Source organism: Leptosomus discolor, chromosome 1 (genome assembly GCF_034619465.1).
Source record: "Leptosomus discolor isolate bLepDis1 chromosome 1, bLepDis1.hap2, whole genome shotgun sequence".
Classification (NCBI taxonomy): domain Eukaryota; kingdom Metazoa; phylum Chordata; class Aves; order Leptosomiformes; family Leptosomidae; genus Leptosomus; species Leptosomus discolor.
In genome coordinates this window covers 33,264,021-33,519,606 of record NC_141391.1, presented here as the reverse complement: position 1 = coordinate 33,519,606, position 255,586 = coordinate 33,264,021, and the positions used below count along the sequence as shown (strand labels likewise).

General features: G+C 40.3%; 2 protein-coding genes across 3 annotated transcripts; one reads left to right on the top strand and one right to left on the bottom strand.

Annotated features, from left to right (window-relative positions):
* Positions 1-7,986: 7,986 nt before the first annotated feature.
* On the top strand, positions 7,987-32,230 carry DNAJC15 (DnaJ heat shock protein family (Hsp40) member C15). Its single transcript, XM_086476572.1, has 6 exons — positions 7,987-8,136; positions 15,160-15,211; positions 17,090-17,163; positions 23,950-24,026; positions 28,581-28,651; positions 31,841-32,230. Exons 1-6 carry the CDS (start codon positions 8,035-8,037, stop codon positions 31,909-31,911), a joined length of 447 nt encoding a protein of 148 aa, XP_086332698.1. The 5' UTR covers positions 7,987-8,034; the 3' UTR covers positions 31,912-32,230.
* A 39,541-nt stretch (positions 32,231-71,771) lies between these two features.
* ENOX1 (ecto-NOX disulfide-thiol exchanger 1) lies at positions 71,772-210,603 on the bottom strand. Of its 2 annotated transcripts, none has more exons than XM_086481971.1 (13): positions 210,489-210,603; positions 175,521-175,676; positions 173,570-173,776; positions 166,624-166,857; positions 154,574-154,786; positions 140,120-140,226; positions 136,689-136,806; positions 116,734-116,918; positions 101,293-101,400; positions 96,511-96,567; positions 78,162-78,264; positions 75,097-75,182; positions 71,772-71,903 (listed from the first exon to the last, which is right to left on the bottom strand). In XM_086481971.1, the coding sequence occupies exons 1-13, from the start codon at positions 210,577-210,579 to the stop codon at positions 71,772-71,774; spliced, it is 1,797 nt and encodes a 598-aa protein (XP_086338097.1). In that variant the 5' UTR covers positions 210,580-210,603. The 2 variants fall into 2 exon arrangements, with proteins under 2 accessions (XP_086338097.1, XP_086338096.1); XM_086481970.1 differs by having other exon boundaries at positions 175,521-175,694; positions 210,489-210,579.
* Between the last annotated feature and the right edge of the window lie 44,983 nt (positions 210,604-255,586).

Genomic DNA, 255,586 nt, shown 5'->3' with positions numbered 1-255,586 from the left:
GTAAGAGACTGCTGGGTCATAGCTCCAAGGCAACTCTTGGTATTGCCAAGAGCCAACATAGGGAGGTTTCTAGCCTAAGGGTGTTCCAGGTCGGTCTGGGCAAAAATGTCTCCTCTGCCAGATGTCTTCAGGAATTGTTAAGACAGCAAAGGGTATTGCAGCCTTGGACTAGATGTGTGGATTTATTCTTTACTTCGGGTCTCTGTGGGGCACACAGATATTTCATCCTGGATAGTGATTGGGCTTTTATCAGAAATCAAATGCATGTCACTTGACAATCTAAGTCATCCCCTAAGTTGTCCATGAAGGTGTTCAGGTAGGCCAGAAGGCTCAAGGTGTCCTGTGCTCCTTCATGTGAGCTACCAGGCACAGCTAAAGGCAGGAACTGGGGAAGATCTCTTAACCTAGATTCCCCTTCCTCTTCACAAATACATACATATATATATATATATATATATATGTATACACACATTATCTATAACGAGCTGGCAAATGAAAGTAGCCATCAAGCTTAGTCCCTTATGTACGACTGGAGGGTAAATACATGAAATGCAGAGAGACTAGAAGCAGCGCAAAATGAGAGCACAGTCATGTCTGAGGACTGCAAAGATTTGTGGGAAAACAGCTGTGCCTACAGGCACCCCATGTGGTAAAAATCCAGCTTTGACATCTGCAGATTGACGTCTTAATAAGCAAAATTTAATTATGAAGATTGATTATAATTAATGTGGCCACTGCTGTTACATATTCAATCCCACATTGTTACGTAAAATTCAGATCTAATATCTGTTTCCTGTTGAAATTTAGAAGGCTTTGGCTGCAAACAGTAACTGTAGAATCTAAATAGTTTACAATTATATTGCTCAAAAGAGGGATGTACAATGAACCCAAGCACTAGAAGCTCAATCCCTTATATCACTTCAATGCTCATTTCTTAGCTCTGTCGTGGACAATCCAAACTAACTCTCTCCAGGACAACGTCGAGGCTGGTTCTGAGGATGGTTCATGCCAGACACGACCCCCAGAAAGTCAGTGTGAATATGGCTACACCAGATTTAGCTTCTTCCACCCCAAATATCCCGCCAACACTCCCAGCAATCTCTGCATCTCAAACACATCCAATGTACCTCTGTGTCGTATTCCGCAGTATGTTATTCATCAGCCCTTCAGTTTCATGCTACTAAACCACAACTTTTGATGGGCTGCAACCCAACCCGCATATTTCTTCAGACACATCGAGCTGAAATATCCCCCCAAATAATAATTAAGTTTTAGGGTCACAGCAGTACCACCTAGGGCTCTCAAGACACTTAGAGCTTAAGCACGACGTAGTAAGGACATGCATACTGCCTCCACTAGGCTCCTCCTAGCCACTTAAGCTCCTCCTAGTGGAGGCTAGTCTTAGGCAGCATATATATGAGCAAGTCTGTGCTAGCTGGATTTAGAACAAAGGATCAATCTCCAGCCCTATTTTATTTAGCACTAAAGAAGCTGAATAGAGACTAAAGCATCTGTGCTTCATAAGTATCAAAATGACAACGTGTTCAGCCTCCTGAAACAGGTAAACCCCACCAAATCTCAACCCTTCCCCAATCCTCCATAAGAATTTTAATTCAGTACTTATATGTTTCTAGACCCACGAAATCTTAGCTGTCTATTCTATCCAATGGTTTATGTTTATGTTGTCTTACATCCCTAACCGGGTGCGATGCTGTGGTGCATTGGCCCTTGCTAGCATGCAAGCACCCACACAGCTGGTGGCTCCCTCCCTCCCTGCCAGTGGGACAGGGGAGAAAACAGTAAAAGGAGTGAGAAAATTCATCTATCAAAAGAAAGCTTCTTTGTCTGTAAAGCACTGTTGCTTCCAGCTGTTAATAACAGTTTTTAATTATTATTTTGTGTGAGATAGAAAGATAGAAAATGATCTTTGAGAAAATCCTTCAATGGACATGTGAAATATTAAGAATCACCATATTCCCTCCCTCACATGTGTTGTTCATGAAATTACAATAACAAAACAAAATGACTTCTGTAGAGGAACATTCTCTACTGAACCTTTATTCCCAGCTCAGCAGCACTATGAACTATACCAAAAATGAGAGATATCAGAGATCCTTTCTCACTATAGAGGATACACAGAATCCGGGTCAGGCACCTCATCCTTTCTTTGGGAATGTCAGATGGGATAAAACTCTCTTCTACAAAAGAAATAGTATTAAAAAACCCCAAAACCAACCAAACAAATATTTAACACAATGTAATGTCCCCTGCCTTTCCTTCCCTGAAAACACCTGTTCATTCTTCATTATTTCACTGTTGGTTTATAGATTTTAAGGTTTTGCATTTTTAAGTTTTTTTCCATAACCACAGACACTCTTCATTAAAAGCTAAGATTTTAATTTAATCCAAGGAGACTAGAAACCTAAATCCTGAAGAAAAGCATCAAACTGAAGGAGACTTTTCAGAAAGACAGCCAGGACAGGCTAGCTTTCCTACAGCCCACTCTATTTTTCCCAGGAGCCAGCAAACGGTATCAGAAGGCCTTGACTTCTGGAGAACTGCTTTTTCCTATGCCGTCAGCTAAAATACTTAGTCCTACAGCTGAGTATGATGCTCAAGGGTTCATATACATAGTTTTTTTTTCCATGGATATTTTGGCTAAGTAGGCAAGACACGCAGCTGAATACACTACAGAGCATATATGTGTAACTGATCACTGGGAACATCGCCCTGTATTTTAGGGCAATGACAAGGGATGGCAAATATACCTAGAAGCACTGCATATAGTGTTGTTATACCACGATGGAAAATTAAAAATTGACTTTTTAAAGATGCATTTTACTTTCCGAAGGTTCTTCTGACTGAGTACTCTAGCTTGCTGTACAGTTAGTTGTGAAGAGAAAACCTTAAACTAGACAAGTAATGTTCAGCTCGACTTTTAAAATACTTGATCTGAAACATGCTTATGGCAAGAAAACATCAGAGCTCACTGCAGACCAAAACCACAAAACATGAATATGGATGAAAGCTGTATTATCACTTTTAGTTTTGTATACTTCACAGAAAGTATTTCGTTAGGAGCAAGCCTGCTCTGTTGTGAGGCTCTGCAGGGTTGATAGCACTAACTGTTACAGCTCAGGATGCTGGAGAAGAGAAATTTCTCTGCTCCCTGGAGAGGTGGCCCCAGAAGGAGTGTGAAATGTCAACATTTGGCCAAGATTTATTCTTGTTTAGATTTAGGACTGGAATTTGTCAGGCTCAGCAGAAAGAATGCCATTAGCTTTGACAAGTGCGTGTGTGTGTCTGTGTTGGGTAATCTATTTAGGAGATGTAAATTGCTGCACACACTTCCCATTTTATTGCAAAACCACTGAAATTGACGGTACCTGTCCGAAAGCATCATCTTCCACTCTAACAGAAAATTGACCTTTGCTTTCTGTGCAGTATCCTTCAGCATTAGAGCAGGTCCACCTCTCCTTTAGCTAATACTACTTCAATAAAAGGAAGTGGATATTGAAAATATAATTGACCTGATGTCCAGAACTTGATATATTGAGGTCCTGAAGTAGTGCCTGAAAATTATTGCTACATTTTAGGAGTATTCTTATGCCTGGAGCATGCTATGCATACCTATATTGTTATATAAATAATACTAAATAATAAAGAAAGGCTATTCTAAAAGTCTGATGTCATAAAAACAATCAGGACTACAAATGAATGTTGTATACCATTAAGAATGCCTGCAACAAATGTACCGAAAAAGGCAAAATTAATGGTAAGCTAAACAAATGCTATCAGAAACAAAGAACTCTTACAGCTATTGCTCCAGCATTGTGACCAGAAGGAAAAAGTCCTTGAGAAGTCAGTATTAAAATAGTATTTGTAAAATTCCTGAATATCTTTTTAACAGTTTTTAAAGCAGAGGAGATTTACTTGCACATAAATCATCTTAACACTTTTATCCACAAAAGATACCTGAGCCTTTTGCCATATATGCAATCTTCTTCAAGGAATAATTGTACTCTTGTAATTCCTGAAGGCCATGATTAGTTACAGTTTAGGATTTTGTATAATATATTACCCTGTGGTATCTAGTCAACCAAACGTGTCACACAGACAATTATTATAGTATCTAGAAAGAACATTACATTCTTTACTGTTTAATGTGTCAGAACACGTTACTTACAGAAATTAGTAGAAGTCCACAGCTCATGTCTCTTTTTGCTTTTATAGTATATTGTGGTAATTAAAGAAACATACAAATTCTTTTAGGAGCAATGAACTCTTCCAACCTCTAATCCTGGTGCAGTGGCTGGGAAGATTTATCCTGTATTCATTTGTATGCACATAACAATTCAGCAAAGGCTCAAGTACTGACTCTACCAGTTTTATATGATACGCCTTATGATTTCCTTGATAACCCTCAATTATACTCTCTTCTCTGCCTGACCTCAGAAACTTTAATCTTCAGCATGAAACTTTAGTCCCTGCCATTCTAATGTCCCTGGTCAGGTGCTACAGTTACAGGTACTTTGGAAATTCTCAGTGGTAGAGTATAAATCCAGAAGACCCTCGCTCCTTGTTAGTCATGTCACAAGCTTTAATTTGGTATCTGTTTCTAGATTCTCCTTCATTCCTGGGAGAGATTCTTGCCAGTATTGATCCTAACTGCAACATGGAATACTGTAGCACAGACTGTTTAGGAAAGTAATTTACAGGAAAAGTATGCAGACAATCAATTTAAATGGCATAACAAATATGGACAACATTGCTACACATTAATAGTGACAATATGCTGGAACATACCAGTGTTTAGGATTAAATTAAAATAGTAATGGACAGATTGCCTCTACCAGCGCCATCCTGTGCACAGCATAGCACACAGCTGTGCCATGCTGAGAGGAGCTTTGGGAGAGAACCATAACCAAAGACCCAGCTGCTTTCATTCCTCCCCTCCTTGCTTCCAAGAGAAACAACCTGTGGTCTTTCACTCCTAACGAAAGATCTATTTTCCTTGTGTTGACCATCTGATTTGCTCTGCTTAATCTATATGCTTCCTGAGTCTCACTGTCCAGAAAGTAGTAGTAGTAGCATAGCTGGTGATATGAGGAAGACATTCAGAGCACTGTTTTCCATCTCAAAGCTTGCCTAGATTACTTGGATGGACCATAGTATGAGCCAGTGTCTTCAAAGGCCCAATTTTCCTACCCTTACAAGCAGTTAGGATGTTTCCCGAGTGCATTGACGACCGCTTCCTTGCAAAGGTGATCAAGGAGCTGACAAAGGGAGATGCTTTTCTGGATCTGATACTTACAAATGGGAAAGAAGTTGGCTGCAGTGACCATGAGACAGTAGAATTAGGGTGAAATAGCAGAATCACACCCCTGGACTTAATGAGAGCAGACTTTGACCTGTTCAGGGGTCTCATGGATCAGCTTGGAGGAATCCCATGGGATACAGTACTGAAGAGGAGCCCACGAGAGCTGTTTGTTTTTCAAGGACCCCTACGTAAAAGCTTAAGAACAGTCATCCTGACAGCGGGGAGTCAAACAAGAGTGGTGGGAAGCCTGTGTGGATGAACAAGATGCTCTTGACTAAACTCAACTATAGAAACAAGGTGTACAAGAGGTGGGAGGAGGGGCACGTGATCCAGGAAGAATATGGACACACTGCCTCAATGTGCAAGAAGCAGGATCTGGGGAAGCACAGGTTGTTCGGCCTCACCTTGATTCCAGGGAAGGTGGTGAAGCAAACAATTCCTGGTGGACAAGTTGACCGTAAGCCAGCAAAACATTTGGGATTCTTCACCCTCCTGTATTGCACATGGATTTTATGTGGTACCACTTAGGTAGATCTTGTAAATTATGGTTGTATACCTGGATATTAGAGAAATTCTTCTAATGTTACTTTGGGCTTTGTTGGTCCAGGCACTGTTAAAATTCATCACTTTTGATGTTCTGATAATTTTTGTCCACTGAGTCTTTCAAGCTTTTCAAAGCAATGCAGCTATTCTTGTTTGGAGCCACCCATGTGCATTTCCTACAGTTACCTCTCCAAACACACTCAGTGACTAAAATGAGTAACTCTCATTCACTTTACTGTCCCATTGGACTCAAAGATGCTACTTTTATGAGTAGGCACTTTTCAATATCAGTAAATGTGGCAGAAGCTGGAAAAAATTATTATTTTCTGCAGTCTTTCACTTCACAAATTTGCCTCTTACTTTCTCCTAGTCTTATTTGTTTTGCTTCTTTTTTTATTTCCTGCCATTTCAGTTTGCTTCCCAAAACAAATATGTTTGTTCTCTTCTGGCTGATTATCTTTTAACAAAGAGCATTATGCCATCAAGAGAGACTAGATTATTTTAAACAAGTTGCAATAAAAACGCAGAAGAGGAAAATTAAAGAAAAAAACCCTAAATTCCAGTACTTTCAATTTATTACTTTTTAAACTGAGTTTGCTAATCAAAATAGTAGTAAGTGACATGCTATTCTGCATTACTTCTATGTAAATCAATGAATAAAATATTATTAGTTGGGGACATTTTTATTGATTTTAAAATAGGTTTTAAGATTACAAGAAACTCAATTCCACTCCAGGTTTAAAAAATCAGTCCTATATGATTGCATGTTATATGTTCAATGAAGAAGTAAAAAGGACTGTCTTCCCAAAGGGGTCATCATACAACTTCCAGTGACTACTGTGCTGTAGAAAGTTGAACTTATACATCTGTGTGAGATTAATGAAATGCTCTATATGGTCAACTCACCTTTGTAGTTAACAGCAGCTGTACTTTAAAAAGATACTTGGAAGATGAATTGAAGCAGTTGCCTTTTGGTGTCATAGGACTGATAAGTACCAATCAGATATACAAAACCCTGATACGTGCTCAGAAAGATGCCTCAGAAGAGCAACTGTTGTTTGAAATATGAGGTAAGAAGAGTAATTCTCTTTGTTGAGTCACACCGCTTAGCAATCTGCAGATAATTCAATTCCATTGGCAGTACTACCAGGTGGGAGAGAAGGAAAACCAGCGTAAGGGCAAAAGAAGAGCTGTTATGCTGCTGTACTGAGAAGAGATTGAGCATTTTACATTTTGTGACACAGGACCAATGGTGATTGGCAACTTCTGCATATAAGGTATCACTTGAAGAAGAACTTCAGAAGGGTGAACTATGATCCTGTCAGCATATTCAGGAAATCAAAATATAAATGTACTGAAACATACACTGACATCAACTAAGGTGCAAAACCATAAATATTAAAACCCATTTTTAGTGGCTTTGCTTTTTTTTTCCCCCTCCAGATCAATTTTTCTTTATCCTTTCTTTTCCATGTTTTCCCCCTTCTAAAAATCCCCTATTCTTTCTGAAGATGGACATGAAATATTTCTGTGTGGCCTTTCCTTCCCCCATGTGTTTTCTCCTTCTTCTTACCCTATTTTTTATGTATAATTTATCTCTCATCCCTTCATCTCTGCCCCCCCAAGCCTTTTCTTTCCTGGCTGTTTTGCGGTTTAGAACAAGCAGACACCTCCAGTGTTCCTGCTCCTCAAACCAGTAAGGACCATCGATGAAGGAAAGGCCGGTCCCCCGTCTCCGACCCAGCCTTGAGCCGGGGGCGCTGGGAGGGCACTCCTCAGGAACGGGCTCCTTCCCCGCCCTCAGGCGCCACGAACCTCCCAACCGAGGCGGTGACCCACCCCAACCAAGGGGTGAGCACCCGAGGGGGGGGGAGGGGGGCGCGGCGCTACAGTCGGGCTCGGAGCAACGGCGGCCACGGGGCGGCGGGAGGAGGGGAGGGGAGGGGAGAGCCGAGCCCCTCCGCTGTCAGCACCCGCCACCGCACCGCCAGGGCCACCGCCGTGCCCGCCCGTCGCACCGACGCCCTGACGCACGAAGGAAGTGGCTGGGCGGGGCGTGTGACGCGCCGGCGTTGGCCCCGCCTCTTTCGCAGAGGAGCGTCGTAGCCCGTTCCGCTGCCCGGTTTGTCCCTCTGGCCGGCCCGTAGCGCTTTCCCCTCCTCCTCTCTGTCATGGAAGGAGCCGCCGCCTCCTCCGAGGGCCTGCGCTATGCTGAGTACGCCAGGGTCCCTACGGGCGCCGGCAAGGGCCAAGCCGAGCTGGACCGCGGGCTGGTGAGCGCGCTGAGGGGGGGCGGGCAGGCAGCGCACCCCGCGAGTGGCGGCCCAGGAGAGGAGAGGGGAGGGCAACAGCTGGTGCTGCCCCTCCTCCTCTTCCTCCTCCTCTTCCTCTTCTTCAACCTGCAGAGCCGCGGCGGGAGTCGCTGCTCCCCCTCGGCCCGGTGCCGCCGAGGGGTGCTCTCCGCGGGCCCACCCGGCGGTTGGGCTCCCCCCAGATCCCCCCTCCCCGAGCCGTGAGGCCGGCACCTGCCCTGCTTCTCGGCCCAGGGGTTTCACACGCCCGCGGGGTAACGTGTGTGAGCACCGGGGCGGCGGGTCGGGGGCGGGGGGCTGCGGGGGGCAGGGAGTTCGGTGGTGCCCAGGGTGAGAAGGCTTGTGCCCCCCGCCTCAGGCCGAGCGTGGCCGCCATGGGGTGCCCGGGAGCGCTGCAGCCCCTGCCTGAAGCGCTGCGATGCTCTAACGTTCACGGGCGTGAGCAAGCAAGGCCCCAAGTTTTGTTCCCTTGACGCAAAGAGGTGATACCGGTGGTATTTTCACATATTGTGTAAGTTGTATGACTGAGCGTTACTGGTTTTGTAGAGCTCTGTTTGACAAAAGTAATTTTCACCTGGTATTTTGTAACTTGTATTTGGGAGAGGCTGAGTGGGTCTGGAGCAGAAGCAAAATGCCTCCACCGTTTCCTTTGCTGCACCATGACCTAGAGGGAAGGGTGCTGGAACCTCATCCTTCTCTTCCGTTCTCATCGCTTCAACTATTTCATGGGACAGTGAGTTCCTTTTGGAAAAGGATGGAGAATTGGAAAAAATACATAGATCACTGCTTATAGCACTGGATAGTGAAAGTTTTCACATTTTTTTAAAATTACTTTAAAGATGTATTTGCCTTTATTGTGTGCATGTTGTTGTCTCTACAATCTTTTTTTTTTTTAAATACAATTTTAAAAATCATAGTTCTGTATTTATTCATTGTTACTACAGTCTAGGGCTTTTTTTCCTCAGGAGAGAGAGTCTTTCTGTGTATTTACCAGCAAGCTATGTAATCTTAAGAAGCTGACTCTGAAACTCATTATTGTCACGTCCATGTACTCTCCTTGTGGAATGCTAGCAGGGAAATTCCTAGTGAATTTTGTGCAGTCTTTGGGTCATCTTATCTTACTAAGGTCCAGAGGCTGAGGCTAAGTCTTTAGAAGACTAGAATCTGGACTGCTGCAATTTTCTATTGAGATTTATTCTTTAGCTAGGCCTTTCAGTGGAGAATGCAGTGGTTTTCAGGCATGTATACGTTGTAAACTTAGCATACAGTTGGCAGTAGAAGCTATTTCAGAGTTTCTCTGGATGATGTTATGTAGATAGTGGAAGAAAGGCTGTTATCCGTACTTACTGCATTCCCGGCTAAAGAATTCAGGACGTCAAGTTGTATATAAACAAATTCTAAAATTTTGCTACGGAGGAATACCAAGATCAACTGTAGTGCTGTGCATCCTTTCCTCTGATGCCCTGTAGGGTTAATGAGTCATCCTTGCCACAGTGGAAAGAAGGAGTAGTAGGAGAAGCAAAGTCTAACAGCAGCATCCATCTCACAGGGCTGAAAGAGCTCTGTTGAATATCCTACGCTGAGTCTTGGTTGTGAGTTGTCTAGGTTGTTAGCTGAAGTCACTTGATCACGGTCACTTTTACTCTTGTAGTTGTTCTACAAAAGCATTTGGAGTTTGGAGCAATAGAAGAGCACCAGTAGAAGCATAAGGAGTCTGTTCTCAAAGATACCAGCAAAACGCTGTTTAATACATAAGAAGATTGATTTGTATACCTTACGGTAATGCTTCTGTTAGTGAATCTGTTGCTCTGGTACCATTTCCTATGAAAAACTGTCAGAAACTTTAGGCACAGCTTTATGTATAAACCAAAAAAGTTACTATAAAATAAAAGACACAAATTGATATGAGAATTGGATGAGTATGGAGAACAGCATCTAGCTGAAATTACTTTTAATTCTCTGTTGGAAAACAAATTAAGTTTCATAGGAAGGTAAGACTGGAAGGAAAACATTAGATTATGAAATCAAATCTGTTGCAGATAGTTTATAATATAATCCCACTTCAAAATGTCTCTGGCTCCATATAGAGTTAATTAGGTGGTTAGATTGAAACAGTCTTCCAATAAGCTGTGGCCACTGTTCTGAGGAATTGAAGCCTTATTGTAGTTTCCATACAAAACAATCATTTATTTCAAGTCAAGAATTTTTGTTTAAGGGAAAATGTAGTTTCAGAAATATTTCTGTACACTTGGCTAATATACTTGTGTATCCTACTGCTTGGTGGCATATAGCACTTCAAACCCCGCCCTCCCTCCCAAAAACCCAAACCTTCTTATAATGAAGTTTTTAGTTAAGCAATTTACACTTGTGTACTTATTTGAATGTAAGTACATACTTCCTATTTTGCTGATCCATGATTAATTACAAAATGCCATCTGACCCATCAGAACAAATTATTATTTTCTCTGTGCTTTTTATTCTGTTACACAGTAGGTTTCTGACGCAAAAGACTGGAGAGCTCTTGTGGTGTGTCTAAAAGCTAGTTGTGAGAAGAGCAAAATATTTCTCATTTGACCAAGAAGGGTGTTTTCACTGATTGTTGTAGAAGAACCAGTGTATAAAATCCCAATCCTATGCAAGTAGGTATATTTTAACATTCATAAAGGTTGTTATTGTAGCCTGTAGTCAGATGTAATAGTGTTGTGTGGAAGTTTTAAAATTATGCATTTGAAATTCTCCTTTTGGTTATAAGTTTAATTTTTTTCTACTTCATAGAAGGAGAAGCTGTAATGCTAAGAATTACAGAAGTTGTTATATTTTTTGAGTGTGGTCAAGTTACCAGAGCGCTGCAGATTATGATTCTGCAAGAAAAATATCTCATTCTTTCCTCTTTCTTCTGCTAAAAAATTAAGGCTGTTGGAAAATAAGATATTACAGGATTAGGCCACAGATCTCTGTATGCTAACAGGTACATGATGTATACCTCTGAACATACTGTATGTTAATTAATATGGTTTATCCTCTTTGGTTGCCAAACACTTTGGTAAGTCAGGTCTTGCAGTTGCCTTTCCAATGTTTGTTTTTCTTATACAACATTCTGAAAAGAATTAAAAAAAAAAAATCAGGTTTTGCAGATGTAGCAAAATTTTGTTTCATTTGTTTCCTTTATCTAAGAGGGTTTGTTACTGAAAACTGAACTACATAGTAAAATTAGAATACTGAGATCAGCAGAATAGCACAGGGTTGATGACTAACCTTTGGGAGCTGACTCACTGAATAAAAAAGGGACAGATGTTACTTTTTAATTTTGTATTTCTTTATTTTTCCCTCTTGGATCTTAACAGAATGTTTTCATTTAAAACCTACATTTTAGAAATTCCTTAATGGCTTTTTTCAGAGGCGGGGGGGAGGTCAATTCTGTCATAATTGAAATTCAGTAAGTATTTATTTATTTTTTTAGCCTTTATGAGTCTGAAACAAAATGCATTTTCAAGCAATGGGAGCCAAAAATGGTTGTGGTGGTAGTTGTATTAGTGTGCTGTAAATGGACCTGTCCCTTCCACAGTGATAGTAAGTTGCCTTAATTTAATATTGACACAAAAGTAGTGCATTTAATTAAAGCTTTGCACTTTATACTCTACATTTCACAGCACCAGGCTAACCTTGACTTATTCTTCTAAATAACTGAGTTAAGTGAGCGTAGAAAAGGAAACTGAGTCAAGCTGGACTTAAAGGACTTACTGGTTGGTACTTGAAGTTGCCACTAATTTTGTGAGAGAGGCTGTGTCGGTAAAAGAAAAACCATGCAATCTTTCTTACGTCGATTCAAATTCAGTTTTTATCACATGTATATTTAAGATATGTTCACACTGTAACAAACATTCAAGGTGCTTTGGTGTGACAAGATATCACTTCTTTGCTGCTGTGTGGCAAGTAACTCTTCTCTAACCTGCTCATAATGCAAGTAAAGTGAGTTACTGTAACCCAAAATTTCTGAGCTTTTCTGGTGGTTGTATCTCACTTCAAAACATGGACAGTCTTTCGTGCTTCTCTGGCTTGAGCTTCCCATCGGTTTTACCTAGTTTTCTGACTTGTCTTCATGTTTCTGTGAGTACTGCATACTGCTCCTATTCTAGAGCTGCTGCCATGCTTCTCTTTTACCTGCTGTTTTCCAGGCAACACTAGCTTTCCACCAAGATTGAAGTAATGCATCCCAGTGGACATGGCTGACTATCAAAAGCCCTTGGGGGTCTCTACGTTGTGTTCCCAGACTGCTGTGCAAAAACACTTAGGCTGTTGTCGAGGTTTGAGGCTGGACGGGCCACTAACAAAAATGCGGTTCCCTAGAAGAGACTTAACTGAAAAGTAAAAGCACTAAAACAGAATTAGTTCTGGTTTAGCCCAAACCAGAACAGCTATTTCTGCACTGAACTGACAGAGTCCAGGTATTATTTATTAGCCTCATCTCTCTGCATGGCCTTTCCTGTGATGAGTTATTTGCTGCTAACGCCTTACCAGTGGCAGCATACCTTGTTGTAAACTGCTGACTTAAACCACCTTTTTGGTGGCAAAGCAAGTAATAGCTTAATTTGGACAAGCACAAGCTAATAACTTTTCTTTTTTTTGCTAGTGTGATCTGTTTCACACATTGTTGAGCTCTTAATTGATTGCAACCACTTAGTAAAAGATTCTTGCTGTCACTATGAACAAGTCAAGGAGGGTCTCTCTATTGAATATAAATCCGTGGTTACCAACCACAGACCAGAATAATACAGAATTTCTATAGGGTTATGATGTTTTCAGAAATGTTGTTGCTGTTTCTGGTTAGCGTCTAAATAGAGGAATTAGAAGAATTTTTAGAAGATTTGAATATTGAGAGCCTGGGAAAACCAATTTGTGAGAAGAAATGAAAAGAGTTTTAGTGCAGTTAGGAGATGAACTGTATGCTTCACTGTTTTATATTTCCTACCATTTTAGGTAGCGTACTTATACTTTTTCATGGTCTAAAGATGAGGGGAAATTTTGTGGAACTGAAAGGAACAACAGACATAAAACTACATTATTTTTACATTCAGAAATGAATGCTAATATCGAGACTGAAGACTAGACTGAAATGGAAGAGTTAGGTTACTAAAATGGAATAGACAGGCAGATTTTTAAGGACGAAATTCGCCCAGTCTTAACTTTGGAGCTGCATTTCAGTATGTTTTAGTGAGTTTCTTTTTTTCCGCTAGAAACCTCTAGGCAATTGCAGTATTATGTTACACAAATAGCTAGAATAGCCCCATCCAGGTAGGTGGGAGGTGGTAGGTACTTAGTTAAAATGCATAGGATCCAGAAGCTAGATATAGAGGAATAAAGCTGCTTCTAGATGAGCTCAGAGCAAGCTACCAGTTTTTTCCGTACTGAGCTCAGTACTGCAGGCAGCAATCACAGATACTTGCTGTCAGAACCGAAGGCATGGGAGCTGCTGGGTGTGATGGCAGTGCCCACATCTTGTACAGCTGCCTGTTGGCTGGGGAAGTTGTCGACCTGTGTTCTAGCCCCTACTAAGCCAGCTCTACAAAGCTTTAGAACCTGTTGTTTTGCAATTCTTCACCTGCTCCATCTCTGTCTACAAATGAGATTGGGTGCAATCAAAGACAGAGAATTTTAGCCCTGGGAAACTTGGTAGCAAAGGCAGCTTGGCTGCGAGTGCCCCAATAACTGGATCTGCATTGAAATTTGGGCTTTAAGCCCTTCTGTCAGGCTTACTGGTAGAAAATATATAAACCAGTTACTGGATAAATGTGTAAATAACTTGTATTTCGGAGAGTCAGTCTGGTGATAAAAGATTTTCACTGCCGTAATGTTTTGAATTGAAGCTAAACAAGCCTAACCTGATTTCTCACGTTTCCTGGGGGAAAGTTCAAGGCATTATTGAACTATTGTATGATAAGACAGTTAGTGCCACAGATGACTTTTATTTCATTTGCCTCAAAGGTTACAGTAGGCTTTTCAGAAGTTGAGAGATGCCCCCAACACTTGAAATGCTCATTACCCTTCTTGAATGCTGTAAACGTGCGAGACGTCAGTCCCTTTTTCAAGGTTTACTACATATCTTTCAGCAGCTTCTTCTTCAACATGGAGATACTTTTTATTGTCCTTCTTGAGATGCACGACTTTCTTCAAGTACTGTGTGGGAAAATACATACACCTAATCTGGGGACTTTGAGTTAGTAAAAGGTAGGAGTGACTATTGCCTGAATCAGGTGTTTGAGTCTCTTTTTGTGTGTTTGGTTCCACACAAAGTTAAGTTTAAGTTCCTAGTGGGACTTAAAGTGAATTTTAGCTGTTGATGAACACTGAAATCTGTCAGAAGTTTGCCTGTTTACTGATATCTCTACAATAAGATAGAAGCCAGCCAGCAACGGACACTAAGTAATGAAAAGAAGTTACGGGGCTTCATGTCTTTATTGGGGCTTCCATGAGTCAAAGCGTGAAAGATAGAAGGCACTAACGTACATTTGTGGCTGTAGTGTTTAAGTTCATTTCCAATACCATTTTCAAGCAATGTCATGATGAAATTCCCAGTGAAGGACTTTGCAAAACAATATTTGGGTTTTTTTAGCTCTTTGTGTTTTTGTAATAAATAGATACTTTCTGTTATGTACTTTGTTGAACTAGTCTGCACAAATAATTTCAAGTAATCCTGAATAGTTGTCTCCCTTGTGTCTTTACCATTACATACTGTGAGCTGCTTTGTCAGTGTTTGTTTGCCGATTTGCTAATGGGTAGTTCCAAGTTAAATCTGGTGCATTGGCGTGGGTTAATGGAACTGAACTGTACACAGCTGTTGAGTACAAAACTTACTTTTATCTTCCTTGTAAGTGATATATGAAATGTCCATATCAGACATCAGAAATACTCTCTGTTAAAGTAAAAGGTGCATTTATTTCAAATTAGAGTCTACATGTTTTTCTGATTCCTCTTTTTCTGCTTTAGGCCAGAACTATGATAGCAGTTGGACTTGGTGTTGCAACTGTTGCATTTGCAGGTAAGCTAAATTAACCAGCTGAGTGCGGAACTATCAGTTGTGAGCTGCTGTTTCCAAAAGGGTTAATGAAATTTTCATGAATATAAATAGCAGAAAGTGGAAAGGTTGCTTGAGAGTGCTATGGAGAGTTGTGTCCAGTAATAGTTCCTGTCCCTTCGAGTTCTTTGACATATTTTCCAAAATTCTTTTCGAAAAGTCACAGCTGGAGAAACGAATTTTATGGGCAGCAGTTCAAAGTTTCCATCTGCGTTTTGTCTGCAAAATGTAATGTGAAAAGTTTACTGTGTTTATTTAATAGCAGATTGCAAGGTGGAGGCTCTTAGCACAGAAGAGTGCAACAGGATCTTGCAACGTGAAGGTGATGCTCGAGAAATTCAAATAGAGAAAAATAGACGGTTTTGGTGGCCACAGTGATTTATCATACTAAACTGTTCCCGTGGTACATTGCATCTGGACTGTATCTTGTGAAAAATAGGTTCTAGTCTGAACAGGGCATGAGTTTAACATGGTTTATACTCTGAGTTACTCAGACTAGACAATTGTGGTCTGTTCTGGTTTTGAAATACACAAATTGATTTCCATTATTTTCAGGATATAAAAGCAACCATGGTCAGCTATGTGCGAGTGCGTACGCCAAGAATAGGTGCAATAGATGAAGAAGTTGAACCAAACTTCAGCAGGTGTTTGGAGGGTACAGTTGTATTTTTTTGATTAGGGGAAGGAAAGATAAGATCTTTGGTGATGTGTACCCGTTAAGCAGCTGGTTTATCTGTGTGTTTGTGTGGAAGCAGAAGAGAAATGCTTTTAGAATTTCTTCTGACGATTGAGCTGAAGTGTTAATGGCAGTTAGCAAAAGTGGTAACAGAAAGCATTAAGAAAAAGGTGAGGTAATACATTAATACATCACAGCATTTCAGCAGTGATACTCTTAACAGTGGTTTTAACTTGTGTTTTAACATAGGCACAGGCTTAGGTGACTGAAATAACCTATGGACACAATGCATATTTTAAGAATGAAAGCAAGATGCTATTTGAATGAAGCAGAGCCACACCTTATAAAAAGTTTTTCCATTGTGTATAGTAGTAAGTTACGTTGCTAATGAATAGTTAATCAAAACAATAATTGGGGAGAGGGGACTTGCAGGGAAAATTCTCCAGTAACGCGGCACAAATGTTGATTCTGAAGTTGATAGACCTGCTTTGTACTTCTCAGAACGCAGTCTAACAGAGTTCCCTCTAGCCTTTCCTAGGTGTAAGATGTTCACTGCTGGTGGGGAGTTGAATGGCTCTGAATCCCAGAAGATCCTCCCTTTGTAATGAAATAAAAAATGCAAGACTTACAAAACGTGTGATTAAGCATACAACATCACAGCAAGACACATGTAGTACATAGATTTGTTTTTTTGAAGACATAAGCTTTGAACAGTATTTAATAAATTATGTAGATCCAAAGCTAATGTTTCATACTGCACTTTTCCTTAAAGTTCACAATGCAGATATCTTCATTTATTACACTGAAGTGTGTTCATTTTCTGAGCAAACACAATGGATCTTTGCAGTCCATGACTGGGTTTTTAGGTGAAGTATACCAAATTTCTCCCCCTCCCTCCCCTAATAGTATAAAGATTGAAAAATGTAAAAAATGTGGGATTTTGGCTAGGCAGGATCCAAAAACGGCTGTTGAGCGGACATCTTGAAAAGCAGTAAAGTGCAGTGGTGCTGTACAGCAGATAAATGAGAGAAAAAGATTAACATGGAAGTATTTTGATTTATTTATTTTTTTAAAACCAAATTTTTTTCTGCTATAAACTGGAGCTTTTTTTTTTTTTTTTTAAGTGAATGTTGATTATAATTTCATTTAACTTCAAACTTTTTCAGGTCGTTATGCTTTCCACCTTTGGAAACCATTGGAGCAGGCAATTACAGAGACAGCAAAGAGGATTTCAACTTCTGTAAGTTTAGAGGTTACTTTGGGCTAAATTATTATTTTATATATCAAATATTTAGCAAGGGGACATTTTATGTTAAAATCGTAAGTGCCACTTAGATAATTTTCTTTCCAGGATAGGGGTGCACCTTACTTTGTGTGTTCTGGTGTATTATCTGATATATTTTAAATCCTCATGGATGAAGCTATGTCAAAATATGTTTGTGAGTTTGATAAACAGTTCTGATTTTCCTGGTGATGTTCCATGTTTCAGAACTCTGCTTGTAAGCGTATGATAAATTATTGAAGTGCTTTGTGAGAAAACGGCTAATTCCTAGAGATTAGAAAGTGATGACATGCAGTTTCATTTCAAGAAGTTAAAAATGAAAAAAACCTAGTTATTTTTCTTTCAGATACAGTTGAAAATCAAGATGACAAATCGATAAACTTTTAGGAAAGGTTGCCATAGAGATGGGGGAGCTTGTTTTCTTGTTCACATGAGTTGTCTTTTTTTTTCTTCCCCAGCTAATTTGAACTTTTAACCAAGCTTTTCTTTTTTTTTTTTTTTTTTTTTTTTTTTTTTCCCCCTACATATTTAAAAATGTAATAATGAGGTAAAAAGTCAAGAGGTAGAGTGTTGTGAGAGCAGCAAGGGAATATTCGGGAGCATTTACTTTTTGTTTCAGTGGCTATACTGTCCCTTGGTAAATAAATAAATATGTTCCATTCCAGTTTGATTAAAGTAATTCCAAATGAGGTAGGTGTCTGCTTGTGGCACTGTATTCTTTCAGAGTTCATAGTCTGTGAACACTTATCTAGAGTGGAAGGAATAAGATTCCCCTTTTGATGCTGATGGGTAAGGGTGTTGAGGGAGTAGCTGTTGTAGATCATTATTTCCTGAAAAATATATTAAAGGTAGATTTTATTTTTTTTTTTAAGAAGTGATCATTAGCATTGTACCTATTAACGTGAGGCTGGTTCCAGCACAGAGCCTGTGTACAGTATATAGACAGAGGTTAGGGTCCAAATTCATTTACCATCTGTACTTTGTGTTCATGTGCTGAAGGTGCAAGCTTGATCAACGCAAGCTTCTTGGGGAGGGAAAGACTCGAAACATGGGCTGTCTTCTTGGGGCTGGTCCACACTTACTCTTAATTGCAATGAGTATCAGCCAGAAATGTTGCTCCTGGATCAGTTTTTGCTCTCTGTCCCTCTTTTGCATTGCTGTTGTAAGACCAACAGCTTTTTTTTAATTTTTGCTTTTCAAAGTAATTTTTTGAGAGATTCCCAAGTAGCCTGCCAAAACAGCAGAGGGGACTTTAGGTACTGTGAATTAAATTGCTTTCACATGATATGGATACAGTCTGACTTGCAGGCTTGCTAGAAGTAGCTAGCAATAAGGACATGTGGCTTCAGCGTAAGGAGTGCTTCAGTCTTCACCCTCCCTCCCCAGCAGTTTCACTCCAGCATTTCTTCTTGTATCCATTTATAGATACGGGGTAGGGAATCTAAATTCAGACATGTTCACGTAAGAAAGCAGGCAGTGACTCTTTTTAACACATTGAAATATGACATGCTACTGCAGAGAGGTGTCTGTTCCTAGGAACCTGTACCCCTCAATACTGGTATACTGGCAGAGCCAAGCTCATTACAGGCCTATCTCATTTTTACCACAGTGACTTTCAGAGTCCTGCGGAATTCATGAACACCCTTAAAGAGCAACCCAGGAGCTTCTGCATTCTCAGTGATCCTAGTCCCTGGAGCTGTATCTTCTGTCTGCCGTCACATCCCGCCTTACAACCCAGAATTGTATGTTGATTTCCAGAAGAGTATCTCTCTTCTGCTGTTCTATTTCTGAACTTGAAAATACAAGTTTTCAGTGTAAGATGCAATCTGCTGAATACAGTAAAAACTCTTCCTCTTTGCCATTAACTGTATGTATTTGTCAGCTTTACATTTGTGAGGGTAGTCATTTTTCTTATACGATCATAGTCCAATTTTTCAGACCCTTGTATAATTCTTAGCCAAGATTATTTGTTCTTTACTACTCTACAGCTACTACTTTCTTGGATTGTATTTTTCCCAAGTTTTTTTCTTTTCCCGTTAACAATCAATTACTTCCTATTTATAATTTTTCTTGAAAACATTAGGTACCAAGATCCTATGTAAATGTTTATCATCCACACTTCTTATTTTAGTGGCTTTACATGTTTTTGTTTGGGGAATTTGAAGCTGCTGAATATAATCTGTGGATTATCACTTATGTTTCTTTACAGCATATAGCCCACTAAACTATACTGACAAAAGAAATCAAGCAGTTAGTACTTCTACCTACGCTTACTAGAAAAAGCCTCTCATGTGACACTTAGTGTCTAGGCTTAGTGTGACTTTGCTGGTTTCCTGTGGTGTTTGGAGGCACCTAACTTGGTCACTGTGATTTTCAGTGATTGCTCTGCCTTTCTAGAATCAAACTCTGTCCCTCATCACCTCCTTTTTTGATAGACTGTGAAGCAGCTGCCTATTTAAAAGCCAGCTTGTTCTCTCTGTAAGCCCCCACTCTTCTTCCTTCCATTTGCAATTGTCCCCTCCCCCCCTCTCGTTTGCAATAGAAATCACAGTTCATGTTGGTTGCAGTCGCACAAGGTAATCCAGATGCTGTTTATCCTTTCTTCCTGCTCACTAGTAAATTTGACTTCAGTAAGGCCAAGTTGAGCAATTACGAAGCGATCATTTAAAGTGCCTGCTTGCTGTATCGGGAGTATTTGACACTTTCTATTTACTTACCTAAATAACATGTACAGTCAACAGCTGCACTCATCTTTTAGTCAAAAATAGGAAGTAAAGGCAAGTAAAAGTGTTATGTTTTATTCTGAATTTCTACCTCTCATTTAACATACAGCAGTTAATATGTATTTAAATATGAAGTGTAAATGCTGCTGTAATTTAGTCCTGAAGTTTTCTACCATCTTTTTTTTTTTTTTCCAGTGGAGAAAGACATAGGAGGAAATATTGTCATTTCCCCTTTACGACAAGTCATAATACTCATTTCCAGATAAATGCTTTTTCAGTTTGAGCCTAGTTTTGTTACTGGTTTCCAAATGCCAGTGACACTTTTATTTCTGTGTGTAGTGACAAGAGTCTGTTGCCAGTGGAAGGTGCATAGTGCTAAGTAGTCATTTGGCTTTTCTTCCTCAGACCGACCTTAATGCTGTTAACTATAATGTTAATATTTCCTTAAAATGTGAAATAACAAAAAGTATTTCAATAGCACTCATTACCTTTCTTTGTTGAATCAATGATATTGAAGGTTGAAAGATAGATAAAAGATGTTGAAGATAGAGCAATTCTGGGCAAAATGAACTGTCAAAATACTCAATTCCCACAATCCTGAAAATTCTGTGTTCCGGAAGAAAAATGTGTCTTATATAGTACTTCATTAGAGATTTTTGCACTGTGTTTCCCTTAATTGGATCTGATTCTGCTCAGATTCATAGAGTTCTGAATTAATAGGTAAGGGTAGCAAACATCTCGCTTGTCCTTCATGGAAAATAAAATTTCCAGAGAATAATACAATTTGCAGTCTATATTATAAATTTTTTTCTAACTGAAGTTAAAGTTGATCTTAGCAAGTTGTAGGTTATATTATAACACAGCTTCTAAAGAGTTTTCCTCTTTAGCATTGGAGGACTATATTGATGGTGGAACAATGCACAGTTTTTAGAAGAATTCACTACTCCAGGTAATATAATGGGTGGTCTCAGTTATGGAGTTCTGAATCTCTTACCTGTCATGAAAACAGTGATTATGCTTTCCCTGTGCTGTGCGAGGAAAAGTACCTTGAAGATGTCATCTTCATGGATATCAACTCCATGTCATCAGACTGGATTTTCTTAGCTCACTGCTTTCGTGAAAATTTTCAAGAGTGAATAGACGTTTGAAGAGCAAGTCCATCCATTTTCTGTCTCTTCCCTCCTGCCGCTCCCCCCTGCCCCCCCCCATTAATAGCGTTTGAGGAAGCAGAATTTGTTTTCAAAGTTGCTAAACACTAACAACATGCAAGGAAATGAAGTAAATGAAAAGATAGCCACTCCTCTCACCCCAAATAGTACAAAGAAATGGAGAGCTCGTTTCGATGATTTTTCCAGTACAGAATTTGTTTGCAATAGCCAGGGTTAATAAATAATGAAGTGTCTAGAACTGACTGCTCATCAAGGAGTTCTCAAAACAGAAGAATACCTTGAGTATTGTTTCATTTCATTGTAGCCATTACGTAGACTTTAGAACTAGGAAAAAAAATGCTTAATAGGAATAGCATGCAAAAGTTGTTTTGTTAGGGGGCTAGAAATTTGCCAAGGTATTTCCTAAAATGAAGACTCGATGTTTCTTCCCCTTATTCTAACCAGTGGGAAAAATGGCTTTTATGTATGATTTCCTTTTGCTTTAAATTCTGTTTAGGGTAAAGTTCTTGAATTAAGAATTGATTATTCTTTCTGTGTGCTTCATTTCTGAGAAGAAAATGTTTTTTCATGATGACCAATTCAACAAACTGTTTTTGCTTATGTGCCAAAGGACACAGACAACAGAATTTCTTTTTTCACTCCTCTTGGAAGTGAACAGAATCAAGGCCTCCAGAGGTTAGAACAATGTCAAGGAAGTAGGCTTTAAAAAGTACTTCTGAATTTAAGCCTATAGCCATCCCTCCCTATTCTCTTATTTCAAATAGTATTTTAGATTAAATCTACCAAGAACAGAGACAAACTATGTTAGAGATAATTCAGATATTGCTCTTCTCTACATGAATAGTGAACCAGTGTCTTCCTGTATTAGGGTTGTATGCCAGAGTTGAAGGGCAGAGAAGAATGAATCTTTTCAGAAATCCATCTGCACCTAAGCTGCTTTGGGAGAAGCTCTGGAAAAATCTTTCAGAGGGTGTCAGAGTGTGCTTTTCTTTCCTGGCTGTAATAATTGTTTGGCATCATTGAAAATTTCTGTGCAGTTCTGACTCCTCAAGGGTGTTATCTGGTGGCCATTAAATCATTAGCATCGTTTCCTCTCGGAGGACTGGAGAAGCCCTGTGTGTTCCCTTAGTGTTACATACTCCAACCTCTAATGGCAGCATGTGCTATTAGAGACCTGTTTTGTGTTACCCTGTAGCTGTAGCAGCGGTTCCTCAACAGATTTTTGTTGTAGGCGTGACACATCCACAGTTGCTTCAGCTTTGATACCTGTAGTGTTAAAGTGGTGGTTATTTCATATATGGTTTGCAGTGGGAAGAAGAAAGATAAAATTAGTTTCAGGTCATAGCAGCATAACAAAAAAATCTTTTCTGTGGCTGTGTGAGACTTTGTGGTAGCAATAGGCAAAGCGTTTCTGAACCACGCTTTTGGGTGAATGTATCTCCTAAGCGTAATTAAAGGGGTTGTTTAGATATCATAGACAGAACCCTTGAAAGCTTTAATGCTTTTGAAATTACATAAGAGAGAGGTTGTGTAAACATAGGGCTAAATTCTCACTGACTGAATAGGAATGGATATATATCTTGTGAGAAGTGTTTTATTAAGGGCCAGGCACATTTTTACTTGGGGGGGTAAAAGGAACACTTAAAAGCAATCTCTGCTCTCAGGCCAGACTTCCCCTTTGATAGCAGCAAAATAAGCTTATTTTTCCCCAGTTGATAGGTTTTGCATTGAGGAAAAACCTTCAGTCTTGTTGAGCAATTTCTGTGTGCCAGTTCCCAAAGGCAGGCTGTCTTGGAGCTACATCTCCTGCCTCTGGGACTTGTTTAGCTTAGACTATTATTTGTGTAGCAATGGGCTAGTCCCTAAATCTTAGAGAGATCACTGCTAACCCTCAGTGGTGGTTCATTTTTTTTTTTTAATTTAAAATATATTTATCATTGACAAATATACTTTCAGCCCATTCCCTATGAGTTAATTGTTGTAATGATTTACTCTCATCTCTGTCTCCTTCTTTTTAGTGTTCTTTTCCCACTTGTGTGTTTTCCCCACTTCTTAAAACAGTGGCTAAAGTCTCACATGCCAATGAGTTTAAAAAAACTGACCCCAGATGCTGTATCTAGTTGTCGTCAGTCATTGGTGTCTAGGGAAGGATGAAAATCCAAAAGTTGCTTAGGATTTCCTCATATACTCTGCTACTTTCCAGTGTTTCCAGCTCAATGATTTCCTGAAATAGAGATTGTGGCTTATGCTAAGCCTTTTTGTTTGTTTGTTTTTGTTTATTTTTCAGGGTTCATTCAAAGAACTCTTGATATATTTTTTTAAAAGTAATGTTCCTTCATGTGAGAAAGCATATTGACTCTTCATCAGTATATTATATTTATCTGTTCTTACACTCCTACTTTCTTTGTAGACTTGAGTGATCGTCCATAATTCCTTGGATGCCACAGTGTTGTGACTTTTGCCATTTTCCATTGTGGTGGTACCAAAGATGTTCTAAACAGGTTTCCCCTTTTCCCTCCCCAACACACACACTGTACCACTCTATGCTCGTATGTACTTTCATTTTGGAGTCTTTTGCCAGAAGGCAGGATTTTAATGGTTGTAGCTATTAATATCTCTCATTAGCAGTAGAAGATTGTTAAAACACAGCTAGTTACTTTTAAGTCATTTTTTGTATGTGTTAACACTCAGGAGAAGTCCTTTCATATTGTCTGTTTTATAGTTATTCCATGCCCTCAAAATAAATTATAGATGAATGTAATGCTCTGAATGAGGTCATATACATACAATTTAGGTCCTGGCACCTTGTACATGAAACTAATTATTGCTTCTTTTCCCCTTCTTCTTTTTAGAGTCTTTCATCATACTATAAAGGAGGATTTGAACAGAAAATGAGTAGGCGAGAAGCTAGTCTTATTTTAGGTATAAGGTAGGTGTGTTGCATTAATATGTTTTTGTTTGGTAAGAAATTTTGAATGAAGAAGATGCATGTTGTGAGAATGTGGAATACTCATGCCAAAATCGTAACTTTTTTTTAAAAGACTCCTAATGGCTTATAGACCATTCTAATATTCTGCTTAAGATAAAAAGCAAACAATAAAATGCTAATAAAACATGCGACTTGTGTTTGGCTTGAAGGCACAGTAACATATTGCAGTGGAGAATTGGTGCTGTAGAAATAATCAGAATAGCACATACTGTGCTAATTAGTGTGATCACATGGTCTGGACTCCGGAAACCCCTTGAGATAAGTAATATTGTAGATTATATTAATAAATGAGGAAAACAAATCAATTTTGCTCATTTTTTTCACAAGTCAGTAGTAGTATTGTTTTCTTTCTCCACTCTGACTTGTTTGGATTTAAAAAGTTGCAGCATACTCTGAACAAAAATACTTGGAGAGACTTATTTAGATTAGGTTTGGGAAATAATTTCCAGGCTGAGTATTCAATGGATTTTTCAGTGGATTTTTTCCAAAACATTTGGATGGCCAATGGTAGACACACCTTAGTGTTCTCTGTAAAGCAGGCAGTGAGTTTGAGGGCTTTCCAGATAAGAGGAACAGATCTGACCTTAGGTAGTAGACTTATTTATGGTTTAGATCAGTTCTGAATTTTAAGATTAAAAAAAAAAAAAAGGAGGATGGTTTTAATTATCCCCAGAAGAAATTATTTCAGATGGTGAAAACTGGGATTTAAAATCTTGTTCAGTGTGCTATTTGTGTTTACTGCTAACATAATGGAAATTATGCAGAATTAGCATTCATTTTAAGAAATTGTAAAATAAAACATTTGAAATATTTCATGCTTGCACACTGAAGAAGAGATTTATAGGAATGCTTTTCAGAAAGATTTCCTTTGGCCTTTAAGTTTGATAATACATTAACATTTTCCCTTTATAAGGGCAAACTCAGTGATTCCAGAGTAGCACAAGGCAGCTCATTAAAGTGTGTTTCCAGTGGCAGTGCCGAGCCTGAACGCTGCTGATGTACATGTCTGGAGTTTTGTCACATCTGAAATCAGTCCCCTTTAATTTTTAATTTTAATAGCTTGAGTCTGTACTGGGAACAGTGACATGACTTGTTATGTTTGGACCGCGTCTTGCAAATATCAAGACTTAATCAAGATTTGAGAAAGGTTCTTAATGTTTAAAGGATTGAGACTAATTGTGTAGAAGCATGACCAACATATTGCTTACTGTATTATATGTACATAAAAATGCCACCAAAAAAAAAGGCAAGTGAGTTTTAAAGTGTTAGGAAAATGTCCGAGTATGCAGAAACTAGATCTGTCTAGGCCCTGTTCTTATTATTGTGACACTTGTCCTCTGTGTCATCACTTCCAAGTCATATTAAATTTTGAGACAGAGACTTTCTTCATTATTTCAAGTGCTGAGTATGTGTGGGCAGAATAAATAAATAATTACAAGCCATGACAAAGGTAAGCATTTAATGGTAGCTTTTAAATTTCAAATCTGTTAGCCCGTTACACATTCCAAATGTTATTCTCTAATAACCATCTTGTAAGATTGCAGGGGTTTTGGTAGAAATACACATGTGCATTATTTGTATTTGAACTATGTAAAAGGTAGCCAGAGCTACAAAGGACTGTATGGGAAATATTGACTCATTTTAAGTCCTAGTGTTCTTGCGTTAGTTGTTACGAAGCAGCACTGGTTATTGAAATTCAGTATAAACTTAGCAATAATATTGTCAACTATGTACTCTGCAGAAGGAACTGCTGATGGGAGAGATGGGGGGAATGTCTGAGATGACATGGGAGGTAGAAAAGTTAGGAATGTTTTCCAAATATCAGACAAAATAGATGCTAGCAAAATATAGCTGTCTTAAGTATAATGGTTTACAACTATCAAATCCCTAATGCTGAAATCTGAAGTTAGAAAGTGTGTCTGAAAAATCGTAAGTTAAATTTCTAGATAAAAATGATTAAAATTTTCTGTATTGCACCATTTCCTCTCTGAAACAAGATGCATACTTTTTCTTCCCATAGGAAATGTTTGTTTGTTAGTGTACAAAACATATATGCATCAGTTAAAAATGTTGTAATCATTCTTAAAAATAAATGATATAACAAAAAATATTATGCTGTTACTTTAAAAAAATATAGTACATTGTTTAAATGTACAGACACAAATGTATTTAAGGTTTAATCGTTGTGGCTTTGGTTTTTTTCCTAAATTTAGTTTATTTTTAAACACAGCTTACTGCACAGATATATCATATGATCATAAGACAACTCAAGTTGGAAGGGACCTCAAGAGGTCTCTAGTTGTACCTGCTGCGCAAAACAGAGCCACCAGTGGAGTCAGAGCAGGTTGCTCAGGACTGTATCCAGTGGGTCTTGAAGGAGTCCCAAAGGTGGAGAATGCACATCCTCTCTGGGCAACCTGTGTCACTGCTGGACTGTCTTTGGGCTGAAAAAGTATTACGGCCAGCCCGCACCTCCCTTTTCGATGGTGCCCATTCTCTCTCAGCCTCCCACCATGCATGACTGTGGAGAGCCTGGACCCATGTTCTTTGTGACTTCCCTGCTGTAGATGCTGGGGGGCTGCTGTGAGGCCCCCCAGCAGCCCTCTCTTCGCCAGGCTGAACGAGCCCCACTCCCTTGGCCTCTCCTCAGAGGGCAAGTGCTCCAGCCCCAACCACTGTGGTGGCCTTTGCTGGACCTGCTATGGTTGGCCAATGTCTTTCCGGTGCAGAGGTCCCAGAACGGGATGCAGCAGCTAGATGTGGTTGGCCGAGAAGAAGAGCTGCTTCTGTCAACCTGGCGACCGTGCTCCGTTCGTACAGCCCGGGAGGCTGCTGCCGGGACACGCTGCGGGCTGCTGTTCTGGCTGTGCCCCGGGTCCCTTTCAGCAGAGCTGCTCCCCAGCCTGTAGCACTGGGAGGGGCTCTTCCTTCCCAGGTGCCGGGCTTTGCGTCTGTCCTTGTGGAATTTTCTGAAGGGTTCCTGTCACCCCATTCCTGCAGCCTCTCCAGGTCCCCCTGAATGTCAGCCCTGCCCTCTACCGTACCGACTGTTCCCACTAGGGTGACAGACTTCTCAGCCAGCTGGTGATGGTAGAAGGCAGCATGACGTTGGTGTGACTCAGGTTGTGAGTCTGTACCAGTTCAATGAAAAAGTGATTTTGACATTAAAGGGCTTTTTTGATAGTGATTAAGACTGTTTAGAGACCAGTCTGACTGTGGGATAAGCAACGTCTCATAAACTAAGCGAATTTGATGTAAAACACCGTTTTCACAGTTACTTCTTGGAGCAGAACTTCACTATTGTCCATAATATCAGCTGCAGTTTTTCCACAGTTATGCTTTGGCCATCTGAATTTCTAAATGTGGTATTATCAACTTACCTTTTTATTATTATACAACAGCTTTACAGATAAAAATATAGGTCATTGTTATTTTTAACTGTCTGATTAGAAATTTGTTCATTTTTGTATTTATATAGTTCAAGGCCTTTCACCCTTTAATTTTTATTTTCTGGGTTACTTGCTGTTCCATTGAAGTATTCTTTTTTTTTTTTTTTTTTTTAATGCAGTTCTATGAACTATTTTTTCAACATACCCTAATTTCCCTGTGACAGAAAAAGAATTACAGGTTGTTTACCTCAGGAATGTAGTTAGGCTGATACCTTGCATTCAAACTGTATCTACAAAAAGATTAATTAATTGAATCATCACTGATTAAGAAGTCACCTGAAGTGGAAAATACTGCTTCATTTGTGCATGCTAACAAATTATGAAAAACTAAACCATTCAAACTGTCCTTTTGCATACGATAGCGTTACTGTGTTGGCATACTGCATCCATAAGTGGTTATTTGTCTGTTAAGGTACATATTTAATTTGGGCCAAGTACATATTTTAAGTATCTGTCACTGAAGGAAACAGCATTATGTAGCACTTGTAAATCAGCGTGTCCCTGAATGTAACACATTGAACAGCTTTGTAAAAATAACAAATACAGAGGGGTTTTTTTAGGTCCCAGCAGAAAGAATTATTTATAGCAGCTATAAAAATATTTACAGGAGAACAAAATGTGATAATATTAAATATTTGTTGTTTTGTCAGTGGTCATGTAACTACTTATTTTCTAGGAGGAAAAAATGTGTTTTCTGCATTTAGTGATAAGAATAACCAACTAGATACACCCTACAGCTACCAGTTTTTTTCCTTTTTTTTTTTTCCGAAATTGTTTTTTTTTAAAACACAATACATCCACTTATTTAAAAAAAAACCTGAAGGATATTTGTATGTGTCAAATACACAAGCTTTTTAAAAATGTCCTTCTCGGTGTGTTTTACATGCCTTTGTTATTGTTACTTCCTCAGAGATGCAATTTTATGTTTTGTCCACAAGATGGTGAAAATCTCAAGTTTTAATTATTTTTGAAGCCAGTATAAACTGTTAATTTATAGCTTGAGTGCAGTGGCATTTATGGTGAACACTTCAATTTATTTTTGCAGTCCTTCTGCTGGCAAGGCCAAAATCAGAACAGCCCATAGAAGAATCATGATTTTGAATCATCCTGATAAAGGTAAATAACTACCACTTTTCTTAACCGGAGCTGGAAAGAAAGAGGCTTAAATGTGATCTTTTAAGTTTACTGATTGCGTAAATAACTACACCGAGTGCAAACATTTGTTTTTTATTTATAGACTTTAGCTTCTGTGTGTCTTCTCTCAGATAAACTAGGCTTTATGAACCACGGTTTTACCCATTGTTCTTTAATGTTGTTTTCCATAGTTGTGCTACTTCAGTTAAAACTAGGAGCTCAGGGACCAGCCTTCCACACTTTAAAAAAAAAAATCAAAAATAAAAAACCAGCTGTAACATTTTTACATTAAACTGACATTCCTGTTTTGAACTGAGATGGACCAGTCACATGTATGAAAGTAAATTTCTGTGGGGAAGTGTTCTACAGTCACCAAGAACATCATTGATGAATTTCAGACTTCCTGGAATTCACTTGGAAAAAATGTAAAACTGAGCACTGTTGCTTTACTGGCCAGGTTTTTAATGTAAATTTATCTTACAGAAAGGCTATTATTATAACTTTAACTACACTACAGCTGGTTGAGAAAGAAAGCCCATATGTTCATTGCTGTTTCTACTTTAAAATAACAGATGGTGAAGAGTTGTGCTGTATTTCAGAAGTCAAAAGGGGAAATCGGAGGGTTTTTATATCTTTTTGACAGAATTACAGGGCTCCCTGCCAGCACCCCGTTTTAAGAAAATGAAAAAAATTTTGTGACTACTGGCCATGGGAAGTGTTTAGTCAATGCTTTTCTTTGCTGCCTTCACATCTCAGTTTAATTCTAAAGTTGTCCTGCTTATCCGATGGCACACTTTCATTCTTTTTTTACACTTTTTATGACGTATAAGCTGCAGAGACATAGAAAAGAAATTATTTTCTCCATTTCTAATATATTGTGGTGGTCAGAGGCCTCTTAACCACTAGAGTGTATATATATAATTAGGTCAAAAATTTTTGATAATGAACTTCTCAGTTTATTGTAGCATTACTTAAAGATATGAGCCAGAACTGTGAATCTCCATGTGGATGCCGAGTAGGCCTAAAGAGGCAGTTCCCTTTACAAAGATAGTAGGTTTTAACGACCCACTCTTACAGCTGTAGTGCACCTGCAGCTGGGCAGAGTGTAGGTTTGGATGGATGTAGTGAGCCCTCCCTTGTGCTATTAAGATGGAGCATTTTCTCAGTAGGAACACCAGTTGAAGGGATTTGTGCCTCTGTGCTGCCCCTGCAGCTCTTCTGGCATGGCCGTAGAAAAAAAAAAAAATCTTGTGTAATGTCTTCAGCTGCAGAGTGAGGGCCTGGAGTAATCTTGAACATGTGGCATCACAGAGAGGCTCGTTTGATTGTATATATATATCTCTTGATTTCTTCTGGCTGTGGGTAGCACAGATGTGCTTTTAAAATGAATATTCAACATTAGAACGTAATTTTAAAATAATATTTTACCAGCTGGAGGTGATACAGGAAGGGGCAATAGTAACAGATTTTTAAAGTTCCATATGTTATCTGAGATCCAAAATGTTGAAGAGAGAATTACTAGAAATAAATAAATAAGAAAGCTATGGAAGTTTGTGTAGTACCATCCACGGTGAGCACTACTGAAATGGTTGCTTATTAACCTTTACAGTTCAGTTTTAAATTGTTTTTGTATTGATACATTGTATGTTAATTTATCAGTTACTAGTTTTATGAAAGGATATTTGCTCACAGAAAAAGAGGAAGAGAGAAGCCTTTTGGACTTCTATGATACTATGACTTGCCCTAATTATAAACAAACACTTAGGCAATCTGAGATTGAATTTTCTGTCATTGGAGGGCTACAAAATTAATATGGCACTTAGGGATGTAAATGTAGTGAAAACACTTCCAGCAGATTTGAATTTACTTTAAGATCCTGCACTCTAGACGTGTAGAAAATCAATGCACATTTAAAAATTACTTGGAACACATTGTTTATTGCAGTTTTTTGTCTTTACTGTTTGTTTGATCCTCTTGTCTACTCTTTGAAAGAAGCAATACTCAATGTAGTAAGTCCTATTCCTGGATAAAAAGCCAATTGTTTAAAAAAAAAAAAAAAAAAAAAAAAATTCCAGTAGCCAATTCTCTACTCTTCCCCTGCCTCACTTCCCTCCAGTGTGTCTTAACTATTAGGGCTGCATTCAAACAAAACGAAAACATGAACAAGAGAACTCCTTTTATTTTTCCTTGTTGTTTTATTTCACCCTGAAATGACTTTTATAATGATTTGGATTCCTGCAGGAATGTCTGAAAGAAGACTTTAAGCAAACCTTGCCTTTTTATTTACATGTCTGCAACTGGTTCTGCATGTTTCTTCTGTCATTATCTTTTCTGATGAATAGAATGAATGAAATGATGAATGAAAAAATAGGATTAAACAGATGCCTTGGAAAAGGCTGTTGGAAAAGTACTGCTGGAATCACATTTTCGTGTAAAAAAAAAAAAAAATTAAAAAAATCTAGGTGTGTTATAGTAAGTGGAAAGTTACTGATATAGACCTTGTAATGTTCTTTTTGGTGACTGTAGGCAGATGGTTGGCACTCAAGGGGAGAGTAAAAAAAAAAAAACAAACACAAAAAGACCACTGAACTGTAATCAGATTGCTAGATGGAGCGTAAAGCAATGACAGTGTTCAGGACTAGAAGTTAGAAGGCGTACCATGTTTAAATAGCTTTAATGTGATCGTTTCTGGCTGGTAATTCTGGGCATCTAGCACAGGAGAGGCTTGGGGTGGGGGTGTGTGCATGTGCACGCACTTAGTGATTCTTTGTCAAAATTATTTTACCTCTTAGTTTTTGGAGTGAGTGGAAATAATAGCTATTAGCTTTGGATGAATGTTCAAGACAGCTGACCTTGCATACATTTGCAGCAGCATTGCACTGCAAGTCTAAATCACACCCATGTAAAGTGATTTCAGATTTCAGTCGTCTTTCTGAGACAAATTGTTCAGTGACACTCTTCAGTGACTTCAGTTTTGATTACATTTCTCATGTTTACTTATGAATTAGTTTCCTTCTATCAATGTCATTTTTAAGCAGTTGTATGAAAAGGATCTGTTTAGGAAGGAGGAGCTAATAATAAAAGTGACTAATAAGGGGATGCTGCAAGTGAAGTAGCTTGGTAGTTAATGCTGACATGTAAATGGTATTCCTTTCCCCTCTTTCTTCTCAGGTGGATCACCTTACTTAGCAACAAAAATAAATGAAGCAAAGGACTTGTTGGAATCCGGTGCCAAAAACTGAAATCCGAAGCGTTGGGTCATAGGAGATTCAGCAGATATGTTGTGCAGCAGCTTTCATATCGACTTGCTCCGCACAGTTTCTTAACCCTGCATTGATTGTTCCTATTTATTGTCGTAATTAAAATTTTAAGATTATGTAAAACAAAACTGAAATCTTTTACAGTTATGTAAAGTTATGTACAGTTACGCTCCTGCGAGGAGCCAGGAGTTGGACTTGATGATCCTTATGGGTCCCTTCCCACTTGAGGTATTCTACAATTCTGTGTCTCAATTTTAGTGTATTTTTACTGAATTACGATCCATTACAATCTTTGAAAATATTCTCTTACTGTGTTTTTCTTCAATAGTTGCTTCTTTCATTAAACTTCTGGAGCTTTCTAGAATTTAAAAAATGGTCCTAGATAGAAGGGTTTTTTCTTCATTGTTGAAGACTTGACCGTTGCCAGAAAATCTATGACAATTGTATTGAGTCACAGGAAGTATGGCAGACCCCATATGACAAGTTTTCAGCGTCACCTTACACTTGAATCTCTTCATTTGTGCAATAGTAGGGTTTGTTCGTGAGTGCAGTTTGAGAGGTGCGACTTGGAACAAAATGACTAACAAGACTTACAGACTGCAGTTTCCATTAGCTGTTTCTCTGGGGCTTGGAAGTACGAAGGAAGAGCCTTGGGTTTGCTTGGTTCTTTTGCATGTTAAAAGATCTCTGAAATTGTCAAATAATTATTTGGACGTGCTTTTACTTCAGTTCAGAGTGCTTTTACTCTGTAGCACCTGGGGTGGTGCGGGGATTTTCGTGGTAGTGGAACTGAACAAGGGATGTCCGTGTGCCGTGGAGTGCAGATGGATTTTGTAGGCCGTGGTTGTCTAGGTCAGTCCAGTCAGGTCACCCTGGTGTAGGACTGATATAGCTGGGAACAAACAGAACTGTACCCCTGATGGCAGTCGCTTTACTTATGGCTCTGGGAGGACTTACTGGGTTAGTTCTTCAGTAATTCTCACATCTCTGCATTATGCTCCATTTCCCAAAGTAGCATGCATACCTCCTTGTGTAGCACCCTAGTGCTGGCTTCAGGGAATGCTGAAGCCATGGATCTCTGACTTCAAAGACAACATGTTTTAATAGGCAGCTGAGAGTAGATGCTATTTGGGGCACTTGGTTGCTGCAAATTCTTACCAGTAAGCTGGCTGCAGATAAATTAACTCCTCTAAGAGGATCATGATGAGGTGAGACAGTCTAGTAGATTCATTACAAGACTGAAAAACATTCTAGTATCTATTCAAACTTGTATTATTTGAGGTACAGCAAAAAAACTCCCTGAAGTGCTACAAATACAAAATTTAGATATCCCATTTCCTAGGTTATTTAGCCAGAGGAAAGTAGCTAAGAGCAGTTAAATAATTGAAGCATCCGACCTTGTATTATCCACCAGAATGTGCATTTATCTGTTCATTCAGTGGTGGATGTCCAGATTATATGGATTTTTCCTTGAAAAGAAGAAAGAATATGATTTTTTTTTATCAGTTTCCTCCCACTTCGTCACAATTTCCTTACTTTCATTAAAGAGAGATGAAAAAAGTTTAAGTTGTCCCTGAAAGAAAATACTAACTTTAGGTAATTTAGAGACTTCTTTATAATTAAGAGTGGCAAGACACATGACACAACTGGACTGGATAAAGCAGAAAAGGCTGCAGGGAAAAACCTGCCTGGGAATAGGCATATGCTGTATGAGTACTACATTGGCGGTTTTTAACTCATGCTCTAGTACAAGAAACATTAAATTGAAGCTAATGGACTTTATTCCTATGTGGTAGCCTTAATTGTTTTGTGGTAAAGGAGTAGCCACCAATTAATGCATATTTAAGGTTAGTTAATCCTTTCACTGGTATATTAGCAAATATATAGCAATATACAGCAAATACCTATATTAGGAAAAAAATCATGAAAGTTTTCAGTTTGCGAGAAGTGAGATGGTGGGGTTGCTCATGTTCTTAAGTGGAGTCTATAAGTGATCTGAGTCATTGTTCAAAAGCAAAATAGGTGTGTATAGTAGGTAGCAAAAACATTCTAATGATTTTGAACTGACTAGCTGTTTTCATATGACTGCCATTTTTGTTTCCTGTGTAAAATGAGGTATAAAGAGCTATGCTAAAGTATCAGTTGAAAGAAATGCGTTAAAGATGAGTACTTGTTCTGTTCTTAAATACTAACTTTCCATGTCTTTGTAGGAAGTGTGGGGGTTTGTTGATAATTTTCGTCCTGATCTAATTACTTAATATTAATTATTTTAGACAAAACACTCTCTTCTGGCTTTTGGTTATGAGAGAGGTTGTCCTTCTTAATAAAAAGAAATAAACCCAAGTTCTAGTTCTTTCTCCCTCTTTTCAGAGCAGACTACTAACCAATTAACGAATTTGACAAATTAGCAAATTGAAAAATTCAACAAATTAACCGGCCAGTCGAATCTCTGGAGGATGCTGTAAAATGAGTGAAGCTAATGAATAGCGGTTGTGAAAGCATCGTCATTGTATGTCCAGTGCCATAACATCACACATACAGTAGTGTAAGTAGTCATCCATGGAAGCAACTAATTTTTCTTGTGTGTTCACTGGTAAAGCTTGCTTCACCTACTAGATGATATTTAGAAGGAAGAGGATAGGACAATGAAAGGAAAGACGTAGTCACGCAAACCATGTAGATACTGCTGCATTTTTTTCTCGCTAATAGTCAGCGTTGCAGGCTAAGTAATGTCTTTGGAGACTGCCTTGCAGAACAGCACCTGGTTTGGTGCTCAACTGGACTAGGAAGAATAGGATAACCCGTTTTTTAATAGCAGAACCAGTTAACTTAGCCTTATACGACATTTAGCCTCATGAGACTGTTTTCTTGCCTGATGCAGAAGTTTTTTGTGGAAGAAAAGTGCAAAAAGGTTGATTTATTCTGGCATGATTTCTGTCCATCCATAACACCAGTGACAAGTAAACTCATTTTTGTGTGGGCATGCTTTAGTGTTTGGAAAATGTTCATCTGTAACTTCTTAGCTTGAATAGAAAACTACCTGGGAATTCCCACGTGATAACCAGGCCCTGGTATCCTCTGTAACTTCAGAAGTCAAGCAGGACTGAGTGCATTCATTTGGCGTTACTGTGGGCAATTCCCAGTTGTCCTGGTTTCAGCCTACCCAGCTGGCTCCAAAAGCACCACGCAGCCGATCACTCACCCCTACCCTGTTCCCTGAGGGATGGGGAGGAGAAAAATGCAACCAAAAGGGCTTGAGGGTCAAAACAAAGGACAGGAAGGGCTCACTCGCCGGTTATGGTCACGAGCAAAAGACAGACTCAACTTGGGGAGAGCAACAGACATTTAATACAAAAGAACCACCACCATCGAGAAAAATGAGAGATACAACCAGGTCTTAAATGCAACACATCTTCCCCCCCACCCCTCCGGTCTTTCCGGGCTCAGCTCTGCTCCCTCTTCCCTGCCTAGCAGTGCAGGGGGCAGGGAATGGGGGTTACAGTCCGTCCGGCACAAGGTGTCTCCGCTGCTCCTTTCCCCTCAGGCAGAGGGGCCCTCGCAGCCCTCCCCTGCCCCACCGCGGGGTCCCTCTCACGGCAGACAGCCCTCCACCCACTGCTCCAACGGGAGTCCTTCCCGCGGGGCTGCAGCTCCCCAGAACTGCCCCAGCGCGGGTCCCTCCCGGGGCTGCCGCCCTCCCACCGACGGGCGGCTCCAGCGCGGGCTGCCTCGGAGTCACGGCTGCTTCGGGCCCGGTCCCTGCTCCTCCGGCCTGGGGCCCTCCGCAGGCTGCAGGCCAACCTCTGGGCCACTGCTGGGCTCCATGGGCTGCAGGGGCTCAGCCGCCACCCCACCATGGGCTGCAGGGGAACCTCTGCTCCGGCACACCTCCCCCTCTCCTTCCTCACTGAGGTGTCCGCAGGGCTGTCTCTCTCCCATCCCCCTTTGCTCACCAACACAGACAGAAACAAAAAGAGGTGCAACCAACCGCTTCGTTCACTCTTAAGTCGTTATTTTCAGAGGCGCCATTGGCCTGGCCTTGCCCAGAGGTGGGTCCGAAATTGGAGCCGGGGGAGCTTCTCAAAGCCTGTTACAGGAGCCACCTCTGTAACTCCCTCTCTCACTGCCAAAACTGTGCCAGACGCCAAACCACCACACCAGTTTTCTCAATGAAGCACAGCTTGCTCATCTGCCTTGTTTTTACTCTTAGTCCAGGGGAATTTTCTCTAAAATTCCATTCTTTACCCTTCCCACAGTAGACTTACGCACAGGTCCACAAAAAGACACAGTGAAGCCTCGTTATCTGCCTGCATGAGTGCAACTTGCAAAACTTTTGCTGGCCTAGAATGGGACTTGGGTGGAATCGAGACTTATATAAAAGTACAAGGGTACAATTCACCAAACCTTTGCCTGATCTCCTATGTAATTTTAAAGGTAAAATTTTACTCTATGTGCTTAGATTTCTGCATAGGTGTAAAACTACTTCCTTCTTGCCAGCTCTTTGCTCAGTTTAACACTTCTTTTTTCATCCTTAAATCCACAGATTAGGTGTCTGGTGTCCTAAGTTCCCTGAGAAGCCTGATGCGGTAGCTGTGCCTCATCAGCCTTGGTGTGAAGATTCTCGTACCTGTCCTGGTACTCAAATGAGGCTGGTGATTAAGCTGGGCTGAGGAGGTGATGGCACTTGCTCTGTTTCTCGCTGAAGTTGTGCCTCACTGCAGAATGGAAGGTTCATCAAGCCTGCAAGATCCCAAGGCCAGAGTACTGAGCTCTGGTCAGTTTAAAACTTTTGAATGGTGTCAAAACAACTTCAAGTTCACCAGCAAAGGTATTTCTAACTTCTTTAGGAGCTGCACTTTCCAAGTGTTGGGCTTTAGGGTCTTTCCTTTAATTCACACTCTTCTATGAGCTTCTGTCTGTCTATCTCTGCCCTTGACAAACAGCACAGTAAACCGGCACTGAATTGGCAGCTACAGCTTCCAGAACTTCTTAGTTGAATAGTGATAAAATCAACGTTTTCTTGGGTTGTAAACAGCAGCTTTTGGCATGTAGGTTGCTAAGACATATTTGTGAATTGGCATCATCAGTGATGCCAGCACAGTTTTGGGACTTCTGAGCTCTGTCATTTCAGCGATTGCTCTCAAGTAAGAGAATGTGTGTGTATGTACATGCATGTATAAGCACGCGTGTTTATAAACATACACACTGCTTTTCAGGATCCTATGAGAAATTTTATGTCTGTAATGGGGTGTGCTTTTACAATAACATTTTTCTTTATTTTTTTTCACTTAATTTTCCAAATGAGATTATTACAATTTAGCAGCAAGAAAAATTTTCCTCTTCATGGGTATATGCAATTTCTGACATACCTTTCATTCTTTTAAAAATAGAAAAAATAATGCCAAAGTAAATTACAGGTCTTAATTTAATTATTGTTGCATAAGGAGGAAGCCAATTTAAAAAGAAAACAACAACACACACCACCCAAACACCTCCAATTTATGCTTTTTATGGAGTTTCTTTATACCCAGTTTTGTTTTGGTATGAATACATAACATGTAGTTATTAATCTTTTAAGGAAATAGTAGCACCATAGTTCTGCCATCATGATACCGTATTTATTTGTACAAGCTGTTGTTTTACAGATCCATGTTTCCAACTTTTTTTTTAAATGAGGAGAATGTAGAACTTTCTGGAAAACAAAAAAATGCTAGAGCTTTTGGGGATACTGTCCAAATTAAAAAGAAATAAAAATTATATTTGCAAATATTTAAAATTTCAGCTACATTTAAGGTATGCTTTTGTATCTTACTTTCTCCTGTTTTATAAGTTTATTTACTTGCTCAGGGCGAGGAGGGAGGGAATTTTATATCATTATTTGAATTTTTACTGACTGTTGGTGATCTCTGAACCATGGGGTGAGAAGCTCCTCACGAATAACTTGAAGTCTAGATAGTAGTACACCTACTTCCTTTAATATTAGGAAATGAGAATGGGACAATGGTAGCATCATCTGGTTAATATTCTTAAGATTTTTCAAGAGTTAGTCATGGTACACGGAATAACTGCTGTACAGCTTCATGTAACATTAAAACACCCCTACTGTGCTATTACCGTTTCCTTATTTATATACTAACGTATACAAGGGGAGGTTAATTACGGTGTTGGGTTTTTTTAATATAGCAGATACTACATCTAATAAACTCTAGTTTTAAATAGTGGCCAAGTTCTTGTCCCAAACAGTTCCTTTCCAAAATGGTCGTATGATTTAAACGTTGCATAAAGCCTAGTTCTAGATATAGTGATTTGTCCTGACTGTTGGAATTGGTGTGGGCAACTTGGATGTTCCTTACCTCTGGCAGGTGAGTGAACAGTTTGTGTTGCAAAGAATAGTAGGGATCCTAAACATTGCAGTGAATACAATTTAACTAATATGATATAATGAAAGAAACCTAAACAAAATTGTAGTGGACAACTCAACAGATAAATAATTGTCTGGATGGCTGGGATCAGAAGGTACCGGTTAAGGGGTTGTACTCTACAGAGAGGCTGGTTTGTCTTGGGTCTTCTCCTGATTAACAATTTTGTGAGTGACCTGGAGAAGGAGATGGAGTGCTCTCTCATCAAGTTTACAGATGATGCCAAGTGACATGACCCAGTCAATATGGTGGAAGGCAGGGCTGACATTCAGGGGGACCTGGAGAGGCTGCAGGAATGGGGTGACAGGAACCCTTCAGAAAATTCCACAAGGACAGACGCAAAGCCCGGCACCTGGGAAGGAAGAGCCCCTCGCAGCGCTACAGGCTGGGGAGCAGCTCTGCTGAAAGGGACCCGGGGCACAGCCAGAACAGCAGCCCGCAGCGTGTCCCGGCAGCAGAGGAGGGCAGCAGCCTCCCGGGCTGTACGAACGGAGCACGGTCGCCAGGTTGACAGAAGCAGCTCTTCTTCTCGGCCAGCCACATCTAGCTGCTGCATCCCGTTCTGGGACCTCTGCACCGGAAAGACATTGGTCAACCATGGCAGGTCCAGCAAAGACCACCACAGTGGTTGGGGCTGGAGCACTTGCCCTCTGAGGAGAGGCCAAGGGAGTGGGGCTCGTTCAGCCTGGCGAAGAGAGGGCTGCTGGGGGGCCTCACAGCAGCCCCCCAGCATCTACAGCAGGGAAGTCACAAAGAACATGGGTCCAGGCTCTCCACAGTCATGCATGGTGGGAGGCTGAGAGAGAATGGGCACCATCGAAAAGGGAGGTGCGGGCTGGCCGTAATACTTTTTCACCCCAAAGACAGTCCAGCAGTGACACAGGTTGCCCAGAGAGGATATGCATTCTCCACCTTTGGGACTCCTTCAAGACCCACTGGATACAGTCCTGAGCAACCTGCTCTGACTCCACTGGTGGCTCTGTTTTGCGCAGCAGGTACAACTAGAGACCTCTTGAGGTCCCTTCCAACTTGGGTTGTCCTATGCTATGAGATCCAGTGGGGAAGACAAATGGCAGAGGTATAATAGCAGAACAGTCGTATCAGGGAAGTTTCTATGGGTAGTTTTTGTTTGCTTGCTTTTTATGTAGTCTGAAGTACAGCTGGACTTAGAAGCATAGTTAAAATAGTCGTGTTTGGAGAGCTGTACAATACAAAATACTGGTATTTTAATACCACTCCATGGTGGTGTCTTGGTGGCAATGCTCCAGAGGACTCTGAGTCCAGTCTTGGTGTCACTGGTCAGGTCAGTCCTTTGTTCTTAATACCAGGTAGTGGGAAGCCTTCTAGTCTCCACTGGGCTGACAGCAAAGACATTCTGCCTAAAACTGCCAGTGGCCTAAACAGACAGAAATATCTCCTCAAATCATGAGCACCTAGTTAGTGGGTTCAGCAGCCGGCCAGCCTGTAATTGTTCAGTGCTTCCCTCGCTGGGTCAGTGGGAATTACTGCGGTAGGAATTGCTGTAGGGGACAAATTGATCAGCTAAGAGAGGCTTAAAGATCTGAGTGCTGAGGTTACTGACAGCTGTTCAGGTTTCCTGAATTAAGTACATGGCTACAAGATTCCCAGTTAGATTTTCTTTAGTTGCAGCTGGGGAAGAAGCAGTGGGATTCCCCTTTGAGAAAAAAGTCCTTTGCAAGCTCCTATTTGTTATGTTTCTCCTGATCTTAGCGTGTTATTTAACCACCAGCCTACCTTGCTCTTAACAGCATATAGATGCCATTTCAACAGGCCTTAAACACCTGGGAGAGCAAGCTGGAACCCAGGTGCTGTGCCACAGAGCAACATCTGCAACTTGCTTACATGCTTTGTTGGTATCTCCATATGCTGATACTACACAATTAAATATTTCGATTCCACCACCCCCTTCATTAAGAATACAATCCTGCAGATGTTTCCAGGGCTCCTGCCTTCCCTTCAAGCCAGCTTCTCAGTAATGGTGAAAATGTCCTCACTACCCATCTTTTTCTCGGTGCAGCCACTCTACCGCCAGTCTTCAATAATTCATGAGCTTGCAGGAGGTGCACCAAGATGATTTTAGCTACCTCCAACTTTTTTGGACAGAAGGGTAATAAAAATGATTTCACAGTAACTAAAGTAAGTCAGTTCATTGGTGAAAGCACTTAAATATAACTTATTAGCTATTCAGGAGGAAGGTTTGACTAAAGGTACAATGCATTTATGTATTAAAGTGCAGCTCAGCTCCTGAAAAATGACTACGTAAATAAGCACTTGTCACATCTTATTTTTGTTGATTTTTTTTCTTTTCCTAAATTTGTTTTCTGCTGTTACCTGTATCACTGTCATGACTTTAACCATGAAGTAGCTGGATTCTAGTCCTAGTGGAGTTAATTGCCAGTGAGTTACACTTGTGTGTTGCCACTGATGAGGCAGCGTTACAGGCATTCGTACAAGACGAGGCACAAGTCAGTGTCACCCATGGTACAACCCAGCCTCAGAAACTTTTTGAGTGTGATGTTTGAGATGAAAAGATCAGGCTGTGGTCCAGTTTTGTAAGTCTGGGGAAAAATTGTTACCTGAGAATACTGAGATAAATCCGCAAAATGTCTTAAACTTTAATTTCCACTGGACTTAATAGTGTAGGTGCCAGCATGTCCAGTCGTGGGTTCAGAATCACTTCGGCTCCAACAGCATCCGTAGGTCATCTGATTTCCTAGTTTCTTGATATCAGTTTGGCATAGGGGCAGTTATCACTAACAGACTTAATTCTACCGATGTGCAGAGGCAAAACATAGTTTTGGGGAAACAGAGGTTAAATCCAGCAAAAATACAGCTGTAATAATTTTCAAAACTGAGGTGAAGAAGCAGCTGTGGAGGAATTGCTAGAGTACAAATCTGACTGCAGACATCGGAATTCAAGTTACTCAAATGTTTGACTCCTTTGATCTATTTTGGATCTGGCTGTTAGCACCTTGGTACTTGTATACAAAGAATGCTTGATAGCGCAATCACAAAAGCAATAAACAGCCTTACAAAGGCATAGATCTAAGGTGACTCCTTCAAGTGGAATCTTACTTTAAGCAGGATTTCAATGTCACATATCATAATTGCATCTAATATTAGAGACTGACTTAATGCAACACAATGTCAGTGACAATATAAAGGCAATCATGAACAAAGAAGATAACTTAAAAATGTTTGGGGGGATGGAAGGAAGGATTACACTATAATGAAGACTTCTGTAGACTTTACAAACCTTTTTCAGCAACACTCTGAGGGATTCTTTTTTTCTTCTAAGCTTCTGGACACTTTATCTGTGTTTCCATTTTGATACTGGAATCTGCCTGGAATCTCTAAATATGATTTATTTTAGGTATTTTTTTTCTCTTCCTCACACTCGTGAATCTATCTTCTGCTAAGAACTGAAGTTGCATATGTAAAGCTGGTTAGCATGTTGATTAGATTACCAGCTGCTGAGAATTAAATAGGAAAGGGTTTTCTTCTTCCTCTCAGCAACACCCCCACCCCACCCCCCCAAATGGATATCACTTAAAAGTTGTGAAGCTAAACTCTTTTGGCTCTATCAGAGTCTGAAGGCAGAATGAAAATGTCAGACCTCTGCCTAAATGACTAGGAGTCTCTATCAGATTTTCTGTGGAGACAGATTGCAGCAGCATGACCTGCTTATACCTGCTTAATAGCATGTAGCTACTGAAGGCTCCCTTGGCTTGCACGTGGTTCCCCCTTGCATTGGCGCTTGTGATGGGGCTGTAATTTCAATGAACAGTGTAAGCACGTGATCTCTGGCTTGCAGTGATGTGAATGCATAGGGGCACACATCGGTGCTGGGGAGGAGCTGCCTTTGGCAGTGGCACATTTTAAATCTGCTTATGCCAATCACAAACTAGCATCCTTCATGTGCTTTAGGTTGAGCTAGGGTATAATCTCTCCTCTGCCTCAAGTCCCCCACCAGAGGAACGGATGCTTGCCTATTTATGCTCAGCTGAAATTTTGAAGTGACAAAACTAGAGATGGCACCTTACAAAAGCCATGTAACCAAAGCAAATGAAGAACCTCTACAGAGGTTAATGCAGCAGCAGAAGTGAGAACAGCATGAGGGGTTAGGCTCTGAAACACAGAAGCTTGCCTGGGCTTTTTCTTCTCATTTAAATAAATGGCTTTTCCACCCTGGGGGAAAAAAAAAAAAAAAAAAAAGGCAACCTAGAGGTCCAGAGAGCATCAATTGTGCTTCAGTCTCCCTGGTTTGTAATGAAAGCCAGGTTGCTGAAGCTGAGGGGAGCTTTAAAGGTGACCCTACTGGAGTCTAACAAACCCTGAATAGTCAGGATCTCCTACAATAGATATGAATTCCTTTTTTTGTTTCAGTGGGCTGCAATTCTAATAATGCTTTGAATGTCAGCAGTGATAACTATTCCTAATTAGTCCTTCCACTTCTGGGAGGAAGGAAGGAAGGAATCCATAATACGAAACGAATTCTAATGAGGGACGAAACTCTCCTCCTAAGAAAAAGTGCTCCAAGAGCTGCAGAGACTTGCCCCACTGGGACCTGGCTGACACTTTAGCTTAACACTCGAGAGTTTAAGTGACCCTACAGAATATAAATTAGCTTATGCTACTTCAGCATTAGCTGCTAAGCAGACAGTGCTTGGGAAAGTTGACCTGTTTATTCAGGTTGACTTGAAGCTTAGCTGAAAAAAGACCCAGGTTTTGTTGGATTGAGGGTGGAGGTGGAGAGGGCACATAATTTGGTTCTGTATTGTTAAAGTCTTGTTTCAAAAGCCTGTCAGAGGATGACAAGGAAACAGAAAAAGCAGAGAGCTGAAGTGTCCTTGCTGCCTGGTCAGCTCATGGTTTAGGATGTCCCTGGATGAGGATGCTGAACTCTTAAGCAAATGACTTTACAGCCCTGAAAATGAGTCTACTGATAGAAGCTGATGTTACCAATAGCCCTTAATAAATATCCAAACATAGTCTTTTAAAGCCCAGTTAAAAAGTTGAAAACACAACAGCTCGAAAGCTACTAATGGTGCCAATGGCTAGCCTGTGTGATTCCAGAACAAAGAAGAAAAAAGCCATAGTAAGTGAGCACTTACAAAAGGGTGGGGGGTGAGGAGGGCAGAAAGCAACACCATTAGTTTACAGTACTTCCCAAAATCCAGCAAAAAATATGAACATAAATGCTTTCAAATTTTTGAACGATTCAGTGTTTCATAAAAATATGGAGAGCAAAATGATTTCACAAAAGACAAAGGCACCCTTTCAATTAAATGACTCATCCGTCCCTGGAAAAGCCACCTTCTGATTCACATTTTCCTCTACTGTATCAATCCAGCAGAGGTTGGTAATGATTCTGATTGAAAGTATCTAGTTTTACTTTAGTCAGTAAAGGTAAACTGAAGTATGCACGTTTTCTCCATCAGCCCTTGTGCCTGCTTTTGTATCCTTGCTTGCATTTGTGAAAAAGCATGGAACAGGCCTAAATGCTCTTCATCTCCAGTACCTAGTAGCCTATAGCAATACCAGTGCAGCCTGGTAGGAAGAAGGCTGCCTTGCTTTTGTTGCTTTATGAAATACTCCGCTTTTATTTTTAGTTTTTCTGAAACCAGCAAATTGCTAATGCCTCTGACTGGCAGGCAGGATTGCCTGATCCTCATTGCTGCAGTTCTGCTACCAATGCCCGGGGCTGAAGAGAATTTTTAACAGCATAAAAGACAGGCTGAATGAGACTAGGCGGTAGATTTGGGGTTGGATTTTTTTTTTTTTCCTGAGGACTTTGTTTCAGTTTCTTTCATGTCATATATTATTTCTAGGCTTGCAAGGGAGGCAAAAATAAGTGTTTGTTGTTCTTTTGATTATTTTTTTAAAGCAAAGTTCTCTTCTCCCTTCAAAAGGGACTGGCATGGTGGACCACATGGCTTCCACGGGGGATGTCTCTTCAGTTTTCTTTTCTTCATCAGCCTTCTGGGCACCTTTGTGGAGGTTCAGAAATCTCCTGTTTCCAGTAAGCACTGTGGCAACAGCTGCATATATCTGGCAATCCTAATAACCCACTCCAAGTTACAGAAGATGAAATCCACAAAAATTATCTGAGAATTAAAGCCATGTCATCTCCCATATTTCATGTCATTTGAATGTGAATAATGAAATCCAGCAACCATCACTCTTAACTGTATAAAAAGTGTGTGTGAGCAGGTAAGCACTTTAAACAAGAAATGCAGTGCCAAAGTAATCTCTGCTATAATGTTCTCAAATTCACTGGAGTTATAGTAGGGATTAATTTGCTTCATAATGTTTGAAGACTAGAGGAAAAAATGAGTTAAAGCTTTCTGCCAGAAATTCCAATCGGCTTTGAAGAGGTGAATGAATACTACTAAACATAAATTAAAACAAAACAAAACAAAACTCCTCTTACCTGCAAAAAGGTTTAAATGGATGTTTTTCATCCATTTTTCCTCTCTGTGCAGTGGCTTTGCTTAGTGAAAGTTTTACTAGCACAAACAGTTTGGAAAAATGAACTTTACAGGCAGGCACAAGTGTTAAGAGGAAACAATTATTTTTATTCGTAAGTGAACATTTGTATGAACTCTGCAAATGTATACATCCACTGAGACAGTGGCAACAGAAGAGCTATTGTGATTAAACACGGCTCAAATATTCTGCAGTAACTACTTGTGCAACTATGGGGTAAAAAGATATTAGTGAAATACGTAGAAGAAAGGAAATTGCAGTCTGCTTGCAGATATATGTTTGAGAGCAAAAACAGAAACTAATTTGTACACTTGAATTATTCACTGTAAATAACTCAGATTTGGCCCACTATAGTGGATTAAGATGAAGAACTGATATACTGTTATAAAATGTGTGCTCTCATTATTCGAAACCTATTCCAATCAAAATAGACGTGCTTTGAATTTTTCTAAACATGTCAGTTAGGAAATCTGTGGTCAGTGCCTGATACTGAGAGAAACTGGAAATCTTGATGGTTAAGCTATTTGTGAGTACAGTACACTAAATTATTCAGCAAATCAGTTGCAACATCTAGAAAGGTGACAAGCCTTAGTTTCTGGCATGATGCTGTGATAAAGAAAGTGCAATCTTCTGTATTGTCCATCTCCTACAGGTTCCTTTTTCATGACATAATTGAAAAAATTATTGTGAATTGCTTCAGTATTGTCTTTCTGGGATTGGGTTTTACTGATCTGCTGAATAATTATACTGAAGTGAGTGGTCTCTCCAAATACTTTTGACCTTTAAGGTGAAATAATCCCCTACATAATCTTCAATGCAAATTTTTGTAGCTGCTAAACAGTTTTCCAATGCAGCTGGCCATTTTTATATCTTGAAAATCTAGTAATGATTCAAACGGTTGATTATGGTTTACAATGGCAATAAACCTCTCAGTATTGGTTGTTACCAAAATAAACTGCCATTCTGTTAAATGTTAAATAACAAGTCATAAAGTGCTGAAAACAACCAATTTCTTGTGGATTATTGCCTGAATAAATTTTAGTAGGAAGTGCAGATCATGAAGTTGTGAGCAGGAGATCAGGCCTAATGAAATTTTACATATTTTAAAAAGCTGAAGGACCTCCAGAACATGGTGCAGACGGTAACATACATTAAACAAAAAAAATTAAATTGCCTGATACTTCATTATTTTGCAAGGCTATTGTTATCTTCAGACACAAGCTATTAGCAGTTTTCCGTTGTTTCTTCAGGCATTAAAAACCCTAGCAATACCAGCGTGTTGAGCCCACCGAGAAGGCAGAGAGGAGCCTGTTTAGATACAAAGCATCTATATGAGAATCCACACAGAAACAGATGGGTTTGTATCTGCGTTGGAATAATTACTATTGCTAATCTCGAAAGCAAAAATACTGTCAAGCATTCATAGCACAGGCGCCATCTTCCCAACAGTGAGTGACAGAAGACGTCTTCACCATAGCAACGAGTGTTATCTCCTAAGAATAACATTAACCTCCCTTGTTACTAGTTTTAAATCCTTAAGTATAAACAGCAGTTGCAAGTCATGTGTGTCTTGATTGTGCATTTTCGTTACTTAATGCGTACCGAGCATGTATTAGCTGAAGTAAGACTAAAAAAGACATCAGTAGATGAGGAGGCAATTAAAGGGCTGGAAATACAACCATTAATAATCCAGGCCTGGAAACGTGATCAGGGAGAGGTCTCCTGCTCATGCTTATGAAAATCAGACCTCTCCACAGAGAAGGCTGGCAGAGAGCGCTCTTCAATGTCAGCATCCCCCCGCCTTGGTACTCTGGTTGATTTTGAAAGTTGGAGAGTGGTGGGAAAAGAGAGCAAAAGGAAAAGGGGGAGAGGGTTATGTGTAATTCTCTCCTTTCTCTTCTGCACCTCCCTCCCCACACACTCTTTTCTCAGGCAGGGCTGAAATCCAGAAAACTCGAACCAAATATTTTAGCTATTTTACATTGCTGCATTATGCATTTTTTCAGAATGTCACCAAAGCTTTTTCAAGTAAAGCAGATGAAATTCCCCTCATAATAGCCCTGTAGGATATGGTGATATCCTGGGAGTGCCATAAAAATGCCATTAAGAGACAGTTCATTTTGGCCTCTGGAGGCTCTATAGTTATCTATTTTGACTTAAACTCTTTCTTCCATCTCTGCAAGAGAGGAACATGACAGAGGAGTTGCACAAAATGAACTCAGATCAGGGAAGACAGATTGTAAATCGAGACTTACTAGAGCTAAATCATGTTCTCTCTCTTGATCTCTTATCTGATAACTTTTATCCAAAAGGGTATTGAGGAAGTTAATTGCAACTGCTAAGATGAATCTTTAGGAAATATCATTCTCCAGAGCCTTCTCTCCACTGCTCCCCAAACCATATGCTGCAGTTTTTTCAAAGCTTCAGGTATGAAATGGTTATCATCTTGTGAATTCTAACCTCCTTATCCTTTCCTACAGAACTGTTCAATCAAAGAAGAAAACTGTAGCTTTTCATTTGCAAGATCTAGGAATTCAGAGAAGCAGAGCATGAGGTGGGAAACAAGATGGCTTTCTGAATTCAAACACTCACTGTAGTTGGCAAGCTAAAGACAAAGGTAAAAAAAAGGACATTCTATGTTCAGAGACTAAAGTACTATAGATAGTCCTGGATTAGAAACAGGCTGAAATTCCTCTTGTAAACTTCTAATTACCTTGTGTGGTGTGGCTTCTAGATACACTATCTTGCAAAGATAGTGGAGTTGTGAGTATGTGTTAAGACAGCTTTAGGCATGTAAAGAACAGGTGTCAATAAAGACTGTGGGAGACCTAGTTATTCTCTGGAAATAGATATCATAAAGCTCTTGGTGGCAAAATGTTGCAACTTACCCTTTGCCAGTAAGTATTTTAATATTCTCAGGTCACCAAACTAACAACAGAGCCTATTGTTACTTAATTGAAAGAGCATAGGCATCAACTGACATGCGAATGTTTGAAGTAAGACAAAAATATAATCAATAGCTGTTGGGAAAGATCAGGTTACATCACACTCAAAAGGAGAGCTCTTCCTTCCCAGATAAGACAGATGGTTAGGAAGGACATTATAGTCCATGCAATGCGTTGAAAATCCCATAAGGCTACTGCTGGTTTAAATGTGAGCAAATGACTGTACCTGCAATAGAGACATGTTGAACAACATTGAGAGCATCCAAGCTCGGATCCTAGAACCCTCTGCTCTGCTACTGCTCTGCAACAGGCATAAGGAGGCCTGTCTGCAGTGTATTTCCAGCACTGAAGGTCTCCAGTGCTGAGGATGCTGGGTCCAAGTCACCCGGAACCACCTATGCCCTGTCAGCGCCTCACAGGCCGGCTCCAGCTGGTCAGGGGAAAGAGCAATAGGTAGCCTCTAACCTTCCCCTCTTTCCCCGACGAACGACCTTGCATCTGCTATCATGCTGCCCACCCTGCAAGTGATTTGAAACCTTCTCTCTGCTCTGTCCCCCGTGAGGAAAGGCAAAATCCTCTAGAAAATCCACCTACAGGGCTGGAAGTTTGTGGCCAAACTCTGAGTATACATTAGGTGTTTTGTGATACTAAGGGTCTTCACTGCTAGATGTGTTCTGAGGATGCCTAGTGGATTGGGTGCTGCACAAAACATTTTGGAAGGTGTGGGTGTCTCAAAACAAAATGGGAAGTGTCCCCTTGATCTTTTTTTTTGGTTATGTCAAGGGGATCAGCTTTTGTATGACTTTGAAATGTTCCACAGAACATGTCCCATGTCAAGGAAAGAGATGGGAAGTCTTAGGTTTTGTTTTCTGCTCCAGAGATTGTTTGCTTAAAATACAACAATGACCCTTGAAACAAGAACAGGAAGCTCAACTTCCGCCACTTGAGGAAAGACCTACCTCTCTTTTTTGAATTTGTTACCTGTGCAGCACACTGGCATCTCTCTGCTTTGCATGGATCTACTGGGAAGCCCAGTTTGACTCACCATACATGATGGGGGTTCTCCATGTAAGTTGCAGTTCTGCTACACATAGTGTACTTCTGCAAAGTGCTTGACTGTGGTGATGCACAAAGAATTTTGTGACATTAGTTCTGGTTAACCAGCAATAGCAAACCCTAGCGATATGCAGTGGAGTGGTTATTGTGCATGCAATGAGGTGGGCTAAATACAGTTCATAGGAAGCAAGAGGCCCCGTTTGCTTTGACACCAATGCAAGCACAAACAGCTTCTAACATTTTGCACTCTTAAGAATCAAGTAAATTACCATCTTGCTGACAGCTTCAGCAGCGGCATCAAAGCTGATTTGACATAGCATCTGAATTTTTGTGTTATCTGCTTCAAGATCCAAGTGATTCTGTATTTTGATGCATCAGAAAATTGGGTAGGAATCTGGATACTGAGCCAGCGGGTTCATAAGGATCTTGATTGCTCAGTAGTACGTTACAGTTGTGGAAGAGGGAAAGACATTTCTGTTATGTGGTATAGAGAGAGGGTAGAAAAAGTATTCAAAAGTACCACTGGATACAGTGATCTAGTTTTTCCCTCCCTTATCTTGACACTGTGCACAGTTAGGGGCAACAGTTGCACAGGCAGACACCAGAACTGGCGCCAGTAAGGCGCGAGAGCTCTGTGTCTGTTCAAACACTTCACGTCCATGGAGAGATGTGTTAATTGTCTGCATAGGGAAGCACATCCATTGCATCCTCTGATCCTAAGCGGAGCTCTGTGAAAGTCATAATTTTTTCTTAGGTGCCACTGTGGTTTGTATATTCACCTCCGGAATCCATTTAAATTTTGAACTCTAGTTGTATCTGGCATAGCTACTGGTGAGGTATTAAACAGAGTATTATTTTCACAGCACTGCTGGCATCCACAGTACTTTTAGGCAAGAGTATGTAATTCTTTATAAGCCAAGTAAGATGGCTAGTCCACAAAACCACCAACAGGTAGGGAGTGTGTGTGGGAAGCAGAGGAGGGGGTGTAAAAATCAGCAGTGTGAAGCAAGAGAGAAAAAAATCTTTTTCTGAAGACACTTTTTTAAAGGAGGAAGAAGATTATCTAACCTTTATTACAAAGTTTTCCTTTTGGTGTTTTTCTTTTTTTTCTGAGCATGGCAGAGATTCATCATGAAATCTAGCAAAAGAAGCGAGCTTTGATGAGACACGTAATATTTTGTTTTCTCAGTGTCTCAAGAGCAGTGTCTAAGACTAAGGTTAGAGATCATTAAACAAATGCAGGCTCCTTTGGTTTTGAAAACACTTAATGGCACATATATTTTATGTTTAGTACTGACAGTTTCTTCTATTTTGTATTTTGCGCTGACAATTTCTTCATACAAAGCAATCAGTGCTTTGCGTCTGTGTTTCTTTACATGCAAGTGCAATCAAGACAAAAAAAAAACAAAATCACAAAAAGCGTTTTTACAGAGTTATATTGTGCTGCAGCACTGACAGTAGCAGGTGGGAGCTCTTTGGGAGGAAAGCACTGGATAGGTGTTATCATGATACCATTTTCTGACCACTATTTTCTTCATACACTTTGAAGCAAATAGATATTAAAAGGTGGAGTCACTGAGGCAACTGTATTTTCCTCTGTATCTGCAAGTAGACAATAAAAAGAAGAGGCTGGTGTATGTGTGTTTCCCACTACATGTTAGTGTTTTTGCTGGCCAGTCTGCATTCCTCCTTTAGGGCTCACCACCCTATATTGATACGCAAGGGTGCTCCACGCTGTCGCAGTGCCATGGCACATAGCTTGTCCAGTTGTAAGTTCATCTTTTTAAGCCCTGTTTGAGGTAGGTGGGACCCCTTGGAAACTTGCTTGTCCACCTAGGGACTCTTGAATACATAAACACAGAGAGCTGATAGGGCAGGTATCCCACCAAACTGAGCCAGGGGTCCAGTCTACAATAATGGTACATGTGTGTCCCACAACTCCATGCCAGGCAAGGAGGCACCAGGCAGTGGGCTTTCGGTGGGGTCGCAGTAAGTAAAGCGCTTTGCTTTGGAAGCCAAACTTTGTATCCCTTTTCTTTTTTCATCCATTTTCTCTGTCTACAGCTGTTCTCATTATTGTTATGAATGCCTCATTCCAGTGCTCTGCTGAATTTCAGAGTGTGGCTATGGAAGAGGTCTGACATGTCATGTGGCACACAGGACAGGAGCAAAAATGTATCCTCAGGACCAGTCCCAAATTATCCTTATTTTGTGAAGCTGTCAGAAACTGCAGTAATGGCCTTACTGTGGAAAGGGAGGTTTGAATGGCAGTTTGGTTTATGACTCTTAATTTATTTCTCCTTCAGTTGTTGGTCTCATGACTGACTCCTCCTTCCCTCTCCTACTCACACTGTGCAGTGTCGTTCTGCAACAGCTTTCCTTACATTTCACTGTATGCAGCCTCATAATTTTTACCACTGTGAAATGCTTTGGCATATAGGCGGTGAGGAAAAATCTGTGTAACAATCTTGATGCCTTAGAAATATTTTGTGTGTTCCTCTGCAGAGGACAGAAAGTGTTTTTAAGGGGAAAGTATTCAGTGAAAAAAATGTATTGCTGTATGTCACATGAGCACTGTTTAAAAGTTACAGATTCCTGCACAAAACGTAATAAAATGTAACAAACAGCTCTTCTGCTAGCAACCTACATGAGACGCCACAGCTCAGCTGACATGAATGTTGAGGCTTGGTAGGAAAGGGACAGGGAGGAGAAGGGGAGAAAGAGAGGAGCCCTCAGACCCTTCCAAGCAGATGGCCTCTGCTTTTCTCATTCACACACTTGGCCAGTGTGTAACACAGGTATCCCTGCAAACCCTGAACCCACACTTGAATGAAGCAGCAAGCTGTGATGGAGATGCTCCTTCTTGGCCCTTTCCCAGGCTTTGTTTGGAAAAAGCAGACACAGCTGATACTGAGCCAAGGTGGGATGATACTTTTCCTGCATTCCCTCCACCCACAGCCTGGCCTCCCTGGTGGGGGTGCCACTGTGACCACCCTGGGGCAGGGAAGGAGGCCTATCTCCTACCTCCCCTGTTGCTGTGACAAGGTGCCTGCCTTTCTCTGCACCATACCTGCCCAAATAGCACTTTCCTCAGGAAAAAAAGGTGGTGTGGGCAATGAAAGTAGCCGTGGGCTGCCTTTGATGTGTCCTGGAGCTCTTAGCTTGTGTGTGTGCATGTCTCGTTCTCCCATCAAATGATGGGAAGGGAGGTCAAAAGAGCTCAGTTGGAAACAACTGCCAAGGACAGCAAATTCTTACAAATTAACGTGCCTTTTGGGAAGGAGGAGGGCAGTGCAATTTTGATGAGAAAGGCTGCTTTCATTTTGGGCTTAATCATGCAAGGTGCTGAGTGCCTTCAGTCCTCATTCACGCTGATGGGAACTGACTGTCCTCAGGCTACCTGGCAGGCATGGTTGCTAGGTCAGTTCTCATTCCCCTCTCTCCTGAAGTCTGTCTCTTCACTTCCTAAAGAATGTCTTATTTGATGTCATCTGTAGCACAGGGAATTAACGAGGTTTTCTTTCAGAGTCGTCCCATTTATCCCCAGAAAATCATAAGGACAGATATTTCCCTCTGCTAGAAAATAAACCTCTAGGAAGACAAAGGAAAAGAGATGGTTGAATGCTTGTACCATCCTTTCCCCAGAGTGGGGAGGGGTTTGGACCTGCTTTGGGTCTCTGCAAGCCATGCTGAAAAGAAGGGGCAACTATTTGATGTCTGCCCTTATGGTCTGTGGTTCTTCTTTCCTGTTTCAAGGATTGCTGACCCTCAGGGAGCACCTCTGAGCAGCAACCATGTGTTCCTCAAGAAATGGATGCAAGGCACGCTTAATGCCAATGACATCTTCATCACATGGTCTTTGAAAAGTGAAAAGGCCAAGAAAAGTACTTCTGTTAGCATGAGAATGATACTATTTGATAAATAGGGACTGCATGCATCTAGTTAAGATGCTCATATGCTGAGCTGTGCAATTCGCAAAATGTAAATGGGGTGCTTATCAGATGGATTATTTTCCAAAAGCACAGGCAAAATTACAGTAATTACTTTTCCTCCTGCTACATTATCTGTATTCCCAAGAAACTTTATAACTTCATACAGAAAATAAATAAATATTTACTTGAAAGATCAGAACAGCTGTGTAAAGGTTCCCTTCACTTCCCACAAAATCAGCATTTCTCATGAACAGAAAGCTGTCCTTGGCAGCACAAACTTTTCATGGGGGGCAGGGAGGAGCCGGTACTGTCAGTGGAAACTTTTTTCAAGGAGATCTCTAGATATTAATCTACATTTTCAAGAGGCTATAGTTTCCCTAAATTCCTACTTCTTTGACATGCCCTTAGGTGAGAAATGAGTTTTCCCCACTATTCTTCCTTCAGCAACTGAGTGCTTAGGCCCAGCTTCTTAGATATAACCACCAAGATTATTGCCTGTGAATAATCAATATGAAGGACCCACCATTTTAATGTGAAATCAAAGATTCATCTACTTTGTCAAACTACATTACTTTTTCTTCCTTAAGCCTGCTCATATACATGCATATGTTTATATTTTGTGATTCACAAAGAATAAATCTAAAAGATTGGCTTTAAAGTAAAAAAAAAAATGTTGAAAAGTATCTGCCAGGGCTTGTTCAGCTCATCAAACTATGTAGATCATGGTGTAATTCTAACACCAACTGGTTCTAGAGTATCTCAGAGCTCCACAGACAAGTAATAAGCAAGCCTTATAACACTCCCCCATCCATCCCAAATGTAAGCATTTTAACCTTAGTTGCTTTTTTATTCTCCATATGAAAAGCAAAAAATGTCTTAGGCAGTTGTGGTTTTTGTTACTCTAGCATGATAGTGCCCTCAGTCTTTAATGTGTTTATCCTCAAAATTTCCCTGTGTGGTCGAAAGTGCTATTTCGTTATAACTGAGAAACTGAAGTGCAGGGAAATTAGAAGACTTTTCTCATGGACACCTGGGAAAGTCATAAGGGGTCAAGAGCTCAAGCCATGAATTCAGACAGGACCTTCTCACTTCCTTTCAAGCTTGCATCTAAGGAAAATGATTCACAGCCACTCTCACATCTCTGACTTGGGATAATGCAGTGTCATCATGGGGTATGTCTGGATCTAAGACAACCTGGCTGACTGTACGCTGAAACAGGCTCAGAGTGTTCACCCCATTCTTCACACTGTCCACCATGAGCTGTGAGGATGGGAACAAGCAGCTGGGTTAGCAAAAAGCCCAGAAGGACATCTGTTCCCTTAGTGATAGCACCAGGATCTGAGACTGCCTCCAGTTCCTAGGACACTGCTTCAGCCTCCGAACTAACCTTCTTCCCATAAAATGCAAGCATGCATCACACATGAATTAACATGTGGGTGCTTGGAAACTGGGCAGAGACCTTATAATGGGAGCTATGTCATCCCCAAAACACCCGTTTGAGACTGAGCAAGTAATCAACATGAAAGTTCAACCTCATCCAGTTCAGTCCATGTCCTAAGTCCATGGAGGTGTCATGAGAAACATTGCTGTCCTGTAACACATGGGTGCAAATAGTTGGAAAATATCTCAAAAGATATCAGGTAGCTAATTGAACATCATGACTGCATCACTGCATAAACTCCTTGAAAGAGCAGCAAAGGGTGAAAATTGCTGATGGCAATTTCCACAGTAGAGTAATTTAGCTCAGAGGCAAAGAGAGTGGTGAAGGAGAGAGAGAATATATATGTCAGCGTGGGAGAGGGTGAATTCGTACAAGAGGGAGTGCATTAGAGTATGTGTGAGTGTGGAGGAGGGTTAGACATGAGTTTCTCAGAATTAGGGCAAATTCTGCATTCATAGTAGACCTTGCAGAGAACTTGCATGTGTGCATATGCACACATGTTTGGGCTTGGTCATATTGGGGTCCGTGGTGTTTTTTAAGACACTTCTCTGGAATATATTTCCAGTTCTTGTAAATGTAGGGAAAAAACCCCTTGAAGGTAGGATTGAAGGCCAGCTGAAGTTGCAAACCCAGAAGATGTAGCAGAGGTTTAGAAAATATATATAAAAGTAGCAAGCTTTTTTCTTTTTTCAGAGTGGAAAGATGGAGAGGGGGAGATGGCAAGGAGAGACTGTTGCTATAATTGTCTGCTGAAGAGAGGCTGACGCATAGGCAGTATTTTTCAAAAGGTTTTTTTTTTTCAAGTGGACAGGCATTCCACCTCCATGGCTGGGCAGCTGTAGACACATAGAGGGTCCTGTGTCACTGAGAATAAGGAATAGGTGTTAAAAGGGCACAGATTCCTTCTTCCTCCCTGTTTCACCATACCAGTGCATTCAGGTAGGCAAAAAGAAGATGCTGTTTGCTATAACTCAGGGTCATTGGATGTACACAGGAGCACACTACTTCCAAGAAATCGAAGGTTGAACCAGTGAGAAATGATGTTCTGCAGCAATTTAGTAGAAAATATCTCTTTATTGAGATGTGCAGTGAAGTAAATCCAAAGTCTTTATGCACACTGCATGTCTCCAAAATATACGCCAGGCAAACAGAGTCAGTTGTTTAGGCTCTGGTTCCTGCTCATTGCTGGTTTCCCTGGTAATCCACTCTAACAGTATTCCAGCTTTGAGTCTCCTAAACACAAATTTTTGGGCTCATTTCCAGTCACTTATCTTTCCAGGGGGAACAGTCTATTTCTTACTTCTCCCACTTAGGCAATTTATACTTCTGATTCATGCTGTGAAGGACTGAGGGGAAGTTTTTCTAGAGGTAATACTAATTGTCCCCTATCCCACAGTAACTTTAAAGTGCAGTGCTTAGCAAAACCTCGGGAAGTGTGGGAATGTATGACTGGAAAATGGAGTGTTCATGTAAGTATCAGAATCGCCGTTTACATTTCCCTTAGCCCCCAGAAATCATGTTTACAAAGCCAAAGTTTCTTCTAATTAAGAAAACACCTCACAAGGCAAAGATTTCACCTTTAAAGATGTTTCCTTTACCCCCGTTTCTGAAAGTGTCGAAGAGTGAAGCAAATACATTCTCAATGGTCATTGATTGTAATAAGTCATTGATGTCTTGATCAGTACCTAAAAAGACTTTACTGTGACTGCATTAACCTATGGATGAATCCAACTGTACATTAAGTTGTCTGTATTTCCTTTTCCCTTGCAGTGATTCAGTGCAGTATCGGATAAGAATGAACAACAGTTATTAGGGCAGTTTCTGTGGAATAGCTATATTCCCCAAATTTTCCACAGTTAGAAACTTCTAGCACCAATAGTCCTTATAGCCAGTGTTAGGATCATGCAAAGGATTAAGAAATCCCATCATTCCCTGATTCTATCCTTTTATGTTACTTCTGTAAGGGAAATGGAATGCAAAGCTGAGATATGGACGGGCTACATGCTGACCTTACAGGCCACAGCCAAATTATTGGAGGTGAATGTTTCTCTCAACATGCTGTTTTCTATTATGGTCTTCTTTAGGAGTGGAAACCATCTGGGATTGACACTTCAAATGGAACTCCATTTCTAGAAGATTTACAGTTTTACTATGTGCAATATTTTTACAGTTTTACTATGTGGCAATAATTACTTGCAAAATAAAGGCTGTGCGGATTGTGTTTTACCAAAAGATTTAGATATTTGTGATGGATTTCCACCTGTTCAAGTTTTGGTTGCCAATTCACTTTATGCAGAAAAAATACAGGAAAGCATCAACATTGTGTAACCAAGGTAAACACCTCTTGATCTCCCAAAAGCTGCTTAGTTGGTTTCCATTGTTGAAATGTCCTGTTGGCTGCAGACTATCACAAACTTTACATATGAATTTTTAAATTGGTTCAAAGTATTAGGCCACAAGCTGCCAGCATCTCTTTGGAATAATTTAATGGTAATGAAGTTAAAGATAGCACTCAAAATAACCCCTTTAAGATGCCAAATCATTAACACACACTTGCATAAATTCCACATCCAAATGAAAGCTTTTACAAGATTCTGAATAGTTTTGCATGTTAGAGCCCAAGTAGGTTCATGCACAACTCAGAGTGCCACTGTATAAGATACGATGAGATTGAAAAGTCATCAAGGCTCATAGGCCAAAAGCTACAAGAACCTCAAAGCACTTTTTGGCTATGGATGAAATTAGTATTTTTATAGACTGGAGAATTAAGTGGGAATTCTGGGTCTTGATTTCCACCTTGGCTCTGGCAGGCAGATATGGTCCGCGTTAGCCTAAGCTGAATCCCACAAAAATGAGCTCACAGATGTCTGCAATGAGGATGACTAAGCTGGAGTCTGGGGAGCTACTCAGTTGGCTGGATACAGGAGGGTGTACCTCTCCCTGAAGTAGCCATCTACATCTAGGTAGCTGAAGAGCCCTGCAGACTCTCTCAGCATAGGTTAGTGACTCGCTTTTCCACTGCCTGTAATGGGAACATGGGCACTCTGCTCACACACCAACCTATACCTTTGGGAGTGAAAACTGGTGCCTCATCCTTCGCAGAACCTATGTGTCTTTGAGCTAGGCAAGCAAAGGCTTCTGTTGTGTCTCTGTGATTCACTCCTTGTAGACATAGGTGAGTTTGGAGATCACCTGAAAGACATTGCAGTGCAAGAGAAACTGGATGCTGCACCATGCAGTCCCCATGCCTGCACAAGGAAGCACTGGGCATTAAGGTTCAGGTCCTGAGATCCCTTTCCAAGGATGAAGAAAGACGCAGACCTGCAACCCTCTAGTCTTTGTCTCAAGGCTGCTGAGCCACTCTGTTTATTTTCCAGTTTGGTTTAGGCAGGACAAAGTGCTCAGGGCACATCGCTGAGCTGGGCTTCTGGGCAGTCTGTAGACTAGCTCCAGCTCTGTCCTTCAGAAGAGAGCTGAGGACTTCAGAGAACACCATGTCATGAAGATAGTTCTGAGTTGCTCCGTGGCCCTGGGAAATGCTTCATGAGTTTCTTCCACAGTTCTCTCAGCTCGCTCTTTCACCTTTCCTCACTGAACTGAGATATTGTCTTCTCTATTGAGGACAGTGGAGAAGCGTATCAACTTCTCTGGAGACTAAAGTCTCACCCTCATATGTGGATATATTGAATCCTTACAGAGCTGTTTGTTTTACAATTTATTGATATTGGTATTTTCAGAAAGGAAACGTTCAGTCTATCTTGCACATTGGGACTAGTTCAAACAAGTGTATTGGTAATGGTTAGGTTGCAATCAGCCTACTTGAGGCAGTAACTTGACACTAGAGTTAGTGCAACCAGCTCTGTAACAATTTCTTACATTGATCTACCACGTCTAGTTGCATCCAGCTTTGCAATTAAAATCACATTAATTGATCAGACTATCGTTACCTGGGATGACACTGCTGATGTTGGGTGGAAGAAATCCTTATCCTCACAGAAATGAGTCATTGCTGATGCGCATGTGCTGATGTAAAAAGTGTAAAAACCTTTTTCCATGATGACTAAGTGGAGCAGAAGCTGCTGAAAGTAACCGAAGCCTCTCTGCAGCTGATATGAGTATTAAGATTCACCTCCAGACAACACCTATTAATCTATTAATCCTCAAACTGCCTCATGAAGGTGTGATCATCACCCACTCTTTACAGCAGCACATCATCAGCAAGCCTCTCTTCAATGGATGCAACAATATCACTGCTGTAAGAGATCATCACTCTACTGAGGGCAAGAAGGCTGTGCTTGGGACCTCACCTTTTGCCAAGAAGAGCTGCACTCCACCAAGCATTAAATTACCTGATTCAAAACCAGATTTAGACTTAAATTTAGACCAAATTAAGACTTAGTCTAACCCATTATGTCTGCTTCTGCAGTTCACCCTCCTTCCCATTTTGAGAACAATATTGTCCATAAACAAAGCTACATTGTGGCCTTGCAAGATTTTATAGGATATACTTTTTCCAGTTTCCAGTATAAAGAAAATGGAAACAAGGGAAGTCAAGAGCAGTGTTTGCCTGGCTCCAGCACCTCAAACCCATTGCTGCAGGGCACAGGCAAAACAGATGCCATATTCAGAATTACTGCTGTGCCTGATGCATCACCACTGCAGCCTGAGAATTAGAGGTGTGGATCTGTGTGTGTGTATCCTAGTGCTACACTCTTTTCTGGGAGGGCACAGGAGTAGAAAACTGCAACTGTTGAATTTTAAAAAAGCCTTGTTAGATCTAAATTTGGGCTCAAATTCCTGTTTAACATACTAAATGGTTCTCTCAGGGTTTCTTTGTATTTCCTGACCTCTTTCTGGCAGGAAAAAACAAAAAACAAAAAACAAAAACCAAAACCAAAACAAAACAAAAACAAAAACCCAACTGCTGGCTGGCATTGTATTTTTATGTGTAAGTCTGTTTATTTTTTTGTATGTCCAGGATCATCTTTGTGTATCTGTGACATTTTGTCGTGGGGCGTGAAAGCTACCTATGCCCTTTCCACATTGGTGCAGCTCTCAGCATGGCTGTGTCTGGTCACTTGACAGCTTTTTCTTACCTTACAACAATGCTCTTTTTCTGTCAATCCTTGGGACAGGTCAATCACTTTGAAAAAGGTTTTAGATTAAATCTAAGGAATGGAAGGGAGTTTACTTGATTTGAGCCAGCACAGCGCTGCATAGGGTCATTAGACAACTATTTTTAGAAACTATTTACTTTTAAGATGCATTTACGATGTATATCTGTATAGCTTTTTCCCCTAAATGTCTGGGATTGGAAGCAGTATGAAAAGTCATTTCGTGTTTAAAATACCATCACATTCTCCTGGCTGGTGATAAATACGAAATTTGACACTAGGGAAATGCTCCTCTATTAATCTGATCAGCTTTTTTGTTTGTTTGTTTTATAATTTGTCCCTTTAGAAATTCTTGTAACCCCTTGGACGTAATTTTTTCTTTCCCTCCTCAGAGATCCTGAGATGATATTGAGTTACTTGGGAAATTAGATTTGTCAGCTTTATTTCTGGTTGCTGTCTACATTAATTTTATAATTAAAACCCAAAGATGTGTGTCTAATATGTATGAATCTACAAAAAGCAGAAAGAGGAAGTATGCTTAAGCCCATACAAAAGAAGTAGCTTGACACGTGTCAGCGTTACGTTTCAGTGCAAGAAAGGAAATATTTTTTTGGCACAGAGCTCAGAGAACATGTAGGCAAACCAAGCAAAACTCATGAATCTGAAAATTAGTCTGTGAAGTGTTTGTAGTCACAGTTTTTGCTAAAACATTCAAGTATGAGTTACTGGATTGCAGATTTGGTATGCACTATGGGTTTTGCTCATTTATACCTCTATTATGTATGATGTATCTCGTATATAAGGCTGGGATAGGGAAGGAGAAAAATGTTTAATCAGGGAACTCCTCTCCTACCCACATCCCCTCAACTTCATTTTCCCCTGATCCTGATCATTCAATACATTTTAAGCAAGGGGAATTATATGTTTTCCCCTTCTCTTTTCTATAATGTCGGGCATTGTTATTCACCACATACATTATAGCAAGCTATTTGCTTTGTCTGCAGCACCATGACCTTTGTGTGACTTGATTCTTTTGGAGGTGTTGTGAATATATCACTGCCTGCATATGTCGGCAGCAGCAGAGTTCTCTGCTGACAGATTCTGTTCCTGAGCAGCGTTGCTTTCAGGGGGCAGCAGCAGCAAGAGTGCTGCTCTGCAGATTTAGGAGCACCCTGGAGAACAGCAGTCAGGGTCCCTACAAGTGAAAACCCTGCTTCAAGTGGGCTACATTTACCAACTGTTCCCTTGTTTTACCAAAATCAGAAGGCTCTAAGGAGGCTGACAAGCTGTGGTATGGCATTTCCAGTGAGCCACAGCTGAAGATGGGTCCATAAATTCAGCACCTCCTTAATGAGGTGTCAATGAGGGATTCTGGACTGGTCTGAGCACTAGATCGGTCTGCTTGAGAACCTACACTGGGATGAGATAAAGTCACTGCCACAGACATGCTCCAGCTCTCTGTGTTTTGAATAAAGTCATCATTGGCTGGATATTTTAACTCTTAATTTTCTAGCAGCTGCCTCTGGTGAAGACTGCTAACTGCAGTATCGCACATCTTATCGTGATGCCTGAAAAACAGAGCGTCATGAGTGAAAGGTGGAAGCTAGCTCTCCTTTTCCAGCATGTCTGGACTGCAAAGGCAAGGCCCAGCCCTATTTACATGGGACCTGTTATGCAAAGGGTGGATTCTGCCTCTACCTGCCACATGCAAGACAGAGGCTTTGTACCTGCTTCCCCAGTCATATGGCAGAAGCGTTGAGTTACACCTTTGAATTTAGGTGCTGTAGTAGTGTCAGCACCTGAAGCTAGGTACTGGAAATCGATGGTCTCACTCAGGCACTGTAGTTTGAGTTTCTTTTTTCTCATATTTGGACAAAAATTTAAGTAACTGGTAGCTTTTGATCCATCAGGACAAAATGAATCTGAATAGGTAGCCTTTCATCCTTCAAGACTAATTCATATTATGCGTTTATATACATCTTTACGGGTTCTCAGCTGCAATTGCTCATTCCTTACTTTGCAAATTGGACAGGTTGCCATTTACATGTAGTTTTCCCCTATATATGAGATTGTCATTATATGTATTTTATTATGTGGCTTGGTAGACATTTTTCTTTTGCAGTTCTTCTCGACCCATACGACTTGCAGTAAAATAAGCAGAAATTATATAATGGACAAATTAAAAGGTGTGACATGCTGAGAGGATAAAAAGCTATAGTCCACTTGAATGGTCTTGAGACCTCACACAGACAGGTACACAAACCCACACCAATCTGTAGAGAGCACTAAGGGCTGGATTAAGAAGACCTGAAGAGGCCTCCTTAGAAGCCCAGGAAGAATGTCCTTCCCATCCATGTGCTATACTTCAAGGCCTGGATTTCTTGTGTTTCCTTATGTTATGCAGAATGCAAGTGAGTGACTCTTAGACTTTGAATTCAGAGGACAATGGTTATCAATCATGGCTACACAAAGGTGTAGTTCAGAGACATCTGAGGACTATCTGAAAACCCAGCAGTGGCCTTAAGAGTGCTGAGAAGTGAAATGTGTACCTACAGCTGCAGCTAGGGGATCAGTCTGACAGGTATCCTCAGAACATGCTGGATGGATAAAACCTCGCACAAAGCGATGGAAACGAGGTCAGTGTGACATCTTGCTTATCCAGTCTCTCACATCTTTAGCTCTATGTCCACATTTCTGTGAAAAGCCTGGTATTGATGGCTTTTAAAAGCCAATTCTTGATAGGAAACATCCACTGTCTGGAGTTTTGGAGTGTTGCTGAGTAGCTTTATTATCGGGTTTGGTCACAGATTCCCCTGCTGTGTATTTGTTTGGTCACAGCTTTCAGACACTCAGTAGCTCAGAAAGCAAAGGGGCTGTGGGTTAGCCTGAGTCTGTGTATTGTCATGTAATACATCTGTGATTAATAAGAGCTTTTTAGTAGTGAGTTATACTTCTATGACATGGCAAAAAGTGGTAATTTCCCAACACCTCTGTTGGGAGAAGAGCCTTGGTCCTCATGTATAGCTTTAAACTTGTCCATCTCCTGCTTAGCTGCAAAACTGAGACTTCGTGTATCAAGAGTTTTCTGAGTTACTGAGCTTTTGATGTGTGATGCGTAGCTGGGTTCTTGTGGGATTTTGTGTTGCTTTTTTTGCCCGCCTAAACATTTTCATTCAGTTTGTTTCACAGTGCAAATAAAGAGAGTTAATGAAAACCTTACATTAGATTAGTTACACAGAAGAACAGTAGCATTGATCTTGGGATTGCCCGCAAGGGACCTTTTTGTAACCTTCCCAAAGCTTTGAATTACTCACATGACTTAAACTCTGGAACACTTTTGCTTTCCTCTGAACATTGGTGGATGCCCGGATTGGGGAACTTGGAGCAGGTACAAGCCAAATGGGTCCTGGAGCTGAAAACTTATTCCGGTTATTTCTGGAAACCTTTTTGCTACTCCATCTCCTTTGGAAATTGGCAAGTAAAGAAATTTCAAGGCTTTTAGCAAATTTAGGAAGAAAGTGTCCAGGTTCTTTTTTCAATTAGGATCCACACATTTTTGCTGCAGATAATTCATAGTTTTCTGTTGACAATACAGATTGTTAATGGCCTGAAACAAGGCTTGAACTATTTCAAAATAAACTTTTCAGAAGAAACCATGTAGAAAGAAGAAGTCCAGAGGAACACAGCCCAGACAGTACCATATTGCTCAACCTGAGAGCAGTAAGTACAGCGTATCGAGCTGAACAGAAGCTGTAGAAACACAGCTATGATGTCTCCTGTGGCCAAACTAGCCTGTTCACTAGTTTTATCTCTGCACAGTACTGTGTGACAATCACATCGCTAGCTAGCCTTTGATAAGGGCTTATTGCCCAGATCCAGCCAGATTACCCTCCGTTGTCTTGCTTAAGGCTTGGATGACAGAAATCTCATCATTCTTGAAAGACAAAAAAAATTTGAAGTCTGAATCCTGAATATGTACAGATTTCTTGCTCGTTGCATGACCAATATATATCATTGAACTTTCTGTCCATCTGCCCATGTTTTATTGCTGTAAATAAAAGGTCTGCACTGCAGAAAAGCAATGGTTTTGTGCTGCATAAATGACTGTCCACTTCCATTTCACCTAGGCACACCCCTCCACGTTTTCCTTTGGACATTTGAACTGCACAGACCACAAAAATCAAAAAAAGGCTGTAAACCCATGTTATTCCTGCTCTTGATTGTAAACCTTTGAAACAACAGGGATTTTGGCTTCCACACCGAAATCTCTTCAAAGAGGAAAAGCAGTGAAGTGCTCATAAAAGATAATACTTTTTTTTTTTTTTTTTTTTTAATTACTGCTCCATTTCCCTGTACTAACCTTTGTTTTAAGAGGACCCTGTGGGTATAAACCACAGAGGGTTTTCTTTAGACTTAAAAATCAAACTTTCTGTGTGAACTTGAGCTCTTTTTCTGTCTTTCTAATAGGATGAACCTCTTTGCCAGCTATGTACTTCCAAATCTTCTTTCTCATTGTGAAGGTCGAGGGAGAAGAATGGGCTTACCAGGGCATGCTTCTTCATTTGTACTTCAAGAAAGGCTGCCTTCCCCTCCTTAGTTGTTGGATAACTTCCTGTTAAAACAGTAGGATATCGATTTGATTGATCAGAGATTCAAATCCAGCCCCAGTCTTTGAAACTTTGAACTAGCAAAGTTCTGTGGCCTCAAACTAGGGTCAAATGTGCATTCTGCAGATGTCTTCTTCCTCTGCAGTTTGCACAGATGAGGCAAGGACTTCATTGGGGTCGAAATGAAATGGCAGGTGATTTCTGTACACCTCTGCTGGGACATTATTAGATGCCTTCCCTGTCCTGCCCTGTGGACAAATAAAAAACCTGTTTCCAGATCTGTCAATCAAGAACCTCTCAGGGTAGGAAATGTGTTTTAGAAAACTTCTGCTGTTGAGTCACCATCTGGCTTCTCTCTGTCAATATGTTTTATTGTGCAAAGCGGGCTTCCCGTATCATCGTCTAAAGCAGTTCCTGTCTTGCAATTCTTTATTAGACAAATCAACCTTGGACTGTTTGCATGATGTTTATCCATGGCTGTTCATCTTTTAAAGACAAAAGTGTACTGCCCTGATGAGACTTTAGCTTTTTTTGTCTCCATCTAATCCAGAGACAAGTTCCACCAAGGTGACAGCCAGCTGGAGTGGAGGGGTAGAAATGACATCCTGAAGGGATGTTTTGACTGCCTGGTACACGTTTGCTCTCTATGAGGAATATGTGTCCCCGCTAGACTTCAAGGGCAAGACAAATTTTTTTGCTAACATCAACATTCTTTATCAAACAGTGAACTGTAGAGCCAGAGATGCAGATTTTTCTTGCAGGGAGATCTCTGCCATTGGAAGTTAGTATTATTTGAGTAGCTTATTTCTGGATTGGAGCCAACTCAGAGTGATTTTGGAAGGTTCTTTAGACACAACACCCACCCAAGCTGACTCCATGGGCAGAAACAGCTAAGGAAACTCACAGACTCTCATGAATTCAATACCACCATACGTTACAATGGTCTTTACTATGAAATCTTATCTTTTTTTCTTCCCCGTCCCCCCTCTTAGTTTATAACAGGCTTCTGGCATGTCCTGGGATTTGTGTGTTGTTTTGATGGAATGCCAGGTTCTAACAAAATCCCTCCAGTCTCTATTTTTAATCCTATTTTATGGTCTTCTGCTGCTCCACTCCCATTCCTCTCACAAGTGTACCATGTCTCCCCCCTGTGAAATGCAAGTCAGCTTTTAACGTCGGCAACCAGATCTGCAGAGTGTACAAGTTTTCCAGCCTCCTCCCCAGACACGAACAGGATAATCAGCTGTATTCAGTAACGAGTGGTGATGAAAACAGAAATGCACCAGAGGGTAAATTTTTAAATATAACATCTTTTGTAAGGGAACTGGTTTTTGAGGAGGGTTAAAAAAAAAGGAGAAAACTTACCTGGTTAAGTGTATAATACTATTATACCGAGCTATTTCAGAGCAACTACTTAAGAATGAATCTCTCTCTGTCTTAGAGTCCTGGAGTAGTCCTTTAAATTCATAACCTATCTTCTTCCAAATTAACTGGTCTTTGCAGAGAAGCCCTTGGCTAACTTATTCTGAAACTCTAAAATAGACAAACCAGTGTAAACGCCAATGCCCAAGGGCCTAACTCAGCCAGCTTTTCACATTAAAGGCATTATGCCTTGTCTGCATCAGACTTTTAAAATGTATCAGCTAATATGTGCTAATGACACACATTTAAACCCTAGTCTAGACAAAGCCTGTGCGATTGCCCTCTGAATGCTTGATGTGATCAGCCAGCATCCTGACAGCAGATCTGATTACCCGTTTTTAATCACGAAAGGCTATAAACATCATAGAATTATCCAGACTTTCCCCATAGCAAAGAACAAAACCTGAAGGCTGTGCATAGGATCCAAGCCCCAAAATACCCTCATGGGTGAGACCTTTGCCCTTGCACAAACAAGCTTATCAGTGGGGATGAAAAAGCCAGGCTTTAGCATACAGAAACGCGTTTATGCAGAGGAATCTCTTATGCCAAGAGGATGAAGAAAATGACCTAACAGCAATTTACTTGGACTACTGCTTTGACATTTGTGATTAGCTAATAGTCTGACAGGAATAGAAGGCAAGGAGCTGAATTGGAGCAGAGATGTGACTTTGTGCCTGTATACAGCCTTGATCAGACTAATTCACATAACAGCTTTTCTCTGCACATTTTAAAACAGGTGTTGAAAAATTGGAAAGGGTATTAAAAAAAAGGATGCAATGATTTGAGGAAGAGAAGAGAAATGCTTTATAGAGAAACACTTAAAAGCTCAATCTGTTTAGTTTATGAGAAAGAATACTGAGAAGTAAATAGACTACAACGGGGACAAAATATGCAGTACTAAAGGATTATTTAATCTTGCAGAAAAAAGCAAAAGTGGCTAGAACAAGCCAGAAAAACAAAACAAAACAAAACAAAACAAAACAAGTTAGGAACTAAGGACACAATTTTGACAATGCTAATCTCTTCTAATATACTATCAAGCAAAAAAATATCTGTTCCATCACTTGATAGCTTTGATTATGGCTGGATGCTTTTATGGAAGATGTATTTTAATCCACCATATGCTATTGGGATCACTACAGAATTAACTGTGACATGGCTAAGATATGAGCAGTCCAAGTAGATGTTTTTGGTTTGTTTTTTTTTTAGGCTTCAGTGTTATGTATATAAAAGTACATGAATTGGCAAGAAGTCCTTACCAGCCAGAAGTCTGTGCAAATTGTTGTAATATGGCTGTGGTAGGACTACAGGAGTGCTCTCTGCTAGGTTTAAAGGAATATATCCTTTTTTTCCTCTTGCTGCTCCCCAAATATCCCTATTGAGAGGGAGTATGACATTGGAGTCAGCCCATTAAGTCTGAACAGGCACAATGTTTATTATGCAGTGTAAGCCAAAACACTTAATCAAAGGTACTCCTGAGCATATGCATTTGATTTTGTTTACAAATTAGGATTTCCTTGTATTCAGTGTAATGGGTTTATGTAGTCAGAGGATCTGCACCTTGTAAGCATAATTTCCTGATTCAGCTGCTGCTTCAGGTGACTTACTTGTTTGTGAAACATTCAGTTTTAACTTAGCAAGTAAATAGTCACCCTTTGCAGTCCAAACAGTCAGACTGCTCTCGGAGAGTCTGGAATAAGGAATGGCTTCCTCCAGATCGTGTCCTCCTTTATAGGCACTTAATGCAAATAAATGTAGGAAGATTTCTTTTTTTCCTGAGGATCTCAGCAGTTGCTTCCAGAGGAGATTGATTACAGAACAGAAACAGAAGGAATTTGCTGCTGTTTCTACTTTCTTTTTGAGAGAAAAGTTAGGGTAAAAGAACTGCAGATCTTATCGGGGTAACCAGAGTGACAAGCCAAGGGACAACTTGTACCCTTTCACAAGAAAAAGATTATAAAAGTCTCACTCTTCAAATGCTGAATTCTGAGATGCATTTGTTAAGTGGACAAAGTGGACATTAGTCCTATATCAGACCTGGCTGCCACTGGTACTAGAGGCACAAAAAGAATTTATCTCCCAAGCCAACCAATTCCTTTTCCTATCCCCAAACCTCCTTCCCCAAATCAACTCACATCAGCGCAGAACATTTTTGTCATACTAACACTGACTGTCAAAGCCATTCTGATTTTAAATAAAACAACGCTTGCAAGACCAGAATTTGACTTAAATAAACCACACAGAATGCTCTTATGACAAATTTTCTAGCTTTAGATTCCACATCATTTACTGTACATGATGTGTACCTAAATGTAGCATAGCTTGATACAGGATTTTCTCTAAATCTCAGTATAGCTGCTCCTTAAGTGAATGTGATGCTCTGGCAGATGTGAACATGCAAGTTTTGCCCAAAACATGCACACTTCAATAAACAATTAGACTCCACTATCTGCAATAGCACAAGGAGATACGAGAAATCTCCTTTTTAGTAATGGGGATAATGCAGTCTTCATCAAACATTGCTGTCTCTTGTAGGTGTAAAATGCAGTTTAACAGAGAAGTTAGACTCATCTCCCTTGAATGTGCAGGGTGAAATGCACATTTGTCCAAGAGGTTTTGCACAGTGTATCTCTTAAGCTTTCAAGTGGGAATCAAATACAGTGCAGTAAGAGGCTGGCCCTCTAAACAGATGAAAGCAACCCTGCCACCACTCCAAGACAATTCAAAGCTGAGGAGGAGCTAAGAAGCTCTCCTGGGAGAACAGGAGTTCAGGCCAACTGAGCTTACAACTCCCTGCAAAATACCCTTAGCATGTTTGGGCAGTTAGAAATCAAATCTTCTGCTCCACTAGTCCTTATTTGAGAAGCAGGGACACCGCAGTAACTTTCTGCCGTAACTTGCAGTTGCATGTCAGGCTATTGCACAGTCTCACCTCTTGAGCTCATGACTAGCCTGACAATGCGGTGTCTTATTTGGCCTTTCCTTCCTGTATTTTCTTTCTCACTACTGTTGTGAGGATCCTGCTAACTGTAAATGGCTTTGAGTCTTTGCCAGATGTTCATTCTCCTTCAACTTGACTCAGCTGGAGAAACCTGCTTTGGGTCTCACACTGTCTCATTTCACTCAGTACCACTTGGCCACCTCAACATTTTCCTTTCTCTGGGGGAGAACATGCTGACTTCTGCTGCAGCTGACCAAGCCTCTGTTCCAGTCATCATGACAAAACAACATAGAGAAAGGCTAGTCTTCTTTTCCACCATACTGACTTCTTTTTTATCGTCATTAAGTGGCATCACCTCATGTCATTTTCACAACTTGCTTTAATGCAATGCCCAGCAGTGCTAAGAGCACTGTCACCCACAGCCATAGCTCCAGGGATTTATAGCTGTCCTCCACTCCAGATGATACACTTCATATGGATACATCTTTCTGGGCTACAATAGCATCAGATTGGCTGCCACTACGGCTCAGACAATATCAGTAACATATCTGCAAGACATAGAATAGACTACACATTATAGACTATTTCAGCTGGAAGGGACCTACAACGATCACCTAGTCCAACTGCCTGAGCAATTCAGGGCTGACCAAGTTAAAGCATGTTATTAAGGGCATTGTCCACATGTCTCTTAAACACTGACAGGCTTGGGGCATCGGCCACCTCTCTAGGAAGACCGCTCCAGTGTTTAACTACCCTCTCAGTAAATAAATGCTTCCTGATGTCCAGTCTAGATGTCTTTCAAAGGTGGCTTCCTTGATATTCATCCCATTGTATCACTCATTGACCCGCAGCTGGATCCCCCACGGGTCATCATAAGGACATTTCAGCAGCTAAGTGATGGAGCTGAGCATTTTAATCCAGTTTACCCAAAGCCACTGAGCACACAATGTTAAAGCTAGTTCTGGGGTCCAACCTGATCCTCATGAGGATCCCCCTGAGTTTCAAGGTCTGAGCTGATATAATATTGCAGGATACCCACATGTTATATATACTTAAGTTTAGATCTTCTAGGGTAGTATCTAAAGGCCAGTGAAGGATGTTCCCTTTTAGCTGGTACTAAAGGACTAAAAAGTCACTCTCCTAAAGCACTTATGGTCTAAACAAACATGAAAAATCCAGGACAGAAAAAGGAAGAGAAAACAAACATGGAGCAAATATAGTGATTACAAGGTCCTATCAGTTTTAAGATGTTTTGTGGCTATTTGGGATTGGAGTTGTTTTGTGGGAGAGGAGACAAGCTAAAGGGGAAAAAAAAAGGGCGACACAAGAGAAAAAGGACAGAATACAATGAATAAGTATGGCATGAAGAAAGCTGAGGTGAAAGTTTTCTCACATCTCTTTCCCCCAGCCTAAGTGCCATCCATATACATTTATGTTACAGTACTTAAATAAGAGCTGTCAGACCTAACACATTTTTGCCTGAATTATTCATAAATCTGTATGACCGTAAGAGAAGAAACACTTGCTATTTGGAATAAACTAGTTAATTTTCATCACCATAACTGGCATATAATTACTAGTTTCACCTGAGTAACTTACATTAACACAGGTTCTGTAGCAACCATAATAGAGATGTATGTTCTTTAAAAGATTTTTTGTGTGTACTGGCTGAAAGCATAATTTTCTCCCATAATAGACCTGCTAAGCCTCTTTCTTTTTCCTTTTTGTACACAATTAACATTTCATTTAATATTTCTATATTCCAGGTAAATGCCAGAAGATAAATAGGTCCTAAAGCAATAATCACTAATAGCCATGTAGGAGAGTTCCTTCATGACTACTTGCATTTGACACTAATTGCTGTTTATTGAAGAACCTGAGTGAAACATCACTCTGACGTGTATCTGGATACTCCCTGCATCTGTTGCAATTTGCCATATTTCCTGCTGTTGGTGCCCCCCTTCACAGGGCCAGGTCTCTTGTGGCTGTCTCCTCTGCCTACATAGAGATGTGACTTGGAGGGGGCTGCTGTTTCTTATACAGCACCATGCTAAATGCTGTACTGATGCAGTTCTTTAAAGTAGGGCTCTGAGAGGAGCGATTTCTTCCATATTCTCCTGGCTTGGATGATACAAACACTTCTTTGGCTTTTGCTGGCTCTTACAGGAGTGCTGGCGTAGTGTCTGTTTGACAGTAAATCTTAAATAATAATTCACATCAATGTCCCTGCTTAAGGGACACCATCAAAAGTGAGTTTTGTTTCCTTGGCTGGCTAAAGGCCAGAATCATTAGCTGGGAGTTAGAAGGAGTAACTAATAGGATGCATCGCGGCTACCCAACACAACACTGAAGACAAGAAATTTGAAGGTGTTCATTTTTAACCTGGGTGCTTGTCTGAAAGAAACAAATTAAATCTCTCAGCTAAACAGAGGTCCATGCTGGTACTTCCTCTACCAATATTTTTAATTATTTTAATCTTAGCTAACATCGCAAGCTCTTTTTTGATACCTAATTAATTTAACCAAGTTATCTGCAATTAATAGTTTAGATTGGAGAAAGATAATTGCCAGGAGACTCTTGCTGGGTTGATAAAAATTCAAAAACATCAGAAGAAAAACTTATACAAACAATATGGTAGAAGCCATATTTATTGATAAAAATTAATATATCTGCTATAAAATTTGTAACAGTAATGCAACTGAATATTTATTTTGATGCAGAAACCTGAATGTTACATACCAAATACAATACAGTAACACTGTTTTCCTCCTTATTTACATGTTTATGAAAATTGATATGCAGTCCATGTTAAAAGAACTTGTAATGGAGAATAGTTACATTAGAAAAATAATATTCTTGATAAAGCATTCTTGAGGACTCCAATCACATTTTCAGGCCTCTTTCAATAAGGCAAAAATCCCTGGTACAGCATATAACTTAATTTACAAAATACAATAACTTCAGACACATCTTCAAGTTTTCTTTTGGTATGCTTTTCCTCACTGTAAAATTACTCAACTTTCTTACTAAACAGAAAGAACTTTCAATAACGAAACTTAATGAGTTCTACTACATATTACATATACATCGCTGTAGCTTAGCAACCATAACCCGGCAATCTTCCTCCTTAACTGTTTGCTCAATGAGCTTTTCTTAGATGTAGGACATGTAGTATTTTGAAATCATTATGACTGTGGTATCTTTCTTCAGTTTTCATAGGAAACAGATCTGTCACATTTTGAAACTTTTTTTTAAAATTTTATTTTATTTTAGGAATCGGTGCACAACTACATTTCCACTCACAAGAGAACGTCACAAATGTAACTAAAATTAGGCTTGGATAACTTTGAAAACGTACTACTATGCGCCCAAACCCAAATTTCTTACTTTAATACTTCATAACCCTGCCATGCTCTAGGAATTCTTCTTCTGCATAGCTTCATTACTAGTCACAGTCAGATAGTTTTAATTCCTTCAAAGGCACAAAACTTCCACCTCTTTTCCAGTGTTGCTCCTACACCAGTGAATTCTTGTTTAAACATGCGTGGCAGTCTCATCAAAAGCATTTCTATCTCATTTGCAGAGATCTGAGAAAGAAATAAAGGCAAAATTAAAGTGAGAAAGCTGCCCCATAGACTGGAAAGAGGAAATACGGAGAACAGAAAGAAAGGGGGGGTGTGGGGGGTGTGTGTGGAATCCAGGCCAGATGAAAACAACCAACCATATTTTTTTTTTAACCTTAGTCTGACAGGAATTTCCAGACTCCAAAGCAAGTGCAGATTCCTTGCAAGAATGATTCTGCTTTTGCAAGTGTCATCCCACTGTAAAAGAATGACAACTGCTATGTTGGGCCTGCTGCCACACAGTGTGGTATAAAGTCCACCTAAGAACTACAGTTGCGGGCGTACTTGTGAGGAGGAGGAAGAAAATGGGACCTTCTCATCCCATGAGTTCTTGAATCCTCATCCTAGCTTCGTCAGTATTTCTTGTGCAAAAAAAAAAAATAACACAGGGAATTTATTTCTAATCAGCTCACTTTTGTTACTTAGGGCTGTCTATCCATGGAGACATGTTCTCCCAGTTTGACCCAGTTCAGCAGCCCCACATAACGAGGCAGTAAAGTTCCTGACTCCTGACTCAGGATGTTTTTATGGTTTTCAAACCTTAATGACGGGCCACCTTCCTAATGGGAAACATGCCCTCATTGCAGTAAACACTTTCACAAAGGCAACCTGTCTGGGATAATTGGTAGGGAAGTCAAGAAAAGAACAGTCAGAGAAAATGAACCATTTTAGCCTATGGCTACATCTTCCAAAGTGATGGGCATGAAAAGAACAGTAAAGAAATCTATGGGTGCTGCCAGTTATCCACAGGTATCTCCATGATTTGATAGGCTTCCTGGCAATGATGATATTTCTGCTTATTCATATTAGTAGGAATCTTCCATGGTGAAAAGTTCTCTTTAAAACAGTATATAATCATAAAATATGCTAATTATACCTCATTCCACCCAAGGGAGGCAAGAAAATATCGCCTCTTATTTTCCTGAAGAGGTTAGTGCAGCAGAAAGATTAAATGATTCATTAAAGGTGGTTCCAAAAATCAGTGTTGGAGGCAGTCTAAAGCCCCAGAGCAATCAGGTCCATCTTTTACGTACTCTTACGGCAGTAACAGATAGCTGGCTACCTTCGGGTAATGTATCTGAGCTCTATACTGAGCCCTCAGCCCGCACGGGTATGCTGACCTTATCATTCCTGTTCAGGTGAGGAATGACTGGCTAACTATGGAAAGTAATTGAAATTCATCTCTGAGATTGCATCTCTGGATTGCACTATTAAAAAGTAATTTGTTGCTACAAGCAGTTACTTCCAAAATAAACTAGAGAGGTCAAATTTTGCAGCTTATGTTTATTATGCAGCAGGTAGGTCCAGTGGTAGCTGCAGGGGCTGACACATCGGCACCTTGGAGAGCTGGAGACAATGATCCTTCCATGCAGGCTGTGTTTGCAAATTAAGGGTTTGATCCTGGCAGCCTCACAGACGCCAACACGCTTCTTACATGAGTAGAAATTCAAGGACAGAGCCCGCAGACATGCATAAGAAGGGACCGTGGCAATGAAGCTGAAGAGCTCAGTGGGCAGAAGCAATGAGCAGCAGGGCTGGAGCCTAAGGAGCCGGTATTTTAAGTGGTTGTTGTTGCCACTCAAGAGATACAGAGCTGGAGGGGTTAGCCAGGGGGAAAAGCAGTTGATGCTGTGCGTTAAGGAAGGACTTGAAAGGTGACTGAGGAGATTGGGCAGACTGGATGCTGCAGGTACTGGGAACATGAAGGAAGGTGTACATGTGGTAGAGACAGGGAATAGAGAAGCAGAAGAGGAATGGTTGCAGATGTGAAGCTCTGGATCTGTTTGGTCTTGATAAAATCAGATAGTTTTTAAAAACTGAAATTCGCCTGTTTCTCACCTCTTTCTACCACCCTCAACCCTTACTCCCTTTTCATTGTGGGTAGCAGTGGACTGTAAAGCACTACAAATCTGAGCAGCCATGGCCTGAAAATAGTGTCCAAGAACTTCATCATCCTTCCTCACTCATCCATGCAACCTGTCTTATTTCCATTTGGCTTCTAGCTTAGGACCTCCTCTGCCTTTAGCTGTCCACTTTTTCACAGCAACAGAGGAGGGACCCTCCAGAGGCATGAAGCAGCCCATCAAAGCAGCTGGAAGGTGATCTTGGCTATGGGTGGCATGACTGGGGAGAGTGTTCAGGAATAAAATATTTCCGGGATCATAGGAGTTTTGTCTAACGACCACCACACAAGGACTGCCACTGACATTGAGTCCAGGTGCACACCACAGCTACATCCTGACTCCATGTTACCAGAAGATCCGGGCAAGCACCATCATCCCCATGTCCAGAGGAAGTATTGGCAGATGTGAATCAGAGCTGTGGCTAACTGCAGAGTGACACTGAAGCTGCTAAGTGTCTCATGCAGTCTAGCGTCCTGCAGAGACATTGTTTAGCACTTTTAGAGTAGCATTCACCTGATCAAAGGTGGCTATTTCACAGCTGAGCTTCTCACCCTTGACTTGCTTAATATTCAGTGGAAAGGAATAGGCCCTTTTTGGGGCTTGATTTCATCTCATCCTACAGTAGATATTTAACAGTAAGTCAAAGAATCTTATCCTACAGGTATGTAATGACTATGGACTGTACAAACTGATGCATTAAAAAACTTTGCACGCTGTAGTGTGTTGGCCTCACTTTTCTGTTGGCCATACCTTCTCTAAATTTAGCAATAGGGTCAGCCAATTCCTTTATGAGGCCCTCTCTGCTTCAATGTGGAGACGAAGGGTATGCTTCATGGTCCATTCACGTGTTCATGAAAGTTCATGTTCAGAGTGACCCATGTGTAACAACTTTTAGAAGAACAAGGAATCACGTCCTAAAACTCTGCACAGTTTGATGGCCATGGCTAAACCTGCCTCTTGTTCTGCTTGCTTTTTCCTCAGCTGTATTTCAGGATCACATATCATAAAATCAGCTGCTAGTCTTTGCCATTTAAAGCTCTGGTCTTCTTTGTCACAAATGATACCTAAGCAGTGCGAGGCAAAGGGCTCAACACAAGCATGTGCACTGTAATTTACAAATGAATAAAGACTGCAAACCCCCAAGCCCCATATCCCATTATCTTTCTAATGGAAACGCACGGAGAGTTTAACCTGCAGTAAAGAATAATACATTATTTCTATAGAGAAAACAGATTTTGATTAAATTTTTTTACCCTGGAGTCCAACTGCTGCATATAAGACCAAAGATATTCTATATTGGCTCCAAAAGGGTGGACGTGAAGAAATGTGGATATGATACCTGTATTAAAAACAAATGTACACAAAGTATTGAAATTACCTCAGACAATATATCATTAAAATAAGCACAATAATTCTGAATAGTCTGTTCTTGAAGGTTTTTCAGTATGAATTATGATTCTTATTTTTCTTACACAACCCAATAAACATAACAAAATGGCACATTTTTAATACAGTCATAATAACATGGTAAACACAATAGCTCATCTTCAGGAATGACAGCAGTTAGCAAGTAAGTGACCAAGATAATATACTGATGAATAAAGGAATTTCTAAACAAAGACTTGCTGGAAGCATTTCAACTACCAATTTTATGCTTGATTTACCAATATAAAATTGTGGATATTGTAATGGTAAAATTATTGCTTTTTTCCTCTTCACTGGATGCTCTGTTGTGAAAATGTTTCATATAATTGTGTCAGAAACCTCACTCCCTCAAATTTTTCTAGTCATTACGCTGATGCTGGTTATGAAAAGTGTTTAATCCGTATTACCCCTAACTGCTGCTGAAGAAAACAAATCCTTTATGACATATTTATTTTCTCTTAAAAGAGAGCCAGTTCTGTCTATCTTCATTGTTATTTACAGGATCGTTATAAAAGGTATGGGAATGAAAGTGTCTTAGGAGGAGTCAGGATCTAAGTCTAGAGATGTTTTCTGCAGTGAAAATCAAGTGACAGCATAATAATGATGACCAGAGAAAACAAGATTTGGGGCATCAGAATTGCTATTAAAAGCACTATCCAATTTCTCCTCTTCTAAATAAACAGTGAAAATACAAAATGGCATGTGTGTTACTTACTGTTTGGGGAGACTTGAACTGTAAGAATCAGAGCAAATATTTTCAACTCTGTTTGGATGGGTTTCTTAGCTGAACCACCCTAGGGGAAGTGCCTTATATTTAAAGCATAAACACCAGGATTAAAAATGCTTACAAATGACAAAAATGGGTCACTGTATCTTGTGTACTGCAGGCCATACTGCTTTCTTGATGCTGAATGAATTAGGATAATCTTGGATTTCATTTTTCCCCAAATACTGGCCATGGTTGAAAATGATAAGTAAAATTTAACTCATTTTAGACCGGCTTTGCAAAGAACACCTTTTTTCCTCCCTCATTTTTCCAACAGCGTTTACAAACTTGATCCTGTAAAGGGAGGGGCGTGTATTTAATTTTATACCATGGTGAGTCCTACCAGCAGTCATTTTCTTTGTGCTGTGTGTGACCATAAGCACACACACAAGAGCTCTTGAAGCAAAAGCCAAGACCATCACACTTTGATGGGTTGACTGGAAATCCAGTTTGTAGTCAAATCACATTTTACCAGTGGCATGGTGTTTGTTATGTGTGTTCCCAAGGCTTTTCAGTTCAAGATGTTCAAAGCTACTCCTTTCATATAATGTAAAAAAAAAAAAAAACTTGAAAATATTTTGTAGTTATTGACTGGAGTTCCATGATAACTTTTTTAGTATTTTTTTTTTCTTTTTTATGTTCTTTTCCTCTCAGGCATTATTGAATTTTGTAAAATATAGACAAACATAGTGAATGGATGGAGGCAAAGCCCGTTTTTTACCTTGCCACACCTGAACATGCCTCAGAGGAACAGATGCCATGAAATCCATCTTGAGCAATCTTTTGCCTTTGAACTGTAACAGTAAGGCAGTTGTAGGGGTATTATGACCAGTAATATCTGGACTAAGATTACACTGTTTATCTGAGTGTGCCACTGGACAGCTGGTGGATGGGACACACTTTGGGACACTGTGGCTGTCAAATAATGAATGACCTAGAAAAAAAGCTTTGTTATTCTGTTCTTAAAATCCCATCCTTGCTACTCTTCTCACAGAAATTATCTTTGAACAGATCAATAACTGTCCAATACAATGAAAAGTTCCAAATTTTATTATAACAAGCAAGATTAAATCAATTCATACATTTTTGCCCATCCCACTGTTTCACATCTCACTGGTCACGGGAACTTTGTATACTAAGCACTTTAAAAGTTTAAATACATTCTTCACTTTTAAGTGACCTTTTTGGTCTGAACTGTCTGAATGCATGCCCCAGCAATAAACCAGCAACTTTCCTGGTGCTTAGCAGATGCAAATGAGTTGCATTTAAACAAATTAGGGTAGTTTTGGAACTATCACCTACCGGGATACCGCTGATTTTGTGAAAAGACCAAACCACAGAAATGAAACCTGGTCTTTCAGCTCAGCATTCCTGTGAATGACAACCATGCCATAGGGAGCCCTTTGGACCATGGGCCTTTAGGCTCCATGAAAACCTGCCCCACTGAAAGCAACTGCAAAACATGCACAGATATAAATGGGGCACGTTCCCTCCAAGGGTAGCATGGGCACAGCCAGCATTCCTGCGTGGCTAAATCCTAGGTACCAGTTAGCTGGCTCACTGCCTATAAGCTTTAGCTTTTAGGCACTCTTTAAGAGTTTATTTTAAATATTTTATTCTAGGTAAAGGATATGACAGTCCTTGTGGTATTCTTTATAAATATTCATATTGCTAATTCCCTTACCTAATGTCAAAAGCATAAATCTGGCTTGCTTAATACATCTAGTGTACATATTTTTTTGCCTGCTAGTTTGCTAATATTATTTCCATCCCCTTCTCCTTCACTATTTTGTCTAATAATCAGATAACAAGTTATACAATTCTAGCCTGCTAACTCTTCATGTAAAAAAAGTCCTCATACATTCATGCTGCAAGTCAAAATGCAGATCCTGCAATTTTCCTCATACCTGGAATCCTTTTGTTAAACTGTGCAGAATTCTTCAGAAAGAAAAAAATTATTTGTATTTTAGGATTTCTCTTGCTAAAAGCCATTGTGAATACAGATGAAATACAAAAAATATTTTTTTTTACTTTAACTAGCACAAAGATGCATGTAAACACATATGCAAAACAAAAACTTGTTAAAATGCATTTTATTCTCCAAAATCTTCTTTGGGATTATCTTACCTATTAATAGTGCCTCTTTCTCTGATTTTAGACCTGGGCTTCGTTTCTCTGAATTTTTTTCTCTGTCTTGGTTGACCAATGCTACTGTCAATACATTGATTTCCTATAAAGTTTAAAAAAACAAACAGTTGGTCATGTAGATTTCATTTACTTCAATTAAACCTGCCTGCTTCCTTTCAACTGTATAAAAAAGATCATTACTTTAATTCACATCTAAAGACAAGACAATTATAAATAATTGATTTGCTTGCCAAATATTAAGACGCTTTTTGAAGTATCTTTATGCCAAGAGCTGCCAAGAAGAAAAATTTTGCTTGTGGAGTAAGTTAAGTAATAACTTTGTTGCTAGTGCTTCTTCATTATAACAGCTTGAAAGATGAGCCATAAAGGGGATGGTCAGAAAACTCACCTTTTTCTAGCTATTAAAGCTGTAAACAAGGACCGCCTCTAGGGAACATGGAAGGAAACATTCAGCTACAGCTATAAGAGTAAATTCAGCAGTCACTAGCAATGTTTCTAGCTACTACAGCACAACCATCTACCCTGTTATACTCTTTGACCAGTGCCTGGCATGGTGTTGGCCCCTGTCCCAAACAATTCCCAGGCATGCTTTGCGGGTCAGTACATTTCAGGGACCATTCCTAACAGGCAGTTTGCATAAAGCTACCTTGTTTTGAGGACTGAAAGAGAACCAGCCTTAAGGGCAAACAAGTCAAGGCTCCTTCTCTGAGATTCCTTTTTCTGCACCCAGGTGGCTTGTACCATCCAAATCTCAGCCAAGCTACCACGTGTTAGATGCTCCACCAGAAGCACCCAGGCAGTTGTGTGACACAGAGTGCTCTTCTCCTGGGTATATGTGAAGTAAACAAATTATCTCTGTTTCAGAGGCATGTAAGTGGCCTCAAAGTGCATTGCACAATATTCAAGCATATACATGGGCTGTTTCCATGGAGCAACTGATATGCAGTAACTTGTTTCTTGGTGAGGCAGTGACTCACGCTGCTGCATCTGCTCTGTGAAACGCTCAGCAGTTCCACGCAAAACCTCGGGGCAGAGAGCATGGGGCTGGAGATATGGCAAAGTGAGGTGGGGCTGTGAAGGAATGGTGCTTTTCTTCTGGTTGGGGTAGTCAAGGTAAGCAGCTGGAGGTTGCATGGGACTGGGCAGCCTTAAATGCAAGCAAATTTGCACTATTCAGTATAATGATGTGGCCCATCTAGAACATGCACTTGGGGTGGTGTCTTGCTCCAAATTTCTTGGTGAGCATTTTTGACAATAAAAGAGAGACACTGGGCTTGGGTTGCTCTAGTGCATTTCTGAAGGTGCGAATAATCCATGCTAAAAAAGAGCAACACCTCCAAAATATGTCAAATGTGCCTCTTTATGGCTGACCAAAGGCTTCACAGCCTGTGAGACTGGTAAAGAAAGTCAGGCATTTCCTCATTCTCAACTGAAAAAAAACCCAACAAAATCAACTAATACAAAAAAACCCACTGATGTACGCTGTGCTCTTCACAGTCTGGGTCCAAGGAGCAGCTGCCCAATATGCAGTGCCTGATGGCTCAGATGTATCCTGGCTTCAAATGTTCCCTCGTGTTGTGAAGAGGAACAAGTTGCCATGTGTCAGCTAAGAAACTGTATGTGCATTTGGGTGACATACACACATATGAGTATCCTTAGCCCCCAGAAACAAGGGGCTCTGACAGACCTTAGCCCACAGTGAAAGAGGAGTGAGATGCGTTGAGTCACCTGTGGTTTGCTGCAGTTGTAGTGGCCAGCTGAGGCACATCTCCTGGCCAGAGATCTGTGTGTAGTTGTGTACATGTAAGCGAGCCAGCCTTTGCTGCCTTTTTATTCAGTAGAAATGAAAAAAATTTTTAGTCTTGTATTTTAGTTACTGACTTTAGGTTGAAATAAATTGGACCTTAGAGGTGCCCATTTTATATTCCTTATTGGCTGCAAAGGGAAACCTATAGCACAGATTTAGCACCTATAGGAGGGAATCTTTAGTTCAAGGGATGCAGTGATCCCCGGTGTGCCTGGGTGCTCTGGCGGCTACATCATCTTGACATTAACACTCCTGTAGCGCTGCAATGCACAGGGCACATTATAGCAGCAGGACTATGCTCTAAGTTGTCCAGTACTGTTGATTCCCCTCCTGACAGAGCCAAAGGCTAATGCATATACTCATCTACTGCTGGCCATAACATCCAAGAACAGTGAAAGGAAACCCAGGCAAGAAACAGACATCTAAGGACTGTTTGCATTAATTTCTCCATAAGGGCAGTAATGACAAGGGGGTTACAGAGCTGAATGACAGATTTCATGATACTGCAGCAGACGAGCAGAGCAGCATATGCCACCAGAGCTTGTATAGGTTAAGATGTAATTTTTGACTCCATCAGAGATAGAAAAGCAGTCTAAAAATAACAATTCCTGAGAGGGGAAGGAGAGAGTAGAGAGATGTGTATTTGATATAACAGGCCCCAAACACAACACACTAGCAGTTTCAGATGGGATTAGAAGTTTTGTCAAGCAGTGATGCAGAGGAAGAAACTATATTCCCGTTGGGAGCAACGAACAGATGGATTCTCATTTAATGACTAGATTTGAGCCTGTGCAGAACATTTTGTATGATTTATAGGGCAGTGTAAATGGATGCTAAAGGAAGTCACATCAAGTCTTCCTTAACTGTGTGTTGGTACAGAGGATAAAAGCGTAAACAATTGGTTATGGGGGAGCTTGAGGAAACTAAGAGTGGCAAAGATAGCTACTTAGCAAATGACTGGCTTTAGAAGAAGGTTGCAGGTTCTTGGAGGTTTGAAAAGGAAAGGTTTCTGCCATCCAAAACTACTCGCCTCACAGAAGATGATAAATTACACAACTCTGGTGTATTCAGCTGCCAAAATAAGCTTACACCCGTCATGAGAAAATCCAGGGTGTGCATGGTCACATAAAGGATTCAGGAATTAATAATGATTTAAGAGAAATGGGCATAATTGTGTCTAAAAAATGAGTGTGAAGTTCACCCAGAAACCAGACTAATTACAGCGTAAGTGAAAATCTTAACTATCTGACTACACATTGCAGATACAAATCTGGTACCTATGAAGCCTGTACAACAAATCCTCGTGCAGTTAATTTGCACATTTTTAGAGATGCTACTTATGCCAACCCACAGAAACAAGACTTTTAAGAGTACAAAGGTGAATGAGGCAGTAACTAATTGGAAAGAGTTAGGTCACCCCTCTGACATGAGAAAAAGCTACTGATCACCAGATGCCTGAGGAAAATTATTTAATATATACTACACTACAGTCTTTCTTTCCTGGAGACCATCCTTTATTTGGCAAATTATACTTTCTGAGACCCTAAGCAGTCTCCTTCAGCAGGTTTCATTATAAAAGGGATATTTTGCTACCATCTGTCAGTTATTGCATTAAAGGACAAGAACACAGATGAGCATGTGCAAACCAGTACTTATTAGAAGCTAAATGACCTTGCAAGAACTAAATACAGTAGGTGGAAGGCTTAATCCAGGTTAAATCACACCTGGAGACCATTAGGGACCTGGCCCTATTCATTACTCACAAATTATGTCAGGTATTGGAGAACATGGAGGCCCAATTTGATGATGACAGCTCCAGAGCTGCTCAGCATGAATGCAACCATTTTGTGCGATGCTCTCACTGTTGCCAGTTTGGAGCTTTTCCCTGCAAATGACACTTTCAGCCAACAGCAGATGAAGAAAAGACAGAATTTCCCTTGACAAACCCTGTGATTCTTCACAGACCCCATGGGACCAGCATTTTGAATTGGGGCTCCCTGCTTTTGAAGCGAGGGAGGGAAAGACAGAGAGAGAGTCTTTCTGGAAGACTTTCAGGAAAGCTTGCTGGATAAAACAAAGGACAGCAAATAACAATTTTCTCACATGGACTCATTTCCACAGGCAGACCTCTGACACTACCGCTGACACAGAGCTGATGGCTGTGGAGAGTCATACATGGCAGTTTTTGCACATGGATGTATACTTTAGCCAGGTCTTGGCCGTAAGATAGGACAGAAGTTGGGTTTGTGTCATTGTCTCATGTACCCCGGCTTCTTTTGGAAGCAAATACAGAGGCATGGACAAGTGGGCTGCTCCAAAAGGTGCCTGGTCTCACTGTCCACCATGGCCCACTACAGAGCAGCTGGGTCCCACGCTGTAGACACAGCAAATAAGAGTGTGATTCCTGAGAGAGCTGCATTCGCCAGAGAGAGACAGAGAAGTCCTGAAGAGTTGTGGTGAATTTCTACAGTGATTAGTCATAGCGACTGTAAGAACAAAAGGCTAGCTCTGCACTCCAGGGGACTAGCAGATCAGAAAGTCCCAGATATTTAGGCTGGATGACTTGGGTCTTTCAGTCCTTCATTGGTTTCTTTTCTCCCCCTATGGGAAAGTATGATATTAAATAAAAAATTCTCAATCCAGACATCACTAACCCTCTACCAGACAGTCGTGCACCAGTGCAAAAAAGAAGACAGAATATAAAACATCTGCTCTTGTCCGGGGCTTCACTCTTTAGCAAAAAAGGTTCTCTTTTGCCAAAAAACGTTCTGTGATCCTGAAAACATATGCTAACCAGCATCCCTAAAAATGGGGGGGAGTGTGGAATTGCCATTCCCCATAAATGCTGGCCAAGAGCTGAGCAGGGCTTGAACAGTAGCTGCCCTACCTGAAAACTACTCCTGCCAGACTGCAGTTCTGTATCACCCAATGTTTAGGACTCTGCTTGAAAGGCAGAATATGGGATTTAATGAATCTGACATTGAAGACACCTGGCATGTGACCAGGATGCAAATGAAAAATATCCAAAGAGCTGAGATACTCCCTCTGCTATCTAGGTAATCCAAATATTTGATAATTACCTTTAAATCTAGGGGGAATGATGACTGCTTTCATATCGTCTTCAAAGACCTCATTCCCTTTGTTGTAGTATATGGGATTCTGCAAAATTGTATGGTGAAGGGGGTAAAAATAGTACTGTGCCTTCTGAAAGATCCAGTAAAAACAAAAATAATCCTATCAGACTCTGCAAAAGTTTGCAGGATATGCTGGTATTTGTACTAAATGTAAAAAGCCAATTGTCTGAGGCATTAAAACAGTAGCAGAAGAAGGAAAGCCTAGATGTTGGACACAGCAGGCATATGACAGAGCAACTGAATGTTGCTAGATATGAGGGATACACCACACTTTCTCATCAGCCAGGAGATTTATGAGAGAAAACAAGTAGTAGGAAAAAACCCTATATATCTGAAACATAAGCAAAAATCTTGCAGGTTATTAACAGCAGGCCAGAGAGATACTGTAAGCTTGAAAAGGTAATTTTATGATTTCGATAGAAGAAAGAACCATGCACATGTGATAGCAAATCTGCAGTCCTTAAGCTCTTGAAAGGCATACATGTACCTGCTCTGAGTCCACGGAACTGGGCTTAGACTTCAGATGTGCTTGCCCAAACTGCTTATTGACAGCCAGGAAGGTTTGATGATTCTACTGCAAACATGGGTAGAAACTGTGACATGAACACTGCACGTTTTTCATTCATTTTCATTTACCTGGGGATCTCTTAAATTGTGCTATAGTTGTGTTTGCTTTGCTGGTCTTTCTTTAAATGTACTTCAGATCCACACTTGAAAATTCAGTCTTGGTGTTTTAAACTGAATGGAGCCTAATTCAATTTCCAATCAAGTGAATGGAAGCCTTGCAATAGCTTCAATGTGCATCAAGTTTACAGGGACATGCAAGGTTGAGGTACAGGACAACTTCTGACAGCTTAACATGGTTGTCATTTGAGAATAGGCTACTGTCCTTGGCTATATTCTTATCCATGGTGAATACAAAATTATTCATTCCAAGTTAAGCTAAACTACAACGAAAGAGCTTATTTAAATTTAACTTAAATGAAATTTCCTTGCAGATGTGGCAATGTATGAGAGAGTGATCGTGACTCAGATGATCACAGAATCACAAAATCGTGCAGGTGACCTTGGGAGGTCTCTAGTCCAACCACCTGCTCAAAGCAGGATCAGCTGCAGGGTCAGAGCACATGGATGAGCAACAAGGTGTAGTAGTTCAATGGCTGGATAAGCCTCAGCAGCCTCTCTGCAGCATCCCAGTTCTGCACACTCATCAAACAACATGTGGGATCTGTCATCAACAGATGGGTACCTCCATCCCCTGCAGAAGGGATTTTCCAACCACTATCACTTACTGCTTAGTCCTGATATTTGTGACTAAAGTCTTATCTCCATGAGCACAAAGAAGGACAGAGGCACCATCACAGATGGGGAAAGCCAGATAACCTAATCAGAGAAAAGAGAGTCCCCTGACTCAGCTCCAATCAGAACTGTCACAGGAGAGCATGAGCCCCAGGGGTCGAGCACAACACCCATCAAGACCAATCAATAGAAATAGTCTCTGGATCATCTTACAGACTGAGGGGGCACTGCCTGTAGGGATACGGGACTTGTTACGGGATGTAGGGGAAAAGCATCTTGGGATTGTACAAAGTTTAGACAAGGTTTAGTTGAGGGTCCTTAGCGCGGAAACGAAAGGCAGGTAAAGGAAGGGATCACGGTGGTTTGGGAAGCAGATAGAAGGGTCTGGTCACATGTAAACAGGCTGCTGGTCAGTACACTTGTCTGGCCACACCATGCCCTGATCAGTGCGTTACACTTATTAAACTCAATTTCTCACTCTTTTCCTGGGTAAGGGTCTCTCTATTCTGTGTGCATGAGGGTGTGTGAGGGGGTCTGAGTGCAGCAGCTGGAGTGGGACCAGGGGTCAGAGGGCCATGTGTCTGGGGTGCTGCAGTTAGAGACACCAGAGCGTGTACATATGCTGCTCTGTGATCACTGGTGAGCATCAAGCCAGACTAGCCACTGAGTAGGATAATAAGCTTGGAAGCCATGTATTGAAGTGGCCATAGGTCTGGGATGGATCCAGGAGAGACCAGAGAGACTGTGTGTGACCTACTGGAGGGACCAAGGGGTCCAAGCCAGCAACTGGGGACACTGTGGAGTTTGGGGAATGACTAAAAAAGACCTGTTTGTGTGTGTATGTACGTGCGAGGCAGGGGCCAGTTACGGGACAGACTGAGAGTCAAAGGCCAGTTACTGGAGGGATCCACATTGTATATATGTAAGTCTGCATAAATGTTTCCCACTAACGGACCTTCACCCTGATCAGCCAGAAAGGGGAGCAAGACAAGGAAGTCAGTATGTTTGTGTTTGTGAATGCTGAGTTTGTGTTGATCTGTGTGATTGGCCGTGTGTATATGTGTGCACGTGTTGTATACCTGTGTTTGTGCATGTGCCTGTGGGGAACACGTGCTCAGCCTTGCTGCAGCTTGGTCACATGGAGCTACAACCACCTTGCCTCTGTCAGCCTGTAGGATTCAGCAACTCTCGACAGCAGCAATGCTTGGTTTGGGCCAAATGGCTCTAATTTTTCCTTTAATGGAGCTTGTTCCCCTTCAGCACTGTGCTGTGATGTGACGTGTGGAAATTTGGTTGTGTCTGAACTCTGAAAGTAACTCAAAATTCTCCAGGAACATCATGTGTGTTACGCAGTCCTCTTACAGTGACTGTTTCTGACTGGCTGCTGACTACTTCTCTAAAAATACTCTAATGACTAGAAAATTGCTCATAATCTTTCATTAATATAAATCTTTTGTAGCTGCAAATGAATTGATCTTGTGCTAGCAAATTAACTGCTTCATTGAAATGTTACATTTTACATGGTCCTGGTTGCTCATGGCCTAAGAGTTGATTTCAGCAAAGTGGCTGACACTCAGTTAGGTGGTCTTGCTGACACACTGTATATGAAGAGAGGTTTCTTGGCCTTTTCTATGTGTACTGTGATAACTCACTTTACAGTAACAAATTACACTGTTGCATCAAGTATTAAAAAAATAAGCCAAGGAATGAGGCATCCAAACCTCTGCCCCAAACCAGAGGTCTCACAAGCAGCCTGCACTACTTTTAGAGTTAGCACCAGGTCAGTAATTCAGTAAAAAAAAAAACCTTGTTTTTATGTGTTTTTTCCCAGGGTCTCAGAGGATCCTTCACCTTCTACTATCAACCTAGTGATGCAGAAGAACGTATTTGCCATATGCCACACTGCTGGTGAATGTGACTGGTCTGTCATTAGAAATGATACAGATCAGGTGTCACCTTTTCATTCAGACCAAGCCTGACCTTGATAACTTATTTTGTGCTATGCAAGAAACCAGTGTTGGTTTCATCAGCCACAGCACATTGTAATTATTTTAAAATATATAAATTTAATACAGAATTTACCACAACTGTAAATTTAAGAGTGTGCTGACATTAACAAATAAGCAGTTGACAACTGGCTTGAAAAATTATCAGGCATTAAAGTTATAGGAACAACAATGAAGAAAAATTAGAACAGCAAATGTAAGACCTTGCAAACGAAGCACTTCAAACACACCTCTATGGATCTAAGATTCGTTTGTCTGATTTATGCTACATGATAGAATTGTTTTCGGGAGTGAAGATTAATTGTATTATGGTGCTCTTGACATCCTATTTTTCCGATCCATTTGCCAGAGAGATGCTTTTAACTTTTTCATTACAAAGCGTTTACTATTATAACTTTCACCTGCTGAGTTTAGGCAACTAGCAATAATTCGAAAATGCTTTTCTCATTGAAACTATCTCTTTATACTGTTCTCATTATATTTGAGTACATTTATTTTATGGGAATGTACATATGCAAAATATGGATGACTAATATGAAAGTTATTTCATGCTTATTTTTAAAAGTATGATCAGGTTGCTTCATTTTCTAAAGCTGGATTTATGTGTAGGTTCCTGATAACTTAACACAGATGTTTTATGTGATGTGAAGGTGGTTGTTTTGCAAGGGAAAAGGTAATTGTCATTTTAGACACTTTGTGTTAGGGAATTGCAGGAAAACCAGTAGTTGGCTGAACGAAAGCATCATCTGCCCACCAGCTCTGCTTAAGTCAATGTAGGAGGGGATACTTTGTGTTTACTTTAGACGGAGAACGTGTGAAAGCCCTTTCAAATGGACTTTAACACAAATATTGCTGTAGCAATCTCCTTGAGAAAGACGTACATCTAAAAAAAGTTAAAGAGAAAAAAAGGCAATTCATTTCCCTTATGAGGTAAGCAAAATTGTTTTGAAAATGTCTTTGTTGAAATAAAAGCAAGTAATTGGGGTGAGGGGGGAAGAAAAACCTCAAATGTTTTATGAGAATGAATGGTTTTCAGCAAGTATTTGTATTTGAAAGATACTAATTTTAGGTATCTAAAATCCTAGGACAACCCCCATATTTACAGGAATCTCCATATATGAAAAGTACTTGAAACAAACATTTTGGATCTCTCATTCCTTTGGATTGGATCTTGATTAGGGTGATGAACTCTTCCTGAGGAGAAGGACTTGGGGGTGATGGTTGACAAGAAGCTCAACATGACCCAGCAATGTGTGCTTGAAGCCCAGAAAGCAAATCACATCCTGGGCTGCATCAAAAGAAATGTGTCCAGCAGGTCGAGGGAGGCAATTCTTCCCCTCTACTCTGCTCTCCTGTCACCCCACCTGGAGTACTGGGTCCAGGTCTGGAGTCCTCAGCACAAGAAAGTCATGGACCTGTTGGATCAAGTCCAGAGGAGGGCCACAAAAATAATCAGGGGGATGGAGCACCTCTCCTACAAAGACAGGATGAGAGTTGGCATTGTTCATAGAATCATAGAACAGTTTGAGTTGGAAGGGACCTTTAGAGGCCATCTAGTCCAACCCACTGCAGTAAGCAGGGACATCTTTGACTAGCTCAGTTGCTCAGAGCTCCATCCAATCTGACCTTGAATATTTCCAGGGATGGGGCTTCTACCACCTCTCTGGGCAGCCTGTGCAAGTGTTTCACTATCATCATTGTAAAAAAAATGTATTCCTTATATCTGGACTAGAATATATCTAGTCTAAATCTACTCTCCTTTAATTTAAAACTATTACTCCTTGTCCTATCGCAACAGGCCCAGCTAAAAGATTGCCCACATCTTTCTTGTGAGCTTGTTTTAAGTACTAGAAGGCTGCTATAAGGTCTCCCCAGAGCCTTCCCTTCTCCAGACTGAACAACCCCAACTCTCTAGGCCTGTTCTTACAGGAGAGGTGCTCCAGCCCTCTGATCATTTTTGTGGCCCTCCTCTGGACTTGATCCAACAGCTCCATGTCTGTCTTGTTCTGAGGACTCCAGAGCTGGACACAGTACTCCAGGTGGGGTCTCACCAGAGTGGAGTAGAGGGGGAGAATCACCTCCCTCGACCTGCTGGCCACACTTCTTTTGATGCAGCCCAGGGTATGGTTGGCTTTCTGGGCTGCAAGTGCATATTGCTGGCTCATATTCAGCTTTTCATCCACCAGTACCCCCAAGTCCTTCTCAGCAGTTCTGCTCTTAATCCCTTCATCCCCCAGCCTGTATTGATACTGGTGATTGCCCCGACCCAGGTGCAGGACCCTGCATTTGGCCCTGTTGAACCCCATGAGGTTCCCATGCGCCCACTTTTCAAGCTTGTCCGGGTCCCTCTGGATGGCATCCCACCCCTCAGGTGTGTCAACCTGGAGAAGAGAATGCTCCAGGAAGACCTTAGAGTGGCTTTTCAGTACTTAAAGGGAGCCTACAAGAAAGCTGGATAGGGACTTTTTGCAAGGGCATGTAGTCATAGACAAGGTGTAATGGCTTTAAACTTAAAGAGGGTAGACTTAGATTAGATATAAGGAAGAAATTCTTTACTATAAGGGTGGTAAGACACTGGAACAGGTTGCTCAGAGAAGATGTGGATGACTCCCTCCTGGAAACATTCAAGGCCAGGTTAGATGGGGCAGTGGGGCTTTGAGCAACCTGGTCTAGTGGAAGGTGTCCCTGCCCATGTTGGGGGGGTTGGAACCAGATGATCTTTAAGGTCCCTTCCAACCCAAACCATTTTATGATTCTGTGATTCTATGAAGAGTGTCTCCTGGGGATACGGGAGTTCCTTTCTCGCTTCTGTCATTTTTCGCTGTCTATTTCTTGACTGACTTTAGCAGGTTGGAGGGAGAGTGAATGTGGGGTACAACCTCCAGGACTGCAGTTGCAGGCTTGTGGCTGAAGCAGAGGTAGCCCATCATCCTTCAGGTAGTTGCGGGGGAGCCTGAATGCTCTGACAAGTCAATCTGCCTTGCACACTGTGTGGGTTAAGCACACAGCTGCATATGTATAAGGCTGAATGTTATTCCTCACTAGAAATGACGGGATGACTCCTGTATACGTGTGCAGTATAAACACTCGGGAAAAATGCTTTGGGATGAAAGGCTGCACATAATGATCTGATATTATTAAAATGTCAGGTAGCTCTGGGCATTGAAGAACTGTCTCCCTGTAGAGCTTATATGAAATTTAAAGTCAAAAAACTTTTGTGATTTGCTGAGTGGGTAGCTGAATGGGTTTTATCATTGTGTCTCAAGAGTTCTCTCTTCTCCTCCCTCAGATGGTGGGAATTCACTCCAATCAAAAATCAAGTTATGATTCCACTCTGACACTTTTAATTAGGGAGAACTGAAGTGGTGTGATTTCTTGCTGCACATTAACAAAGGGGTTATTGCTACAGCCCAGACCTGCTTCAGGTAGCGCACTCTGTGTCAGAATATACTGTCTACTGTAGCCATTTGCTCCATGTAGGGTTAGATCATAGCTGAAAGTGCAGAGACTGTGATTCAGCCAGCAGAGAGATCTGCACCGTGCTAGTGAAACTCTATTGCTGTCCTCTAACATGCTGAACCAGGGATGGGGCAGCGAAGGGGGGAACTCAGGGGGACTTGATCTATCAGTGTGTAAGAAGTTCTGAAGGCTGAGCAGGCTCTTTGATAACATAGTCCTAAACAGCCAGTTAAACTCCTGCTATTTTTCAGGCCTTGCGGTACTGAATTCACGAGGTGGTCATTCCTCATGCCTGCCGCGGTAAGTAGGAAAGCTGCTGATCTGTGAACGGTCATAGCTGCTTGAATTTATCATACTCCACATGTCTTAAATTGAAGGAAATGAGAAGAAATGAGTGATGGAAGGGCTACAAATAAACGCCTGGAATGGAAGAGGCAGGGAGTAGAAAGAGGCATGGCCACTCCTTACCTCCTGGTCCTGGTCCCACCAGGATAGAAGAACCTGAATACAGACAGTAAATGGATCTCTCTAATCCCTGGGGGCTTTACACTCCACTCTAATCAGGGTACAGGGCCCTTGCACCTTCTTCTAATGACATAACACACCCATGATGAGAAACTGAACCCTGCATCTCTCCTCAAGGGGCTAAACTCATCCCTGTGTTGCACTATTACTCCTGCTTGTTCTCTTTAGACACTTAACTGCATTTGTTAAATTAATTAGTTGACTGAATACAATCTTGCCAAGGGGACCGGTTACAACAGAGGGGCTGGAGAGCGCATGCAGCCCATGCTCTTTTTGGGAAATTAAGCTTTGAACCTTCTCAGGTGGAGGAAGGAAGCAAACCACAACTTCTGGCATCCCCTGTGGAGGACACTACCCCTGAGCTCTCAGGTATGGAAAGGCTGCCAGCACCCTCTCCCCACCCTCAAACACATCCATCTGTCATCACCTCATTTTCTGCAGCACCCACTTGCTCCCGTGTGCTCCAGAAACGCCTGCTGCAAAGCCAGAAGACCCCAGCGAAGCCAAGGAAGCTACTCAGAGACTCACATCAGCTTGCTGAGACTGAAGTTCACAGCTTACAAATCTGGGAAGCTCAGACAGAAAAGGAATACACTTCCTGATGTATGCAAGCCCTGCACTGGGGTTTTTTCTGGCCTGTAACTTTAGGCCCAAATTTATAGAATCACAGAATGGTTTGGGTTGGAAGGGACCTTAAAGATCATTTAGTTCCAGCCCCCCTGCCATGGGCAGGGACACCTTCCACTAGACCAGGTTGCTGAAAGCCCCATCCAACCTGGCCTTGAACACTGCCAGGGAGGGGGCAGCTACAGCTTCTCTGGGCAACCTGTGCCAGTGCCTCACCACCCTCACAGTAAAGAATTTCTTCCTGCTATCTAATCTAAATCTTCCCTCTTTCAGTTTGAAACTGTTACCCTTCATGCTATCACTACACTCCCTGATCAAGAGTCCCTCCCCGCATTTCCTGTAGGCCCCCTTTAAGTACTGGAAGGCCACTATAAGGTCTCCCTGGAGCCTCCTCTTCTCCAGGCTGAACAACCCCTGTGCTCATAGGGGAGGTGCTCCAGCCCTCTGACCATTTTTGTGGCCCTCCTCTGGACTTGATCCAACAGGTCCACGACTTTCTTGTGCTGAGGACTCCAGAGCCGGACACAGTACTCCAAGTGCGGTCTCAGGAGAGCGGAGTAGAGGGACAGAATCGCATCTCTTGACCTGCTGGCCACGCTTCTTTTGATGTAGCCCAGGATACAACTGGCTTTCTGGGCTGTGAATGCACATTGCTGTCTCATATTGTTTTCCATCTACCAGCACCCCCAAGTCCTTCTCCACAGGACTGCTCTTGATCCACTCATTGCCCAGCCTGTATCTGTGCTTGGGATTGCCCCAGCCCAGGTGCAGGACCTTGCGCTTGGCCTTGCTCTTCTGTTAGCCATGTTGAGCACATTTTTTCATCACAAGTCTGTGTTTTTCTGTGAAAAGCAATTCTGTTGAAGAGTGGGCTAGCCAGGAAATGGCTGTCGCTCTCAAAAGGAAGTGAAGCAAAAGCATCCTCAATCACTTGAGATCTTTATAAATAAAGATGACCAACTTTTGTACTGTAGTCCCAAACCACTGGAACGACTTGAGCAGGCATTGTACTTTTCTAGTCCCCTCTCCTCTCCCTGTGTTCAAGGGCCCTTTTCATCTCACCTGGCTCAATATGAGGCAGTCACACAGCACAGAGGTGCCTCACCCTAGGGCAGGTGTGTACTAACTCATACACTGACATGGGACGTTCACAGCAGATACTTTTGGGTGCTTCCATGAAAAGTTTGCATAGTGAGGTACAAGAACTGAACTCTGATGACTTTGATGGAATTACAGACTTCTCCAAAAATTGAAGGGGGTTAGCTTTTTAAATCTTTGCCCAGCTTGTTTCAAAAATGAGCTTCACTTAAGAGCTGTCTTTACCTGCCTTTGGTAAAGATCATCAGTGACTAACCACATTCCATGAAAAGACTAGGGTCAGGTTAAGAATAACATCACTTTCAGTGTAGCATAAAGTGAGCAATTTAGTAAAATGGTTGAAATATTTCACCTTGTGTCTACTCCTCCTCAGAGTCAGGGATCGTCTGGTAACTGCTTGAAAAGCAGATACAGAGGGGAAAAATTAAAGGAAGAATCAACATCAAACGTAAAATGCTTGGTTGAACTTGAGAAATGCTCTGATAGCAGCTTCAAGCATTCAAATGGAAAATGCATCCCTACTTAATATTATTGATTTCATGTCTGGAGGAAAACCCACAGAATATATGTCCAAGCTTCTGGTATTGCTAACTGGAGGCAGTCAGATGAATGAGGTCAAAGTCATTACTTTGTTCAAAAATGAAACTCAAACAGAACAAAAAGGTGGTTAAAAAAACTTGTGGTGAAATCAGTTTCACTGTCTGAAATACATTTATTTTATTATGCCTTGATGATAATGAAGTAATTCTGGAAGTTTTTGGTAAAATCTTGGCTTTTTAACCTGATGGGAATTTAATTATTGATTTCAAGAGAGTCAGGACTTCACCATGCAATTATAACCTGGGCATTCAAAATCCTTCTGCGACCATGACCCATCTCTTGCTTTGGTCTGAACTTGGAGGACTGATACTCTTGACTACCAATTTATGGCACTTTTACAAAGGGTAGGAGTTATTCATAGGAGCTATCTAAGGAAGGCAGATAGCTGTCAAGGAAGAGTGCCAAACGCCTGGGTAAAGATCACTGAGTACTAAAATGAGGCTTCTGTAAAAAAAAAAATATCTTTTTCTCCATTAACAATAGAGGGATACCATGGATGTTAACCTTCCAACGCCCAAAATAGGGATATATTCACCAAGGCTATACAACTGTATTTGCATGCAGTGCCCTACGTATACCGAAATCAGCAGTGAGCAAAAGGAGAGCTTTGATTAAAACACAGAATTAACTCGTATACAAGAGGCTCCACACAAAGCCAATGAACTTACAGACACAGTGGAAAAATAAATAGCCTTTATAGAGTTAGCCACAAAACACATGACTAGCATTTTCAGATTGCAAAATGTTCCCTACTCGGGCACACCCCCCAAGAAAGATGTTTTTTCACGCTGGGACTAATCAGGTCCCAAGAGTCTGGGAACATCCTGGAAGAGGATTATATCTGAAATTATAATTGTCCATTGGCCATTATTTTCTCTTCAGTTAAGACAGAGATGTGAAGTAAATATCATTATATGCAGCAATGAAGAGGAAATTAAAAGGGGGGCAGATCAGAAGCAAGAAGCAATCTTTTCTTAACTGCGGGGCTGAAGGAAATGAATGCTCAGTGACAGCACTTTGGCAGTCCTGGGTGTTGAAGTCTCTGTTAACACCAGGCCAGGATCTTGGGCTCTATGTACCGCTTGAGCCTGACATTTGGCCTTTCCTGACACAGAGTATAGCCGGGAAATGTCAACAGCCATAACAAATATTACTGCATATACCTGGCAAGTCACTCATGAAACACCCTTATGACTCTTTACAGAGCCTTGTAAGATGGTTTTGCTTTCTGGAAATAACAGATGTACTGGCAACACACTAAACTTTTGGGGTTTTTCCCACCCAGATTTGTGTGTGAACACGGCAGTGAGGGTAACATTGCAACTGCTTCAGCCATTTAGTTAACTGTGCTCAGTTCTCCTGCAAAAACAAGAGGAAAAACTGAAGATTGGTCCATTTAATGGGCACATTTCAGGGGGGATTTTTTTCTTTTTCCAAAGGTGTCCAGATCCTTGTTTCCTTTTGAGGATGGTCTTGCATAATGAAATGTAGAAGACACATCAGGATAGGTCGAAATATATTTTTTCATCTGTATCTGCTTTTGCTCATATTTCCAGGTTTTATTTTAAGAAACAATATTTTCTGATGTAAAATACGATGCAGACCAGTGCCATCAGCAGAAAGCCTAAGGACTGCAGAAAATAATCTTTTTAAGATTACAGTATGGGCTTTCTTGATGTGTATGCAGTGTGCCTAAAGTGTCTACTGTCCTTTCTAGGAGCCTGATTTTCTGCAGAGTAAGTAATCTAAATATGCCATAGTGTGAAGATTAGATTGTGTGTTCAGTGTATAGACATATGTTGCCATTTTTCCTCACCAACACCTCCCACTATTGCTCAGCATGTAAAGGTATTTCATTTGCTGAAATCAACCCGTCAACTGTAACAAATATGTCCTAATCCCATTATATGCATCACAGTTCACTAACAACCACACAGGAGCCACCAAGACTTTTTCTCTTTGATCATCCCAGATTTGCACACTGGCCAAGGGCAAGAACCATGAAGTCTGCTGAGAATAGATGTGGAGAGACAACCTGCAAGGCAAAACACCTGAGCACTACGTATTTCATATAAATGACAATTGTTTAAAAGATACCTCAACTTCCATTTTACAAAGTTCATTACTGTAGCAAATGCTTTAACATCAGTTCTTCCCCACTATTTCTCTGTTTCCATTTGTGCTGCTGTGCTTTCTCTGTTTTCATGGTGGCATAATTGTTGACTACACGACTGCAACTGTGACTCAATAATTGTAGCTGTCTGGTCTCCCTCTTCACCATTAATTTAGGTATTGACTTCTTTTCTTAGGATCCTAATATTGCTATGAGACCACCACTGGAAAAGCTCATGGAAAAGAGGGGCAGAAAACAAAGTTTCTATCCTCAGGAAAATTCAGGCATTTGAATTATATAAATACGAATCTTTCAGATTCTTCTTTTTTATCCAGTTACATATGAGCCAGAATGATATAAGTTGAAGCATTTGGGTAATTTTCCTTTAAAACTTTTTAATCCTGCAAAATATTGTTTCATCCACATTTTTGGAGATGAAGCAAGTTCCTTTAGAAAGTTTCTAACTCTTACATTTCTAAATTCCTTTAGGAAGCCTGCAACCAGCTGTTGTACAACGACAAGTTTTTAGGCAGCACATGTGAGCATTTCAAGATCACCGGTGGATTAATGTCTTTATTTTGCTTTGCAAACAGAATCTTTCAAAGGGGCAATGAGATGCTGCACAGACAGACTGCAATTGAAGATTTGTTGGATCTATCAGACAATATTGAATGTCTCCTGTCCAAATGCTGAGAGCTATGAAGTTCTATTGACTTCACTGTGGAAACAGACCACAATGAATGAGATTCAGGAAAGGATTAAAAAAAGAGACGACAGCATTTCATTATCACAAAGCAGTCCACAAAATTTGAGCCTTCCATTCAGGTTTAAAATAAACCTGCTTTCCTAGCTGTGCAAACAACGCATTGACTAAAACAGATGTTAAAATATATTAGTGTTCAGACTGTTGGTAGTTCTTTTGCCTAGGAGGAGGATAGCCTATATAAATAGCTTTAATTTTCATATGTTTATGACAAAGCACAAAGCTGCACAGTTTGGATGACAAATATAGCAGGAAAGTTTTCCTTTTTTTCTCTCGCCCCTTATCCAAATTGCTGTTTTGACTGCAATATTAAGGGAATAACAGAAGCATTATTTTTGGCAGCAGATTTTTAAAAAACCCATGACCTTAACAAGTCCTGTAATGATTTTGGACAAAATAATGACTCAATGAATTAATTTAGTCCTCTTGTGCAAATTAACTGTTTCCAAATGATACATGTATATGAATCACTTCACTCAGAACTGAAATATGGCCAGACTTGCTCAGCTGCAAGGTGGCAGGCACAGAAACAAACGGTATAACTTTGTAGCTTGAGTAATCCTGGACAGGACACTAAGGCAAAGCATTTCTCTTGCAGTCGTTTCCATGGTATCTTTAACACCCACATACAGCAAGTAGGACATTGGTTGTTAAAGCCTCATCCAAATAAATCCTACAAAATAAATTGCATGGAACCCAATTTATCCACCTCGAAATGAAGTTTGCTGGGTTTTGAACCTGTGGCTTCAGGACAAAACCCAAGCACTTCAAACATGATGTGCAAATCATTCAGCCATTGTATCAACTTTAAGACATAAATAGTGAATTTGAGACCATAAGCATGCATGCATATATATATATATATACCTAAATCTATACATAGATAGCTATACCTACATTTGCCTGAGATTCATCGTGCCCATTGATTTCTGCTAATTCCTTGGCGCTTTTTAACTGCAAAGAGTGAACAAAAACCAAAACAGAACAAAACAAGCACATTACTTGAGTATTTCACACAGTTATCTTTGATTTATTTGAAGGAGCATTTTATAAAGCTTCCAATGAGAAAAACAGATGGAGCATATAATTCTAATGAGTTTTTGCTGAAACCATTTTGAAACCAACATACTTAAGGCTTGATAGGCTGGCAAAAAAAAAAAAAAAAGGAAAATAATAAGACTAGGTCATTATTTTTTAAATAATAAGATTAGAAAGTAGTTTCAAGGCATAAAAAGTGTACAGAACTGGCTCTCAGGAATAATAAATGATTTCATTTCCCATTCTTATTGCTATTAATTTAAACTTTACAATATTTGCAAGTTGCCACTAGCTAAATAGCATTTTGCTAATGATTACTTTTGAATGATATACTTTGAGCTGTTTAAGATGCCAAAGTGCTACTGTATTTTTCCTTCCTGAGGAAGCATCTAAATAACTGACATGGCTCCTGGGTATGACGGAAAAGGAGGTGAAGAGAAGAACAGCTTTTTTATTTAACCAGTAGCAGGAAGAACTGAGGAGACACTGCCAATTCCAGATATATGATCTGAAACAAAACATTTCCTTTCCTCCTGAATTAGCTTTTCAGGGAAAATCCAAGATTATATTGGGGATTGTAAAAATCATTCCCAAGAGATTTAAGGAATGTCCTAGCTCGTGTCTTGAGCAACAGTGAAATATGCAGTTGTTCACCCTGTGATTGTGCAAACACAGAAAGGAGGAGACACTGTAGCTCTCCTGAGCCTGTAAGCTGTGGAGGTTTGTAAACTTAAAAGAAGAGCTCAGAATCATTTACTCTTTAGCTAAACCTCTGAAGAGTCAGAGTCATGCTTTTATTCTAACTTAATGCAGAGTAGGTATCTGGGGTGGGGGGAGATGGGGAACAGCAAACGGAACTTTCCTCTGCATTCCTTGTTTTTTTTTGCCAAAGAAGCTGGAGTTGATGTAACTGTTGATGATACAGCTGTGATCCTGAATGACAACAGTCCTAAAAACCAGGTGAAATGGAACACTATTGTGTTTCAATTAGGTGTCTGACTCAGAAGCGTTGGTGGAGTACCACCCTAGGGTGGCTACATTACCTCCATCATCTTTTTGCCCTGTGGCAGCAATAACTAAACTGCATGTGATTCAGTTCCTGGCTTCTCACAGTTTCCAATTTGACATTTAAGGTAAGTGGATCATGGTCCTTGCCTATCTTATTGTGCAGGGCTGTATGCTGCACCAGTTCAGGAACTGCTACTCAAGCCACTAAACCAGTTCTGATGGAAAGGGAAGGGGGCAGCAATCCCTGATACAGTAGAAAGGATAGCTGGGAACTGCAAACTCATCAGGTCTCCTGGTTCAATTCACTGATGCTCATCTTTCAATACCCTCAAAAAGTCTGCAATTTATACTCACAGTAGGGCGATGCATTTCCAGTGAATGCTACATGTCTTCCCTACACTGAAAAAATAGCCATTCTGTGAAACCACCTCACTCTGAGGATGGCTGTCAGGAATGAGCTGAGATGGCTACTTCCAGCCAAGCACCAGAATTAGGTATTTCTGCATCATGGTGTGACCGAAAGAGCTGTTTCCTGATTCTGCCAGTTCTTCATTATAGAAATTCACTTCACGAGAGCAGTCCTGTTGAGTTCAGCTGAATTACTCATCTGAATACGAGGTCAGGAGAGCATGCTCGAGTATGTAAAACTGCTCTGCACGCTAATGCCAGGTCCTGAGAGCTCGAGGAGTGCTGTTCATTACTTACCTTTCGTCTTTCCTTTTCCAGGTTGATAAAGTGCCATCACCCCTTGGTGACCGCTGGCTCCTTGGGCAATGCTCTGTCTGTGTTCTGCTGGTGACATACCACTTCCCTGTCAGCCACATGTGTGTTCAACAGAAGACTGGGCTCAGCCTCTAGCCTGCATTGGTCTGGCAGGTTTTCACCCCACCATGGTTTCCCACCACCATCGCCCTGGCACTGCTCTACTGGTTAATCTAATGCAGACCAGATGCTTGAGCCTTTCCATCTCTTTTATTGCACATCATGCTCTGAAAAGGATGCCAGAGCTCAGGCAAGAAGGTGCTAGTATCCATATCTACACTGTGACAACTGCAGTAGGAGGAGGAGGTGTACCAGTGGAGATAACGGTGAAAAAGTAATAGGTAGAAAATGTGCAGGCTAAAGGGATAAAGTCCCTTTTTCTCCAATATTGTTTTTCTCTAAATTAAAATGTAAATTATATTTGTTTCTCACATCTTAAATAGTGAAATGTTGGAATAGGAACCTCAGAAAAACACACAATATTGGAAGAACAGGATTGCCTTACCCCCTAGGCTGGCTTCATTGCAGGTCAGTGGCAAGTGTGATGTCACCATCAGACTGTGCTGAGGCAACGCACTGAACTAGTGCCAGTGACAACCAAGGGCCTACCTGAAGGGAAAGGGGAAGGGTAGAGGAGTTAGAAGTCTCTGATAAGACTAATGCCATGGTGGGGTAGGTCTGACTCATATCAGTGGGAGTGAATCCCTCTGACGAGAGCTGGTGGTCACAGGCCAGATCTGATCCAGAAGCCTTTTGGCTACAGTAATGCAATATGGTGCAAAAGCAAATGGGACCTCTCCCAGGAAGGTGTCCCAGCCTGGATGCGGCTGGGTTGGTGCAACTGGATCAGCGCAAGATGTGCTGAGCCAGCAGACACGCCCAGGCACAGCTGCACCTCTCCGTGCAAACATGCCCATGGGGAGGCGAGGCAGGATCGCTCTAAGAGTTTGAGATGAAAAGGCAGATTTTAGCAAACACATCACAAAAACAAGCCATACAGTCTAGGCAGGAGCCCTGTGATATTTATTTTTGAAAGAAATGTTCATATTTACTTGACTCCACTGGATGATTTTCAACACCCACTGTGGATAAAACATACAGATGAGCTGTGGTGCTTGTAAAGGAAAGCTGTGAGCCTTGGCAAGTGGGGGTCATTACTGCTAGGGCTTCTGCTGTTCTGGAAAGTTTTGGAGCTGGTTCAGGGTTGCTGGAGAAGCACACTGGCTGTGTAGCACTCCTTAGGAATTTGGGCTACTTACGGTCTTGGCCTTAGGCACATTTCAGAGCTAATTCTCAAGAGAAATGCAGATCCATCCTGCCTTTCTTCCAGCTACTGTTTCGCCTGTCTGCCTAGCATGAGTGCACATTTGATTTGCAATTAGTAGGAGTCTGCAGAGATTCAAAAGTCTGCCCTGGTGGTCCCTACTGAGGCTTGGCATTGTAAGATCTTCCTATAAATTTTTGCAGCATTTAATTACTACCAAGATGCAAAATAACTTCATGCGATTTCATTTTTTTCCAAGTATTTTATAATGCTATACCTTGAATGCCATGTAAAAATGGAAATGAGATGCAATTAACTCAAGAGATCTAGTAGATTCTGTGTTTATAAAGATTCTGTCATTACCAAATCCGTTCTTCCTTGTGGCATTTTGTGTAATACAGTCTTACATCAGCTCTCATTTAGAAGGTTATCTCTGCAACCATGAGTGCTAAGAACATGTATCTGAACATAAAAGCTTTATTTTTTCCAGAATCTGTATTATTAGTTTCTAGAATATATTTGTCACTAAATATGTTCAAAGACAAATGCTAAATGTGGAACAATGTCACAGCTTTCATAATGAGCATTAAAAAAATCTGAAATAAGCATAATTTGCTTTTCCCAATATGTACATTAAATGTATAAATCTGTCTGCAGACATATTCAGACATGCATGCTGAAAAATCTTGAACATAAGAATCATCAGCATTTTGAATCTCTGCCATCTAAGCAATTCAGATCCCACAGTCTTTAAACTGCAAGTACTTAACCAAGTCACTAAATATTTTATCTCAAAGTTTATATGGGAAGAATTAAAATAAGGTCTCAAAGCAGAGACTTTGCCTGTGCAGCACAGGTCGGGATTTGTGATTTCAGTGTGTCCAAGCCAAGTGGTCTCTACAGAAAACGTGTATTTCACGTGCTGTGCTTGCACACAATACACTGTTTCAACTCCAGAATTACAGATTTAGCACAAGATTTTCTCTTTGCTGCATAACTATCCATCTTACCGTGCTTATAAAACAATACCATCAAATACACTTCTCAGTGTCATAGAACACATTAGTATCAAAGAAAGTGTGATAATCTGATTTACTGAGGTTTGCTTCTCAGTGCTCAAATAAGTGCATTGGTAACTACTTTTTTAATTCTATTATGACAAAGTTTTTTTGTATACTCATATCTGCATATATAACACAGGAGATGCCAAGCTCCTTTTTTTTTTTTTTTTTTTTTCAATACTAGTCTTAAAAGAAAGAGCTGTTTTGTTTCAGGTATATTTAACTCTCCCAAGACTTTTTTTAATTCAGAGAGAAAACACACATCACTGATATCTACGCGGAATAATGTAAGAGGAAATCTTACTCAAGACATGAAATTCAATATTGGATAGTATAAAATAAAGATCCCTTTTCACTCAACTCCATGTTAGCTTCAGCTGTGTTCACAAGTGCTGCTCAGAGCAGACACGCAGGCCACATAAGGTTAGGTCTTGCTCACAGCATATTCTGTGGTCAGACTCCCATGGATTTTGGAAGTGAATCCATGAGTCCTCCATCCCCTTAGCATGCCTATGCCAGCATTCTTCTCCCACCAGAAACACTCACCTGTTCCTGCAGGACTTTAAGCATTGCTTGTGTATGTGTTTGTTCTTCCTTGGCTTGCTCCAGTTCGGATTTTTTGTTATTTAATTCTTCCTGTATGCTCAGCAATTGCTATACAAACAAAAGAAGTTCTGGTTAGCATCATCTGGATCCAAAGCAGTTTTAAATCCTCAGTTTGATAAATCCTCATTTCAAACAATGCTTTGCAGTCTGCTTTTACATTTATTATTATTACATAATCCGCTGTGTCTAAATGGACCAGAGGTAAATTATTTTCATCTGCATCTCTTTCTGCAGCAGTGCTCCACGAGTAATGCATCTGTTAATGTGTGTTAAGCTATTTTTTACATTAAAGTAGAAACTCCTGGTACAGTATATCACCCACAGAGCAACTGTCACATTCATCTGAACCAAAATCTTATTTGTAGAAGTATATGCGGCGGTTTTAATAATACTAGGGTAAACACTATGGTATATAAATAATTTAAAAGCACAGCCCTTTAATATAATTAGTCATTGGCCCACAGCCATTTTCATTCTATGCAAAGCAATATTCTGGAAAGCTTTCACACTGAGTTGCCAAGAAGACAAAAGCTTTCCTTTTTTCCCTTGTGCTGTGATATTTTATTAGATCAGGAAGACTGACGCCCTACAATCAATATATCAGCCAGGAAGACTGCTGATCTGAACTGTCAAAACAAAAAGCTATGACCAAAACCTATTTTTATGAAGAGAATTCTGAGATGTAGGGACATCTTTAAAACCCCATGTCCTCTGGTCTTGGCTAGCTTTAGGTACTGCATAGATTTATTGTGACTGTCAAGAGCAGGTCAGTAGATAAAATTAATCCTGAAATAATTATATATTTTTGTATTGATGTGATGAATGTTAGACAGTGCTGAAGAGCAAGAGGAGACAAACAGATTAAAAAGGAGTTTATGGTGCTTTCCCTTGGCCACCAAATAAGGAAACTATTATTTGCTGGGGCAACATACTGCTTGTAAGCACACTCCTTTTTAAGGACTACTGGAACAAGGAATTGCTTTACTAACTTGTGTTACTGATCTAACCATGTACCTAAGCATCTAAAGCTTAGTTTATGCTTGTGCTTAGGACTGGGAACTCTGACTCAAACTGATGTTGCAGGTGTTCAGCATCTTGGTAAGTTACAGACAGCAAACCTCGGAAGAGTTGCCGGCCTTGTTCCACTGCACTGGAAGTCCCAGGCATCAAAGGCCTTGGCACCAGTATTGTTTTCAGAGCTTCTTGGAAACAGATGACATTTCAGGGACTGATGGTTATTGGTAGCGTATTTATGTTGTAAGTGAACACGAGTATGATGGATTAATTCAGCCACTGAAGTAAAAATACATGTGGGTATATATCTGATTACATCTCAGACTCTCTACAGTCCAGCTGGGTTAGCTTTCTGATGGATCTTGCCACCTAGACTTCTCCCTGAGAGCCTTCAAGGGACATTCAGGTATGTGTATTCACTCTGCCACAGCACAAAAGCATTTCAAATCTCAAGATTTTACACGAAGTAACAAGGTCTGTTCCACTGAGGCTCTTGCCCAACCAACTTTTGTGTGGGAAGCTCTACTTTTGCATTTCCTGACCAGGGATGGATTGCCCCTCAGGTCTGTGTTCATCTTGCCTGTTGGGTACTACTCCCTACATTTTCATGAGATACATTGAATTTGTGTATATCGTCATATGTCACACACGGATACCCATGCAGGTCCTTGGCACAGATATATCTTTCCAGACTTTCGTAACTTTTTAGCCCAGAAGGGACCATTTGGTCACCTCATGTAACCTCATGTTCACCCAGGATAGCTCTAGCTGATGTCTGAAATTTAGAAAGAAGGAGCTCCAATCCTCGAAAGAGAAGCAGAGCATACAAGACACCAGAAAGAGAGCATAAGCCCTTCCAAAGGTCATTAGTTGAGACACCTGAGGTTTGCTAGCGGATGTGTCACCTAAAAGAGGCTGGTGAAATGCCTTCTCTTTCCTGGCTGCAACTTGTTTTACCTTACACACCCAAACATGGCAAGAGTTGTTAGGGGAACGGAGTCTTTGCCCCCCATTTCAGAGTCTTCTCTGAGCAGTTATGTCTCACCAGTGTGGCCAGCCTCTAATAATTCAAAGGAAGGAGCCAAAATGAACAAAATGATCCTCACACAAAGCCAGGAATACATCTAGCCAGTTATGTATTGGGGGAGCAAAGCCCTTCTTTTCATCTCCAGGCAATCAGATGAAACCTTAGAGCATGGGATTTGATAACCATCATTGTCACAGTGTGGTGCTATGAGTAGTAGGGAGTCTGGGGAGGACCTCACAAGAAATCTTGTTTGTTCCACAGCCTCTGAAGGGAGTGAACAGCCATGCATACCCAAGGAAAACTTGACCACCATCCGGACTGTACCTTCATCCTGGTTCAGAGATTTTACTCCAGCTTCTGGGAGAAACCCTAGAGCCCATCCTCTGAACAATATAAACTCCCATCTGGAAGATCCCAAGTGAGTTTTCAATCTATCTCTGGCCCTAGAAAGCCTTTTCACTACTTAATGACTATTACAAATGGGAAACCAAGTTTCACTTATGGGTTGAACTTGCTACCTTCCGACAGAACTGGAATCTCCTTCCCCATCCTACCCATCCCCTCCCTGTGGTTCTTCCATGGCCAAGTTTTACATACCACAGATCAGCTCACAAACTTCCAGTTTTATTTTCACATCTCCCACTGTGACCTCTCACTGTGATTTAGTCTAATTATATCCCTCTTCCTTTGATCCTGACTTTTTCTGTTTTGTGTTTGAGGCAATTTTTCCAAAACTGTCCAAGCATGGGAGAAAGTGGTGCGGAAGACAGTCTCAGAGAGCATGAGACAGAAAGATGCTCCCTGCTCCGCATCTTTGTACTTGGCTCTGGACCAGACAGGAACAGGAATCCCAGGAAAATATCCAACATGTTCAGTTTCTCCAGGATAAGAGAGTGTGCATTTTGGTTGCAGTATGAGCTGCAAAGCACTTGAAATGAAATAAAACCTTCCAGTACTCTTAATGGTTAAACTGTCAACTACTGCAGGCTTACTCTGCATATGTGTCTAGGGTCATATTTTCAAAGACAGCAATTGGCTCCTGTTTTCACAGGGGTGGAAAACAGAGCATCTGTAACCAAGGTACCATATTCCCAGACACACACAAGGTTTTTTCATTCACAGACTGGGACCTTCCCATCTAACCCACAAAGATGTCATAATTGTTTAAACTTTGTAGCCATCCTCTGGGGGTTTACCCTTCTTTCTTTTTCTCTTCCCTGTATTTATTTCTAAAAGCTGCAGAACCTACTAATTTTGCCTGGGTCAGGTTCTGAGATTTGTTTTTGCTGAGTGGTTGATGCCACCACCAAGAAGTTGTAACAAGGAGTTATACCTGCCAAATAGTGTATTTTTTCCTTCTAATCTTATTTTGGAAAATGAAAAAATAGATTTGACTGAAAAAAATACCAGCCTAAGACAGAAACAGCCTGAAAAATTTCAGCACAAACATGTGATTTTTGGCAAAATTAGCAGCAAATGGGAAGAGGATCTTATACTGGCAGGAATGAGGCAAGTTTTGTAACAGGGACTGCTGTCATGCCTTCTTATAAATAGACACCCTCTCCATAAGGATTGTAATGAATGGTGCCAAGTTGATGGTATTTAATTATTCAGAATTATTTTGTTTTTCACATAAATGTGCTTATTAAAAATTGATCCTATAGATATTTTGTCTGCCCTTCAGATTATTTGCAAGTATACACAACAATCAATTAAAATAAAAAATTATTCTCCTTGGTTTTATTTTTGTGCTGTTTGATACTGTTCCACCAACTTTGCCATCTCATCCGGCCTTTCTGCCAGAGCTTCCCCCTGTGCCCACCAACCCACCCACCCAGAATTTGCTACCCTTCTTCCCACCTGTCACATTTTGCTGATTTGTCTCACAGCTACTGCCAGCACAGCTATCCAGGTGTCACTTCCTTTAATCTTGTCTCACCTCTCTGGCCATTTCCTTTAAGCCCTGATGTCCCCAACTTTTTGGCATAGCCATGGCATTCAGACAGCAGTTCCTCAGTTTCCTCAGAGAAAGGAGTGACTTCTTGGTTACACAGCCAGGAAATACCTGGCTCATTCTTCTGTTGTCTTCCAGTGGTCCCCAGTGTACAATTCTTTGGGTTTCTGAGGGTCCCCTTCAAGTTATGCAAGGGTCTTTTCCCTACACCAAAATCCCAGTGTCAGGAAGCAGAAGAGCATCTCACAGTGCTCACAGCAGCTCTGAGGATCCCAGAGAGAGACACCTGCACAGCCTAGAGCTCCACCAGCACCAGCCTGGAAGCTCAGCTGGTCTATGTGCAACCAAAACCATTTGTCACCATGACTGGCAGGTTGACCCTAAGAGATGAAGCCATGTAGTAGGTCCAGATCAGACTGGTAGACATCACCGATACCCTCTTACTGGCATTTCCAGAGAGGAGATAGGAAAGGACAAAGAATTAGCCTACAGGTTGTATCTCCAGAGATCCATCAATGTATTTTAGACAAAAAAATGCAAGGCAGACTGCTTGTTTCCAGTGGCAGCTCCAGAGCTGCTCTGTATAGAAATGGTAAATATCACTCTCCAGTGTTAATCTCCCTTCATTCATGAGGACCAAATCCTCCCTGTACATAAGCGGGTAGCTAATTCTCTGTATGAGGGGGGAAGGGGGTGTGTGTGTTTTGTTTTGTTTTTTTCACACATTCCCACCTCCAATGCTGAATCTCTGTCAGAGACAGTTCAGTACTGCCCATATTGCATAGATCTCAAAAGCGCAGACAGAAAATTACCATCTTAAACCAATCTTTGCAGCTTCTGAAACATTAAATATAGATGGCATTATTGAAGCCAGCTGAATTACTCAGACTGTGTACAATGTGGTGCCAGTGCAGCCAAGAATGCTAACAACCGAACGACACACAGTGCCTCGAAATATATGAGAAGCCCTAAAGGGGAAGTAATAGCTTGCTATTGTGTACCACTGTGCAGCCATGAAATACTCCTTCTCTTTCCTCTGCTCCTCTCTGCCCACAGTTCTTCATTGGTCCCCAAAAGGCAGTGCTACATGTGTACATTTAAAAATAAATTACAGGCATATCTAGAAGTGTGGTCACACACAGAGCCAAGCAGGACAAAGAAGGCTCTCAGAAGGAAAGCATGGTTTCCAGCATGAAACCATCAACTTAGCATGCTAAGAAAAGGGATTCAGATCAGAAGAGACCACAGGGCCTGGGGCTGTACTTAAGATACTGTAAGGCTGACAGAATAATGAAAAAGAAAAACCAGCATTTGCCACAAGTTTAGCAGTTATACTGCTGAATGGTCCTGCCCTTGATATTTTGGTTATGGTTTTCTCTACAGCTGCTTGAAATGAAGTATGAAAAGTTTACAAGGATCTTAAAGAAAGTGAAGTAAAGAAGAGCAGACGAAAGAATGCCTCTGAGGTGGGAGCACTGACTTTGATCACAGGTTGTGCAGGAAGTTTCAGCAAACCCAGCCTGTTCAGCCACGAGAAGGAGGCACAGACTCTCCCATTTCTGGAGTCGCTGCAGAGTGTCCAGAAAAGATCTGTGGCAAACTCGTCTGAAATGAGTATATCAGTCAAAGAGGGATGGACTTACATAACCTAACTGAGCCATCTCAGTTGAATGTCCATGTTAGACACCTAGTGAACTCAGCCAAACTGAATTCTCCTATCCGTATAATGTTTGGGGGCAGCATATTACTCTCCACTTACTGCCTATAGGGAATATATCCCTACATAGGAAAAATTGAAAGATCTGATTCACTGGGTGCCTAAAGTGAAGGCAAAACCTAAGTGCATCAAATAGACAGGCTGTATCCCAACCAAGGCTACCTTTTTCAGTCCCAATGAAATCAAAGCTCGCACACTAAACAGTAACCCCAGGAAGCAGTTCTCCCTTCTGCAAGAAAGAGTAGCCCTTTCCCCTAAACTACACTAGGATCAGAGATTCAAAAAGTATGAAATCACAGGCATTGAAAGGTCTGTGGAGTTCACCTAAAATTTAAAACACTCACTTATGTTAGAAATTTCTGCCATTTTATTCTCCTTTTTTTTTTTTTTCCCCTCCAAGTAAAATCTTGCTGTGTATTTTCTAACTTTATTTTATAGAAAGAAAAAGGAGTTAGAGTTTGCCAAATGGAAAAGGACAAAAATCAACAAGGAAAACAAGTGTTTCAAAATTCTTAGATGCTGTTCACAAATACAGAGAGGAAGAACAGTAAATATTTCTTTTCACAGTCCTCCTTAGGTAGAAGGAAAAGAATTAATGAATCAAATTGAAATCTCAGTTACACAACCAATTGCAAAATAAAAATACACATCCCTCTCCCAGTACTTCCACGGACCGTCTGGAAGAGTGTTTTTCTCTTTTTGTAAGACAGACAAGATTTCATATCACAAATGGCCAGCACATGGCAGGCTTGAATAATGAGAAAGTGACTTCCCAGCTGAGCAAATATGCATTAGTAACAAGACACTGATGAGGACAGACAAATCACCAAGGAAACAGGAGAATGTGAAAGACAAGTCAAAGAAGCTTTAGAAATGAGCCCTCAAGGAAGTTCATTCTGCAGCAGTAAGGGCAACATACACGCCACCCTAATGTATGACAAGGCATTATTGAAATAAAGAGTATGACTATGGATTTTTTAAGGGACTAAAATGAAACACAATGTAACGGCGCAATGTTTCTCATCCCTTCCACCTCTCAGGGACCACCTGTGTCATAGGAACTCCATGGGTGGCGTTATTTGGATGCATCATGAGGTTTGCAGCGATGAAAGTGTCCAAGCCCTGACCCTCACTGCCCTGGACTGGTGAAAAGCTGCATGTGGATCAACAGCCCAGCTCCTGCTTGTCGGGCATCCACCTGCAAAGTGAGTTTTCCTGGGTCTCTGACCATGAGAAGACCACACTGAACATGTCAGTGCCACAGGTTAACCACCTCAGCTGGACACACACCTGATGGCTGAGTGCATATGGTGGCACTGCTAAAGAACTCTGTCCAGCCTCTTCCTTAGGGAGATGTTTAACATGCTGCCCTCCCCCTGTTATTAGATTGACTGCAGAGGTCCTACAGCTTTACAGCACTCAGAGTGGGAGCAGGCAAGACTGAATCTGAGAAATACGCCAAATAAGAAAATAGACGGATGGACACAGACACACTGAAACTACCCAAAGGAAGGTTACTTTGAACTACCTAAACAGAAGATAGAGTCCGTCTTTTCTTGGAAAAGGGCCAAGGGCAGAGACATATTCACAAAGGAACATTTCTATTACATATAAGGAAGATATTCCACAGTGAGAGTGGACAACCACTTGAACAAGGGCTCAGAGAAGCTGTGGAATTTTCATCCTTGGAGGTACTGAGAACACAGCTGGACAAGCTCCTGAGCAAAACCGAGACAACTCTAGAGCTGTCCCTGCTGTGAGCAGAGAGATGGTGTACATGACCTCCAGATGTACTTTCTGACTTCTGTTCTTTTGTGATTCTAAAGAATACATAATAGATATCAGATAATTAGCTCTCAACTTCTTTTGTTTCTACAAGGCATAGTAATTCAGCCATACTAACCACAAGAGGAGTGTTAGGGACTGGATAGCAGATGAAAGGAGAACATGGATGGTGCAATGAATGGCTTAAGTCAGTCTTCAGCTTTCCTTTGCCAAGCAGTTTTTAAGTATATCTCTTACTCCTCAAGAAAGACAAGTTCTCTTTGGTCAGCTATGGACTTTTGCAGCAAATGAGGAAAAGACCCAAGTCCTTAGGAATCTTACAGAATCAATCACTCCTCTCAGAAGTGAAATTCTTCCAATTTACTAATAGATACTCAGTGCTTGGTCAGGAATTCCTCTCTGGGATCTGACTTTCACAGAAGTTTACACAAGGTCTTTGATTTTGATGGTGGCCCATGGAGGGGAGAAGTCTGATCAAAGCCCATTATGTCTCATCAATAAAGCTCCCTCCTGCTTTTGTTAAATGAGGTGATTGGCATATTACATAGCTCCTGACTTTACTGGCTACAGGTGAGCGGCCAGGTGGGCTTACAGTTTGCTCTAACCCTGATCAAAGGAAGAGGGCTGATTCCAGATGAACATCAAGTTCCCTCTGCCCCCATATTTGTCCTAGAAGGAAACCAGTCAGCACCTGGCATGATGCATGATCAAAACAAGACATGATCATCCCTTCATAGCAACCTCATCTTCTCCAGCCTTTCACCTCTACCTGTCCATTGTGGATAACTCCTCATCAGGCAATGACACTTGAACTGTATGATCCCATCTCTCCTTTCATGGGACTGCAAATGAGCATGACACAGCATGCTCTTTCTCAACAAACAAAATTAGATTTTTAGAATTTTGATTTCCTATTCAAGAAGATTTTTTTTATTATTATTTTGAAGGAGAATAAAAAGATCTGATGCATTTTAATTTGAAGAATGACATTAGGGAAGAGAATCAATTTACCCAACGCAATTACCATTGAAGCACAACTACTGGTAGTGGAAGCAGAGTTCCCAGTAATGATAGCATCAAACACATTTGGAAACTATGTAATCAGCAAGCCAATGCTAGTATTTAGGATCTTTTAAAGAATTCATGTAAGACTGCTAGATAATAAAACTTATGAGATCTGTCCTTCACCACCACTGGACTACACAAGCATGTTAATAAAGATACCAGCTGATTTCTTTCATATTTTAAATAAAATGTGTGCACTCGATTATTTCTCTCTGAAGTGTTTATTCTTGCTGCCAATCTCAGTTTAGATCTACCAGTGGTAGCAGGCGGCCCTCCATCATCTTACCACTAGAACAGCTATTGAGAATATGGTATTTAAAGCATATGTGGTCCTTTATTTACATTTCCCCTAATATTGTTGAAGTGGTGGCATCAGAATTAAACACTACTTTCAGTAAGGAAAAGTTGTTAAACACAGAGGAGAACGCATTTGGCTTGTCGGAGATCTGGTAAATAATTAGCACTTAATTGCCAGCTGCTCTTTTCTTTTTTAATATAATCAGCAAAAGTAAGTATTTTCTGGAGGTTTGAACATGGACAGTACTGTACAAAGCCCTGAAAAGCACATGGGAACAAAGAACATACTTACAGGAACACTTATTTCTGTCCTGGAAGCAGACATATTTCTTAACCAGTTTCCAATTATCAGCCATTTGCGGTTGGTAAGAGAAGAGACAGGCCTGGAAGTGAACATCTGGACATGGAGTCCAGTCCCTGGCACTTATCTTGTATCCATTCCATATAAATGTGTTGATCAATATTATCATTACTACTCCAGTGTCACTTTTAGAGGAAAACAGAAAGATCTAACTGGAATTCATACTGCAAGAGTAGTAATAAAAAACATTTCCAATTTCCAACATTTACCTGTTTATTCAGCAGGTAAAACACAAATACAAGAGATAATGTTTTTTATCTCTTTTACTTACTCTTCTCTGAACATCGCACTTGGAGGAGAATCAGTTTATAGTTGTGCACAGGTACATTGGGTGGGTTATATGCTGAACAGATGTTTGGTGAGCAAAAGGCAGGTGGATAAAGACTACAAATCTCCTCTGCATTTAGGCTGTATTAATAAATATAGCCATAACATGCTTCATCTATTCAACAATGATGTTAATTTCAGTGCTAAACTGCTACTAGAACCTGTACATTTAAAGGTAAATGGTTCTTATAATGGTCATGGCACTCACAAGGCACTAGATTCGGCAATTTTCAACCAACAGCATATGTGCCTGTGGCTTCTGACATTTCAGAAAGTTTTCATGTGAGAGAAAGGAATGGCTGTGACAGTTAACAATATCTGTGAAGGATCTCAGAGCCGCAGACCTAAATGCCAGCTGAGGCTTATTGGAATTTAATAGGTGGTAGATTGGTTAGAAGAGTGATGTGGAAAAAAAGTCTCACAATGCCCTGTCCTACTATCTGTTGAAACCTCCTGCACAGAAACATGCTTTTCCTCCCTGCCTTCACTGACAGACAGTGGACCATGGGAATAATCAGCTCTTCCTTTACTTGTATGAGAAAAAACTACTTTTCATATAGGATAGGAAAGACTTGAGCAACACTGTCTTTTCTTGTAGAAAAAAAATTCTGCTAGCTCAGTGAGGACATCTGAAAATGGACTAGCTGTGCTCCAGTGGCTGGGAATGACAGAAATCCAATTCATTTCAAAGGCAGCACAGTGAGGCCAACACTAGCTACCTCTGTCTTTTCCACTCAAAATGGTTACTATACATTAGAGGTATGTTGCTTAAAAAGCTGAGACATGACCCCTGTGCCATCTCATTTAGACAAAAGGTTCCCAATTCGGCTCCCAGTGACTGTACTGTGGAAGCTGTGTGCACCCCACGGTCTTTGTCACCAAATACGTACCCTGGCCATCCTCCTTCAAGGGAGCAGTGAGTGTAAGGAGGGAGCTGTGATATACACTCCAGCAGCTCTTCTCACCCTCCCAACCACAACAGTGAGGCATATCACAGACCAAACCACACGTCCTTCCTTGGGTGAACACTGAAAGCCTGAAATGATTGCTAGTCATCTGGTATTATCAGAGCCCTTTAAAAGAAGGTGTATAAGTCTCAGATGCACGTGCTATTTATTTTACATGCTAAATGATTAGTAAACTGTAAAAGCTAGTCCTCAGTAGGTAGGAAATGTCAGGAGCAATGTGGCCTTTGCAGTAAGACCTCGAGTTGCATATTGAACAGCAAGGACAGGAAAGTATTGAGTAGGTGATGATAAACTGTGTACTGTCTGTCTGCAGCACTGAACGAAGAAGGGTCTCTGAGGTGTACGAAGCAAAATACACAGGTGGTAGTTACGGCAATTCCTGGCTTCTGAGTGCCCAGGCTCTCAATCTGCATTGCTATTTGAGTGAAATTTATACTGTTTGGGGAAGACAAATGAGGACTTTCATCACGGTGCATCAGAGTGACACCCATGTGGGCCAGAATATGTTCAGTCTCCTACTGAGACACCCAAATGGAGTCAGTGGCACCTGCAGCAGTGTATCAGCCTTTATGTCAGCTCTATGCATACCTCCCACGGCTGTTCCTATCGCTCTCGCTTTCCAACCGGAGCACTAATTTAAGGAGAGGCAGCCCCATGCATCCCCCGCTCATGCAATAACCCCATGGCTAGGTTTTAACGCACCACAGCAAATGATGGGAAGCTTGTGCTGACGCTGTGTGTTAGGAGTATGAACCCAAGCTCAGCTAATGAAATGGCCTCTTTCAGGGATTGGGGCAATGAGGTGCCTCTTAAATGTCCCAGATACACCCCAGCATTCACAATAGCAGAACTGTAGGCATTTGTGTACATTTCACAGAGAAAACATAGGTGGAAGCACAGTTTAAATGGGGGTTTCTGGATGACACCCTTGCCTGCAGGAGCTTAAATTCAGCCTATCATGCTCAGGGAGTTGTGAAAGGAAAGAACATTATCATACATGTACATGATGCTATGAAGCACCATGCAGAATTACCAGTCTATTGGCAAATGAACCAGTTCAGGAAACAGTACAGCTATGCAAGCATGATCCCATACCTTGGCCAACCAAACCTGATGAAAAGGTGAAACTTGTTTGGTTAGAGAGCCATGCTAAAGGAGGTGTGCTCTGTAGATTTAGGACTAACTTGAGGAGTAAAACATTGCACTGATGGCAGTGCTGTGGAGGTGGTTCATGAACAAGCCTAGATGACCAGTAGAAGTCTAAAATTTACTTGGATATGTGGTAATGAGTGCCATCTCCCATGTGGCAAACAGACATTTTTCAAGGGCTTGGAGTGGTATCAATTTCAGGCAGATAAAGGATATGGAAATCACATCATTAATTCAATAGTGGCTCACTGTCAAATTCTGAGTCCTTGTTTCAAAGCATGAAGGTGGCAAGTGCATTACCTCAAGAATTTTCTTTGGTGGACAACAAACAAGAAAAGCATAGTTTTCAAGCTTTGTTCTTGGAAGAGCTGAAACCAAGTATTTTTTCAAAAGAATTTTGCTTTCTACTCCATAGGGAATACAGTAACCCAAATGGTCAAAATTTGGAGAAATTATATAGCCACTGAAAACTGAATCTTACAATGGCAAGCATTAAGCAACACTACTAGGTGATATTTTCTGCCTTACCTATAGTCATGTATCTAGTAAAACATTTCAGACAGAGAAACAAGATTTTAAAAATTCTTACAGCTGTGTTGTGAAGTATTGTAAAAATAGTTACAACTAAAACATCCTTCCTTGTGACCACAGACTTTGTTAGAGAACACCAAACACTGCTGGAAAAACGGAGCCATGTGAAAAGTGATCTGCTTGGTATGTGCATTCTCATAAAGAAATAAATTGCAGGCAATACCACCTATGCAGCAGTGACAAGTTAATTCAATTTCCATCTCAAAATCAGGTAAAGTGTATCTCATTTGTTGCCATGGATACCAGACATTATTTCCATTTGTTTGAGATCTCACAGTGGGTATGAAATTAAACTGTGACACAGTTTTATGGAGGAAGTTGACTAAAACCCCCATAAGTTCAATGTCATTAGTCCAAAGGATTTTCTTTTTTTAGACACATTAAGTAAGCAGGTTGCTACTACTGCCCATAAGGTATACTTCATAAGCAAACATCTGTGTGATTTGGCTGATGCTACTTTGGATCAGCAGGAGTGACGGGAGAGAAAATAAACGTTCATTTCATCAGTCCTGCAGATGTGGGAAAGAATCCTGAAAAATGTCCAGATGGTAGACGTACATTAAAAATACATTGATGTTGTGTTATTTGCTATTGTTTGGCACCAAGTATGTTCACAAAAAAATTTCTTGATTCTGAAAATGTGCTTTTCAGGCTGCAGCTCAAACCACTTGCTCACTGGTTTTCAAAGTTAGAAGAAGAAAAGGTGTATGAAAAAGCGTGGGAGAATAAAGAGGAAGGAAGTAGGAGGAATACATTTTTTTAATGCTGACATATATGTAGGGTTCAGGAATTCAATGGCATTCAGTTTACCTTGCCTGAAATTAATTTTAATATATACAAAAGGATAAAAGGGAATACAGGTCTTCTTGTTAAATTATTACTACTCAAGTCCTGGCTATGTGTTTAATATTTCATAGACGGACTAATTTCCATAGATGCTGCGCACCTGCTAAACTGATGGATTTCAGCTAAGGTTGTCATCTCTCCACATCTACAAAACCAAGCTGAGATAAAACAGAGTCTACCTAAATCAAAGGTTCATTTCTAAATATTCATGCATGAACTGCATGAAAAGTACAAAGGTTATGGAATGTCATGGCTATGGCTAATCATTGAAATCCAAAGCCATCATCCATCTGCTTAATTGACTGGTAATTTCCCACCAAATATTCTGAACTCCACCTCCCGTGCTTCTGTGCTGCTGCCTTCCTCAGCATATTGTCAGACTGGATTATCTGCAATGTCTTCTCCAGCTCCTTGGGCCATCTCTAATTATATTCCATTGGGAGACAGTAGGTCTGACCCTCAGATGGCAAACGAGAAAAATTCAGTACCTCACAGGAAAATTGTCACGAACATAGAAACTCTCAGAGGAGTAGGGACTACAGTGTCCATTGCTAGCTGAACAGAGAGAGAAGTAAGTTGCTCTCTGTTATTGGCTTGCATTATTAACATTTGCTGGAAGTTACAACAGAAATCTATTTATATTCTACAGACTTGATTATCCTTCATCCAGACCCCAGGTAGGAAATTATAATAATGCAAAATGAGCATTAGGGCTCCAGAATTCTGATTTAGTAGTATTTTGTGCCCACTTTTCACTGTTTTTAATGGAGAATTAGTACCAGGCTGAAATTTAGCACAATATTTATATATGCAGTTAAATTTAATGAAGCCAGTGATATTTAAGTATCTATTTATATAAGGATAAGGTCATGAATAGACCTCAAGCATATCTGAAGTATATTGAAAACTCCAGTATTTCTGTTTAATGACTTTATTCCTAACGTCAGGAAAGCTTTTACTCCTGAACGGTCAAGGACTTCTTTTCTGTTTTTCAAGTATTTTGTTCAGAATTACTCCACTACACCAGAGTTTGGTAAAACTCTGCAGATTTTCAAAGTTTGTATAGACACACATGTAGGCTTGTCTTGTGCTCTTTTATTTGGTGTTAGGTGGGATTTGCAGACCTGTTGGATTTGATGGGTACCGTGATAGCCATGCAATTCCCAATCCAACCAGGCAGCTCATAAGTAAATTAGTGTCTCCCGTTTTTTGTCAGAAAAAAAGCTGCTTAGTACAAGCTGTAAGTGGATACAACTTGTCCCCTTCTGGAGTCTAATAACTGGGAGTGATGGAGAAGCACACGTGTTGCTTCAGGGCACAGATGATGGAGGCAAAATTAACTTCTGCAATGACATCTCGAGAAGCTCCATTCTAGATGGGAACCCGATCCAGTGTCACGGTAAGCCACTGTCCTTGTGCTCTGTCATGTAGCAGATAGATATAAGTGCTTGGGCAGAAATTAAATTATATACATATATGTTGAGTGAGAGCTGCTTATGTGTTAATGGATGTGTCAGATGAAGCAGTGGGATCAGTCTGGATGTACTTGCCAAGACTTGCCCTGTACAACATCAGGAGCACACTGACAAAAAAAAAAGGAGAATGGATAAGATAAACTGAACCCACCCTGCAGGGACACATTGCAGTTTCTGTCTGACTGATGTCAGGGAAAAAGCTTAGTTGCTGCATTAAACCACTTAAAACTTGCCTGAATGAAAAGGTTACATCCATGGGTCAGCATAAATGATAAAAGCTTAGGAGATAGCATTGACATTGCTATCCACTTGCAAGTTAGCAGACGGGTTGTCTGGACAAGCTGGAGTTGTCTCAGTCATTCTCAAAGAAGAGTCAGCAGAAAAAAGACAAAGCCGAGAAGTGGAGATGCATCTAAAGATGCAGACGAATGCAAATGAAGGCACCAGAGAGCACTGGCTGTGCTACACTGGACAAATTTTCTTGAACTTTTGTGCAGAACTAGGGCCAATTGGATTAAGTGAGGAAAGCAGTAAGGGATGTACTGAAGTGATTTGCTCCTGAACAAAACATGCAAAAGGAGTTTCCTTGAATGATTGATGGGTTTATAGTTTATGAATTCCTAAAATGATTATACCTAAATATGTCCCAAATTCTTCCCCCCTCTTTCCCCCACCTAAAATCTGTAAGATTTTTCGCTCTGAAAAGAAATCAGGACCTTCATGGCTAATAGTCTTGAGTACACCACAGCCCAATGATACCACTTTCCTAAAAAAGAAGACCCATTCTTTTCTTCCATAGCAATACCTGCTGCATGCCTTGCATTGTCTGCTGCAGGAACTGCAGCTGCTGGTCCTTTGTAAGGCTTTCTTCTGTTCGAAAGAGTTGTCCTTTCTCCTGTTTCAGGAGCTCCACTTCATTCCTATAAGCATCCAGCTGCCATCGAAGACTATCGTTCTCTTCCTTTAGAGCATATGCTTGGGCGGCTAGAGCTAAGAGAAAATGAAAATGTGAAGAAATCAGTAAAATGGATTGTTTCCTTGCAAACAATGCAGACAATATTGTCAGGGGAGATGACAATACAGCTGAAAGCCAGTGAGACATTTCAGAGCTGAGGCAAGACCCAGCAGAGCTGAAAATGATTAGGTTCTGGCAAAGACTGTGGCTGGGAAGTTATTTCCTGGGATGGAAGGAGCCATAAAGCGACCCTGGGTAATTCAAACACTACTTGCAATCTGGCTGCTAAATTTAGACTTATATTTTAGGAAGAAACTGGCATGCAGTCCAAGGGCAAAGCACCCACCAAGTTTACAACATTTTCCCAGTGACGTTAGAGGAACTGATACAGCCATTTAGTATCTATACTAGCGTTGTGGCCAGATGTTCCAATCAGATCTGTGCTAAGGGGTTTTGACTAAGTAAAGTTTCTGGATTTAGTCCCAAGAGAGAGGAAACACAGAAATTCCTCTCCAGTCTCACTACAAACTACATCGTAGCAATGGTTATGAGGAACAATTTAGACAGAAAAATGATGTAATAAGAGTAAAATTATATAAAATGCAAATGCTCAAAAAAAGTGTTGGCACTACAAGAACATTACTACATTAAAGGCATTGAAAGACACTTAAGTCATTTCCTTAGGAAGCTCCATTTGGCCCCTTTTCAATTTAGAATGGCATTTTTATTATCATAACTGATAGCAGGTGTTTGTGAAGAAATCGATTAGTATGCAGGGATGGAAATTACATTTGCCAAATGACTTGCACAGTCTGCAATATAAGCTACAATTTGTGTAGCAAAAGGCAGAAGGCTATAAAGCATGTACTAGGAACATTATTTAAATAAATTATCTGAACATAAATACATATAGGGAAGGGTGGCATTCACTACTTTAGGGATGTGGTTTATCATCCTATAGAAGAACTCACTCCTGGTAGTATTTATACTTGGCAGTAGCAGTGGTCATTTGGCATAGCAAACTGCCATACTATACTATTTTCCTTCTTGGAACCTGGTAACACAACCACATTACAGAGCAGCTGTAATTAAAAAACAACAATCTACCATAGCCAATTCTATCAACATTTGGTAACTGAAGCACATAACTGATTTACATTCCTGATTAAATGATTTCAGGCTTGGTATCACAGAAGTCTTTCTTGCCCACCTACAACAGCAATATGGTTAAACTCCAAATTATAGGAAATTGTATATTAACTCCATTTAATGTTAGGCCTCTCTTAACTAGACCTTCCGCAGATAAAGAGTCCCCTGTTCCCCATGATAACATGATTTAACACTTTGTGAAATTACATCAGCACTTAGATAGAATGTCATAATATTTCATTACCAATAAAAATATTTTACCTTTGGTCGGACAAATCTACCTTTTTCTCCTATAATTTTTACTAATTTTAAAAAAGTACAAATGCATTATCCAAAATAATGTACAGTTAACTACTATTCAAATACAGACATAGATTGGTTACTGTGCTTAATTTGGATATTCTACAGACTCTCTCTGGAAGGTTTAGCAACAGTTACATTATTGTTACATCAAATTAAATTGTTTTGAAAAGCATGTAATCATCCTTCCATGACAAAATGTACCCTCAAGAAATTGCAATGATGAGTCCAATGGGCAAATAAGAGGATGAAATCCTTTCTTTTTTTTTTTTTTTTTTTTGGTAAGAGCCAACAAGCTATAATAAAAGAAAGGAAAAAAAACAAACCCAGAAAAAAGAGGCCAAGCAAATAAAAACCTCAGTCTAAGAAAAAGGAAGGGAGCTCTAAAGATCATCTAGTCCAATCCTCTTGCCATGGGCAGGGACATCTTTCATCAGATCAGGTTGCTCAAAGCCCCATCCAACCTGACCTCGAACATTTCCAGCGATGGGGCATCCACAACTTCTCTGGGCAACCTGTGCCAGGGTCTCACCACCCTCATCTAAAAAAGTCTTTCTTATGTTCAAACTAAACTTACCCTCTTTCAGTTTAAAACTGTTGCTCCTTGCCCTGTCACTACAGGACCTGGTAAAAAGTCTCTCTGTCATTTGTATTCTCTTACTCCTGCCAATTAGACTCTCCCAAAAATTTAAACCTTTTTTTTTTTTTTTTTTTTTTTAATGTAATACTCAGTTCTAGCCAGAAACTGCCTACTCTTCTGCTCTCTGAGAGCCTGAAAGAAGACCATCATAGGCATACTCCAGTTTTTATAGTGGCTTGGGAGCAGTAATTCATGTGCTGTCCATCACCTAATCCAGCTCTTAAAAAACCTTCTAGAGTTGCTGTAGAAGTGGAGGGCGTAAGGCCCATGTACTTGTTAATTACCGTCCCTACTGAAATGTGGGTTAGGACCCAGATTCAGCTGAGGTCCAGGCTGCCCTTCCTGGACAGGCTGCTGTTGCGTATTTTCTGCGTTGCACTACAGCCCAGTTGGAGAGCTCCTTCTCCTTTTTGTCCTCCTAAGTGAGTTCAGGATACTGAGTGGTGCTAGGGACAGCAGGAGAAGTCTGATACAGGGACAGCAAATTAGGGGAAACAGAAACAGCTACCACATACTTCAAAAGTAAGTAATCTGTAGGTGATGAACCTATTAGGGTTTAAAAAATAATTCTTCCAAAAGGCATGAGTCACAGTATATATGAGCAGAGAAGGTAATTGCCCACTTTTCCTGTAGAAATAAAATACAGCTTTTTCACTGCTAAAAGAATCAGAGTTGTACTTCTGAGTATCATTGTTTTATTTCTTTATTTTAAAATCCTATTTAGTATACCATATTAAAACCTATACAACAATAATTACATTGCAATACTACCAAGAAGTCTCATCCAAGGACAGGTGCCCTCTTACTCTAGATTGAAAACACTGGGAAAAAAAGGCTGTGTTTAGAAGAGGTTACAATCTGTTTTAAGACAAAATGGAAATACCCCAAACAACCTAAAGTGAGAGAATAAGAATACAGCAGAGGTAAGTTTGTACTATTAGGCAGGATTCCTAGAGCTGTGCAATTTGTTATCAACATTATTATACACTCCGGTGATCTTCCTAGCCATTCATAGTAAGCAATTAAAGACGGAGTCCAAGGAAGAAATATGTCCTTAAATAAGGAGGATGAAACACATATAGCAGCAATATAACAGAATATTAAATTGTCACAAGCTTTTAAATGAATTATAGATAAGAGTCCACATATGATATGACATTAAATACATGTAGATCCTTTGCTATTTAATTTAAAGCTACAAATAGTCGATTCCTAACATGTGCAGACAGAGTGGTTAGCAGAAAAGGAGAAGCAGCCAAAGAAAGACACCTGGTGGACCCCAGGGGCTCCAGCTCATTCAACACTGGGTAACTATTCTAAAGAAAATCAGAAACATTCTTTGTGTTGACCTAACATAAGTATAATTTTAAGATATTTATATTTTAGTGCACCAAAATTAAAATAATTCTGGATTCAGATCAATGTCTCTTTTGAGTCCAAACAAAATATCTATTATATACAAAACTAATTATAATTTATTTTTAATTCTATTTCATGTATAATAATTATATAAAATAATACGTAATCTATTACATATTATATAAAGAAAGGCACTTCACTGAATACCAAATTAAAATTAGAGGAGAATTTGGGGGGAAAGGGAATTTGCATTTTAAAAAGTAAATATTTTTCAACTTTTTACAGAAATTTTTTGCTAAGACTTCATTGACAAAGCTAATTAATGTAATTTCAGTTGAAAAAAAAGTATACTCAGCTCATCTCAATGCTACTTCTCAAGCCATTTTAAGTTTGGTAGTTCAGATACTCTTCTACTAAATCCTTCTCTGAAATGTGCTAAACGTATCTTAGAGAAAAAAGACAATGAATGCTGAAAGCATTTACAGAAGAGCTATATACAAGGAAGCTATATCAAAAGAAAACTCTGACAAGAATACGAAATAACTGCCCGTGCTGCAAGCGGAAGAAAATATTCCTACCTAAACAAACACAGCTGGAAACCAGCTCAATACACGCTTTACAGCATTTTCACTGAAGGATGCAAAATGATACCTGCCATTCTCAGAGAAGCAGCTGGAGGAAGATTAGACATATGTAAGTGGGGGAAACCTTCACATTAATATTTTGAGGACATCTAAGAGGTTAGTGCAATTTCTTTGTGCTGAGGCAGAAGTGCTACACACAGCTTGGCAACAGCCTCAGTGGTAAGATAGACTCAATGTAGCGGACCCAGGCCAGACCCAAATGAAAAAGACACTCTTTTTAGAAAAAGAAGTGTCTGGCTGATCAGAAATCCAGTGAGGTCTAAGGACATGCCCATTGACTGGTGTCTCAGAAGTAACAACCAACTTGCTTTACTTTGCTAGGGCATCTATCTCAGACAGTTAGGAGCCTGCATTCTTTATGAGTAGTCCTGATCTGTACCTTTTACTTTTAGCTGGTATTCCATGACTACATTTTACCTGATACATAGTAATACACACTGCAGGCAATGTAGATAAGTCTTCACAGGTGACACAGGGTAACTGTAGTATTTTATGACTCACATAGTGTCACAGTGCCCAGGAAATAAAATGAACACCCCACATCTCTGAAGGTATCTATTTATTGAGGCAATTAGTGCGAATTCAAAATTTCCTACCAGTTCTACTAATGCACACCTACGCTGTGCATTTCTCATTAGATGATGCCCCAATAACATTACAGTTAACATTAATGGCAGACCACTAATTTGCATAATGGGGACACTGAGCTGAAATGAATAGGCAGTAGGTTACCTCAAGAGTCTGAAGCAATCTAGAAGTGGTATCGGAAAAACAAATGAGCAAACACTAATGACAATAACAGAAACCCTCTTGTAAATTCGAGAGCAGATTTCCCTTAGGTTCTCCTGCACAACTCTTGCTATAGATTTTCTTTTTCTATATATTCTTCTATACTTGCATAGAAATAGATCAGAAAACTGAAAACTTCTGTGCTTATTTGTCTATCTTCAGACTTTTGGTCTGACCTTTTCAGCAGAATTTCTCAGGGTTTTGGAACTTTAGCCAATGCATCAGTAAAGTGACATGGATGAAAACAGATGAAGAGTATATTCCCAAACCTTCCTGCCATCTGAGTTCTACTAACGCCATTATCCTAATTTCCTGACTTGAAAATAAGATTTTAAATTATATAATGCTCCTTTTGATAACAGCAACAAGAAAAGCATCAAAAACTGTCAAAATGATGGCTGTTATTATGGTAATTTTTTGCATCACTCCCATTGCAGAGCATTTACAATGTCAAAAAAAGCCATCTTGCAAGACACAGCTACTTCAAAGAGTTTTCAGCTTGAGGGACTCAACAAATGTGAGAGGAGAGATATAAGGACACAAAGTTCACAACTATAAATACAAACAATAAAAGTTATCCCTGGCCTCTAGCTAACTTGCTTGGTTTTTGAATAGCTGAACTGTGAAGCAGTACAACCAGGGGAAAACCAGCAAGTAAAAATATTTCTGGAGGATCTGGAAGGGCATGTGCTATGTCTTGATGCTGTAGAAAACAGGGTAAGTTATACAATAATGGCATTAGTCATTTGTAAGGAAGATCATCTTTGCAGAAGTATAGCGTGGATGGTCTTAGGAGCTATGTTGTGTGTTATCTTGAGAAAGGCGTCAAGTGAGGGCCAAAGAAAAGGAACTCCTGGAAGTCAAACACAAGGTCACAAGGTTTGGGTATGAATTTTGGCAGAATAAAGGCAGAGGTCAGATTCTTGGAAGAGCCAGGTGGAGCAAAAGAAAATATTGGACCTGAGTTCAATATATGAAGGAAGAGAAAAGGAAGTGTGGTAGAACTCCAGGTGGTGGCACAAGAAAGGCAGTGGCATTTTTAACATCTGGGTGGGAGGAGTAACTGTTCAAAAGTGAGTAATGGGCCCAGTATCATGTTGAATGCGAAAGTGTGAGAAGACACAATGGTGTGTGTGTGCTGGCATGTGTCAGGAAAGAGTGACACTAAGACTGGGGCTGCCTTATAGGAAAAAAATTTCAGTTTCATAAACTAGAAGGAGCCACTGGACCCTCATCCATTTTCACCCTATAGGGCTCTACTTAGTGCTCCAGCCCACAGGAAATTAAATTTTGTGCCGTGATCTGAGGATTCCAGAGGCAGAGGGGGTGTGAGGTGATGCCAGGGAGTGACTCTACCCCTTGAGATGGGTGGGAAGGTCAAGTTTGCAGTAGGTCTGCATGGTGGTGGGAAGGAAGGCACAGCCCTCATTGCAGAAAGCTGGATGGCCTCTGAAGTGGGGACACACACTGAGCAACCCGTGTCTCCACTGCAAACTGTCAAAGCTGACCCTCGATCTGTGTTCTCCACTAGTTGTCAGCTCCTGACAGAATGAGTCGAGGCCATTATTATCTATAGCTGCCCAGGTATAGATACACTTGTCTCACATCTGACTTTTGTAAACCCTACCATAAAAACTGAGCTTGGAGAACAAGTTTTACTTACATATGCCCTGTGCACACTCCCAAGGCATTTGGGAAAGTAACACATTCACGGTATCTCCAAGAATCTTTCTGGAAGATTAAGACTAAGCTACATCTTGGTCGCTTTGAGGCATTTTCACAGCCCACTTTAAAACAATGGCAGGCTCCTGAATCCTCCGATATCTAATGTGGTTTTGATCCATTGCCTTGAGTTCCTAGAGGACACTTTCTTTTCTTTAAGGAGTTACTAAATACCTGATCACCACCATAAATAGTGCTCAGATATCAATGACGGTTGCATAGAAATATGTCTGATATTAGCAGAGAAAAGCAACATTATTCCTATATTGCATTCTTTAATAAATGCCTCTTCCATTGTTCTCCCATGTTTCCAGAAAAATAGACTAAGTCACTTGTTTTTTAAAAAAAAAAACTTTGAATAAAGCTTGAAAGCAGCTAGCTAACTAGCCTGAATAAACTCTGAAAACAGAATTAGAATACTATAAAAATAAATAATTTGGGGCAATTATAAGCTAACCTAGCCATGTACATTTTTTTTCTTTCTCCCTTTAGACAGAATGTAACCAAACAATGAAGTTATTTTCACTTTTTTTTTTTTTCTAATATTAGGCACACTTCCTTTGAATGTCTCAGTACCTGCAAATTTAAACTCTAAGGACACTGATTATCCTGTATGAGGAGGGGTTATCATCATTAATGTTAATGAGAGTTAGGGCCTGCAGACCGGGAGGGAGATTTATTCTTTTCCAAAACCTCTTTTATTCAGGTGCAGTTGCTTCAAAGTCCTTTCCTCACCATGCAGCCTATGTTCAATGCAGAGAAGCTCATTATACCAATTACATTCATGATGATACCAGATGTTCAAATTGAATACTCATGAGAATTATTTTCAGGCTTCCTATTCACATAAAACTTGCTGGCAAACAATTAGTAAATGGAAGGATGTTGCCAAAAAAAAAGAAAGAAAAAAAAGAAAAAAGAAAGAAAGAAAGAAAGAAAAAAGTTGCACCATCATTTAACTGCAATTTTATCCAACTCATCGAGTACAGACAGATGTAACATTTGAGAAACCAAAGCATTTCTCTGAAGAGATTATTTTCTCAGTTTATAAAACTTCTTCCTGCTTAGCAGACTTCAGCAATAGAACTATTCTTTCCTACGTTTACTACAGATGTGGCTTACCAGTAATTTATGAAGGCTTATTGTTTCTTATCTAATGAAGCATATCTCTTTGCAAATAGCAAAAAAGGTGTAGGGAAAGGGAGGGCAGATTACAGTCCAGCTGGGCCAAATAACAAAAAGTAGCATGCAAATACTGGCTCTGCAGTGGACTAAGAATGCCCCAGAGAGCACTGCTGCCAACTCCTGTGGTGTTATGATGAGTTTCATGATATCCGACATTTTATTTAAAGCCCTGGAGAGTTCATTAACTGAAAACCTCTGATTTAAGTTTCTGGACTAGTGGCTTCCAAGCTTTCTAGACTGTGGATAAGTACCAGCTCTCTGTGTTTCATCATGCTCTCACAAACTCTGACTTTTAATTAAAAACACTAACAAGGGAATTTAACCTCACTGGTTTAGCCTGTCCTAGGAATAAGATGCAGATTACTTACTACAGTCTTACAAGTGATCATTGGCTCAGGTGTCCAGTTTGGGATCATTGATCTAGACCTCATGGCTGCAGAAAACCCACTTGAACAGCAAACCAACTTTCTTTAAATGGCTTAAAAGACAGAAGGCTAATCTCCTACACCAAGCCAAACTTTCTTCCACTCTCTTCATACCTTCCTCTCTTTTACCTCTGTACTAGTCCTGTTCAGTTCACTTCCTCCTTCAGCTCCAAATGCACGACCCCATCTCTTTGTTCATTTGCAATTCCCACCTGCCTGACATTTCTTCCCTCACTCATTCTCATTTTGCAGTATGTTCTCCAGTCCCCTCTTACCCAGTTCTGTCCCAGATAAATTGCAGCATGAAGTGTTTTGGACTTTTCCTACAAAGATGTCACATCGCATTACTGAAATGCATATTTAGATTTTGGAAGAGGCCACCTTGTTACGATACTATCAAAGCCTGTCACATTTTAGGTCTATTTTACTTGACAGCACGTCTTTGGAGAACAGGAATCTACATAGCTTGTAAGTGATATTTTGACAGTTGCTAGTTAACCTTCCCCGTTGAGACCAGTTTCTCCAGGTCACCTCTTTAAAGCAAAGAACCCTTTTTTCCTCTTCTTTTTTTGGGTTGCATTTTTTCTACCACCACCTATGATAAGTACCAAGCCCAACTGACTTGGCATATGCACAAGGGGAGACAGGCAAAGGAAGAGTTGGCTCTGCACAGACAACTGTGATGGGTGGACTGTTAGTTGGGTTGGTTTTTGCGTTGCCTTTTGTGCTGGGTTCTCCTCTTGAATTAGGTCCATAGGAAGCAAGCCATCATAAGAAAATGTATGGATATAACTTTGATGAAAAACAGTAGCAGTTCTCATGTATTTTCAAAATCCAGTAAAAATCACTCCTTCTCACTGCTTATTAGAATATTTTGTTTGTGATGAGATGACTTTTTCAGATACTTATGCTTTACATTTACTAATAACTGCTGCCTTAGTTAAATATAATTAATCAAGTACTGAATCTCTTTTAGAGGTTCTGCTATTTTTTCCCTAATTGAGAAATAGAACTGTTGCAACACTTTTACAGAGACTGTGGTTTAAACAAACCAACAAAGAAGTGACTTTTTCCTCTAATTAATGATATTAAAAAAAAAGACTATTCCTGTAATGCTAAAACTGAACAGAAGAGATTTTAGTCTCAAAGGGGAAGGAGTATGTTCACCCAAGTAAGAAAAGCACTGGTTACTGGGGAGATGCCCAGTGGCACTGATGACCCTCTCCCACATCAGTAATGGAAAATCACTGCTTGTATTAATGGTGCTTTGCAACTGAGGGTACAGACATTGGAACTCTGCATAGCACAAGAGATGCTGATGAATGCTGTGTTTCATATACGTTATGTTAATCTTATTTATCTTGCATAAACGGATTATATGTATGTGTGTACATGTGATATATAAATTACTTAGGATATTCAAACATTATTATATATAGGTAAATCTCTGTATAGGTGGGTTACTGATGGTAACTTCTTAGGAGTCGAAGTAATTGCTATATTTTTATTCAGACTTAAACAATAAACACTGGCAGTTACAAGACGTATGGCTACATTGCTAACGTTGGCATTCAAACTAGGAATTGCATTCAGGCCCAGCACCACTGCAACAACTTGAAAAAAAAGAATGTGTAGGACTTATAAATATGAAGAAACTGTCATTGGTACTTTGAAACAAACTTGACAGCATGCATGTAAATCCCTCAATTTGTCACATTCATTAGGGAAGAAAGGGCTGATCTGAGTGTTTGATGTGACTGTGGTGTTTTGAACTGTTCTGATTTTTAAGAGGCAAATTTTGTTTGTAAACGTAAAGTGCTTGCTATAAATGTGAAGATAAACCACCTTTGTACAAAATTCTATTGCACCTTAAGTTGCAGGAAAGCATTTATCCAGCTGTCTCTCTGACCTTGTACTTGATTGGAGGGCTAAGCTATTTTTTCTTTTAAAACTGTGCATAATACTGAAATATTTGCTCAGTTACTTTTGCCTTAGATGATAAAAATGCATCCTAAATATGGGAATATGTTTTTACCCCTTTAGAAGGCATAAGCAAATGATCACATGAAGCTTGTAATTTCTTGACTCTTATATTCAGAGACAGCGTTTCTTGATCTGTTTATCCCTTATGTGAATGGAAGGGTGTCCAGCAGAGCTGTATCTGCAAGCCAAAACCTCCTTTTCTGCTCTCCATCCTGCCTTCAGTGTACTCAGTATCTGCAAATAGAAGCCACTGCGCTTCTCCACAGTTCAACACGTTTAGTAAGTATTTTCTCAGCTGCTGAAAAATAAAATGTGTTGCAAACTTGCAGATGACAGGGTTCTACAGAGCTTAGTGTTACTTTCAGTCCTTTCAGAAACAGACAATTTATTGAAATTTGCAAATAGTGTGTAACTTTGAAGAGATAACTGTGAAATATTCTTTGTACCAGACTTTCTGGGTTAGCCACTGCTTAGGACTTTTTATCTGTGGGTGTTGAGCAGAAGGTGAGTGCAAACACTCTGAGCCGCAGGCAGTAGCTTGTGGGATCAAGGTCTAACAGCACAGGCATCTTAAAACCTATCAACAAAACATGATGAGACAGATGACTATCTGATAATAGAACAACATGAGGAGAGCTATTGCTTTTTATCATGTTCTTCCTCAATTGTTAAAAATGCTCACTTGTCTCCAGAGCTCAGACAAATTTAAGAGGGAAGACAGTCTATATCTGACACATGACAAAGAAGCAATGAAGAAACTGGTGTTGTGGAATAGCAACCACCCAAGTCTCTTCAGAGAGATCCCTGGTTGGCATGTCAGACGGGCACTCGGCAGATCTAGAAGCACCTCAGCAATCACTGGATACAAGTGCTGTAAAGACATGCTTGTCATGGTTCTTGAACCTGATGCAATTTGCAATACATCAAATATGTGGAGGGCTGAATAAACAAACAAAAAGGTTGCAAACTATTTCGCCCTTTGAAAGGCAAAAAAAAAAAAAAAAAAAAAGGCAATTAGAACTTCTAATTAAAAAACCCCACAACAAAACACACCACATTTCTTCTAACACGGAAGAAACAAATTTTACTCCTTTAAAGTTCTGTATGCTGGTGTTCAAGGAATCACATGCTGGAATTAGTGGAGAATTGGAATAAAATTATATAATTTTGGTATGGTATCTAGTTCTTCAGTCTGTTATTTCACATCCTAGAGTACTGTTCTTTGTTTTGTCTTCTCTCTGCCATGAATCTAAAATGAAGTAAGACTAAAAGATCACTCACCTCCAAGCACCTTTGAATCCACTTGGCTTTCAACTTTACGAACCAAATCCTTCAATATGTTAGTCACAAAATGCTATACTATGGATATATCTCATTAGTAATACACTTATTTTCTTGAGATGGTCCTTAAGCTAAAACCAAAGAGCAGGACATCATGAAACTCCTCTGATTTTAAGATTCATTCACCAAAGTAAACCAGCATCACTAACTAGTAGTAGTTTTGGCAGTTTCTGTGGCCATCCTGCTTCAAGCATGAGCTCTGCTGTGTGTCTTTTTAACTCCTGGCATGCAACCACATCACAGACTGCCAGTCAGCTCAACACAGAAGGAACAAGAAGCTGCCTGCTTTGAAAAGGAACCTTTTAATGCTTCAGAAACTTCAGCCAGCCTTGCACATCTCATGACATAAGGATGCTCCCCAAACCTGCAATTATGAGTTTAGAAGCTTGTACTGACGTTGCAAAAGACTCTTCTGATCATAATCTCCTCTGACGTCTTAGCAACGGCTGATATTTCTTGGATTTAACGGTGGATAAGAAGGTACCTAACTCTCCACCTCAAGCAATATCTGCAAGCTTCTCTAATGCACTGGGGTGAAAAAGGTTTCTAAAACCAACAGGGCATGAAGGGCAGCATAATTAAGAAAACCTAAACCCAAGAGCTTAGTTTAAATAATGATAGAAATATTTCACTGGAGGTCAGAAATAGGGTTTAGGCTGAAGCCAGTCTTGAAGGAATCTGTTCTTCATGCTTTGTTCAGAATCAACTGTCTTCACTGTTATAAATAGGGCTCATTCTCTTGAAGGCTAAGTATGAGAGTAAGAGCACAAAAGCTTTATATTGGAGAGGGCACTATAAGGAAGGTCACTTTATATAAAGTATGAAGTGTAATTTGGAGAAGAATGCTATTACCAGCTGTATCAGATTGTGAGGAAGCTGAAAACAGCATATGTTCTAATATTGTCTTTTATTGATTTTGCTGCCAACATCCCACTTCAACGATGTTACAGCCGCACTTCAGGATTCTTAATGGAGGGGGATGGAGGAAATCAATATACAGAGCTTGCTTCTGCTCCCATTGAAGTCAATGCAAGTTTCATTATTAACTGCAATGAGCACAGGACAGAGTTCAGACTGTTTTGTCACTTTGTTTTCATTTTTTCTTTCCTTTTTTATTTAACCTCCTATAGGGCAATATGTTCTGTTATCCTACGTTTTAGAAAAGTCCTATTTAAATAGGGCAATTCCCTATCAAACTGCAAGGCTACACATTCAGAAATGATGCCTTGCTTTATGAAACCTAATGAAAAATTATAGTCTGTATCCTGAACTGGGAAAGTTATAATAAAAGATATAGGATTTGAAATAAATTCTAATAACAAAATCATTTCTTTCTTAAAAATATTTTCATTCAGATATAAAGCAAATAAAAACAGCTTAGCTTTCACTGACTTGTAAAATATTACTTGCAATGTGCATTGTTTACTTTATTACAAAGAGAGGGAATGCATCCAAACTTCCTTTCACTACTATTTTAATGCTATTTACACAAAATGAAATATGCTAAAATTATCTCCAAAAATTATAAGCATCATCTTCATTCCAACAACATGCTGTTAATTTTGTTCTAGCATGAACGCAAAACATATTTTAACATGCTGTCAAAATGAAATACTAAGAATGTCAATAAAATGACACTAAAATAAATGTAAATTTAGATTGCTGTCACAAGTGGCTGCTTGGTTTTGTGAAGATGTTAGGTTGCTATAGCATTTTCCATAGCAACTTTGCATCTTATTACATAAATAATCCCTCAGTGTCCTTAAAGCTTACTAAAAACAGGATTAAATCTATTCTCATATGTAATGATCCTGCATAAAACCTTATCAGTATGAAATACCCAGAAAACACGATAAAATGTAATCTAGATAATAGTATTTCTGGCGGTTGAAAAGCATCAAAGCGCAACAGAGTTGTTTTGTAGTAAACGGGACATCCTCCTAAAACCCATATTAGGAAAATGCCTTTGAAGTGTCTGTTTCCTCTAAAAATTTAAAGTTAGTTAACCCCTTGACTGCTGTGTCCACAGGACCAGCACAGACCTTCATCCCAGAGCTGATGTGTTGAGCATGATCTAGAGGAGCTGGCCCAGTACCTGGGACAGGACAAGGCTGCTTTATTCCCCAGGGAAGACAGGCTTGGCAACTACCTTCAGCTGCACAAGAAGCATTATTAGAGCCAAAGGGACTTAAAACCAGGGTCATAAAATTAGGCTCCTGCCTGAATTTCAGCCTATTTTTATAAAAGCTGGGGGAAAAATGGAATGCATTTTAAAGCACACAATTGGAGTCTGCCTGATGATAACAGCTCTGAACTGGCGTGCTGTGAAAGACACTAGAGCAGACTTTTCCTAGCGCAGAGGGAGTAATCACCTTGTGGTGCTTTCTAGTGATCATCCTTGATGGTCCCAGAGAGCAAAGCTGATTGTCTGCTGTGTCCAGAGCATTTCCATTCAAAGGCAAGTTACTCCACTTGGAGAGCTCAAAAGGGTTGTTCAGCTGTCTTCTCCAGCCAGAGAGGGGACCGTGTCAGTATGGTGATAATTCAGAGTTTCAGATGTTAAATATCGTCTTTTCTTTGACATTGCTTATAAAACCTGGTTAGTAGCTTCTGTTATCAGGGTTTATTTTCCTCTTCATATGCCTTTATATGTTTATTACCGCAGGGCTGATTGTGACACCAGCTGCTGATGGCTTTGAAATGGTATTGATTTATTTGAGGAAAAAAACACAATGTCAGCCCATTAATTTCTTAAGTTAATACATTTTGTTATTTTACATTATCTTTATCAACAAGTGTTGAAAAGGAAAATGGGCAAATTATAGACTTGTTAAGTACTAGTATCACTTTCACAAAATCTGATGCCGAAAAGCTATGGGATGGAGAGGTAATGACAGAAAAGTAAATCAGACTTTTGTTTAAAACAAAATCTCCCATAAAACCCAAAAGATTACACTTACAAGAAAGGAAGGGAGAATTATCTGATCCCTGGGATCAGGAGGAAGAAGAAGATTGGACATGAGATCTGCCATGACACTGGGCCAGTTGGAAGAAAAGGAAGAGCAAAGCTCAGCTCCACACAGCTGGGGCTCAGAAATTTCTATTCAAAGTTGTAACAAGCTTTATAAATCCAGCTATGAAACACAGTTTCCATTCCATGTGTGCATCTCTACATTCACATAGGCCTTAGAGAAAGCAAAAAGAGGATTGAATTGCAGAGAAAAGATGACTAAGCATCACACAGATAACTTTGGTGTTGTTTCAGGCTTTCCTTGAAGACTTGCCAGGCTTGCAACTTTCAAGATAGACTTATGAACGATATTACAAAGCCTGTTTTATGCTGTGCACACCAGGGTGCAATTTTCAAATAGTGACTTTCACAAGGACTTACACTCTTCTGTGAGATGGACTGCCCACTATTCAGCCTGTCTCCTCCAGCAAGTGACTTAGCTGATGCTGAAAACAGGACAGATCAGTTCAGGAGAGCGTTAAAGATCCAGGACACAGTTCAAGACAGAAAGAGCTTCATTGTTTAAGCTGGGCATCTACTTTAGGTATGTTTGAAAATCCTGCCATAGAGGATGTTTTTCCTGACTTGGAAAGCAGCACCAATCTGACATGTTCAAACTGAGCTCGCACTATGTAACTTGCAATTTATTATTTGCATGCAGTCCCTGGGATTGTTACTTCACCACAGGCAATACAATGGTGGTGAAATGTTCCAGGAGCCCAATGAGTGGGCTATGGCAAGTCTGTTGAGCTGGAGAGAGCCCTATACCAGGGTGCTTATTATCCATGTGGACAGAACAGGCAGTGGCTGAATGAAAGAAAGCATCGTTGCCTCCATTCGATAGTAGGGAACTGAGATAACACAAATTCATTGATTAGTCCAGGCAGGGGGCATGTAGAAGAGCTGAGATTTGGCCCAGAGCTCTGAGATCGCAGTCAAAAGCCTTAATCATGTGACCATGCTTCCCGCATCCCTCTGCAAGCACTGTGCACATCTTTCTCTTCCGTGGTGCGAGCTGCAGTCTCTCGCTAAAGTCGGACTTGCTAGAATTAATGGCACATTGCCGAGAACCGCAAAAGGAAGAGATTAACCCACCTCCCCTTAAAGTAAAATTACAGGTGCCTTCTAGGCATAAAGCAAACTTCATCTCTTTTCTACAAGACGCAGATTCACTTCACTAATTCTTAAAATTACTTTGGAGGCTTTTACATGTGGATCCTTACTCCCAGTGCCAGCAGGTGGGAGACGAAGCATCCATAAATCCTGATCGTTCTGAAGATTTTCGTATATCCTCTAGACTCCAGTGATGAATCTCTTTTTTTTTTTTCTCTTGAGCTAATGCTTCAGTAGCTGCACCTTGACTTTCAAACGTATTAACTGAGTTGCCAATCACCACTATTATTTTTTTTCTCAGCAATCCCTGAGCTTTATTTCAGCAATCCTCTTGTCCCTTTCAAACTCCAAAATCCACATTACAGAAAAATCACTGTTTAAAGGCCGAATTTTTTGGGAAAAAAAAAAATAAATAAAAAATCTTTTTAAAGGAATAGCTGATCCCACATGTGAGATTCACTCACTCTCAGGTCAGCCTTTTTTCCAGCTTTCTTCATAATGCAAATGATCTTTAGTCTGCAAAACCAGGAGGATTTCCTATACACTAGGCATGTATGATAGTTCAGCCAACTCACTGGATTCCCTGGGGGGCTCTTCAGGGGGTTCTTGCAGTGGTTTCAGATGTTCTCCAACAGAACAAGAAGGTAGTGATGTCCTTCTTTTCCTTGAAGATTCAGCTTGCGCATTAATAGGGTAGCATACTAACTAAGCCTGGGGAGAATGATCTGTAAAACACCTGGAGGAGCAGAAGGTCTTCACGCAGGAGGCAGTGTCCCAGCCCTGCAACATGGACTACAGCATGGAAGACAGGTTCAGGAGAGTGGAGGTCCCAATTCTTATTCCAGCCCTGCCACTGAGCCACTGATATGAGTAAATCAAGTTCATGAATAACCAGAAGAAGAACAATTGGCAGACGAAATAAGAGGATCTGAGTCTAGAATAGAGTGACGCACTTTGCAACAAGTCCATCTGGAGCTGTTAGCAAGCCCAAATCTACCCAAACGAATGGCTATTAGTAGATTTTTAATATGCACCACGACTCAAATCTCTTGTGTGACTTAATATCTTGCACAACTTGAAGAAAAAATGCAAACCATTCTTAGCAACAGCTTTTTTACCATCCACCTCAAATCCCCAGAACTCATTGTGTGGAAGGGCCTCAGTGCACTGTAACTCCTCTGAAACCTGAAGTCCAGCAATTCTGGATAAGCATTCAGGCACTGAAGTCCTTTTGCACAGCCTCAGGGCTTAAAAGAGTTGCACTGTGTTTTCAAATGCTGGGGCTGGAATCCACCCTCTTTTTTCAGGGTGATGAATAGGTTTCTCTTTAGATATCATAGAGGAGAGTTTTCATTCTAACTAGTCTAGCTGTTAGGAAATGTGACACACTCAGCACCACGCTATCTCTGTGCTCACAGAAGTGGAGTTATTTCTCAATGAAAAAGGCTTGACTAACAGAAGAAATTACACTGGAAGACTCCTGAAACTACACTTTATCAATGAGGTCTTAGGGCCCATTCTAAATTGTTGAATTAATTAAGCCTTCCTGTACTAGGCATGTTTCAGCTAGCTGAACTAGTGAAAAAAGACCTGACACAGGTTTTGGAGTCTGAGGGAATCTCTGTTACCTGTTGTAGCTTTGGGGATGTTAACTTCCCAGGAGTCTTGTTCTCACTGTCAAGTAGGGCAGGCTGAAAAACAATGTCCTGAAGAAAATCGTTGTCATGGCAGGACAGACAGTCCAGAACTCAGGAACTATCCAAATCAATTAATCATGTCTCATTGCTTCAGCCACTTTCAGATTTAGATTTTTAAGCCTTTATGTGTGCATGCTGTCCTTCAACTGAAGAGGCAGGATATCTTCTTTGTGTTATTCAAGCCTTGCCCTTCCCGTGGTTAAGCATTTAGACAAACATTTTAAGAAAAGGGGTTAAAAATAAAGAAAGCGCCAATGTTTTCTTACTGTGCAGAATTGTTTCTTTGTGATAAAAGATCCTTTAAAACACATTCTGTGTAGAACAGAGGTTACTGTGAATACAAACAGCCACTCCAGTGAGATAAAGAGATGGTTTTGGAATGGCATACTCAAAAAGAAAGAGGAAAAGAAAAAGAGAAGGTGGCTAACAAATAGTAATTTAAAAAAAATGCTCAAAGAAGCAGGGAAGAATCACTTCTCTGTACATAGAAATGAAAAAATAAATGTCCTTCTCCCACTTTCTTTCCATTTACTAGTGTTTTATATCAAATAACTTTTTTGGTTTAACTCCAAGCTCCCTCTGTTGTCATTGACAGAAGAACCAAATGCACTTGCTTTAGTTGAGAGTGTAACATTGGAAGAATAAAGCTATAAAATTAATTTTAGAACTGGATGTCCCTACATATGCAGCAGGCTGGATCAACTCCACTAAGATCAAGAGGATGATGAATGGTACAAAGGACAATGGTGGGCAAGTATTCAAGTGGATCCATATTGCTAAGTTTTTATTTAGAATGCAACACAGTACTGTTATCACTGAGGGGACTCAAGTGTCCACATTATAACAATGCAAATAAAATGAAGTTGTTCAGGATGGAACACTGTATAAATCTCAGATATCATTGATAGAAATGTCCCTTTTCATGGAAGAAAACCAAACACACTTTCCTATTTGTGATGCTACAAAAAGAATGACCGGCACAGCTCTGCCTTAAGCATGTATATGTTAAACCTAGCTGCGTTGGTAAGGATGACAGTTCAAAACATCATTACTCCTCTTCTGACATGCAGGCTGTGGGTATTTCTGACTCTACCTTCCTGTTATTAATTCTAATGACTTCCCTCCATAAGAGTGGACACAGTCAAGGTAACACGATTAGGCATTCATAAAAATCTCTGATTGCTAGCAGTGCTTTGTCTACAGTGACCCACTGTCTCAGCTCCAAACATTCTGTTAATAGTGTCTAGAAAATTCATATCCACACAATTAGCCAAGGAAAAATTAAGGCTGCCCTTTACAGGTTTTATTGTTGCATTTTTCTTCAGGAAAAAATATTAAATCTCCCCTCAAGAGAGATGTTGCAGTAAAAATTTCTTTGACACTCCTTCCTTTGGTCTTTACTTTTGGAGGCATTCAACCTCACACAGTATCTAGTCACAGAAGAAGCCAAAGAGCTCTTCTCTATGTAAGATTGAATCCACACTTTTGTGCTGGCATACAAGGACTTAACCATCAAATGGATTAAATTCTTTCTTTCCTTAATATGGTGCCTGTATGCAAAGAACTAGATCAAAATTATCTTCATCATCAGACTGTCAGTTTCCTTCCATATTACTCCCTCCTTCTTTACCTTCCTTAAAGCTCACTGCTGGCTGGCAGTTCTCAGTGATGCTTTGGCTTCAGCTTCTGTAAATTTTCTTCCTGAAGGTCAATTTCTAAACAAGCAAACCCTTGTTAGCTACTCACAACTTTACTGGCCAGTGTCAAGAAATCTAGCAAAGCATCCATCCAGATCCTTTTACCAGCCAGTAATTCAGGCAGCTTCTGAGCCAGCTTTTGGTGTCCACCCTGGATAGCAGAGTATTTGGAGAAGGCTGAAAAAGTTGCTTTTCTTTACTCATGTTACATGCACCCTTGTTCTTTCTTTCATGATAGCCATCTAATGAGTGTCAAATTAATGCAGTATGCAGTACCATATTGTGAAATATTTTGAATACCCTTAAAAGTTAATTCCACAAACCAGACAGTTAAAATAGTATGGCGTATTTGTTAGAGAGCTTATACTTTATTCTATATTTGTTGAAAAGAAAGGTAAGGCTTAGAGAATACTGACCAAAACATAACTTCAGCTGGTCTCATAATAAGACATTGTTACAACCATGGTGTGAAATACTGTCATGCAAGACTGCAGAAAGCGCACTAAAGAAACATAATGCTTGCAGCTTAGGGCAGAACTGGAGAATTTTCATTCTTATAGATCATAGCAGGTGACAGACACCTCCTAGAGACAGCTTGTATCATTCAAATAACTAATTTGTGAGAGTTTAAAATAAGATACTGTCTTATATAATCAGCCATTAATATGTCACTTCTCATATATAAGGGTTTTTTTTTGCATTTAAAAAAACAACAGTATATATTTGATATTATAGAGGGATTTAGCTTTACCTGAATCATCTACTCTCAGCTTTTTACTGGGATTGTCACCACTGTCATCATCGGACATTTCCATCTCCTCTTCCCGGCGGATTCCCATGAGCTGTTCACTGTGAGCATTTCGGAGCTCCTAAAACCCAAAATGACCTTTTGTCAGTATTAACTTCCATAAAGTCATCATGTATTATTTAGTATCTGTTTTTAATACTGCTCTGATTTTAATTATACATCATTTATCATTGTAATCATATTTATTTGTATATGAATATTTATAACAACAGTAGCATAGGGAATTCTTCCTGTGAAAGAACGGAGTTTGTCAAAGGTAACACTCAGGGAAAACGAGAGAAAGTGAGTCTCCACGTTGAGCAATCTTTAGTTCTAAAGATAGAAGAATGCTTTAACAGCAGGGATAATGCTTAGAGTTGTGTATAAAGCAGACTGACAAAGAGCTTAAGCTCTGTCAGCTTGCTTAAGGTATAGATAATTCTTGCTTCTCTCTGTCATTTGGGATAAGATTCATCCAGCCAAGTGTAGATGTCTCCATTACACAAAGTCATATGAACTACACCCTAAAAGCACCTACTTCTTTCTGCTGATGGCAAAGGGAGCCAAGGGCAGCCGGTGCATATGGAGTGCTCTGTATTGTAGGTGCCTAAGGCTAGCCAAAGGAATCTCACCCTCTGTCCCTATGCCCAGATCACCTCGGATTTAAAAGAACCAGCCTTACAATGCTGTCCTGAAAATCTCTGTATCTTGATCCAAAATGAGTGCCAGCACAAACAGCCTGGTCTCTGGGCGACCGCCGGGAGGGCAGGCAGGCAGGCAGGGAGCCCCTGCACATGTCACTAGGTAAATGATCAGCAGGCACGCGGGCTTTGTGGGAGTCTAGACGGTCTTTGTTCTGGGTAGAAAAGCCGGCGCGGGTGTAGCGGCTGGCTTTTTAATGGCAGCGCTGAGAAGATTGAGAGGACTCTATTTTGTCCTAATAATCCTGTCAGGTGTAACACGAGGATGCTGCACCGTGATTAGTGTAGGCCTTTTCAGTCCGCAGACAGCTAATTTTTCTGCCGACAAAGAGCTTAATTCCCAAAGAGGTGGTTTGAAATCTCTGAGACAAGGAAGAGTCGCATGGAAGGAGGAGACAGCATTGAGGCGTCCGACCACTGCTCCTTGCAATTAACAATAAGCTGTCAGAGAGGGACTGCGCGAAAAAAAGGGAAGGCGTTTCCCTTGAGCTGTACTCTTGGTTCATCGGCAGATCTCAAATATTCTGATAAATGTATATGTGTCCATTAATCCCAGCAAAGGCAAGGGGCTAATTAGTGGGCGTTTTACATTAGAATAATTTCAAATTTAAAAAAAAAAGTGATGAAAAAGGTAAAATGTCAACCAGTGTCTCATGCAATCAGCATCACCTCTGGAAGAAATTAGCAAGCTATTTCTTAATTCCTTACTGGAAAAGGCCACCTGCACTTTTTCCTGGGGAAGTATACTGCATACATGAGCAGACATCCGCTTACATTTACTTCCTCTTTAGGGGATAAATGCCCTTAATGCGTCAATGTCTACATTATCGGCAAAGCCAATAATCTTCCACAGAGAATGTCTATGTGTATGAGTGTTTGCTTTGAGTTAGAGTTTCTAGCAAAGCTTTCCTAAATTCAGAAAAAAAGGGAAAGCCAGCAGATAATTAAACAAAGTAGCAGATAATATGGTTGGAAAATATGATTTAAATCAAAGATGCAATTTGCTGTATTTCCATCATATTTTACATTTGAAAAAATGGCATTTCTACAATACATGATTTATTGAGAGTCTTTGCATGTTTTTGAATTTTTTTAGTTGCCCTCTTCTTAGAAAAACAGAAGGCAATAATATTTGAAAAAATAAGCAGTGAATTAACATTTCTGGAAAGTCCAACTCTTACACATTTCAGTTTATTAAAGATTTAGAGGCCAGCAAATGAATGACACACCATATCCCTTTACAGAAAGTTAGTTTAAAAAGGGATGGTCTTAATGTAATTGTAATAATCTACTAGCAAATTATGTTTTCATACTTCTCTAAAAGATAAGACAAACATCGATCCCCAACTTCCCAACTTTCAATTGAACAAAGGCTTTATCCACTACTTATATGAAATATTTGTGAACAAAATGCAAAATACGTTTTGTACCAATAAATTATGCGAACATTTTATTTTAAGTGTCCCATTATTGTGAAGTCATTTGGTATTCACCATAATAGCACTGATAATAAAGAATTCATTTGGTATTCATGTAGATGTTACGTTTAGTGCCATTGGTATTCAACTGTAATTTAGCATTAGTTAATGGGCACTTAAAATGTTATCCAAATGATTTATATCACAGCACTTTAGTGTTTCTCAAACTAAGTGTACAACACTTACTTTACAAGTGTACTACAAAATAATTAAATAAGTGCACCTTACCTTCTAAAGTTTTTATTCTGAGACAGAGAAAAATCATTTAGAGGACTGCGATAGTAACAATCAACATACTGTACTACATGAAGGTAAACCAAGTGTATGTAAGTTGCTCATATTAAAAAAAAAAAAAAGGAAGAAGAAAGAAAGAAAACAAAGACAGTGGTACTTACTTTTTAAAATACAGGCTCATAGCGTATATACTGAATTAAAAACGAAAGCTGGATGACCAAAACACAGGATGAGGCCTAGTGCTTCCTTTGCTGCCACTCACAGCAAGGGGAGTTAGAATCCCAATTCCTCTGCTCATGCTTATGACAGTCACACATGCATGGTCCCACACTGCTAACTCTGTGTGGTACTATGATCACATTTATACTGGTTTCTTTGCAAGCATAATACTTAGAATCAATACAAGTGATGTATCTACTTTTGTAAAGATAAACATAAAACGAATGGGAAGGAGTATATGTCATAATTCTGGCCTTAATATGCTTAAGTCATTACTTAAAAAAGAAATTTTCTATTTTATTTTCAGGCAAAGTCATCTTACAATGACCATATGATGGCACAACGAAAAAAAAAATCTGTGCTAGAGAATACTTCTTTAGAAACAGATCACAATGACTCCTAAGAAGATATTTTTCGGAATAATTCTCAATTCTATCCTTAATTGAAAATACTGTTTTTAATTTCACTACTTCAGTTCATTATTTTAGATAGTAAACATAATCTTCCAATGATTTCTCAATTTTTGCATGAAAAATAAAAACACATTGCTCTCTGTCTTAGTGTTTTTTAATGACTATTATCATAATGAGAGCAATGGGAGCAATTCATGCTGTAGATGAGACCGTATAATGGCCAGCTGATTAACAGCTAAAACGGTAGCCGTAAATATTGCTGAATACACTATGTCCAGCTACAATCACACTCGTTCTGTGTCAATCCAGCTGTGAGATGATGGATAGAAAGTAATAATAAAATCACCAACCTCAGAATGCTTTCGCCAAATGTCTATGTTCTTTCGCTGGGCTTTCGAGAAATGGTCCCAAGCTTTTTGTCTGGTAGAAGCGTTGAAAACGGCGACAATCTGCTCAACTTTGGTGAACAAGGAAGTCAAACAAGACAAGCAATTTATGTTGTGATCACTATAGAGAAGCAAAGCAAAGACACTAGGAGTCTATGGATGATGTCATTACTGAAACAACATCATCAATATCCATCCAATGATGTGTCTTTTGTACTTACATTTTATCAATGTTGGAGATGTCTCCCTTCAAGTCTGTCTCCATAACTTTAGTCTACACAACTTATAACTATGTACCAAAAACCACGCATGCAGCTGCTCCCCTGTGATGTCTGCTACAACTCCCTGTGCAGCCACGTGCCTTTGCGTGTGTGGCTATAGGTGTGTGACTGCAGAAACAACACTCGTGGCATAAACCTGACACACGCTCCCCTGCGGCAGCTGTGTACAGATGAGCAGGCTGTACAAATGAAAGTGTGAAAGACAAGCAGGCTCTGCTTTGAAGGGTCGCTATCTGATAGTGGGAATTTGCATACAGGAAGGGCTAATCCATACATTAATGCTGCATTCTGTAGCTGCAGCTGCTTCTTCTCTTTTACTTAATATAAACGGGCTCACCTGTGGCAGATCATGCTGTCCTGTGTCCATGGCCTATGTATGTTCATGTAAACGAACAGTCAAATTTTTATGCATACAAGACAAAGAAGAGATATGAAATGGGCTTCCCTCATTCAACTCCTAATGAATTTGTTCTGAACGCAGACATCAATATTTAGGTCAATTATCTAGGACAATTAAGATCCTCAAGTTTTTAGCCACTTGTCCATCCTAATTCAGAACTTTTTTCTCCCAAAACTATTTTCTTTCTCTTTGCATCAGTTACAAGCAATGTTGTCCTTCCACAACAGTGACCTGCCTAAAAATGATTTGGCCATGATGTAAGTTGCCTTGATCCCAGCACAGCTAACTGAAGGACAACCAAGAAATCCAGATTTTTCTACAAATGACTTGGGCTGTGCTCCTGAGTGAGCAGCTGTGCCAACCGATGAAGTCAAGATGAAAAATACTTCAACTCTTTGACAAGGTTCTTGGCTATTTACGTCTTTAGATACCTGGGCTGCAGCTTGCAGCACCTTTCTCCCCTCTCTTTCATTGAGAAATAGTGGCAGGAGTACTGTAATACCCTCTGATCTGGTCTCTCATTGAGTTGATTGATAGCTACTCTCCCTCTCCCCTCAAGTCACAGATATACATGACTTTATACATAACAACCTATCTTTCCTAAAACAGTGAGCTCACCTAGTTAATCAGTTATGTATCCTTCACCTCTAGATCTGAAAGTTAACCTTACGCACTTGAGTAGGAGCACATTTCTTCTATTCTCTTTTTTTACCACTTTTGCAGGCTGCTTTCAGATTCAGGAATATTACAATTTGAACCACATATGGAAGTTTTTCTTTGCAATCACCAGGGCTGGTTAAATAACTTCTAAAGCCACAGAAAATAAATGTAGTTTTTTAAAATTAATACTTACATGTAATTTATGTTAAACAAGGTGCCTCAAGAATGGATCTGACCCATTTGTGATCCATTCAAGTTTTAATAGCAGATGTGATAGTTTTGGCCTAATAGAACCTGCTTGGAGTGAAGAGTGGACATATCAAGGAAGTTATGCTGTGTATATTTATTCAATTAATTTGAAAAAAAAAAAGGAAATGCTAAAGAACTCTATTAATATGTGTATAGAAACTGAGGTTAAATTTAATTACTACTGTTGTGTTGATGACCCAGGTGCTCAGAAAATCTTGCTTAATTAACAACCTGTTTTTAGTTTGCAAGTGGAAATTCAAGTAGAAAAGATTCACAAAGATATGAGGAAGAGCTTGTTTGCCATTTTACACTAATAGGTATTAATAAGATCATCTGAATTTTGAAAAATATTTGAACTTTAAAGTGTTTAATTTCCGTTCTGTGAACAGGTGCTAAGATTTATCAAAAGTCATTATCTGATCATTTCAGAAATTCTCCTCAATGGAAACACAAGCTAGGGAGATGTCAAAGAGTTTTTCTTGCATAATTACAAAAGACAAAGTGAGCAGAAAAAGGCTCTCCTTCACTTACCTAACTTTCAGGAATTAAAAAACTAAAGGAGGTAGGATACTATGAGTACTAGATACTAACAATCAAGGCATTTAAAGAAACTTTATGCAATAGGCAGCTAGGGATAATAAAAAAGGGAACTGTAGAGGAGAATATTAAATTAGTACATATCAAAGACCAACATCTCACTACTCTGTATTCAAAGAAAGTGTCAATGTATGTACAGCAATTTCAATATACACAGCAATCTAGGCTATGAAGTGTTACTAACACACAGAGGTAACACCCAACCTAAAAGGTCTCCAGGCATTACATTAGAGCTGAAAAGCAGCCAAGGCCATGGTTTGACAGTACAGGAAAGTGGCTTCACATGTTTTTGTACTGCATCAAAATCCTGCATTCATGTGAATGAGATGGCAATCCAATATAAACCCATTCTGCAGGTTCACATTTGTTCATAGATTAATTCATGTTCCATCAAGATTAATTTCTTCTCCCATGGACACCCTGGAAGCCTAAAGCTGGCAGGACACCCATGCTCTGGGTAATTGGCAGACAAGACATAATGTATCCACCCCTGATCGGGATCAAATTTGTATAGGTAACTGATCCAGCAGCACACAGCCCATAAGGATGGTAGATCCATCCCTAAGGGGAAGCCAGGAGAGTTTGTATTAGCCGAGAAACTCTCCAGTTAACTCATTTTTCCTCCATGTCAAGGTAAGATTTGGCTAAAGAGAGGCCGCAGATTTTGGTCTGATATCTGCATAATCTGAGTGAAACAGTTGTTCCCAGTCTCACTTCTGACCATGGTTTTCAGACTATTTCCTGACCTCCAGAAAGAAATTTCTAAAATGAAATAGCAGATCATATCTACCTCCCTAAGGCACCTTGACCTCTAGGATGCACTGTACTGTCAACTGTGACTGGTAAGTAGAATTATTAAGTAACATGAAATATTCATTGTCAAACATCTGTTGGTAAGTTCTATGCTAAATCAAAGTTTTATTGACCATATGCAAAGCTGTTTCCTTACTAAATTAGGGTTTAAAACCCCACATTGTTCTGGAAGGGTCCATACCATGTCATTGTTTTCCCTATCAATATAACTTACAGGATGTAAATAATTGCATCTTTCCTAATGACTTATTCTGTGGCTGGTAATTTATGTGTCATGTTTCATACAATGGATTATTATCTAGTTGTTTTTCTGCTGAGTTATAAATAACTAAAAAGACCAAAACAGCTAAGCCTAGAGTGATACACAATTGTCAATGTTTAATAAATGTGATGCAATGACAATAAACTTTATTAGAGGTCCCGGCTCACAATAAGCATATTAAAAGCAGGTTTAAACCTATGTTTCTGTCGCCATAAAGCATGCTACCAGAATAGGGTGTTGTTACAATGTATAAATGTAAAAACAACTAGAAAAATGAGGAACAACGACAACAAAAATCCCTTAAATGATGCCTGCAGAGGCTGCATACAAGATTGGATTAAAGGGAAAACTAAAATATCTCCAGGGCAAGAGAATATTTGATATAGGATTTTTGAAAATGATACTATCAGAGAAGCACAGAAATAAATGAGAACCAAAGTATAGCCTCATCTGTAGACTAAGAGGTACAGAAAACACTTCTACCCTCCATTACATTTATCAAGCAGGCTATTTTAAATACATGATTGAGTGAAGGCTGAAATTTCTCCTTGGATTCAGAAGACAAGAAGTACTCGACTTTCCCTTGCATGTTACATTATCAGCTGCCATGCGTACATGATTATTTTTAATTCCTTGTATGCAATAACAGTGAACATCAGCAACCAAATGTATTATAATGTCTTACAATAAAAAAAGAAACAAAATAGAACCTGAAACGCAATGTGTTAAAATAAAAACTAAAGTCTTTGCTGGCAGATAAAATAATCAGATGTCATGTAGAATTTCACTTCAAATTCCACCAATTAGGGATACAGGATGAAAAGGGCTTTGCACTAAATTACTGTATGTGCAAGAGTAGAATATATGGCAATTTAGCTCAGAAAAATTCTGTAAGAGTGCGACAGTTGACGTGCAGGGTAAAAGAAAAATTCCACCCATAAAATTACAGTGTAAAGGAAACTGTTACAGTAAATGTATAACATGCTTTTCAAATATAGATTTGCAGCACAAGGAGGATATAGAGTTGGCGTGGTTTGGGTCAGAAGCCTTGTTGCTGAATTCTGACTAAGCTGGAGTCTGCCAATCGATTTGGCTCCAAGCCCAGCAAACCAAGGAATTACAGTAGTCAAGGCTAGATGTTGTAAGTGAATGAATTAGAGTCTCCAGGTCAGTTTTGGATAGGAAAGAGAATATTTTTGGCAACAGTCCTGAAAGGCATTTGGTGAGATACTGAACAGAACTTATCATTAAGTCCAACGTTAAATTTGCACGTAGGCAAATGACATGTGACATCAATAAGTGAAACAGTAGACAGATTGCAGAGTAATGAAAGAAACTTTTTTTTTTTTTTTTTTTTTTAATTAATGTGTGCCAAACCCTCAGTCTTTTGGTTATGGTACTGTTCACTTTCAGAAAAGAATTTGCCTTTCACACACAGACAGCTGAAAACCTGCAGCCCCTCCCTGTTACCCAATTCGCATGCCACAGTGGGAGAAACAGATGTGGTTGATTGCCATTGACTGGCAGAGGAGGAAAATATAAAAGTTGGAAATAACACCCTGGAGAAGGCTACAGATAATTCAAGGTTGGGTCCTAAAGAAAAGCATACCGCTGGCCATCAGCTGGATATGTAAGCAAATGACATTATAGATTTGTACAGTAAAGACGTAGATTTTGTCAGCTATGCAAATTGGCTCTCTGCCACACATAAATGTCATCCTTGTTTCGTTTTGGTTTTGGTTTTGCAGGGGGTTTGTGTTTGGTTGGTTTTGGTTATTGTTTTTTTAAATCAAAACAAACAATCAAACAAAGAAACCAAACCAAAAATCCACGGGCATCAAAAAGAAGCTGAATCATGGCTGCAACTCCATCAGGGAAGAAGAGGCTACTTTTTGGTCTGCTTGCTGTCCGGGCGGCTGTAGGTTCCTTAAGACATAGTCTTAAGACATGGCATGATAAAGGAGAAAACTACAGGACTTCTCTATTATATCCCCAAATTCCACCTTTTTGGACTGACCAAGAGAACGGTGCCTCCAGTAATTTATCTCCCAAATTGTTTTGCTGTGTGGGAAGTCAGCTTGCAAGGCTGCCATTCCTCAACTTGCCCTACTGCCAACAACTACATCTGTAAAAGCGATCAAAACCATCCAGGACCCATTCTCATTCCCTGAAACCAACTGGCACAACATTCTGAGTGTCCCTGCAGCAGCAACTCTTCTCTCTTCCTGAAAAGATGCTTTTGGAGAAACTATGTGGCCTGCACCAAACCCTAAACTGTACCCACACTGTATGGGAAAATGCTAGCTGGCCCAGAGCAACAACTTTCTTACAGTTGAACAATACGGACAAGCCTGCCCTAGCTCAGCTTAATTTACTCCTATACATGGAGTCAATGGGGTCATCCTTTACTAGCAGTCTCATCTTTTCTGGTCTTGTCCTGATGCAGAGGTCTCGGTGTCGCAGAGAGACATTAGAAGGCTTTTCCTCTTCTGTCAACCCTATCACACCTACCTGAATACTAGAAAGAATGAGAAACAAGTCTAAGTGTCGTCTCTCTAAATTACACTATGCTATTTCTACACTTCCCTTTGATGTGCCCTACAGTGTTTGAGATCAGGAGGAGGTGTGTCTAGGTTGATGGTTGATCCCTCTTCCATCTGACTCAGACTGGTCCTAGCAACATGCTTGTGTGGGTTATTAAGAGGCTGAGTGAATTTCAGTGGTCCTGAGACATGCAAGAAGAAATCTTTTTTCATAATACAATGAGCGGATTCTTCCACATAGAAGAAAAACAAAATAAAAAATACTTACACCGGAGCACAAATTATAATCCCTGTTCTTGTAAAAACATCAGCCCTCAGTGTCAGCAGCTGTTGCTTTCTTCTTCTTTCAGCTAAGACACCCAGTGAGGAAAAGCGAAGGAAGGAGCATTATGAGGATACTGAAAATGTCCCATTTTCAGGACTTATATTGAGACCTGCACAGTAACTTGTCTGAGGTATGTATGTCAACAATTAATAGTTCTAGAAATGGAAGAACACGTTGTGTTAAACTTTGAAATAAAAAAAAAAAGACACTCTGATTAAAGAGAGCCCAGTTTGCCCTGCAAGGTATTGCTAGAAAATCTGTCTACAAAATACGCTTTGAAAATCTTTTAGGTTGTGAAACGTGGTTTAATTTACAACAAAGAAACTGACAGCTCAGTGTAACAGCAAGTGCTGGAGCTGTGCCATGTGATAAATCACTTGGACTCAACAAGACCACTTCACCTCCATGTCATTTCTCAACAAACAGGAACCTGACATCAGGCCAGCAAAACACAGTAGGGCAGGTACAAATGTACAGTACCTGCTCTTTTAATGCCACCATCTTATATTACAGAACAGACTTTATGGACCTTCTGTTGACATCCAGAAAAAACAAAACAAAAAACCCGCACACAATTCCCCCTCCCCACCTCACTAACTCAAAGGAAGATGAAGCGAAAGCTACTTTCATCATCAGCTTGACGAGATTATAAGCCATCCCCAATGCACTGCATTTAATTAGCTGTTCTCATTGTTATTTATGGTTAGGCAGACCTTTTTTCAGTTCTCGGATTTAGAAATAGCAAAAGCAGGAAGAAATATTTTTGGTAAGCCTGTCCAAAAAATAAAGAACCCCAAGGGAACTCTGAGATGAAGGAACATCATAAATGTGACTGAACTCTGGCAGGTTCCATTAAGTGAAGGAACTCTCTCTTAAGTAATAACTGTCCAGGGATCTTGCAGATTAGAATGTTCCTAGGAGATCAGGAGGGCTATGTTTGTTTCAGGCATAATACGATCTTTTTTACTGAAGAAAAAGAAGAGAGAGGTGGATGAGGAGGCTTCAACAGCCATAGCCATCAGCTCACACATCATATGTGGGAACATTTACTTCTCCATTTGTTGCCATACCATATGTTCCCTTGCCTGCCATGACTTGTTATCTTCTCTCTTTGTTTACTGTCTCCAGTCTCATCTTCCTTCCATATTTTTGTTCCCTCATTCTGTATGTGTCCATCTTTCCCTCCCACAGTCTATCCCTTCCCAAAACTCTCTTCCGGCCCCCGTGACATCTCTGTCAACATCATGAACTACATCATTTGGGACAAATCCAGTGATCTGACATGAAGCAAGACTAGTGCCTATTGAAGGGAGTAAGTATTTCAGCCAGGCATAGTTACATGGGGTTATTCATATTCACATTTACAAGTTTTATTCATTCACTCATAAGCAGCCTGAACAGTTTTAGAAGAGCAAGCCACATGATATGTGTGCACAGCAAACTCAGAAAACCTTTTGGGTGAAACCTCCACCTTTTCTTCCCTGCTCCAATGCCTTATTCTCATCCTTTATTGTTCATTTCCATACAACATTTACAGTTCAGACCTGTGAAGCATCAGGCCCTTACCTCCACCCCTATTCAGCAAGGTAGCTTAAAAGCAAACACAGATTTCCATGTGATTCAAGCACATGCTTCTTTGCTTTGAAACTTGCTTCATCATCTAGGAGATCCTGCAGGATTCAGGCAAGTGGTGTGAGTTGTCAAAATGGGGCCTTAGACTGAAATCTCTTGGGAGGCAGTGATTTTATTTTGCTATAAAACACCATGCATATTAAATGGCCTACATTAAGAAAAAAAAGGAAAAGTCTTAAAAATAACAGGAGAAAATCTTCTGCTGAAATTCTGGCCATGCTTAAATCAATATCAAGATTCCTATTGACTTAGGTGAAGGTTACAGACAATGGAAGGAATGAAGAAAATGAAACACAAAGGAATAAGCTATCTGAAACACTACAGGGTTGCAACCACAAAGGGTTATACTGCCAGAAAGTGGGGAGGAATTATAAGAATGCAAGGTAAAATAGAAATGGAGTCTTTCATCTCTATTTTCTGCCGCTGCCAGAGCATCCTGGATAGAAATGCTTTTGAGAACATGTGTACATCAAATGGAAAATGGGACGACAAGTAAAAAAGAATAGAGATACCCAGCTGAGCTTTACTGGACAAATTATCAGTACAGAAGCAAGCAAAGAGCACACTGACTAAATGAGCGAATCAAAAGGAATGGATGGATTGTGAAGGCTATTTTATATTTAATTCTTTTGTAGAAATACATCAAGGTAGAAAGTAATAGTGGCAACTAATGACATGAATGATTAATGTTTTTATTTGTATTACAGTGGCATTCTATGACACCAACTGAGATCTGGGCTGCACTGTAAAAACACATTATATGACTCAATCTCTTTCACAAAGAGCTTAATGATGACCTAAAAATTGCACATAAAGCAAGCTCACATTTTTGAATTAGTCACTGGCAAATGAAAGAAAGACTGTAAGACTGGACAATTAAAGAGCAGGAAAATCCTTTTAGAAGTTGTTATTAATGCAGAGCAATTGAAAGAATACTTGGAAAACATGAATGTATATAAAATGTCTGACTGCTAACAGAATTTTAACCAGCATGCTTTCAATATCTGTAATGAAACTGGCTTCATTTTCAGTACTAAGAAAATATACTAAAAAGTGGAAGGATTATTGGGAAAAAGGACTGCGGTATGGAATTTAAAGCAAATCAGATAAGATGGTGATTTTACTAATCATATCAATGTAAATTCTACCTTTTCTAAAGTAAGAGAGGAACTTTTGAAGTGAACCTGTAGTGAGAAAACCAAAACTGATCCCAATCCATTTTTAGAAGAAAGCTCAAAAAGGATTTTTAACATTTTTTCTTCCTTTTTTTTTTTAATATTAAAAATTCAGATTCTATCTGTGAAGGCACTGATAATGTTAAAACAGATTAAATCATATCCAGAGAGATCAGAGAATGAAAATGAACAAACCTAAAGAGGGAAGAATTTTATTCAGTCTGTTGAGAATGCATTTCCCTTCAGAATTATTTAACCCTAATTTATTTTGGAGGGTGGGGGTGGAGGAGGAGGGAAGTTTATACCAGACACCTACTGGTTCTTTGAAAAAAAAGTCACAGTACTCTAATACACCACTAAAATCCTTCATTAGCAAGGGAGAGAAAACTCGAGGTGACAATCCTGACCTTCCCAAGGAGGGGGACATGACACACAGTCTTCTCCCAAAACCTTTGATTCTTCTTAACGAACAGCCCTATTGAATCTGCTCAAAGGTGTATCTAGCCTCACAGCCCGTGTCACAAATAAAAGGGCTAAGGATGTTTAGCAACAAGCTAAGTAGGTGAACTGCATAATGTCATAATTCCAGATTTCTTTGGTTTCAGGACTTCTTGAAAGATTATTATCTCTTTGTTTTTACTTTCATGTACTCCTTTACATGAAATGCAAGACCACAGAGAAGCAAACGAGCTCACTGGCAGCAGAAAGAAGTGGCAGGCACCCTTTATATTGAGCTGTGGAGTGAAAATTAGTTTCTCTCGACAGCAAGATGGGAAGAATATCTACCTGATGACTGCCACCAGACTATGCAGCTTAGATTTTGAGATCATTTTCAAAAAATCAAAGTAGGCAATGGCAGATAGAGTTGTCAGAAAATTCTGGCTGATGATGCTGTGTACTTGCTTTAGATGTTGCTGAATAATCCAGTTGCTCTGGGTGCCCCACCCATATCAGCACAGTGCCATAGTACGCCTACATGGGAGCTGTTAGATTCAGAGCATCATAGCGTATCACTCTGATCACAGCTCCTTGGAAAGCTGGGATACCACTCACATGCAGATGACTCTTCCTCTGCCATCATCGTGGCTTTTGTGGCACAGGTGCACCAGTGACATAATGGAAATTGGAGTGCTTTTTCTGACCCTCTCAGAAGTCAGCTTATTGTCCAGGCAACGTAGGGACTCACTCAGATGCTGCCTCTTTCCTTCTTTGAAAGGATTAATAGTGCCACTTTTGTCCACAGATATGAATCCTGGTACTTTAAAACTTCATAAGTGGCCAAAAGCTACAAAGTTTGGTCCCTGACGCCAATCAGAACTATACCAAGAAAAAGATCCCAACATTTTCTTTGCAGTTAGGAAATAGAAAAATCTATTTTACAATTTGCAGATACTCCAGCAGTACTAGTGAAGATTGCGCCCTGTCACTTATAAATTGCATTAAACTTCTCAACAGTTTTGCTTCTACTGCTTATTATGATGGCATGATATTTAGCAGCTGAAATGGAAAAAAAAAGGTGTCAGTATGTAGCTTGTCCACGAGGTCCCCTGGAAATATTAGGGTAGCCTACTGGTGTATACTGGTCCTGAATACTGAGTGCTGGGGATTGCTACACTGGATTGCCACTGGTTTGCCTAACGCCAACAGTAGGATTCTCACTTAGCTGTTGTGAATGAAATTCAGCATGGCAACCTTTAAACAAGCCTAAGTGATTTAGGAGGTCCATGTTGTGTATTCAAAAATTGCTCAATGAGCTAATCACTGCTTGCCAAGGTAGGGTGAGAAACTGCAGCACATCTCTCCCTGACGCCAGCTAACGCACAAACAGATCCCAGGGTCACTGGGAACTGGCTTCCCTTTCCAGCAACCTCATGGTCCACCAGGAGGTAAGGACACATCTGTGATTAGTTACACTGTAATAAATGACTCTGTAGGTTTATACTCCAGCTTGCCCTGTAGGATGTATCATGTGTCTATTCACCTCCAGACCTGCATTTTGTCACTCAGGCCTTTTACACAAGTTCTAAGACCCGGAGATGCATGGAAAGTCAGGGAGCAGTGTCATGTGTGCTGTGGAAGCAAAGTGGACGAATTTAGAAATCAAATTGCAAAGAGAACTATTTAAAATCCATATTTTAAGTACAGACTAAAATCTAGAAAAACTAAGTAATTTAACAAAAAAGAAGGAAGTGGACATTTTTCTCTTTTTATAACTTAAATAACTGAAGAAGCACCATAACAAGGCTAAGACTCCTTGTAGAGCTTAAATCAGGGGCTGTAAATTGGTGGTGTGACAACAGTAATACACATTATTTCACAGATTATCCTGGCACAAGTATTTTGGTCAGGTAATTAATTTACATGCTGAACACTTGACCCAAATTTTTAGGGGTAATCCGCTTGGTAATCTTCTAAATACCTCCAGGTAGAAATCTGTAGCAAGGATTTCAATACCTGTACTTCTTTAGTAGCTGGGCCATAAACTGAAATGTTCTGGCCACGCTAATCCTCATTAATAAGAAAGCAGTTTATACTGAGACCCACATAGACAGTGTGTGTGTTCCAGGTGAGTGCACTTGAAGGCCATTTTCTTAACATATCTCTTCTTCACTCCCCAAAACACTCACTGCCACAATGCTGACATTTTTCTCTAACTCCAAGTTCTTCCCTTATGCTGTGTCCTTCTATATCAAGACTACACACAGTAAGTGGGATCAATCTGCTCAGAACAAGGCACATAAATATTTGGACATCTGGTTCTGAGCTAGGCCCCCTGCGAATCTTCTATGGGCAGCAGAGAAAAAATGGCATCTCCCAGGGATGATTTATCTCACTGGATGAGCACCATGAGGTCAGTCTGATGACTCATTCCATGGAGATGCTTATTTTTCTCTGCTGACTGCAAAGACAGCCCAGAATGGTCAGCTCAGAGTTGAACACCTGACCCAGTTCATGACAGAGGAATGCCACATGGTATTTTTCAAAATACTGTAATATTTATGACAAATGGCCACACAGCTGCAGCATTACACTAGACTTTTGGATCCTTACTGCAGAACAGTACAAGTGGGGTTTTTTTGCCACTCTGCAGAATTTAATAGACCACATACACCTATTTTGGACATCTAGTATTTTCAAATTCTTCTTCATAAAGCAAGTGACATATTCTAACCAATTATAGTGGAAAACAATGGAAAAAACAATGGAAACTGTGGGAAAACAGTGGAAAAGGACACATGAAAAAATTCCTCAGATCAATTCAAATACAGGAAAATTCTTGAAAAAGGGAAGCTCATTTCACAGTCTCCATATTTAGCAATCTTACGCAAACACACGTGTAAAGCAAAACCATCATTTGTTTGTAGCAAGTTTGCGGAGAATTTCAATAAGATGCATTAATGCTAATAATGGCCAATGTTTATGATGTTTATAAAATAACCAATGCAGAGCATCTGGAAAGCTCGTAAAATTTGTTCTTATAAAATCCACAGAGTGTAACACCTTTCCCTGAGCCTATTTTTTTGCTGACCTTGTCCTCCTAGGCCAGATCTGTCAGAAACTGTCTTCTTCCAGGCATTGCTGTGACTGTGGCACTCTGAAACTCATGTTTTGAAGACAGACCTATTCCTGTTTTTGTAAATTCAGCATTCAGCACATTACAGGAACAAACCAGATAGCCAAAACTGCAAGTTTCCACCTGAAACTACAGGGATCTCTATTTCCAAGTGACAGATGTTCTACAACAGTTGGTGACAAACGAGCTAATTTAGACTGATTTAACTAAAGTTCAGCCTGCTGACAATGGGGGACTTTTTTTAATACGGCTGAAGAAGGCATTTCCAAATCCTAGGGCTGGCTGTTGCACACAAAACTACAGAGGCCCTGGTGTGAACTGAACAGCACAGCCATGCGTGGTGCCTGTGTCTCTGCTCCTCACATTGCCTTTTAGATGCTGAGATGGAAGGTGACATTGCTTAGCAAATTACCAAGGGAATTAGCTGGTCTTTAAAATTTACTCACTGAACATATATCCTCAGAAATCAAATGCTTTTGGCCCAGAATCTTTCTTCCTAAGTTCAGGCATCTAAGCTTTTAAATTAGAAGGACAGGTGCCCTGGGGTGAATTGGTCTGAGATGCTGAGTTCTCCATCATATATGCAGAAAGCTTCCAGGGGCTGCTCTCCTAACCCAGGCAAGTCCATGCAAGCTTCTGCCTTCAGCCCTAACTGCTGAAGGATGACCACTGAGGGACCAGAAAAATATTACAGAAGAGCTTTTAAGGCTTATTTTTTTAATGTAAAGATTAGAGGTGTGATTCAGAAATTACAATGTAAGAACTGCATTGTCCTCCATCTGGTAAATTGTCTTGGTTTTTGTTTTTAACTTGCATATGAGAGATAGCTTCAGGCTCCACCTTTCTGCGTATCATAAAGCCTCTTGCTTGAGCAGCCATGAGTAGACATGTTAAAACCCAGCAACATAGAAATTAGTTTTCCTTCTCATCTTCTCTTCTCTTCTCTTCTCTTCTCTTCTCTTCTCTTCTCTTCTCTTCTCTTCTCTTCTCTTCTCTTCTCTTCTCTTCTCTTCTCTTCTCTTCTCTTCTCTTCTCTTCTCTTCTCTTCTCTTCTCTTCTCTTCTCTTCTCTTCTCTTCTCTTCTCTTCTCTTCTCTTCTCTTCTCTTCTCTTCTCTTCTCTTCTCTTCTCTTCTCTTCTCTTCTCTTCTCTTCTCTTCTCTTCTCTTCTCTTCTCTTCTCTTCTCTTCTCTTCTCTTCTCCACCTCGCCTCGCCTCCCTTCACTTTGAAGAACACTTCTAGGCAAGTATTCAGATTATTGTTTTATGAGGGAACCTCATTAAGGTAACTTCATTGATTATATTTCTGTACTAAGGAAATAGCTGCCAGCACTAAATATTTAAGGCACATTATCTGCCAAATTAACACTGGCATTTTATCAGCCAAGCAGTCCCAATGCCAGCAGCAGTACAGCATTTTCTTCTACTGTAGGGTGGCCTGTACGTTGTGAATATACCCCTAAAAGTTACTGAAGCCTACCTCCTTTTACCTAAACCCAGGCTAAAAATATAATCTAATTGTCCTCTAGTCTGTAACTGGCCTAGTTAACTAGCTGCAACATATAAGCTACATATCACTTCTCTCCACAAAAGCCTGATCTTTGCTCAAAAGCAGAGAGGCTTCTGTCTGGTCTGTTCCTGAAGCATTATGTCTATGCAACAGTGGACATTATGCATAGAGTATGTCTTCATCTATTAAGAAAAAAACTACTGAAACTTTGCTCACCTTGAGAAATAAGCCCTTAGGAATGGTCCTTGTTCCTCCAAATTGCCATAGAGTATGGAATAGGATATGAAGTAGAATATGACTGCATTGCAACTACTTACCCCCAAACAAACAAACTGATAAAAAATACACTACCACCACCACCACCATCACTACAACACTGGACAAAAAAGAGTTACTTACATTGAGTGAGGATCCCTGTTAAGGCATTTTTGAAACTCTCCTTGGCTTGCTCCATTTCTTGCTCATGAGCGGCCTTTTCATTCATGAGCCGGCGGACGTGGCTGTTGGCTGACTGCACCATTGAATAAAACTGGTTTGCAGAGCGACGATTCACCTCACCTCGCTCAATCCAGGTAAGCAGCACTGTGATGGCCTCTGAAAACTTGCTATCATCTAGAACAATCAAAGCACAGGTTTTAAATTGCAGACATAAATATCCTGCCGAGAACACATTTTCTGCTCTGTGACACATTAAAATCACCATAAATCCTGCTTGTAGTATATCATTTTGGGCAACTTTTGGGTACTTTGTTCTATCAGATGTAGGAAGCCAATCTGGCATGTGAAGCTACATAAATCTTCCTTCAAGATTTGTCTTCTGCTTATTTTAATAGCTTTCTCATAACAAAAAACACCTTCCCCTCTTCCCTGTGGCCTGACTCCTTGTTTTCACAATGTCTCCCTTAAGCTGTTCAGTGATATGGAATGACCTTACAACAGGAGTGAGAAAACCTCTGTGTTACTGGACCCACTGAGGAAATGAAATGTGTCCGCCTTAATCTGCTTGGCCAAAAGCTCAGTCTTGGAGCTTGGACTCAGCCATACCTTTGCCAACAGATTTTACTAACATCACATTCTTAATTAACAAACAATGACATAGCTGAACAATTCCTTCTCAAAGCACTGATTAATTACAAGGAACTGCTTTGAACACATGATGTGTCTATATTTGTTTTGTGTTATCTGGCTTGTGTTTTGTTTTACATATTTTTTTAAAGGATTCCAGATGAATCCAGGCAAACACCTGGATTACAGTCTTAACGCTTACCATTCAGGTAACTAAAGTTATATTTCTCTGCAAGAAAGATCACCAAAACTGGTGGCTAGATTTTGTGCACTCCCTCCCCAAGTAATCTTCTTTCCTCTGACAGTACTCTCAGCTTCCTCAGAAGACTCTTAGTGCAACATCCATTACACTTCTGGCTTCATCAGGATTAAGAGGACACATTGTTTTTTAAGTCCCATTTAGGTTGAACTGCAAGAAAATGTTATTACAACAGAGTGCCTTCCTGTGGAACCATTTTTGTGCAATTCAATCTTGGGTTTTTTTCCCCAGGATTTTATTCTATAAAACTTCTGTTTCTCGACAAACTGTTTTAAACATCTCATCTAATCCTTGTTGCTCAGATTTCTTTATATGTATTTTAGATGATAGGCATACCTTTCTAAAGGAGAAGGCATACAGTTATGGTGGGGAAGTAGTACGGTTATAACAAAAAGACACTTAAAATGAAAATTGGAAAATATTAAACCAAACCAACTGTGATACAGGACACAGAAATGTGGGACAGATTATAAGACTCTGCTTTCCATTACAAAGAATAATTAAACACTAATTCTTAAGTGATGATTTGGGCTTTTATTCTGAATCAGTAATCAGTTCCCTAAAAGGCGTGGAGCCTAAAGTGCAGGGAGAACTAGTGACATGCTCTGTGCCCACGTCCTGTGAAGAATAGATTTTACGTTGCCTGATCTTTAGCATCTTATTAACTGAAACGTGCTTTCAGCTACAGCAATAAGACTTGCTCTCCACAGCTGGATAGGCATGTTCACCCAAGATCTCGGAAAAAACTTGCAAAATAGGAGCATCATAACACCCTCCCTTTGTACAATGATGTATCTGTTGTGACTTTACATTAACATGTGATTTGTCATCAGCATTCATTAATTGTCCCTGGGGAGAAAGAGTCAGATGGGCATCTTTTCTTTCCATATTGTTCCCTTAGATTACACTCCACTTCCGAGCTTTGCTGGGTATGGGGCAGGTATGTATTCAGAGGCTCTGATGAATGAGGTTGGCTGAATATGGGCCTCAGAAATGCCAAATGTAAACAAGACTCATGCAAAGCCTCTTCATTGCAAGAAAACACTAGGATAAGACTCCCCAAAAGCCTTGGGCAAAATCTTCAGCCTGCTGAAACGCATGGCGTCTGGATGTCATGGATCCAATACAGCCAAGAACTCATCCCTGGAACATAATGTTTATTATAATTACAGTAGTCAATAAGAATAACCTGTAATGGCTTCTGGCAATGTTAGCATGCAATTTCCAATAGTCTGTACAGTCAGGTCACCCTGTGGATGACACTAGCCTGTTAACACCAAGGATGTGGATGATTGTGAGTAGAGAGTAACTACAGCTGAATGTTCCTCTTTTTTCCTTGTAGACATCATTATCTGTATCACCACAGATAATTTATCACCGAATACTGAAGTACCATTTAAACTAAATTATCCCGTTCAAGCTAGGTCAAGACATGAACAGCAAAGTTGGAAGAAATGATACACAGAAGCACCTCTGAAGAGGTACACTGTGACCTGTGAAGAAACAGTGTGCAGAGCTGAGCAAAAATGTTTCACGGATATGCACGAGGAAACTCAGTTGCACAGAAACATTCTCCCTTTTTCTTGCCTTAATCTCTCCCCAGTACACGTCTATGTGTTGTTCTGCTACAGAGTCTATATGAAATTAAAACATCCCTCCCCTTGTTTTGTTTTTATCGGGCACAGTTGGTGTCTGTAAGGGATGTTCATAAACATGCCATCCTTCTGCCACATAGATTCAGCCTATCTAAAAGGACATGCTGAAAACCTGTTGTCAACATATTATACTTCCAGGGAGCTGCAGAAGTCTGTGGGCCTGTTATAGTTAATCCATGGCTTTTTGCTAGCAGGAAAAAATCCTTTCATTGGTAAACATCAGCATCTTCATTGATTACATAATTAGAAGACACATTAAAAAATGCTAGAGGGTAATGTATGCACAACAGGAGCACATTAGTTAATAAAATCATTTCTCTACAGTTTTACAATTTCCTTATTTCACCTTCCTTTCTAATTTTTATATTCTTGAGTTGACTATTCAGTGACTGCCATAAGGTAACTCACTGTCTATTAATTTACTTTATCCAGAATGCAGTGGCTCTTTCTGAGCAATCAGAGGTTCACTTAGAAAATCAGATTTTTATACCAGATTGTTGATTTATTTTTTATTTAGTAGATAAATAGTAGAAGAAAAGCAGCGATGGAATCTAATGTAAGCAGAGCATTAACTGCCTTATAATTGCAGCCGTTCATTAAAAAATGAAAACAAAACTCCTAATTCTGTTCAAAATTATTCACTTGTAGTAGGATGCACATAAATATACATGGTTTAAAAACATACTCTTAAAATAAATTTCTTTATGTAAGACACGCTCCCATATGTAATTGTTCTTTTAAAATGATCACATGGCAAATTATCTCTCACACTTAAATCTTTTTTCTCCTCCAAGTTACGGCATGTTTTAAACAAGTAACGTAGGATCCACCTCCTTTATGTCAACATCTGATTTAGTAACCCTAGGGCCCTGGTACAGTCAATGGAAAGAGATGGACACTTGTTGGATGGGCTTTGCCAGTCCTGTTTTATCTGTCTGTTTGAGGATGAGGTGAACTGTGCCCCGGAAGTGCCTGCCTCCCTCAACAGGCTGTCAAGGGAGCCTGGGGTGATCTTGTCATATACAGACATCTCTGCAACAGACACCTACGTTTGGTCAGAGTAATCCCAACTGTTACACAAGTGCACCAGTTACAAAGCACCTACTCAGCATTTGTGTACCTGTCTCGGGTTTTCAGTTATACCACAAGCTGTGACGCACGCCATGTCGTTTTAATATTACCCATCTGTTGAGGATGGCTTCCTGGGTTTCTGTCGATAGAGATTTCCAGGTGCTGCTAGACTCAATCACAGGCCTCTAGAGATAAGATATTTCAAATTCCTCTATATCAACTGAAGATATATGGCACTTAAATCCTAGCTCACAACTTAGATGAAATGAAATATAAAGAAAAGGAAATGTGTCCCTAGAGCTGCCTGGGAAATTGTCAATGGGAGTATTGCTATGAAAAAAAAAAAGGAATAACTGTTGACAAACGTTTTGCATTTTTCTGCTTGTAATTTGACCACCTCTAAGCAACCCCAACTGGAATAAACTTTTTACTAGGAAAAGATATCATAAGAATGGTATACTCGGAAAAAATGTTGGAAACAGATTTTACTTTCAGCTTATGGAGCCTCTCAGGTGTAACACAGGGCAGAATTACGCTGAGAGTAATCTGAAATGTGACTATTTATCTCGCAATGTTGAGCACCTCCATGAGGTGCTTTCACAACTTGGGTGATAGTGTCTAAGGCCTTAGTCATTAGACAGGAGATAGACTAACACATCACTCCGAAGCCAGGCATTCAAACACTCTTATCACTATCATTCTTACATTTATAAATACATTGCAAGTATAGATAACTTTATATTTCTGTATTTCGAGAGTGACATCGTATGCTTGATCTCTAGTTAGGACAAGATTAAACACCAGGCTACAGTTGCTTTTAAGCTTGTTAGCATCTTCGCAACTCTGGGCTTTCTCAAATGTTTGAAAAGTATCTAAAATAATTCACACAACACTTGGAGCCTGTCTAAATCACATCAATCCTTCTGTGTTGTCCTGTGGGCCATTGTGTTGTCCAGAGTCAGCATGTACTATCTTTTGTCCCTAATCTTGCTCCCCAAATGCAATACCCTAAGGCTTGCAAGGAGATGCTAAAAAGCTGTTGTTCTTTATCCTAATGACTACACTTAGGAAGCTCCTGTGTTGGCTGCATATGTTTTGGGTTGCGTTAATGATCTCATTTTTCTCTGGCACTTCTGTCAGAAGGGAAGGGGCAGGTGTGCCCTTATGCTAAGTTCTGCCCTGCCCAGTAGAAATCCAGTTAATAAACACCCCTTGAAGGCATTCTTGTGAGCACTGAGAATGACTGTGCTGCAGGGCGGTTAGAGAGGGGACAGGAGTCAGGGGATATGTCCCATCTATTTGCCTCTGATTGACAGCCTGTCCTGTCAGCTGTAGCTGTGCCATAGGAAGTTGTTGTGTCCCCTGCCTCATCCCCACCTGCTCAGCACTACCTCTTTGATCACAGTTACACTGCCCTCAGGTCTGCCTGGAGCTGCTTGGCTGATTACACTTCAGTTCCAGTCTGTCAAACTGGGCCCAGCTCAGCTATTACAGGAAAGTGGTAGAGGCCAGTTCAGGACGCAAACTTCTTCATTCCATATAACTGCAACCAGGGTAGGATGTGTGGCCAAGGTTACTGCTAATCTGACTTCTGATTTGATGATTTATTAACTATAACTAAGATTTCTAAACTGCGGAGACTGAAATTAATATGAAAAATAATAAACTACTGCAGATGACTACTGTGGGTGAATCAGGTCAGGTAAAAAGTTACTAACCTCTCTCATCATCAGGAACAATTTGCACATGCCACTTTTGGTGCCACAATGACAACTTATTTTCCTCTTGGCTTAAGAGCTTCTTCTGCCCAGAGTGCCTGTCACTGACCTAGAAACACAACTCAAGTCTGCTACCCTCACCTTCTTTTTTCCCTGCTCAAATACCTTACATAATTGTCACATGCAAAACACACATCAGTTTGGTACTTTTGGGATTAATAACATTTTTAACCCAATGGTACTGCATAATAAGTGAGCATCAAGGAATACAAATTCTTACTGCCAAAGGGTTCTTTTAAAGAATGATTAATGTCCACCTTACTATTTCTTAAATAGCCTTAACTGTATGCTATAACCAAGAAACTTTTTCAGTTATGTAATAAATGACTATCTGAAACTAGATTTGATAAAAATATGCATATACATTTACAAAAAGATATCTTAAAAGATACTTTCTTGCCCCTGTATCATCAAACTCTTTCTTCCAAATTAAATCACACAAGATTCTTCCAGAGGTGGGTGTTTCATGTGAGACACAGAAATCCATTATCTTATCCTGCTGATGCCATTATTTCCAATAAAAAGTAATTATGAGGGTATTGAGTTTCCTCCCTATTTCTCAAAATCACACCACAAACTTTCAGATCAGTGAGCTGCAATTTCCCAGTTCATAGTAATTAACTTGAGTCATTTTGCAGTGCAGTACATTTAATCAAGTGGGTTTACATTAAAACCTTAGAATTTGCATTGGTATAATACAGATTAAGTGAGAGAGGACTCTTTTAGTAATACACCTAACAGTGAATGTACTTCTTGCAGGCTTTTGGAGGAGATGCCCAGGGAATTGGGTTACCAGGCTGCTGATAGCTGAACCCACCTTATGCTCTTCTGCCAGCAGACAAAAGTGCCCTCGCACCGTGCCTGCTCACAGCCCCTGTGCAAGGCTCTCAGAGCCAGATGTATTGTGTCACAGCAGATGTCAGCAGCATATGGAAGAAGGAAGGAGAAAATTATGATCTAAAAATGGGAAGGGTGAGTGAACAGATTTGACACTAAAGCATCGAAACATGTCTGTGGTAGGGCTCTGTCCTGATATGCTAGTAATGAAAAAAGATTGTGCTAAAAAAAGCTCTAGAGTCTTTCAGCAGCAATTAAACCTGGCATTCATTGGATTTGTTCAGAGGATCTCAGCTTTGCCTCCCCTTCTGATGTAGCCTTGCACTGAATTCGATCCTTTCTGTGTGAGACTTGCCTCTGGATAACCACATCGCTGCTGCAGCGCTCCACAAGTCTGGCTCTCAAGTGCAGAGTGATAATGAAAGCAGCGTGGTTTTCTTCTCAGCGAAATATCCTATTTCCCAAGCAATTAAATGTTGTTTATATTTCAAACGATGTGCAAGAGTTGAGATTGTCAGGCTTGATGTTACCTGAATCTTGCACAAGATGCATCCCCGGTTAGTTCATTCTACTGTAACTGCCATCTATTTATTTAAATTTCCAATCTGTTCTCTCTTCAGGGGATAATACAGTGCCTGGCAAAGAAGCAGCTTCTCAATTTTTCAAATTATATTTTTTAAAATGGAAAACCACATGAATAACTTTCCTGCTCATAAAGGAACACTGTGTTTAAAAGGGAGGTAAATTCCAGGGTATTGTATAGAACTTGCAGATATTTATGTGTCCTTTGTTCAAAATATTTAAAAAACAGATATTCAGATATAAACAGACGTCTTTGTTAGATGGTGGAACTATTTAGCTACCTGCAGCAAACGAGACAGATGTAGTATTTTAAAGGAGCTTATTTGCAAGAAGTGATTTCTGAAGATGATACCATTAGGTACAGATATGCTTGAATTAAGAAAACCATAATGTTCAAAATTCTGCTTTGAAACGCAAATGTCATAAGCACACAGATTAAAATGTTTTGTTCCAATGCACCTGACAGAGCAGCATTCCACTTAACGATAAAAGGTTCAGCCTATCTCTAGTTGTGTGATGTTCTGGGCACCACATTACTCAACCCTTTATAAAGCACCCAGGAAAACAGATGTCAGAGTATGCAAATTCAACCCTAAATATCTACCAACACATCTCGCTGTGCAGTAATAACGCATCTGATTTAATACTGAGGAATTAAAGTCTCAAAGACACACACTAAACAAAATACTGCAATGAACCAGAAGACAAAAAGGTCATGGTTTTGTTACGTAATAGCAGAAGACACAACATTCTGCTGGTTTTGCCAGAATAAGAACTCAGGGTCTATTCTCAAAGGCTATTTAAGGAGGCAATTCACATTTACATTTTACTGTAAAAGACCTTAGTTTCCCAGAATTCACATCTACAAATTTATTGAGATACTTCCTCAAGGAAGCACAGATTTTTACCTAAGGCAGGAGGATGTCAGAAAGAAGGCCAGAAGTTTCATTAACCTGAGTTGTGCTTAGTTGTTATCTTATTCCATGGCAATCAGACAATAGTTTGATGACACTATTTGCAATGTTGTGACAAATCTTGGAATATTTGGATTAAAAAGTAGATTTGAACAGTACCTTTTGAAAAATCAAAATTTTACTTTACGATTTTAAACAAATGGCACCTATTTCCTATTTTGCTTTTTCCCTTCAATTCTACTTTAGTGCATTGGAAGGTCAAAACAACCTGAACAAAAATAACTTGTCATGCAAAATTAAATAGCAGTTTTATTTTCCCAGCCAGCTTGCCCTAAAATGTGTGGTAAGAACCTAAAACTGTTCAGCATAGCTCTGATATGAGAAGGAGCTCATATTCTTCCCCACATTACCCATCTAGATCTCATTTCATTCTGATAATCCAGACTCAGGTCTTTTCTGCCTTCTGTGTTGTGGACTCACATATGAAGAGTGGGGCTTTCTCATAGGAGGGCATGAAACAAATTTAAATCAAATATTTTGTGACAAGTCTCCTTTCCAATGCAGGAAATCTCTTTTATGAACTATCATCTCTTTTGCTTCTCCTCCTTTTGGCTCTGGCTGTGACCAGCAGACATCACTAGCAAATTATCAATGCAGAGCATCCCAAAAAATGTTTACTCATTGAGAGTTAGTGATGTAGGCCCATATTTTTAGAGCTACAGGCTCGACTCCATGAAACCTACACCCAAGATACTGGCAATATGTCACTGACACATAGTGTAAAGTGGCAATAATAAAGCACAATAGGTGGATAGGTAGAGGAACAACATCACAGGCACTGAGAGAAAAGAAAAGTGAATACATTCTTGGCTAACAACATGAAAGGTGCAGAAAAAATTGTTCAAAATGCCAACAAGGAAAAAGTTATGAAGGATTTCACTCGCAGGACCCTGAAGACCTTAACACAGAAAAAAAAAAAAAAAAGGAAAAAGGAAAAAAGAAAGAGGAAGAGAAAGAGGAAGAGGAAGCGGAAAGATATCCATAAAACAGCACCGTCTGCCATGGTCTAAAATGGAAAGTGGTGACAAATTGCTGGTCCACAGTTTGATGGGTTTCCCTTATTTCTGCATAAATCAAGCAGTCAAACCAAGCTCTTTGCAGAAGTTAAGGGATTTGGGATAGTCCACAGAGAGTAGGGAATGGAAAGCAAGTCATAAACCCTCATGCTTTTGCAGGTGTGCAAGGCCTCACATGCGGTGAGTTCCCAGCCCGTCACCAGGCAGTGCGTTTTGAGAAACCAGTTCTTTTTTTCTATGAAGCTCCACACCAGGAGAGACAATAGGTTGAAATTTTGTAATGAACGTTCATTTCCAGGTGTCATAAAAGATTCTATATACTCTCTCACCCACTTTATGGCAGTTACTGCTGTACCACGTGACTTCAGCACAAGAGAGGAATAGGAATATGCTGACAACACCGAGGTGAGAATTTCCAGCCAAGTCTGGTACACAAAAACAATGATTTGTTTAAGTCTTATGCTGCAGTTTGCAGAAGGTGAAAAAAGGTATCATCACCTTTGTTACAGACTCAATAAATAGCTAGACCACAACAGGAGACTGGCTGATGAGCCTAGTTCATCTCTGCTCACCATCAGATTTCCTTGCTGTCAGGAATTTCCAAGGTTATTTTGACAACAAAAGTTGCTTGGATTCATACCAAGTTGTCTACATCTGTGATTGCAAAGCAGTATCTTGGGATGACAGATGTTTGGCTATTTTGGCTTGCTTCTCAGCTAGTGTTGCTCAGTGAACTTCTGGAGGCAGTGCACCAGCTGAAACCTGCACGTTGGGCACCTGCAGGTCTGTCTCATGAGTTGGCAACAGAGCTCAAGGAGTCTTTTGAAGTGGGTACCACAGGGAGGTCATGACTTTCCTTAAGAAAACAACTGCAAGTCATCTGCTCAAAAAACAGTCTTTCAAGGTAAATCCTGCCAAAAGCAGATATATTTTGATCCTTCTTTTCTTTAGGATAAATTATCCAGGCTTTTACAGCAATGCAAATCTGGTGATATCCATAGACCTGAGATTCTGACCCAGAGTTTTATATATATATGTGTGCGTGTGAGTGTGTACATACATATATTTTCTGTTATCTTCACTGGTGTCCTCATTTAAACTGTGAATATATGATGACATGAACTGCCCTTTGCCAGAGTTGAAGAAGTTTCTTTAGTGTTGCTTTACTTACGCTTTTAGGATGCCACAAAGGACTCAGGTGGTGAATCCATGTTGCTCGAAGGAGACCATAATGTTCTGCCCCACTGCCTTATAGATACTGGCTATGATGCCATAGGAAAGTTAAAGCAGACCGGTATAAAGACTGAAACCCCCCCTCTGCTTTCCAGAGCACCTAGTAGAGGAGACAACTCATGACCAGTGAGAAGAAAGGGGGCTTTTTTGCATTCTCCATTCCCAACAATCTACACAGTCCCAGGGCTGGTGCCATTAAACTCACTACAAGGCAATTGCTAATTATCGAAGTCTTAAAAATTGCAATATGTTCTTTTGCTTGATTTTAATGATTTTCTAACCAATAAAAATAAACGTAACATTTTGGTTTCTTAATTTATTATATTTAATTCTGTATGTTTCTGAAAGTTTGTCTTTATTTCCAGAGAAATAGTCAAGCACATGGTATTGGTCTATATCATGCTCAAAATATTTCTGTATTAAACCTGTGCGTATACACCAAGGTGTGGTCAAACGTCCCTCAGGAGAACCAGAGATCTAAATGTTTGGAATAAGTTTTAATTAAGCATGGAAATTTGCCAGAATGGAAAGAAAAGTCCTTCTAAATACAGGCATCTCAAACATCTTGCGAAAACCCACATTCAGTTGCCCCAAGCAATGGCTAGCCATACGGAAGAAATTGTCCAGACTTCTTGCATTTTCTGGCTTAGTTCAGGAAACCTCTAGGCCTTTCTACATAAAGAAATACTTCCCTATAAAAGATTAACTCCTAAAATATTCAACTGAAAACAGATTCTGGGAACAGATGGATCTAAAACTCTGTATTGTATAACTTCTAGAAGAGCTGGACTGGAAGCTAGGTAAGAATTAAAAATTCTTATATTTGAGCCTCTTTCCTCCTTTTCTCCTGGTCTATCAATCCATCTGGGTGATTCTACCAATCTCCCAGCTACTTAATGGATCATTTAGTAGAGGAGTGTATGTGGTGAGAGTACCAGTCAGTCAAACTAATAACAGACCAAGGTAACAGTGACACCTAACAGCAACAAATGAAGTACTCAAAGAGACAGTAGGGTGCATCTCTGCTCCATGCTCCAAGAATGCAATACTTTGCACTGTCCTTCAGCTTCCCAAGCGTGTTTCATAGTTAGAACAGAGGCCAGTGTGTTGACAGCTAGATAGCCTAATTCTAATCTGGATAATTCTGAAACAGTGGCAAGAATCACAGTTTCTTGTGACCTGGCACACAGTATAGTAACGTGCTTGGCCACCACGTGGGGAAAGAATGCCAAACACATTGCTAAACACTTAATGAAAACAAATAAACCCTAAGGGATATGATGAGTTCTTTGCTGGATCTTTTTCTAAATTTCTTTACCATGAACAATTTTATTTCTTTGCTTCTTACTTTCTGTGTTAACTATTAAAGACAGGAATCCTCAAGCTGCATCCTTGAAAAATATTAACTTGATAAGTGTACACAGAAAAAAACAAACAGGCAAGCAAACACATACCAAAGCAAGACGTTATCTTGCACAAATAGTTCTAACCCTAAAGAGGGGATGAAAGAATGGATAGTGTGTGTCAGAGATAAGTTGTACCACTGCATCTGAGGGGCACATTAAAATGCAGTTCATGAGGGCAATTTAAATGCCAGGAATTGGGACAGTCACATGCATGTAACATAGTAACATATCAGTCAAGCAATAAAGTCATTTTAAGAATCAGGCCTTTAATATGAATGATGTTTGTAACAGGTTGTCTTATTATGAGAACATTTCCAAGGTAGATGATGACATCAACTGAACAGAAAAAAGCCCCACTGTAGTATTCTGAAGGTTGTGTTTTAGCTGTTAAAGCACAGGTAGAAGGACAGATGTTACACATTTCTAGCAGGTGGGTGAGTATCATTACCATTGGCATAGCTAACAGGGCAAGTAATGAAATACATTGGAGAGAAATCAGCTCCCCTGCTCTCACTTCTGGATGGCTCCTGCTCTTGAGGAATAATACACTGAAAAGTATCAAATGCTGCTTACCTTTCAATTTTTCAGCCAGCAAAGTAGCTTCATGTTCAGAATAATGCATTATTGCTGGAGGAGAAGGAGGGCGCAGCCTGTCTTCTTCCATTTTGCGTCTGTGGCGTTCTTCTCTGGCCAGCATTCTTTGTTTGCATTCCCATTCATAAAAGTCATCTCTTGCCTGAGCAAAATCAACATGAAGGCGACCTGAATCCTTTTTGTCTGTGCTAGATCCTAATCTCATGCGGTAACCTGAAAGCAACAAGCAGAACTAACTGTTGCAGGACTTTTTGCTTATTTTATTCTTCTCCCGCCCCACCACCACCCAAGTGCAGCTAAGTAAAAACGTACATAAACAGATTCCCACATATCTATGCAGGATCTATCAATCTTTGTGTTTTCACAGGAAGATAAACATCATCCACTCATTTTTCCTCGCAATTTTCTGCATCACCTATCAACACAGTAGATGAGCTGAAAATACAACCCAAAGGTTCAGAATCTACATTCCTGTTTAGAAGTTTCTCAAAATACGTAATTTTTCGGCTTGATACTCCCAACCTGTGTAAGTGCAAAGGCCAACTAAACAAAAAACAACTACTACAAGAGGATCTGTTTTGGTCTGAATGTAGAATCCTTCTTGCCCTGACCCTGTTGAGATCATGTACATTTTAGTGCTTTTCTCCACTCTAACAAAGGAATTGGATGTAAAGGCTGAATTTTACAAAAATCATGACAACAGATGAATGAGAAAATTGTGCTACATAAATTCCTGTGCCACAAAGAGGGTGGTGTCATAACTGAATTGATGCTAGATCTCAAATTTTGAGGCTTTACAATTGCAAGCACTACTTCCCAGTTCCTAACTGGACATACTCTGGCAGCAAATATAAACCACCTACAAATGAATAGATTTCAGCATTCTTTAAAGTAATTTTAAAAGTGTGGATGGATTTATTAGACATTTGCAAGACCCCTTTCAGAACAAATAATGAAACCTGTTGTGCCTCATCTTTAGCAATGTTTTACATATTCATAATTTGGTCAATGTATCATATAATAAAGCAGACTGCAAAGGCTTTAAGTCAGGGGCTACACAGCAGCACAACAGAGTCCTACTCTGAACTAAAACCCTTGACTACTGTCAGAGGACAAACAAATCATGCCAAAGCTATAAAAGGAGCTTTTCGTGACCATACTGTGGAAGAACATATGCTGGGCAACCATATTTTTTCAAGTTTTATTTCTAAGTCTGAAAGATACTTACAGAGCAGTTTCTCTAACTTTTAAAATGCCAATTCAGAGAAAGCATAAGAAAACACTACATAGAAAGCTGCAAACAGAGTCTTCAGATGCAGGTAAAATTATCCTACGCAGGGCTAGCTCTAACTTCTCCGTGTAAACCCACTGCAGTAGCCTCAGAAGCAGAGCAGCCCAGCAGACACTTCTCAAATCATGGGATGCTGCAGAGATGAACTCTGTCCTGAGCTGGAACACAGGAGACTCTTCAGAAACACATGCTACTACAACCGCCGTGTAATAATTCCAGGGACAGGAAACTCCTGTTCAAAATGGCAGGAAGAATTATGTTTGCTGCTTTTGACCAGCAATTCAAGAGAACCTACCTTTCAGTCTCGTGGTTTGCCCATGGTTTGAAGAGCTTCAGCACCTCACCACCACAGTTAAAACTCTGTTTTGAACTCTCTCCAGGGACAGCAAAGCTAAGGCTTGTGTAGTAGATTAGAAGCATCTTTGCAAAAATGCGCATCTAGGCATACTCTGTTTTACTGCTGGAAGAACATCCTGCTGTATGAATACAACGGACTGTCTGTACTAGCAGCACATATGAGACAATAGCTTCAAAGCCATTAAATATCCATATATGTACCAATCCTTCCAAAAAAAACAATCCAGTTGCCTTTTGATTTGACATTTTCCTTTCAAACATCTTGTGGAGTTTAGCTAAGTAGCCCATCAGTGAGGAAGACGTATGATTTCCATTTTCCAGCAAGGAGCCCAAACCCAGATGAAAAACCTGAGCTAAGTGTTTCAGAGGTCCTTCAAAGCCAGAAGGCATCAAAAACTTCCATGGAACCTACCAAATCTGGTCTCCAACGTTCACAAACTTCTGGTGAAATACAACTGAATATTGCAAGATAGGCAAATAAGGGGATTGTTTGTTATTTTAAAGCCCACTTTATTTTGCTCTGCTTTCTCTTGCTTGGAGGTGTAAACACTACTTTTTCCCCCAGAAGGCTGTTTGTGGTCATATATGTAGCCCCAGTCACAAGGTGTTGAAGGGAAGAGTTACAGACACACCATATTCAGTGAGACATAATAAAAGAAGAGCATGGGCGACCTTTCAGAGCTGGGCCTTGAACTAATGAGGGGGTAATTATGTGGTTTTATCCATGGAGGTGTAAGCACAAAGAGGTCAGCCAAAAGGGGTCAGTGGTGCAGCTACCCTAATAACTGTGACAAATGTTAACCGTCCGGTGTCGTCCACCCCTCCCTCTTCCTGAGTTCGACTCGCCAGCTGCATTCCTCAAACAGTGATTGCTCTGTGCCAAAACGGCATTATCAGCAACATGAAAGGACACTGCCAACGTGCCAGGTCTCATGAACCTATAATTAGATCTCCCAGCTGGGCTGTACTTTCCAGGAAGATGCAAACTCTCTTCCTTTTCCCTCATCTTTCGCCTCCATTGGCATGAACACACTGGGCATGGACAGAGCAAGAAACATGGCAATGCATGACCTAAAACTCTTGAGAACCTGAAAGCCCCACTTAATCTGAATAAAGAACTAATGAAAACAACCGTGCATCTACAGGTTGCATTTGCACCAGCAAAGCTGAGTTTTGTTAAAGTGGCCCTCATTTTTGAAGTAAGTGGGGATAATGGAAAAAAAAAAACAACCAAACAAAAGACTGAACAGTGTAAATTACAGTTCAAAACCCGGCACCCTGTGTATCACTGGACAAATGGTTCTCTTTAGGTAACCAGTTTAAGTGCCTCCAAATTAACAGATTTTTGAAATTGCCCATGAATCACACTGCAAAAATCTGACTGCTTGTTTAATTCTTAAGATTGAAGGTGGTCAGACAGCCAGGTGGTTTCCAGCACAGAAACACAGAACAACCTGGGTCGGAAGGGACCTTGGATGTCACCTACTCCAAGCCCTCTCTGAGAGCATGGTCAACATTCAAAGTCAGATTGATCAGGTTGCTCAGGGCTTGGCATCTTTCCCTTAAAAACAGCTAATACATTTGGCATGGTTTCTTGCACTCTCCTAAATCAGACTTTGCAAACAATAGAGGACCAATGGCCTGGCCAGTGAAGAACAGACCCAATGAGTTGATAGCCAGCAAGACATTGTGTAGTAAGAGATGCATAACTGGCAGGTCCTATTTTGTATATGGGATCCTCAAGCACCCATCTGGGTTGGCAACTCTGAGCTGCAGGACATCTGGAAGGCTTGCTCCTTTCGATATCATGTCTCCTTATTGATGTTCGAAGGTATCTGAATGTATGAGAGAACCACCTGCCATTGCCTTCCTTTCACGCATGAGCCATCATGCACCCTTTTCCTCATCTCTTTGCACAGGACTGCAGCTAGCACTAACTGCGTGCCTGGCTTGTCATTTTTAATTTCAGTTTCACACACAATGGCAGAGGAAAAGACTTTGGGAACTTGCCAAGATCCTCAAAGGAGCAGCAACAGGAAAAATTAATGGGGGTACTAAATAAAAATCAAACACAGTATTTCCATATCACAGGTTTAGTCAAAACTCCGTGGCTTGACTTACCTTTGAGAGTTGCTATATTGGGGACTGGCCAATAGCTGTTCTCTAACTGGGGATCCAGATCAGAGTGTTGATGATGATCAGCAAGAACGTAAAAAAAAAAAAGAAACCAGTACACTACTAAATGGAAACTCATAGGGGAAAATATCAGCCCAGGAAAAATGAATACGCAGGCTTTTGGAGTATAAACAGGTCTGTCTCAAGCCACTTCTTAGTCCCATATTTTCAAGTCCAGGGCCATCAGTATTTGCAGGAGTTGCTGAATCGTCAGCCACAAGAGTAAAGTACATACAGTCCAGAGAAAGAGCTTTCTCATGGGCTGGTATGTCAATTCTAGAATGTCTTTTCCTCAGGTGATCAAAATGTAACTTTCAGGACTAAATGAAAACTGTCCTTCCTCAAGTCAACTTTTTAATACTAATCTTCTACCCATACCCTAGTCTCCTTTATGCACATGTTTACTGGGGAATAGAAAGGAAACAAATCAGTGATTAAACTACTTGATGGATTTTGTAATCACTTGCACTATTCTGATGATAAGCACATGATAAATACAAAGTTTGATGAGATTAGATGGGGTAGACAGATAAAACTGATTAGGTAGACAAAATTATCATTATATTACAGATATCAAAGCTGTGACTTTCCCCTAATATAATACGCATACAATATGAACCACAAATTCTGTTTGTACGCATCTTTTGTCTCTTCCAGGGAAAAGAAAATGCCTTAACGATATGCTTTAGCCCCACCATTGCAGAATATATTATGTTTGAGAATAGACTAAAGACTGTTTAAAAAACCCCAATATTTGTGCACATATAAAACATGCCCCTGCCTAGTGCCAGACCTCCCTGCTCTGCAGTGGTGGGGGACAGTCAGTGCTCCCTCTTTCACCTGCAGAGTTCAGCACTGGTGCCAAAAAGAAGTGAAATTTGGCTGCATCGTGCCCTTGCTTTTCTTCCTCCTCTCTAACAGCTCCACTGGTTCTTTCCCTGATCTGGTCAGAGACACGAAGTACAACACTTTAGAAGAAAGAAAAGGTGTGGAGGAAAAGACAGATGGGGATGGAGGCTGTGGAGCAGACGGTAAGAGGAAGCATAGACAGCAGTACGACTGTGACGAAAGGAAATAGAAGAAGGAAGGATGGATCAGGCACTTAGAAATAAATTGGCAGAAAATTCAGGATGAGAAAGGATGAGGAAGAGAATCTGCCACTTCCATCTCTGCTCGTTTCCCTTATTCTGAATGTGCACTCTAGTGCGCTATGAATGAGGACACATGGCAGCACAGGGAATTTCCTGCTTCTAATCGTCAAATCTGGTCCTCCAGGATTTAAGGCATATAAAATTAAAACAAAACTTGACTTGGAGTGAAGCAAAGGGTGCAGTCAACTGCCGAGAAGCAGGAAACTGAGCTAGAGGGACACTGGCTCTGGCCCAGTGTGGCAGCCTCTTTGTTTCTAAGCTTTCCTTTGCTCTTTTTCTTGCAACTGTTTTGTTTATCATATACAGTAATACCAGCTCCTACTGAATCTGGTGTGCCCCTCCTCTACTCTGTTACTTGTGGAGATGGGGCCCTCTAGACAGAAGCTGGAAGCTGGGAAGTGTGCTATGGCTTCTTACTACTGCGATGTCTGTATTCTGTCCCAATGAACTCCACTGTTACGGAAGTAATGTGAATAACCAAATAATCAGAAAGGATGGAAACTGGGAAGACAGGATGAGGAGGGAAAAGGGAATGAAGTGAAAATTAAAAAAAAAGGACAAAAAACCCCAGTGTGGAATGAAGATCTGGAAGAAACCTGAAAACACAACAATATTTCAAAGAAATCTTTATATAGACCTCAAAACTCACAATTTTCTGTAGCTCTTCCAACAGACATTTAAAGTAAGCAGCCAAGTTAGAAAAAAACCCCGCAAACCCAAACACAAAAGCCTTTGTGAAACAAAAGAGCTAGGTTTTTCCTGACCAGATATTTCAAAGTTCAGATGTTTTCTCTTTTTTTCTTTATTTTAAAATGTAGTTGATGGTGTTTTGAGAGACCCTTGTTTCTAGCTGTGTGAGCTTCCTGTGGACACCCATAGCACATTGAGGTTACGTCCTTACTGCTAAACAGATGGTCAGGGTGGGAGCTCAAACAAGGTACCCCTAATTGTTAGCTGCCTCCTGGGCTCTATTTTGGATGGTCACAATGGGTCCCTTCGAGGTCACCCTACACAGCGTGGGTGGCTGTAAGCCAGTCTACGTCAGCTTGTCTTGGCCAAGGAGCAGTCCCTGGCCCTTGTTTAAGAATACTTTGCATGTGGGGTGAAAGTGTTAACACTACACTTGTGGGGCAAAACAACACTTGTGGGTCTCCCCAGGCCCCAGAAAGAAAGATGAACCAGCCTGTGGAGACAAATACATACAGGGGATGGGATCCAGCTCAGAAAGGTGAAGAAGGGCTCAGTTAGGAAGCCAATCCTCAAATGAAGGAGCCTGCAACCTTAAGAGGCACTGACAGTGACAGAAGCCTGATATGTGAAAGCAGAACTTTTCATCTTTTTTTCTCTTTCTTTTTTTCCTTTTCCCCCTGTGAGTTAGAGAGGGTTTTTTCGTCTGTTCCTTTGTTGGAAAATAAAAGAGATTCTGAAATTTTACACCTGAGTTTCTGTAGCATTCATTGTTCTGGGAAGCACAAGACGTAGCCTACGATGGGGCTCAGAATCTAACCCATACAGTAGGTGAATACATAAAGGCAGATTTTATTCAGACTGCACTGAAATCTATAAAAATATGCCAATGAAACTGCCAGCCTATCAGAGAAATTGGCACTGGAAAAACAGCAGCATTCCTGGCCTAGTGCCCTCCTCTTTCCACAACCTGTGAGCAAAACTATATAAACCTGTGTAAATCAAAAATAAGATTGTTCTGTAGTGAATTTCAGGATCTGTTGCATTGTTGTGGGATGGCAGGAAATTGCTCCCAGGTAAGCAACATACAAAACCACGCACAAGTCTTGGCAGACACAGAGAAATTGCTCCTTGCCACTCCAAGCTATAGCCACTGAGCTCAAGAAAGACTTGCTGAGATAAAAGCTAAGAAAAAAAAAGCAAACATTAGCATCACAAAATACAAATGAGAAGCAAGGAAAATCCATTAAAGAATGTGAAGTACCAGAAAGGTAAATGGCTTTATCAACCATGAACTCCTCTGCAAAACGAATGTGACAAAAATTCTTCTTGCTTTTCCGAATTGCTGTTATATCTCCACACTGCTCAAAGACTTCCTGAATAATTTCCTCCGTTGCGTTTTCTGGTAATCCTCCAACAAACACTGTTTTACACCCAGGAGGTCTCTCTCTTGTTGAAGGTGGTGGAAGATCTAAGTCAAAACAGAAATCACATTGGAATACAAAATTTGTCTTTTGATCCATTGGCTCTATTCATTCCCCTAATCAGTTCTGGGCAGCAACAGTTATTTGACATGGAGGCAGGAAAGAGGGAGAAGCAAAATAGTTGAATATTGTAGAGATTGTCCAAAACTGATCACTTGAATCTAAACCTTTTCAAGTTTGATGTGGCATTTCAGAGATTAATTCCTGCTACTGTGGGTTGTTCTCCAGGACAGACAATAAGGTCTAAAAGGATCTTTCTTTTCCCTGCACAGTCATGAAAAAAATAGAAAATATTCTGTTTCAAAGCAGGGGAGCTTCTGCAACTGATTTGACCCCGAGCACAGATCTCAAGCACTGGTACAGTACATTCAAAGACTGAACTTCACCACTGCTGGCATAAGCCATCGCTCGCCACACTTGCCAAGTGTGTGGGCTCTCTGCAAGCCAGCCCATGCTGCCCACAGCCCAGGCATTTGGGCTGGACTGGACACCTTTCCCTGGTCTTAGCATAATTTCATTTCTGGCTCAGAGTACAGGAACACAACAAACAGAAAAACAAAGTGGGAAACACGATGAAGTGACAGCATGATGAAAACGCTCTGCTGGTTATCTGTTTTGTCTTGTTGCCAGATAATGGAGCAGACTCCAGCACACAGGAAGGATAACCTCGTTGTTTACAAGTGCTCATGAGGTGGAGTGGCTAGAAATGCTATTTTTATGTATATAGAGAGAGAGAGAATATATTCACACTTAAATCAGAAAACTGTTAAATTTTTGAAGGCTGTATAAAAAATATACTCTGTCACCTTGTTTATATGTAGATTACTAGTGCATTCCTCTAAAAGTCATTCTCTAAGGCGGAATCTGATTGATATGGCTTAGTTTTTTGGCCCTTTAACACAGTAAATGGGGCTACAACCTTAAAATATACATATATACACATATTCATACACACAGCCAGTTTGATTAAACCATGATCTGGGTACACTGCAAATCCAGAGCACCAGCCTATTTGCTTGATTTTCTCAAAAGAGAAAAGTCTTTGTAGTGATAGTGAAAGTTGCTGGTCTGATGGCTCTGAAACTAAATTGCTAGGGCTAACATACACAAAATCAGGCTTTGTGCCTGAACTGGTGGCTCAGTGGGAAGAGATTTCCCTTTACAAAAAGTCCCAGAAGGGGCAGAAGGAAGCCTGGTCCCTGCTCTCAAAGAGCAGAAGGAACTCATCTGCCATGCTGCCCCCCAAAAAACTGCAAGAGAGGAGCCGTAGTTTCCCTTTCCCTCCATCTCCCCCAGGGAGGGACTAGAGCTAGTCAGCGTTTGCGTGCTAGCTGCTATGTTCAGGGACACAAGCCCAGACTGGTCCCATGTAACTGGGCACCTGAAGGAGAGCTTGGAGATGATCAGCACTGCATAATCATTATATTTTGTGACATTCTGATCTACAGGAAAGATAGATTTCTACTGAAGTGTAGATCTTCAGGCTTTGTTAGCTTTGTATAAGTAATTATTTTTATTTTTTGTACAAACTGCGCAGGTATTTTTAATGTGACCTCACAGAGGTGAGTAAGTACGCTCTGATACCATACCACGTTTTACACACAGAGTAGACCTTAGAAGGAACCACCATACTTGCCCACATTCTATTTTAAAACCATAATTTTTATTAGATAAAAAATATTTCATGCAATATATTTAGGAAAATAACATTCTTTCATCAGACCCACTTACTTGGGTTTGGAGGGAAGAGCGTGCAGCTTTTGCAGTGAATTATTTCTTTGACTACAGGCACATCTGTTGGTGGTGGTGGCGGCACTAACCCCATGCCTGGTATCATTGGGTTAATCGGAGTGATTCCAGTCATCATGCTAAGGCTTGGATCAAAGCCTGGTACACAGATTGAATCTGTAAATATATAACATAAAATCCTGGCTCATAAATCTTGAAACTACTTGTTACTATTTTCTTGCACAGACAGTTTCGCTTTAGGCTTTTTTTTCCCCAATCATCACTGTTAAAAAAAGGAAAAGGGAAAAGGAAAAATGGAAAAGAGAAAAGGCAGAGCAATAGGGAAGAGAGAAGGAGAGGGAGAGGGAGGTGCATTTTCAGTGAAAAAAAATAAACTATGCTTAAAGAAGGAAATGTTACTTCATTTAAAATATTAATATGACTGAGTAAAACACAGCACATTAAAGTGTAAAACCATGCACCGTGAATATCTGTTATTATCTCGAATGTAATTATCTGTTTCATAATGATACTGTGGTGTTTACATTGCCTTCTGACCAGAGTGTACAATGAAAATAATTTAACATCGATATGCCCTCTCCATCTAATTGTCAGACAGATTTATCACAACATAGCCTTCTCACATAAGTGACCTTGATTTACGAACAGTACAGAGAAAGATCCATTTCTGGCTGTTTTATACAAGTGTAGTTAGCCAAGACTTCTAACTATTTTACCCTGGAATATAAAGTTTCAGCTGCACAGAGTGGGGTCTTCTTGAACTTCAGAATTAATTCTCTCTTGTCCTGTTACTTAATTGGATTAGTAGATTCTCTTCAACACATGTATTATTAAAATATACCACTACAGCCCCATACAGTAAAATGCATATTTGGCAAATGTTACTCTTTCTCCTTCCTGATCTCTTTGCCAAGACTTCCATACATATTATTTAAAGCTGTAAGATTTACTGGGGAGCACCAGTGCTGTAACACCAAGAATTGTAATAAGCAGATGTTTCAGATGAACTGAGAGCCAACTTCTGAAATTCGCTTTCGTTAAAAATAAGGTTTTGGGTTTCTTGAGGCATAATGAATAAAATATTTTGAGAGACCGAACTCTTTGTTGGCATAACACTGCTGCTATTTGGCATCATCAATTATTTAAAAGAAGAGAGTTACTTTGGTGTTCTACAGGTTTTCTGCTGAGTTTTCTGGATAGCAACTGGAAACTATTTAATGTAACCATGGGGCTTGGTAGCTCGGGAGCTTGTTTATTTTGAAGAAGCAAAGAGAGAAACAACTCCTTCTCTAGGATTTTTTTATATATATACATATATATGAAATTTGGGCTACATTTGCTGCAAGCCAGAGTGATTAATGGGATGTGACCAGAGAGGCCTGTTTCTTCATCCTAAATCTGCTGCTGAGAACCTTTGTGACCCTGGGACCGACCACTGACCTTTCTGTACCTTAATTTCTGCATCTGTAAAACAGATGAAATAATCCTCACTTACTGGCGAGGACTAGCTCATATTTTTATAGCACTTTGCACGTGTAAAGCACCCTGTGGGGGCTGAAAATTAGCATTACTATTCCTGTGAAACATCCATAATCATTTTCTCAGAGGAAGAAAACTGAGGATTGAGAACGTATACTCCAATAGAGCTCGTATCTATCTTGGCCGCACGCTCCCTGCTCTCCGAGCACTGACTGTGAGCCTTCATCACTTTCAGGCAGTTCTGTACAACAAGCGTAGCAAGCACACAGCAAGCAAGGATTTGCTTTAGGCTTATTGAAGACTAGTATTAATGAAAACTCATGATATTACATTACTTTTTTTTTAATAAGTGGTCTTATGAAAAAGGATTTGCTCTGGGTGTGATGCTTTTTTTTTTTCAATATCGATGTATATGCATTGCTTTTCAGATTAAGCTTTGAAACTCGGAACCTGTCATTTATTCCATGGGATGCAGTGGTGGCAATATTAAATATTCATGGTTAGTGAATGCTGGGATATAAAGTCAGAGGTGAAAGGGCAACATATAATTCAAAGAAGTCCATAGGCTATGCTAATTTGTTTTATCCCATTTTTAAAAGTCAGACTTCTGACAGTCACAGCAGGCCATCCTGTGCAGCATTCTCCTGCTGTGAGTGGAAGTCCATCATTACTACTCACTGCCAAAAGGGCCCGCAAAGCTCTGAGGCACGCAAAGGGGAGCACCACAATAGCATTTAATGCACTGTGTCATACTGGTCCTCTCCTAGGATCAGGGAAAATTTGCACTGGAAAGATGCGGAGGGAGATCTCATCCATCCCTCTGGACAAATGTAGGATCAGCCACAGTCTTAGCCAGATATGAAATTTCATATTAAATCAAATATCCATAGGAGATCCACAGCATTCTGAGGCAAGGATGGAGCAGGCGGAAACATACAAGAAGATGGACAGAAGGCCAAGTTGTCCCTGTCCTGTATGCATCTTTCAGGCCCCATGTGACGGCCAAGGAAAAACATCGTCATCTGGCAACTGCTACCACAAGTTGTACTTAACCATTGCTGTTCTTTCTTTAAGACAACTACAAGATAAGTTTTGGCTTCCCTACGGGAGTAGCAAACTGAAACAACAGCAAACTCCACCCCAATCACAGACACATAGTCTCACCCAAAGCAAAGATGGCAGGTTTCAATAAGGTACAGTTTTCCGAATATTCCTTTGGCAGCGGTGCAGATAAGAGAGGAAAACAACTCTAAGGGAGACGGCAATAAGGAAACTTATGTCCACAAACACTGCGAACATGGCCTTGAAAGGGAGCTGGGAGGGAGAGCTTTTAGGTTGCATGCCAATCAAAGGAGATTTGTGATTTAAGTGTGTCAAGGGTTGAGGCTGAGCTGGCCACTAACGAATGACAGACTCTATTAACCCCTCTCCCCTCCAAAAAGAGAAAGGGAGAGAGAACAAGGGAGAGAGACTTTACGGTTTGGAAAAGGAAACTAAAACAGCTTTAATAAAACAATAACAATAAAAGAAAAGATAATAATAAGAAAATAATGAAATAAATACAATATGTACAAATAGATACAAATAGATACAAAGCCAATACCGAACCCAACTCCCCCCACCCTGATGACGATACGTCACCACCACACTGCAGGGCTGGCACTGGGGCAGTCCCAGGCTGGACTCGGCAGCAGATGGGAACCAGATGCAGGAGCTGGACTCAGGCACTGGATTTAGGGACACACGGATCGGGATCAACGACAGAGGAACAAACAGAGTCCTCCTCAGATGTTGGCCATCGAAGAAGAGAGAGAGACCCTCATGATCTCTCAGCTTTATACTGAATATGATGTATATGGGATGGAATATTCTGTTGGTCAGGTTTGGGTCACCTGTCCGGTTCGCTCCTCCCTGCAGGTGCGACTTTTTACGTGCTTGCGACCCTTTTCACTCCTGGCACCCCAACACGGAGTACAAGATTTAGCAGTGACCTTGGTCGCTATAAGAATAAGTATAAGCAAGGGCTTCTCTGCATACCATTCCTTGGTACGAACTATAAACATCAGGCCTTATCACTGCTAGAAGCAGTCACTGTCTGGAAAAACAGGCTATTGGTTTCAGAAAGTGCAGTTACTTAGAAGAGACTTAACTGAAAAGTAAAAGCACTAAAACAGAATTAGTTCTGGTTTAGCCCAAACCAGGACAAAGTGGAAGAAAATTATTTGCCACTAATTCCTGCCACATCCAAGGAAATGTGACTTTGTAAGTAACTTTGCCTGTGTTAAGTAAGTACATGGCTTTGACATCAGTTTCTTTTACAACTGGAATCAATCTACAAGAGCACAAGCAGAGTGCTGGGGGCCAACACTCATGAAATGTCCTTCTAGATGCGCTGGGACTCCGTGCCTCCAGAAGGTGACTGTGCTGAGGTATATTGAAGAGGACTCAGTCAATAATTCTTGAAACCTAATTCCATATCTTGCAGGCACTAAACCAAACCCTGCCAAGGTCAATAGCAAGATTACTGAAGGCATGAACAGCCTTTAACCAGGACCAGGTTTACTTTCTCTGTCCTCTTGAATAAGTTGGTTCAGTTTTCCAGTGTGTTAAACCGGGAATGAAATGCTTTCATACATCACATGAGCACTGAGAGGATGCACAGGTACCATTTGTAGAGCATCCTGGAAACGAAAATCATTCTCTGAATACTAAAAACTACTATTATGCAGTAACGGAAAATTCAGCTGGATTTCTGAACAGTGAAGATCTTGTTCAGACCCCCAAAGAGATTCGTGGTGCTTGTATCTACAGAGAAGCTGATACATGCCACCTGCATATTGCTGACGAACCATGGAGAGAGCCTACAGATGTGATGTCCAAAGGAAATACTGGTCTGGACTCTGAGGTGCAGAGAAAAAGGAACTGATAAAGTCACTGGAAAGGAAAGTCAATAAATATGCCACATCTGTGATAGGATCCAGAAAAATCCCAAGTTTAACTATATTAATGCTACCAAGCGGTGCAATAATAGAAGTCGGATATATAGCTCTTGTCTAGAGACAGGGGACGATCATCCATCAGCACCACCACTGCAGTCTGCTCCACGTCTTGGCATAATGCCTATTTGGAGCAGTACCAGGACATCAGAGTTAGAGCTGGAGACAACTCCGGTTGAACTTACTATAAAATTCATTTGTCTTCAGAATGAAAGATACTGATGAAGTTATGCAGGATTACAAAAAATAGGAATTAACCCTGTCCACGTATGCTTTTTTAATAGATCCATTTGGATATATGATTATTAAGATATTGTAGACATAAATATGCTACACTAAACACAGATAAACATTAAATTTATATACTACACAACTGAAGAGCTAAACAAGTAATATTTTATGCTTTCGATGATCATAGCATTATTTTTAAAGGGATCTATAGATACATTTATGCATCTAAGTAGTGGTTTATGATCTCTGGTATTAGAAAAAACATCTTGGCAGAGGAGAGAATGTTTACATTTGAAAAATGTTAATAAATAATTACTAAATGAAATCATTAAAATGGAAAGCAATCAGAGATGATAAAGAACTTTAAGAATGGAAAAGAACACGTTTTTCAAGTTAGAGTCCCTGTGGATACTCTACATAAGGCTTGAATATTCACATCTTTGTATAAGAAAGTAAAGCATTGAACATCAATGTTTTCAAGTCCACATTCTGCCTAAATTTGGCAAAACGAGTTAATTTCTGTTTCATCTAATAAGAAATTGGCATGGTGGAGAAAGCCTCTGAAGAACAAATATCTAGAATTGGCAGAAAAATCTTGAACATTTGGAGTAGTTTTAAAGCTCCTTTTTCTTTTAAGTAGAATATATGAAGAACAAAACACTTCACGTGAAATCTATGAGACTGGAAAAAATAGAACAATGAAATCCCTTTAAGGATAACGACATTCTAACACAGTATGTAGTGTAAAACAATTGCTTTTATTAGTCTCCATTTTGGGAGGGCAGGAGCAACTTTGTCATCCATAAAAATAGCCACACAATCTTGGAGAAGCATCCTTTTTTCCTTCTTTGGCAATGGTTGCTGTCTGAATCACCTTCTGGTTTTGCCACATTATTTGCCCAAATAACATGGATGCATACTCCTGCCAACTGTGCTTTTGGGGATTGCAATCTATCACCAGTACTAAGTTACCAACACATTTCTGCCAGCCCTTACCACAAGTTATACATCTGCTTAATACTACTTTTTAAGGGTATAACTCTGTATATGACTCTCAGTGTTAGCCCTTGGATGTGTAATTTGTTTTGCCTGCAACTCCCATTTTTTTCTGTGGTGTTTTATGACAGCTGCCAAGTTGTATTTCCTTTGGATACATAAGAACACACACGTGTGTAAACATGGATTTGTTTGTGTCCCCCTACTCGCAAGCATGGAAGATTTCCACCATGGACATCGCCAGCCACACGGCTCAGACCTGCTGGCTGAACACACAGAGAAAGAGCGAGTGGTGAAAACAAGGATCTGAGTGCAAAATAGCTAACCAAAATAATAAACATTCAAAGGGTCCCCATGGGCCGGGAGTGATAATTTTACACCTAAGAAAAAAAGTCTATTTTTTGCTGGAGTTGAAAGATAAAAAATGTTCTGGTTCCAGGAATGAAGTTGCCTGCCAACATGCACTGCAAGGATTAGGACAGTCCAGGCAGCAGCTGGTAATAAATGTAGTAAGATGCTTGTTAAACTTTGGTTTCTGTGGAGAAAAAAAGAAAAGCTTCTGGAGACTAGAGATTTGATCATAGAGTTGATTTCTAAAAGTTGAGATTTAAGTTTTCCTGAAAAAAAGCAAATCTAACACAGCACCTGCCTCCGTTAAAACAGATATGTATACACACACATATATATAGGTATATGGTTTACTTGGCAGTAGCAAAAAAACAAAGTAAGTACCTTATTAGAATAATAAAAAGTTGTTATTCTAGAAACTTCTTGTATTTTTATCTAAATTCTCCCTCAAAACTCTACAGTCTGCCAGTGCCTTTATCCTCACGTCAGTCTCCTTTTCTCTATATTGGCAATTAAGAATGAATACTCAGCTGCAAGCTAGAGATCAAGGCTGGATCACTGTTTTTCCTGGTCATTCAAATCTTACCATCTTCTGAGCTTCAGGAAGCTTTTGGTGGAAGGGACTCATTTGGTCAGTATTATAGGGCTTCTCTCAATGCAACAAGCCTTCCTCACTGGAAAAAAAGAAGACAATAGTGGGAGCGGCAGTAGGGTACCAGATCACTGATGTCCTGAGGAGATGTGCCAATTCAATTTGATGTTGACCCAGCTGGAGGAGCCCAATCGTGGAGCACTGATATCACTCCCAAAGAGCCAGACCTTGGAACACGGCAGGACAGCAACTACTGGTACATTTCATTGTCCATTTTAAACGTCCTTAAACTTCTAGACTTCTCTGTTTCTAAAATAGATGCTAGATGGTCTGGTAAACTTCCACACACATTCCAATAAACAAAGGCACAGGGAAAAAAGCCTGACAGCTCTTCCATTTGACCAGCATAACCACTATCATCCTGCCTTAGGGCAAGGACCATCTGACTGTGGGCAGTAGCAGATGCCCAGGGCATCAGAATAAGAAATAGGCAGGTAAAGAGCAAACTATTTTTAGCTACATTGAGTGCTTACATATTGCCAGTGGTAGAGTTCACAATTGAACAATCCTTTCTAGCATGCACCTATTCCACATGACTTGATTTATACCTTTTCACTAAATCCTACTGTGCATCTATTTATATTTTGCATCAGTTGGAATCTCTGGCTTTAATACCAGTGTACTGGTATTAGGGTAGTAAGAGAGTGGGGAAACATGCTTCCTTTGCTTTGCTAAAACAAGGTATTTGGCAGTTCCAGGCACACTTTCTAGTTCTTTCATCCTGAGAAATCATGAATAGCTGTGCCTTATTCATCTTATCCACAAGATTACAGATTTTATTTCTGCTTTTATATTTTGCCATCTGTTTGGAATGCAATCTTTCTCTGCAGAGTTGCTACAAAGGAATATGGATGTAGAACCTCTGACTGTGACCCCTTTTAAAATCCTGAGAAGGTAACTGCATTGGCAGAGATATCTTTGTAGATGCTCATCTAGCCCTAAATTTTTAAAGAACTAAATATTAAAGACATGAGCAGATGCCCTTAAATAAGAGCTGCATGAACCCAATTCATGAAGCACCATATGGGCATAGGACTCCTGCAAGAACAGGAGTAAGCCATCAACATGCATGTGTGTGTGTGCACGTGTGTGTGCATGCACATGCCTGTGTATATTTGGAGGAGTGGAAAGGAGTGAATGAAGGAGGGGCAGGAAATCACCTCCTTGACCTCCAGCTTTCTCAGTTGGCCAGGGGATCCATCTTAACATAATTCAGCACGAGCTATATTCTGTGAAACAGAGCCTGGACTGTAGCAAAAACAAGTCTCTAAGGGAATTTTGACAAAAACAGAAGGCGAGGGGGAATACAAATGAATGTTTCTCCTTAATAATCAACCAAGTGGTAATTTATATGAACTCTACAGTGTCTGACAGACCCACTCTGTAAACAAAGCCCTTGTAGCATCATCAAAACGCTTGCCACTTGAAAATTACTTCCGAGACATATATCACTGACAAGCCTTAGGCCTGTATTATTGTACTTTCACTTTTTTTGAAGAAAGTGCTGTGTCTTCACAGAGGAATAGTTTACAGCAGACAATCCCAAAACTTTAGATGCTGTTCCTCAGAGTTGGCTATGCTGTAGCTGAAAACACTAAAAGCAAATCTGTCCTCGTCTTGATCCCTGCCCACAAAATCACACATCAAACACTATATTTAGAGCAATATACATGACAAAGACTAAATTAAAGAAAATCACCTTCTCTTTTTACAAGCAAATCATGAGGTGAATCACTCCTGGTTCACCTTTTATTGCTGCAGAGCTTGGCACAACAGGCCCCCAATCTTGTTTAGAGCTTCAAATGCAATGCAAATAGCAGGAGAGAATAGCAAATAATAATAATATAACAAAGTGCTACCAGAACGGATGCCACTCTCCTCCTAAGATGCAACTTCAACGCTGTTGTGTGAAGAAAACTACAATTTCTTTGTAATATTATTTCTATTACTCTTTCTGCTTATGGATAGCTGTCATTTTTACCTCAAAGGGCTCTTGGACACTACCTGCCCATGATGAAGCTATTTAGTTTCTATTCTAAGTTTCACCTTAGAACAGCTCTGCAAAGAAGTACATGACAGGTAAGCCTGAGAATGAGCTGGAAAACTCAGGACTTGATGTTGAGGGAGTCTGATGACAGTTTGTCAGTTTTTCACGGCTGACAGCTGCATGTGTAAGAAGCTAAAGTCAGAAAAAATCCACTAATCTTAGTCTCTATCCACAATCAGTTGCTCTTCCATGTGTAAAACCCCACTGCCATTGCAGTGGAAACTTGTGGAGGTTAAAACTGAAGGAGGAAAAAGCAGAAAAACAGGAAAAAGGGAAAAAGGTAAAGAGAAAAATAAAAAGAAATGATGGGAAGGAGGTGAAGGAGAAGGAAAGATGGACAGACAATAGTATTGTCTGTAACCTCTGTGTCATGGGTCCATGCTCTATCCACAGCCTGTTTTAACCAGTGCCAGGATTTTGAAGGACTCATGAATCTATAGCACCTCACAATGTCCAGAGTTCTGACCTTCCCAGTCTCCACTGCTTAAGAACCACTCCACGCAGTAGGAACAATGGGCTTACTCCATCTCATCAATAAATCACTTCCTTGTATGGGGTCAGTCACCAGTTCATTGTGAAGAAAATAACAAAACTGCAAATTCTGCACACTGCCACCTGATCCCCAGTTAATAGCTCCAAAATATATAGGATCCCCAGTTCATTCAGCTCCAAAAATATGGGACCACCCAACAAGCAAGATGCAATGTAATACATTGCTTATACAATATAAAATCTGCACAGCTCTTAGATCCTGACTTTCAAAAGTCTTTGCTCACTCATGTGGTGATTTGGTGCCTGGCGGGGTTTGGACGCGATTTTGGTAGTGGGGCAGGGGGCTACAGACGGAGGTGGCTCCTGTAAGAGGCTTCGAGAAGCTCCCCTGGCTCCAATTTCGGACCTGCCTCTGGCCGAGGCCAGACCAATGGCACCTGTGCGAATAACGACTTAAGAGTCAACTAAGCGGTTGATTGCGCCTCTTTTTTGTTTCTGTTTGTGTTGGTGAGTGAAGGGGGATGGGAGAGAGAGACAACAATGCAGACAGCCCGGTCAGTGAGGAAGGAGAGGGGGAGGTGTGCCGGAGCAGAGGGTCCCCTGCGGCCCATGGTGGGGTGGCGGCTGAGCCCCTGCAGCCCCTGGAGCCCAGCGGTGGCCCAGAGGTCGCCCTGCAGCCCGCGGAGGGCCCCGGGCCGGAGGAGCAGGGACCCGGCCCGAAGCAGCCGTGACTCCGAGGCAGCCCGCGCTGGAGCCGCCCGTCGGTGGGAGGGCGGCAGCCCCGGGAGGGACCCGCGCTGGGGCGGTTCTGGGGAGCTGCGGCCCCGCGGGAAGGACTCCCGTTGGAGCAGTGGGTGGAGGGCTGTCTGCCGGGAGAGGGACCCCCCGGTGGGGCAGGGGAGGGCTGCGAGGGCCCCTCTGCCTGAGGGGGAAGGAGCAGCGGAGACACCTTGTGCCGGACGGACTGTAACCCCCATTCCCTGCCCCCTGCACTGCTGGGGGGGAAGAGGGAGCAGAGCTGAGCCCGGGAAGACTTGAGGGGTGGAGGGGGATGGTGTGTTGCTTTTAAGACCTGGTTGTATCTCTTATTTTCCTTGATGGTGGTGGTTGTTTTGTATTAAATGTCTGTTGTTATCCCCAAGTTGAGTCTGTCTTTTGCCCATGACCATAACTGGTGAGTGAGCCGTCCCTGTCCTTTGTCTTGACCCTCAAGCATTTTGGTTGCATTTTCTCCTCTCCATCCCTCAGGGAACAGGGTAGGGGTGAGCGAGTGGCTGCATGGTGCTTTTGGAGCCAGCTGGGTAGGCTCAAACCACAACAACTCATTATATGCTGCTTGGGATAACCCTCTTCAGTTTTGCACGTTGTCATTCTAATTATCCGGTTTTGGACTCATCACGGTGGGGTATTCAGTAAGGCTAGCCTTAGCCAAACGAAGTAGCCTCTCTAAGCTCCAGCCACTGGGAGCTGTTTGATCTGTTTGCCTCTTCCTAAAGTAAAGCTTTGCTATGTTCCTTGAAAAAGAGATCACCTATCATCTCAAAGTCCAGAAGATGGGAAAAGAAATAAATAAAACATGGTTATACAGCCTAGGAACTGTTAATGGATTTTTCTTTGCTTGCTATCTAGGAAAATGCTGTATTCCAGAAATTTGAGAGGCATTTGTACAGGCACAAAACCAAAAAAAGGTTATTGGAAGATATAGGCAACCAAGTAGATGTAAATGAATACTGAAAAGAAGCTGGAGAAATAGGAAAAAATTCACTTCTCAAGCTAGGCTAATATTGAAATACAGCCCTTGTAACAGATGAAACATAAAAAGCCTCCAATGTGTAAAAGATGGTAAAATACCATCTTCTGGATATTAATGTGACCTCAGAGAAATGGGGGAAAAAATTAAATTCAGACATTCCATTGGACATTTCCCAAATGGAAACAGAAGGGCCTAATTGTTCTCATGAATCATGAATCATGAAAGAAGTTCTGGCTATTAACCTGGAGTTACCATGTAGATCCTTGAAACTGTGGAATGCATACAAACACTCTCCTTGCCTTTCCAGGGTCACAGGAGTAACACAGCCTTGTCAAAACTGGAAAGAAGCTGTACAGTCTAGAAAGGCATACTACCTGCACAGGCAAGTTCTCACAGAAACACAGGAAAAACTGGGCTCTGTCAGACTGAAGGATCCTTCTAGCCCTCTAGCCCAGAAACCTGCCTCAAACAGCAAATCCCTAATATTTTTTAGTACCAGAACAGGACAATCCTGAAGCGAAACCTCTATATAATGATCTCCCAAACTCCAGCACTCTGCAGCTCAGGGGCTTCCTAAGCCAGAGGAAGTTTTGTGTCTCCTTCAGGTTTATTTTTAGATTAAAACACCAATGAGCTTTATTGCATGGGATGTATTTCTCTTGGTGTCATTACTGGAGATGACAGAAAGTTGTCCTGTGAAATCAGCTGGAAAATCCCTAGTGACGATATTTCAAACTTTTAACAGAGTTATTCTACGTGCGTGCTTCTCCTTTAAAAGCCTGAGCAAACAGGCTTAAGAAAGACTTAAACTATAATGTTAAATGATTGTTCCTGGTACTATTTTCCTAGTTTCTTTTACATTAAATCATTTAAATAACAGGGTCCATATTCCTAAACCCATTGTATCTTTAACCCACAGAGTACTGGAATGAGAATAAGTTTACTAGAGAGAATAAGTTTACTAGATGTAGTAAAGATTTGCTTTCTGTAAATGAATGCCGTAAGAAATCTTGATATTTTGTATTATCCTCTACTAAAACTGTTTGGCCTTCACAGTTATGGCAGTAACTTGTAGGACAATATTTGAATGATCTTGTTCATGGACAGAATAACTGGTGGATTTGAATTTGATTAACTAACTGTTGAGTAAGTAATAAAGTGGTACTTGGTGGATTAATAAACTGTTCATTGATTAAGAATTAACCAAGAATCTTATTTTGAGAAATACTATGCTACATAAAACATGATATGAAAAGAAGCCAGAGTTGATAGCAGCAACTAATACTCCTAAGGGTCTATAAAAAGAGCTATCTTAATTAAACTCCAATGCACTATGACAAAACTATTTTGTTAGATTTTGGCTTTAAAAGCCATCTAGCACCTCAACAAACTGAAAACATTCCTATGTGCTTAGCTCTCACTGTAAATACAGGGTGTTGGTTACTACAGTTCTTCAGGACTGTGAGAAACCATTAAGCTGCTTTACAGAAGCAGGTGTCTTAGCTAATGGCAGGCTCAGGCCATGGGTGGCGTAACTCCAACCAAAACAGAAGGATTTGTGAGTTCACAGTGGTCTCAGTCAGGTATGGCCTGAGGACTGGGTAGCCATGTGGGGAGGAAGAGAGTGAGCTGTGGTGACGAGTGAGCTTGCACATAGATGTAGATGACAAAGGATGTAAAATCAGACACAACAAGTTACTTAAATAACAAGGACTTTGCATTGAGGAGTATAGGATGAAAGTCATATAAACCAAGAGAATGGAAAGTACCATCCAAAGTATGATTCCATCTATATTCAAAAGAGGAAGAATGACAAGAAGACCATGGAATTGAGCCACAGTGCTCAGACAACCATCCCTTTTTCAGCTTTGGATAACCCACAACACCCTCAGCTTTGGACTAGCTGCAACACCCTCAGTTTTTAGCTAGACACCTGCCAGAAGGGATGGCAATGAAGTGGGCTAGACAAAAATGGAGTATGTTGCTTATGAAACAGAAGGGGTTTTTTTATCCTTTCCATTGTTACACCTGTGATTTGACTTGTGTTCTCAAACATAAACAAATAAATAGAAAAACTTAAATAAATATAAGCTATAAGCTTCCACATCTTAGCATTGTCTTGATCTGCAGCTGCTAAGTTCATGAATGTAATACTGTGCTTAAGTATTTAGAATTTTAGTTTTTGGAACATCTCTTCATTAGCTAAGGCTTCCTTTCACCACCTCTCCCCTTCTCAAATTTTACAGGTTTTGAACATTTCCTGATGCATTTGCATCAGGAATTCAAGATAATGTTTCTACTTCCCTTTCCATCTGTGAATCTGAATGTTTTTAGATCTTGATGATATAAGCACAAGGGCCCTCTCAGCTCTCTGAAGTGCCTATTTTAGGCGGCCATACTCAATGGTCAAATGGCCAGTAATGGTGGTAACTGGAGCACTCTTCATGGCTGGTAGAGAAATCCCAAATGGGATACCTCTAACTTCATAATAAAGCAATTCCCCTTCTTCAACACACTGTTTGAGTACAGTAATTATTCCATTGACCAATTTAGAAGAGGCTTGACATTAAAACAGTGTCAGGAGAGTGTGCGTCACACTAAGGTAAAAAAGGGAAGTCCATATGTCTGAAAGCTGTTATTTCAGCCTTTCAGCAGACTTGGACAGATATTTCTGCATCCTTTGACATCTGGGTCACAACTGTAAAGTTTTCCAGCACAAGTACAATAATTATAACATTATGACTGGCTTTTTCAGCTCATCTCCATTCCTTTTGCATATCCCACATAGTAGAAAACCCTTCTCTCCACCATCTGGGCATATCTCTAGTACAAGGAAGGTCAGCAGCAGCTAGAGATGCCAGAGTAGCCAGCTGCTCTGCAGGCCTCCCTCCCCCGGGCCTCAGTTCCGGAGCCATTATCAATGGAACAGTGCGGACTAATAAGCCTTGATTTTGGCAAATAGCCCAGGGGCAGCCAGCTGAGATGGGTTAAATTGTCCTGAGGTTCTTTTAAGTTACTCTGGGACCTGTGCAGGGCAGTGCATAGAACTGGGTTAATGCTTTTGGCCCCCAGTGACTCCTTCCATCTCTCCTGTCTCCCAGAGCAAAGGGAAATGCATGCCTCAACTAATAATAAACCAATGCTGAGCATGTGGAGGATACCATGCCAAATATCAAACAGCTGGGGCTCTCTGGCCAGCCATTAGCTAGCCCAATCACAGCATTGCCTGAAGTCCTCAAGAAAATAAGATGAGTGAAAAAAACCCCTTACATATCAACTAGAAAAATAAAAATAATCTCAGAACATTTGTATAAAGCTCTTGTGTCTTCTCAAGGAGTTTATTATGAAAAATAGCTTTTATTTCCTAACAAACAGAAACCTTTCATCATGTTCTTCACCAAAAAAGGGACTAAAAACATGAGAAATGCTTACAGGAGGAAGAAGGTATTTCCCCAAGAACACTTGCATCTCTGTACCTCCAAAATAGCTTAAAATACAGGCATTGCTCTTGGCTGTATTTCAGCATGTGAAAAAAAAGTTTATATTTTTCCTTAGAAAGCAGCAATCTTGATGACACTTACAATGTCATATTTCATTATCCAGTTTAACAGGGAAAAGATCTTGTCTGAAAAGAAATCAGGAGTCTTTATAAATGAATAGCATACCTCAGGAAGCAGAGTGAGACAATGTGTGCACAAAATTTGTACAACTTTACGATTAAGGAAGAATCCAGGCTTTGTATCTTTTGTGCATAACACATTTTAATTTTGATTATATCAGTGGATGCGTGCAAAACTTAAAATTCTTTCCGCTAGAAAATTTAATCTGTAATTTCTTGCAGCCTGTGCCAAAGGTTTATCTGCTAATATTTCAGAGCAGCGAACTAAAGGCATAGCAGTTTCACACACACTCACACACAGAACTAGTCCCACCACTCAGAAATGAAATTAGCCTTTTTGGTATTTGCAATTTATTACCAGAACACTCTACATGTCATACTCTTTGACAATGCTTTCAAGAAAGACACAGGTTTATAAACACCAAGAACAGAAGATACATTCATTATTTCAAGAAGTAACCCTTTTTTTTTTTCCAAATTAAAGCTAAAACCAAATTATGTCAGACAGACTTTGTTTCAAATTATAATGATACTTTATCCATTTTTAGGGAAAATGCATGTCTTTGTAACATTTATGGGCTAGAAAACATTATCCACATTAAGATGCTTCTTTTGCCTCACCATGGACATTTCCACAGCTAGAGTTCTGCAATAGTTTTATAATAAACCATTTTCTTCAGAGGTTTGTATGTCAACTATAAAAATGTTCCAGGATGAATATTGGCAGAGTGTTGGTTCTCAGTTCAAGGATACATGATAGTATTGTTCTTAATATATTTTTAGCATCTTTTTTCCAATGTAAAAAAGAAACCCTAACCCAAACTTCCTTCAGAGGCTTTATTAAGCATATTTTTTAAAGGTGTCAAACTACAATCTCTAGCAGTGGGGCAACAGAAAAATAACATACCAAACTTACAGTGTGCAAACATACGGGGAGAAAAGGTGTAGTCATATTTGACATTCAATGCACAATAAATGCAGCATAGTTGAGCAATATTCAATAAATAGTGTGTAATTATTTAAGCTTGCAAAAAGTCTTTGGTAAGGCCCTTCCCAAGAGGCTGTCAAAGAAACTGTGCAGGCATAAAGTGAGAGGCAAAGTCTTGTTATAATTGATACAGATCGGAAGCTGGCCAGAGAGACAGCAAAGCAAAGAAACAAGCACTTCCTATCTGAGATGTGCGGTGCGATTGGGGATAACATGTTGATAATTGTATTCAAAAGAGAGAGCATAACATTACAGCAAAACCCACAAAAGACATACAATTGGTTGCCTGAAAAAAACCCATGTATCAAGAGGTGTTTTAGAGGAACCAAAAAACAAGGAAGGCAGATGGGCACAAGAATGCCAGTGCTAAGAAATCCCAAGTGAGGCTTTTTGCAGAGGATGGGCCGAATGGCTCGTGCAGTAAAGATCTGGCAGTGTGGCACTGCACCGAAGGGGCCAGGGAAGCCAATTCAAGGTTAGCCTGGATAAAGGAACAGAGAAAAAAGTATAGGAAAAGTACTGCAAGCCTCTTAGAAAAGCCAGAGTCTCACCTGATGTACCGTGTTCTGAATTAGTCACCCCATCCTCCCCAAGCAATATAAAAGCACAGCAAAAATAGGACAATGAGTATCATCAGGAACATTATAAAGTAGCTCATAGAAACCACTGCTGAAAAAGCCTTGGATTGCTCACTGGGGACATAAGGCAGTTATGTAGGAGCATTACAAAGCTCATGAATTTTACAGAGGGGGTAAGTGGACGGTTCTGTGGACTGTGTTCCATGATACAAAGCCGGGAAGCATTTAGTGAAATAAATAAAGAGATTGTAAATGGAGAAAAGGTAGGTGGAAACACTTCTTAATTGCAACAAGCAATTACTCCCATGGAACTCCATGTTATGTAAAACTTAAATGAAGGAAGATCTTATCAGAATGAAAATATAAATAAAGAAAGAAATACAGAAAAAACCACACACAGAACTTAAACCTCAAAACTGCAAAATGATAAAACAGGAGGCAGGGCTGCTAAGGTCATTTATTATTAAAATTGTCTGACACTTCCTATTACTACACCCTGTTGTCAGTTGCTTTTAGCTTTGCCAATCATTAACAGTTTTGACTGAAATTTTACACGTGGAATATCTGCCTGAGGCTCAAATACTCTGGAAAATTTTAGTCGGAACAATTCAATTGCTGCACAAACAGAGCCAGAGAAAAGTACTTGGGTTTTTTATTTCATGTTAAAATATTTGGTGTTCTGTCTTGGCAGCTGTAGCCCCTCTGTACTTTGGAGGGAGTATGTAGTATTTCAGAGGTGAAAAGCCTTTGCATTTTAGCAGTAATATTTGCCATTCTCTTTAAACTCTACCTGAAAATTCAGGCAAATTATGCCTTTGAATAAAATGATATTCACTCATACTCTGAAAAAATAGATCTATTTTTGGCTTTAATAGCTGAAATCACAAAGGATTACATCTTCTATGAATGTGCCAGATTATGGTTGCGCCTCTGCTCAGCAATCAGGGAAAGAGTTAAAGCAGAAAGATCTCGGCTATTGTCAATGTTTGAAATTATTTGTTCCAGCTTTTTAAAACTTGAAACCTAAAGTTACCTTCTACTTCTGTCCGCTTTTTGCCTTCAGTCTGCAAAGTTTCCAGCTTAGCCAGCGAGCACAAATCTAACCTTGTGACACTTGCTGAGATCAGAGTGGTTAAATCAGAACACTGTCTGAGCAGCCAGATTCTCCTAAAAACCTGTCAGGTCTGGAGCAGCTAATTGGGTCTTGCCCCATATGTTCTGCCTGTGAATTTTCCAGCAGCTGAACATGGAGTGCCACAGTGCCAGCAAGCAGATTTTTCCCAAGCTTTGCTATTCTTGTCTCTCTCCTCATTTATAGGGAAAACTATCTTTCATGCTGATCCTAGGAGAAGTTCACAAAGTTCTGAAATTTTGGCTTTGTTAGCTCACTGGCCATTTTATTTGAAACATCTCCACACCACAGGAGTTTTGAAGGGAAACAAACTTTCCAAACTATAATCTGCAGTAGGATGCATCATGACCTGGATGAATAGTCCACTCTGACCCAGCACCTGTTTCACCAGGGAGGCAGAAAACAGCTTTTCAAGCAGCAAGTGAGGACCAGGCAGCTTCTTGCAGGTACCCCAGGGCCAAAGAGAGAGCAAGTCAGAGCTGACCATATCACCAACCCTCCCTCGTTCTCCTCTCCGTCAGGAGCAGCTCAGCTTGCTGTGTTGCTCTATGATGGGCACAACAAACAGCATTTGAAGAGCTGCTGGTGGGAGAGAAGAGAAGGGACGGTGACTGGCAGCGCCATCAGCTTTGTTGGCATGGGGTGGATGGCTTAAAATCTGGATGTGGCCCATGCAGCTGGGCTGGCTGAATTCACTAGAGTCAGTAGATTTAGGTCTTTTTTTTTTTTTTTACGCAGCTGAACTGTTTAGCTCAGCAGGTCATGTTCTCAGCTGTACTACAGCTGTATGCAGGGGAGCTTAGAGAAGAGGCTTTTAGCACCTGGGACTGCCAGTGACTGCTTTGTTCTTCAATTTGTGCTGAAGTGGCCTCAGGACTGTTTTGAGTTTTGTGGGGCTGCAGTACTTAACCAAGGCTGCTAATGGGTCACGTGCCCTGCCACCCTGCTCTGTGTAATGCCAGCTCTCAACCACCTTTGCCATGCTGGTGAATTTTCAGCCTTTCACATTTTAGGCAGCTTTATAGCTTCTTTGCACTGCTGAAATGGGACAGAAGGACCAGGTTAGGAAAGGTCCTTTCTAAGTCTAGCATATGCACTTTAAACCCAACCGATAAATTTGCTATTCGGAAAGGTTTCTGACTGGCTCCTTTGGTCTCTGGGTTCCAGCACTGAGAGGATTTATGTTTCACACTGTGTACTGTAGTTCCAGATATTTAAATCAAGAACGTACTCACCCAAGCTTCACAGGAAAGTATACTACTCCAGTTAGAATTATGGCCAGCATCTTTATGTTTTGTTGTCACTTAAGCATTAAACAGCTCCATGCCACCTTGTGTAATTCTCAAAACAGTCAGGTTTCTCAGATTAAATGTCAGTCTCACATTATGAAACAGGTTGTGTTCCTGAGAACTAAATCACAAAATAACTGTAGTCCTAGGCCAGGAATTCATGTGTATTGTTTTTGCACTCACCTTGTCCAGCATTTTCAGATTATAGGTTTTATGTTATCATGAACAGCGATGGTCATGGTACCCCTGAAAACATGAACCGACGTCATTCTGAATCACAGGTGAGATATAGCCCATCCATCAAAAAAACACCCAATGTGGCAGAAGTAATGTAAAACCTTTCCCACTTTATCTGCCACTTTATAAATCTGACTGCATTTGTCTGAATCTCTTTCCCTAGGGCTTGTTAAATTTCAGCAGAATTCTCCTTCATGTTGTGAACAGAATATGAAAGAGCAAAGCAACCAAACTGATACTCAGCAAAGCTAAAATGCATAGTAACACTGATTCGGAAGGTGAGCAAACCACAGCTTATTAGCATGATTTTCTAAGAAAAAGAGTAGGGGGAAAAAAGAAACCAAAAAATGCCTCTTCAGGAAAGAAAGAAAGAAAGAATCTCATATATCTTGAAAAGGAAAGAGGGATAAGAGAGAGATGACTGATACAAGAAAAGATAAAAATGTAAAACATCCAGCAACTCCTTCTTTGACATTCTCCTTTGAAGGCAGTCTACTGCAGAGCAGAATATTCTAAAATAAATATTCTGGACTGCACTTTGCATCCAGTTCCACCAGTGTGACTCCACTGCTACTAGCAGGGCTGCGCCAGGGTCCCAGGTGGCAAGGATGAAAACAGAAACTCATTATGGAATGAGGAATGTAAGAATGCTTTGGTGAGAGCACATTCCCCACAGAGTGCCATGCAAGCAAAAAGAACATTTAAATAATACTGGCCCTTGATCCTCTCAAAAGCTGAAAGCACATTTATTCAGCTTGAATTCCGAAAACCCACCCACAGTTTATAAAAAGTGCTTGATCCTTGTGTAAGACCCTTCGGCATTTTCTTTCAGAGAAAAGATAGCCAGATGTTATTTTTACAGTTCATCTTAAATAAATGTATGTGTTTAGCTAAACAGGCTTAAATGCAAGAGCCACCTAAGAGAACAATGATGAAATGCTTGACTTGATTTATGGACCAACTGTCAAACCCTTGTTTATGAACATCTGGCTGGGAAGGTGATTTGCAAATTTTTTTCTGTCAGTAAATATCAGCATAGTAAGCTCTTCTACTTACAGACAGCTCTAAATTGTAAATGTAATTAGTGGAGAAACAGCATCAGAGTGCATGTCTAAAGTCACGTTCAGCTTATCCATGCACACAAAACATTCATTTTACAGCACTGCTAACGTGTAATGTGTAATCACTCGCAACTTCTTAATTAACAAAACACACAAAATACCAGGTTTGGAACCCGAAAGTTGCTTTCCCTACAAGCTGCACAAGCAAGCACAAGACTGTCTCTCACGACAGCCCTTCCAAGTAAGCTCATGAGCCTCCCTGACAACTTCTCAGGAACCACCGCGGCCTGGATTTGGTAGCCCAGCTTTCTCCCACACACCTGTGCCCGTGCCCTCTAGCTTTGTCACATAGGTCTAGCAGGAGCTCCTGGGAGAGAGGAACCTCACCCATCCTCTGCCTACCTCCATCTGTTTCTTAGCACAGTTTCTGCAGTTTCCCATGAACACAACAGCTTGCAAGGGCCTAAATGCCAGAGCAACATTCCTACAAAGCAAGGCTGATCCCAAGAAAATAGAATTTTTCTCTCCTTCTTACCCTGTTTTGTGACAAGATGACAACTCTGAGATGACACAATCCAGGAACCCTTTTTCTAATTCAATTCTAGTTCTGAAGCAAAAGTCTACTTTCATCCTGGGTCTAATCTAATATCGGGGAATGACGATTTTTTTTTGTGAGGAATTTCTTTGTTCACTGAGAAACAAAGCAGCAGCTTTACTGTAGAAATTCACTTTCAGCAGAAATGAAGTTAACATCAATTCGGGACCTCACTATAGATTTAGAAAGATTCGTATCACCCACACCAAAACACCTAACCATGGCAACTCAGACACCTTTCACCTCCTCATGTGGCCTGTGGAAAAGGTGGAAGATTGTGTAGAGTGATTCAGCCCACCTACAGTAATCTCTGCATCCCCCAAAGGAGATTCCTATCTCTTTCCAAAAGCTATGACAGACACCTACTGTCATCACACTCCTTTCTTTGGCACTCCTGTTGCACATCCCATAACAGGGATGCAGAACCTCATACATACTTCCTTGCTATAAAGAAATTAAGAGTAAATTACTGGAGTACCTCAGTAACAAAAAGGAATTAAATTTTGAACTCAACCTTGGTGGAAAGCTTGCCGTGAACCAGAGAAACGACTTAGAACGGTTTTGTTTTGCTTATGTCACATTAGGAAAAAACCTGTTATATTCTTGAGTGCCTATGCACACAAGCAACAGCCAAGATATTTACTGGCAAGGATGGGATGTTCACTCATGCTTAAAACATTGAAGAATTTCATCACATGAAAACTTCACAAAAGCCATTGACTAGCAAACAGTTGCAAAAGGGACAAGATGAAAAATGTGTCAGACTGAAATGGAATGGTAGTCCATTTTGAATGAGGCAAAAGGGATTTAGGAGACAGAAAGCACAGGAAGAGAAGCTGGAGCTTTTTTTAAGACATTGTGGTTATAAATGATAAGAAAAATAAGTATGGAAGCAGCATATTTGTTTCAATTTCCAGAAGTGTTTGACAAGTTTCCATAGGAGAGATTAATGACTAAGAGGCACAGAACAAGAATAAAGAAATAAAAATTCTTCTGTGTGTAAAAAGTAGCTCAAATTCTTGTTTCACCCTTAGAAGAAGACTACCCCTCTTACACAAGAGATCTTTTCCTTACAGCCATAAATTGACCATTATCCTGCGGGGCTGGATTTGGAGGGCTACTTTAAGAATAATGTCATACATTTGTAATAGTATTGCTGTAGCTGTAACGCTCTAAAGTCATAAGCAAGACAAGGTTTACAAGCCAGTATAGTCAGAAAAAAAAAAAAAAGAGAATCCCATTTTCAGGTCTGAGACAGAAGCAGTGAGCTTCCAAGCTAAATACAAGTAGGGCGCACATCCTCTGAGTTAATTATGTTAGGTCAGGTAAACAATAAAGATGTTTGGCACCTGTACAAGGGAAGGGAATATTAAAAGGGAAGTGGTGACATGGTGGTTATTCTGTAAAGGAATAGATAGGTAAGCCTGTAGCAGATGAAAAGATTAATAAAGGGAGGAAAATTATAACATGCTGCAAAACTACTACTTCCTTTGAATTCGCCCTTTTTACTGTCTGCTATAATTAAAGTTTTAGTCTCCTAGGTGCTTCAGACCATCAGAGGACTGGTGCATATTTTTCCAGCTACACGAGTTAGTCCAAGAAGCAACATAACTTTTACCCACAAATATCACCTCATGCAAAGGCACGCAGGTGTATAGCCTACTCCTAGAAATGTGCAGCACTCGCTTGCTTGCTTTGTAAGCAAACATACTGGAGGAGCCTGCTGTGAGCTTGCCTCTTCTCCTCCCTTTGCAGTCGCAAAGCTTGATTTGTTATTGGCACACAGTCTCAGAGGTGAGGGCAGCACAGGCTGCGAGTGGTCCTGGGCGTTAAATGAGGGGGTTAATTGTATGTGATGGAAAAGACTTTTTTTGTTTGTTTGTTTTCCGGGTTTTCTAATCCAAAAGACAGATGAAGCCTGGTCTTTTACGGTCAGATTCATTTTTCTTTATTTTACTAACACAAGGGAAAAAAAATGTACAACCTCATATTCCTGCTGGCTCTGCAGACTTGTACAAGTGGAACAGGGAAACTGGGTCCTATTCTGGTCTGTATTATTGATGGAGGGCTCTCTCTGCCTAACCCTGGGATCACTCTCTCTTATGTTCATCTCCGGAACTCCAGGGGGCACAATCAAGGCTCCAACCTTGATATTTGCCAGCAACATTTTACTACTGGATTTTACTGATGCCAGAGCGAAAACATGTTTGCTACCCTTTCAGTCCCCAAATGAGTTTGTAGAGCGGGCAGAACTTGCAAACCTGTAAACTCTATTTATATGCAGCCATCCAGTAACATGGAGTTTTCTGATATTTCAATCTATAACACGATCATAAAAGAAAACTATGACAAGTTGTCATCTTTTGATCATAAAAGCATGGTGAGTAATAAAAAAAGTCCTCTGGAGGACTTATTGAGTTCATGGTTACTATATACATATGGCAATGAGGCATTAAATACAGTATCTCAAGGCTACAGATGAAACAAATCTTGGAAGCACAACAACTAACAGGTCATGTAATCAAGTCTAGTGAGATGCAGCTCTTATGCAACACGGCCCACAGAGGCCAGATGCCATTCTGCATTGGAAAATGTGAAATAATTGAGCTAGGATAAGGCAAACAACCTAGGAAATGCGTGAAAATCCAAACTGTTTTTGCATTCTAACAGGAAAACACTGAGAAAATATCACTAGATCCAAACCTGATGCCTGTTAGCAATAAGAGGGAAGAATTACAGTATATGGTAACACTGACTAGAAAATGCAGGTGTGTGATAATGTTTCTGTTACGTGATCCTTAGAATAATGGGATCCCTCTGTTACTACTTGAGGTAGCTAAAAGACATTAATGCCCGTTGGTAGATATCTGTTGCATTACAGAGATTGCATTCAAATCTGCGCTGATGCTTTGCTGATGGAAAACTGGAGATCAAGGGAAAGAGGAGGCAGGGAGGTAGGAACACAACTGTCTGTAAAAGGAGCTGTGGTAAAAAAGCCCTCCACCAAGAACTCGGGGCCTCAAGTCCCTGGATGAATAGTTGGAAGGATGGTTAGCTCTCGTGTCCCTGATGAGCTCAACTGATGAGGTAAAACACTGGAAGAGAGGTAGTCCCTAAGGGACACCAAATGGTGTATATGAGTCATTAGCTATCATCATTTTGTTTTCTTAGCACTGCACCTTTATATTTCCAAGGCATGCACACGTGTAGAGACACATGCCACACCATCAGGCAGTGCTGAAGCAGTTTGTTACAGGGAAACACATGCTGGGCTCCTTCATGGAGATATATGTTCCCTCTCAAGGCCACCGCTAGAAACTTACATTCACATATAATAGCCCCTTTGCCTTCAACAGGACAATCTTTGTCATGATGATTATATGCAAGAATGTTTCTGCAGAATTAGATGGCTTGAGTTTGTTTTATCTTAATTCCAGCTTAAATTCCACTTGGACAACAACAACAAAAAACAACAGAAATGCAGGCTGTTTGTTCTTTTTGAAGGGAAAAACGTAGGACACATGTTCCAAACCATATTTAGATTTTAAAGCTCAGAATTAACACCTTGAATTGCAGCCAGAAATATTCTTAGTCTTGAGGCTGAAAGCCCTTAATCTTGGGAGCTGATAAATCAGTCATGACAAGCCTGAACTGGCTACGGTTTCTTATAAAATCAAGCTTGATTATTTACTTGAGGTAATTAGACAGACCAGAACAAAAGGACATAAAGTTAAAAGGCAACATATGTAGGAATAACTGGAAGAGATATTTTACTTTACACAGGCTAGTGAATAGCAAGAATGAACTTGTACTTGTGCTTGAGATTTTTTCATATGCTGAATTTTGGCTAATAATATAAAGGGACCTCGCAATATTTATAATACGCAATTTATTAAATCAGCTACTCTTGGAGCTGCTCAGCTGCAGATTCCCACTCCGTGCTACCTGCACACAGTCCTGAAATCCAGGTGTAGCATCCAAGCTCTCTCCTTTCACAACCCATGACCCTTCTCTAAGACTTCAGGGGGTTACAAAAGTATTAAAAGCACAGTGAAGAAAAAAAAGGATGCTATGACATTTATTATATTAAAGGACAGCAGCACTGTGTTTGAGTATAAACACACTAAATATGAGGAAATTAAAAGAAAACAAAATCTGGTCACTTTTCTCTTTACTGTCCTCTTGATTTTGGGGAGTTTGTTGTTATTCTTAAGGAATATTTAATTTATTAAATGGTACTGGCTGTTCTAGCAGATAGAGTTGTAGGATGTTCCATGATATCTCAAAAATACTTCTACAAAGCATGCTGGAAGTGCCAAAATTGTTATCAAAAGGCCCCTGAAAAGAAGGTTTCAATGAGTATTCCTGGAAAGGGCTTAGTCATGCAAGCCCAAGTATAGATCAAGGCCTGAAACAGGAGGTTTCCAATAGAAGGGTTAAACAGATTTGACAGATGCAGCTCAAAATACAGTAAAACTTCAACACTGAAGCTGGTTATAATATTCACATTTATTTCTAGTGAAGTGAACCATTTGAAATACAATTGTATCAGAAAGAACAGGAAGAGTTGGAGAAGCATATAACTTGCCCTATCCATCCACTGCAGTCTGGACATGTCTCTTCTGAAACACAGCTCGTGCTTCCAGATCTTTACAAAAAAGGTGACAATAAGAACATCTGCACTTTCTCACATGGTGCTGTCTCCTCTAAATGCTAGCAAAGCTCTTTCACTTCCACTTTCCCAATCCTTCTCTTAAATCACAGCAGCATAATTAAAGAAGAAGAGCAGCTAGGAATTGTCTGCCTGTTTCTAACGTGCACGATAGACTTTGCCTGTTTCTCAGTGCTTGACTCAGAGGATCACATAAAAACAGTTAAACTGCTTTTTCACTTACCACCATATTACTGCCATGCGAAGACACCTGTAAGAAGAAACTACACAATAGGCAGGCAGCTCCGTAATCACCATTGCCTTTCATGCCAATCAGTATTATCCCATTGTTTCCACATGGTCCCTTACCTACCTGGTTTACCTAAGTGAAAGAAAACAGACCATGTGCCATTTGGGCCAGGATTGACTCTTAAGTGTACAGGCAGTGCTTATCTTACTGGAGCTCTCTATCTCTAAGCCTTTCCTGAATAGAAATAACAAATAATTACTAAATAACGTAGGCATTGTGGTCAGGAGGAGGAGATTATCTATAAAGGAAAAACATCTAGGGTCAAGAGAACTGTTTTTTAAGAAAAAGAAAATCTGAATAAGAAATGTGCATGTGCAGGAAAGGCAGATAAAGTTCCCTTGTTACACTAACAGACCTATTAATTTTCTGAAGCCACAGTAACAATATCTTTAATATTTGGGCAGAACACAATCTAAATTCATGCTCAGAACATTACAGCATATTGTATGTATTAAGTTTAATTACCTTGCACCTCCACATCCACTAACAGAACTACTCCAGTGACCAGCTGCTTCCCATTACAGAGACATTACTCAGAGCTGGAGATGTCACGCACATCATTTGTCACCACCGGAGCATGGGAAGGTGCGGCAAATCCAGTTTATCTGACTGAAGTCAACACTGGCAAAGTATTATGTTACAAGATCCCTCACATGCCCAGAGATTAGGCTCGCTGAAACCCAACTTTATTCTTCAACGTGGTCCATCAAAAGACATTTTTCCACAATGGTCGCTTCTGCTGATATTTCACAGTCAGACTCCTGCAGCGAACTGGATGTGCATCTTTATGCACTTTATGAGACTTAATTCTCATTCAATAAGCAAAGGGCATTTGAAGGACAGGTAGCAGAAAGGAAAGAAAAGCATTCTTATGCCCTTCATCCCAAGGTAAAATGTAGAAAACAAGCTTCTCTTGCTTACTCTCCAGAGGCCAAGGTCTAAGCATCAGCCCAGCCCATGCAGGCAAAGAGAGCGCCTGAATAGGGAAGAACAAAAGATTTTATAGCCCTTGATTTGCGATGGCTGCCTGGGGATTCATTCGTACTCAAGTCTTCCCCTCCCAAGGAAGTCTTGCTCCATGACTCCCCCAGGCAGTGCCATCTGTGCCGTCCTGATCACTGCACTCTCCTGAAAGCACTCTGCATGGACCAAGTTAACAGTCCTCTTGGGACTGCTGTGCCCATCTCCTGCAGACCATCTATACAACCTGTAAACAGCTTTGGCTTAAGGGCTTCAGATAGCCTTTAGATGGCATCACCTTCTCCTTGCCACCTAGACACAATGACTGTGCTCAGCAGGTCACCTTCAAACAGTCTGCCTTTAATGACCCCTTTTTTTCCCATGAAAATACATAACCTGGTATTCATACATTGTCTTTGATTAGTTAAAATGGTCAATTTGCTCTTTCTGTTGGTTTCTAGCCACAGTAACTCAATATTCCCATCAGCAAACTACATGTCACACAGGGGTTACACTGGATTTCCCATGTCAGCCAAGGAACCTGGGATCCTTGGATGGGGAGTGATGTATGAAGGGAAAGTGCTGCAGAGCAGATATCTGTGCTCCAGCAGAAGTGAACAGTCAGTAGCAAATGGTTCCAACAACCTCTTGGCTTACTTTATGCCGTGGGATGCTCATAATTACTCATGGACTTTCTTGTCTACAATAAACAAACACATGGAAAATAGTGGGAATTGAGGCTTTCCAAAGTGAGATAAAAGACTGGGAAAACGTTTGCAAAAATAAAATATTTCCTTATGTTACTTTACTATAACTTCAAATAAAAATATGCCAAACAGATTTTTGGTGGTACAATTACCAACAGCAAGGAATTAAAAGCAAAAAATCCCAAACAAAATGCCAAAACATCCAAACCATATGGCTTTCAATACATTTATTCCAGTATCTTTAGACAGTTAAGAAGAGTCATGCCAAAATAGCAATCAGTCTGTTTTCCTAAACTGTTAACTGGCCTGGATGAAAGTATAACAACAGAGAGAGACGCCATATTCCTGAAAAACCCTTCACTCCACATACAACACAAGCTTTGCGCTTAGTAATTCCCTTTATGTGCCCCTGCTTACCACTGAGTCTTGTTTATTTGGGACATTCAGCCCCTCAGCCCCTCGTACCATGTTAAAAAGCACTATTTATCTTTAAGTGCCGAGCAGATTTTAATCATTATCTTCATCCTTGGCCTTAATTAAGGTCTAATATAGAGGAGGCACTTGAATGACCTAAGAGGGACACTCAACCCTGAATAGTATGTCAAAGGCACTTAGAGTTTCTGCCACATTTCCTCTGGCCATCGAACCTCTCTCTCCTTTTTCTGTTGTAACTTGACTGTGTTTGTTCCTAGCACTTTAATGTCCCCCGGTGTGAAGTCTCCTTGAGTAACACTCACATGATAGAAAGTGTGATTAACTCTGCAGGCGCTTTTCAGGTCAATGAAAAAACCTACTTGTTACACTAATATATAATACTTCTTTAGAGATGTTCCCAGTGGCTCTACATATTGGGATTCCCACAGTACCTATTCTCTTTCACTCTTGCTGCTCTCCTGTGTCTCCATAATAAAAATACATAGGTTTATCTGGGTTCAAGCTCAACTCTAATCCTTTAGAGTATGTTTCACATCTTTTTAATTATTCTGATTGGTCATTCAGATAATTTAAATAGTAAATCTTTTCCCCTTGATGAAAATGCAATGTTTCTGTAGCGTAGACTATAAAAATAAAGTAGGAAGGAACTAGAATAAAATTAGAAAAATTATATTATTTTCTTCAGAGTATGCTTTACTACATTTCTCTTGTTCCATAGGCTGACTTGTTAATGAAACACTATGCATAAAACAGGTTGGGAAGCCATAATATCTGAGAAGAAGCCTTCTGAAGATACCTTGTAACCTCAAGGGGTTTGCAAAACCTACGGAAAACTCTGCAGATTTTATTAAGACTTTTTATATCTTCTTTTACTGCCAGATGTCAAGCCAGTGCAGCATTCAGAGCAAGGGTAAACATGCTGTACACTACAGGGCTGCTGAACTCTAGTAGTCTGCACCTTACAGGGGCAGGCGAGCAAGGGTGTGTAGAGCACCTTCACCAGCTGCCTGTGCACTTCAAATCACACATCCGGAGTGCGCTAATCTTTAGGCACAAATTATAGATGCTCGAGTATTTTTTCCTAAAAAAAGTTACTATCTTCAGGTCATAATATAAGTGGTTCACTTTAAAACTTTTGTGGATAGATTCAGCATTAATTACAGAAAAGGAAGCTGTGTTTTGGTAGGCATGTCTTGGACAATTCAAATTATGTGCTCATTGGCACATTGGTTCAGTGGCTAAGCAATGAAGCGTAGAAAAAGGAAGATTTAATAGGTAATGGGATAGCACGGTTAAAAAGAAATGAGACTGCCAGATGGCTAACAGTGGCTTCAAGCCTCCAGTAATGGAGAGGCCACAGAAGAAGTATACACACGAGAGCTGGCAGAGTCTTCTGGACAGCTGACTTCTTAAAGTCTTCAGCACTGCTCAATGCACAACCTTTCTTTGGGGAACTGCTGAATATAATCAAATGTACCTTGATTTCCTACTTAATTTGATTTTTTTTCATTAACATTACAAAAATAGTACACAGCCAGAACAATGAGGCATACGTTTACAATTTAGTCAGCATATGATGATCTGCAGTTGATAATAACTCAAAAAGCATGCCTCATCTGTTTTATGGTAGAAAGACACTGAAGCTTAAAGGGCTTTTCCATAGCCAAGGCAGACTTGGGAGGGAATTCTTAAGTTTCAGCACCACCCTTGATTTTTCTCAAATAATCCCTAGGTCTTCTCCTCCTCATAGGAATCAGTAACCTCTTGAGATACTGGAATAAATAGGAGAAAGAAAAGCCGACATGCTAGTCCTTCCTCTGATAGGCCCATCACATGGAAAAATGCTTGAGACTAACAGGACTCTGAATATAGTGATTGCCTTTGGTTACAACCTGCATTCTGAAGAGAGAATCTGAATATTGTTTCCAAAGACTTAGAGGTCTTGAGCTAACAAAATTCTGGGAGCAATATTTATCCTCATGTTTTGGGATTTAGGAGTCTCTAGATCAAAATTTCCCAAATTTTTCTGTTATCAAAAAGTAAGTCTGGGGTTGCAGATTCAGGATTGCAACCACTTATTGTCCCAGGTGCTGCTTCCAAAACTGAAGTTTTGCTGAGTTGTGACTTGATTTAGAAATAAAACCTCTAGTTTGGGGAACTCTCTTCTATATATTAATGATCAAGAGGAGAGCCCATTGGAGGAAGAAGCACTTCAGCACTGATTTGCCTACTACATCTCTCCCTGTGAAGCATCCGATACTCAACACTGTCAAAAGCACAATCCTGTGTGAGGTGACCTGATTGGAACTGACATCTCCCATGTTCCACTGAAATCAGGTCAAAAGACAAGTGTGTGGGGAAAGCAGACAAATGGAAAAACAGAAAGGTTGATGTAAGTGTCTAATATTTCACAACTTCCAGTGTCTAAAAAATACAAGCCTGAGTCCACAAAAATGGTGTAAGTTTTTTCTGTACCTTTCCGTAAGCAAGATATTAGGCTTCAAAGCTTCCGAGTTTCTGATTTCACCACGATTTTGTACAAGTGGACCAAGTCTAACTTCAGCAAAAGCAAGACTGGACGTCACTGAAAATTTTAATACCTTGAAGCTGAGGCATGTTGGCCAGACTCAAACGGAAAAGTATGCCTTAATAATTATCCTATAGATAAGTAGCAGGCATAGTTTTCAGGCATAACCTTGACTTCTAGGCAGTTCTATAACTTTCATCTTGGATGTCTGCCCTTATGGTTTGTTATTTTTTTCTGTAAGAGCACAAATATGTGGCAGGGCATAAGCTTAACTAAGTCTAAAAGAATTAGCACTTATGTACCACTTTTAGTGTTCATTTGTACCAGGGAACTTTTTGACATTAACCATTTTTGACTAACAAATGTTTAGGTCACCTAAGTCATTCTGGAGGAAAGCATCTCAAAATTGTTCTGTGTTTTTCAGGGCAACAGTTCATTAGTGAAAGGAGAACCAAACTGAACCAGAAAAGTAAATAATTTTCCTGGCAGGATGTCTCCCTTTAGAAAACAGGTGACCTGATACCATTTGCTGAAACAAATGAAAGCGTAAGAACGCTAAATTCAGCAATACCAAAATTGCCTTTAAAAAAGTACCAATGCAAAAGAAAAATAAAACATTCTCAGTTGGCCTGAGGTCACTGAGTTTTTCCGCTAGTCCTAAAATGTAACAAAACAGCAGACTTGAGTGTACTTGAAAGATGTGCTTGAATCAGAGTTGCTGAGTGCACAAAGAGGATTCAGATGTCAAAAAAGTAGGGTAAAAACTATCCTTCCCTTCTCACCTGCCCATTTTTCTCAGTCTCAAAGCACAGAAAACAGCAATTTTAAGGCTTGGATAATTAAAAAGCAGTTTAGCAGATTTTCTCCAACCTTTTCAGATTTTTTTTTCCTCTGGGCTGAGACCAACTGTGAGACATTTCAGCCCCAAAGGCAATTTTTTGGAAAAAATTATAACCTGCTGCAAGGGGAGGTTTAGAATGAAAACGCTTTTCAGTCACAACTATTCCACATCAATCTTTAACACTTTAACTAATGCATTATTAAACTACAGCTTATTGTATGAATTATGTATATATAATGTATAAATGCATATATTAGTGTATATGTAATGCAGTAGCCAAATATTATGGAAAAAGGTAAGCTTTCTGAATAACAATAAGTGTAAGCAAAATATATGTAGAAACAGAAGAGATATTATACAGCTATTAACAAGAATCCATCTTTAGAAATGAAAGGCTCTGACATTTGCCCGGATCAAAAATCCAATTTTACAGTACTAGGAGATAAGGAATTAAATAGAGTGCAGATATCATCTAAACTGGTATTAAAAGGTTAGCAGTGCTTAAAATTGATTAGTTACCAAGACCAGACAGCCTATACCCCAGGCTGTGAGAAAAGTATTGGCCAGATGTTGCAGAAGCTTTACTTGTCATTTTAACAAACTCTCAGGCTAGGCAAGAGCTTCCCGGATTGCAAAGTGGGGAGCATAACTCTGTTACAAGGCAGGCATCCCAGCATGTTACACAGCAGCAAAGTTAAAAACAGTTGGGAGAAAATAAGACATCAAAAACCTTTAAAAAGACTTAGTAGATCATATGGACTCCATACCTAAGGGAACAAAACCACCGTGCCATTTAGGAATTAGGAAACAGTTGGTTTAGGGAAGGAAAGGCTGTGAATGGATAAGTCCTTTGGAAACTGAAAGATTAGAGAACTAAGAGATATGTCAGGATATAGATGAGTACCATACACCACATTTCAGACTATGGCAGGTTATGTAAAGATATCCAGGAAAGATCACACTCTTTCCAAGATTAATCTAAACTACTTACTGTTTCCCTAGCTGTCATCAAGACAGAAAAAAAGAATAAAATAAATTTTTAAAGACAGACAAAAAGTTAGCACTGGGACACGGGTGTGTCACTTTCATCTCTGAGAAATGTCACAGATGACAGTAGCAAAAGCAGTACGTGACTGCTGATGAAGATGAGTTCATTACTATGAATAATAGCAAAACAATGAAAAAAGGCAGAAAACGATAAGGACTAGTTAGATATTTGGTTGAACATGGTGATGCAAACTCTCACTGAATGCAGATACAGTAAATATAGCAAAAAAGTCTATAAGCCTTTCCATGGTAAATTGTGGTTTTGCCATTATGGATTTGCCATGAAGAAAATGTGTCAAAACTTATGAATCATAATGAAATATAATGAAGTGTCAAAGCATCTATTTACCTCAAAAATACATGAGAGTCTCAAACAAAGGAAAGCAAAAAGAAAGAAAGTAAGTTACTCTGCACCTGTGGAGAAATCAGGCAGCACTTCAGTAATTAATATTTATTACTTATGGCACCTTTCATACATTGCAAATGCTGAACAAATACCAACTGACCTGTACAAGACTCCTACAATACGTGATACACAGAAGTCTGGAAATTACAGCAGGGAGCTGTCAATGAAATAAAGTCCTGGAGATCCTCCCTTGTGAGGAAAAGCATTGCACATGAGATAAGGCTGCCATGTAGGGATTGCATAGCACACCTGAGGACACAATTTACACCAAAACTGGAAAGAGGGGAAGATAAAATGTGGGCAAACCTCCACGGGATATGCAACCTAGATGCTTATAAATGAAAGCAGCAGGAGCTGATTTTGATGTGGCTATTTTCAGGTTTGGAGGTAATCGCATTCAAGTTGAGCACGGCACCTGCAAGCAAAGTCCCACCAGAAAAACGGGAAAAAATGTTTCCCCACCAGCATGTAGAACCATAAATGTCCTGAGTTGGAAAGGTCCCATGACAATCGCCGAGTCCAACTCTTGACTCCACACAGGACAAGTTAAATCATATATTGAAGCGCGTTGTCCAAACGCTTCTTGGACACCAAAAGGCTTTCGGCCATGACCACTTCCCTGAGGAGCTTGTTCCAGTGCTTGACCATCCTCACAGTGAAGAACTTTTTCCTAATAACCAGTCTGAACATTCCCTGATGCAGCTTTAAGCCATTCCCTTGCATCCTGTAACTGGATACCAGAAAGAAGAGATCAGCTCTTCCCTCTCTGCTCCCTCTCATGAGGAAGTTGCAGAGAGCAGTGAAGTCTCTTCTCAGCCTCCTCTTCTCTAAGTCAAACCTAGTATCCTCAGCTGCTCCTCTTAAACCTTTCCTTATTGTCCTTTCACCATCTTTGTTGCCTCCCTTTGGACACACTCTAATATTTTTAAATCCTTCTCACAATGTGGAGCCCTAAAATGCACACAGCAATCAAGGTGAGGCTGCACCAATGCTGAGTAAAGTGAGACCATTGCTTCGTTTGACTGTTTAGCTACATTGCACTTAGTGCACTCCAGGTTGGCCCTTTTGGCTGCCAGGGCACGTTGTTGACTCACATTGAACTTCCCATCAACCAAAAATCCCAGATCTCTTTCTGCAGGGCTGCACTCCAGTTTCTTGTCCTCCAATCCACATATACATCCAGGATTACACCCTCCCAGGTGCAGAACCCAGCTTTTTTCCTGGTTAAGTGTTCATGATTGCCCAGTGCTCTTATCTATGCAGATCTCTATGTTCCACCTCTCTACCTTTGAGGGAATCAATGGCTCCTCCTAATTTAGTACCATCAGCAAACTTAGTGTGGACTTAACTCCTGTGTCCAGGTCATTGATAAAAACATTGAAGAGAACTGACTCCCCAGGACGAGATGGCTTTGCTTGTTTCTTTTAATCAGGAGCATGAGGTTAAAGCCAGAGATCGAGAATCAGTCCATGGCCTCCATCAGCTAAACTCTCTGCTTGAGACTGATTCATTATAAATCAGCTTTCTTGCAGCTTAGTTTACCCGCCTGTAAAACAGGTAATTCAGAGGAAGACCATCAGCTGTGAACTGGCACAGCTCCACTCGGTTCACAGTCTCAGAAGGGGACATATTTGGCCGAAATTAAGTGTCACACATCCCTGGTGAGGCAGGCAGAGTGATTTACATCGTGACTTGGCTCACCACATCCATGTCTACATGGATGGGCGCAGATGTGACAGGATGCTGCTCTGAACCAGATGTTGCACAGCTCTTAAGCTGAAGTGGCAATGAAGCTTCCAGAGGCGGTCTGTCATATGCCTGGTATGTGGCTTGTGTCTATAGGGCACCCACCCATATTAAAATAATTTTTCTCTACCTCACAGTAGTAATGACGTTTTATTAATCCCAACTAATTGGGCCTCTACTGTTGGCAATGAAGTCTGATCTGTCCAGGCCTCTCTGTGAAACATTGCTGGTTTCAAAATATTATTTTTATTACTGTTAGAATGAGTGATCCCCTGCAATGCTCTCCCAAGTGAGTGAAATAACAAAATCAATCAAGAACAACCTCTTGAAATTCAATTGGTGAAGTCAGGCAGAAAGTAAATAAGCACGCACCCAATAGGAAATCTTCACTTCACTAATATCAACTGAGTCTATGAATTGAATGGGCTTCATGATTTTCTGCCCAATTAATGTAACTTCAAAATCCTTCTCTGGTCAAGAGTACCCAGACCAGGGTATACCTTGGCAGAACCTCAAGTCATCCTGCTCCGACAGAGAAACAGAAACAAGCATTTCTTTTACGTGACCTGCCTCCTGGTCTTGACTCAGCACAAGGATCGACGGTTTAGTTTAATTTCCCCAAAGACTTTTGGCTTTTCCACAAGGTTAAAATATAATATGGATTATACACCTACTACAAGAAGAGACTAATACACAGCATGTAATATTAATCATAGGTGATGTTTTCAAAATATAAAAATATAATATCCTCAGAAATCATTCCATATAGTTTTTAATGCACCCAAAGGATTCATGGATGGTACAAGAGATCTCTTTAGGAATCTTACCTGTCACAAGCTGTTGTCCAGCTAGCCCTACTGGAACCATCCCCAGGTTATTCATAGCTGTAGCCCAGGCCGTTGGATCTGTGACTGACATGTTAAGTTGTGTGGTATCTATAGCTATGCTCCCCAAACCATCAGCTGCTGCAAGAAAAGAAACACACTGTAAGTAGAAAAGTCAACACACCAGGATTTTTAACCAAAACCTTCAGTGAAAATGAGACATCAAAACTGCTGCTTTTTTTTGGGTTTGTTTCATCTCTTCATTATGATTCACCTTTTAGACCACTGATAATAGTGCTTGGTATTGTATAGCAAAACATAAAGACATTGGAAACATTCAACAGACATAAAATGAAACAAGAGTGGTTCAGGCTGGTTGTATGGAAATCTTTTTAACTATGAGGACAGCCAAGCAGTGGAACAGGCTGTGCAGTCGCCATCCTTGTCAGCTTTCAAGACTCAACTTGATAAAGCCCTGAGCAACCGGTCTGACCCTATGGCTGGACTTCCTTTGAGCAGCAGGTTGGACCAGAGACCTTCTGAGGCCCCTCCCAACCTGAATGAATCTTCCTGCAATCCTCTGATATAATTTAATTAGATATAATCTCTGGCAACTTGTCAGAAAGCTGTGAGAACAAAACACCCTCCAATGAAAGACCTGTTTTCCACGAGGTGTAATATTTTTTGTAAAAGATTTAAGAATACATCAGCCCCTAACTAAAAAAAAAGTCAAACCAAATTGATTGACTATGGGAAACACAAAGTTTCATTCCAAAAACCAAAGAGAATTATCATGAATACAGTCAAAATAAGCTGAGCTCAGGTATGGATTTTCCCAGGCTGGGGAAGGAAGAGTGGGTTGGATAGCTAAGGGATGGTACCCTTCTGATACTGAACCCCCAAACACAAGGTGTGATCACACATTCGTGCTTCCCCCCCTTCCCAGTCACAGCTGAAATCAGCTTTTCGCAGCTATTTTCAGACCTGAGATATTTACCGGCAGCCATTGCTTTTCCCCAGTTCCTTTTGTTCCTGTTAGACTTCTTCAGCTAGCAATAATTAACTACTGTATTAGCAGCATCTTGAGATGGGATGTCACCAAATGCAGGGCCCACACACAGCTCATTAGGCTCTGAAAGAGAAAAAATGAAATCAGCTATCAAGTGTCACAATCAGAACACAGTTGCAAAACAACAGACCGCTTTGGGAATCAACTCGAAGCTCCTGCCCGCTCCCGCTGGATCGCCAGCCCCAGCCTCGCTGCACGCATTTAGCGGCTGCTGTAGAGGCGTTTCAGCGAACGCTCATCCTTGCCTGCTGAACAAACAGTGCCATGTATGAACCTGTCAGACTGCTGAAAAGCACTTCACAAATTAGGTCTTATCAGTAGCTACACAGCCTCCTCAGCATGAAGGCATCAGCTGAAAGAACATATTAAGGGATGAATATGATTTTTTTTTTTTTTTAATAACAGTTAACAATTAACTGATGTTGGAAGTTTCAAGGAAATAGTCTCCTGTTCCGAGATGAAAGAAGAAAAGAAAAAAAATTACCCCGCAACAACTTACAGAATGGAGCGTGCAGAGACGTGAAAAAGTAAGAAAGCCTAACAAAGATGAGGATGATGCCTGCTCCTTAACTAACGCTGTATCTTCGGCTTACAAAGGTTAGTTAGCTGGAAGCAAAGGTGGAGCATCTGCTTCAGGCTAAACCATATTGCTTTCATCAGGTAACTGCCAAGACCATTAATTTTACATAAGGATAACTTCTTGCTGTTGTTGTTGTTGTTTGTGAAGCTTACCACATCAGCGCATCAACGGTCAGAAAGGAGGCTGAATGCATAAACAAGTAAAAGCTTTGACTAAAGACTGTGAGCTCCCAGCACTCACAGTAGAGGGAGAAAACACCGGGGTGAGGATGATCACAGATATATGTCCATGTTAGTTTTTGTGCATTAGTTACACGTGGGTGAAGGGGGGCTGCGTTATTTTTTTGGCTGGCCAGTAGCCTAAGAGGTCTGACCTACAGTGTTTAGCACTACTAGCCAACAACTGAAGAAGCACTTACAAGTGTTCAGGGAGGTCCTTAATGCTATGCTGGTGCATCTTGGTGACTTGTTCAGCCCTAAGAAATTTGTTCTGTCTTTAAAAAAGTCCTTGAAAGACCTTAATTAAGAGGTTTCCAACATGCAAATCCTGAGAATTCATCTTTAGAAAAGACACAATTAATGTGATTACACTATACTTTAGCTTAATACCTCCCACACTTTTCTTTTTTCATGTGATGTGCATAAAGTACAAGCCAGAAAGTTTTGTATTGTAGTTTCCTGACGCTGCACAGATCACTTCATAGGAACATGACCACATCACAGAATCACAGAATGTTAGGGATTGGAAGGGACCTCTGGAGATCATCTAGCCCAACCCCCCTGCTGAAGCAGGTTCACCTACGGCAGGCTACACAGGATCGCGTCCAGGCGGGTTTTGAATGTCTCCAGAGAAGGAGACTCCACAACCTCTCTGGGCAGCCTGTTCCAGTGCTCTGTCACCTTCAGAGTGAAAAAGTTTTTCCTACATCAGTAGCTGTAAAAGCAAAGAAAGAGTCAGGAGGAGGCAATGCCGAACATTTTTTAGTATGTTGTAATTTTCAAATAACCAGTATACTAGGTTAAAAAGCATTTTGTTCAAATCTACAGTGGGTCTATTTAAAAGTCAATATTTATCAACTCTTAATATTTGCATTTGCAATTCCAATTCTTATTTGATCTCCACTATTCATTATACATAACGTAAAATAATTTTATGATAAAATTGGCTTTTAAATAACATCTATCAACACCAAACAAACATTGAATGAAAGTCCTCTGCAGGGAATGTGACTAACATAAGGCAAGTCATGCGAGATTTATGTCAAGTTTTTAAAAACTGGGTATCTCCTGTTCAGCTCCTTAAACTTGTACTTAGCTCTTTCCACTCAGGCTATAAACTTCTGACCACAAACATCTATTTCAAGGTTAGAGCTGGCTGAATTATGCCCTGTCAGTAAGTTATTTCTCAGACAGTACAGCCCTCCTCACCTTTTATGAATCACTCTCAAATCAATCCTGATTTACAAATATGTGCTGAATAGCCCAGATGAGAGTGGTTCACTTCTTCCCATGACTAGGACTCCTGTTGCCTTGACGTAGGAAGGCATGTCTAAAAACCAATAGTGATGAAATGCTTCTTCATACCCGGCTGCATACTAGTTGCTTGTCCCCATAATGCATCACCCTGACTACTAGGAAGGAAGGAGGTGCTGCCCCATGGCTTTAGGGCAAAGGCATCTCAGACAGGTATGGATTATGGGGATAAGGGGTAGAAAATGGGTGTCAAACTCTTTCTGCCATCCCCTCTCCCGCATTTTACTGCCTTGTGAAGTGTGTACTGGGTGTAGGTTTCACATTAACATAAGGAAAAATTTTCACTGTGAGGGTGACAGAGCACTGGAACAGGCTGCCCAGAGAGGTTGTGGAGTCTCCTTCTTTGGAGACATTCAAAACCCAACTGGATGCATTCCTGTGTGATCTACTCTAGGTGATCTTGCTCTGGCAGGGACTAGATGATCTTTCGAAGTCCCTTCCAACTCCTAACATTCTGTGATTCTGTGACATAATGAGGTCTGTTGCCAAACTCCATGCTCTATTCCCCCCCAAATCCACATTGCAGTTGTACCAGCTCTGCCAGAAATGGGAACTGGTCCATAAAGAATCAGACACTGGGCTACACAAATGTACCTCAGCCTACTGAGAAATAACAGGTGACTTTTTTTTGGTGTTTGCCTTCTACCAGGTTGTCCACAGATTTCAATTTGTGGTACACTTTCATGAATTAGCCACAAGTATTTGTAAAGAACATAACACCATGACTATGAAATAAAGCAGAATCAGTGGGTTAATCAGTGAAAATCCTGTTTTATTTTCACCAGCTCCGCCCAATGTACCATGAAAGTCTTTGCTCAAAACATACTCGTAGCCCACGCTGGCTCTGAGTAGCTTTGCTTTCTCTCTGGCCATGAAGTCTACCATTTTATCAGCAAGACCTGGATGCAGTGCAGGCTGAACCAGGGGAAAAATCACAAAAGAGCACATGAGGAGCCTAAAGGGAAACAAGTCCTATCTAACCAAGAACTGCTGCAGGCTATTTTGTCAGTGGAAGAGAGCTGAATAACAAGCATAAATGCACCTATGAACACTGAATAATTTGCAGCAAGCTGTAGGCAGAACTAATGCTACATCCTGAAGGACACAGCCTGTGAAACTAGCTCTCTTAAAAAGAAAAATACTAATTGTGAACATCCCTTTTACTGGCAACTCACTGGTTACATTAACACAGAGCAGCATATATGGCTAAAATAATCTCACGGGCATTTCACACTTGATTTAGACTCAAACATTAGCTTTTGTTTAAAAACTTTTGAAAATTCGGATGGGGAAGGTTTCATTAATGCTTAAAGTAAAATCAGCTTTGGGCAAATTTCTTTGCATAGCTCAGCTGCTGCACTATTATACCCTTCATGGCACTGGAAACAAAACAAGCCAGAGAAACAAATAAACCCAGTCACTACGTCATATAAAAAGCAAACTGCTGTGTTTGATGAGAAATACATCTACTAGGAAAGATTCTTGCTTTCTCAAAACTAAAAGGAAACACCATGTTACTGGTTAAACAGGCAAGGAAGTGTAACCTTATGCTGGGATCCTGTGTATCCTGAGACATTTCACTGACATCACACCTTTAGAAAGCATTCCTGATTTATAACTCATTATTTCTCCTCTGGGCATTAATGACCTGAAGGTACATGTGAAAGAAATCACTTGCACTTGGAAGTAGCTTTACTCCAGGGGAGTAACTTCAGAAGCAAATAAAGCCATAATCCTGATTTACAGGAGAAGATGTGAAAAGTCTACTAGGCGCTGCTGTTCCTTGAGGTTTTGGAGGAGCAGGGATGTTAATACAAACTTCCTTATTTGAGAGCTTCTGATTAACAAAATTTTAATGCCAAACACTTTGTAAAGTGATTCCGTGTTACACTTTTTGTGGTCTCTCTTTTTGCAGACACAAAGCAAGTGCCACTCCTTGGACGGTGGATTGTGGGAGACATTTAGACTTCCCTCAGATAGGTTGTCAGGAAGATAAAGTACCCTCAAGTCCATACCAATGAGCACTTCTTAGTCATAGCAGTCATAGCAGATTGTACTTAGTACGCATATTTTATACCAGGCAATTACATGCAGTTACCCAAATGAATACAGAAGTCGGTTATATATTGTGCATCAATTATCACAGGCAATGAATGCCATGAGACAAAGAAATTAACACAACATAAAACTAATTCAATAACAGAGCAGATTGCTAAGTTAAAATCCTACCCTTTAGATATCCATAACACCACAGACAATGAATTACGACGTGGAGCGAAGCTGATTAAATGCACCACTCTAACAAGGCTCTGTGGAGCGCCTGGGTCAGCGGCCAACCCCGGGATGCAAGGAGGAGGTTGTCTGCCCAGCTCTGACACCGACCTGCTAGATGACCTTCAGTCATTTCACCTCTTTGTCTAACTTTAGTGATCACTAAATCCTTCAAGGAAAAGACTGATGCCATCAACCTTTTGAAACCTGGGACTACGAGTCACAAAGACATTAAATGTTATTGGCGGCGGTTCTCGAGACAACGCAGATGGGAAGGAGCGATTTGGTATCTTGTGAACCATTACATCTAGGCAAGTTTTCCAGTTTTTAAAAGAAGAGCGTGCGCGAAGTGTTTGTTACTCTTCACTGTGATTCATAGGACAGCGGTCATTAGGTTGGTCACACAGTACAAGTCATTTACCAGGCTAGCTCCAGCTGTCTTCTAAAATATATCAAGCATTATGTACTCGTTCTTCCCTGTCTTTTTATTTCTCCAGCTGCAGACAGGACTCCCAGTAAAGAAGGAAGAAAAAGAGAGAAAGGATTTGCTGTCAGTCACTATCCATTTCTTCCTGACCATCTTAGGATGAAGAAGAAAGCTGGGAGTAGCAACAATGAACAGGATATCTTTGGGCCATAGCCATCCTACCTGGAGCACATGAAAAAAAAGCACAATGGGACTCTGAAGATGGCTTTTATTAATAATAATGCATCTGCAGTGTTTCAAGAGGAGGCATTGTCTCATACTTTTGCATGGTTAGTGGTATGTTGACACCTAGAAAACCTCACCCAAATTCTGAAATTCAAAAGGAATTGAAAGAAAACACACATTTCTTGCAACAATTTGCAAAAAGACTTTTACAAATGCAACTGAAAAAATACATGCGGTACCAGAGCATTTTTGAAAAGGTGTCTTATTTTCTGGGATGGGACCCTAACTTAGGCATTTAATATACACTTCAGCCCTCCGCAGCACTACTGAAGAGGGGACAGTTGCTTTCCAGGGTCTCCACGGAATCATCCTGTTTACCTGGTTTTTGTCTGTCATGTCTCCATCTTACAGGAGGATTTTAAAAGCAAAGATTGATTCTGCAGGAACTGGCACTTTCCTTAAGAAAACAGCTTCATTAGGCACATCTACTGAGGATAAGTAGGGTCCTACCCTTAGAGCCTAAATGGGAGCGTCTGGTTGCGTGTTCACTTGCATAATTCTTCTGAATTTTTGTCTTATGAATAAATGATAACACATTTGCTCATTCTAGATTATGCCATTAAAAAACTACATTGTCATCTTATGAAGTCATAAAACATATACTGCAGCATTAAGAGACTTCACTTTTCACAATGATGTACACTGAATATGTAGGTTTTTGCGTAGTTACAAAGGATCTTTTCCACCAGTTTTCACTGAAAAAATAGTTAACGAGTAAATCATGGCCATCCCGATAGGTAGAGAAAAATCACAATATATTTACAGTTTCCCTCTGAATTTAACAAAGGTAATGTGCACAAAACACATTTTCTGGAAGAACTGCTCATTTGAGATGCTGCATTAGTTAAATCCTCTGCCCTGGCACCTCCTGAAGATAACACATGGTACACACAAAGGCCAGATTTCCCTCAGAAAGCAGAATACTGGAAGATTTCAACACTGAAGAAAAAAATAAAATAAAGGTCTTCAAGATAAACAGGTGTTCTCCTGCGATGCTTCTTGAAAGGTCACCCAGTAATATTTCATGCTAAATCCCAAACTTCACTGGCATCTCAGAGCAAAGTCTTAACAGGTTACAAATGTGCTTTTGCTTTTGTGTGTATTTTAGCAGCTGCAGTCTGAATATGATGAAGTCTATAAATAACAGAATCTGGAGGCACATTAAGCAACACATTACAGAAGTCCAGCTTAGTGATTGAAAAAGCATATGCAGTTCCAAAATCATCTGGAAGGGAAAAAAAAAAAAAAAGCAACTTTGCAGGCTAGCAATACAGCCTTGATAAAAACAGGTCTGATGATTATTCCTTGAACATAAAACGCTGCTGTGAATTGATGATTGCATCTCCGTTTTTTCACTCTGCCAAGACAGCTTGCAATTGTGAATCACTTGCTTCCTATTTAACAGGGCAGTGGCTTACTGACTAAGTTAGACCAATCCTTCCTTTAAATTTCTGCATTTTAAGAATTTATATTTAACAACAAATAAAATTCTTCTGAAATCTTTTAATTTCTTACAGCGGTATTTTAAGAGTAGGCCTTGTATTACACTGTTTTCTACTAAAGGCCACCGACTGCTTTAGAAACATGACATCTCACACCACAGTATTTGAGACAACAGAGAAAGACCCAAAGCAGGTCTTGAGCAAACACACTTCAGCAACTTTACTGGAAGGCTGAATACTGAAATGAGAGGTGCTGGAATGCCTCCTTGATGCCATAAAGTACCTGGGCCAGCCATTGTAAGTGGGCTATACATGCTATTTCTTATCTGTCTGGGCTTGAGGGAACACCTATATAAATGCACCACACTTATCCACCTTCTCCCACTCTACCATACAATGTCCTTACCTCATGTTTACTAGAGCTACTTCAAGCAGTTGCAATACAAAGCGTTGTTTGGGTTTCATTTGTTGTTTTTTTCTTTTAAGAAAACCAGATGAAGAAAAAAGAAAGAAAAAAAAAAAAGACCAAAGCAAGCTGGGACACACTTCTAGACAGAGCATTTTAGCTTCCTGGCTAACCTAAAGTGAAATCACTCCCATGCCACCTCCTGAAAAAATGAACAGCTTGACAGGTAAGCCCTGTCTGTGGCAGAGCCCTAGGGACAGTATCACACAGTCCATCAGAGGCAGGGAAGCCTCGTTATTGAATTTCCAAATGAACACAGACTGCTCGTTTCTAGCCCCAAAAGACCAGGAGACAGTTGAGTTTCACATGGCAACATTATGTACGGAAAATCTATTTTAAGTAACTTTTTAGAAGTTTCTGAAATGCATTCATTATAATTTTTCTTCTCCTTCGAAGCCTGCATAATTGAACTCCTGGAGTTAAAGCAGCCAGTCTTTTTAGGCAGAGATTCATGGGGAAAAAAAATCCTTGCCAGTCAAATTATTTTCATATTTTTTAAATCTGCTTTTATCATTGGACCAAATTGTGAGAAGAGGCAACATCCAAGTGTCCTTGGTTAAGTGCTTAGGTGAGCTGCAGAGCACTTTTATGCAGAGTACTGAAGCAATCTAAAGTCATATTGATCAAAATTTTATGCAAGACCGTCAAGTATTCTCAGTGATGACTGGTAAGTGAAAATCTGGAAAAGAGGTTTAGGCTTGTTTTGTTTGTTTTAATTCAAGGTTTTGGTGATAAATTCTGCTTAAGAGAAAAACTCACTATTTCTTCTATCAACTTACATCTGTCCTCACTCTGAAAGTTGCTACTGCCTCTTAGCACATCACACTCAGGCTCTTTTCTCCAGCTACAAGCTCTAAATTGGTAGTGTGCTCCCTGGTCTCATTTATCTTGTATTCTTTTCATTTTTCTTAGTATATCCCCTGTTCTTCTCCATTTACCTCACAATACTCTTTCTTTTCTCTGTTGTTGGGGTTTGTTGTTTCTTTTTCCCATCCATTGACCACACTTCCCCTTACAATGGAGGCGCATTTCTTGTCTTAGGATAAGAAACATAGAATCACTCAGATTGGAAAAGACCTCTGAGATCATCGAGTCCAACCATTAACCCTACTCTATCAAGTACACCCCTAAACCATATCTCCAAGCAGCACATTTAAATGACCTTTAAACACATTTAGGGATGGTGACTCAACCACCTCCCTGGGCAGCCTATTCCAATGTCTGACAACTCTTTCAGTGAATAAATTTTTCTTAATGTCTAGCCTAAACCTACCCTGGTGCAGCTTGAGTCTGTTGACTCTTATTCTATCATTAATTACCTGTGAGAAGAGACCAGGACCTCCCTCTCTACAATGTCCTCTCAGGTAGTTGTAGAGAGCAATAAGGTCTCCCCTCAGCCTCCTTTTCTTAAGACTAAATAGCCCCAGTTCCCTCAGCCGCTCTTCATAAGACTTATTCTCCAGGCCTTTCACCTTCTTTGCTGCCCCTCTCTGCGCTCTCTCCAGCACCTCAATGTCTTTCTTGCATTGAGGTGCCCAAAACTGGACAGTACTTGAGGTGTGGCCTAACCAATACCGAGTGTGGGCCATTCCATCATCCAAATATCTCTTCACAGCCAAGATAGTATTGCTTACTATATTGTAGTGATTTGTTAAGAGAGGGAGGGATTCATCTCACCTGACTTCAGCCAATGTAGATGTCTTATGCTTGAGCTTTCCCGCTGCCCTCATTGCCAACAGGGACAACCAGATACTTCCAGCTGTTTCAAACACCTACCTCAGTAGGCAATGAAACACACCTTGGAGGTACACGTCTCATTTCTCTAGCTAGAATTCTACACTGCAGTTTTGGATAGGGACATCTGTTTTGTCAGACACCCATGAGATGAGATGAGCTGGGCTGAGTGAATCGTGCCTTGGGAGCCCAACCACTGCTCAGCTACCTGCATGCCATATGAATCCCAGCAAGACATTCAGCCCCAAGGGACTTGGCTCCCGCTCCTGTCTTTTGCCTGCCTGATGACTCCAACACAGTGAACCTCAAGAGAACAGAAATCATGAGTCAGTTTGCAACAACTCATGAGAATGTCCCCAAATATAGATACATATGGATATTTAGAAATATTTTGCTTTCTGTTTTTTTTTCCTGCCCATCCCCAGTGAATGTGTCAACATATGACTATTAGTGTTTGACAACGGGAGCTGCCCACTCAAACACATTTCCTACAACTGTGATGCCCTACATCTGCCTGTTCTCTGGAGAGGGAATTCATCCTGGATCTTTTCTTCCTACTTCCACATGAATCCCATCTCCTCAGCCCCATTTCTTTACCAGACACTTAACTCCCTTGCTACCTGCAGCTCCCCTTTTAAAGATCAGTGTAGACCATGCACCCCTCTCAGCTACCACAGTTCCCTATTTCTGCCCATCACCCTTTTCCAGGCTGCTGTTGGCTTCTTTATCCTTCATACCATGCTTGGGGGCAGCATCTTATTTTGATTAGGAAGTGAGGACAGCTAGAGGGAGTTTCCCTCAGTATCTTCCCTTTTCCCATGCTGTTTGCTGTGGGTAAATGAGGGGAACAAAGATTTCCCATCTCCCATGGGACAGAGCAGAGCTTCCAGTCTCTTTGTGCTCCCTCACACCCATTAGCTTTCAGCAGGGATTGAATTAAGGTGCTAAGCAGAGCCAGGAATTCTGTCCGTTTTCTGAACAGTTGTGTATGGGATCACTAACAAGCTACTGCAGGGCTGCAAATTTAGGAACATCACATAGTCTGTGGGTGTGGTCTTCATCACAGGACACGTGGACACTTTTTTTCTCTTCCATATAGAGAGAAGCAATCCCATATTTAACACAAGTTCAGATCAGGAGAATAGCAGTTACTGTGCACCAGCTATGAGCAGGCAACAAAAATTATTTCAAGGCTTCTTCCTTGCAACTAGATGTCAGGGGTCAGGGCAGAGGAGGCTTGAGTTGCAGATCATGGTGAATATAATGATGCTAAAAGCTCTCCCTCCCTCCCTCCAGGTGGTCCTGCTGTACCTTTACCCAGCCAACAACCCTTCCACTTCCCTTTCCCTGAAATGCTTTCTTGTATGTGCATTTGCTTTCTCCAATTTCAATAATTCTTCAGGGTAGGAAATCATGTGTATTTACCCTCAGGCAGGGCTAAAACCTACTAGAGATACGGTGCTCCCTGTGCTGTAATTGGACTGATGCTGGCTTTAGCCAGGAGTCTCCCAGGAAGGGATGTCAGTGAGCCAGAGATGCTCTGAGATCCAGGGGCAAGGCCACCCTCCTGCCAGGCTTCTGCACACCACCTCATGCAGACAGGCTTTCACCCCTTTTGAGACTTTTAAGAGTCTACTGGGATGTAAAATTAGGAACACTGATGATGATATGCTCCCCCTCTCCTCATGCAGGCCCTCCACCTCTTTCACGTAGTTTATAATCCTTTCACCCGCCATTTTCCAAAGTGTTGTAGGTTTGTTTGTCTTGTCTTATTTGAGTTTATAAGCTCTTCAGGGCAGAGAATTTGCCTTTATCTATGTTGGTAAAGTACAATGTAAATTTACTGCACTATATAAATATTTTCTAATAACAGAAATAATTTATTTACTTTACTGTAATACAATGTTTCCAGGCCTTAAGATGCAATCAGAAACAAACCAAAGATAACAACAAGACCAAAAGATTTGCAGAACCTTTAACTGTGGAGTGGGAGCCATGAAGTCACTGTGTGAAACTTTGGTAAATTAGTTACTTATATTCATAAATTGCAGTTGTTACTGCAGTAAAAATCATTGCAAATAGGCCCTCTGGAAAATATAAAGCAGAATGTAAACCAGTGTAAACCAGCAGAGCACTGCTTCGCATGTGTATTATTAGGGTCACAAATGGCCTTCTAGTTACTTTTTAAACAAATGCAATGTTAATACTTTCACTGCAACATTATGAATAAAGCATTTGGCCTGTAGCTATGAATATGGTAACTGATGGCTTTTGACTTGTTTGTTTATATTGTCATCCAGCAAACTTCTGTATTGTGCTCTCCTGGGGCTAAATCTTGACTTCACCCCTTGAATGTGCAGAGGACATAGCCCACGTAGAGAGCACAAGGTTGCAGCAGTTCCCCTCAGACTCCACTGATGTAGCTCGATGGCCACAGCTTGATACCCTCACTACAGCAGCACAGAGCTCTTCTGGCACACAGTAGGGAGAATAGGGCACCAGGGCCAGTGTCCATGCCTCTTTGGCACCATCTCTGCTCATGTTGTTAATGGTTTCTTTGCTCTTTAAAGCTGCAAGGTACCAAATTAAACAAAATAATTGTAATGACACCAGGAATTAAACTGACAGGAGTATGAACTGCCCTTGTTTATCCACATGATACTACAGGAGGTGCAATGCAGACACACGTAGAGAACAAAGCCCTATCCTTTGAATTTATAGTCTGAATAGAAAACCTTTTGTGAGACTGGTGTATTTCTGTCTAAAATACATGGTTTAATTTAGGAGTGGCTGGGTGACACTAGTGGCCTGTGATATATAAGTGGTCAGGTTAAATGACCTCTGTGTACCTTCTTGCCTGAAGCTCAGAGCAACAGCAAGTAGAGCAGTTTGAATGGGTCCCATTTATTATTCTTTTAATTACCTGCTAATATTTCTTTCAGTAGGAAAGACTAATAGACCCCTTCTATCTCCAAATGTCTTCCAAACTATCCAAGAATTGTAGTTCATCCAAATCAAATAAAGGGCGTTCAGTTCTGTAGAAATGGAAAAGCAACTGGATGCGGATCCAGATTACTGTTCCTCATATAGGTCTACAATAGACCTTGGGCAAGTAATTTAAACTGTCTATGTCTTGATCCCCCACCCATGAAACAGTGTGATAATACTTTCTTTATCCCACACTTTATCAATCTTTCCTAGTCAAGCTGTTCTCTGCTTATGGGGTATGTCCAGCACCACAGGACCATGACCTGGGCCTGCAGGTAACACAGGACTGCATTAGGATCGAGGAATATTTTTTTCCTAGTAAAAATCAAGATCAAAGCAGAGTAGAACAGACCAAAAAAAGACAATAATCATAATTTCTTATGGAATTGCTGTCTATCTGAATGTGGAGAAAACAGCAAGTTTCCTTCAAAAAGACTCACAACGAAATTCACACTCTGTCAGGTGTAAATTACAGTCTGTATCTCATCTTGTTCTATCTACAGCTCCTCTCTTAGTCATGCATAGCAGCAGCATACAAAAATATTTCCTGCATGTGATCAAGTGAGCATGGGCACCTAAGATGCAAACAAAATATGAGACTTTTAAAAAAAATGTTTACTGGTATCTTAGAAGAAATCTAAAAGTGTGTAATCATGCCTTTTCTCAATCAGATGACTGATTTACTCGAGAACTCAATTGTGCTTGGGAACACAATCCAAATAAATCTATGAAACATTTTCTTTAGGAAGTTACAGGGACTTGAGGCAGCTAAAAATAAATGACAATGACAACAAAAAAATCCCAGGAACATGATTATATTGTGCAATCACAGATATGGTAGATCACTTAAATTAAGTCCTGATCAGAACAGCATGGGAGGTATGCTTTTCATCTTTGTTCTCCCAGTGTTTTACACAAGATCTTCTGATTGTGTATGCTTTATGACATCTAATAGATTACTTCAAGCAAATATCTAAACACCATACAAACGCTGCACAAACCCAGTTTCATCTGTGCTCATCTTTAAAAACCGTGAACTCCTCCCCAAGTCCCACGGCTTGGTGACACTGCGAAGTGAATCACTGGCACACAGTGCAGCATCACCAAGTTCAGGAGGAGTCGCCAGATGGAGTTGTAGCACAGTGTCGTATTAGTCCATATTTCAGGACACAAACAAGATTTCAGCCTTGGTAGAAATTCAATGTTATTAATCTCCTTGAGGACAACTGTGGCTAGGGGCAAGGGAGAAGCATATTCAATTTAATTACATGGCCAGAAATGCCTCAGCTAGGAAATTCTCTCTTTTAAGTTGGCAATTTCCTTCTATTCAGGAACAGTTTAAAAAGTCTTAACTGTTATGCTCTCTATACGAAGACTATACCTAAGCTTTACTACTGATTAGCTCTCCAAATGCTTATCAGTTGGTGAAGACTTGGTATCTGGCACAGCTCAGAGGAGAAGCAATAATTTTCTAGACGATAATCAAACCCCTTCATTGGGCACTCAAGTTAAAAAGTTGCTTCTTTGAACAGTGCATGAACAATACAGCCTTGTATTGTTTCTCAGTGAATGAAAAGAGATGCCATACCTGCTATGAATTGCTGTAGATCCTGTGAAGAACCTACAGACTAGGTACCAGATTTTCCTGTCTTCTGCAGCACAGTTTTGGCAGTTTCCAGGATAAGGCCATCAAGCTTTGAGCCTTAGCTTCCTAGTAATCAATATCCGAGCCAGTAAATTCAGCCTAATTGGGGTCCATGCATGTTTTTAAGGGGGCTTCAATGGTGGAAAGATTCATGCTCGATTTCATCTCAGAGGCACTAAGATTCATGTATGCAGATCCATCACTGCGAATGGCCTGGCTTCTGTTATCATTAATTGAAACATTAATTAAGAGACTTGGCAGAAAAAAATTATCCAAATTTGAAATATCAAGAGACGGATTCATCTAGTTTCACATCCTGGTGTTATAATATACCTTAATTACAGTTAATTGGGAAATATTGTTCCTGGTGGAAGAGCATCTGACACAGTTTTTGTGGGTGATTAAACATAGAATAGAATCTGATGCATTTGTTGAATGCGGGATCTGTTTATTATGACTGTACAACTCGATCTAGAGTATTACATAGCAAAACAAAAGAAAGTCACAGGCCAAAAATATTTTCCTTGCCTCATGATGCTTTAATATTCCCTGCTGTCTTCTTAAATTTTCTGCTGCTGGTCCCTTAGGACTCTACCACATGATCCAGGTCCCACTGAAGTTAATCAGAGGCTTCTCAGCTTCAGCTGAGCCACATCAGATCCTAAATGAACAGCAGATAGAGGAAAAGGCTGAGGGGGAACAAGTGCTACAAGGATTGGCCTCTGTGGAGAAACAATGCAGTTGGACACAGTGTCAATGAGGGCTTTGATATAATTTATGAAAGACTGATCTTTGATTTACTGGAGGAGTGCTATTAGCTGGAATCCTTTTCTCATACAGTATAAAATACAAAAAGTGGAAACCCAGACTGAAGCCATGAGCTCAGCTTCTGCTGGTGTCAATAAGGTTTGCTCACAGTCATTGATCTATGGCTGTATATGACCCTGAAATATGTTTTGCTGGGCTGCCTGAGATCATTGCTCATGCTTAGAATAGAAATGGCAGGATTGGTTTTATCACTGAAAAGTAAGCAGTGCAGGTCTTCTGCCTGAAAAGTGAGCAAATTAACATTTATGAAGTAATCTTTTTTCTCAAGGTTTTTTTTTGCCTTTTTTTTTTTTTTTTTTTAAGTAGCATTATTGGCTAGATTACTTGTATTAGAAAAAGTCTTGTTTTTCACAAACTCTGTACACACTCGTTTCCTAAACGCATTTTCTCTGAACTGCAACAATTGTGATAAATCATTTGCTATGTACTCTTTAGTGCAACTACATGCTTTGGGCAAAGCTTTTTTAATTATTATTCATTTATTTTTAAAAGCAACCCCACTCTTTTAACGCATTTTTCCATTCCCAGTGATGGATTTTATCTTTGATACGTGATCCAGATATTTAACTACCTCTCACCACTTCTACCATGAATTGTTTATACAGCAACTTGGCAGCATAATTTGCATATCACAGGAAAGATCCCATTACATGTTCCCAGAGGTGTGGTTTCACCAGCTTTATCACTTTCTGCCACCTATGCATATCCCTGAAGCAGAGTGTCTGGTTAATCCAGAAACGCACTTCTTGGCTGCCAATAGTAATTAAACATTGATAGTGCAGTTACAAAATTTTTGGACACTCAAAACTCATCTCCTCGTTGCCTTTGATAAATATAATACCCAAAAAAAGATATTTATCTTTTCATATAAATTTTCCTGTTGCAGGAAGATCACAGAGCATTACCTTTACTACATTCTGTTCAGCTGTTGCAGACTTGACCTAATATAATTAGACAAGGAACAAACGCACAAAGAAAGAAAAGTTGAAAAGAAGGGAAACGTGCTTATAAGCAGAGTAACTCAATGTACCACAGAAGAGCCAGACAAGACTTAGGGCCGGACACGGTATTTGCTCTCTAGACTCTTATTTGGTGACTGAAGGGGACAATAGCTCTAACTGCAGGTTACTTGATGATTAAAAGCCCATGTTTGAGTGTATTCCAGATTATTCTTCACCCATTGCATGAAACATGAAAAAATGACAGCACCATAACTTTCACTGAGATGAACACTTACTTCAAGAGCACTCTAGCAACGTTGAAGCATACAACCACTGGGGATCAGCAGACAGAAATTAAAGGGAAGCCAGATCTATACCACAGTCAAACACCAACAAATTTCCTTGCACAAAGCATTGCTGCCTCTAGGTGTTTTCCCAACAAGCAGACAAGCAGTCCTCTGTCTTCAAATAGAGTTGTCCAACAGACATTTGGAGGGGAATAAACATCGCAGGTACCAAATCTTGCTACCTTTGGTTGTCCCTGTGCAAATCCACCTTGCAGTGAAAGACTATGCACATGAAATTTCACAAATGCAAACTCAGTTGGGGTGAATTTTGGAGTCTGAGATCTAAAGCAGAGTTACTAATAAAAGCAGCCTTGTCAGACAGTGCCCCAGCCAACCATAGTAACACACCTCAGTTGCAGACAGTGCAATAGTCGTCCCAGTGCCTTTCTCTCCAGCAATATGACAAACCCACAAAATCCCTAATAGCACAGAACGCTGGAAAAGATAGAAGGGGTTGATTCCATGACAAAACTAAGGGGCTATTGAGTCAGTAGCCTTTGAGTCACAAAGTCAACTTCAGTGAGCAGTGATTGAAACTTGTTATCCTCTCATAGCGTGAGAGCACGTTACATAGTGCAACAGCCGGCAGTCACAGTGACAGAGCAAAGGCAGACTAAGCACAGCTGTCCTCTCAAGTCCAGGGATAGACTGGTAGGCAGAAAGGAAAATCTGAGCTGTTCCTGCCTGTTTAAAAGACAGTATTTAGGTTTTGAGCCTGTCAGCATGATCCTTTTTGAACACATTGTGTTTACTGACATGCCACCCTGACATTTTGGTTTAGTAGTACAAAAAAAACCCCAAAAAGACGTAAGGTTATAAAATCAAATATGATGTTTTCTGCATGTTAAAAGAAGTATTGCTTCCACAGACCTGGAAACTCAAACCGCTGCAGTGCTGTGCCAGTACATGAAAACCAAAAAATGGAACTGACCTGGGTTTCACGGTTCAAGCGTGCAGTGGCAGGGATCCCAGCACTACTTCCAAATTCAACACTCGAATAAACACAGTTGTAGTTTCTTGAAGTGGATGCTTTTAATGCAATCTGGAAAGGGTGAGAGAAAGGGCATACTCCTGAAGCCTATATTTCTTAGGTAGAAATAATTCTGCCTGGAGAAGCCCGGCTCGTGACTGTTTGCTATTAAGACTGTACGGGAGAGAGGAAACGTCTTTGAGTTCACATACTTAACGCTCAGTGGTGTGTCTGTGGAGTGGCAGGAAATAAACAACAGTGAGGAGGGGTTAACCAGAGACCTGCTGGCTAAAAGCTATATGCCTGGAAACAGAAGGAAGAGGCCTGCAAGGTCAGATATAGTTTAATTGTTTTTAACAGGGGGATCAGCCACAGAGCTACCAGGCACAAAGACGCCTATAGCAAACTGTACTCAATTTTCTTCTCCCCCCTAAACCCAAAACAGCAGTTACGTATGTCACATCAGTCTTTCTGAATGGACCTAGAATGTCCACCCAGTCCCCAAATAGAGCACCACTGCAAAGTACCTGTACAGTAAGTAGAAAAAGAGGACAGAGACATTAAGCCACCTATGCATGGATCTCCACCAGAATACCTAAAACTCATCAATCTCCCTGCAAGATGTATTCTCCATCTTATTTCCTAAAACAGCTGTCTGTCTCCTGGAGAAATGCCACCATTTTGCCATAATCACATTAAGGGAACATCCACACAGAAGGTCAGATGCAAGTAAAAATGTCTCTGAGCCTGATCAGAGATGGTAGAAAATCCCTTTACTTTGAATCTGCCTAGCAAATTTTACCACTGCTCCAATAGATTTCTCTTTTCATCACAACTCATGCAGCAGGCAGGAAAGAGAAGTGCTTGTTGAAGTCATCAGCAGGGGATGCAGGCATTGGTCTAGAGTTGGGAATGGAGCACAGCACAACTCAGAAAGTCTAGACGTGGGGAGGGCTTGAGAGGATGACGGAGGGCAGCTGCTCATTATGCTCGGAAATGAGCAGAGGAAGAATGAGCAAAGCTATACTTTAGAAGAGCTTCTTCAGCTGCAAGATGTAAAGGATACAGCAGACATTTTCCAGAGCTGTCACAAGCACTGATATGGGCAAAAATCAGATGTGGTTGAAGACATTTTGCTAACAATCTTCCCCATAATTTTTTATCAGAGGAAGACCTAGGGTACTGCCCCCTGTCCAAAAGAAAAACCCCAACTCTATACCAGAATTACTGGACAATGGTATTGAAGAAACACCAATCATAATGGAGAAACATACTGTAAAGCATAATGTAGTACAGTGGTTGCAGATGTTTTTTGCCTACAGGGTATTTATAGATGCTAACTTGGGCAATTTCATATCTCTAGGTATTTATTCTATGCTTGTAAAATGAAATGGCATTTTTCATTCCATCTTGACTGGAAGAGAGAACACATTTAGCTTATAAATTGTTTAGAAATACTTGTTAATGCTATTGGCTTTTTTGTGTCTGCTTGTAGGAGGGACAGGAGGGAGACAGATAATGCTTTACACATAAAATCATAGAAGAGAAAACCAGAAAGCAGGCTTTGTTTTCAACATGTTTAAACTGTTCAAATGACAGGAATCGGTTGCCTTGGAAGCAGATCTGCAGCTGAATGAAACCTTTCACCTGTCCAACACATGAAATATTTATTATCTGAGGGTGACTAGAGATTCAATAAACCCAGACATACAATGCAGAAAGAAGACCCTGGCTCATCACCTCCACAAATTTCACAGGTCCTGTGGCAGCCAGATTAGATTTTGCCACAGAAAGAGGGAAGTAGGCTCAACTGCAGTATTGAGTGTAAGGAGAAACAAAACAAGAAGAAAGCAACATCTTAACTGTATATTCAGTTTAACTGGGTTAGTGAAGCAAAATGCTTATGCTCCTCCTATGCTGTGTTTAGTAAGGCTGGAAAATGCTACCATTTCCAATTAGAGAGAAGAGCCCACTCTCTCTTTAGATAATTACTTTCCCAATAAATTATTCTTGGCCACTTGTTTCCCCATAAAAATCGCCCAGTGTTTTTGTCTTGTTGAAGTTGTTGGGGTTTTTTTCCCCTTCTCTTTTGTGTGGGTTGGAATTAATTTATTATAGGGCTGAAACTTGGCAGAAATCCAGACACAACCATCTGAAAAATGTTCATACCAAAATTCAATGATGGGATTCCTTGTTTATTCTATCTCTGAGCCTCCCTGAGAATTCGGTCCTGCAAAATGTAGCGCAGTTGATGCACAAGTGGGCAGGTAATCAAGTTTGCTTTATTTTTCAGGAAAAAGACTTTAGACAGACACAACCCCGAGTATGAACAAAAGCCAGAGCCATTACTTAAGAAAGTGATAATTTTGCATAGCCACTTTCAACAACAAATCACACTTTGAAACAACCTTGACATTTTTGCCCTTTATCACATTCACTTTTTTTCTCAGAAAATCTGCATTTCCAAGGCCTTTGGCATCCTTACTATTGCTAAACAGCTTTCATGTCTGCATTCAAGAGGTGTTCAAATTGTCTAATTAAGCTAACAGGTAAAAGTAAAAATTAAAGTGCATTGTTGCCTAACGTCCTAAATTGTACCACAATAAAGTACAATATTTCTGCTAAGTCTGTGTGTACGTGTGTGTGTGTGAAGCTACTGAAAAGTTTTAGAGAGTTAAAAGGCAAGACCAAAATATGATCGCTCCTTTCAATTCATGCCGCTTCCTTATCACACTCCACTTGGCAATTGCATGAAGATTTTAGCAGTAAATATTGGATCAGATAACACCACTTCGTGTCAGGATTGCAGGCTTTTCGGTGCTGTACAGAACTGATCCTGCCTTAACAATGAAAGTGGAAGTGAGGTATGAACAAGATGGGGAGGTGAGGAGGGGAGGAAGAAGAGCACATGAAAAGAGGCAATACGGTATCTGAATGATGCCATTGTACAAACTGCACCACCATGGTTCGAAACCCATGCACACGCTGCTGGAAAATGGGGATTCCTGGCTTCACAGTGGCAGGTAACATTTATCTCTAGCCTCTTTCAGCACACAATAGACCTTAAAATATTAACTGGTCCTCTGTTCCAGTTAAGCTGTTCTAGTACTAGTCGTGCACCTTAATAGAGTGCACCCCTGATCCCAGGCAGGGGCACTTCCCCATCCCTAGCACGTAATACTTAGTTATACGCTTAGAAGAGCAGGCTTTTTCTAGACTCTGCCTTCAATTTTATTGCTTCTGTGCAAATTACTTCCTCCACGTCTGTTACAGTCCTTTTGCCCTCTCATAGAACACCATGCTTACGCTTTCCCAAGTTTGCCAGAGACAGGTTGCTAGGCTCCAAGTGCACCAAAAAGCGCAGAACGTGCCTTCTTTCCTGCCTTTCCATATGCCTGGAATACCCCCCCCCCCCCCCCTTTCCCACCATGGTACATCAAGTACCTTCCCTTTCTTTCAGAAAGCTGAGAATCCATCTGTTCGGCAAAGCACTCCATCTGCAACGACAGTGAGTCCAGTGATGTGCTGCCAATATTTCAACAAAGGGCTCCTCTAAATCCATTCCCCTGAGTCGGTAACACAGCCCACGTCCCCAGGGTGGGGATGCTCGCAGACAGGAGGTGTGCGGGACTGGCGGACTCTATTCATTTGGTTTTCCCATTTCAACAAAATGCTTTCCCATATCCAAGGAAAGAGGCAGCAGCATTTGGCAAACGCGTTTCTGTTACATGCCTCCTACCGGAAATGTTCATACCTGGGTCCTGGGAAGAAAAAAAAAATCCACTTCGTTGAGAGAGTTGCAGAGTGTTCACCCGGAAAAAATACAAAGGATGAAGATGGTAGGGAGTGATTTGAATCCCTTTCAGGGACTGCTGCAGATCATATCTCTGTCAAGCAAATCAGGGAAAGGGCACCAGTTACAAAGAAGGCAATCATGCCAAATTTTCCATTCAGCATGATACTAGTGAAGGGCTGAGCTTTGCAAATGTGACTGGTAAGTCTGAGGACAGGGGTAAGTGAAGAGGACTCAACAGTTAAGGTAGGCAGTTTTTCAGAAGGCATTTCTGCCTTCTGCCATTCACACTTCTGTATCAGGTCTGAATGCTTATCATACAGCGTATAAATACATATATATATATACGCATGTATGTATAAATATATGTGTATTAGACAGCTGCTTTTACGAACATTGGCTGCTGCATTTGCTTCACACACTATCCTCTCTCAGGCATTTTAAAAGTCCAGGCTTGGTAGTTTTCCATACGAGATTTATACAGGGGTCGGTACATGCAGGCTGGAAAGCTTTGACTGCAGGTACTTTGGATTGCCCCCTTTTTCTGTCGCTATTTATCAGCTGCACAGCATTAAGTTTACAACAAGTTGCAACCACATATAAATAGCCAGTTGTTAAATTACATTAAACTTCCAAAGTTTTCAAAGGTGACAGTGTAATATATTATTTGCTATTTTTTAAATCAGCAATTTCTTAAATCATTTGAGGCTCTTCTTAAAAAACAGGAGAACTCTCCAAGTTGGAACACATAACTTATACCACTTCAACTCTCTTACCCTGATATGCTTTTAGAATTGTATGTAAGGAAATAAAAAAGACCTTGAACTCCACAATTCAGTATATCCTTCAGCAGATGAGTTTTGTTGGTTCTGAATAAAGAACACAAGATGCTAATCAGTGGTTGCCATCACACAGTTTAGCTTGATAGCATTAATCTATAATACATGTGCAAATTATCACACTAAACAATCTGTATTTACATGTCAGGAAGCAATTTTAAAAAAATATTTTCTGGTTTTGTCTACTTTGTCTGCCACATAGATAGCAAAGTGTCAAGTCTCTTACCTAAAAATGTAGGCAGCGCTAATGCATCTGTCCTATAACAAGTTCTTTCAGAGAGAAATACCGATCCTTATCTAGCAAAGCACAGCAGCACATTTTGGAGCTCACCCATCTATAGCAAAACACTTTGGCACATGTTTATGTTTAAAGCATTTGTTGAATAGGCAGAGATTAAGCATGTGCTCAGTCAGTCTGCTGAACTGGGGCCTGTCTTAGGCTTCCACAAGGCAATCTCCAGTGCTCAGACCTGTCCTACACAGACACCAAGCTTGCTCCAGCATCCCAGGTCCTCTATAAAATAGGTCCAAGGAAGGTGCTATATAAAAGATAACAAAAGGCAAGTACAACCTAAATCCAAACATCACTGTGAACTTTCCTTCCAAGCCAGGCAAGACAAAAGCTTTTGAATCAGAGGGCTGACATGGCCCAGGAAGGCTGGAGCACTGCTGACCCAAGGCACAAACATATACAGCCCTAGAAATCCTATCGGCTAAATTGGTAAGGCAGGACAGCATGGGTGGAACATAAGGATCATTATTTCCTTTTTGCAGACAATAAAATGACGTACAGACAAAAAAAGTTACCTGCTAAAGCAAAGCTATGACAGGAATTTGAAATTAATCCAGATCTGCTGAATTCTAGTCTGATTCTCCAACCGTCAGACCAGCATCCCTCCTGGGTTTGAAATAAGCACTCAAAGCATAATTAAAGTAATTTATATGTCCATCATGTTAGCCAGGCAAGGAATTAAAAACACTTCGCAAAGAGTTCTACAAGTTACTTGTCACAACGGAGACAAGCTGAACCAGTGAAGGCGGTGCAGGGCGCTCGTCAGTCACAAGAGCATTTTCCTCTTCCAAATAGGTCTAAGTTAATTGCCTTCTCATTTTTCTCTGTTTTCTTCAAAATCTCCTAAAATCCCAGTAATGTGACCAGCCCAGTTTCACTTAGTTTTGATCTTGGCAAAGCATCTTATCAGAGTATCTTATCAGTCTTCTCCCTACTCTTTGCTCCCAAAGAGATTGCATGGCACAGAAAGCCAGTTCATTTTCCCAAGCTGAGCTCTTTGTAATCTGTGCAGCTCTCATCCAGTTAAAAGCATGTGAAGAAGAATGCAGCTTCCCGTACAAAAAGTCAGCTTGCCTTTATTTTGGAAAGAAAAGCTCCTACCCTCACTGATGTATGACTGAGCAGGAGCACAAAGCCACCAGTTCTGACTTGAAAACGGAGGGGTTGTGTTGGGTTGTAAGCAGTCCAGTAAGTTTGCAAGTGAGATAGTTTATGCCATGCCATGGCTTTGAAAAGTTCAGTCTTGTGAGGAGGTATCCTTCCTATAAGCAAAGTTGGAAACTACATGAGAGAAACCAGCTGAGTTGTGTTTCCTCTAGCACTCACGCTTCAACTCTTCTAGCTGTCTGCTTCTGCGCCATGTTTAGGCCCCAGTGCACAGTGTCCCCACTAACCTCCCTGTGGTTCTTCTCTTCATGGATGTCACAGCCCTCTGCAGGAATGAGACCCAGTGATCTAGTCATGAGTTTCTGCTGGGCCCCCACTGTGACATCTCCCTTTGCAAACACTTCTTGCAAAGAGGAGGAAAGATGCCATCCAAATGGATGAGTGCAAGTATCTCGTACTAAAATTCTGTGGTGATCATGCTAGTCTGATCCTTTAAGCTGACCACAAGCCTGCAAACTGAGAACATAAGTGCTGCTGATTGGAGCAAGTCAATAACACAAGAAATATTCCAGTGTGAGCTCTGCCAACAAAACAGTGTCAAACTTCTCTCCTCCCTTCCTCTCTCTGAGAAAAGACCTGTTTCCCAAAGGATGGATCTGTTTCCAAAAGCACACATTAGCACTGAAGCTGGACGCCAACACTGCATGCAATTGAAGTGCTGGCTGCAGCACAATTTCATCTCCAACACATACCTGAAGGACCCATCCTCCTCACTTTCTTCTACAGTCCTTGAATATTCTGTCACTCCAGTGCAGTATCTTTCAGTCAAGCATACATAAACTGTCTCCCAATGAATTCAGGCATGTATGTGCACACATGCAGGTAACTTCACACCAACCAACCAACTAACCAGCAAGCTAACACTATATATTTATACTTAATCCCCAGCTTGCTCAGTACCCTATTTTAAATTATCTTTCTTCAAATATTTTCTTCACATTGCCACAAACTTTCTTAGTGCTTCAAGTCTGTGTACAGCTCCTTCTTCACGAGACAATTTTGTTGCTCAGTTAACTATCACATTAATCAGGTGAATGCGTCTCCCTAGTATATCTAACAATTGCTCATTAAATCAGGTCTCCAATACTGTTGAAAAATAATTAAAAACCTGTTTCCAATAAACAAGCTATAAAGGCATTAAGGACAAAATAGTGTGTAGGAAATGTACTGGAAATGCAGGGACAGAAAATCCTGACCAGGCATAGGCTGGGCAGAGTTAGCTGAATACCAGATTAATTGCTAGTAGTGTCAGGCAAATAGTAAAAAAGAAAGTTATAAATATTCACTTCAAATTAACAATGAATTTATTGTGGCTGAACACAAGCTCCTTTTATGTTTGCTTCCTACAAATAGTAATGCAAAGCAAATTTGAAGCTTGTACACTTCATGATTTGCTTCCAGAATAGGAGGTATAATTGATATGGGATTTACACAGCTTGACAAAGCAAGGGAGGCCAGGCTCCCAAAATGCTTTGGAGCCAGCACATAAAGGTAATTAAACAAACTGGTGAAGGAACTGGCTCCCTGAACCTTCTTTAGCTAGCAGTGTGCACAAGGATACCCAATTACAGTTCGTCATCCACTACGGTGATGAGAGAAATCTGCCACCAGGCAATTCAAACAAAAAATAAACTAGAGATAATAATACTTCAACTGGAAGAACAAGAGACTGAATTTGTCAAGTAAATGATTCACCTTGCTTTAATTGCTACACAGAGAGTGAAATGACACAGCGATATCTCAGTGACCGGATAAAATATGTCATCTTCTCCCTACCCAGTGAACCATGCAGCACTGAACAGATGAGTCGCCTTCTCCTGCCTGCACCAAAAGAGAACAACTGGAAAAGATTTAAAATTCAGTTTGTAAACTGAGCAATTTTAAATCAGCTCCCAGTCAATGACCTTGTCTCCAAGTCAGTCACTGACAGCAGAGGCAACTTAATAATTTTGTATTTGTATTTTGCAATTCTTCTGTATGTGTTTAGTTAGGATAGTGGTGCTTAATCTACTATTCCACTTAATACAATACTGTTAAAATTATACTTTAAGCATCATCTCATATCTTGCTAGCACAATTACAATCTATAACTCTCCATCTTATATCAATCACTAATTTGCTGTCTGGCAGTGTAATTTCTCATTACGAAGCATTCATCTTTAACAAGTCAAGGTGTGCCAAGTGCTCCTAATGCTACAGTGGCCACTCGCCCTGGTGAAACCATGGCCCCAGAATGAAGAAGCAGTAGCTGTCTTCCTCTTGAAAGCCACTATTGGACCCCAGAAGGAATCCCATGGCATGTGACAAAAGCCATATAAATGTATTATATAAATATAGTCTCGGAAGCGTATTCCTAAAGCATGAGTGTGCTAAGGAAGTGTGTCCTGAGGACACACTGCCATACTGCAATGCAGCCAGTGAACAATCAGTGGAAATAATTGAACTATACAGAAAAGCAGTGACCAGACAATAGAGAGATGATTATCAGATCCACAGAGTTAGCAAATAGAAAAAAGGGGAAAAAACCCACACTCACTAGAGCTGAACCTCCTCCCTCCTCTAGAAAGCAGACATTTCTTGTAAAACAGTGGAAAGAAAAGAGAAAGGAGGACAGCCTGAAAAGGAAGCCATAGATAGAAGTGAGATATTTATCCCAAATTTGTATCTGAGTGCTCTTTATACATTACCATAAAGCTTAGCTCTGCATTACAAGCTTACTCGACACTATGGCCAGCAGTAATTTCCCAGCCACACAGTAAGACTTCCACTGCTGGCTAGGTGCTCCCGTGTTGTCTATCCTGTGTGTTAAATTAGACCGTTTTTCCTAGGTACTGTTTGTGTCTGCACTTCACATGTAAAGATTCTCCCCAATGACTTTTGGATAATCCTAGCCAATTTGGAAGGCGTACATATATACAAGCATTATTTAAACACAGTATATGCTTGTAGGTAAGCAAAAGCATGATTGAGTGCAACTCTTCTGAAGTTTGCTCTTGAATACTATGGGAGGAAAATCCACTGCTTTTGGAAATCCCTTCTGTCCTAATGATGAGTAAGTGCCAATTGTCATCTGTCATAACCTGCAAGATCTTGAAAATCCAATAATCCTGTGCAATCGTTACTTAGAGATTGAAGTATATAGATACTGGTTATACTAGACATTTCTAAACAAATAATTAATGTCATCTATTTTTGCTTAACGAGCAGGTAGAAGAAAAGCTATTGAAAATTAAATGCATTTTAAAACAGTCCTTGTCCAAGAGTAAACTCTGTGTGTAGAACATCAACATTTTTGTCATGAAAATGCTTCAGAAAGGCTTCATGGCAGAAGACACATTGTTCCAGTCTCTCCAAAATTACAGTCTTGTCTGCTTACAGTTAAACTATACAAACCATTTTGTTTTGTGAAGCCAAAGCTTTATTTCTCAAAAGCTTTATTCAGTAGCCAAGAAAGCCAATGTTTAGAAAGAAAGTAAGAGTGAAATTTAACAAATCTGGTCACAATTATTTCACTGTCTTTTATAAGCTTAGAATGATCTGTATATGGTACTCATAAACAGCCATTGCTGGCTAAGTAAATAATACTGATGAAATCCATTTGGCCTTTACTGTATAAGTTTCTCATAAGAAACATCAGTTTTCACAGGTTTTTTTTTTCTTCTCCCTGGGAAGGTGGAACTGTGCAAGACCTATCCCAAATGAAAAAAAGTTACTCATTACAAAACCAGATGTTTCAACCATAATCACAGGATGATGTGGTAGGCAGAAATAACCATGTATAGTATTTATGTTAAACTACTCTGGTTCTGTGCTAGTTTCTACTCTGTTTTTCAGAGAAGGAAACAGACATTTATTCAGATGCAACTAGCCTTAGAAAAAAATGTAGACTTCCTTTGCAGATTAATGTTTTTGACAATCAATCACTTCCCAGGTTGTTTCATACCTAAAAGCAGTATTACTGGAGTGTCTCTCACAACTGCAATCCAGTTGAAGCCACAGAATTAAGGAAATTTCAGCTTTTTCTTTTTCTCCTTGATCAGACATATCTGTCCTATTTCCAGACCTTTACTATAGAACATTTATCTATTGAAGTCCATTGTACTGGTTTTGGCTGGGATAGAGTTAATTTTCTCCATAGTAGCTGGTATGGGGCGATGTTTTTGATTTGTGCTGAAAACGGCATTGAGAACACAGGGATGTTTCAGTTACTGCTGAGCAGTGATTACACAGAGCCAAGGCCTTTTCTGCTCCTCACATCACTCCACCAGCGAGTGGGCTGGGGGTACACAAGGAGTTGGGAGGGGACACAGCTGGGACAGCTGACCCCAACAGATCATACCCACACCATATGATGTCATGCTCAGCATATAAAGCTGGGGGAAGAAGAAGGAAGCTGGGAGGGGATGTTCAGAGTGGTGGTATTTGTCTTCCCAAGTAACCGTTACGTGTGACGGGGCCCCGCTTTCCTGGAGATGGCTGAACACCTGCCTGCCAATGGGAAGTGGTGAACGAGTTCCTTGTTTTGCTTTGCTTGTGTGTGCCGATTTTGCTTATTAAATTGTCTTTATGTCAGCCCAGGATTTTCTCACTTTTACCCTTCTGATTCTCTCCCCCATCCTACCAGGGGGGCAGTGAGTGAGCAGCGGTGTGGGGCTCAGCTGTCAGCCGGAGTTAAAAGACAACGTCCATATAAAACCTAGCGTTCATATTCCATGTGTACATATTCTATGTTCATATTCCACCCTTGTCTGTAACATGATATAAAACATATTGTGTGTTGGATAAGACATCATTCTCCCATGCTATAAAAGATTCTGACATGTAAAGTTTGTTTATCCAGCCTAAATCAGACCAAATTTATTGACCATATTACTAAACACTTTCTTGAAGTGTAAAGAGAATTTCAGTCCATAAGCTATTTCACATTGAAGTTGTTTAAAATGTTTGTAAATACTCTAGCATAAAGTTTAAAAAACATTTCAAATAGAAACATATAACTTCCTAATTTGCAAAAGCACATCTGGGATATTTCATGGGAAAATTGTTGAAAATATTGTTATATTTCAAACAGCGTAAGTTTTAATTGTCAGTTTTTGACAAAAGAGTTTTTAAAGACCTGACTTTAATAAACGGCCAAAGAAAATCTTCTGTGGCAAAGGTATTGCAAAAGAAAGCTGTGCAAAAAACATACTTCCGCTAAGATGCAGATTAATAGAACAAGCAAGAAAAGATGCTTATATTTACATGAAAAAGCAGATCTATCTGTTGCAATAATAACATTTATTAGACTTGAGCTTATTTTCAGAGTGAATGCAGACATGTTTTAATATTCCAAACAACCATAGAATGCTTTTATTTTCTTTGTTCATTAAAAAAAAAAAAGAGAGAAGAAAACACCGCAATTATATATTATTCATGGATACAGAAATCTCAGCTCATAAAAAGCAGTGAGCTCTCAGCACATATTTTCTACCTGGTATTATAAACCAAATGTATAAAATGCATGGTTCCAGAGAAAAGTACATGATTTTGCAGTTCACTGAATCCTTTCTTCAACAACCTTTCCATTTCTCATTTGTGTAAGCAAATGAGAGCGAACCCAGTAGTTTCTGAAATCACACAGAACATTTCAACTTTATTTAAGAGTTAGATGAAAACAGGAACCTACATAAAAAGAACAGAATTTCAGAAGCACAGAACCACAGGACAACACAGGCTGGAGGGCACCTTTGGCAGTCATTTGCGGCAATCCCTCGCCCTAAGCATGGCCAACTTAGATTTGGTTGCTCAAGACTGTCAGGTTTGAATACCTCCGAGAATGGAGAGTTCACAGCCTCTCTGTGCAACCTGCTCCAACATTTGACTTCATTACTGTGATTTTTTTATTTTCCTAATATCCAGCTGGATTTCTCATGTTGCAACTTGTGTCCATTCCATCTCCCATCATTTTGCCCTTACAAGAAATGTCTGGTTTTATCTTCCTTATACTCTCATTAGACAGCTGAAGACAACATTTAGATGTTTAAGATAATGTTTAGATCTTTCCTCAAAATTCTTTCCCTAAGGCCAAACAGACTCAGTTGTCTTAGTTTTATCTTGTATTTCATGTACTCCATCAACACTCAAGAAATCTCTAAAGAGTTTATTATAAAGACAAAACATACAGGTGGTGTCCAAACACTAGCCAAGCCAGCTGACAGATTATCAACTATTTCAAAGGACTTTTGATCAAGTCCTTATTTTACTTGTGCACTTGAATGAACAATAAGAAAGGCAGAAGGAGGTGAAAGATTAATTATATCACAGAGCTGTTTAGTTTGGATATCTCTGTTTTCTGTTTAAAGATTTTTAATCAAAATTCATAATTGGAACTTAAGCATCTCAGATTTTATTATATCAGAGGTTACACACTGATGGCTTCAGAAATAAGTATCTGAATGTCCTGATACATAATTTGATTTAAAATTAAATGGTACATTACACCTATCTGTTCTACAGCAGGAGTGGAAATCTTTAGATTTAATTTGCTAAGTCTTTTGTTCTTTCTTGGTTACTGCACCCAGTGACCAAAGTACATTGTGTACAAATAGCTGGTAAGTGGGAGAGAGCATTGCCACATTGCTGGCAAAACACTGATCATTGAATTCTTATTAAAGTTCTAATGTTTAGATATGTCTTAACTTTCAGCTTTCAGCACTGGAATTCATCTATACCTCTGTGTACCTTTATTCATTGGACATTTCATGATTTCCCTTGAGACTATAAGGAAAAGAAAGCTGTTTATACACACATCAGGTCCAGAAATTGATTCTTCCCAACAGAAGAATGAACTAATAGAACGGTGAAATTGTGAATCATATATTCTGTGGCTTTAAGGCAAGCTGATAAAGTCATAAAATGAAGCTCCCTGGAGACACTGAAACCCAGCAGAGCATATTAGAGTGTATTTTCTCAATAATTTCTTATTTTTTGTCCAACGCAATATATGTTCTGAGTCAAACTCAGAATAACGCACTCACTTCTGTCATCATCACATAGTGATTTGACTGCTTTTTAAAAAGTCAGCCACCAAATACGGAATTTGCAAGTATTTCTTCAAAAACAACATAAAGCCTTCCACCACCAAGCAAACTCCGTGTTTCATTGTTCCCATTCCCTTGAAGCAAGAAGTGCACTCACTAGCTATTAGATATGAAGTGGCTCTAAGTCATTAGTATTTCACTTTTTCAAGGATCTTTTTTTTTTTTTCCCCAGTGCTTTGAGGGCAGTCAGCCAGTAACATTTGTGTGACAGACATCTGCAAGAAATGCGAACACATACAAAATTCCAGCTTTCAGACAACTCACGCTAAAGTACTAACTTGAAGATTCAATATAAGCTTGCCGCTGTATGCAACACAAAGGCAATCCTCTGTGCTAGAGATCATATTAGACACAACTGAAACAAGCTACTGTTGAAGCAGGAAGTTCTCTTCTGCTGATTGCTCCATTTCTTTCACTAACTATTCCTTGAGTTTGCTGCCCCTTCTGCAATACTTTGACGGAGTGAAAATTTGACTAACAAAAGGATTTTAAGGTCTCCTCTAAAAAGAAGGAGGTTCTTGTGTAATTTTGATACATTTAGATACAATGGGGAATAAAAAGTGATTTGAATTTTAGGAAATAGAGGGTCAGGCACTTGAGACATGGAAATTACAATGGAAAAGGTGCACTGTGCTCTTTAGCACTCTTTCTGGATTACACGGATGAGATCTTATAAACATCCAGACCAAAAGGGAGGTAAGACCTTGAAAGTGAAGAAGAAAAATCTTGATGTGATTTCTCAGGAAGAGAGCTTCCAGTCAAAGAGGAAGGTCTCAGAAGGCTGAGAAACATAATTACAGTACTTGCATCTTTGTTAGGCTTGCAATGAAAGACATATCCTTAGCCCTTTAAAAGTTCTTAAGACCTTTCTTAGTTAAGGCTCCATGAACTTCACATTTTTCAGAAACAACTGGCTTCATAGGAAAGCTGACCTGGGAACTGACCTGCAGCAGATGCCCTGACCTTTGTGTAGACAGAAATTACAAGCTGACACACCAACAGCATGCCAAGGTAAGTCAGAGCAGGGAGTACACTCGGTATGATTACTTACCAGAGAGAGAATGCGAACCATAACCATGGCACTGGATGACAGGAGACAAAACAAGCAAGAAGAAATGAATTTGTGAGTTAAAAGTGAAGAGATTAGAGCAGAGGCTCTCCAAACAAATGAGGTCACCCGTGCTGGAGGTATGGACAGAGGATCCCACGTCCCGTGGGAGTTCAGCTGAAAGATGAAGTGGGAGGAGGAGAAACCCCAAATGAGATGTAAGAATGATGAGAGAGGGAGGACACAACTATAAAAGCAAAAGGAAGAGAAAGGGTCAATGAGACTAGAGTAAAATTAAAGTGAGGTGCTTCTGAATGTTGTTACAGGTATTATATATAAATTACATACTTTATTCACCACTTACAGAGCTGTTTTAAGAACAACTGCATTATTGAAATCAATATAAAACTGCTGAGGTGTTCCACAAACACAAGGTTGGGAAATGTACCTGTCCTGCAATGTTTACCATCAAACTGAGCCTGGTAAATCTCATCCATTCAACCATAAATAATAACTGCCCAAACCTCTGCCAGATTGGCACTATTTCAAAATTTCAGCTATATTTACACACCCACAGTTAGCAGCTGACAAGTCATATATGAGGGAAATTGCCTCCCTCTAAAAAAGAGCTGCTGTCAGAGCTTCTCTGTTCCACATGGAAATAATTCAAAGGAGTTGTCACGAAAGAGCAGCTATGCTCAGAATAGTCACCACACGGACATTCTTACTTAACACCTATTCCAGCACTTTTGCACTACTTTTGTTCAGCTACCGAGTTAAGTACCAGAGATAAGTTTTCTTTTTTTTTTTTCTTCATTTTTTCTAAAACTCCTCATAACTCCACGAGGCTAGCAGAAAAACAGATTGAAAGAACCAGAACAGAGTCAATGGGTCTACTGTGAACCAAACTCTTCCCTGAAATCCAGGCAGTGTTATTAAGGTAGAGCTCCAGAAACAAGCATGAAGGCATTGCCAAGGACCTCCTCTAGGAGGCCTCTCTATATTTCCTTTTTCTAAATCTTTTTTTTCTCTTCCTCCTCGGGAGGACCAAAAAGGTGAGGAGGCATCATCAGAGATGAATGGGGAAGACAGCCTGCCTTTTATGAGCTGGAGTGAAAATAAGATGCTGGATGGTGACAAGATAGTTCTGTGAGTCTCAGTTGTGAGCTGAGACTGACATCCCAAAGAGAGGACAAAGCAGAGGGAGGGGGATTTTCTAAGCAGAAAGGAGAGGAAAAGCCTCAAGCACCCACTAATAGCCTGCTACAGCCTCTTGCACTTACCCCCAGCCCCACTGCCTCTGCAAAGCTCCTTGCACCTTTTCCCCAGCCGCTCTTACCTGTCTTGTCCCATCCATTCCCTTTCTCCACCCAAAGCTGAACTCTCATCTGTCTAGGGCATCTTTTGGAGCCCAGCTATTGCCTCAAAGTCCCTCTCCCTTCTTCTCCGTATCCGGAGCCAACCCTGCTATTGCAGAGCCTCAGGCTCTGTCTACTGGGACACAAAACCTTGCTCTGGTCCCTCATAGTGCTGGACATTTGAATGGTACACCTATCCCTCTTGTGGGCAGCACACCTTTTCAGCTGGGCAAAGAGGCACGAGACAGAGAAAAGGCAATGTGTCCTCCATGTTCAGTTTGCAAGCCTTTTCAGTGACATGGCACTGGGCATGGGAGATATTAAAATACAGTCATACCACCCAAAATGGCACTTTTTATGTTTTCAGTTTTTTCAATGTAAATCCTGAATGAAAATCTTTATAGTTTTGCTTTGAAGGTAATTTAAGTAACTGCTTTATTCCCTAATCTATGGAAAGGGAATATCATAAATGTCACAGCAATTTTAGTTACTTACAAAAACATTTGTAAAGATTTTAATATCATCTATAATATGTGAGCAGTATTGCCCTAAGTAACTGAATCCATAAAGAACAGGTTTTATTATAAGGTAATATTAACCTTGGTGAAATAATCAGTATTCCTGAATCACTTCCAGTTTGGTTAATGGTGATACCTCTTCCAGATAAACCTAAGATAAAAAGATGATATGCAGCACTGAAGACACTATGAATTTGGGACAGTTACAGAATTTTGGATCCACTGAGAACATTACAATTATATGAAATATAATATTTCCTTAGGTGCCAAATATTCTGTCTTGTTTTGCTTGGTTCACAAAACAACCCAAAATTCAAGTACTCACTCTTCTCAAAGCAGAGATTTTAGACTGTAAGCATGAATAATTGATGTTATACCTATATATACACATATATATATATATTGCCACACCACCTTTTGGAGTGCGCTGTGCCACAATTTATCACAGATGTAAAACAGGCTGGATAAACTTGAAAAGAAAACATGGACAGAAATCCTGCTTTGCTGAACAGCATGCCCAGTAATGCTCTCAGCTCTAACATAGACGCCAAAATTCACGGGTTCTGCAAAATTCCCACCCTGCTGCCACCACCACCCGCCAGAGGAGTTCTTGTCAGGACTGTCTGAACTCTGCTAGCAGGAGCTATCTTCTGTACATTTATTTCGCTGTCTGCAAATCTGACACCCCTGTAGCCTCCATCTGACTATAGCAACAAAGTAAGTTTCTTTTCCCCTCTTCTAATTTTTCAGACTCAGGGCCATCACTCAAGGGGTTTGAGGACTCCCAGTTCATTTGCTCATTATATAGTCAGTCAGGGTGGGAGAAAGGAGGGGAGACAAATGCATTTATTTATTTATTTATCTATTCTCGGCTGGCACCCCTCCTTCTGCAAAGCATCCAGTGCCTGCCTTGGCTCACTCTCACAGGTTTCCTAAGCGGTGATAGAATGATATGGACATAATCCTCGACATTTTTTCACTGCTGTCCAAAATGTTCTCAACAGCAACAGTGAATATTGTCCAACATAATCCAACATAATCAGACATTGAGTAATGTGAAGCTAAAATAAGACAGAGGGACCAAACAATGATAGCCAAGGCTCCCCTCCACAAATGGAGCCAGCCCATGAACTGAACCAGATGTACAAAATGCTCTCACAACCAGCATCACACGTTAAATCCACGCTCTCCTACCCCAGAGCTCTGGTAGGGTTCATCTGTTGTGCATTCAGCAATCTCTCCCCAAATGTTTAACTCTCTTGTTCATTTTCTCCTTCAAATGACAGCTAATAATGAGAAGCAAGCATGCCCACAGTTTGAGGATAGGAGTGGCTTTCAGCTGTCAGGAGGAAGAGCACCACTTTGTTTTAATCTATTTGGCGCTCTAAAATATGCATTTCTCTGGCTGTCTTGTTCTGACCACACTCTACTCTCAGCCAAAAAGTAAGCCAAGAAACACTCTTTGCAGGCTTCAATTAAAAAACAAACCACATAGCATTGTTAGTACCTGGATAAACAGCCATTAATTATTTAGGCGTGCATGTCAGTCCCAGTCTGCCGGCTCTGAAAGTGGAGCCAGGACACATATTATGGGCACTGCTCTAAATGGGAAGTGCTCAGTAATTTTACAGAGGGGTGATGCATGCAAGAGCCTTAAATGTCAATATTGAAGGCTACATCAAAGTCTTTGTCAAGCTTTGAACACAGGCAGATCTGTGCTATAGCAGGGAATCTTGATCTGTGTATTTTGAAGGGTAATAGACAAATGATGTGCATCACTCTACAGGACATCTACCATTGAAAAGATGCATCATCACAATACAGTTTTAGCCAAGACAGTTCTCCTCATTGCAATGCAAGCATGTCGACAAAACCTGAGATAGAGCCTGTTGAAATACACTTGGTTGCATGTGGAAATTAGGATTGAGCCATACACCCAAGCTCATATCCACCATCAGATGAGCACTGGTGAGACAGGAGATGTTCACATCCCTCAGAACAGTGCTTCAACTTGTGTAGCACATGTGCTTGTCTTTTTTTCAGAGGCCAGGCACAGGCATGGAGCTACTGACTTAGTCCTGTGAAGGCTGATCATTCTTCACAGAGGAGCAGAGAAAAAAAATACGCAAGAAGTCAACAAGTGTCTGCTTTTGAAACTTTACGACACTTTTTTTTGGCTCTTATTTCTCCCCCCCTCCTCTCCCCACCCCACTACTTTTGTAATACGGACTGCTGCACCTACTGAATTTGTACAGCTGCACTACAAGTGAGCTCTGTTTTCTGTAAACTAGAAAACAGCAAGCTAGCAAATAGCTGCATGTGGTTATTATTTTGTATCTTGGTCCATTTTTTTTGCCTTTATTATCTGCACAACATCTCTGTTGGAACTTCTCGATATTCATTTTCAGTCTAGCAAGTATCATAAAGTAGCTGAGACAAGTTGCCTCTTTCACTTAGACATTACATCAGCATGCCCTCTCCAGAAAGGATAAAATATTTATTATGATTAATACAAAAGGCATTACAGACAGAGCATTTCAAGAACATCAGAACAGATTAAAATTTAAAATAATAACATACCTAATAACTTTCTCTACTTTGGGATCTGGAGGGCTGTACTGAGGGTCTTTTACCACCTTAGAAATGATATTAAAAGACATTCTGATACAATTTGCATTTAGGCCTAGTGCAGAGTCCGAGTGAAAAGGACATTAAATTCAGATTATAGTCTTTTTAAACTCACCATGGGCAGGGAAAACCGATGCCATGTTTTGCATCAGCAAGCAATGCCTGGGTAACCTGGAGCCTTGCTTTTATTGATGTAATGAGAAGCAATAACCCTTTGGGAACGACCAGCAGTCATTTTAGTCCTGCTTGATCAATGACAGCTGCTGTAGATCAGCTGCGATGAGCGGCGATGAACCTGGTGTAGATCAGCCATGAGCATCCTTGCTGGGTCCCTCTCCTACCATGCCTCAGCAGCTGTGTTTGCGCTCAGGCCCTTCCCTCGCTCCTCGTCTGCATCACCTACTGCAGCCATGCTGGGCCTGGCCCCGTATCTCGCTCATCCCAGCCCTGGCTGGAGCACCGCGGGGCTGCGGTCTTGCCAAGGAGGACACTGCCCCTGCCTGCCTTCCAACCCTCCTGGCTTCCCTGGCCCAGTGGAGCAGCCCTGGCACGGGGCAGCGGGGGATGTGTGTGTGTGTATGTGTAGGCGGTGTGGAGACATCCCGTATTTCTGTAATGTCTTAGAAAGGCTCTATAGTCATGTCTTTTTTCCCCTCGATAAAGGCCAGCACCTTATCAGCCTAACACTTTCTGGAGGGCTGGACTGAAAAATACCAAATGTATCTACCTCTTGAATTAAGCAGTTATACACGCTGACCACAATCCAGCAAAATCTTGGATTTCCCCGGGCCGACTGAGCAATAAAGCCAGGCTGCAGCCATGGTCCTTGGGATGTGGAAGTGTTGGCTGGACAGAAACAGCTGAGTCTTCCCACAGCCCGTCCTGGTGCAATGGAAGGAGGAAGACAGAACCTGGGTCATTTTGGAAGTAAGGCTGTGCAAGATAAACAGGGTGATGATATCTGTTCCAGACCACAAATGCACTGAGGAAAATGCTGACGAGGGATTCTTTAAGCATCTGTTTATACTGTGCAGGAGAGAAATCGGAATTACCACGGAGGACTTCAATTTCAATAGCATATGCTGGAGGCTTTGTGCTGCCTTGAAATAAATAAAATAAAAAAAAAAAAATTCCACATAAGGACATTTTTTTGAACTCAGTAAGAATTGCATTTAGCTTGCAGGAAATTTGTATTATACCAAATCTTGAAAGATAACATAAAATTTACCACAGAACTAAAAATTAGCAGTTGCTTCTTTATGAATGACATAATTTGCTCATCACGTTTCTTATTCACAAACAGGATAACATGAAAACAAATATACCTGGTGCCTTAAAATGATTCATTTTGCAATCCAGAGAACAATTAGGAGCAAATTCAGCTGGGAGAAAGAGTTTATTTGGGAAAAAAGATGAAAGCTGAGACCTGTTTAAGAACATTTTGCCAGAGACTAAAAACCCATTAACAATGAGAAAAAAAGAATACTTTCCTGAATCGTCACACTGGTTTACTGAAGTAAAAATAGCTATAAAAAATAATCTACAGCAGGGAACAAAGGCAAATGGATTGCAATTAATATACATTAGATTACCAGGAAAAAAAAAAAGAACAGGAAAAGAATCAATATTATGCAGAGTAAAGGACAGTAACAACTTTTTAAGCATGGCAAGTTGAAGAGGAATCTCAGCAATGACATTGGTCCTTTGCTGGACAGCAAAGATAGAAATACCAATAAAGATGCAGGAAGCTAAACACACTCAATAAATAGATTGGTTCTGCCTTTGGGGGTGAGAAGAAACTCCTCTGAAGTTTACCTTCCATACCAAATATGTCTCTCTGCCAAATACACTTCTTTATTCTAGTTTTGTGCTGGTCAATTTGGATTTTCAAGTGTTGTATTGATGGTCAGCATTTCCTTTTTTATTGTCCTATACAGTGTTTCCTTAGATTGAGCTTCTCTTCTCTGTGTTACCGTTTGATAAGTGAACCTGAAATGACTCTACAGAGAAGTCATGTCAGTGACATTCTTAGGAGATGCCTGAAATCCCTCCATCATTGTCCTTGACCCATCCCTGCCGTGATACATAGGTGCAGTTTACTTAATGTCTTTGATGTTTTAATTCATGCTCAGCTATGATAAATATTTTCAGTAGCTGTCAGTAGCTATATCAGCAATTTTGTATAAAAAGCTGGCTTAGGAGGTTTTGAACCACTGGCATTGATTTTCAATTAATCTTAGACTACAAGAGCAATTCTAGAGCAGTGGAAGAAAGCTAAAACTATGTCAGTTTCTTACAAGGTAAATAGGATGACTGAGGTCTGCACAGGCCGATCAGCCCTTCATCAATCCCGAACAAAAAAACAGAGTGCTTGCTATCAGATTTCATGCCATAAAGCTATTGTTAGTCTTGCCCAAACAAGCTTCACTGATGACAGGGATTTCCGGAACAGGATCACAGAAAAATCCCAATGGATTTGGTCAAAGCAAAAAGCATCCCGGAACTTGGACCAATTTTAAAAATGGGAGAAAACAACAATCAGACATTTAAAAATAATTTAAACCCCCCCCATGTAGTCTTATCCTTTCCTATCACTTTGTGTTCCTCCCCCAAAATTAGTGTCCTTTTAATTTAGATTTAAGTAGACTAAAATAACAAAGAAGTTTAACTGAATAATTACATAGCAAAAAAATCCCATTTGATGTATTGCTGTCTTCTAGAACAATATGTTTTTATTTTTAAAATGTTTCTATACACTCTGGATCCTTTGTATACCTTTGGTTTGCCTTTTTTTTTTTTTTTTTTTTTTGATCAACAAACACAATTTAAAAAATACATGAAGAAAATACACTGGTTTTCTTTTAACCTTAGTTCTTCACGAAGTCCAGAGCTTCTACGTGTAGGGGGGAGAAAGAACTTTTTGCATGTTTCGTCTCAGATTGCTTTTATGTATTTACTGTACTTATTTCATACTCATCTAAGAAGTTACAAACATATCAAAGTAATGAAGGCAAACAAAAATGGTAAACTTTCAAAAGGTGTGTTTTGAGGCAATATTTGGGTGTATAATGTCATTATTTGTTTGGTGAGGTTTTTTTAGGAAAAGGTGAAATAGTCACTGTTGCAAGAAAGGAAGCTTCATAACAACAAATACTTTATGGGGTGTTATTCGTAGTTATAACAAGCTTTTGCAACATATATCTATATTAAGATAGACCATAACACAGTTAACAAACATAGAAGATGAGTTATCTTTTGGCTTCCTAAGTTTTAGTATGCTGAATGCTATCTTCTTTCCCAGCTGAAATCATCTGGCTCCGATTTATCAGTCATTCAAAAAGGTGACTCTCAACATGTTCAAAGGCTGTGTTTAGGAAGCATTATTTGCCCATAAGAGTCACAGACTGCTAAGTAGATTTACAACCTTGTACATAAGTTATCCTCACTAATCTTTGCTTAAGAGTAAGTTGAGTCTGATACGACAGCTAAGCAGCTTTCAGTATTGTATTGAGTTACGCTTCATTGCTCATAGTGGTATTTTTTTCTGCTAAATGATCAATCTCAATTTAAGTATTGGGGGAAAAAGAAAGACAAAAGAGGATAGAGAGAAGGCAGCCCTAGTCGTCGCTCAATCCTCTGTAAAGCACAACAATTTCCTGACCCACTGATGGTTTCTGTAGTGAACTGGGCTGCAGAGAAGTTCAAGAGCCTTGCACGAGAAGGACTTGAAGAGAGAATGATTAACCATGTACTTCACAGAAAAAATATTCTTGCAGATAATAGCACAATACATTTTTAATTAATACATTTCAAAGCATCTAAGAGACTGTCCCATAACAGTGAAAATCACTGAAAATTTAGATTATTTATAGTCAAATATTTTACTTTCTTTAATTACTGTTCAAAAATTCTCTTTTACAGAAAGGAAATGCGAAGCACCACATTCTACTTTCCCGTCACTAAGTATGTATGATTTGTAGAAATAGCAAAAAATTTCAGCATTGACTGGTCTATATATTGAATTACAGTCAGCCTCTCTGTCAGGTGAAGAAGCCCAGACTGCTACTCTTAGCAAGATATTAAAAAAGGAAGAAGTGTTATTTTATCATTTTTAAAAGAACCCTGCTCCTTATAGAAGAAAATAAAATAAAATAAAAAACTTCCCTACCCATAGCCACTCAGGCAAAAGGTAGAGGATACAGAAGAAGCCTTAACACCTGGGGCAAACCTGAACTCTCTTAGTCCAGTGAAGATACAAATCTCAAAGCAGAAAGTCCTCCCCAGTAACACCCTGTCTCCAGGTGTGAACTGTACAGATCTAGGACCAGCTAGCAAGAGCGCACTTGGCTGTTTTGAAGTCTGTGCTAGCATGCAGGGAAAGAGCAACCATGTCTAAATTAGATACAGCACCACATTTTCAGATCTCTGTGTATCACATTCATCCCTGGATTACACCTGGAAGACTGTACAGAGCACAGGAACCCAATGCACTACATTCCCTCCACATGGTAATATCTAAACACTTAGACTTGCCAGTTGCTTGTAAGAATACCAGTCCTATCTCTGATGTGAAAAAGAGACATACCATTCCCTCCAACATTCATTGATCAACTATTCTGGGCAAACACCAAGAGGAAAAGTCTTAATAACACCAGCGCTACATGACAAATCCTGAAGCCTTCATACCAGAAATTTTTATAGAAACATCATTTTTTTGCAATTATATACCACTGGAAATTTACTCTGCACAGTACAACCACCATGCATTCAACTGAATATAGAATCATAGAATAACAGAATAGTTTGGGTTGGAAGGGACCTTGAAGACCATCTGGTTCCAAACCCCCTGCCATGGGCAGGGAAACCTTCTACCAGACCAGGTTGCTCAAAGCCCCATCCAACCTGGCCTTGAACACTGCCAGGAAGGGGGCAGCCACAGCTTCTCTGGGCAACATCTTCCAGTGCCTCACCACCCTCACAGTAAAGAATTTCTTCTTTATATCTAGTCTAAATCTACCCTCTTTCAGCTTAAAACTGTTGCCCTTTGTCCTGTCACTCCAGGCCCTAGTGGAAAGTCCCTCCCCACCTTTCCTGTAGGCCCCCTTTAAGTACTGGAAGGCTGCTATAAGGTCTCCCCAGAGCCTTCTCTTCTCCAGGATGAACCACCCCAACTCTCTCAGCCTCTCCTCACAGGGGAGGTCCTCCCTCATATGCATGTGCATCCCAACAGTCAGCAGTGGACCTGCCAAAGTCCTGTCCCGCCAGCAACATTTGACATGCTGTGAAGGGAGATCTTGAATCAGAGCTGCTGTGAAGCTTGGCTTGCTGATAACAGATCTGTATGAGATAACATGACAAAATGTGAACAATAGTGCTTGACATCCCACATGTTATCACATGCCAGAAATGTTTGGAGGGTGGAACAGAATGACACAAAAATAAATTATGTGGAGCATACTTTTCTTTCCACGCTAGGCAAGTGACATTGTTTTGGCAGCTCAGTCTGACACAGTGAGTACAGTATCCTATATATTTTCTAATTTGATGAGATACACTAATCTGATGGAGAAAAGTATTGACTTCCTTTTATTTCAGTTGGAGTTGTATGTATTGAAATGCAAAGTACACATAATTTAGGTGTCTGCTTATAAATAATCTCATAGACTAAACCCCAGACTATCACGCTTCTTTCTTTAAACAAGGTAGAAGACTTCATTCCCTCCACCTGAATTTTCTCAGCAGATTTAAAATAAACATATAGTAAAGCAAGAATATGTACGATATTTGATAAAAGCAACAATTGATAAACACAGAGCTTTTTCCAAACCAACAACTGATAGCACTTTGCAGCGTCTCAGAGAAACAAGCGGCTAAAGCACAGATATTGCAATGTCTCATTTGCCAGTGATCAATAGCCTTGGGATATGGCTTACGCACAGAAAAAGCTTTGCTTCCCTCTCCATTAGGGGCCTGTCTACTCTAAAAATTAGACCACAGAAAACAGCGCAGAGGAAACAGGAAACAGTCTTCCTTTTCCCTAGGGGAAAAAAGTTAATTCTTCCTCGGCAGAGTTAAATTATTTCTTTTTTTTTTTTTTCTTTTTTTTTTTCTCCTATATTTCTCAGGTTTTAATTGTTTGGGGTTTGTTCTGGGTTTTTCCCCCTACTTCTTTTCCAGCTCTAACCTCAGTCTCAGAAAAATCTAGAATTCCATCCAAATGTCTATTTTCCTTTTTAAACATGCTCAGGATTGCCTTTCTAACAACTTTTTGTTTCATGTAATCCTGTCTCTGTTTTCACGAGGAATTCCTATCCCCCTTTGCGCTTTGTAGGAAATGAATACTTCAAGATGAAGAACACCACGAGGGCTTCTCCTCAGCTGACGTGGTCAATATATAGATGGTGTGCCACCCCTGACTGGGCTATGATTGTATTCCTTTGCAGCAGAAACAACAGCCATTTATCCCCTTGCCATGCAACTGCCTTTTTACCTATGCAATCTTACATCCAAACAACATACTAACTACATTGCAATGGATGAACTGTGTACACACTAACTCAGGAAGTCATTTGGTAAAATTAACATTTAGAAGCAGGCACCAGTAGTTATTTCACACATTATTAACTTATATTACAATTCAAATAAGCTTACAGCTGGCAAAAAAAGTCTCTTCTGTAAAGTGATCTCAAACATAATAGGCTTAATCAGAGATAAATTAAATTAGTCAGTCATGCATACTACAGCGTATTAGTACTGAGTAGTTATTAAATACATTTTCTGTTATCAGTTGTGCAGGCAATATTGTAGGCAAACAAAGTGCATGAGAAACCAGTAAATAAACTTTATGTTTGGGAGGCTACATGTTTGACATTTCCCGGGTTTTATCAAAATGTTACATGATCTTTACTACTATAACTGACACCAGTTTAAGTCCCCATAAATGTTTCAACTTCACTCCCAGGCAATTAGCCAAAAGCAGAGCAGACAGAACTAATGAATACCTAGACAGCAGATGTTGAGTGTGGTTTTGTGTTTTGGAGGGGATTTCTTCCATGGTGATTTTCAGAAAGAAAAAAGCATGCACGGATGAGTCATAGCTGGTACACAATTGATAAAGAGGAGACAGGCAACATTTCTATTTGTTCTAAAATTAATCTCGGTGTTTAGGGCTTTTCAAAATTTGTTTTCCTCTTTGCTTTCACTACTACAGTTTGAAAAGGTCTTGTAATTGTGTGCAAATACTGAAAAGCATTTCTCTTGCCTTACTGCTATCATAGCTTCCTTTTGTATTGCTATTACAGCAGCCAGCAGCATCACCTTCACCTCCAGATAAAAATTTGTGTGAAAAAGCATACCACACAAAATCACTCACATTCGCTTTACAAGAGGAATCATTACTTTTGTGACAGGATCCTAAAACCATACCTTGTTCTTTAATCCATCTTTAGGAAACCTATCAGTATAGTACCTGGAAACATCATAACTTGCTAAGCCTAACCCAGAAGACTTGGGAGCACATCTGACATTCTCTTACACTACGCACATTTAAAACTCAATGTAAGGTGACAAGAACATTAAGCTGCCCACAGAGCAAAATGTGAAACTAATCAGTATCTGTTCCGAGCTACAGGTACAATAATTGGAAAATTAAAGTGCCTGTGAAGTGCTAGGGCTGGCTGCATCAAAAAGCAACACCTTGAAATGATTAATGAAGACAAATGTATGCAACTATTTCTATTGACAACAACTTCAGATAATTGCAGACTAAAAGAATAACCCTATAGCTCCCATTTATTTTCTCTAAAGCTTACCCCTTCCAAGAATCTCCTGTTAAGAAACTTGTAAGCACTCACTGGTTAAAGAGAGTTTTAACTGGAAGCTACTCCAACATGGAGATGTGGAAAACACAGGTCCTTTGCTGCACCTAGTGTAACCATCGCCTGTGCCAGCTACGGTATGGAGGACATCAGTCAAGACAGAGGCATTCAACATCAGGCCCTTCACCTAAAATTGCTAAGGTGACCTGTAAAAGTACAATGACTCAACTAATATGTGATGGCAGCACTTGACGGACCTCTTAAGAAAGTCATTCATGGCAGTATTGTTTCAAAATGTACCTTTCTGCTTTAATGTTCCCACCGCATTCATCAGTGACATGGCCAGTTCACTCACTTGAACAGTCTGTCCTAACGTGCACCACCATGGATGTGGCTACTGCCAGGTACTGCAGTGGCTCTGAACCACATGAGGGGGGGGCTCCATTTCTTAGGCCTGAGAGAGGGAGTGAGACTAAATAAACTCTCTTAAAAAGTAAACAGTAGGCATATATATATATATACACACACACAGACACACTCATATATATATATATATATATACATAAATCTGTGTGAATTTTTCAGGGTTCTGCCTCTCTCCTTTAAAGTATTGATAAAAAAAAAAAAAAAAATTCCTTGCATCCTCTGGGACATCAGGATTGAGTCCCAAGCAGAAAAGATTAAACAGTATCTATTTTTAAAGAGAACATATTGAATCTTGTTGAGAGAATCCTGACTACCAAGGCAAGTAGGGTTTTCACAGTGTCTCTTAGGTCAAAGCACATGACACGCTTGGGAATCACATTGGAAAGAAAATGAGCACTACAGGCAAGGATTATCAGTCAGGTTTGGAGAAGAAGAAAGGTTTCACCACTTTGAATGCAATCTAAAATACAAATGACCAGACCTGTATTCAGAGTATGTTATGACTGTGCACCTATACACATATTCAGAAGCTGGGAAACGCAACGAACTGCTGTGCCTTTGTCGGGCACGAATGTGTACAGTTGTACCACCCATGGAGCTGTGTTCGC

Bases quoted from the DNA above. Each gene is read 5' to 3' on its own strand.
- DNAJC15 (XM_086476572.1), top strand. From the start codon at position 8,035: ATGGAAGGAGCCGCCGCCTCCTCCGAGGGCCTGCGCTATGCTGAGTAC. The intron at 8,137-15,159 runs GTGAGCGCGCTG...TTTCTGCTTTAG, and splicing joins CCGAGCTGGACCGCGGGCTG to GCCAGAACTATGATAGCAGT. The intron at 24,027-28,580 runs GTAGGTGTGTTG...TTATTTTTGCAG, and splicing joins AGTCTTATTTTAGGTATAAG to TCCTTCTGCTGGCAAGGCCA.
- ENOX1 (XM_086481970.1), bottom strand. From the start codon at position 210,579: ATGTCAGTCACAGATCCAACGGCCTGGGCTACAGCTATGAATAACCTG. The intron at 136,807-140,119 runs GTTGGTGATTTT...TTTGGGTTTTAG, and splicing joins TTTGGCGAAAGCATTCTGAG to GAGCTCCGAAATGCTCACAG. The intron at 101,401-116,733 runs GTATTGCTATGG...TTGTTTGTATAG, and splicing joins CAATGCAAGGCATGCAGCAG to CAATTGCTGAGCATACAGGA.